We start from the raw sequence: 209,623 nt of genomic DNA, 5'->3' as shown, positions 1-209,623 counted from the left end.
CAGTCAGCTATAGGTATCTCACACATGCAAAATAATAACAACAACAACAACAACAACAACAACAACAACAACAAGCCTAAATATAAGCCTATATACAGTGCTTTAAAAAAATTGTTTGGGGGTCAATTTTGGCTCAAGAAAATCACCATTTTATAGTCCAAACCGGGGGAAATAAATATAGTAAATGGACAAAAGTACAAAGATGCACAAAATGTTTAGGGGTTATGCATAGCCCTGCATCCCCCCAGGGAAAAAAAAACTGCCTCTATCTATCCATCCATCCATCTATATATATATTGCATATACTGTAAGCTCAACAATGTGGGTTTCTTTATTTTATTTTTAGACACTGCAGCTTACAGCTTGGTCCTAATCATGCTGATTCTGAAATCTAAGCTTGATATCAGAATCCAGTGGTAAACTTTGGTAATCTTTGGTAATATATCGCCCTAAGCAAGGCCAAAATTTGGCACCCTCAAATGGATCTTCTTAACTATGGATATTCTCAATTTTGCACCCCTTCAGCTTGGTGCCCTGTTTGGGGGCAGGGGGAGGTCCACACAGTACCCTATATCTGGTGCTAAAGATTTCTAAATTGTAGAGTTGGAAGGGACCACAAGTGTCATCTAGTTCACCCCCCAGTGCAGGAATCTTTCGGGCTCAAACCCGCAATCCTGAGATTGATAAGTCTCTTGCTGTATCGACTGAGCTATCCCAGGTCAGTGGATCTAAAGGCTGCAATAGGGTAATTCCCATTTTATTGGTTTGCATCTGCAGACTTAATAGTAAGAATGGTTAGTAATCCAGTGCACGCTTACTTGAAAGTAAGTCCACTTTTGTCATTCTTCATTAAATACTACATGCAACACACAGTGCTTGCCTTGTACTAAGACAAGCCAATGCCCCATTTCACTCATGTACTTCCCTGGGGGGGGGGGGTTCACAAATATTCACCCCTGAAGAGCACATAGCTGTCAACTAACAGATTTGAAAATAAGGGACCAGCAGCCAAAATAAGGGACCTGCAGCCTCACCTGTTCCAGGCACTCCAGTCTTCCTGTCCTCCTGCAGTCTGGTCAAACTCATGCTGGTAGCTTTGAGAACACTGTCCAACCAACTTTGTAAGCAGAGGTTCAACTGAATAGAATCTGAATCACATGCACCACAAGGCCTATGCAGGCTCAACTTAAGATGGCTCCCTGGCCTGGCTATGCACTGCAAAGTTTGCAGCAGCACGTGCAACAAAATGGCGTCCAGCATTCAAAAAACCCCTCAGCTTGCATTAACTAGCCACACACAAGGCATGCAAGCTCCACCCCCCAGTCGTTCTTAGATTTCTTATTGAATGAGCAACACAGCCAAGCAACACAGTTGGAGCCTCCCTCCTCCCTGGCCGGCAGGGAGGGAGGGAGAGGAGCTGCTTCCTTTGAAATTTAAGGGACATCATTTAAGGGACATCCATCAATAAGGGACAGCAGTGGGACATGGCGCTGGAATAAGGGACTGTCCCTTCAAATAAGGGACACTTGACAGCTATGAGAATATGGGTGAAGCAGCCTAGCTGGTAGCTTATAGGCAGAGCCTGGTGCCAGGAACCTTTTATTAAATCAGAATTCCAGGCCAAAAAATAATAATTGTAATCTTTTCTTGGGGGGGGATTAATTAAATAAAAAACCTAGGCTGTTGCCACAGGGGCAGGTTGATTATATTCCTGGTTTCAGCTCAAGGGGAGGTTAAAAGCACTGTGTAAAAAAACACTGTGGATCTGAAACAGCAAACTCCCAAGATACATTTAAGGTTGCCAACTTACTTGGTAGTTCTGCCGACCATCCTTTCCTCTGAACTCCGGACTAGACGCTCCAAAGTTTGCAATGGAGCTACTACAGACCAGGATATGATTTGTGTACTTTGATTTATGTACAAGCAGTTTTCACACCAAAGATCCCATTGACTTAGGGAGTTAAGCAGTCAGAACTCCAGCTCCAAATGTAGTGAGGTTCACAGCACAATTCTAACCTTGTCTGCTCAGAAGTAAGTCCTACTGTAAGTGGAGTTAGGAGGAGGTATAAAAACTGGGAAGTTATTGGGTCATAAGCAGAGATCAGACTAGCATCTTCCAACTTCCATTCCCATGGAGAAGTCAATGCCATGCATTTTTCTTTGGCAATAACTCATAGCCGAGTAAGATTGTCTTCCATGAACACCAAGCTGTTCAGCAACCGCTCTCTCAATCACCTTACCTAGGAATGGAAGATTCGAAACCGGGCGGTAATTGGATAGATCTAAGGGATCTAATGATGTTTTCTTTAAGAGCGGGCGCACCACTACCTCCTTCAGTTCCCCTGGGAATGTCCCGGTGCCAAGGGACAAATTGATGATATCCCCTAGGGGGGCCCGCACCTCGTCTTAACAGTGACTGTGGAGGTCAATTCTGGATCCACACGTCCTTCCACAGTGGGGACATAGGTTTCCGGGTGGGAGTTGATCACGGTGAGGGTTTGCCAAGCGTGCCTTCCTCTTAACACGTTTCTCCCTTTTGTCCTGAGTTCGAGTCTCTTCAAAGCCCATGGCACTTTTGGTAAAGGCTGTTCTCCAATTGGAGCGCTTGTAGGCCAGTGTTTCCCAGTTGTCGGTGTTTATACAGTGGTACCTCGCAAGACGAATGCCTCGCAAGACAAAAAACTCGCTAGACGAAAGGTTTTTCCGTTTTCGATTTGCCTCGCAAGACGAAATTTCCCTATGGGCTTGCTTCGCAAGACGAAAACGTCTCGCGGCTTTGTTTCCTTTGTCTAAAAACAAAGACATGTTTTGTTTATAAAATTAATTTATTTTCCCTTCAATTTTTGAACTGCTCTTTACAGTATGTGTGACTTTAAAGAGCAGTTAATAAACTGTTGTTGTACCAAATTTGGCTTTGTTTGGACTTTTTTTGACCATAGGAACGCATTAATTGATTTTCAATGCATTCCTATGGGATTTCGTGATTCGCAAGACGAAAAATTCGTTAGACGACAAAACTTGCGGAACGAATTAATTTCATCTTGCGGGGCACCACTGTACTACATTTTTTTAGATTTGCCTTGAGAGAGCCTTTAAACCTCTTTTGTCGACCACAGGCATTACGCTTTCCATTTTTAGGTTTGGAATAGAGTAGTTGCTTTGGAAGACGATGATCAGGCATCCACACAACAACATGAGCAGTCCAACGAAGTTGATGTTGAAGAATGGTGATCTTTGCATCTTCCAGTACACTGGCATTAGTTCGCCTGTCTTCCCAAGTGATGTGTAAAAAATTTGACAGGCTCACATGATGGCCTCCTTTCCAAACAGCTTCAACACAATTTCCATGATTCTTCAGGGTTTTGTTCCTGTTTGCCACCAGCGTTTATTTGTTTGTTAAGCACTTATATCCTGCCTTAAATATGGCCCTCACAAGATGGCTTGGTCCTTCGCTCTGGCTCCACCCAATTCAAAACTGCATACCAAAAAGCTTTAAAGAAAACTGAACCAAGTCAAGAGCCTCCACAATATTAAATACAAATAAAATCTTCAGCATATTTTACAGGAACAATAACCATTTTGCCACAGTGATCTCTCAGGCGCCGTGAAAAACAACAACATGGCGTCTGAAAATCAACAAAGTCTGTGGGAAATTAGTGGCCGCTTTTGTTATGCCATAAGCTTTCGTAGGCCGGAGCTTCCTTCATATGTAGATATTATTTTGTTGAGTTTTAAATAATAAGACTTTACAAATAAATAAGCAACAGGAAACAATTGTTTTTGTTGTTTGTGTTATTCTTTTTAGTCTAACTGGAGACATGTGTCATCTTGAGATTGTTTTGAACCTAAGCTCTTGCGCTCCTGAGCTTAAAGACTTTGCAATCTGTAATTGAATAGGCAGGAAGTTGAGTCAACTATATATCCACCTGGTTTGATTCTTCACTTACGGCCTGTGGAAACATACGCCTTTTTAAAAATAAACACACATAGCCTTTAAACTGTCACAGGTGCTTCATTTTCCCCCCTCACAGCATCGGCTACCAGGGTTCCAAGTCCATTTATTCCCTCGTGTAGAGAATGCCTGGTAACTGTTTGTGCATGCAATGTACATTTGGAGATCTTAAAGTTAAAAGCAAATTTCAAAGATGGGACACCGCAGGAAATACAACCATAGCCACTGGCCTGCATCCACCTTTCCCCAGGTTTGGCCCAGCCTCATTTCTGGCCTGCAATCAGGAAACAGGAAAGTCCTTGGGTCAAACGAACAATATCACGAATAAAAATAATAAAAATGTAGGTTCTAACCAACTTACACGTTTAAGCTGCAATCTCACACTTTATCTGGGAGCAAACAAAACTGAACTCAATATAACTTAGCTTTTCAGTAGATAACACATGGGATTGCTTTGTTAATATTCAAAGCTAGGGTTGCCATATTTCAAAAAGGAAAAACCAGGACACCCCAAAAGTTGTTGAGCTTTCTTTAGGAGGCCCCCAAAATTGTTGAGCTGCTTTTTCTTTTATTTTTTACAAAAACTCCAAAAATAAACAAAAACCCAAACAACAATTTTTCTATTGACTTGTCTAAGAACCAGGACAAAGTGCCACCTTTCAGACGTCACTTCCGCCTTTGGAATCCCGGTAATGTCCGGGAAAATCTGGACATATGGCAGTTTTATTCAAAGCAGTATCTCAAGTTTCCTTCTGGAGATTCTACCTCTATTGCCTATTCCACACCTGTGGAATACTTTCCTTTTTCAACTAGCCTTTTAAGTGGAGACTTTTATTCCTGTCTGTATCTGTATTGGATTTTGCTTGTTTTATCGATGAAATTGTATTAATTATTTTTATTGTTCTGATTTTGGTATTGTTAACTACTTCAAAACGTTTACACAGACATAATTCATAAAATGAAATTACTGTATTTTTTTCTGTGTGTACGACTATATTTCCCCCCAGATTTTTTAAGTTTAAAATTGGGGGTCATCTTGTACACAGAATGTTTAAAATATTTATTTCTTAATTTTTGGCTAAAAAATAGGAGTCGTCTTATACATGGGGGCGTCTTATACACAGAAAAATATGGTAATTGATTTTGGAAAATCAGGAAGCGTCAGCTTGGATGTCCAGCGCAAGACAATTTTCCATACAGAATGATTCCTAATGTGAAGCATTTGACATCAGGGTGAAGAAAGGCGAGGGCATTTTTATGTCCACCAGCAACATCAGGAAAGGTGAACAGTTGGATTCAATGTCTTAGGACCAGAAGTGGGGAGGGCAGAATGAGCTGATAGTGGGGCAGGAGAGCTGAAAAGAATGCCAATATATTTCACATCAGGCAACCAATGAGCCCCTTTGGTTTCAGATTCTACATGAGTAGATGGGTCTAAAAAGCTCCGGACACAAATTTTCAGGGCCCTCTAGAGGCTATGGTGGCTCACTTATCAGAAGTAATGTCTTTAGTATTAACTCTGAAAGCATATACTCAATTCCAGCCAATCTCTCTCTCTCTCTCTCTCTCTCTCTCTCTCTCTCTCTCTCTCTCTCTCTCTCTCTCTCTCTCTGTGTGTGTGTGTGTGTGTGTGTAAGAGAGAATATGCAAAAATCTGTGGATTTTTTGTAGATCAGCACAGGGTTTAATAATACCAACAACAAAATACTAATTCTATGCTGCCCTGAAATGCAGAGTTTGGGATAACAAGGAGTGGTGGAGGTTTTTTTGTGTGAGTTCCATTCAGCCCTGGTGCTCAAAACAAATTTCTGAGCTCTCATAATTTTTTTGCATTCTAGGTACGTATCTTTTTGTACATGCCTCCATTTGGTGGATCTCAGGGTTCAATTAAAAAAGTAGCGCTGTGGGTTAAACCATAGAGCCTAGAACTTGCCGATCAGAAGGTGGGCGGTTCGAATCCCCTGTGACGGGGTGAGCTCCCGTTGCTTGGTCCCTGCTCCTGCCAACCTAGCAGTTCGAAAGCATGTCAAAGTGCAAGTAGATCAAAAGGTACTGCTCCGGCGGGAAGGTAAACGGCGTTTCCGTGCGCTTCTCTGGTTCGCCAGAAGCGGCTTAGTCATGCTGGTCACATGACCCGGAAGCTGTACACCAGCTCCCTCGGCCAATAAAGCGAGATGAGCGCCGCAACCCCAGAGTCGGCCACGACTGGACCTAATAGTCAGGGGTCCTTTAGCTTTAGGTACGTATCTTTTTCTACGTGCCTCCATTTGGCGGATCTCAGGGATCAATTAAAAAACCCAAAAGTCGCTTCTACAAACCTGAAGTTTGCTCATTCCGTAAGTTAGATGACATTCAACGGACACTCTTTTAAGTGGCTGGGGAAAATTTAACTGAGACAAAACTCCTGCACAGATCTTCAGACCACTCTGTTGAATAAGAATTCAAGCCCTGCGACCTCCGGTGATGAATTTCCCAATTACACCATGTGGAATATTCTACTTAATTTAGATAATCCCACACAGTGTCTTCATCTCCCTGCTGGTCGCCCATTATCTGTTAATTTCTAAAACGAACTGCTGTTAGGGGGGGAAATATAATACTATCACTACACATGTTAAAAAGTTAAAGGAGAGCAATACACTCCCCACCCCCCACATCCCACGCAGCATTTTAGCTAAAGAAGGGAATAAGTAACATGAGGCACAAAAAGAGTTTGATCCAGAACTAGGAATGTAAATGTTTTACAGATGCCTAATAAGGATGTTTCAAAGAAAGGCAATCGAAGTGCTTTCTTTCAGAGCGATTGTATCCCAGAGAGCAATACAGGAAGATATGTATTATTCCCGATACCTTAGTCTTTCTTTGCCCACAAAGTTAATATTTAGTTTAAAATATAAAAAGCAAGAGGTAAGAAATAGTAGGCCAAGACCAGGGTTCAGTATTAAAATTTCCTGGTTCCAGCATTTATTGCTATTATTAGGTTCATTACCTGCCTTTCTCCACAAGGTCCTAGGCTGTGGTCGTAATTTAAAATACAGTAAAGCCATTAAGAAAGAAAGAAATTACAATCACAACTACTGTGGGTCCTAAAAATATGCTCTCTTGCACTAAAGATGTTACAGGGCAGTGCAAAGACTGAAGAGAGATGTGGATGCCTGCACTGTAAAAACCTTGGACAAAGAGAAAAATATATTGCCTGAGTTAAAATAATGGAATTTCAGTTAAAACAAGGGTGCCTTCCTTCACTTCACTGGCGCTGTGTTCCCCATTTCACCTCCTTTCTTTCTTATCTGCTTAGCTCTGGTCCAGCATTATCTTTATCAAGCATGAGCTTGCGGATGGTGAATCACTCTTTAAATGCAGTTATATGATGGCCAATGGAAAGCAGTGCAATTGTAGTTCACTGCCAGTGAAGGATGGAGGCAGAATCTGCAAAACTCACCAGATTTGATCCAGGCAGACCATTGCCTGCATCAAATCCTGAGTTCTTAAGAATCCGCAGCCCTGAAGATGCTTTTATACGGTGTCTGAGGGTTGCAGAACTGCCTCCCTGATAAGTTTTTAAGGTTTCTTTTTTGCTTTTTACAATACAGTCGTACCTTGGATCCCAAACGCCTTGGTACTCAGACATTTTGGCTCCTTAACGTCGCAAACCCAGAAGTGATTGTTCCGGTTTGCGAACGTTCTTTGGAACCCGAACGCCCGATAGGGCTTCTGCGGCTTCCGATTGGCTGCAGGAAGCCGCGCTTTCGTTTCCAAACGTTTTGGAAGTCGAACCGAGTTCCGGAACGGACTCCATTCGACTTCCAAGGTACGACTGAACTCCAAAACAGCTCATCCAGCTACCCACAGCCTCGAGTGGCTAGCACACAGGGCTTCTTGCTTCTGCCCTTTGAATAAAGCAGAGCAAGTGGCCCTCTCAATCACTGAATGGTGCACAAAAAACATGGCTGCCCTATGTAAAAACTCAAGCCACCACCTCTTACATTTGAATTAGATTCAGAAAATGCAAAAGCCAACCTAATTATAAGTGAAAAGACAATGATGTAATGCTCTATTAATACTTCAAATTCCAAAAAGGGGGATGAGTGTTTTGGTGGCAGCAGTTAGGTGAATCAGCTGTGCTAAATAAAAGCTGGTCCTCCACATTTTAAGGAGAGGTAAAGGGACCCCTGACCGTTACGTCCAGTCGTGGCCGACTCTGGGGTTGCGGCGCTCATTTCGCTTTACTGACCGAGGGTGCTGGCGTACAGCTTCTGGGTCAAGTGGCCAACATGACTAAGCCGCTTCTGGCGAACCAGAGCAGCGCACGGAAACACAGTTTACCTTCCCGCCGGAGTGGTACCTATTTATCTACTTGCACTTTGACGTGCTTTCAAACTGCTAGGTTGGCAGGAGCAGGGACCAAGCAACGGGAGCTCACCCAGTCACGGGGATTCATACCACCAACCTTCTGATCGGCAAGCCCTAGGCTCTGTGGTTTAGACCACAGCACCACCCACGTCCCTATTAAGGAGAGGTAGCTCTCTGCAACCCCTATCATGATGTTATGCATATTCATTCAAATTCCAGGGTGCCAGATCATCCCCAAAATTCATAGATTTAGTGTTATAATTAATCAAAGCTTGATTAATCTGTGCCAATCACTAAAACCCCTGGATTTATTTATGCCTACAACCCAGGCCAACTTGGCATAGCTGCTAAAATGGACCATTAAGCAGGGGACAAAGGCTGATGATGAACCATCAAAAGGTGAGATGGCCAGACAAGGTCACATGGGCTCTTCCTCCAGCTGTGCATGTTAGCGGGCAGGGAAAAGTTTTAGGTTTCAGCTTGAACATAGGCTGAAGGAAATCTGTGCAAGGTTTGAAAAGCAGGGGAGAAGGGAGGCCTACAGAGCTTCCGGTGGGCTGGCTGGAACAAAGAGACAGGCAACAAGACTAGTTCCTGCTGCTCCTAAGACAGGAGCCAAGAATAATATTGAGATGTGAATGCTGGAAATCCCTCCACTGTCGACTCAGGTTGTATTTATATATGTAAATAAACCATAGTTCAAAAATACAAGTCTCTGCTGTGCCCAAAGCAAACACAAACTCTGGGAAAGCGCCAAGACCCCTGGAATCTCACTTTTCACAGCTATGGCACACTGAGTTGATATTTTAACAGAGATAACCACCATGACACCAAGATCTCTTTCAGGGTTATTCACTGCCTGGATCCATAGAATCATAGAATCATAGAGTTGGAAGAGACCACAAGGGCCATCGAGTCCAACCCCCTGCCAAGCAGGAAACACCATCAGAGCACTCCTGACATTGGTTGTCAAGCCTCTACTTAAAGACCTCCAAAGTAGGAGACTCCACCACACGCCTTGGCAGCAAATTCCACTGTCAAACAGCTCTTACTGTCAGGAAGTTCTTCCTAATGTTTAGGTGGAATCTTCTTTCTTGTAGTTTGGATCCATTGCTCCGTGTCCGCTTCTCTGGAGCAGCAGAAAACAACCTTTCTCCCTCCTCTATGTGACATCCTTTTACATATTTGAACATGGCTATCATATCACCCCTTAACCTTCTCTTCTCCAGGCTAAACATGCCCAGCTCCCTTAGCCGTTCCTCATAAGGCATCGTTTCCAGGCCTTTGATCATTTTGGTTGCCCTCCTCTGGACACGTTCCAGTTTGTCAGTGTCCTTCTTGAACTGTGGTGCCCAGAACTGAACACAGTACTCCAGGTGAGGTCTGACCAGAGCAGAATACAGTGGCACTATTACTTCCCTTGATCTAGATGCTATACTCCTATTGATGCAGCCCAGAATCGCATTGGCTTTTTTAGCTGCTGCGTCACACTGTTGGCTCATGTCAAGTTTGTGGTCAACCAAGACTACTAGATCCTTTTCACATGTACTGCTCTCAAGCCAGGTGTCCCCCATCTTGTATTTGTGCCTCTCATTTTTTTTGCCCAAGTGCAATACTTTACATTTCTCCCTGTTAAAGTTCATCATGTTTGTTTTTGCCCAGTTCTCTAATCTGTCAAGGTCGTTTTGAAGTGTGATCCTGTCCTCTGGGGTGTTAGCCACCCCTCCCAGTTTGGTGTCATCTGCAAATTTGATCAGGATGCCCTTGAGTCCATCATCCAAGTCGTTGATAAAGATGTTGAATAAGACCGGGCCCAGGATGAAGAGGAACCATTGATGAGCACCCTTTGGGTTCGGTCAGTCAGCCAGTTACAAATCCACTGAGTGGTAGCATAGTCAAGACCGCATTTTACCAGCTTCTTTACAAGAATATCATGGGGCACCTTGTCAAATGCCTTGCTGAAATCAAGGTAGGCTACATCCACTGCGTTCCCTTCATCTACCAGGCTTGTAATTCTGTCAAAAAACGAGATCAGGTTAGTCTGACATGACTTATTTTTCAGAAATCCATGCTGACTATTGGTGATAGCAATTCCTTTCTAGGTGCTCACAGACTGTTTGCTTAATGATCTGCTCCAGAATCTTCCCTGGTATTGATGTCAGACTGACTGGGCGGTAATTATTTGGGTCCTCTCTTTTCCCCTTTTTGAAAATAGGGACAACATTTGCCCTCCTCCAGTCTGCCGGGACTTCGCCTGTTCTCCAGGAATTCTCAAAGATGACTGCCAGTGGTTCTGAGATAAGATCCAGGATGCTGTGAACAAGTGTCTACTTGAACAATGCGGCTTCTGCTGCTTCTCCTCTCCTGAGGGTCGAAGGACCGTCTGAAGCAGATTTTGACAGCATAGAAGGGAAGGGAGGGAGAAGAGAAACTAAACGTCCCTTTTTGCAAGCGGCCACACCCACATTGGATATCACCTCTATGCATTGAATCATGCCAGTGTAGACTAAAGGATAATTTGTTTTTATGCTTACAAATTGAAGTCACTATTCACCTGGAACACATTTTCTACACTTCTCTTTTGCTGGATCTACATGCTGTATCAAAAACAAAGGGCCTGTTCTTTCATAGTGTATTTCATACACATCTTTGCTGTTTACTAGAAATCTTGCGAGCAGATGAAAACTATAAATAATCTAACTATAAATTTGCAGAACCCTACCTTGGCAAAAACTAGTACAGCGGTGTCTTGGTTCTCGAACGGCTTGGCTCCCGATCGCCGCTAACCTGGAAATATCTGTTCCGGTTTGCGAACGTTTTTCGGAAGCTGAACATCCGACGCGGCTTCTACTTGAGTGCAGGAAGCTCCTGCAGCCAATCAGAAGTTCGAGAACCAAGGTACCACTGTAATAATTTATTCTTTGCCTCGGCAGACTACTGGCCTTTTCTCTATATCAGAGTTTTCCATGTAAGGATCAAGAGCCATCAACCAGTTTTCCCAGGCTTAGTAAAAATAACCCTCTTTTGTATTCCTAGAACATCTCACCTCAGTTTCACGGAAAACAACAGAGCAGCACAATACAAGAATAAAAAGTTGCTGAGAATAAGGAATTTGGCAAGGGATTTGGAAAAAAGAATTGAGTGAAGGAAGCCAGAAACTCACTACCGCTCAGCAAGTACAAAATCTGTAGATTTTATCGGCCACACAGCAAGCACAGGATGAAGACGCCACAATCAAAATGTGAACATTTCTCTTATTTATTCAAAAGCTAGGGTATGACAAAGAGGGTTAAAATGCAGTATGCCACCTTTTTACATAAACTGCTTGACGATCTATCAGAGACTTGTTAAAGTGTCTCCCTTTTGAAAAATGCTCACACACACACACATAACCATTAATATTTTATACACAAATGTTTATTTCTCAAATAAACAGCCCCTTTAAACACAAGGAATGGAATCTAAATCCTCATCAAGATGAATCCAAAATGAAATCTTTCCAGTACTTTGTAAATCACTGCTCTTGGTCACTACTGGCTTTAACATCAAAATCAACAAGGACATGTTATGTAAAAATCATGCTACTGGATTTCTAAAGCTCTGCGCCTCTGATCCGCTCTAAGGTGATCTGCGGTGTCTTAAAAATTGTACATCACCAGATCTGAACCAAGTGTGGAATAGCTGTGCACTAAACACAAAAAAAGAATGAGAAATAAAATTACAAGACATAATCGAGTTCATAACGAATGTAGGTGTTCTTTTCATCATTGTAGATTCTTGGGTAATGTGCTATTAAAGCATCCTGTGAACCAATGTAGATGGAATTGTAGATCTTCCAGTACACGTCTCTGACTTTTCTGGCAGGGTGAAACAAACCCTAAGAAAATAAAAGTAGGGGAATTAAATCACATTTCCAAGGGTTTTCCCCCCTAATTTGTTTAAAAGAAATGACAGTTTTATCCATAGGGAGCCACAATCCTAGGCATTGCAATGGGTGTTCACAACTAAACATATACAAAATGGGGATACCACTCCCCTCTTCTAACCCTCCCTTCACCCCAAGAAACTTGCAAGCTGCTGAAGCTCAACGTTTTAAAAAACATCTTGTGTAGGGGAACACAGAGGACGGGAGTGGCGAAAGTCACACTGCAGATGATAAAACCTCTCATATCCACCCAGAGGGTTCCCCCATCACAACCACTGTCTTCTTTAGCTCAGTTACAGCACAAACCAAATGTTATACTGATTTGTGACTATTTTCAGCTAATGATTTATCAAGGCTTCCTAAATACAATGCTTCAAGGCAAGTCATCAGGAACGAGCTATGCCCTAAAATAAAAAGGTGTCTTATAATTAAAAAAAAAAAAACCCAGCAGTCATTCTACCACTACAATTGTATTTCAATAGTTCTTAATATGTCAAAGAACTCCCGCCTTCCTTAACCGTTTTATGGTTGTGCAATATTTAACCAATGTTTTTCCTTGCCTGATCTATTCAGACGAGCTTATGGTGTTTGTTCATAGAAGTCACCCTGAGAATGCTGACAAAAAATGCGATATGGAATTTATTCCAAAGTCTGCTCACAAACCAAACATTTTTACTTAAGGAAATTTACCTGTAAACAGTACTGTAACATTCGGCAAGGTCCAATAGCAACCCTCAGTCCTTCCAGCGCTCCCATAACTGCTTGGATGACATGGGGCGATGTCTCAAACACATTGGGCCACACGTAATTCAGTAAGTGATTCAAAGAGTCTTCGCAGCCAAAGCCGTATACTCCAAGTGACATATGTTGTACTACAGCACTAGCGGTTTGTCTGTGAACAAGGTCCCTGAAAAGGAAATTGCATAGACGTGTTTAGGTTTGGTTTTTGCCAGGCTGACAGAATGTATGTTACAACATATATGTTGCAAGTTAACCTATTTTGGTGACATTTAGCTTCTTAAAACCACTGTCCATCCTCTTTTCTCCCTGCTGCGCTCATCAATAGATTCAACTCAGTATGTCTGGGTGAGAGCCACAATCATTTTAGATGCTTATACGCTGCTTCTCCATTTCAGCAACTCAGAATATTAATAAAAACCAACCACGTTAAAAGCAGTAAAATTCACACAATGGCGTAGAGAAAAAGCACAAAGAAATAAGCAGGCAGCTGTAATAATCGGGAAACAATATAATAAAAAATGATTAAGGGAACAATTAAACGGCAGAGGCCACTTAACCATGTGAAGCCTTGGAGAATAACCTGGCACCCAAATGATAATGCTGGTACCTCACAGATTTCCTCAGACACCACCAGCTTAATCTCTCAACTCTGAGAAGGGCCTCTGAAGATGATTTTAAAGATCTAGCAAGTTCATGTGGGAGTTGGTAGGCCTTCAAACATTCTAGCCCCAAGCCACTTAAGAGTTTCATACATTAACACTAACATTTCAAATTGTACCCAGAAACAGACTGGTATCCAGTGTTGATCTTGCTAAAAAACAATTGGTAACAGGCTAGCAGTTGGAACAGTTCCCAGAGTCCAGGAGGGGATAAATTCAGAGTGGCTTAACTACCGCCTCCCTGGGCAGATGTTAATCAACCAAAAAGAGTAGAAAAGTGGAAAGCTATGCTACACCAAGCGCCAACTTTTCCATGCAAAGCTATGTAAATGAAGTTCAGCCAAGCAATGTGGCAATTGTTTAAGCTTGCTTTATGTATACTGAAGAGAAAGAGGCAGGGATTCTAAACATCCATCCCTCCAGGGAAGGGGAAGGCACTTGGGATCCAGGAAAATCAGTCCCACTCCTTCTTCCCAGAACTGGTGGCTCACACAGGCTGTTTATCATGTATTCTGGTCAATTTTGCTTTTACAAATATTTCCAGTGTTTGCTTATTACATGCCTAGAAAGCAAGTCAAGTCTTGTGTCTGTCCCCCCATTTAATATTCTCCAGAAGAAGTGCATCAAATGAAAGATGAAGACAGTAGTAGCACAGTTTAAGCCTGAGGAGAGGAGTTTACTTGCCTGTCCATTAAAGCATCTTCAAGCAAGGGGGTTACAGCATAAATGTAGTCCTTTCCCATTTCTCCAATATACTCAAAGAGGAAGGAAAGTGATTTTAATACACCATTCTGGACATTCAGTTCTGGAACTCTGTATTCATTCATGAGCGCAGGAAGCACTGTGAAAGGGGAGCAGGTTTCAGCTACGATAGCTATTGCTACTGTTGTACACACTCTGTTTTGTCTTTCTTGGACTTTCAAATTATTTAGCAGCGTCGCCAGCACATCGTGTGGTCTGGAAGAAGAACAAAGCAATAAAAAATGTTAAAATAAAGGAACCATGGCACCCACAGACTACGTCCCTTGGGGTAAGGCCCGTCATACTTGCTCCTTGTAATATGTAATGCACACAGATTAATATTATCAATTAAAAAGGTATAAATGCAGCATCAAATTTTTGATGGGATTTACATTTTGTGGGTTTGTAATTGGTTCACTAAGTTATACCCATTGTTTCTCCAGTTTTTTCATTCAGATGAATAGCTCAAAAGGATCCAACTCCCCCTTTCTTTGCAGTTGTGTTAACTTTTCATTCTCCAAACCCCTGACACACATGATCGACATCGAGAAGTACTGAAATCAATAGACTTAATTACTTAAGTCCATTAATGTCAATGGGCCCAGTCGGAGTAGGTTAAAATCACCCTGTATGTTGGAAAATGGGACGTTAACACTACTTCAAAGAGAGGGAGAAGTACTGTATTTTCCCGTGTATAAGACGTGTATTTTTCTGAACACAAAATTAAGAAATCAGGTCAGAGCCTGAACCCGGGCCAGAACCACCCACACCCGAATACCTGTGCATTCACCATTCATCTATAAGACGATTTCCCAATTTTAGACTAATTTCTTTTAGCAAAAAACCCTGTCTTGTCCACAGAAAAAATACGGTAGATTGTGTTGAGCTGTGTGTTTATACAGTAAGGGACATGCTTACCCAATAGCCTTTGCAATATAACCAAATGTGTTCACAGTTGCTCTTCGGATGGCTTTCTTGTGAGCTTTTAGCAACTCCAGCAGTTCAAAGCAGATTCTCATCCACTCTCTTGCAGAAACATATTCTGCCCCCCTGGATAAAAGAGAGAGGAAAGTTATTTTTTAATGAAGAAAAGGAAGTGGAAACATTTTACGCAAACACCTAGATCCGCAAGATGTAGTTGCACTATTTATTTTGGATGGAACATTACAGCAAATGTTGAGGTACTAATAAGTGCAAAAGAAATTACAGTACACACAGATATAAAAGATACTCTACACAATATAGACCTGAAGGTTAACTGTACACTTAACCACAACAGAAAATCATTTACCTGTCTGCAATACGCCCAACCAGGTCAATACAATTCTCCTGCACTTTTTCATGTCTGTTCTTCAAGATAGGTGTGAGCCTTGGCAGCAAGTCTTTAATCGGAGGGGTCATTTTGTGCATACCTGTTCAACATAGAAAAGGATACCTTGAGTCTCAATTTCCGTCCTTCCAAATTAAAAACTCACTTTGTTATGATAATGATGATGATGATGATGATGATAATAATAATAATAATAATAATAATAATAATAATAATAATAATAATAATAATAATAATAATAATAATAATAATATATTATTTATACCCCACCCATCTGGCTGAGTTTCCCCAGCCACTCTGGGCGGCTCCCAATCAAGTATTAAAATCAATACAGAATTAAATGTTAAAAACTTCCCTGAACAGGGCTGCCTTCAGATGTCTTTTAAAGAGAAGATAGCTGCTTATTTGCTTCACATCTGAAGGGAGGGTGTTCCACAGGGTGTTGTTTTTGTTATAAAAACTACACTTACCTATGACGTTCACAATAGCTTTAAGTGCTCCGAGAATGCTGCCCAACACTTCAGGATATTCTTCACCCAGGTACTCATATAATACCACACCCAAGTGTCCCATCAATTTTTCCTATGAACAAAAAAGAAGAAGCAACAACAGCTTGTAATTGAACGTCTCTAGACACGAAAGCAATGTTTAAGGAAAGCGATAAGGAAAAGTATCTACCTCCTGACAAGTCTTCATGACAACTGCAGTACGGGATATCAGGTCAGCAGCTTGCTGCCTTACTTTGGCTGACTTGTTGTTCAAACGCCACAAAACCGTACCGCAGATCTGGGGCAAGTACGGTTTAACTCGCTTGCCGAGAGCATTGACCACTGTTCCAAATCCGTTCAACATCACGGAGTCCTGTTTACAAGGAAGTTATAAAGCAGAATGTCTTAATATTGTTTTGTCAACAACATTGGAGGTTATTTGACTTTCCTAGCTTCGCGGTCTTGTTCTGATAGGCTAGGTTTTGACCTCATGTACATTTCTCATAGGGACGCGGGTGGCGCTGTGGGCTAAACCACAGAGCCTAGGACTTGCCGATCAGAAGGCCGGTGGTTCGAATCCCTGCGACGGGGTGAGCTCCCATTGCTTGGTCCCTGCTCCTGCCAACCTAGCAGTTTGAAAGCACATCAAAGTGCAAGTAGATAAATAGGTACCGCTCCAGTGGGAAGGTAAACGGCGTTTCCATGCACTGCTCTGGTTCGCCAGAAGCGGCTTAGTCATGACCCGGAAGCTGCACGCCGGCTCCCTCGGCCAGTAAAGCGAGATGAGCGCCGCAACCCCAGAGTCGGTCACGACTGGACCTAATGGTCAGGGGTTCCTTTACCTTTACTTTTCTCATGACTTTGACAGACAAGCACAATTTCAGGTATTAACCCTGAACTCTAGCATCATCACATCAGCAGAATGGTAAAAGCTGATTTGAGCCCTAAAATGGAAACAAACAATTCACCCTTGACAGCTGCTTAGTAGGGACGTATACTGAAGTGGGTTTAACTGACACAAGCATCGCAAGTACCTCAACTCATTCAAAATCAAAGACAGGAAGGACCTTGTGGCTGCAGCCTGAGGACTTTCTCTCTCCGTCCAGATGACTGTTGCCAGTCATTTGTTGGGCTGGGAATAAAATAGTGTGTGGGCTCAGTCAGATATCTCCTATGGCCCCCTAACAACTAAAGGGATAGCAACTTTTATTACCCCCCGAGTCCCAAATGACCTGTGGGAATGTTTGTGCAGATGGGCTGTTTTTGAGCATGGACTATGTTACTGCTAAATTTTTAATTCTGAAGTCTAGATTTTCCCTTTCCGACACAAATATTAGAAACAGTAATTATGAATAGAAATTATGAGTGTTTCCATATACCTCTGTGGTCTGTTCTTGGAAGGCATACAGGATACCATCAATAAGCTGTTCTTCCAGCTTGTGGTCAATATCAGCTGCTCCCAGATTCCCCATGATTTTCTCAATCGTCTCCATAACCATCTTCCTGTACTGCTCAGCTTCATCTTTCAGATCATCCACAATCCTGGAAATAATTTCCGCTGCTCCAACTTTGTTTGCAAGCTCCACAGTTGTGTCAACCAACTGAAACAGACAATTTTTATTTTATTTTTTGAATAAGCAAGTTCCATACCACCCACCCCTATTCTGTTCCCCCAAAAAGAAATAGAAGCAAAACTATGTTTTAGGGATAAAAAAAACAAAGAGTTTGGATGAGCGCTAAAATTAGGTTTTGGGAGGTTGCTAGTATGCAGGAAATACAGAAACTTCAGGGTTGCTATTAGTTTAGGCCCTATAGATCTGCAAGCAATGGAAAGTTTATTTACTCATAATTCTGCATGGGTAACTTACAACCCACTACTATGCATATTTACCTGGAAGTAATTGTTATGTTCAAAAAGGCTTACTCTTAAGACATATGCATAGAACTGCAGTCCTAAAATTCTATTATTGGTGGCATCACTACTATAGTATATGTGAGTAGCTGAAACACAGCATATCTGAGCTGAATATTCTCACTGAGTAAGAACTGCCAAACTTTATGCAACTTGAAGTTTGTATTAAAACTAGCAGTAGTGTAAACATGGTTCTTTTATTGTTTTAACCACACTCTCCATCGTTTAGAGACTAAGGTGTGAAGTGGTACACAAATGGCTGAAATGAATAATAAGGCTTCCAGTAATCCACCCAGAATTAGCATTTATGGTTTCTTCTGAAACTGCTTTATAACTACCCATGATGGTACAAATATTGCTTGTTTCCAACACACTTCCAAATCTGTTCAAAGCCTTCTCTAACTAAGAAGCCAAAAGTACCTGTCTGTAATTCCTTCTGTCCAATGCCATTCTGTGCTGCCAAAAGTGCTTGAAAAATGGGGGCAGAATCTCTGTCTTAATGTAGTTTGCTTCAACACCATCTGTTCCACAGCACTGCTTTACTACCTGGAAGGAGAGGAAATAGCCAGCATGAATACCCTATTTCTTCTTGAGAAAAAGTTAGGATAAAAGTTTCATTATACCCAATTTCAAATAGACAAAATGAAAAGCAGTGTGTTAAAAAACTGTCTTATAAGGCAACTAATTAAAAAATGCATTCAACAGCATGACCCAGGAAGCTCCTGATTCAAAGCACAGCTCAAGCACAAACTCATTGGGCTGATCTTAAGCAAGCTCCCATTTCTCTTGATCTCAGTATTCTTTTCTGCACTATGGTGAGACTATTACCTTTCAGGATCCATGTCTATCTCATATTCATTCTCTCTCTCTCTCTCATACACACACACACATATATATGGGGTGTAATTAATATATATAGTATAACAATATTATATAAAATATTACACTTGTTTTTATTAACAAGTTAAAATTGACAGTTACCAATACATCTCTCCCAGCACACGGAAGTGTAACTTTCTTCGTGATTTGCATACTGTCAGGGGTTTAGGTGCAGAGGCACGGGCAAGGGAGGAAACAGAGAGCGAAGGGGAGGAGACAGAGGAAAGGATGAGTGATGACGACGACCCGAGATCTCCCAGTCTTTCCAGTGAATCAGAGGATTCACAGAAAGGAGCACCAGTGGCCAGGGCAAGGGGGGAATCTAGAGAGGCACCCCAGGAAGATAGAGCCAGAGGAGACTCAGGGGGGAGCAGCTGGAAATCGGGACCAGCGTCACCGCCAGGAAGCAGGGAAGAGGAAAGGAGCCAGGGGGGAAGCGCTGGCAGCTCACCACAGGAGGGAGGGCAGGAGTCAGGAGTGGCCACACCTCCATCGGGGAGCGAAGAAACGGTTAAGAGGAAAGTGGAAGGTTGGGCGCGCGCGCCAAGTTCAAATGCAGAGGAAGGCGGCGCAGTGAGCAGCCCCGAAAGGGAACCAGGTCCTAAAGCCCGGCGCAAGGAGGCAGAAGGGTCCGGGTCAGCGTCAGAAGAATCCCGGAAGGAAGAAGCCCCGGGGGGTAGAGGGACCCAGAGGAGGACAGTCAGGAGGAAAAGGTGGAGCAAGGCTAGGATATTAAGTTGGTGCGCACGGGGCGGAGACTCAGACGGAGCCTCGCCGATCTAGCTAGTAGACGTAGAGTTGCAGACAGCAGCGTGAGAATGGAAACTGTAATTCAATAAAGACTTTTACTTAATGACCGCTGGCTAGCGTGATCCTCTGTGAGCTAGGATCTTGAAGCAGCTCTGACAGTAGGCTCCGTCTCAACATTGTGGGCATCTGCAGCCTCGAGGAGGGGAGAGAAACAGGCGCCCACTAGCGAGCTCACGAACGGCAGGAGACATGACGGCTGAGCAGCAGATAGAGGACCTCAGAAAAGCAGTGGCACAACTGAACGCCGAGGTTCTCGCATCCAGGAAGAGAGAGGACGAGGCAGCTGCCGCCTGCAGGGATCTCCAGGTCAGGTTAGACGTACTGGCAAAGCAAACACCCCGGCAGGAGGGAATTGGGTTGGCGAGACGGACAGGCGGACTGCTCTCTCACTTCGATGGGAACCTGCAACAGTATCCCAACTTTAGAGCCGACGTACTGTGCGCACTGCAACTGTTGCATAAAGACTTTAGAGATGAACAGGAGAGAGTGGGGTTCATCATGTCCCATCTGCATGGGGAGGCGAAAGCATGGTTGCGCAATTTATGGAGAGATAACGATCCGGCGCTCCAGAATGCGGATGCCTTTATTAAAGCGATGGATGGGTGTTTCTTATCAAGTATTGACATTGATCTTGCACGGAAGGAGGTGCATGGGCTGAGACAAGGGAGGGCCAGCGTCAGACAGTATCATGCCCGCTTTTTCGCCTTGGTCAGCGCCCTGGAATGGGACAGAGATTCGGCTCCTGTAAGAGACCTCTTTTGGGAGGGACTGCACAACTCGATTAAAGATGAGATAGCGAGGGGGGAGAGACCCCGGACCACCCAGGAGGTCGTTCAGAGGGCACTGGCTGTGGGGGTGAGGCTGGAAGGACGTCCGTGGAGCAAGGACGAAGGACGTGGAGGGCGCGAACCAGCCGGGGGCCCCTCCTTCTTTCCCAGAGAAGCAGCACGGGCGCAATCCACGCCTCCGCCAGGAGGAGGAGCCGAACCTATGGAGGTTGGAGGTGCAAGGGCTCAGTCAGCAACCAGAGCCCTAGCACCGGCAGCAGTGAAGGCGAAGCCTCCTAGAGGGACCAGGAAGTGTTACGTCTGTGAGCAGCCAGGGCATATGGCGAAAGAGTGTCCCCAGAGGCCCCACAAGCTTACTGCAGCCTCAGCAATGGTGACTGCAGCAACGCAGCAGGGAGGACCACAGCAGGGAAACGACGATGTCTGGCTGGAGGAAGAGGCACTGGGGCCCAGCCAGACGTGTTAGTGACGCAGTCCCCAGAGATTTTACAGCCAGTGAACCCCCTCCCGCCCAAACCAGTAGTGAGGCTCACAGCATCTCTCCAGCTGCCCAATGGAATCACCATGGACGTGCCAATCACCATCGACTCCGGCAGCAACGCGGACTTTATAGGGCAGGAATTTGTCGACAGGCACGCTGTGCAGTTGCTGCCGGCCACACTGCCCCTGCAGGTTGTCACTGTGGATGGCAGGGAGCTGCTAGGGGGGCAAGTGGTGAAGCAGACGCCACCAATGGTGATGCGACTTGGAAATCACAGGGAAGTCATCAGCTTCAACGTCACTCAACTGTCTGACACGCCCATTGTATTGGGCATGAGTTGGCTGGACAAGCACAGCCCAACGATGGCTTGGTTCCAGAGGCAGCTGGTCTTCGGCTCTTCCTTTTGTGCTGAACACTGCATCGTACCCAGGCAGGAAGGAGAGGAAGAGGAGTCACAGCTGCTGCTAGGCACGCTGCAAGCGATTCCCCACAAGTACGCAGAATTTCTGGAAGTTTTCTGCGAGAAGGAGGCGGACAGGCTACCCCCTCACAGACCATATGACTGCAAAATTGACCTGCTGCCGGGGGCGGCGCTGCCTAAAGGGAAGCTGTATTCCATGTCTGAGGACGAACTGCAGGAACTCAAAGACTTCATCGATCATAATTTGGAGCGCGGTTTCATCCGAGAGTCTAAGGCAGCGGGGGGCAGTCCTGTATTCTTTGTTAAGAAGCGAGACACACCCCAAAAAAGACTCGTAGTGGATTACAGGATTTTGAACAGTGTGACCAAGCCGTCGGACTTCCCCATGCCCCGCATCGACGACCTCCTGGCGAAGGTACGGAAGGGAAAGGTGTTCACCAAGTTGGACCTGCGGGGGGCGTACAACCTCATTCGCATGCGGGAGGGTGATGAGTGGAAGACAGCCATGTTCACGCCACTGGGTACCTACGAATACAGAGTTATGCCTTTTGGACTGCAAAATGGCGCTCACGTTTTTCAAGCATTTATGCATCACGTGTTGGCGGGACTTCTCTACAAGACGTGCGTCTGTTTCTTGGATGACATCCTGATCTTTTCGGAGTCGCAACAAGAACATGACAAGCACGTCACGGAAGTGCTGGGCAGGCTAAAGCAACACAGGCTCTACGCCAAGCTGGAGAAGTGCCAATTTGACGTGCCGGAGGTGGATTTTCTGGGCTACAAGCTGTCTGACAAGGGGCTCGCCATGGACAGCGCCAAGGTTCGAGCAGTGTTGGATTGGAAGAGCCCACGCAACCGGAAGGAGGTCCAACGGTTTGTCGGCTTTGCGAACTTCTATCGCAAGTTTATCAAGGGCTTCGCGATGCAGACGGCGGCCATCACTGACACCCTTAGCTCCAAGAAGAAGAAGTTCATCTGGACAGAGCAGGCGGAGCAGTCCTTTCAGGCCCTCAAGCGTCTCTTCGCGTCGGAAGAGCAGCTGCTTCATGTCAACCCCAGCATGCCGATGAGGGTGGAGACAGACGCTTCGGACAGAGCAGTGGGGGCGGTCCTGCTGCAGAAGGACCAGCAGGGCGTGTGGCGGCCGGGAGCGTTTTACTCCAGGAAGCTCAGCAAGTCCGAGCAGAACTACACCATATGGGACAGGGAGTTGCTGGCCATTCATGCAGCGTTCAAGGCGTGGAGGCACTTTCTGATCGGCGCCAAGCACACGGTGCAGGTTTGCACGGACCACAAGAATCTGGAACACTGGCGCACGGCACAGTTCCTGAACCAGAGGCAGATACGTTGGGCTGAGTTCTTTGCGGATTTCGACTTCCGAATAGAGTATGTCCCGGGGGACACCAACATCATGGCAGACGCTCTCTCCCGCAAGCCACAGTATCTGGAGGACGCAACACCAGCGGCCGCCATGCACATCTTTGCACCGACAGTGTGGGCGTGCGCCGCGGCGACCGTGGACCTAGAGGCGGTGCGGCGAGCGTTGCAGGGGGACTCCTTCGCACAAACGAAGATGGCAGAGGTGCGAGGGGGCAAGGCAGCGGCCGACGGTTTCCAGCTACGAGATGGATTGCTCATCCGTAAAGGGGCCATCTACGTGCCGGGTGACGAACTTCGAGCCAAGGTGCTTCAGCAGCTGCACGACGCACCCACGGCCGGGCACTTTGGCAAGGAGAAGACGGTGGAATTAGTAGCCAGGGATTTCTGGTGGCCTGGAATGAGAGGGGAGGTCGCAGACTACGTGGCGAGGTGTGACACTTGCCAGAGGGCAAAGACGGTGCACAAACCGCCGGCTGGACTGTTGGAGCCGCTGCAAACTCCGGTCGAACCTTGGGAAAAGGTGGCTCTGGACTTTGTCACGGATCTGCCCAGCTCAAGGGGCAAGACGGCAGTGTTGGTGGTGGTGGACCTGTTCTCCAAGATGGCGCATTTCATTCCGTGTGCTAAGGTGGCCACGGCAGAGCAAACCGCCAAACTGTTCATAGACCACGTGTTCAAGGTTCACGGTCTGCCACGGTCTATTCTGTCCGACCGCGGGCGGCAGTTCATCTCGAACTTCTGGCAGAAGCTGATGGGCTTCCTAAACGTCAAGATCAATCTGGCGTCGGCGAGACACCCGCAGACCAACGGGCAAGCGGAGCGAGCCAATGCCATCATGCAGCAGTACCTGAGATGTTATGCGAACCAACAGCCTGCGACGTGGGTGGATTACCTGCCGCTTGCAGAGTTTGCCTACAACAACACGAAGCACGTATCCACGGGCGTCACGCCGTTCTTCGCCAACAACGGGCGGCACCCTAGAACCTTCCCGGGACTGGAATGCAGGGGAGAAGGGGAGCCGCAGTCAGCAGATGCGTTCGCGTCGGAGCTGCAGGAAGTCCACGATCAGCTGCGGCGCCACCTGGAGCTGGCTAAACACGCATACAAGGTACAAGCGGACAAACACAGAAGGGTTGGCGAAGAGCTCCACGTGGGAGACTGGGTCTGGTTAGCAGCCCACGCAGTGCCGGCCAGGTCGTTGGCCAAGAAGAAACTAGGGCATAAACAACTGGGGCCCTACCAAGTCGAAGAGCAGGTCAACCCGGTGGCTTTCAGGCTGGCGCTTCCGGAGGGTTCCAGAATGCATCCGGTGTTCCACAGATCGGTGCTCACTCCCTACAAGGCACCGCACAGGTTCCAGGAACCCGGAACGGCGCCGAGTCCGCTCAGAGAAGGAACGGGGCACGCGGGAGTGGCACAGGAGGAGCGCATCAACGAAGTCGCGGAGATTTTGGACTCCAGATGGGGGGAAGAGGGAGTAGAATACTTTCTCGCCAGGGAGGGCACCCCGGCCAGTGCGAACAGCTGGGTGCCGGGCTACGCTTTAGACGAACCTCTGCTCAAAGACGAGTTTCATGCCCTCTTCCCACATAGACCTATGCCAGCGGACTTTTTCGACGACTGGCTTTTCACGCCCACGCTTTCGGACAGCACGTTCAGGGGGTTCGACTCGGACGAGGAACCGACACGAGACGTCCGTTCCCCGGAGGGGTCACCCTCGGGATCTGTCTCAGAACCCTCGTATTGGTGGGACGATAGGCCGGAGGAGCAGTTCCGCAGGAAGTGGCTGGACTGTTCCGGCCGAGCAACGCCGCCTGGAGGAAGTGCGGGAGAGACGGACATGGACATTTTCGGGGACGACCCTGGTTTCGAGCACGGCGGCACAGAGATGGAAGAGGAGGTGACTGTCGTCAACGAGAGCAGGGAGGAAGACCCGGAAGAGTTCCGATGGAGGCCTGCCACGGGAAGCGACCGATATCCGACGTTCGTCCCTTTGCAACAGCAGCCCCCAGCTCCAGCACCGGAAGGAGGGGAGGGGGGACTGGGGGGCTTCGAGGGGGGGATGGATGTCAGGGGTTTAGGTGCAGAGGCACGGGCAAGGGAGGAAACAGAGAGCGAAGGGGAGGAGACAGAGGAAAGGATGAGTGATGACGACGACCCGAGATCTCCCAGTCTTTCCAGTGAATCAGAGGATTCACAGAAAGGAGCACCAGTGGCCAGGGCAAGGGGGGAATCTAGAGAGGCACCCCAGGAAGATAGAGCCAGAGGAGACTCAGGGGGGAGCAGCTGGAAATCGGGACCAGCGTCACCGCCAGGAAGCAGGGAAGAGGAAAGGAGCCAGGGGGGAAGCGCTGGCAGCTCACCACAGGAGGGAGGGCAGGAGTCAGGAGTGGCCACACCTCCATCGGGGAGCGAAGAAACGGTTAAGAGGAAAGTGGAAGGTTGGGCGCGCGCGCCAAGTTCAAATGCAGAGGAAGGCGGCGCAGTGAGCAGCCCCGAAAGGGAACCAGGTCCTAAAGCCCGGCGCAAGGAGGCAGAAGGGTCCGGGTCAGCGTCAGAAGAATCCCGGAAGGAAGAAGCCCCGGGGGGTAGAGGGACCCAGAGGAGGACAGTCAGGAGGAAAAGGTGGAGCAAGGCTAGGATATTAAGTTGGTGCGCACGGGGCGGAGACTCAGACGGAGCCTCGCCGATCTAGCTAGTAGACGTAGAGTTGCAGACAGCAGCGTGAGAATGGAAACTGTAATTCAATAAAGACTTTTACTTAATGACCGCTGGCTAGCGTGATCCTCTGTGAGCTAGGATCTTGAAGCAGCTCTGACACATACATCCAACTCTTTAAAGCCTCAAATAACAATCAGGAGATATTACATTTGCATACCTTCAGCACAATCTTTTTCATTTCTTCATCAGGAGACTGGAACTCTCTGATAAGGATCAACATTACTTCCCTGGTATAGTAATTGGCGTATTCTGCATCCATAAGTGGAATAAGGTACCCGATAGCTTTCAAGAAGGCAGCCAGACCCTGATGGTACATAATTTTAGAAACATGATTAAAAATCAATGTCCAGGCATGTTCTCTTAAAAATGAGCTGACTGAGGCAACTCAGGCTTACCTTTCCTCTGTGCTGGCGTATACCCTTCCACAGGGGCTTTAAAACAGAGTCAAATGACTCTATACCATAGGGAGTTGCTGCCTCGGCTAAAGCAGCAATAGCCAAAGCACTGATGGTACGTACTTTCTGCTGCTCATCCACCAAGCCTGAAAAACAAAACACATTGCTCGTTTCATCTTGCAGAGACACAACTGAAGTGACGTCAACAGATATCAGGGCACAACAAACACATTTCAGGTGATACCCAGTTGTGGCAGTCAGCTTGCACCACAGGAGGCATTCTGTAAACAGGAGTCCCTTCTTAGTACAACACAAGTGCTGCACACAATCTTGTGCTTGGGAGAGAGACTGTGTACCCTCTGGCACAACTGCAACTCATTGACAGTTTAGCTTTGTGTGCTACCACCTGTGCAACAATGGCAACTCTCAAACCTTTTCGTGCAGACATTAAATTGGATCCCACTCTAGGCTTACCAAAACCCGCACAATTCATGTTAAAATATTTTTGGAGCTATGAAGCAATGTCTTGAGAGACCTCAACAAATCAGGGAGAATATCCCAAGTCATCCCAATCCTATCGCCTAATCCAGTGGTGGTAAGCCTTTTGGCCAAGGGTGTCACAAATCTACACCTCACTCTGAAGTGTATGACTACAGTACTTGACAGGTCTTAGTATAGCTTTGTCTCTGGTCTAAAGAAGTCTTAACTTGAAGAGTAGCACAACACCAAGAGGCAAACAGGACTGCAAACCTAACTTCAGCATAGCCTCCAATCCTAGTCTCCTATACTGCAGGCTCGTCTACCCATAACTTAACTATCTATCTATCTATCTATCTATCTATCTATCTATCTATCTGTATAGCGTTAAAAGGGTCAAGACTGATATAAACTCTCAGTTAATATCTTTTTTAAAAAAAGAAAGTTGTAAAATTGATGTTATCTCCACCACCAAGTACACACTACATTGGTATGCCAGCTGCTAAAAAGGTAAAGGGATCCCTGACCATTAGGTTCAGTCGTGACAGACTCTGGGGTTGTGGCGCTCATCTCACTTTATTGGCCGAGGGAGCCGGCGTGCAGCTTCCAGGTCATGTGACCAGCATGACTAAGCCACTTCTGGAGAACCAGAGCAGTGCACGGAAATGCCGTTTACCTTCCCGCTGGTAGGCGGTACCTATTTATCTACTTGCACTTTGACGTGCTTTCGAACTGTTAGGTTGGCAGGAGCAGGGACCAAGCAACGGGAGCTCACCCCATCGCGGGGATTCGAACTGCCAACCTTCTGATCAGCAAGTCCTAGGCTCTGTGGTTTAACCCACAGCGCCACCCGCGTCCCTCCTATGCCAGCTGCTAGTCATTTGCAATACTGCGATAACCAGAATGCACACTTTGCTGATGGAGCTAAAGGTAAGATGCATTTTATGAACAGTCCAAATTTTCCTCTCTGCATTTTGCTTTTATACACCCAGCAGACTTTACTGCAAAGAGAAAATCAAAGGTGCTCTGATACAACACTGATTTGTTATATGACCCATTAACAGCATTCAGCTAAAACGCACTCCCCTGCTTTAGGACTTGAACGCTATGCAATTTTACATCTACTTACCATGCTCAATAATTTCAACCAAACTTCTGAGATGAGGTAAAATGGCACAGCCCATAAGAATAGCAATTTGCTGCACAATCTTGATACCAGTGTGCCTAGCTTGCCAGGACTTCTTGCTTTTACACACGGCTTTTAAAAAAGGCAACAGAGATGGAATGCCCAAAGCAGAGGCGACCACAGCAAAGGCTCGAGCCGTTGTGTTACGAACATATTCATCCATGTTATCGATATCAGGTCGCATAGTGGAAATCATTGTTGCCAGTCCGGCAGCCTGAAAAGACAAAATAAGAAAACAGGCTGCTATTGCTGACTTGCACAAAGCATTTCTACAATCTAAATTCATGATCGAGTAAGCCTGTGCTCGTTTTTCAAAGCCATAAAGCAACAGTATCTTGCCTTGTCACAATATGCAGTCAGATTGGTTGATATGCTTATTATGTTATCCCAGGTCAAGTTTTCAATCTCTGCTAGTATTAGCATAATAAAAAGAAAGAATTTATGGTGTGTTTACCTTAGCCAAGTTGGAAATAATTTCTCTGCCTTCTACCCTGGCATAGTAGTCTTCATCAATCAGCAACGGTTCAATGACCACAAGAATCTGAAAAGGGTTAAATGAAAGTTAAAACACTTAGGTCTTATGCAAATACAGCTTTAAAACTGTGTTAACTTCAGTAGTAGCTAAACTCAAGAATGAGCTTCATAGAAGTTGAAGGTTTCATGCTTTCCAATTCCAAAGAAGCCCTCATTTGCATTCATTTAATCCAAATTGCAATTCTCTGTTATCCTTCTACTTTGGTACCTGGCACTAATAATTTAATGCTAACAAGGACCGTTCCTACATCCAAAAATAATATTATAGCTGTGGCAGCTAGGACTTAAAGACCTAAGTTAATAATTTGGAATTCAAAATTTAAACGCAGCTAAGTGAAGGGCACCAACAGTGTTTTAACAACACTGCTTTTTTCTATATTTAATTGTGGAAATAATATATTTATAGCTATGAGCCTACAACACAATAGGGAGTGCAATCATCTGTCATTCTGAATATATACATCACAGGCTTACAGTGGTACCTCGCAAGACGAATGCCTCGGAAGACGAAAGAGTTTTCTGTTTTTTGAGTCGTTCCGCAAGACGAATTTCCCTATGGGCTTGCTTCGCAAGACGAAACGTCTTGCGAGTTTGTTTCCTTTTTCTTAAAGCCGCTAAGCCGCTAATAGCCGCTAATAGCCGTGCTTCGCAAGACGAAAAAACCGCAAGACAAAGAGACTCGGGGAACGGATTAATTTCATCTTGCGAGGCACCACTGTACATTAAAATTATGTCATTCAGAATGAAAGTACTAAATTCCAGTGAGACAAACCTTGTGGACATATGGTCGGACCAGGTCATCTAATTTGTACAAGATTCTGTCAATAACTTTGACAAGCAAATGGCGTTCTTGGTCTTCAAGAGTTGGTGACATCAGCAAGGGTAAAATCTGATTGAACAGCGGGCCTGCCCCAAATTCACGAGCTTTATCAGTAATCTGTCGCAAAGCAGCCTATGGAAGAGGGGAAATGTAGCATAACATTAGATACAGCCTGCTCTATTCATTTTAAAGCCCAGCAAGTCAAAAAATTAAAATAAAGAGGTATGTTTCTATGGTATTTAATGCTCCTTGTTTTTAGACATCTTTCGAAGATTCATTTTACTGACAGGGCTTTTCTGTAGAATTGGAAGGGTCCTCTACTCCAAGCCCCTGAATTACAGGAATCTCAACAAGATCATAAACTTAAATGACTGGCAAGCTGCATGTGAGATTTCTGACTTTAATCTTTGTTTTTATTTTTGCTGTACACCACTTAGAGGTTTTGTACATGACTCAGCTGTATAAGTATTTTTCTAAATCAACATAGCCACACTCTTCTAAGCAGTCTTCGAAATATTTTAGTAATAATAATAATAATAAAATTATTTATATCCCGCCCTCCCCAGCCGAAGCCGGGCTCAGGGCGGCTAACAACAATCAAATAATCAAACAGTCAAATAGTCACACAATCTAAAAATATTTCATCTTAAAAATTAGTTAAAATCAAATTGATGGCAACCAATTAAGCAAAATTCTGTGCAGGTTGCCAAAGGAGGGAGTCAGGCTGCGCCCTGACCAAAGGCCTGGCGGAACAACTGGGTCTTGGAACCAAAAATGCTGTCCAGCTCCGTCAAGAAATTATAAAGTGAGCCTATATAACATAATAATAATAAATTCAGTCATAAAGCACAGGGCAAACACAAGACAAAGTGAGCATAAACAGTGGATGTAAGAGGGGCAGCGATCTAACTTACCTTCCTCATGGGAGGGGTGCCATTCTTAATTTTCAAAAGCAATTTCATTATTTTTCTTTCTTTCTGTTCCTCTGGACTGAGTGTTGATTCGTCAACATCAACCTACGGTTAATTACAAGTACGCTGGTTAATACACATTTAATGCCAACCTCCATACAGTGTAAGAAAACAACACAGACAAGCCAAAATCTCACCAGTAGTTTATCGAAATACTGTATGTCATCTGGTTTTAGGAAAGGAAGATTTCCTGAAGGCTGGTCATTGACACTTTTCATGGTCCTGTCTTCAGTTTGCATGTGGAATCCAGTCATGCCGCCCAGAGGTGTTGGCGTCGCTGTAAGTTTACGAGCTGGAGTACGGATAGGGACATAACCCGCTGGAGGAGGGAGAACCTAAAATGAAAAAAATTAAGTGTTCAAACCAATCATCGGAGAGATTAAAATTGTGGTTTTTCCCAAAAAATTTATTGACTTTCCAAAATTTTAAACAAACAAACAAAAATCATAACTGAACTTGATCCAATCTTAGTAACATTGTTAAGTGACTTCCTCAAATCACCCTAGCTGAATTTCAGTGTATATCATTGTAACAGTTTACCAAAACCAAGTTTTATCATAACTTAATCACTTAACATCTTTCTTTCTTTTCATTTTAACTTTAAGCATATTATTCTCTAACATCACATATTTAAACCCTAAGCCTATCTGATATTTGCAAGTTTTTCCAATTAAGTTATCTTAAAGTATTTAAGTAAATAGTCTTTAAATTTCATCCATTCTTCCTGGTACTCCTCCTCCTCCTGGTCGCGGACGCTTCCAGTCAGGTCGGCTGGCTCCGATTAAAATTGTTAAACACAAACAGCTATGCGCCAGCTGGCAACCATACTGCCCCCAACTGGCTCAGAAGTGGCAATTTACAGGCTGCTGCTCACCTGAGCAGCGCCACTTCTCAAGAGTCTGCTCAGGAAACAACTCTGTCCAGTCTGTTGGATCTCAGCCAGTTGGCATCATCTTTCCCAGCTTCTTGGAGGAGGCCCAGAAGAAGCCTGTGCGTCAGTGTAGAGGCCTCCTTAATGTCACTGGGAAAATGAGGTGCTGCGAGCCACCTCTAAAATCTTGCCCAACTCTCACGTACCGAATTTAGCGTGCTCATCTTCCAATTTGGTCTCTACTTAAGCTGCTCTGGAGGGGATGACACTGGAGACCCTGCGCAGCTTTGCCAAGGAGAATTCATCACCTCAGACTGAGAGCACTGACCATGGCTAGTGTGAACTAAAGATGAAGAGTTTGGATTTGATATCCCACTTTATCACTACCCTAAGGAGTCTCAAAGCGGCTAACAATCTCCTTTCCCTTCCTCCCCCACAACAAACACTCTGTGAGGTGAGTGGGGCTGAGAGACTTCAGAGAAGTGTGACCGGCCCAAGGTCACCCAGCAGCTGCATGTGGAGGAGCGGAGACGCGAACCCGGTTCACCAGATTACGAGTCCACCGCTCTTAACCACTACACCACACTGGCTCTCACCACTACTGGCACTACACCACTACTCTACACCACTACTGGCAAGGTCTACCGTTGACCCAGACTGGCACAGCTGAAAGGAGAAGTAGGACATTCTCCCCCACCCTCCAATCCCCATGGTTTGATTTTCAAAAGGTCAGGACGTACTGCATTCTTCCAGAAGAATGAGCTTTGGACAAAGCAAGAATACGCAAGCTTTACCTTTCTGCCCCGGTCCTATCCAACACCTGCATGTGGAGGAGCGGGGAATCAAACCCAGTTCACCAGATTATGAGTCCACCGCTTTAACCACTACACCACACTGGATCTCCAAAAAGAGAGAGTGTGAGAGAGCAAGTAATTCTAAGCACAAGGGCTTTTTAGACTGCTTCTCCCTTAAGAGCACCTCGCTCTCCAATGCAAACTGCTTTTGAAACTGAGCCCAGCTATACAAAGAAGGCTCCTCTGGGTTAGGCCCAATAGACTCACAGAACCATATAGAGATGGAAGGGACCTTGAGGACCATCTAGTCCAATCCCCTGCAATGCAGAAATATGCAGTTGTCCCATATGGGAATCAAACCTGCAACCCTGGCATTATCAACACCATGCTCTAACCCACTGAGCTATCCAGGTTCCCATGGTTAAGTTTAGGAAACGGCTGGATTCCATCCAGTCTTTTGAGACCATTCATGGTAGATTTTTTAAAAGCAAAATAACAAAGGGATCGCTCAAAGTGCAGGCACAAAAACTATTAGGTTACTACGAACGGAGAAGATACATCAGTCAGGTCCTGATTCACAACATGCAGGCAATATTCAAAACATAGGTCCGTTCCTGAACAAGGCACGTTAAAGTTAAGGAAAACATTATCTAAATTCATGCTAATCCTGCAAGTGATGGCTTGGGTCCATCTGCTTACCCTGTATCCCTCAGGAAACATGGCATCCAGTTCTTCATCAGAAAGGGGCCTATTTCTCTCATCTATTTCTCTTTCCCAACGCCAAGCTTGGAGCTGTTCAGGAGTCATGCTCATGATGTGACCTATGTTGAAATCAACAGATTATGTTGTTAACTCCGTCAAATGATCTCCCTGTTCAAATGTACGGCGCAACAAGCAAAGGCATATATACATCATTATTGCACACGGCCAAATTTCAAGCTCGAATTATTTAAGCAGACAAGCATTGCACGCAGAGGGACAAGCAGAGTAAGCTTGAAAACCGCTTTTTTATTTCATCAGGTCGTTGCTGAGTTCCAGCATGTTTTACGCTTGGTCTGTTAAAAAAATAATTCAAGCATACCTGGTGTGGGGGTCGCCATGTTCATAGCTGGTGTACCAATTGGTGTTTTGCCGGGTGTCAACACAGGGGTGCTCCCCCCCATCTGGCTTGCAGGCGTTTCATCCCAACGTGATTTTCGTTTGCTTGCCCCAGGGGTTGGGGTTTCGCCAATGGAATCGCCACCTCGATCAGTACGAGGTGTTTCAGCCCAACCACTCCCATGTCCAGGAGTATCTGTAAAACAAAACCCACTTGCTTCAAACTGATTCCAGTGGACAGAGACAGATGATCTATTCTGAAAGTGAAAACTTGCTGCAGGTTTCAAGAACCTTTTCAAAACTCGCACTTCCCCAAGATGTTCAAACGCAATCATGAAGAATGTTACTCGCAAATAAGTAAAGCTGTATTAGTTATACACAGGGGTTCCACCTGCTAAAATGGAAGATTAATTTTGTCCCTTTTGGTCAGAAGACACACGCATCAATAATAATAATAATAATAATTTATTATTTATACCCCGCCCATCTGGCTGAGTTTCCCCAGCCACTCTGGGCGGCTCCCAATCAAGTGTTAAAAACAGTAAAGCGTTACATATTAAAAACTTCCCTGAAGATGTCTTAAGATGTCTTCTGAATGTCAGGTAGTTGTTTATCTCGAACAGAAAATTGACATTCTTCTTAGTATTAATAGTAACAAAGGAGATTGCTACCCGTGAAAAACATCCAGAACTCTCTCGACTGCATAGAACTTCTTGAGGTTCTTTGGATTTGGCCTTAGGGTTTCATGTACATTGACAAGCGAATAACAGATCAGGATGGTAAAAATACCTCTTTCTGTTTTGGGAGTCTCATCCCATCGATTTTTCCGTGCGCTGGAAGTTGCACCTCCATGGCCTGGCGTTGCATGCCCAGGAGTATCCCCACGCCCAGGTGTTGCAGCTCCTGCTGGTGTATGGCTAGGAGTTGGATCCCATATTTTAGATCCAGGTGTTGCTCCAGGTGTCTCACTACCCTTTGCACGGCCAGGTGTTTCATCCCATCGCAAAGACGGAGTATGTCCAGGGGTCTGAATAAAACAAAAAAAACGGGTGTTATATTGCACTACTTGGAAAAGTACTTAAGATTGCAAAATACTTGGGAATTCACATCAACTATCAGGGTGCAGATCACTGGTTGTCTTTTTTTAACCCAGCAGGTATTTTCATTCACCTTTGTGGCTTTTATATATTCCACACTAGAGAATTACGTTGATTGAGAGGTCCTAAGGCAACCTGGTGCCCTCTATATATTTTGAACTACAAATCCCACCAATCTCAGCCAATTGGACAGCTGAAAGGCACCAGGCTGGGGAACACTGCTATATGTGCAGGGCATTTTAGGCATATGCCTGGTTTGTATGAAAGGGGAGGCAAAGTGCTGGGGACTCTACCCTCTCCATGGAAATCTGTGAAATGGGTGAGCATACCATGCTATCGATACTACCTAACTGTTCTCTGTACTGTAAGCCATGGCAGTGGCCCTTGAATTCACAAAGTAAGAAAAAAGGATAGCTCTACATACAGCAAAGGCTCGTGAAACCCCAGAACTCAATGACTTGAGACAAGCAGCCACTATCATCACACCCTTACCTCGGCTTGATCCCAGTTAGATAATTTCTTCGGTGTGGTACCAGGAGTCTGGTCAGCAGTCTGATCCCAACGCCGTTTGCGTTTTGATGGTGGCTGGGACGCAGCACCATTGACGACTTTAAGTTCGCCGGCCTTAGCCTTTTCTGCTAGTTGCTGCCTAATTTCCCTCTGTTAAAAGATAAAACAAATAAATGACTTATTCCTCCAGTACTGTCAGTTTAAAATAAATTCCACACTCCTGTGCTAGTGGAGCCTTTTCAAATCTTTTGATCTACACTTTTATTTGCATTTTTGTAAACGTGTAAGCTATCCAGTTGGCTATCCCCTAATTGCAATCTTTTTTTCTTTCTTTTTTGCTGCTTTAACTTAATTCTGCAGATAAGCACCTGCCAATTATTAATGTCAAATAATTTAGCCAAAAATATCAACAGGCTACACTGAACAGGACGTACTCAAAATATTCCTGATCCTCCAAACCATGGCATGGGCTCCCTCGCTTAGATTCCCTAACTTATATATTCCTGCTTAGTGCAAGCAATCCTTTGCCATTACGTCTGAACTGACAATAAATTGGTTTCTTCCTGCTCAACTGGATCTAAGTGTGGGATAGGAGGAAGGAATCCTTGACACTAAAGCTCCATACAATGGCTCGGAAGCCTGGATTTTTATTTGTGAACAGATTCAATGTTTCGGCCAAAAGAAAGAGACAATTAAATGTTTTCTTCCTAAAAACATGTGCAAATTCACCATGATAACATTTGTTTTGCTGAATCCACAATACTCAATTCACTGAATTTGCACATATTGTCCACCAAGAACGTCACATGCAGTTGCACTAGGCTCAGAGTTGAGGAACTCCTGGTCATCTTCTGGGTGCCTTCGATGTCTGCTGCCTCCGTATGTGAACTTACTGGCAACAGCACTATGATCCACAGTGGGCAGTTGTGAGCCACCCATCATTTAATTTCCTCACAATGCTTTAACATGGTGTTGCTCCAAAACATATAGGAAAATTTAAAATTGTTTGTGCAATTGGACAAACAGGTCAATGGAGGATGGACGGGGAGGAGAGCCAATTCATGAGAGATCTGAGTATCGATGGGCTCTCAAAAGCTGCCTGATCATCAGCCTAGACTGCAACCAATTAAAATTTAAAGTGGAACTTTAACCCACCTCTTCTTTTGTCAAATGTTGTTCACGCATAACATCCATATATGTTCTCGCATTCATTTTAGGGTCAGGTGTCTTCCCTCCTGCAGAAGAGAACAGCAACAGGACAGAAGTATAATAAGTACAGGAGATTAGGAAAAGTTGGCTTTTAAAACTGCCCTACTCTAATATTATGTTATGCCAAAATGAATTAATTTTACTGTTTTGACTGAATTGGTTTTTTTAAAAAAAGATTACATGTATCTTACGTTTATTCACTTTGCTGATCAATTTAACCTGTTTGAACACAAACATAACTACAACAGTTTAAAACAAATATTTTTTTAAAGGAGATAAGAATGATAAAATGACAGCACAGTTAAAAGAGTCTTCAGAAGTGATGGGTTCCTGGGTTGCTAATCCGGAATACGTACACTTTCGTGCCTTTGTCTCCATCAGCAGTTCTGACTTCAAGCAGCAGAATAGAAGCCTAGAAAATTATCTCTTTACCATTAGTAACACTTTGGAAAGATATTTATAATCAACACATTACCTTGTTCAAGCTGATAAAGCCTATGTTATCTGACTACTAACTATTGTAAACCTAGATAATAACTCAAAATTGTTTTTTATCATACAGACCAGCGTATATGCTTCGATGAATCTGGACAACCATTCCCAGATTCTCATTTTGTGGTGACATGTTAAAGGGCTTCATTTAAAGAGAACACATTTTCTCCCCCCACTGCTTCTGAAGGCACAATTATTACATTGTGAGCTGATTCCAATAAACTATATTCACTATAAGGATACTCACAGGCAAATGATTGTTTTTCCCACATCATAAGATATACCAATCTATATCTTAAATTTTATTCTAACTTTTAAATATTTTACAGAAGCCCAACTATATAGTAACAAACTTAGCAAGGATGCACTGCTCTTAATGTGCAGATTGGCTATACATGTAGTATAGCATTAATATTTAGGACAAAATAAAATTCTTAATACATTTTCTATGCTGAAGATCATTGCCCAATTGGCAGTGTCATTCTGACACTAGCTTTGATAAGGACTTTCCTTTGGGATACTTTTTCACCATTATCTACACAGGATGTGTTGAACTGCACCCTTAAGAATGCAGACAGGACTGGCATATAGCAGTACTGCTGTAGGAAAGAAATTAAGGACAGTTAGTATGGGCCTGTGAATTCTGACAACACATGTTTATATCAATGACAGTTAAGCAAGTAAAATCCATATCCCTATCAATTCATGCAGGCTGAAATGCTAATTTACAAAAACCTGCAACCAACTATAGTTTTAACCAACAGGTGCCCTCAGGTTACCTGTCAAGCTGACTCACCTGAGGAAAATTTCCATCAGGCCCACTACTGCCCCTTGCACTGACCTACAGTCTAAAATCATCAGAACAGACTTGAACTATTAAAAAGTACCAAAGCCTCTCAATGTTACTTTTGCTTCATGTAGCTAATCTTCCTACTGAGAATGAACTGCCATGTTTGCTTAGCATTTTAAAAGCAGCAATTCTCTTGTGTTCTAATTTTGGACTGAACCCTTCCAGAAAGCTGGAAGGTTCTTGAGCACTAAATATACAAGTTGCTCAAAGTATAGTATACATAACCCAAAGCAAAAAAGAAAAAAGAGAAACCTTTAACCCTTTGTGTTTCTATGGCAATGGCTCATTATTTTCTTGTCCTTCTACCTGGAAAGAAAATTTGTATTATAAAAGATGAACAAAATGGCAAACTACGATTTCAACCAACTCTTAAAACTACATAAACTAAAAATTCCTGAATTTATAAGCATGCCAACAGAAATCAAAGGGCTAAAGACAATTTTAAGGGAACAAAACTCGTAAGAGCCAGTGAAAAAGAGAAAATAAATTACCATCTGCAAAAGGATCAAGACGCTCAGGGGAAATAATCATCATCCGCCTGCGGTTTTTGTATTCATCTTCCCGATCAGCAATCTTTTGTGGGCGATGCTCAGCAAACGGATCATACTAAGAACCAGAAACACAAAATACGGGATTTCTTTTGTGAGCCAGCAATGTAAAAAGATAAGGAAATTTCCCCAAGGTTTTCTATTTCCTCTTAAAGGAAACACTACTTCAGCTGAATGAAAATTGTGTTCCCAATTCACTACAGTTCGTAGCTGATTATATTCCATATTCCACTTACAAATTAATTTAGCTTTTATTTTAAAAACAATTAATCATTATTCCCTATAAAACACTTCCAAAGCAAGTATTTTTCTTCACTGCCAACAGTAAACTTCACAGCTGGTGTCTTTTGCCAAATCACTCTTATGTTTGGTGCAGAAGGTGGAGCTGGGGCAGAATGCTGCAGCAAAGTTAAGCTGAGCACCTGGACAAGCACATATTAAACCTGCTCAGTGGGAACTACACTAGCTGCCAAACAGCTCCCAAGTCATGTTCAAGGTCTTGTTGTTATATATAAAGTCCTGAACAAGAAAGGACCAGGCTACCTGCCTCCCCCTGTACAAACCTCTACGGTGACATAGATCATCCAGGCAAATTAATAATAAATAATAATAATAATAATAATAATAATAATTTACTCGGTTTCCCCAGCCACTTGGCAGCTTCCAACAAGAGATAAAAAATACATTAAAACATCAGTCATTAAAAACTTCCCCAAACAGGGCTGCCTTCAGATGTGTTCTAAATGTTAGATAGTTGTTTATTTCCTTGACATCTGATGGGAGGGCATTCCACAGGGCAGGCACCACTGCTGAGAAGGCCCTCTGCCTGGTTCCCTGTAACTTTGCTTCTCGCAGTGAGGGAGCCGCCAGAAGGCCCTCAGCACTGGACCGCAGTGTCCAGGCAGAACGATGGGGGTGGCAAAATATACTATAATGTAACATTGGACAATGACCAGAAATTGAGCATTTTCTGCCACTCCAACTGTATTACAGAACACTCTTCCCCCTGCCATACACGAAGCAATAACCATGAATTGCTTCCCTGGACCCGTAAGATTAGACCCTTTTAAATTTCAATCCCCATGTTCCTATTTTATTTTTATATCAATGTTTTATTGGTTTTAGGCTGTACTTTTAATCATATTGGGTTTTTAAAAAATATTCTACACCACATAGTTTAATACTATTAAGTGGCTTCTAAATGAAGTCCGGTTAAACAATACAATTAAAATTTAAAAACAATAAGTGGCACATAACGAAATGTAATCATTGCACACAATTGCATGGAGGTTTCAGCCGCTTACAGAATAAATTACTAATTCACATGCAGTGTGTACGTTCGTGTGCACGGCCACAGGTAAAATCTCTCACACCTCTCACTGAGTATTTTGTCCCCATTATTCCTCCCAGAAATGGGAACAAGAAGCTTCTACTTCTTTATTGTATTATATACTGAAAGGTTCACCTGTTCGGTTGACTGTGGTATGTCATTAAGGAGTGCCACTGGTGCATGGTATCCAGGTTTCTTCTGGCCAAGCAAGCTTGTAGAAGAGTAGTCGTCATCATCCTATACAAACAGGAACATTTAAGATTTAATTAATTGTTCGTTTCTGTATTTAAATTATGGTTTTCGGGATGGAAGGCTTTTTTGCAAACTTTAAATGGGAGCTGTAACCGGAAATGTAAAACTTGCACACCTTTTCATTTAAGAACAATTTCAACAATATGACAGACTTTGTTTTGACAGTAAAATATTGGTGTACTTACGTCTTCTAGCTCAGTTGCTGCAATTGAAGTTACATATCCAGCGAATCTGCTATCACTCCCGCCATAGATCTCTTGGTCATAATATCCTGTAGAATCAAGGCCCACTCCCTGAGCTTCATCAAGGGCAGCTTTTTTGCCTTGGATTTCTCGAATCTGTGCTTCAATGTCTATAACAAAGGTACATTCAAATGCTTTAATATATATATATACACACACATACACACAAATTGATTCACAAAGGCATGACCAAAGGTATTACTGGAAGCATTTCATCAACTTCTCCAAGGCATAACCAAAGAGCAATCTAGCAACTGTTCTGCAGGGCTGAAAACATACAGCATATGTAGGAAACTACTGTATTAAGTCAGGGATGGAAGAGGAAACCTTTCTGGGACTGCAAGCAGGTGGTGGGTGGACCAATGAACATAACCTAGTGATGGCCAAACTTGGCCCTCCCGCTGTTTTTGGACTACAACTCCCATCATCCTTAGCTAACAGGACCAGTGGTCAGGGATGATGGGAATTGTACAGTGGTGCCCCGCAAGACGAATGCCTCGCAAGACGGAAAACCCGCTAGACGAAAGGGTTTTCCGTTTTTGAGCTGCTTCGCAAAATGAATTTCCCTATGGGCTTGCTTCGCAAGACGAAAACGTCTTGCAAGTGTTCCGATTTTTTTCCGCTCCCCCCTTTTTCTAAGCCGCTAAGCTGCTAATAGCCTTTTAGCCGCTAAGCCACTAAGCCTTTAATAGCCGCTAATAGGGTTGCTTCGCAAGACCAAAAAACCGCTAGACGAAGAGACTCGGGGAACGGATTATTTTCGTCTTGTGAGGCACCACTGTAGTCCCAAAACAGGGGGAGGGCCAAGTTTGGCCATCACTGATGTAACCTATGCTTTTGTACGGTGAGACATTCCAGTCACATACATCAAAGGTTTTGAGATACACACACACCCCACAAATTCTCCATTCAGACAATCAAGATGCACGGTCATAGTTCAAGGGTGCAATCCAGCACAGCAAAAGGACTTGAAGAGCGCACAGAGAAGGGGTGTGGTCAGGAGAGTGAGCATATTCCTAGGAAGCAGTGTGGCTTATGTAAAGACGAAGGGCCTGACAGAGAATGAAATAACTTTCTGTTAGGAAAGTTGTAGTCGTATTGATGAGGAAGATGGATAACCTCCAAGGTCCCTTCCAACTCCAAGTTTCTATTATTAACTATTATTATCACTGTTCATAAAATATTGCCTCACTTGCAGGATTTGTTGGATCTGCCTACTGTAAAGCCATACTATGGCAACTCTCCTGTAGGCCTTCTAAATACTGTATACCCAGATAATAAAACATGCACTAAAATGGTCATGTTTGCATGTCACTCTAATATAACTTAACAGGAATTAGCCGTAGTGAGTCTTCTGTGCTTCCTTTCTGATCCTCCTCTACGGCTAGGAGTTGGGAGTTCTGAAAGTTTTGCTTCCACTTCTGGCTATTATTCTTTTTAGGTTTTTTATCCCCTCATTTCCTCCCAAAGGAGTCCAAGGCAGCAAATACATTAAAAACCCTAAAAACTAACAAAATACAGTGGTGCCTCGCAAGACGAAATTAATCCGTTCCGCGAGTCTCTTCGTCTTGCGGTTTTGTCTTGCGAAGCACGGCTATTAGCGGCTTAGCGGCTATTAACGGCTTAGCGGCTTTAAGAAAAAGGAAACAAACTCGCAAGACGTTTCGTCTTGCGAAGCAAGCTCATAGGGAAATTCGTCTTGCGGAACGACTCAAAAAACGGAAAACTCTTTCGTCTTGCGCGTTTTTCGTCTTGCGAGGCATTCGTCTTGCGAGGTACCACTGTAAGCTTATATCTAATAACTGCAAAGTTACAGGAAACATATCTTTCAAGATCCTTTACCCCCACGTGCCTGGGTGAATACATTCTTGCCTAGAGATGTAAAATTTCCAGAAAGCTATGAAAAATAAAAATGCTCCCCTTTTGTGGGGGTGTTAAATTTTAGTTGAAAATGAGATGTATACAATAGTTAAGTTTCTTATCCATGCTACATTTACTATATTACTAACAAAAACTGTACTGTTGGTTTTATTAAAGTATAGATACATTAACATACAGTACACCACAACTTGCTACAGCCAAAACTGCGAAATCAAAGATGCAGCACTTAACCCCAATTGCATGTATATGTCCGATTTTGTCTTATTATCAGCAAAAAGTTGCACAAACCACCAGGTATGGCACAATTAGTACAAGTACAAATAGTCTGCCTGCCCAGATTATTTCCCCATTCAAAAGATATTACATACAGAATGACTTGCAGTAAGAGGTTTAAGCAGGAGAGGAACTAATTCTTGTTAAACTATATTAATTAATTTTACTACATGCTGCTCTAGAGCTGCATCCAGCAAGCCATACCATTAGAACAAAGTATTCCACCTGTGCAAAAGGACTTCATCTCTCTCCCCTCTCCCTGCATGCTCTCCAAATCTGTTCCGATGTATTGGTGGAGCTGAGAATAGATTTGGAGGTGCACAGGAGAGACAAGAGAGAGCGGTCCTGCAGAAAAGCCCTTTTGTTAAAGGGGGTACTTCATTTGACTCAGCCCCCTACTTATGAGTTCAAGTTATCTAGCCTTTTCCAGACCTGCACTTTTATTTTTTTTAATTTAACAATAGGATTGTCTAACTCTGAATCGTGACTATGACATAATGGAACTGGGCATACCCCAACTATTAAGAACACTCTGCCTCCAACAGAACCATCTAAAATCCATTCAGTAGTAAAACTGAGGTGCCCACATTTAATCTCATCCAATTTCAATAATAAAGATCACTATGTATTATTGTGATTAGGCTTACTGCACCATAAATTAATTATATATTCTTATACTTTACAAGCTTATAATTTACAATTTCACATTGAAGTTATGTTAAGAAGCCTTGCAGTAACACATGTTGCAGCAAGATCACGAGTATATATGATGGGGAAACCATGAAAGAGAAGACCGTTCCTAATACTGCAATCCAAAGCACACTTACCTAGAATAATGGTTTAGACAATGTCAATTTGACCTTTTTGAGTAAATGTGTTTGAGATTAAATGCTAATCTACAGTAGTCACATCTTTGCAAAGAAAGCATCTATATATTAAACGCCAGTACTGAACCACAGAAGGAAACTTGCTTTAGTTATAAGAAAGGAGACATGGTTAACCATTTTATAGTTACTTCATTTGTGGGAAGCAGTGGAGAATTTCCTCTGCAACAGGGTTCTATCCACATCAACATGGGAATGTTCTTTGCCAGCTGCATAAAGTATATTACTAATTACTCAGTTACAACAGCATCATTCCTGGTATAGGGAAAAAAGACATTCCCACATTAAACTCGTTCAGTGTCCTTGGCTGGAAAGCTAATCCCTTCATAACATTTTAAAGTAAGAAATTCATCCCTTTTGCCTTACAAAAACACAGCTGTTCAACCAGGTAGGAACTTCTAGGCAGACAACTGCTATGGTATCAAGCTTAAAGTGAAACACAAGAGCCCTTGGTGGGATCACCGTTACCTCCCAAGGGCAAAGCCAGATTTCTCCAAACACACCAATGCGCTTAGGAAATTGCACACGCCACTAAAAACCACACACAGCTCTTGCCACAAAGCTTGCAGAAAAGCCGCTTAAGACTATGAACACCGCCCTACCTTCTAACTTGACCTCCTTTCTCACTTCTGCATCTCCTAGCAGCTTTCCTAAGTATGTTTCATGGCATTGCCCACTATAAAAAACCCTCAAAGTTAAGCAACAAGCCTCCCTCCCCAAGAACCATATGTGCAACACTTTCCGCAAACTGAGTCAAAAGCTGAGAGCATGTAAACAAGCTTTCTTGCACTAGCCAAAGGCCATGGGCGAAAACCATACAAACACCGTTGAAGAAACAAATATCTATAAATCTGTTTATAAAAACAGAACCTCTGCCTGAACCAGTGTTAGAAACTGAGATATGAAAGCTAAATGGCACCTTAAACCTGGATTATGGGCACAGCAACAGAATATCTAGGCTTTTTTATAACAAGAATACAAAGCTGAACATGAACGAACTGCAGCTAAACTATGATGTCCGTTTTTCACATCGTTTAGTCCAGGGGTCAGCAACCTTTTTCAGCCATGGGCCTGTCCACGTCCCTCAGACCATGTGGGTGGCCGGACTATATTGGGGGGTGAATTCCTACACCCCACAAATAACCCAGAGATGCATTTTAAATAAAAGGACACATCCTACTCATGTAAGAACACGCCGATTCCCGGACCCTCGCGGGCCGGACTGAGATAATTGGGCCGCATCCGGCCCCCGGGCCTTAGGTTGCCTACCCCTGGTCTAATCCTTCCCTTGCCCACCCCCCATAATATAATTAAGAGGGTCTCTTCTCCAGTCTTCAGAGAGTAGCCAGAGGCACAAAAAGGTCCCCCTTTCCTTCCACTCTGCAGTTTCAATCTGAGGCGCAGTACTGCGCCCAGAGCTCAGAAACTGAAACCCCGTCGCAAAACGCGCCTAGAACAAGTGGAGCTCTGAACACGGACTCAAAACCACCAAAATCATAAAGTGAAGTGAAATAGAGGAAATCGTGGCCCTCTGCAGGCCTCTTGCGAGTATTATTACATGCGAGGGGCCCATTTCCTTTTCGCGCTTGCCCTCCGTGGCGAGTATTACGAAACGCGGTGTTGAGCGCACGGTTTTGTAATGTAAAACTAATAAAAATGGTGTTCATTTCGTGATTTATTTATTTTTTAGGGGGGGGAGGTGGGTGTAGCGCCTCACGCTGGTTTCTGGTCCCGAGCATTTCTCTCTCACAAACACACCAACACACATCTTCGGCTGGGCTTCATGTGGGTCTCCTGAGCTGAGGCCTGGAGGCCTCAGGAAAGGCGGGAGGCAGAGGCCAGAGCGGGAAGGAGGAAGGAAGAGACCGCGCGAGCGACGCCATTACGCGCAGGCCTAGCCCCGGCCGAGGCGCGCGAACCGTTGGGCCGCCCGAAGAAGGCCCTCCGGCTCCCCCGAAGCGCGTGAGGCGGGGGGGGGAGCGGAAGAGGGTTTCAGGCCCGGAGTCGAGCCGGAGAAGAAGGCCCGGCCCAACCCTCCCCGTCCCTTACCTTCGTGAGTCTTGGCGATCTTCGCCATTTTGTGTGGAGCTCGGGACAAACACAGCGAGCGAGATGGAAGGGGCCCGCCGAACTCCGCCCACTCGTCGACGTCGACTTCCGCTATCTGGGACCGACAGGCCGGAGGGCGTGGGGAGGGAGGAAGGCGCGAGAGTCTTGCGCAACCGCCGGAGCAGCGCGGCTGAGGCGAGCGGGTGGGGCGCGGGGTATAAACTGGCCGAGAAAACCATAGAGACGAGAACGAGAAGGCTGGGGAAGGGTCTCGGGCCTTGCTTCCGCCCAAGCGGCCCTCGAGTTTCGGTCTAGAGACGCGCGGGGTTTCTTGTGTACTGGAAAAGGCGCAGCTTCCGTTGTACTCTCAGACACCCTGCTTGTGTTTAACATGTTTTATTAAGTTTCCACAAATTTTACATAGCATTCCAATACATAATAAAACTTTTGCTTGTTTCGTATCCCGTTCTTGTTGTTATTTTTAAATTCCATCTCATTGCTCCACCTTATCCTTCATGCTTTCATATGGTAACCATAATACAAATAGCCTCTATTTCTGTTGCTCATAAGCTCGAAGTTCTGCTCGCGAATTAATCATATTACAATATTTCTTTTTTTTTTTTCAAGTGCGAAAAGGGCTTCTAACCATTAAGCAGTTATCATCAGGTTACCTTATTTTAGCAGGTTTTAAACAGTAATTTTGCTGGCTCCTTCCCCTTGCTTGTCTATTCTTTGGTGGGAACTTCCTTCAACTTTTTCCATTTCTGCTCATAGAGAATCTCAGCTGAGCAGCGCTTGTGTTTAATACGGTTGCTCTCCTGTCTTGTTTTCAGTATGACTGAATAGCTCATTTTGGGGGGCAAGGTGCTTTTAAATACTGAATTCAAAACTGCTGTAACCTGCTCTGCCCTAAGAGCTGTAAGTAAAGGGCACTAAATATATAAAATAAAATTTGCATACCGCCATTCATCTGAACTTTATTATTATATAATAATAAGTAATAATATCAGAACCTTAAACATGGGCAGTTAGAGAAGGACCGTAAGTTCACTTGAAACATCTGTCTATGTTGCTTTTCTACTCCATGCAGCAAGGGTCTCTTCTACTCCAGCACATCCCTGTCTGGAGCGGGAGTGCACAAGGAGAAGGGTATGACAGAGGACGAGATGGTTGGATAATGTTCTCGAAGCTACCAGCATGAGTTTGACCAAACTGCGGGAGGCAGTGGAAGACAGGAATGCCTGGCATGCTCTGGTCCATGGGGTCACAAAGAGTCGGACATGACTAAACAACAACAAAGTTCCTTTGCCCTACTCAGCCTGCAACCAAGCCTAAGCATGTGTAACTGAAACAACCACATATTGCTTCCCTGTTTATCTGTGCTTCCATTTCCTCCCCTTTGTTGTTTCCCATTCTTAGACTGTAAGGTCCTCAGGGCAGGCACTTGTCCCCTTGAACTTTGTAAAGCACCAGACAAACTGATGATTATACAGAGTCTGTGATTTTATAGAAAAAAATAGGTGCTTCAGATTTGTCATAAATCTGTATACATCAGCGCTTGCACACATCCGGAATATGCTGTAAAGGTACAAGGTTGTTGTGATCCTTGCTCCATACCTGCAATATGAGGATAACAACAATCTGAACTACAACCCTTCCATAAAGTGGGCAAAACTCCAATTTTGGGGGAAACAGTAGTTGACACAGGAAACATTTGGAAGGCAATAAAAAAAAAGTTAAGACCCAGTTGTGGCTCGGCCAGGCTACTGCTGCGCTGGGCTTTAAGGGCCGGCCCTCTTGTGCTGGCGCGGACACCATGAATTGGGCTGTGCCTTCTTTGCCCACCGATAAGTCTCGGTTTATCTGCATATATCCTGCCTATGTAAATAACAAGAAGACAATACCAAAAGGAATACCGCTTGAGAAAGCAGTTGAAAATCCAACATCTACAGAAATTCAAGATGTATGTGCAGCAGTTGGACTTAATGTGCTTTTGGAGGAAAACAAAATGAATCTCAGGGAGTGGAACCCTCATGCACAGTAAAGAGGAAAAGTGCTCATTCAGCTGAAGACAGAAGATGGTAAACCATGTCAACCTCGGTTTCCAACACGTAAGGCAGTGATGCTATATGCAGCAGAAACAATTCCTAAGCTAAAAAACGAGAACACAGAAAATGGGAAGCAGTGACCAAAGCCTACAGCAAGGAGAGGGAAGTAAAGAAAGGTAAAGGAAAGAAGAATAAATGAATGTGGCTGGTATATGTGTAATGTAATAAAAGTTGGAGAAAAAACTGCATTTCTTGGTGCAGAAAGTATTGATCTGATGTGTAGAGATCTTTCCTATTCTACTTAATTCAAGAGGGTTCTGGAAGCTTGTCTGCGTGAAAGAAACAAGCAGAAGGTTCATGATGTTTGGGTTATTCCTTCAGAGAAGCTGAGTACAGTTGGCTTAAACTGGTTCTCTTATCTCTTCTGCCAAGGTCATGCTGACTCTAGAAATAGGCCGGAAGGAGCCTGGGTTTCACTCTTTTCTATCTCTCTTTCCTTCTGGTGTGGTGTTATGTATATAGTGTTAAGGTTTAGTCTTGTTATAAGTTACTGTAAGTTTAAATTAAGTCTGCAGCAAATGGACTTCTTATGGACAGTGCCAATCCTGAATGCATTGGATTTGTGACCATTATGTGCATTTGCCTTCAGTAGCAGTAAAGCTCTGCTGAATGAAATATAATTGCCTCTGGTCTATTTTTTGGGAATCCTGCAACGTGTTTAAGTTTTACTCTGCTAACTATACATTGGAATCTACTCTGGATCAATATTGAGTAGAATTTCAATGACATGGAGGTCTTCAGGTTCCACTCCTCTTGCACAAAATAATTCTAATTATCCTCTTTAGCATTAACCAGCAAGATTAATTGATGAATGTACCGTAATGGGGCTGCCGCTACCAGAGTAGCATGCTTCTCATAGGAAGAATTGCATAGGAAGAGGAAGGCCAATATCCACAGTACCACAGGTGAGGGAAGGAAAAGTGTGAGGTCCTGATTTATACACTGGAATCTGCTCTGGATCAATACTGAGTGGAATTCCATGACAGGTTATGGCCCAGAATGTTTTCTTTGCTGCTACCATTGCAGAATGACAGGTGAAGATGACAGACTATGTGGGATTAGCCAAATTGACAGGAAGGATCCAGGACCAGTATACAGTGGTACCTTGGGTTAAGTACTTAATTCGTTCCTGAGGTCTGTTCTTAACCTGAAACTGTTCTTAACCTGATGCACCACTTTAGCTAATGGGGCCTCCCGCTGCCGCCACGGCACGATTTCTGTTCTCATCCTGAAGCAAAGTTCTTAACCTGAGGTACTATTTCTGGGTTAGCAGAGTCTGTAACCTGAAACGTATGTAGCCTGAGGTACCACTGTATATTTTGATGGATGGATGTTGTTGAAAAAAGATTATGTAAAGAAAACAATAAAAATTTATATGCAAAAGAAGAAGAATGTTTTCTTTGCTGTGCTGATGGGTTCCTGAGGCTGAGCAGAGTGCTGAGGAGGTCCGGCTGCGCAGTGCCAGAGTGTCTGCTGTGCAATGCAGGAATATGCAGCTGTTCCCAACGGGGATCAAACCAGCAACCTTGGTGTTGCCATCGCCCTGCTCTAACCAGCTTGTTTCTTCTTCCCTGCACCCACCCACATGGACTTTGTTGTTTGTTGTTGTTTAGTCGTGTCTGACTCTTCATCACTCCATGGACCAGAGCACGCCAGGCACTCCTGTCTTCCACTGCCTCCCGCAGTTTAGTCAAACTCTTGCTGGTAGCTTTGAGAACACTGTCCAACCATCTCGTCCTCTGCCATCCCCTTCTCCTTGTGCCCTCCATCTTCCCAACATCAGGGTCTTTTCCAGGGAGTCTTCTCTTCTCACGAGGTGGCCAAAGTATTGGAGCCTCAGCTTCAGGATCTGTCCTTCCAGTGAGCACTCAGGGCTGATTTCCTTCAGAATGGATAGGTTTGATCTCCTTGCAGTCCATGGGACTCTCAAGAGTCTCCTCCAGCACCATAATTCAAAAGCATCAATTCTTCTGCGATCAGCCTTCTTTATGGTCCAGCTCTCACTTCCAAACATCACTACTGGGAAAACCATAGCTTTAACTATATGGACCTTTGTTGGCAAGGTGATGTCTCTGCTTTTAAGATGCTGTCTAGGCTTGTCATTGCTTTTCTCCCAAGAAGCAGGCGTCTTTTAATTTCGTGGCTGCTGTCACCATCTGCAGTGATCATGGAGCCCAAGAAAGTAAAATCTCTCACTGCCTCCATTTCTTCCCCTTCTATTTGCCAGGAGGTGATGCGCCCAGTGGACTACAGCAGGTCAGTCTCCACCGGATTCACAGCTACAGCCGCGAGGAGAAACCTACCAGTCGCTTCCACAACTGCCTGCCATGCGCTCTCCAAAAAGCGCGCATGGCGGCATGGCGCTTCCCGTTGCGCCTCCCTCTCCTTTGCGCGCAGCAGTAGCTGCAAATCGATTGGCGGAGGGATGAGCGTGGGCTGGGCTAGGCGGGAGAGCGGCTCCATTGGCTGGGCCTTAGCCAAAGCGGGATTGTTGCTAGCAGAGGAAATGGACGGGTGGAGGCAGAAAGCTGCTGTCTCCGGGATGGAGAGGGTTCCTCTCCACGCTACTCGAGGCTAAGCGCCTGTGCTTGCAACCGACTGGGAAGGAATCGCATTGCAAAAGGGCTTCTGATCTCTCCTGCCGGATTAAGATGTAAGGGAGTCTGGGGGTCCTAAAAGTGGGGAGCGTAGAGGCTCCGTGGGTAGGGGTGGGGGACAGAGAACGAAAGGGGCTTTGCAGAAACACCAACCGATTCCGAGGATTTGGCACGGGTTGCAAACGGGCAGCTGCAGAATGGGTTCGTAATGTTTGCATGCATGCGCGTAACCTGGTATAGAGTCCTGATAACTTTTGCCTCGTGGCATCAACATCCCCTGAGTGTGGAAAGGTGACTGTCGCCTAGGTGCTTACAAAGAGATGTGTTTGGATCCCCAATTTGTAAGATCACTTGGTTTCTGTGCTTGCCTTCCTTCGTGGCCAGGACGGATATCAAGCGCGCTGGTAGAGTGGGGTGATTTCTAGATATATATTTTTATATATCAAGGCTTTGGAGAGAAAAAGGAACCATTCTCTCTCTCCCCGTCCGGATTGTTTCCATAGTGCCATGAAAAGGTATCCAAGGGAGAAATTCACTTGATCAGGGAAATGCCAGGTGCTTATTGGTTGTTGTTGTTTTTTTTAAAAAAAAACTATAAGAGGAGCAATACTAGAAAAGACTGCCTCTAAGCCACTACTACAAACCTGGCCAGAGCTCGAGTTCTTCAGGTAAAAGTAATTGTCACTGAACACAGCAGTCAACCTCTTTTTCTTTTTTTTGTAACAGCAACGCTTCAGGGGATCCTGAGGTTTGGAAAAGTTTTTTTTTAGCTAATTAAAAGCAAAAAAAATGTCATTAAAGTCTACATGGTTTGTAGACTGGCAGCCATAAAAGAAAAAACAGTCTGGTGCAGGTCAGGAGGAGTGGAACCGCTGGCAGGGAGGGAATCATTGCTTGAAATTTTCCTACCTCTGGTAGGGAGGTTCCACTGCAACATTTTGTTGCAGGTCCCATTTAATCATATTTGTACTTATTTATGTATCTTGTGAAGCACCACCACGAATGCACATTGGGAGTGAGGCTCTAGATCAGGTATCCCCAAACTTGTCCCCCCCAGCTGTTTTGGGACTACAACTCCCATCATCCCTAGCTAACAGGACCAGTGGTCAGGGCTGATGGGAATTGTAGTCCCAAAACAGCTGGAGGGCTGAGTTTGGGGATGCCTGCTCTAGATTCTTCTTTCTGTTTGTGCAGTGGCTCTATGATATAACATCTAGCTTAGATGCAGAGGGTCTCTGGTTCAATCTCTGGCTTACAGGAGCCAAACACCTAGGGGCTGAGGTCTCTTCACCCCCCATAAAATAATTGAGGGGGCCAGGCCCCCCAAGCTGATAAGCATTGCCATTCAAATGGGGGGTGCCGTGTCGTGATCAGTTATGTGGGATGGGGCTTACCTGCCCCCCTTCCCCAATATTTTATTCAAGTTGGCACCCCTTATATGGAGGAATAAGACCAATGATTTGACGAAGGCCATTTCGTGGTCCATGGCTAAGTGGGATTTGAATGCTCTTCAGGTCTCGCCCAGCTGCCTGCTGCTAGAACAAAGTTTGATCAGCTCATTTGCAGCAACACATTGTTTCCTTCCTATGTTTAATCGATGGTGATTAGCTTTCACGAACTTTGCAGTTGAGATACTACATGGATAAATATTGTTACAGATTTGTGGGGGGGGAGAGGAAGACCCCCCTAAACCCAATAAATTAATGAATGTCAGGATCTAGTTAATATCTGGAGGTTATTGAAGGGAAGAATTCAGACCAGTGGGAGAATACAGGCTAAACTTCCTTTCCAAGCCAGGGCCTCACCTGGGATAGAGGCACATGGCCAAAGGTGTTGACGGCCCATCTAAGAGGAATCTTGGGCCTGAGCAGACAGAGGTTGCCAAGGTGATGGGGTGGTGAGAGAGGTGACAGGAAAAGTGTTTTTAGCAAGGTGTGCTGGGAAGGAGAAGTGGGGGAGACTGAGCTCCATCTTGGGCAGGCTGGCTGAAGGCTGGCTGGGAATCCAGTGCTGCACTGCTGTGGGCAACAAGTCCTGCTGGAGATTACCGTACTGTAAGATCTAGACTCCCTCCATCCAAATTCAGGTGTAAATATGTGCCTAAATCATATTTCTTAAAGCTACAACTGTCTCCACCTCATCTTCAATTCTCCAACTGAGCACAGACCCTGGGTGAGCGCCTGGAATACCCCTGGGATCTTGGTACCACTTGGCAGAGAGTGGGGATGGCACATAATAATAATAATAATAATAATAATAATAATAATAATAATAATAATTTATTTATTTATACCTCCACCCATCTGGCTGGGTTTCCCCAGCCACTCTGGGCAGCTTCCAACAAAACACTAAAATACAATAACCTATTAAACATTAAAAGCTTCCCTAAATAGGGCTGCCTTCAGATGTATTCTAAAAGTTTGACAGTTATTTTTCTCTTTGACATCTGGGGGGGGGGCGTTCCACAGGGTGGGTGCCACTACCGAGAAGGCCCTCTGCTTGGTTCCCTGTAACTTTGGCTTCTTGCAGCGAGGGAACCGCCAGAAGGCCCTCAGCGCTGGACCTCAGTGTCCGGGTAGAACGATGGAGGTGGAGACGCTCCTTCAGAAATCAGAACTTGGCAGTCATTACTTGACTGCTTTAGGAGAACAAATCTACCGCCTTTGTTAGTGGGAATGTTATAGCATAAGCCAATCTTTACTGTGTGGTGTGTTTTTTTCACAAGGGCAATTTTTTAAAAATAAACTTGCTTTAAAACTTCATTTAAAAAAATGTTTTCTGGTTTGTTTTCAGAGAGAAAACAGTGCTTTGTTTTCAAAGAGTGCTGGTGTGCACATTACCGTGATGGCTCGCAAGCAGATTGGAAAGTGGGAAAAGTACGGTAAAAGGTATTGCAGAGACTGGGAAAGAGAAGCTGGATTAAAAGACTGGGTTCGGAGGGTACCAGGAGATGAGTCAAAAGCAGCATGCAGATACTGCATGTGTGAAATCAGAGCTCACCACAGCGATCTTGTGTCGCACAGTAAAACTAAGAAGCATAAGAAACACGTTGCGTTGTTCTCACAGCATTCAATGCATGTGGATAAACACTCCTCTGAGTTTGAAAAGCGTCATTCATTGCAACTTGAAAAAGAAATGTCATTTGGAGCCAAACCAGACACATTTGATGAATTCAAGCATCTGGAAATGAATGATTCCATAAATGTGTGTGCTCTGAAATTAGCCACACACATAGCTTGCCATATGAGCATTTTTACTGTTGATCACCTGGGATGTATTATTGGTGGAATGGCTGAGAAAGACATAAGCCTTCATAGGACAAAGTGCTCTACAATTATAAGAGATATCATAGGTCCTACAGTCCACAAAGAGCTGCTTCGGGATATCGGCAACGGACACTACTCCTTGATCATTGACGAAAGTTCTGACGCATCTTCGCAGAAGCAACTTTGCTTGATGGTGCGATACTTCAGCAACAAGCTGAAATGCATTGTATCTTCCTTTGTAGGGTTAATTACTTTCAATGACACTGATCTAATCACAGAGGCTCTCTTATCATTCCTAAACGAAAATAAGCTCAACATAAAGAAGTGTGTTGGAATCGGTGCCGATGGGCTCAGTGCAAGTATATGTGGTCATAAAAATTCGCTGCTCAAAAAGTTTTGTGAACTCAATCCTTGCGGTGTTTTTATTAAGTGCACATGCCACTCCATTTATCTGTGCTTATCGAGAGCGATCGATGTGCTTCCCCCGAACCTAGAATATATGGTTGCGCAGACCTACTTGTGGTTTTCTCAAAACACGTTTCACCAGAAACGGTACGCTGAACTGTACGCTGCAATCAACGTTGGAGAGGTTGCCCTGAAGGTGCTGCAAGTTGCCGACACGCGATGGCTGTCTATTAGCCCTTGCATTAATAGAATACTTAGCCTGTATGATACTCTGAAGTTGCATTTTCAGTCTGTAAAAGACACTGAAAAGGACTACAGTGCTGAGCTGCTCTATCAAATGTACTCTGAGCCTCTTAACAGACTTTACCTGGTTTTTCTGCAGCCTCTTGTCCAGGAAGCAAACAGGCTCAGTAAGTTATTTCTTTTGGAAACTGCTAATCCAGTTAAACTGATTACTGAGTTAGTGATGTTCTACAAGACTCTGTTACAGAGAGTCGTGAAGCCTTCTGCCTTTCCAACATGGTCATCCATAATGAACTATGACATTAGAAGCAAGCAAAACTACCTGGCCCTCTCCGAAGTTAATCTTGGGCAAGTGTTCCTCTCGGAATTATCAGAAGCCAAAATCTCTTGCCAAATTAGAGGTGCCATTCAAACAACGTGTCGGGATTGTGTTTTTGAGCTTGCAAACCAAATAAAGCTTCGCCTGCCCCCAAATGTGGATCATCTTGAATCGCTCACCGCTCTAAACCCTTCAGTTGTTCTGAGTCCCCTAAGACCTTCATTTTCAGCTTTGTCGTTTTTGTCATTATACAGAGGGGATCGCTTGCAATTGGAGCAACAGTGGAGGAATCTGGATACAGTTTCTTGGACAAACACAGAAGATAGCCAGATAGAACAATTCTGGGTAGAGGTTGTAAAACATACAGATGAGGTGGGAGATAAAGATTTTGTCGAGCTAGGGTTATTTGCCCTTGCACTTCTCACCCTGCCCTTCAGCAGTGCAGCCGTGGAGTGTACAGTTTCACAAATGAATCTGATAAAGCACAAGCTGAAGAACAGGCCGCAGGACAGCCTGCTAGAAAATATTCTAAGGATCAGAGCTTACATGCACAGAAATAAGATTTGCTGCAACCAGTTTCAGCCATCCAAAGAGATGGTATCTTTGTTCAGTAGCGAATTTTATGCTGTTGCTAATAGCAAGGATGCTATAGAAGGCTACGATGATATTTTTTGAAGAAGAAAAAGCCAAGATTTTTAAAATTGCATTCTTAGAAGAGCATTGAGTGACTATTTGCCTTTCTGACATTCTCTTACTAGTGAATTCACTGTTTTTAGTGTCATTTCCACTGGTTTTTAAATTCTGTGTTTTATCTGAAACATGCTGCCTTTTACTGCAGAAGTAAGATACTATTGATTAAATATGTAGTTTTGAATATGCCTTGTATTTTGCTTCTGCTGCAGGCTTTCAGGTGCTCGCAGCTAGTGTGACTGCGAGAGATCTCAAGTTCTTAAAATCTGTTATTTCATGTTACTCTATTCTGTCATTTAAAAATGGTTCTGCATTCTTAAAAATAGCTTAAAATCAGACTATACTACCTGGCGACAATATTTTTTGTGCAGTCTTGCATGTAAAAATGCTGAAGCAGGGACTGGAATTTATAGAGCTGCTGAGATTCATGTAGAAGGCTTGAGTCAGCTCAGTGAAATCTACTCTTCCTTTCCCTTTAATCAGCTGACTGTCACACTATATCACATACACCTCTTTTGAAACACCTTCCAGTTTCAAAAGCAGTTTGGTTTTGTTGGGTGTCTGAGAACACAGAACTAGGTTTACATTTCTTTACATCCTAGCCAACATGTTTGCATCATCTACTGTTGAGAACTAAAATAGGAAAACCAATTAACTGATGAGAAACAAACCCTGAAATTAGTATATTAAACTTAGTTTGCTTAAGTTTGATTAATTTACTCCTCTGAAGTCAGTAGGATATTTTAATAAAAATATTGATAAGTGACTCCAAAGTTGTATCTAGCAAGGATTTAATAGTAGCTCAGTGTGAGTTTAGTAGAGTTTTAAATTTGCTTTCGGAATAATACTGTTCTTTCAGAATACAGTAACCTACAGTAAATATTAGGAATGAGCAGGATTGGAAGCGGGCATCAACTTCAGTTTAGTGCAAACATCAAATCTTCAGGTGTCTATTTCTAGACAACAGTATCTTCTGGTAACACACAAATTAAAACCCATACCGAAATGAGCTGGCTATTGCATGAATATTTGACAAATGGCAGGAACTGAGCAGTGAATGCATACATGATTAGAGGGCTAGAGAAGAAAATGGAGTCAACTTGTAGCTTGACTGTTTTAAAAATACGTAAACATACTGATTACAAGCTTCTTATGTTGAACATAATTGTTAGACTGCTAGCTTTAAATGCAAACTAAAGCTTACTTACCGAGACCTAAGTTTTCTGGAGAGCTTTTGAATGAACTTTTCTAAAATCTGGATATAAATAGCAAAACAAAATGTATCTGTATGACAAGATAAATTATTAGGTTTAGAATTCAAATTTGCAAGAGGCTTTTGAAAAAGATATATAGCTTTTGGTTATATTTGCATTATTATTAGCATGTATTTCATTCTTTGGGAGTGTGGTGTATTAAGACAGACGATAACAGATATAAACCTCCTTTGCTGACATTTAAAAAAAAATTCCTCATGAAAACTGCAGCTCTACTTTACACTAAAAGGATAATGATTAATACATAGAGTGGGAAAAGACATCTGTGTCCATTAACATTACAGTTTTAGGAACTGACATTTTTAATTGACTCATCTAAGAATATATATATATATAGCAATATACAGTTGTGAAAGCAGTCTAAAAATAAAAAGCGACGTTCAATGCTTTTAAAATTCAGAGCAGGCCCATTTAAATCAATAAGACTTTATTTCAGTAGGTACATTATGGGTATGAGTTAGTTGACTTACCACCCAAAAGGATCTTCACTGTATTCTAGATATTTGAACAAATGTTTGTTGTTTATATAAATAATTATTTTTATAATAAACGTTTACATTGTTTTGAATGTAGTCTCTTCAGATGTTTGCCAGGGAAGGGGGGACAGCTAAATAAACTAATTCCAGAAATTTGCAGAATTTGGTTCTAATGCCTGTTAATGATAATATATTCCCCAAGGGGGGGGGGAATCATACAGGACTGCATCCCACACTTTCATAAGTGCTCCAGCTTGTGAAATAAGAATCTAATTAATGCAGTGCCTAAATTAGCCACTCTCATTTCTAAACATAGAACAGATATCTGGAAGATTAGCCTCTGCCTGGCGGAAACTTTTTGAAACGGATGTTGCAGAACTCTTCCTTTAAAAATGGTAAATGCTCTTTCCTTTGCTTAGGGTGGGAGATTTGCCAGTCCTGAATTACCTGAAGGTCATCTGGAATCAGGATTTCTCCTTGAAACGTAGAAACAGCAGGCTGAAGTTTTCACCATAATGGCTTAATTCTGCCTAAGGCTATTGACACAGACTTTTAAGTTGGCTTACACCCATCTCAGTGAGTTTCATTATTACAGTGTGCTGTTAATTATTCTATTAGTTCTATAGTATAGCCCCATCCTGATTTTGTTTCCCTTCAGTAAAGTATGTTGAGGCAAGAAATGTGACTGAATCAGACTTTGCTTGGGGGATGAAGAGTGTGATCTTATAGCAGATACCGTATTTTTTGCACCATAACACTCACTTTTTTCCTCCGGCAATTCATTTAGAATCCTCTGCGCATGAAACAGGCAGGGTTGAGTAATTATTCCTACTGCCTTTGATATAATAGGTCTTTTTCACAATAATATTTATTAATTTTCAATAGACATAACAAATAAGAGAATATGCAACAACACAACAACAACACAATAAAGAAGTGAAAAAGAAGAAAAAAGAACAACAAACTTAACATACCTAAAGAGAGAAAAAAGAAACTCAATTAATGAATTAAAATCCATTTTCATAAACATTTTAGTTGACTTCCTCTAATCTCCTCCATCTAAATTTCCTCTTAATTTGAATGTAGCAGTTTCCAACATCATTATTTCATAAAACAATATTACAGTCATATTCCAATTTCTTTACCTTTCTTATTGTACATTTATTTATTTATACATTTAAGTCCAGAAAGAAGAGGACTACCAAGAAGATTGGAAGAAATTTAAAGACTATTTGAATAAATATTCTAATATTAAAGATATGTAACCACTTGAAAGAACCAATCAGGCCTAGGACTAAATTAGACTTAAATGATATAATAGGTCTTGTTACAAGACTTTTAAGGTCTTATATATATAATAGATGTTCACAAATGTACCAAGCAAACACATGCAAATATGTAAACCACATGTCTGAAACCCACAGAAAAGTCCCGAAACCATTTTCTCTCTCCCCAGAAGAACCTCAAATATTTCTCTGCAAGGTCAAAGGAAATGGGAAATCTCCCCATTGTCTCTTTCACAAATCCTGTCTTAAGGGCACATTTAAGATATGAATAGGGCGAGCTTGTGACCTGGACTCAGGAACTGAGTATTTACCATTACAAAGGAATCTCCAGACTGCCAAAATAATGTAATCAGTTATCATTCTCAGGTAACCTGACAGACAGGTTTTCTGCTGTAGACCGCCTCTTCTGTGATGTAGGTATGATGTATCTGGGGGGTGGTCTTGAGTTACAGGGTGGGCAATTTCAAAGTCTATATAAGGGCTTGCACACCTTTGTCCTGGGTCCTCTCTTGCGTGTGGGGGGAGCACTCTGTTTTAATAAAGAACAGCTTTAATAAAGATCAGGCTTATAGCCACTTTGCTTTTGTATATCCTGGTCTGGTCTCTGTTCATTTCTTGACCGGTTTGAGCCTTAAAAGGTACGCTCTCTCCGAAGGTCCAGTCTTCCTTAAGAAGCTGAACCCCTTGAAAGGACCCCATTTTTTATTCTTATTTCACTAACATATTGTTAAGTAAGACCTTGCTTCTTTTGTGAGCCTGGGCTTTTAAGTTACCAGTTTTAGAGAAAGATAGGAGTTAAGAGGAAATTGTAAGTGTAAGAAGCTGTTTCTTCTATTCCCCATTCTTGCACTGCCATTCTTCTTGTCTTGTGCAGAACATTTGATAAGCCCACAACGTATGTGCATTTAGCTTCTGCACACGGAGCTTTACGTGCTTGGCAAACTTTTGAAAAAATAAATAAGGGGGCAGAAAAGGAACAGGCATGGGGGGGGGAGACTTTGAACCATATATGTGCTTTTGGCTTTAGATGTGATCCCTAGAACATAACTTTCACTTACCGTACATTGCGGGTTTACTGTATGTGCAAATCACCCAGCGATCTTCAGATGAAGGGCAGTACAGTGTACAAATAATTTTATTTATTTGTTTGTTTTTGCATTTTCCACATTTTCAGTAGGAGCAGCTTTACTTACTGACAGTTGTAGTTGTAGGCCAGCCAGCCACCGTGGCGCAGGATCAGAACTCGGGTCCCTGGGCTCTGCAAGCAGAGGGCATCTGGGGATGGGGGATGGTGCTGGGCAGGGGTCAGGAGCCATTTCCCTGGGCAGGAGGGATGCAGCTGTTTGGGTCCCCTGGCTGTGATGGAACTGGGAGGGGACACACATGACTGGGGGTTGGACTAGATGACCCTCAGGGTCCCTTCCACCTCTTTGGATTCTGTGATTCCACGAAACGGCTTGCTTTACTCCTCTGAAAAGGCAAAATGTGGCTGCCCCTGGCAAACACATGCAAGGAACCACACAGGTAGGAACCAAGGCCTGGGTTCAACACACACATACCCCACCCAGGCAAATGTCTAGTCCAGGCATCCCCAAACTCGGCCCTCCAGATGTTTCGGGACTACAGTTCCCATTATCCCTGACCACTGGTCCTGTTAGCTAGGGATGATGGGAGTTGTAGTCCCAAAACATCTGGAGGGCTGAGTTTGGGGGTGCCTGGTCTAGTCCATACCCTCCCAGCTTTTCTCTCTGATGTAAATAGAGATGTCCTGTTCCATTATAACATACACGAAAACATAATAAAACATTTAAACATTTTTTTTAAAAAAGTTTCCCTATACAGTGGTACCTCAGGTTACAGACGCTTCAGGTTACAGACTCCGCTAACCCAGAAATAGTACCTTGGGTTAAGAACTTTGCTTCAGGATGAGAACAGAAATGTGGCGGCAGTGGGAGGCCCCATTACCTTAAGTGGTGCTTCAGGTTAAGAACAGTTTCAGGTTAAGAACGGACCTCCAGAACGAATTAAGTTCTTAACCCCAGGTACCACTTCTAAAGGCTGTATAGTGACTTATCTCCTTGGCTGGGGCAGGGGATCGCATAACTCCATACACTCCAACATTTCTCTGATCAAAATAGGGACGTCCTAAGGAAAAAGCGGAACAAATTAGAAACCGGGGCTGCTTCTGTAATTCCAGGACTGTCTCTGGAAAATAGGGACACTCGGAAGTTGGGAGGGTTTACTAGTTTTATTGATTGGGGGCCAAGAGATGCCATGAGCAGCGCCTGAATCTGAAACAACTTCAGATGGTTGTGTGTTGGGAAAGCTGAGAGCAAGGACAAGCCATACAACTTGAATATGAACTTTTGTCTGTTTATTTAAGGGAGGGGGGAGATCGATAATATCTCCATTTCACGTTTGTTTGTTTGTGTGTGTGTGTCTCTTATGTGTACATGTATATTTTATCTCTCCACGCCTGTAAACATACAGGGGGCCGTTAAATATACCGTATATAATATATATTTTATAACATATATATCTATGCGTGCGTGTGTGTGTTATTATATTTTATATAATATATAAGAAAGAGAGAGAACATTTTTGGCAGAGGGAGGGAAAACAGCTCCGACGTCTTCCCACACCCAACTATGACTGGCGGCTTCGCGCGGCGCCGCGGAGTAACAGAGCGAAGTGACAGGCACCCCCGCCAACCAATCGCCTGCTAATTTTAACTTTCCACGGGCTTAAAAGGCCCTTATGTAACCCAAGCGCCCGCCCGGCTGCAAAGGCCTTGTGACCGCGCGCGGCCCCGCGAGCCTGTCGACGGCCTTGCGCGAGCTCGGCAAATCACGTGCCTTTGGGGAGGCGGGGGTGGGAGGAAGAGGGTGGGCGGGGTGAGGCGTCCGCGAAGGAGAAGGGGCGCGTCAAGAGAGGGGGGAGGGCAGCGCGTGGCGAGCGCTCCGCTGACTGGCTGAGAGCTGGGGGCCGCTCGGGGCCGATTGGGCCGGCCTAGGAGAGGGGCGGGGCAAGAGGCGGGGCCCAGGAGTTGACAAGCCGCCGGGAGGGCGGGTGTCTCCGGAGTGGAGGAAGGGTTGGGATGGGGGCCGTGAGGGAGACCTAAACGGCGGCGGCGGCGGAGGGTCGACTATGGCGCGGAGCGGCCGGGCCGTTGGGAAGGCGCTCGCCGCGCGGCTGGCCTTGACTCCGCGGAGAGCCGCTCTCAGGTATGAAAGGCGGGGTCGTGAGAAGCTCCGCCCACCGCTCTCTGAGGTGGGGGGAGAAATAGTTCCCTCAGACCCAGAAAAGGCCGGCTGTGGGGAGGCGAGGGGTGCGGGGAGCTTCTCCCTTCGCAGCCCGGCCTCTCCGGGGAGCTTTTTCAGACAGGCGAGGGAGGTCACCTCACCCCACCCCCGGCTCTGAGGGTGGCTCCCTGCCCTTGTTAGGCTTGCTCTGGTTTCCCCTTTCTCCGCCTCTTCTTCCCTCAGCGTGACAGGCAGAAGTTCAACAGGTGGCGTTCGCGCTTGCTTTCACGCTCTGTGCTGTGGGGAGGAGTGGAAAGGGGCCAAGGCTTGGGTACCTGGAGAATTGGGTTCGTCCCGTCCCCCCCCCTCCTCCTGTTTGTTGTTGTTTAGTCGTTTAGTCGTGTCCGACTCTTCGTGACGCCATGGACCAGAGCACGCCAGGCACTCCTGTCTTCCACTGCCTCCCGCAGTTTGGTCAAACTCATGCTGGTAGCTTTGAGAACACTATCCAACCATCTCGTCCTCTGTCGTCCCCTTCTCCTTGTGCCCTCCATCTTTCCCAACATCAGGGTCTTTTCCAGGGAGTCTTCTCTTCTCATGAGGTGGCCAAAGTATTGGAGCCTCAGCTTCAGGATCTGTCCTTCCAGTGAGCACTCAGGGCTGATTTCCTTAAGAATGGATAGGTTTGATTTTCTTGCAGTCCATGGGACTCTCAAGAGTCTCCTCCAGCACCATAATTCAAAAGCATCCATTCTTCGGCGATCAGCCTTCTTTATGGTCCAGCTCTCACTTCCATACATCACTACTGGGAAAACCATAGCTTTAACTATACGGACCTTTGTTGGCAAGGTGATGTCTCTGCTTTTTAAGATGCTGTCTAACTTGGTCCTCTGCCATGGAAGACAAAGCACAGGACAAAGCTGGTCGCAACAAAACAAAATGAAACAAAAAGCCCAGAGTAGCAAGATGAGTTGTAGGAAGTCACCTTTAATTTGCTCTACGAAATGAAGGGAGCAAAGTGGAAATATTTCGCTTAAAAGAGCCCCACACCTGTTAAACATCTATATATTATATGGCATTAAATGTGCATTGTTGTTGTAACTACTCATATTAAGGGGTGGGGGGATGTAATAGTGAAATACTTTCACTATGAGACTCTCCTGTCTACCCGCCTGGAGTTCATTAACATTAGGAGACAATTCTCGGAAACGCTTTGCCTGTTACGCTCGTCTGGAGTGTTTCTGTGGCATTCTTGTTTGCAAAACGCTGCTGACTGCAAGAAAAGGATATGTTGTCCTATGGCTTTTATTTACAGTGCAGTCCTATGGAAGTAAGTCCCATTGAGCTTGAGAAGATTTACTCCAGGGCAAGCAAATACAGGATTGCAGCCTCCCATCATTAATGTTTTTCTTCGACTTCCCCATTAGTATCCAAAGCCGCTAACAAAAAACATTGTTGTGTAAAGAAACAATACAATGCATGCACTGTAAACTGAGCCTTTTGCCTTTCAGAGGTGAAAGGATAGTCTTTTCCTTCAAAGACCCTTTGCTCTTTGGTACCTGTTGTCTGAGCTTGGATCATCAGAGATTGTTCATCGTCTTAGCACATTTCTACTCACTTTCGCCTGCCTTTATTCCTTTCCAACTCCCAGACTCCACTAAGAACCTAATGCCTTTGCACTGCTATGAGCTGCCATGTGCTGCATGATTGTACAGCCCTTGGCCCTTTCCACCCTTTGGATGTTCCAAATCCCTGGGTTTTTTGGCAAAGGTAAAAGGTAACTACTGATAGCAGAGCCCCTGCCCCTGTTTCCACGCCCCACATACAGAATATTCAACTTGGAAAATAGATTCTTGATGTCTTTATAATAGAACCAGTGATATGGGTTGGTTTTTTGGTTGTTGTTTTGAGAATTGTATTCTGCAAATTAGACTAACTTTTCCTATGAAAATGTTCTGATGCAAAGCACCCTATGCAAAACAAAATAAAAAATTTCCTTCCAGCAGCACCTTAGAGACCAACTAAGTTTGTTATTGGTATGAGCTTTCTTGTGCATGCACACTTCTTCAGATACCACACAAAAGCTCATACCGATAACAAACTTAGTTGGTCTCTAAGGTGCTACTGGAAGGAACATTTTTATTTTGTTTTGACTACAGCAGACCAACACGGCTACCTACCTGTAACACCCTATGCAAATTAGGGTAAAGTTGCATTGAATTATATGCATCAGAAAATTTTCTGATGCCCTTGAGTGATCTAATTTAGCATGTTTGTTGTACTTAGTAAAGAAAGTTAAAAACCCTGCAGCTACTAAAATTGCCTAATAATTACTTGTAACTAGCATCCATTTATTGTTGCTAACAAAATGATGAAATATTCCCCCCCCCGCTAGAAAATTACCCACCCTGCATCACTAGCCAGAACCCACCCCCCAATTAATCACCCTGTCAATTAATATCTGTCAAATAATTGTTGTATCTTCTAACTTGGTGTTGTTCAACCTTGGGGTTCCCAGGTGTTGTTGGACTACAACTCCCAGCATTCCTGATTGGGCATGTTGAGATTTGGAGTCTAGTAACATTTGGTTGATACTGACAATCTCTCTAACCGCAAGGTTTTTATTCTATGGTTTGCTGATTAAATGGAAAATACTTTGAAAGAATGTGCCTGTTGCTGCAGTAAACACAGGGGCGAAACTAAACGTTATTTCACCTGGGTTAAAGACCCAGTTTGGCACCCCCCCACACGTGCATTTGTGTACACACACAGGTTGGGAATCCTCTGGAGGCTTCACCCAGGGCAAAACCCTCTGCTATCCCCCCTGTAGTTATGACATTGCTTAACATACATATTTAAGAAGTTAAAATTAGTTGCCCTTCAAAAAATGTTATATAACTACAACAGTCTGTATCATGGTGCTTTCTAAATTGATTTCTTTTGAGATATTAAAGCCTTTGCATTTGAACTTTAGTCTTCACTTTGTCTTGAATAGCTGGTTTATGAAAACCTAGCGTCACCACATCAGTGTTGCCCACAAAAAGTATTCCTTTGAAATTGGTACAACAGTACGCTAGCTATTGTCTCTAAGGTTCCCCTGCAGTGCCTGTCTCCCATTTCTATTCATTTTGGAGCATGCAATACTTGTCTTTGTTCAGAGACCCAAGGCAGAAGAAGAATAAACAGCACTTTTAAACATTGATAATTTTAGTTCTGTGATTCATAGATTACCTTTTTGATCAAGGAGATCAGCTGGGAAAGGTCAAATTCATTTCTAACTTCTCATCCTTGTGCCTGTTCAATTCTAATGTTGTAATTCTAATCTAGTTTTATAGCTGAAGCTATACATTTGAGGTTTTGATGAGGACATACAGTACCGTGAAAAGCTTCACAGCTTTCCCTTGATACATAGAGGATTCCCAGCCACTAAGCTAAATTACCGCCCCCCAAACATACACACTTTGACATCTCAACTCATAACTTTACATATGTGAACATTGATCCTCTAATGAAGGATGGTATAGAAATTTAATAAATAATAAAATAGTAGGATTGAGGGACCTCTGGTCTGCAGACCAAGCTTTGTCTGTTAGGGGTCCCAGTTTGACCCATAAGGCTGTTTCCCTCCAACCACATCCACTTACCCCACACCTGACATCATAAGTGACATAATGTAAAACCTCTGAGAGCTCAAAGTGATCTCTCAGTCTCTTTATTTGCAGTTCCTTGCTCTAAGCGGGGAAAGCTGTTTCCATTGAAACCAGTGCTGAAGCCTAATGTTCTGATTAATTTTGCATCCAGTGTTGTTTCCCAAAGAATATTGTTAGCAGTTAAGTGAAATATCAAAGATCTGGGCAGAGTTTGCTAGATCAAAATGAAAAAGAAAAATCCTGCACACAGTAAAGCTTCAGTGTTTAGTTTGCAAGTTAAAATAATTGGTCCTGCTAAAGGAAGTGGTTATTTTGCCATCAAGCTAAGTAGAAGATGTCTTAATTGAAATCCCAACATAAAAAGAGTTATTAGCGCATGCTTGAGTGCATATATTAAAATATCTGCACTAATGTTTTTGTTCTGGACACAACACTGAGGGATTTTGAGATCAGAAAAAGGCGTCCTACTTTTCCTGATTTTCTCAGAAGCTTGTGCATATGACTTTAAGTTAAAACAAATTTATGATACAGCAGTTATCAGCTATGATAGCTAACACGAACCACTGTGTTTAGAGAGGGAATATGAATTCTGGATACTGAAGGACCACTATACAAAATGGTCATCACTACTGTATCTTGCTTCTGGACTTCCAGAGAGTATATGGCAATACTAAATAATGTAAGAAAATTATGCAAGAAAATTATTTAAGTGACTGCCTTTCAGGGTCTTTCACATATATTGCCAGCACTATTACTTTGGGGGTAAGAATTTAGATGTCGGGGGGGGGGGCTTCATTTATGGAGAAATGTTGATAGTTCAAGCAGTGTTGACATTAGTGTGGAATTGCTTTTGCCACCAGGGTTAAGTTTTGAAAATCTAGATGCTTTCATTCAAAGCCAGCAACATTTGTACCAGTGCAGATCTGTGGCATGTGGGACCCTCAGGGGTAGGGAGAAATTTCCCCTGACCATTACCAGCAAGTTTGTCACAGAAGATGTTAGAAGACTCCTATGCAAGATTGCTCTTCTTGGTGTGCTAAGAGGGGTGAGAAAACGTTTTGGTACAGAGGAGCATGTGATTACTACTTTTAGCTTGAACAATCCCTGCCTGTGCAAGAACAAGAATTACTGTTTTCAAGGATGTGTGGTTCAAGCTCATTTTACTGTTTTTATAGCAGAAAGGGACAAAGTATTAGAGATGCTATAGGGCAGTTCAAACAGATGAGCATAGTGTAACGTGGCCTCAGACTGACTTGGAGCCAAGTCTGATGGGGTAGATGGCCTTTGTATTGTACTGTTGCCAGGTTCTTTCTCATGACTGAGATATATTTAGGTTGTCCTAAAAAGTTAGCCTAATCCTGAACAGCTTGCAAGCTATGATTGTCCTTGTGTTACATTTTGATTTAATGAGCGAGATCCAACTGCGACGTCCTGCTTGTGCAACAGCCTTCGACTTGCCAAATGGGACTTGCCCTTCCTCTTCTCCCCATAAGCCTTCAGCTTCCCAATCAGCTCCAGAAATTCTGGAGAACCCTCTGGAGCAGATTGGAGGGCTTCAGGGAAAGGAGATGGGGCAGCCCTCTAGCTTGATGCTGGATCTTGCACATTATTATTTAGATAAATGATAAATTACTTTGTTAAGCATGGGCTAATTCTAATAAAAAATTTAAATCATTGCAGGCATTTGACTTCTTGGGAAATTTTGTTGAGCAAGGCCCCTCTGTTTCAAGTACCTGGAACGCACTGTGTTTTTTCAAGAAGAACTTTCTTCAACATTACTTCACCATTAGGGAACAAAAGGAAAGAATATTCAGAAAGAAGAATTATAGGGTTTGTATACAAATAAATAGAATTACAATTGTATATGAATGCATGGTGTTGATTTGCATGACCAAATCTTGATCAATATCTTGACTTCTATTGGTTTTGCCCAAGATGTGTTTACTTAAAATTGATTCAAGTCTTATTTATTTGTGAATTACTTCATTCTCAGTCTTTGAAGAATTTACGTTTCATAGCTAGTCAAATTATGAGGCAAACATGAGACTCCCATCTCCCTCTTTGCTGCATAATTTTTTTATATGGGGATGTGGCAATTGCAAGGCACAACTAGCAAGCAGACTATATTATCCCTTCACTGAGATCATGTTGTTGTCTAATTTAGAAGCATATATATTGTACAGTGCAGTTTAGAAAGAACACGGTGTGCTTAAATTAGGTGCACCGTATAGTGTCATATTGTCACACCAGTACACATGTGAACGTTTTTTTTACTAATTTGGAAGGCAAGGGTATTTAACAAATTGGATGAAGCTATTATGTTTTGCGCCCGTGCTGGGCTTTTTCTGGCTCATCATCTCCTTGTATCCATGGAAACCTGCTCTTCAGAATGGGGGTTTTTGGGAACAGCACAGAATACAGGTTTGGAAGGCTGCAGAGAGAAAAGATAATTGTCCAACTTGAAGTTGTTTTCTCTGTGTGCAAAGTATCCTTTGGATCCAAACCACAGAAAGGCTCTTTGCCTAAAGTTATAAAAACTGTTACACTGTTTAGAAACAGTTAAGCAGTCCTCATGTTTACAGTGAAAGGATTCCCATACATAAGTAGGTTACTGTAGTTAAGTTGCTGAAGCGTGTATTTCTGTGTTAATAATTTGCAGAGCTGTACTGGCAATATTAATTTTGGTAGAAATTGCTATGCTGTTACAATGTGGCTTGAAGTGTAAAAATAAATCCCTTGAGTCAAATAACACCATAGAGTGAAGGAGACTCTTATGGACATTTACATGGAAGTAATTAAGCTTCACTGAATACAGTGGCACTTCTTCTGAGTACATTCATAGGATTGTGCTGTAAAACAGGTTTGAGCCTGATTTAACTGCTATTGAAATGAATGGAAAAGTGAAAACACTTAACACCTAACACTGAAAACACCTAACACTGTGGTCCACTGTATGCTCAGAAATTTCTCAAAGTAGGGTAGGGAAAGCCTTAGCATTTTGCCTTTATCATAAAGAAAACTCGAGTAGTTTGTTTGTTTTTTTAAGTGTGTATACCAAAACTATAGGGACGCGGGTGGCGCTGTGGGTTAAACCACAGAGCCTAGGGCTTGCCGATCAGAAGGTCTGTGGTTCAAATCCCCGCGACAGGGTGAGCTCCCGTTGCTCGGTCCCTGCTCCTGCCAACCTAGCAGTTCGAAAGCACATCAAAGTGCCAGTAGATAAATAGGTACCGCTCTGGTGGGAAGGTAAACGGCGTTTCCGTGCGCTGCTCTGGTTCGCCAGAAGTGGCTTAGTCATGCTGGCCACATGACCCAGAAGCTGTACGCCGGCTCCCTTGGCCAATAAAGCGAGATGAGCGCCGCAACCCCAGAGTCGGTCACGACTGGGCTTAATGGTCAGGGGTCCCTTTACCTTTACCTTTACCAAAGCTATATATATATATAAATGTTAAAAGGCTACAGGAGCTAGTGGGACCCCAAAGAAAAATAGTACCTGCCCTTCCTACAAGGTGCTCAGGTTAGCACACATATTTCTTCATCCTCCATTCATTTTTATCTTCCCAGCTGCCCTGTGAGGTAGGCTCGTGTGTGTGTGTAAGAGATACATTTTATGACTGAAGAGCTCAAGCATAGGAAAGCACAGAAATGATGCGTGACTTAGTCATTTGAATACTGCTTGTAATACTAAGTTCCACTTTTCTTCTTGTCAGGTATTCTATGCAAGAAATGTATGATGTGGTAGCAGTTGTAAGTGAATACAAGAACTTTGTGCCGTGGTGCAAAAAGTCAGATGTGTTATCCAAGCGCTCAGGATATTGCAAGGCACACTTAGAAGTTGGATTTCCTCCTGTGATGGAGAAATACACTTCAGTTTGTACGCTCGTGAGACCTCATTTGGTTAAGGTAAGGTAATGATTTTTTTAAAGCATCTTGTATTGTATAATTGCTTGCAGCTTTTCTGCCATTCTATTATATGTAGACAGATGTGCTTGTTCAATACAGAATTCACATACTCCAGAAATTGCTACCTCCCCATCCAGTTTTTGTTTTAAGTTATGAGTTCCCTATACAGAACAGAAGTGCAATAAACATTGCACTTATTTTGCATTAATGCATTATTTTGTTTTTATATCTGCTGAAAAGAAACCTGAAGCTAATACGCTGAACGTACATTGCCAGTTTTCTCTGGTATAAGACATACTTGTAGAGATTCTTCAAAAACTTGCAGCAGCTCCCTTCAGTTTCATTGGGTTGGATCCTATTTGTCTTTTCTGTGAACAGCACTTGAATCCAACAGAGGCTCCTTTTCCTTGCTTATTTTTCAGCACGGATGGCATTGTTAAGAACTTTTTAAGTGGAGATGCTAGAGTTTGAATCTGGGACCCCCACTGATCCATGGTCTCTACCCATACCTTTGGGACTTTAACTTTCCCCTCCTGCTTCTCCGGGCTTAAAAAGGAAGCACTCTTTCTAACATTGTGAAATAACAAATGAGAAATTATGGATTTTATTATGGTCTTGTAGTTCCAGTTTATGTGGAAGCCGAAAGAAGTTGAACATCTAGGTCTGAGGGTTTTGAATCCAATACAAAAGTGTTAAAAGTGTTATAATGCCTTTTTCCTAGGCATTATGCACAGATGGAAAACTATTTAATCATCTGGAAACAGTGTGGCGCTTCAGTCCAGGAATCCCTGGCTATCCAAGAACGTGTACCTTGGATTTTTCAGTAAGTATGAGAATAAGCCTTCCAAGCTCTTCAGACTACCAAAATATACCTTTAAAGCCATAATAAGCTGTGCTTGCATGTCACACTAAACTATAGTTTAAGGCAGGGGCAGCCAGCATGATGCACAGTAGATGTTGTTGGACTACAGCTCCCATTAATCCAGCCACCCTCGCTGATGGTGAGGGATGAAGGAGTTGTAGTCAGACAACAGCTGCTGGGCACCATGTTGACTACCCCTGGTTTAGTAAGGTGTGAAAGAGCGGGAATGAGCTGCAGTGAACCTCAGATTTGTGCACTTCCTTCCTCTCCCTGCAGGGTTGCGAGGGGTTTGGAACCTTTTCCTTAACCGCCATTTGTTATGTCACCCAAATCAACAAACTCTGGTTAACACTAAAAAAATTCCTTCCTGTAGCACCTTAAAGACCAACTAAGTTAGTTCTTGGTATAAGCTTTCGTGTGCATGCACACTTCTTCAGATACACATGCACACGAAAGCTTATACCAAGAACTAACTTAGTTGGTCTTTAAGGTGCTACAGGAAGGAATTTTTTTATTTTGACTATGGCAGACCAACATGGCTACCCATCTGTATCTGGTTAACACTGACTGTGATTTGACATTAGCTTGTTCAGAACTACCGTATTTTTCGCCCCATAAGACGCACTTTTTCCCCTCCAAAAATGAAGGGGAAATGTGCCTGCGTCTTATGGGGCGAATGCAGGCTTTCGCTGAAGCCTGGAGAGCGAGGGGGGTCGGTGCGCACCGACCCCTCTCGCTCTCCAGGCTTCAGGAAGCTCTGCGCAACCCTCGGGAGACCGGCTCCGAGGGTTGCGCAGAGCTGCCTGCAGTCCCGGGATCAGCGCAGCTCTGCGCGGCCACCGGGAGCCGGGGGAGAAGCTCCGCCCCGCTCCCGGTGGCCGTGCAGAGCTGCCTGCAGTCCTGGGACCAGCGCAGCTCTGCGCGGCCACCGGGAGCCGGGGGCGAAGCTCCGCCCCGCTCCCGGTGGCTGCGCAGAGCTGCCTGCGGTCCTGGGACCAGCGCAGCTCTGCGCTGCCATCCGGAGCGGGGCGCTAAGCTCCGCCCCGCTCCCGGTGGCCGTGCAGAGCTGCCTGCAGTCCTGGGACCAGCGTAGCTCTGCCCGGCCACTGGGAGCCGGGGGCGAAGCTCTGCCCCGCTCCCGGTGGCCGCGCAGAGCTGACTGCGGTCCTGGGACCAGCGCAGCTCTGCGCAGCCATCCGGAGCGGGGTGCTAAGGATGCTCCGAAGCCTGGCGGCGGGAGGAGGTCTTTCCGCCCCACCGCCAGCCTTTGGAAGGCTGCTCCGAAGGCTGGCGGTGGGGCGGAAAGACCTCCTCCCGCCGCCTGCCTTCGGAAGCCTGCTCCAAAGCCTGGCGGTGGGGCGGAAAGACCTCCTCCCGCCGCCAGCCTTCGGAAGGATGCTCCGAAGCCTGGCGGCGGGAGGAGGGCTCTCTGCCCCACCGCCAGCCTTTGGAAGGCTGCTCCGAAGGCTGGCGGCAGGAGGAGGTCTTTCCGCCCCATCGCCAGCCTTCAGAAGGCTGTCCTGAAGACTTGCGGTGGGAGGAGGGTTTTCCTTCCCACCGCCAACATTCAGAATGCTGTTCTGAATGTTGGCGGTGGGGAGGAAAAACCCTCCTCCCACCGCAAGCCCCGGGAACAGAGGAGAAGCGCTGCGCCCCTTCCCCTCTGTTCCCGTACCTGTCCTGAAGGCTTGCGGTGGGGAGAAAAGCCCTTCTCCGCACCGCCAGCCTGGCAAGCGGTTTCCATAGGAACGCATTAATTGATTTTCAATGCATTCCTATGGGAAACCGTGCTTCGCAAGACGAAAAACCCGCAAGAAGAAAAACCTTGCGGAACGAATTAACTTCGTCTTGCGAGGCACCACTGTATAGTTAGATGACGTGATAAGCCAGGAGTATTGCTAGGTAGTTAAAAAGACTGGGGCCCAAGCCCATGACACAAATTTGCTTGATGATTTGCATGATAATTTCTGTGTAAAGAAACAAATTTAGATGGCATACATTAGTACAGCTAGGTGATTTTTGTTAACCCTGTTTAAGTAAATAGAATACTCTGAACATGTGCAGCTTTACATTTTAAACTCACTTAAATCACAGCACCATCTTGATTACTCAGGAATACACATTTTGTTTGGGAAACATATAATACAGTGGTACCTTGGTTCTCAAACTTAATATGTTCTGGAAGTCCGTTCCAAAACCAAAGCATTCCAAAACCTAGGCGTGCTTTCCCATAGAAAGTACTTCCGGGTTTTCAGCATTTGAGTACTAAGGTGTTTGAGAACCAAGGTACCACTGTATATTTTTTTAAAGAAAAGTAGCAATATGTACATGCCTAGTCAGCTGTCTCCCGACGATAGAGTGCTTTAAAAAATAAGAGAGGATGATGCAGTGACCACTGTCACGGGGCATGAATGCCAATACCCCCATTTTCTGCTGTTCTATGGGTGTTCATTTTGGAGAGGCTGGACCTCTAAGTGCAGCTCTCGTTGTACCACTTCTGTTCCTGTGTGCTGCAGCATATCCCCAGTTGCCCTGTAAGCCAAAAATATTTTTCTATAAAGTTGGGATGGGGAAGCGATTTGAGGCCTAGTACAAAAGACGCAGGTGGCGCTGTGGGTTAAACCACAAAGCCTAGGGCTTGCCAATCAGAAGGTTGGCGGTTCGAATCCCCGCAACGGGGTGAGCTCCCATTGCTCGGTCCCTGCTCCTGCCAACCTAGCAGTTCTAAAGCATGTCAAAGTGCAAGTAGATAAATAGGTACCACTCCGGCGGGAAGGTAAACGGTGTTTCCGTGTGCTGCTCTGGTTCGCCAGAAGTGCCTTAGTCATGCTGGCCACGTGACCCGGAAGCTGTACACCAGCTCCCTTGGCCAATAAAGTGAGATGAGTGCCACAACCTCATAGTTGTCCACGACTGGACCTAATGGTCAGGGGTCCCTTTACCTTTTTACAAAAGACCTGGGGTTCTGGCTTTCAAGGTCACCCCTTATTAATAACACTTGTGTGCCACAATGTGTTTAATCAAAAGGAGAAGTGAAAGCTTCCAAACTCCATGGGAGGAGGGGAGCACAAGCCTGATACTTGTAAACTGTAGTTTAGTACAATGTGCAAATGCCGTCAGTGTGTTGCTCCTAACTGTGTTTATTTTAATTAAAGAAACCAAAAACGACCTGAATTCTAAACATGCCTTTTAAACGTGTATATACAAACATAAATTATTACAAACTTTAAAGTTTTCTTTCTGCTAGGGGTGGCATGTGAAATATCTTCACTTCAAATGTGTTTATCTACATATTATGAAAGAATGCTGATTTCTAAATAGCTTTGAATACACTTGGGGTACTGGAAAACTCTTAATCGTGCTTTCCTTCACTAAGCAATTCAACACCATTGTTTGTGTTGTTTCAAGCTTATCATTCAAACTTAGTTTGTTTTTCAATTATTATTATTTTTCAGAAGAAAGATGGATTCTCATTTGTTACTACTGATTTGTAGTTTCAACATAGGGCAGGATCCAAAGTGCCATTTCGGGCACACCAAAGAGCTTGCAGATTTTTCCTCTTTCAACAGCAGATCTTACACGCCTCCTTCCACTATGTTTCCGAAAGTCCCCTTAGTTTCCAAATGGTATGTCATGTAGTAAGAGGAAGAGGGCTGACTGCTGTAAGCCCCTTGGACTTGTAGAACCAACCCTGCCCATATATTGTTCATTCTGAGGAAAAGAGCAAGAAAGCATGTGTCAGATAGCAGTGACAAAAGTTAGTGCCAAGAACCTACTCCTATGGTTCATGGTTGTAGAGTTTTCTTATGGTTCGGAGGGAGCCTTGGGGCTCTCACAGAGGGTGGGATCCAGTATCACACCAGAGGGCATGATGGGATTGCCCTCCCTCCCTCCTGCAGTCCCACCCCACCTCAATTTTCTCCCAAAGATCCCTCCAACCTTCAGGAGCAGATTTGGGGTGGCGTAGGTGCAGGGGGCTTCAGAGGGGGAGAATGAACCGATTTCCACTTGCACAAAAACAATGAACAATCAATCGTTTTATTTGTGTGTACGCTCCCTTTCAGAAATTAAAACCATGCTCAAGGTGGCTTGCAACATATAAAAAATTGCATGATTACAAACATAACAAAAGGAGTCATAAACAATAAATAAAAAATCAAGAAGTACACAACCAAATTGAACCATTTCCTCATAAATCATAAGATGTAAAATATACAAAAAATACAAAAAAAGCAATAAGAGCAACAAACCACACCCTAAATAAATTTCCTAAACAATACCCCAGCCTAGGGGCCAGCAAACTTTTTCAGCAAGGGGCCGGTCCACTGTCCCTCAGACCTTGTGGGGGGGCCGGATTATATTTTGAAAAAAATATATGAACGAATTGCTATGCCCCACAAATAACCCAGAGATGCATTTTAAATAAAAGCACACATTCTACTCATGTAAAAATACGCTGATTCCCGGACTGTCTGTGGGCTGGATTTAGAAGGCGATTGGGCCAGATCCGGCCCCCGGGCCTTAGTTTGCCTACCAATGCCCCAGCCCAAGAGTCTGTTTAGCAGTCTCAGCTCTTTTAGGTGGAGTCAGTCAGGGCTCACCGTCCCAGATCATGTGGAAAAAAGCCTGCAAGGCAGGGAACAGGTCTTCTAGGACTTGTGGCCAAGAGAGTACAAAGGTTGGCTGTCACTCGGTGAAATGACAGGCTTTTCCTCATATCCTGATGTTGCTGCCTTGAATGTTGTTGTTATTACCCCACCCATCTGGCTGGGTTGCAATGAAATTGTCCAGACTGGTCACACCGGTGCCTAACCTAGTAGGACTATTGTAAATTTTTATATCACAGGCCTCATAATAAATAAACCTAAGTAGTATATTTTTCATGGATTTCTTCCTGGAGTCTATAAACTTATTAATAAACCAGTGCACTTTTAAATGAATGGTATAGTCTGTCCAAAACTTCTGCTAACACCTGCCATTAACTCCCTAGCTTCCTTTTTTTGTTCCTCTTTTTAAAAAGGAGCACAGCTTGCATGATGAGATCATTTTTGTAACTTGAAAATTTGTTTAATTTCCTTTTAGCTACATTGGTTTAAGAATTGCCATGCAAGTTCAAACTAGTGAAAACCAAACTGTTGCAAACAGTTCGTTTATCCAGGGGCTGTTTTTGAGTTCTTCCACATTTTCAATCTAATCATCTAGTGCAACTCCCTGGAACGCAGGAATCCAATGTGAGGCTGGAATCCACAACCCTGAGATTAAGAGTCTTGTTATCCTTTCACTTTGGGTATTCTTTTTGTCAAAGTTTAAGAAGAATTAATGTGCGTTGCTATGCACGCTCAGTCACACTTTCTTTCCAATTCTGGTGCTTCTGAAAGTCTGTTAACTGCTGTTTGCAACATTTAAAACAACAGCAACAGCCTTATTTTTACAAACCATCTTCAAACCTTGCCAGGAAAGGAAGTGAAGCATGTGGCTATTCTATAGCACTTCCCGATGCTTCATACTTTATGCAAATTAGTTGAACCTTCTTAATAAACTGGGTGGACTCTGTATTTTTTGTTGTGCTCAGTTAGCACTTGCACAAACTGCTCTTGGCTCAGACAAATTTAGGATGAAATTGAATGTTACATTGGCAACCCCATCTTTCCTTCTTGTCTGCCTGTAACACTAATGCGAAGATTGAGAGTGGTTGCAGCTGCAAATAGGTGATCAGAAGCAGGGTCCTCAATTCTAATCCTGCCCTGCTGATAGTCCCCCCCCCCCAAAAGTGTTTGTTCCAGCTGGGCTCTGCAACTAAGAAAAACTGCTGGGGAGAATCAGCACGTGAAGGGTTTTTTAAAACTCTTATCAGTGCCCCTCACCCGCTCCACCCAGTTATCTCAGCACACAAACTTGTGCTTGCTGTGATAATTCTAGTTCTGCCTTCATATATGTACATGATTGCATAGAATTGCAGATTTGGCTGCAGACCTTTTGAGTGGTTCTACCAGAATAAATCCCAAGCAGTTTTTTAGACATTGCAACCATAGTCTGGTACGAAGAGGGAAATGTCCAATGCTAAGGGATTTCTAGCCGAAAGCTTTCAAATTAACTGCCCCCCCCCCCTTTTTGGGATTCCACTTTTTAAACATTTTATTTGCTATAGTTTAGGATTATGCCCGATTACAGCAACTAAACCTCTTGAAAGCTTACTAATTAATGTTTCATTGTTTTCAATTTGATTTTGTAATGACTGACTGACTGAAGTGAGGCTGTAGATAACAGCAGACTCTGTTGAAGACAGATAGGACTGTATCTGCATGGGAATGGGATCAATCCTGCCCATTCCACCTAATTGCTCACATGGTGGATATCCTTTTGGAATTGGCCTCCTTAGAGATCTGATCTTCATTGTCATTAATTATAAATAGTAATGATCTAATGGATCTGGCCAAACCCATGGGGCTATGTAGAACCCAATTTCACGATCCCTTTTCCAACCTGTTAAATCTGCACCGGTTTGAGGTGCATACCATGTACTCAGAGCAGCTTATAAACAGAGATGCTTATAAACAGCTTGGTTTTATTTATTAACCCACACAGATTAAAACCAAGAGGAAAAGATATAATTCAAAGCATCCCACCCACTTCTAAAAGGCCAGATATCTAAAGGCCAAAGGCCCGATTACAGTGGAACATTTTGCCTGGTGCCTAAAGACCCCCTGGACCTCTCACTTCTTTAAGAGTCATGTCCTTAATAGGCATACATTCTCAGTAACTTCCTTAATGTGTAGTTTTTGGTTGCAACCACGTGTTGTAACATGACAGTGGCAGTAGTGGAATTGCTTTTGTTTCATTTATTGTGAAAGTGACCGGTTTAATTCCTGTATCAGCAGAAAGGTGGTGCGCATCAGTTTTGTTTTCTTGTCAGATCTTAAAATTTCAGCCTATATAAATTCTTTTATTGGTGAAATTCAGCTGTAAGTGGTGACGCTTATGCAAGTAAAACACCATCCTCAAAAAGGTATTAGGAGACCTGAGGGTAACTCAGAAGACTGCCCAACTACAGAAACAGATAGGTAGCCGTGTTGGTCTGCCATAGTCAAAATAAAAAAATTCCTTCCTGTAGCACCTTAAAGACCAACTAAGTTAGTTCTTGGTATAAGCTTTCGTGTGCATGCACACTTCTTCAGATACACTGAAACAGAAGTTGCCAGATCCTTCTATATAGTGAGAAGCTATATAAATGAAACAGAAGTTGCCAGATCCTTCTATCCTCCCCACCTTCTCACTATATAGAAGGATCTGGCAACTTCTGTTTCAGTGTATCTGAAGAAGTGTGCATGCACACGAAAGCTCATACCAAGAACTAACTTAGTTGGTCTTTAAGGTGCTATAGGAAGGAATTTTTTTATTTCAACTACAGAAAATCAAACAAAAAGAGAAACGTACTCTACACTAAAATGTTTTGTGTTTACATTGGTATGTGGCTGTTGGCACCTAAATTCAGTTTGCACTGAAAAGGTTATGCATAAAGATAAGTGGAAGGCAAAATGCAAAGAGCTGCAGCTAAAACCTTTTCTGTACTAGGGGGTTTCATTAGCTGCAAGTTGAGGGAGGCTATCATGAGAAGATGCAGCCAAGAGGAAAACAGCCAGAGGAACTTACTATGGTTCCATAATTGCCTTGAATATATCCACAAAGTTCTTTGGTCCTTTGCTTAAATGGATGCAGAAAAGAATGGGCCTAGCCATATTTTTGTGAGTGACTGACACAACCTACCTTTGTTTTAACAGATTTCTTTTGAGTTTCGTTCCCTTCTACATTCTCAGCTTGCCACACTGTTCTTCGATGAAGTCGTTAAGCAGATGGTTGCAGCATTTGAAAGAAGAGCATCCAAGTTGTACGGTCCAGAAACAATCATACCTCGAGAGCTAATGCTTCACGAAGTGCATCACACATAAAAGGGGGGAAGTAGTGTTAAACTACTTGGACATCGTGTTTTTACATGAAGTGTTCTTCCATGTGGGCTTCTAGTTACATGGGAATTTGAAAATTATGTATAATACTACTGTACAACACAGGCCTGTAAGATGCAGATGTATATAATATAAAGCTTCAATCAAGTGCAATTATAAGGTGCTGATAAAGAGTGGCAGCTATAAACTACACCAAAATTGCCTTCTTCCTCTTGCCAGTTTTTATGAAACTCAGCACTGTCTACTGCCTAATGTTTTGCAGTGTTTCTAATATTTACTATTGGAATCAAGTTTTAAGTTATTAGTCTTTCAAATGCATATTTAAGTTATTTTTGCTATTCAGGAAAAGCTTTAAATTAGCACATATAATTCTGAGAACAAATTTCTCAGTATGTGTAACTATACTTAGTAGGGAATGTTTAGTGTGTAAGTGGAATGAATATATAAAGGGCTCTTTTAATCAAGAAACATGTATGACATTGCAAAGTGCTTTCACAAGATTCTAGCAGGTAAATCTGTAAGGAGTCATGAATTCAAACTTTAAAGTGACTTGAGTTTCACAGATCTGTTTGTATATTACAGCACAACTTTGCTAGGATAAAAACATACTATTCCCTTTGTCTAAACTAAAGCAAGTTTTTGGGCAATCATCTCTACAGCTAGCACTGAATTTTGCCATTTTCCAAAGTTGTATAATTGGCTGTGCAGCTAAATGTATCCTTTTCAACAGATTCCTAAAATGGCTTCAAGATTGCTACCTTTAACTAGGAAGAGTCTTTATAAAGTTTAGGCATCACAATCAAGAGAAGCTGTGGCATTTTATCCTGAGTGATGCTAAATACACTGGGTTGCACAATTTTAAAGTAATAAAGCAAAGTCTGTAGCTGCCTAAACTTTAATAGCTCTTAATCTTGAGCAAGAACAAGAAGTACAACCTTGGGCCCTCCAAATTTGAGCAAAACCAGCAAAAATTAATACAGCTGATGGCAAAGGAACTATTTAGGCTAACCTTTCTCCCATTCCTAGAAAAAAAAAGGTTTAAGAATGATTGGAATCTGGCTCTGTACTCCCAAGAAATGTTTTCAGGCTCACATACCCGATACAAAACAGGATTGAGTTGTGAATAAGTGAATACATTTCATACTTTTTTGAGCAATCTTTTATTACATAAAGTTGTCACATAATTGTATATTTGTCTACTTTGTACACAATTTTTATTCAGTCTTGCACACAATGGCTTCTGCATGTCCTAGTGATAGCAAGCACCAATAAAAGTCTGATTTTAACAGAACTGCAAGTGCTTGAACTGTTTAGAGCTCAGCGTTAGTACACGGATCTTCCACCCAGTATCAGGAATGTACAAATGTCTTTATTCAAAGTACAAAATAAATTATCTGTAGGCATGGACAATGACTGTAAACGATTATGCATGTCTAAACTGAAACCCAGTAACTATTGTTACAGTGATTCTTCAAACACCGGCCCTTCCGCAGTCACTATCCATCCTGTTTCGCCCTGACCTGAAGTTTTACTTCAAACTGTCAAGTCACTCACTGTAGTTCCATGATGGGACATCCCTGCAGCTGAGCATTAGAACATGCCACCACCTCCCATGCCAGCCCCCATGCCTCCCATGGCAGCTTCCTTCTCCTCTTTAGGAATTTCAGTTACTACGGCTTCAGCTGTAGACAGAAGGGAAGCAACACCTGCTGCATCCATCAAGGCTGTCCTTACAACCTAAAAAAAGAAGTTTAAGATATATTTCAGTGAGACACTTGTACAGCTCGTTATCTATTGTGTTGAGATGACAGGCCCAGTGGGAAATAAGAGAACTTACCTTCGTTGGATCAATGATGCCTTTCTCTACCATGTTTACGAACTCGCCAAGCATGGCATCGTAGCCAACATCGGCTGCGCTTTGCATGATTTTCTCAACTATCAGCGATCCTTCAACACCCGCATTCTTGGCAATAGTCATTGCTGGAATTTTCAGTGTTCTCTTGATAATTTCAATACCTTAAAGGAAAAGGTAAATGATGTTAGCAGAAACTAGTCTCAGCAACATAATGGGTACGTTTGAAATCCCATTACCAGCAAGGGAGCCAACAAAGATTATAACAACCCTCTCTATCCTGCACATAGGCTTACCAGAAGACTGCAAGAACAAGCAGACCTTTTGTCCCTTTCAAAAATCTTAACACCTCCTACATCAGGGTTGGGGAAACCTTTGGCCTGCACAACGTTTTGGACATATGCCAGTGATGGACAGAGTAGTAAATAAAATTGTGGTCTAATGGTAGGACAGTTTCAACACACCCACCCACCCCATTTTCTATCCAGGCAGGCAAGAAGAATCCTTATAACTGAAATATTCAGCCCCTGAACCTGAGGTTCCCAGTCCCTGCTCTAAGGGATGATGACCTTGAGGGCATCCAGATATAGGGGCTCCCAACACCCACCAACATAGCTGTCAGAGCTGCTTCCAGATCCTAGCTCACAGAGGATCACGCTAGCCAGCGTTCACTTTATAAAAGTCTTTATTGAGTTACAGTTTCCATTCTCAAGCTGCCGCGTGCAGCTCTACGTCTTATGGGTTAGACCGGCGAAGCTCCGTCTGAGTCTCCGCCCCCTGTACACCAGCTTAATACCCTAGCCTTACTCCACCTTTTCCGCCTGACCGTTCTTCTCTGGGTCCCTCTGCCCCCCGCGGTCTCTTCCTTCCTGGACTCTTCTGACGCGGACCCCCCGGACCCTTCTGTCTCCTTGCGTCGGGCTTTAGGACCTGGCTCCCTTTCCGGGCTGCTTACTGCGCCACCTTCCTGTGCATTTGAACTTGGCGCGCGCGCCCAACCTTCCACTTTCCGCTTAACCGTTTCTTCGCTCCCCGATGGAGGTGTGGCCACTCCTGACTCATGCCCTCCCCCCTGCTGCGAGCTGCCAGAGCTCGATACCTGGCGCCCTTCCTCTCCACTGCGCTCTGTTGGTGACGCTGGCCCCGATTTCCAACTGCTGCCCTCTGAGCCCCCTCTGGACCCTTCTTCCTGGGGTGTCCCCCTAGGCTCCCCCCTTGCTCTGGCCACTGGCGCTCCTTTCTGTGAATCTTCTGATTCACTGGAAAGACTCGGAGATCTCGGGTCGTCGTCATCACTCATCTTTTCTTCGGCCTCCTCCCCCTCGCTCTGTTTCCTCCCTTGCCCTCGCCTCTGCTCCTGAACCCCTGACAATAGCCAATAGGAGCAATTCAAAGACAGGTTAACCAAAGGAGTTTCCTGCCCACTCAACTGTTTGCACCCCCCAAGAAAGGCTGATAAATGCTCCAAGGAACCAAGATTTCGATGCAAGTGTCTACTGAGGGAGGGAGAAGGTGCTGGGAAACCTCAAGTTAGCTTATATCAGGATCCAAGCCCTTAACTGTTACTTTAAAGCATGTGTAGTGCACCTACCAATTTTCTGATCTTCATTGGCTGGAGTCAAGGTATCTAGTGCCGGAATGCACCGAAGCAGCGCACAGCCGCCTCCTAGAACGATGCCTTCCTCTACGGCAGCACGAGTGGCATTGAGGGCATCCGTGACCCTGTCCTTCTTCTCATTCACCTCAACGTCACTCGTTCCTCCAATCTAAGAAAAGAAATCTTATTTTAAGGCTGCTGTTCTGAGCTCTAATCTGAAAGTTATTTCATAAAGCTCTATAGCATGGGAAGGTGGATGACGTATGGCCTTCCCTAGGGAATGCTGGGCTACAAAACTCTCATTCTGGCCAGACTAGCTGGGGCTGACGCGAGTCAGACTCCACCATCATCTGGCTTCCTATTCTCACTTTATAGCCTAGAGAGCGCTAGTTGTACCTGCAGGGGAAAAGGCTACAGTGGTGCCTCGCAAGACGAAATTAATTCGTTCCGCAAGTTTTGCCGTCTAGCGAATTTTTCGTCTTGCGAAGCACGGTTTAAACGGTTTAACAAAGTCGCAAGACGTTTTCGTCTTGCGAAGCAAGCCCATAGGGAAATTCGTCTTGCGAGGTACCACTGTATTGTTGTGCAGTGATACCTTGCTTGTTGAACACCCTGGAATTCGGACGTTTTGGCTCCCAAATGCCGCAAACCCAGAAGTGATTGTTCCGGTTTGCAAACGTTCTTTTGGAACCCGAAAGTCCAACAGGCCTTCCATGGCTTCTGATTGGCTGCAGGAGCTTCCTGCAGCCAATCAGAGGCTGCGTTTTGGTTTTGGAAGTCGAACAGACTTCCAGAACTGATTCAGTTTGACTTCCAAGGTAGTTTATAATAGTAAAATAATTTTATGCAATAAGCAACAAATAATAGTAGTAGTAAATAAATAAATAAAAATAAAATAGTAATACGCAGATTCACCTTTAGTACAGCTACTCCGTCAGAAAGTTTGGCCAGGCGTTCATTGAGTTTCTCCTTTTCGTATTCACTTGTTGTAACCTCCAGTTGTTCAACTATTTCCTGAATGCGCTTTTCAATTTGTACTTTGTCACCTTTCCCTTTAAGTAGCAAACAGTCATCTTTCGTCACAATGACTTCTCCAACTTTACCAAAGTCATGAGGTTGAATGTCTTCTACATTTATGGTTAAGCCTTCTTCCCCAAACACCTGGAATAGATTAATATTAAATATTTTAAAAAGTCCACAGCTTTTTTCAAATTACTGATTAGCTGGTTTCATTCAGACAGCTTCATTGGGAATGCAATCCTAAACACACTCACTAGAGAAAGCCCCACTAAATTCAGTGAATGGGCTTATTAACACTCTTTTAATTCTTCACCTAGATTTTCTGTACTTGTAATTGCAAAGTGACCAACAGGAAGTAACAGCTTCCTGGACATTTGCAAAAATTGGTTGATTTATTTTATTTACTTCTATAGTGATACCCCACCTTTCCTTCAAGGACCTCAACATTGCATACAAAGCTCTTGCTCTCAGCCTCTTATCCCCACAAGCACCTTGAGGTAGGTTAGACTGAGAGATAGCAAGTGGTTCAAAGTCACCCAGCAAGTTCCATGCCTTTGGACTTCAACCACTACAATTTTGGGTTCAACCACTACATTTTTTCCCACCAGTTACGTTCACATTCTGAATTGGTTTCTTAATGCGCAGAGCTTACACTGGCAATGTTATCTATTTTCTAAGCAAATCTTTTGTGACTGGAAAGCAGGGCACTGAACAACCAATGATGTATGCAACGGTAAACAGGGCACCTGCATAGCAGCATGGCTTAGGCCTGGCTCAACTGATCAGCGTGTGGTGCTTTCTTTAAACAGGCACACATCTGTAGCTCAGTTGTAGAGCACATGCTTTGTATGCAAAAGGTGCCAGGTTCAACTCTTGACATCTTTAGGCAAAAATGGGAAAGATTCCTGCCTGAACCCCAGGAAAACATCTGCCAATCATCTGTTGATGGTTGGTTGGGGTTCTTAAGAATAGGAAGACTACTGGGTTAGGTGGCCAATGGCCTGTCTTTGTATAAATCTCCCATGTTCCTATGGCAATCTGGATTAACATCCAACGTCTTTTGTTAGAAAAGTACATATAATCAGTGATGGCTCTGCAAGAAATTGGTAAATGAGTACCCCGTGCTAATTATTTAGTGTTAGTACTTAAGATACACATGAAAATTTACTTACAGCACCGCCGGTAGCAACTGCCATATCTTTAAGCTGATTTTTTCTATTGTCACCAAAACCGGGTGCTTTCACGGCAACAACCTGTAGGCCAACCTTCAGTCTGAAAAAAGTCAGCACTCAAGAGTTATTAGTTGTTCACGTCTTTATTCCGAAATGGTACAACTGTGTTCTGGTAAAATAAGGCTCTCTATAGTTGACAACACTGAAAATTCAACCGTAAATCAATGAAAGTGATCTACTATTCATTGTTTGTTTATTTGTCAGGATTTAAATTTGTTTTCATATTAAAGACTAAAGACTACCGATGACCATCTTCTCCCCCCCACCCGCGCCCCCACAGTTTAAGCCCATTAGATCTGCAATGATAAATATTCTTTTATGGAAGTCCTACTTCAATCATTAAGGCTTATTTCCCTTATGATCTGGCCATAAAGTGTACAATTTCTTGGACCAGACAATACCTGGAAAAAGAAAATGTTTTATCTAACTATAGCGAAGATTTTTGCCCTTCCCTGCAACAGTTACCCCTTTCTGCAGCAAGATTACTAAGAAAGATCAAATGGATTAAACTCAAAAGCATTAAAATTAAAGATAGATACTTGTTCCACGCCTACCTGTTTAATACAAGGGTACTGAGGGCCTCTCCATCAACATCTTCAGCAATAATAACTAAAGGCTTGCGGTGATTATTGGCAATTTCAAGAGCTGGTACTATGGACTGAACACTAGAAATCTTCTTTTCACTGATTAACACGTAAGCATCTTGGAATTCACATTTCTGTCCTACAGATGAAAGCAACGTTGTTGAAATAAATTACAAAGTACTCTCTCAAGAGACAGTGACTATGAACATTCCTCAGTTTCTAATCCTATCATAGCCATTATGCAGCCACCTTCTCTGAAACGCTTCAAAAAATATGCCCAATTACAGAAGACTTTCAATGATCTCTAACATACAACTTTTCTTTGAACTTGGTGCTGTTAAAATGCTACCCAAGGACATGCAAAAACAGGGCCATTAATTCTTGCAAAATTGAATTTTAAGATTAAGATAGTATACTCTGGTGTAATGCTACAGAGTTTGTTTACCTAAAACCAGTAACATACAGTATTTCAGTTTAATTAAGGGATGGGCAGAAGGTAGATCAGGATCTACTGGTAGATCTCTCGGTGATCTGCAGATGATCAAAGACTTCTGGCTTCCAAATTTTTAACAATGATGTAACGATCAAAACAAAACAAGCTTTTTCAACTTCCTTCTAAATTAGGCTGCTTGAAATGAAGGAAGCTTGGGAGAAATATAATTTGTTACTTGTGGGAAAGATTAAAGCTGGATTCCATTTTTAACGTATTTTAGTAGCAACCTTTTTTTTTTTTTGCCTGTACCCAAATTTGCCTCCTCACTTACAAGTATGCAAATAAAATGCAAGTATGAGAGGTCCAGCACCTGTAATTTGTGAGGCAGCTTCATCAGCAACAGCATGCAAAAGGGCAAACGTGTTACATACCTAGAGTATTCCATTAAGAACCGTAAGAGGTTCATAAAGGTTTGGATCGTGAGATTAAGTTCCTGACAAGTGACATGGAGAGCTCTCACCTTTCCCTGCATGTTTATCCGTATGTACAAACCACATCACATGCCAGAAAAGGTGGCACCACTTGTGCCACAGATCTAATTCTGTAAATTAGGGAGTGGGTTCTAGTATTTGCAGACGCCTCTATTTTGAGGCAAAAAGGAACACATTACTAAGATTTTTTTTTAAACTGCGTTTAGTCTATTCCAACAGAATCAAGCTGTTAAGGCAAACGAGCAGCGGGAGTCTTGTGTTCTAGCTTACCTTTGGCTGTATTAATGAAGTAGGGAGATATGTAGCCTCTATCAAACTTCATGCCTTCAATAATTTCTAATTCATCATTCAAAGTTTTTCCGTCCTGTTTTTTTTATAAAAAAAGGTAATGAAAATTAGCTACACCCTGTGCGCACAACCCATCTCAGAACAAGCTGCTTCATTTTCTGTTTTAGATCTTTGGCTCCCCCATAATAGTGCACTTTTTCTACAATGATGAGGTCTTTTCCTCCACAACGAGCTAGTATCCTATTTTGGCATACAATAAGTAGACCTTACTAGAGTTACCCTTACCTTAACTGTGATAACACCTTTTCGTCCAACTTTTTTCATAGCATCAGAGATTATGTTGCCAATTTCCTTGTCGCCATTTGCAGATATTGTAGCAACCTGTCCAAAAAAAGAGAGAGAGAGGTCTGCGTGAACTAGCTACAAATAGTACATTTTTTTTTAAAAAAAGGCTGGGGTATTGATAGCATAGTCACAGAGGCATTACAAAGCAAATTTAAGGAATAGTGCCCAAAACATTTTCTCACAGATACAATATTTTTGAATGGAGTGAAATATTACATTTAGCAAGCCCTCTTAAACGGTGCACCCACACAATATACAAGTAGCAGGGAGAAGGAAGATGTTTGTTTTACGAAAGAGATAGCATTTACCTGAGCAATTTCTTCTGGAGTTGTGACTGGTTTGGACAACTTCTTCAATTCCTCAATTACAGCATCTACAGCGAGCATCACCCCTGAGGGAACACGGTACAGCTATGCAATTAAACAATCTACATAGTCAACAGCAAACAAAACTTAACCATCGTGCTATGCTCCAAGAGCAACAAAAAGGCTATAAATGATCATACAATGCATTATCCCTGACTGCTGGGATGCAGTTATCCCATTAAACACCAGGAAGAGATAGGGTCCACACATGTCACAGAGCTGCCTCTTCCCCGCATCATGAATTTCTCCCCAAAAAAGCATTCACTAGGAGGGGTTCTTCACCTAGGAAAACACAGTGCATTGTGCCATTGGTTACCTCCACCTCCAGCATCAAGGGCTTTTCACCAGCTAGGGAAACGCCAATCTGATGCCATGGAGGTTCACTCGAATCTGTCTCTGCCTTAAAAAGGCAAGAGCAGGAGGCAGAACCAAAAATGCAACTTCCACAGTGCCAGGCAACAAAAGGCAGAGATAGGAGGTAAGATGAAGATGCAATTTGCTTATTAAGACTGCCTATCTGTGGGCATGCGCTACTCATTTTGGGCAGTAACTGTCCCTCCTACCCTGCCATGCAGTCAGACCTTCAGGGTCTTAATCCTCAACACACTTGTTTCATGCTTTTAAGAAGACCACAAAAGCATTTTATGTGCCTCTTTTATAAAAGACCGATAAAGGCCCAGGTACCATTACACTCGGTAAACAACACGTAACGTAAGTGGTCACCAGAAACAATATACAAAAATTCACTGACCAATGTGCTTTAACAGGAATCACAATATATTGTTAGTATTTTCATTCTCACATTGCTGTTTGATCTCATGATCCACATTCCATAGTAACAGGAGTGTGGGAACAGAACTCAAGACACTGTAATTCCGTTCTATGTGCTTTTGTACTTTCTCTCTTTGTTCTCTGCTTCCAGACAGAGGAGACGTGTGTGAAGCTGCTGCTCACACTCAGCCATGTTTGTTTTGATCTGCTGCAAATAAAGAAGCTTTTGCAATGCCAAATACCTACAGACTCCCTTCTTGCTGATACTCTGCTAACGCTAATAGCATGCCCACAGCTCCACTGGATGTGGGTCGCTGGACACCTGCGTAAGAGGAAGGGATGTACGCATATCTATGACCAGAAAATTAGACACCCCACTTCCCATTTTCTTTTCACAAAAGTAGCACATTGTCATGTTTCTGCAACATTGGTACATATAGTGGTACCTCAGGTTACATACGCTTCAAGTTACAGACTCTGCTAACCCAGAAATAGTGCTTCAGGTTAAGAACTTTGCTTCAGGATGAGAACAGAAATTGTGCTCCGGCAGCAGGGGGCCCCATTAACTAAATTGGTGCTTCAGGTTAAGAACAGTTTCAGGTTAAGTACAGACCTCCCGAATGAATTACTGTACTTTTTGCTCTTTAAGACTCACTTTTTCCCTCCTAAAAAGTAAGGGGAAATGTGTGTGCGTCTTATGGAGCGAATGCAGGCTGCGCAGCTATCCCAGAAGCCAGAACAGCAAGAGGAATTCCTGCTTTCACTGCGCAGCCATCCCTCTTGCTGTTCTGGCTTCTGAGATTCAGATTTTTTTTCTTCTTGTTTTCCTCCTCCAATAACTAGGTGCGTCTTGTGGTCTGGTGCGTCTTATAGAGCGAAAAATACGGTAAGTACTTAACCCGAGGTACCACTGTAATTTGAAAACAAATTCCAAAATAAAAAAGGAAGATAACAAGAAGAATTGGCATGTGTGAGCCAACATTATCCACATCATTACCTCTCCTGATCTCCACTGGATTTGCTCCTTTGCTGATCATTTCAAACCCCTCCCTGGCAATCGAACGTGCCAGTACCGTTGCGGTCGTAGTACCGTCTCCCGCCTCTTCATTGGTATTGTTGGCAACATCCTGAACTAACTTGGCTCCAATGTTTTTGTACTTGTCCTTCAAGTCAATTGACTTGGCTACTGTCACGCCATCTTTCGTCACCTTAGGGCTTCCCCAGCTCTGTTCAATAATTACTGTTCTCCCCTGTAAAAACATGACACACACACATGCACAATGAAACACTGGATTACTAGGGTAATTTCTTCCTGAGGCTGGAAGCCGCAACGCTTTCCAGGAAGGCAGATATGCACTCTCCCTAATACAATGTACGTGTATACATTGCCTCCAACAATGTCTCGCATTGATTTTCAACAGTGCAACAGACTCCCTTGAAAGATGGTGGACTCTCCTTCCTTGGAGATTTTTAAGCGGAGGTTGGATGGCCATCTGTCATGGATGCTTCAGCCAAGATTTCTGCATAGCAGGGGTTGGGCTAGAGGACCCTCTGAACTCTACAATGTCATGATTATAGAAGAGCCTGCTGTATCAGGTCAATGGCCCATCTAGCCAAGCGTCCTGTTCCCCCAGTGGCCAACCAGCTGCCTGTGGAAGGCCCATAAGCATCTGAGCACTAAGAGTACTCCCCCTTCCTGTTGTTTGCGGCAACTGGTATTTGGAAGAATTATGACCTCCAGCTGTGGTGGTAGCAAAGCAGAACCACTGGGGGTAGCAGCCATTAATAGCCTTCTTCCCCCATGAATTTGTCCACCCCTCTTTCAAAGCCATCTGAATTGGTGGTCATCACTGCCTCCTGCAGCAGCAAGTTCCACTAGTTTAACTGCGTTGTGTGGCTTGCAGTGTTGATGCATAATCTGGCTTTGGCTAACATTTATGCTTTCCCCCCCAGATGATCCCTTAGTAAGCAGAGAGCTATGTCAAGATGCTTGATATACACATGGAACCAATGTTTACAGCTCTGAACTTCAGGTTTTACATACTTACATGCAAAAATATTTTTAGCAGGCATTCAACTAATGTTGAATGAAGTATTTACACTTGCACAATGGAACTTCCTCCCCCGCACCAAAAAAAATCTGTTTTAGGGGCTCCCTCTACCTTTTAGAACAGATATGGGGATAGCTAGTGCTCATGCAAGTGGGACGGACATTCTGCTACATAAACACAATTTTTTGCTCTACCAGGACCCTTGTAAAACTTCACTGTATGATATTTATTTATGGGACACCTGTCAAGCTACTAATCATTCTGAGTGCTCACGGGTTGCAGAACACTGAGCGTAGACATAGCTTGTTCCTCTCTGCCACCTATTGACACAACCGCAGCACATCAGCCACGGCTGCAACGCCTGTAGGGGCATATTATATAGCAATATATAATATTTATTTATCCGTACACATGGTGCATTTGGAACAACCCATGAATGTTGGAGGGGAGCAGCAGCAATATCTTATGTAAGGAAGTGTGGGTACAGATAATGTGAATGTAAAGGAATAGTTCCATTTAAACTGCTGGTATAGAGAACACAAAATGTAAACTAGTTGTTCGTTACCGTGTGGCTTTTATACCTAAACTCTGTTGTTCTTGTACCTTATTTTAACTTTTTCTAAGAATTTGTCTGCAAATCACCTTGTCATATTTACCAGATTAGTAAAAATGACCAGCTCTGGGGACATCAGAGGAACTGCATAAAATGGAGGTCCACCAATTCCAATTAGCCTTGGTAACCAGCCAAACTTTCTGCCCACTGCTGGCAATGCCACTCTCTGAGGAAGAAGGTCTTGCTTGACTAAGATGTTGTATGGCACAGCTGGGCTGTGGGAAACTTTCTAACTTTGCACTGAGCCAGAAAGCTCACCAAAGAAATATCACCAGTTTTTTCCTGAGCCTCTCTGTTCAGTGTGAGGGCAAGGATAGCGACTGTCCAGAGTTTCCTGCTTGGCAGGGGGTTGGACTCGATGGCCCTTGTGGTCTCTTCCAACTCTATGATTCTATGAGTACTGCTGGGACTTTTGCTCACTTGAAGCACATTTTACCAGTGATAAGCACATTTATGTACTGCTATAAGTGGACAATGGTGTGACTACAAAGGAGCAGAGGGATGTGTTACACAGGTGTAGGAAACTAAAGCAGGGAGCAGGAGAGGCAGGAAGAGCATGTGACTGAAGAGCAGTGAGTGTTTGCAATGAAGACGGACAGAGCTTTGGGACTGTTAATGGTTAACTGAGATACTTTACGTATTACTAAAGATTCATGTCTGTAGCATATTGCAAGGTTCCATCTAGAACACTTAGCCAGACTCCTTGCTGCTGCTTCCCCTGGCTGGCCTTAGAAGCCCAAAAGAAATTCAGATGAAGGCCACCTTGTGCACACACCTCTTGCAGCCCCTTGTCCACCCTGAAGGTCTAGTCACCATTAAGGCAAAAAGGAGATCAAGTGAGTGATGCATTCTGCCTCTCTCAAACTAGCTATATATGCAGCTGCCATGTAGACTTGAAACCTTTGAGGATTTTAGCTCAAAGGAATAACAAAGTGAGAGAATGCATGAAAGAACATGTCCCAACTATCTCATTCATCTACTTGCCAGGCAACAAATTCTAATTCGTGTCAAGTATGTATGCCAGTGGCAATGTATTTACAGGAATGCTCTAGCAAACTATTTTAAAGAGGACCCAAAGGACAAGGTCCAGTCAAAGTGAAGCACTTTTAAGCCCCAATGATTCCACTGGAAGGTTATTTAAGCGCATGCTCACCTCTCTCACTGAAAAACCAGTCAGACCCCAAAGCTGTTAATTTTGACTGGATCGTACCCCAAGCATGTAGGATATATTTTGGACTATGCTCATCCCTTCAGCACAAGCTTCCGCATAACAGCAAGTAAAGCCATTTCAGTACCTTTGGTCCCAAGGTGACGGCCACAGCATCAGCGAGAAGGTCAACGCCCTGCAGCATAAGAGCTCTAGCATCTGCTCCAAATTTAACTTCTTTTGCATAGGATCTCGTAAGGTGCGGGGCCAGTGCTCTGGACACCGGCCTTATCTGACGCAGCACTGTTGGTAAACGGAGCATTTCTGCAAACGAATGAAATTTTAAAAGAAATCAGTGGCAACACAACCACTGCTTTACCTGGCACGTGCTAGAGAGCGTTCCATGCCTGTAGCCATGAGCTCAGTCGCGACCATTGCTTGAAGGTACACAAAGTGGCTGAAGTCGTCTGAATGCAAGCACGGCCTTTTGAAAAATGGCAACTGAATTACAGGGCCATGCATGACCAGCAACAGCCATAAGACCCAATGGATCATCTAGTCCAGGAATAGGCAAACTAGGCCCTCCAGATGCTCTAGGACTACAATTCCCATCACCCCTGACCACTGGTCCTGTTAGCTAGGGATGATGGGGGTTGTAGTCCCCAAACATCTGGAGGGCCAAGTTTGCCTATGCCTGACCTGGTCCAACCCCCTGCAATGTACCCATACGGGTTGCTCAATTGAAGGTCCCTCAGGTGGCACAATGACTGTTAACCAGAAGGTGTCAAGCCCACCTAGGGACAGCTGTGGGCAGGATTCCTGCTTGCAGGGGGTTGGACTAGATGACCCTCGGGGTTCCTCCCAACTCTAAAGTTCTATTATTTTATGTGCTAACACCGATTAACCCTGTACGCTAGCATAGGACACTTAAGGCCCTCTAGATATTGCTGGACTACTGCTCCTTAACGACTGCCCAGTTGATGAAGTTGATGAATGTTAGGAGCGTAACAGCAGGAGGGAACCACGTTTCACAACCCTGGCATACATATTTATCCTGAGGGAGAAAGTATTATATAATTTCAGCACTGATTTCATTTCAACAGAGTGCATGTGCGTTTTAGCACATATACACATGATCAGAACTACTGAGCAAACACTTGTTTAATGGGGCATATCTAGATAGCTCAGTTGGTTATGAAAATGCCAAGCTTGCAGGTCTGATACCCTTACAGGGAACTGCATATCCTTGCTTTTTTCAGGGCATTAGTCTCGATGACCCACAGGGACCCTTCCAACTCTAGGGTCCTACAAATCGGAAGGGGTATCCTATTGATTCCAATTAGTTACCTTGATGTTAAGTTCCAATCCAAAGGAGCCGAGGGAACTACAATACTGAACTAACCAAATACCAGGAATAATGGAGATAGAGAAACTGCTCAGGTCATCAAGGAAAAGCCAATTAAAGAAAACGGGGAGGTCGGGTGGGAGAGAGGAAAGAGGCCTCAGGAGGAGAAAACAGGGAAGAAGAAAGTTCAATGAACAAGCCCAGCGTACCCTTTGCCCCCCACACGTGCTCCTTCCTACCATCAGGTCGACACACAAGGTCATGCGGACCCACGCCTCCCCCTGCCGCCAGGAGGGCAGCGCTGCAATGAAAGGGGAAGGCTGACTTTGGCCCACCTTCCCCCCCCCCCAGGGCGGAGGTGGGGGTGGGAAAGAGAAGGGAGCAGCCCCACCTTTAACGTGGAGGAAAAAAACGCGACAAGGTCTCCTTCAGCAGCAGCTTCACCAGGGAAGTCGCAGAGGGGCGCCAGAGCACGTGCACCAGTCCCAAGCAGCCCCCACCCGCCTCCCTACGCAAAAAAGGGCCTTGAAGGGTTGTGATTTTTTTTTGGGGGGGGGGTAGGTTCAGCCTAAGCGGAAACCGTCAAAGCGGGGATCGGACCTCGGCATGGAAGACTCGCAGGTCCCGCCCCTCCATCTCCCAACACACGTGTGACCGCATTCACACGACAGGGGAGCGGCGAGAATAAAGTCGCTCGGCCTGAAGGAGAGGTCTGGCGTAGCTGCTGCAAAGGCCGCTTCTTCCCCCTGATAAATGGGCTCTCTCTCCCGCTACCCCCGCCACGTCTCTATAAAAATCAAGGACTGAGACACGCGTCCCCCCCAATAAGGAGTTCCCTGATCCCATCTACCCTTTCCCCTATGGGGACTAAACCACCTTGTGCGGCGGGGAGGGGGGTGGTCAGGAGACCATGCGGGGATGAAAAAACCGTTTTCAGGCACAGGACCCTCCCCGCTCCCATTGGTCAATCTCTTCCTTTCCTCTCTCCTTCGCCCCCCCCCCCCCCGCCGCTTACTCTTTGGCGGCGGCTCTGCGCTGGAAGCGGTTGCAGTACGAACGGCAGCGGGCTCGACTCGGACCGCACGCGCACAGCCTGGGAAGCAGCGCGGCTCTCTCGCGACTCTCCTCCGCCGCCCCGCCCCTTCCTCCTCCCCTCTCCAGAGCCCACGTGAGAGCTTGGCGCGGAAGGGAACCCGGGAACCAGCCTGGCGGCATAACCCTCGCGCCCCGCCCCATCCTCGCCTCGGCAGCAGGAGACGTCAGGGGTGGGTTGAGTGGGCGGGGCTCTCTCCCCGGAGCGCCTGCGCTATGCGCTTGGACGGGTTTCAAAACGTAAAAGGCACCGCGGGCGTTTATGCCTTGCGCAGGTTCCCGGGCCCCGCGGTTCCAGAATTTTCTGGAATGCCCATGCTCGCGAAAGGTCGCGCGGGGCGTTGCGTCACCTCCGCTCCCCTTCGCCCTCGCTCAAGATGGCGGGAGTGTCGCCTCACGCCCACAAACCCGAACACCTTATCTGGGTTTGTTTTTTTTTAAAATAAATCTGGCTCGCGGCAAGTAATGAGAAAGCGCGAACCGAAAAAGTTTTAAAGTCTATCCCAACTATTCTCCCCCGCCCCCACTACGCCTCAGCTAACCGCCACAGGAAGTAGTTTCCCCGCCATTTCCGGGGCAAGGTCTGCGCACGCGCGGGCCGTGACCCTTTCCGCGCGTGCTAGCTCTGTGGGTCGGTCAGGGGTGCAAGGAGTCCTCGCAGCGGGAGCAGGAGCCCTTGTAAAGCGCGCGTCATGGTAAGCTGCTCGCGCTTTCCTCTCGAGAAGTATTTGCAAAGGGTTGGGAAGAATAATCCGTATTTCCTTCTTTCTCCCTCTCATTAATGCAACTCTTGAGTCTCTGTCTCCACCCATTCACGATGAAAGGTGTTCTCCTGTAAAATAGGCAGAAGGGGACCCCCCAGTGGGGTTCAGTTCCCTGGCGGCCCCGGTGCAAAAGTGCAGAGCCCGGGGCCGGGGAGAGTGGACGCCTTCCTAGAATGGTAGAGGCGGAAGGTTTCCCCAGGGTCATCTAGCCCCACCCCACCCCCAATACAGGAGCCTCCACGTGATGCACGTATGAATGGACTGCGTGCAGCTCGCCTTCACAAGGCGTGATGGCGGGAGGTGGACGAGGCAAATTCCTGGAAGAGTTAGTTCCATAGCGTTAGATGTTAGTGCAGAGGGGTAGCTCAGTTCGTAGAGCGTGAGACTCTGAATCTCAGGGTCATGGGTTCAAACCACACTTTGGGCAAAAGATTCTCCATTGCCGGGGGTGAGACTAGATAACCCTCGTGGTCCCTTCCAACCCTTGGTAAAGTACACACGTGCAGCATGGAAGTACAGGGATTCAAGCCTTTTGGGAAGTCATGCTGCCCATCGTACTTTTCCAAGTCCTGAAGGGGTGTGAGGTGGTGAGGAGGAAATCTTTTGCACATGCCTCCTTGACCCTGTCTTCCCCAGTACAGTGGTACCTCTGGTTACGTACTTAATTCGTTCCGGAGGTCCGTTCTTAACCTGAAACTGTTCTTAACCTGAAGCACCACTTTAGGTAATGGGGCCTCCTGCTGCTGCCGCGCCGCCGAAGCACGATTTCTGTTCTCATCCTGAATCAAAGTTGTTAATCTGAGATAATATTTCTGGGTTAGCGGAGTCTGTAACCTGAAGGGTATGTAACCCGAGGTATCACTGTATATGAAGGAGTGGTTACTTACCAGTCAATCAAATTGACAACACCATGTGCTCTTTATTCTTCCTTATTATCTTATCCTTTTATCTTCTGAATCTCTTGACAGTGAGTGACAGGAACGTCCTCTGCTTTGCAACAAGTTGTATCTATTGTGTGGTGAAGTGTGCAAATTGCAAAGTCAGGGGTTTTTTTGCTGTATCAATCGTTGACTGTTCCTGAGAGTGGATAGTTGTTGGTTCAGTAGTGCTGCAAAAGGAAAGGAATTATTGGGCAAGCGACAAAATAATGGGAGATGAGATGAATCCTTTTTGGGTCAAATTAGTTGATTTAAGGTAAATCCCTACAGCACAATCCTAACCATACCTACTCAGAAGTAAGTCCTATGGGACTTGCTCCTCTGTAGCAGTCTCCTTGCTCATAATAGTGTAGGAGCATGCAGGGATTGTTATTGCCAAAAGTGGGGTATGTGATGGACTAATCTAAAGCAATTTGGTACCAGTTGAAAGAGTTGGTGCTGACAATATGCTCTTACTAAGATGTAAACCAAAGTTTGTTTAGAGTCCAAGTATTTTTGCACAATGTACTGTAAATTCCTAACCCTTGAGAACTTCCTAGCAAAAGCTTTACTGACTTGTATCCAAATAGGTGGCTGACACTCTTTTTTATTTTTACTTATTAATATTTGTTGCTGAATACTCTTGGTAGGGACATACTTGTTAAATCTCTTAATAAACTGTAACTCTTAGCTTGTTCGAGAAGACTTTCAAATTTCCTTCTGCAGTAGCGACCTCTAGTGTCCAAAGAGTACAGATAACCCAGGCCTTCTCCTGGTTTCTAGCTGTTTCTGTAAGTGTCCATGCTGGATATCTTTGGAAACCACGAGAAGGCCGGGAAAGTGAGCCAGCGTCATGTGATCTGGCTAGCTTCATTTTAGCACTCTCTGGTTTTCTATTATCTCCTACATAGTTGCTCTTTAACCCATACATAGTTGCCTGCTTAAAAATGTGGATTTGTTTTGCATCTAGTCTTGCAAAAAGCTTCCTTTTAAATATGAAATTGAATACTGTATGTTGCTTTTTACAGAAAGTAGTAGAAGTACACCCTTTACTATTTTAATGCTTCCAGATCAAAACATTCTTGGATAAAATGTTTTGGTTAATGGGTAATATCTAAAATTGCATGGGAATATTTCCCTTCCTTTTCCTCCATGCCCTCCAAGTTTGCCCCAGGGTCCTCAAGTCAGAACAGAATTGGGGTTATGAGGGAACAGGAGGAAGGGGTATTCAGTTGTGCAAGCGAACTTCCAGTGCACTAGTGGGTGGGCACAAGTAGATGGCCTCCCAAAAAACTGTTAATAATGTCCAAAGTTCAACATGCTTTACACTGTGGAATATTAATTTACATTTCTTGCTGTTAAACATTTTCTTGTGGTGCTATCATTTAACTTGAACTTAAGGTTCCTATTGATGAGCCTTGCATACCTTTCTGTGATATAATTTGGTTGTCCTAATAAAGCTAGTACACTAAATTTAATGTTGGTAGATTTTCCGTGGTATCTGTAAGTTTCCAAATCACCAAAGCTTGGAAGTTGTCCCAAAGCCATTACTACATGTATGCCTATTCTTCCAATTTGAAACACATAAGCAGTATAACTCTCTACCTTTCATTTCTATTTTCCAGTCACATCCTTGTGCAAAATTTATTTATTCCAATGTAGTTAATACTGTTTTAAATAAGATCACCTAGGTATATTTAAATAAGGTTGGTATTTTTTTTTATAGGGAAGATGGCTTTTTCAGATAGCTTTTTCTGCGAATTCTTCCTTTGAGCAAGATCTGTGGAGTGAGTCTCATTTCTTAACAGCATGTGATGCCAATAATTTTGGTGTTGGTTCACATTCATGATGTCCTTTATTTGTAGAAAGGAGTCACTGAGTAATTAGGAAGCATGTATCTTAAGATCATGTGTAAAAAAAACCTACAGAAAGTATTTAACTTTTTCTTGAAGTTGCTTTACCTAAAATGTACTGACATGTGTAACACTTCATTGGCCATAATGGCGATTGTATATATGTAACTATGTTTTTTCCAGATTTTTCCTTATTTCCCCATCATTCCTTTAATGTGGTGCAAAAGTGGTAGAATCACATGTTTGCTGCTTCAGATGACAATGTGCTTGTGGCTGAGAGACTCAGGTTTGCTTATGGTACATTATGACTTGTGATTTGTTTTAACAGGCAGGACAGGCATTTAAAAAATTTCTTCCCCTCTTTGACCGTGTATTGGTGGAAAGGTGTGCAGCTGAGACAGTAACTAAAGGAGGCATTATGATTCCAGAAAAATCACAAGGAAAAGTGTTGCAAGCCACTGTTGTGGCAGTTGGAACAGGCTCTAAAAGCAAGGTAAGCAGACCTTTCCTATCAAAGCTTTTTATAGCTTTTCAGATAAGAAACATGAGATTTCTTAGTGCTCCAGGCAAAATCACCTCTCCACTCTACCTCAAGCATCATGAGCAGTGTGGTACAGTGGCAACAGCTTTCTAATTAACATTTCAAGGTGTGATTATCTGATTGCTGCTCTCCTAGGCTTTTCTCCCCCAGCTGTTTTTCTGCCTTTCCTCACTTGCACATCAGCATCATCATACACCTCTTTCCTCAACCACCACTATGATCCTTTCCCCCAAGCTCTTCCACTATTTGAGAAAGAATTGGAATGGGCAGTGGCCATTTACTCTCTGGCATGTCTTCATAGCACAGAGCTAATGGTAACTGAACTCCTTGCTTTTCTTAGTGATAAGGCCTGTAATGCTGTAACTCAATGCAAACTTATCCGTAAGTCCCATTAAATGTAGCACAACATTGTATCCAAGCAAACTTTCATAGGATGTGGATGTAAGATTGGAAGAAAGAAAGAATTGGTTTTTTTGTGCATGTAACAGATGTATGTTATGGAGCAGACTTCCCCATCCTAGTGCCCTCCAGTTGTTGCTAAGCTGCATCTCCCATCATCCCAGCACTTGACCGTGGCTGGCTGGTGCTGATAGGAGTTGGAGAACAAAACATCAGGTTGGAGGCCACTGTGGAGGTTGTGTTGAGCGCTTTATCTTCCAGCCACTCTTCGTGTCTTTTCTGGTTTGGGGAGGGGGCAAAGGGCACTCATCTAAATGCATTTTACTTGCCTCCTCCTGTTGGGTAAGTGGCTCATAAACGGTCTCTGTGGTGTTTATTTACTTACTATGTACTTCACAACTGGACACCTCTTTCCTTTCCTCTCTGCGTGTACCCTCAAAATCTGTACCAGGTGTGTGTATCCTGGAGCAGTTTTTGAGGGCGTGTAGTTACATTGTGCATGCAGAAGCATGCCAAGCTAGTGGAACAGTACAGTGGTGCCTCGCAAGACGAAAAGAATCCGTTCTGTGATTCTCTTCGTCTAGCGGTTTTTTTGTCTTGCGAAGCAAGCCCATTGACGGATTAGCGCTATTAGCGGCTTTTAGCAGCTTATCGGATCAGCTGATAAGTGGCTTAGTGGCTTAGAAAAGGGGGGGGGGAGGAAAAAACCCCGCAGGAACTCGCAAGACATTTTTGTCTTGCGAAGCAAGCCCATAGGAGATTTGTTTTGCGAAGCACCTCCAAAACGGAAAACTCTTTCGTCTAGTGAGTTTTCCGTCTTGCGAGGCATTCGTCTTGCGGGGCACCACTGTAGTGTTGATGCAGCCCTGTATTTATATTTTGCCTTTGTGTCGAAAGCCTGGGAAGATGCCCTGTGGGTAGGTGGTCCCAGTAACCTGTTCTGGATGGGGTTGCGGTACGTAGCTTGTGGGTACTCCTGGATACATCTTTGTCATTGGAGACTCACGTGACCTCTGTGACTTGCGAGTGCCTTTTACCAGCTTTGCTTAGTTTGCCAGCTACGGCCATATCCAGATCGGAATCACTTGACCACCATGCACTAGTAGCCCTGAGATTGGATGACAGCAGTGTGCTTGGTATGAGGCTGCCCTTGGGCCTGGTGCAGAAGCTCCAACTGATGCAATATTGCAGCTGCATTTCCACTACAGAAAACATTTTAAGAGCATAGTAACATACATTGTCAGCACCTATTCTTTGTCCCCTTTAGGAGGGAGACACTCGTCCAGTTAGTGTAAAAGTTGGGGAGAAGGTTCTGCTACCGGAGTATGGTGGAACAAAAGTTGTACTGGATGACAAGGTTAGTATGTGAATTAAATTTCTATACTGCATATTATACTCTGTATGCCACTTTTATACTTGCTTAAACTCTTATTTTATAAACAAAGGCAAAAGCAGTGCTTCTCTTAATTTTATGGAAGATCACATACATTTCGTTAGAATCTTCATGCCCTTTCCCAAGAAACCTCAGTGGTCTGCTCACCTAATTCTCGTATACCTAATAGTTTCCATATGCTATGTTCCGAGGTATATGCACACTGCCTCAGTCTCTGCCTACCTTCTATAAACATTTCATTGCTTTCCTTCATCTCCATCCAGAAGTAATGCATCTGGAATAGCCACTGTCCTCTTTCTGCAACCCCATTCCTTTGTTGTGGGAGGTGGAGAAGAGATTTTACTGCTTTTAGGCCTGTTACCAAGAAGTAATGAAACACATTTGTGACTTACCTCCTTGGGGAGAAACCTGAGTATTCGACAGGCAAGACTCGCCCCTTGTAGCCACTGCAGTAATTTCCTTGTGGTTTAACTTGCCTGTATTGGAATAGAAGTTTGCTAAGTGTGTGACCTGCATTTCAAAAATAACAACCATTGCACAAATTCTAGCATTTGTATGTACTATTTTAGGGCCAAACCATCTGTGGAAATAAGTTTGCAAACCATGTAAAGTGGGGGGAAGTTAAAAGTTTATGTATATGTATGTAAACCTTAGGTGAGATTTAAAATCTCAAGAGTACATGGGTCTTTTATAGAAGAATTCCAGCTGAATCTCTTAATTTTCTTTTGAACCCCTGTAAACTATTCCAGACAATTCATCTGAAGTCTGTCTTGGGGGAATTTTCAGAGCAATAGCAATGATGAAGTAGAAGAACTGTCCTTGGGTTAATATTTGTATAGCACTGATCCAAGGACATGTCATAAATCTCTGTGTTGGAAGAGCTTTAGTGTTTCAGCTTTTGAACTACTTAATTGTTTATCTTCAACATGAACAAATTTGTTTTCTTTATTTGCAGGACTATTTCATATTTAGAGATGGTGATATTCTTGGAAAATACGTGGACTGAACAGTTCATCTTGCTGCGTTATCATTAAGTTTTCATTCCACAAAAAGTGCTCAAATGGTTCTGTTCCATCATGTAAATAATTTCTTTATTTTCTAATAAATGCAAATTCTCCCAAATTACCAAGTATCATTGTAACTTCAAAATAAAACAATGTGTATAGCCAAAATACATTTCTTACTATCTTATTCTGTGTGTTCTGTTGTTTTTTTAAAAAAATATATACTTAGAGCAGCTTGCCGGCTAATTAAGTAGCCAAAGCATTTCAGGATGAAACAGTGATGGCTTGTGATATATTTTTTTTAAGCTATAGACTAGGAGCCAAAGAACCATGAAACCAGTTTGGGGTTTAGTTTCCTGCCTCCCCCCCAAAATCCCTCCTGTGCTGCATCACAGCCTTCTTTACATCATGCCATTGCGACGTGGAATCCTAAAGAGCTTTTTGGACCAATTTCTCCATCTTTAGAAAAACAAAAACAAAGCATCAGAATGCTTGGAGAGTTCACAAGTTGAGTATAATTATCCCTTTAAAAAGTCAATGAATAAAATAATTTCTTCCAACCTGGAAAACATCACATTTCTCACTAGGAGCTACTGGTGCACAAACTCAAAATGGCCATGCTATTGCGCTGTCACGGAAGGGTTACCAGCATTTGAGGGAAATAAAATGTGCGATTCTTTAAAATTAGGGATGTAAAACAGTTTCCAGAAAAGCTACTGTGTTCTGTTCAAAATGCTGCATGCCAGCAAATCGAAAAAGGGGAAGCATATCCAGTATTGAGAAAACCAAAATAGCTTTGTCAGGCAAATATAAAATGATGACACCTACTGGTCGGCTCCAGACATCATTGGAGGATGCCGATTATCTGGATCTATTCTACTTTGGTGTCGAGCTCCAGTTTGGAACTGAAACAGCCTTGTTTAGTGTAGAGGGGAGTGCAACTTTGTTGATTCTCTTGGATTTCTCGGTGGCTTTTGATACTGTAGACACAGTATCTTATTGAAATAACTTTGTGAGTTGAGAGTGGAGGGCACTGTGTTGTTCCTAATTGCAGGGCTGGTCTCAGAGGTCAGCATAGGGAGGTTTCCGTTCAGCCCCATGAAAACTAATCCATGCGGTCTCACGGGGTTCTGTTCTGTCCCCTGTTCTCTCTATATGAAACTGCTGTATGAGGTCATCAGAAAATTTGAAGTTTGGATGCCACCAATATGTGGAAGTGGGGTGTTTCCTAGGTCTGGGAATCTGGGGGCCACCTGTTTTTTGGGGGGTTGCACATACCCTGAAGGAACAGTTACATTATCTAGGACTGTTCCTCGATACCACATAGTCACTGGAGCCAGGGGTCTTTGGTAATATGGAGCGCCTATGCCCAGGTTTCGCTGCTGCTAGCCATTCCTGGACAGGGATAGCTTGGCCACAGGGATTCATGCTCTGATGACCTCCCATTTTGATTGATGTAATGATTTCTCTCAAAATGTTTAAAGGAATGAAAAGAAGTGGGAAATACTTTTGCCCTAAAAACAAAATGGAGGAAGGCATGCAGAGATAATATGAGGCACATCAAGACCCAGACCTGCAAATCACAATAACAAGAGGCTTGAAAACGAAATGCAAAAGTTTGACACTGAAATAATGCTCTTGATGAATGAGAAACCTGATTTAGAATACAGTGGTACCTCGGGTTAAGTACTTAATTTGTTCTGGAGGTCCGTTCTTAACCTGAAACTGTTCTTAACCTGAAGCACCACTTTAGCTAATGGGGCCTCCCGCTGCTGCACAATTTCTGTTCTCATCCTGAAGCAAAGTTCTTAACCCAAGGTATTGGGTTAGTGGAGTCTGTAACCTGAAGCGTATGTAACCTGAAGCGTCTGTAACCCGAGGTACCACTGTATACTTGCTTGACTAGAGAACAGATGGAGAGAGCAATCCAAATGATGGAAATCCAACATGTGAATTCTGCCCCGGTTAAAGCAACAGCATTCAAACCCTAATTGGCAGCTGAGAGAAGTTGAGCTCAGTGGAGGCCACAAATACACCCAGAACCTCTACCACCTACCCCACGGTAGACCCCTTCCCAATTTCCATAAAGGAAGGAAAAAAGGGGGAAGGAAATTTTGGGAATCTTTCCTTCTGTGTACTTAAGTTAACAGTATCTAAGCCACTATGTTTAGGATTCAACTGCCAAGAAATAAAGAGCCTCTCCCTTGTAAATTATGGGGGGACATGATGCACAAGCTATGCAGAATGTTATGTGCCAACAGCTGAGAATGTTATATCATCCACTGCAAGGCTATATCACAGAGAACAAGGCCAGTACTGTTTATTTGAAACTGGCTTATGGTTTAGTGGTTGACAGGTCAGCTTCAGGAAGGGCATTGCTGCAAACCATGATTCTCTTTAATTATGGATCACAACCAAAATATATTTTACACCTCCCCTTAAGAGCAGGGATAGTCAATATTTAAAGGAATTTATGAGGTGCATGTGGAGAGGGAGAGAAAAAAAGTTCCAACGCCATAAACAAATCCAAAGCATGGGCCCAGGATTCAATAAACTATTTTAAAGTATTGCCAAAGGGCTTGGGTTTTGCCTTTAACAGCACATATTGACACCGTTACTAATTTTGAAAAGTTTCCTCCTCATCAAATAGATTTGCCATGTGGCATGGGTGAGGGGATTCTCTTCAAGAAATGCTATCTGAACCCCACCCTCCAAGTGTGCAGAACTTTATGGGTGGGTGTTTGCTTTAATTCTAGAATGGTATGAATGAGGGCACTCCTTAAACTCCCGTGGCTCTGAATATCGTAGAATTTGAAGTGCTGTCTACTGAAATGAATGCAAATAAGTTGCAAATAAAAAAGACCTGCACCACAGATCTCCCAGTGTCACCAGATAACACAGCTGGATAAGAATGAAACGGTAGACTTAATTAGACTGAGAGGTCAGAAAGGTGCACCCACTTCCCCCTGCTTCTACCCAAACTTCCTTAGAAAGACGTGGACCACTGCCAGAAATTCAGGTTCTCATTGAAAGGAAATAATGACAAGTGCCTTGCTCCCTCTAGCTTTCTGTCAAGTAAATGTTTTACCCAAATTCCAGTTTGTTGTAAAGCAGACAAAAGTATGTTTGTACATAGTCACCTTATTTCCCCATACATAATTCTCTCTTTTTAGCCACACTGTACTGTAGGTGGTCTTCCGGATTGGCACTCCTACACGAAAATACTAGGGTATTCTTTTAAACCATTTTGGATCCTATTAATATGCCAATGAGACCTAACACCTGTCCTCTTTATTAAATTAGTGTACTGTATATAAGTAGCTGACTTGCAACTGATCTAGCCAGAAACTGAAGTGACACTGGAAACACCTGTTTTTTGGTGCCAAGTCACAATGAAAGTTTTGTTCCCATAGTTTATGTTGCTTCTACAAGTGTAAATGTAATAAGCAAAACAAGAAATTGATAAACCCGGTGTTGTACTGTTCTATTACACACCTTGTCCCATTGGCTAGTCTGCCTGGCACATATGGTTATTGTTATTCAGGTTAGTTTACCCCTCCCCCCAATTTTTAGGTGGAAATTTATTTATGGGGAGGGGGGGTTGGTAGCTATTTTTATTAAAGAACAAAGTGAGTTCATGCGGTTGCACTGCTTCAGTGACAGGAGTGCAAATAATTGTCAATTTCTGCAACACTTAAAATAAAACGCTCGATATAAGCCAAACCCTCTTCCATTCTAGAGTGAAAATGTGATCTTGATTAAACCAAAAGCCAGGCTCCCCCCTTATTTTTGTTATGGAATAGATCCACCAGAGCAACAAGTCAAATTTTAAATTTTAAACCCCAAACTTTCTTTGAATGTTACTTTACCTTTTATAGAAAGGTTTGATGCCAACCGATGAAAGCTAGGCTCCCTGATCTGCCACTAAGGTTAGGAGCTGTGGCCAGTTTTCTGTCCGTGGCGAAGATCTTCTCAAGGGCAATTAATTCTACTTGCTTTGCTAAACCCGCTCTGAAAAGCAAGCAAATATGAAAGGCCTTGGTGAGCAATATTTTTTGAGAGGGAAAAGGCTGGGGTTTGGCCCTGGTGAATGATGGGAAGCTGTAGACATGTTTGGCATAGGCACTAAGGGTGTAGCAATGGTATATTTTCATAGACCAAAGTTATAAGATTTTGAGTTCACCCGTGCTTCTTCTAAAATGGAAAGGCTCCATTCAGAGGTTAAAAGGAAACCCAGTTCTGAACTCTTATGACTCTTATTGTTAAGTTGTGGGCGAACATATCAGACGACACAGTGATTCTTCCAAAGCAGCTCTTTATTTGTAAGCTGGAACAGAACTGAACTGAGGCGCTCAGTCAGCCTGCTTATATAGAGCTCCACTAGAATGCAACAGTAACCATTTTCTGTAACTAGCCAATCACTGAACGTCACTTTCGATCCTTCATTTGCTTACAAACTATCCAATCACTGAACGTCACTTTCGATCCTTCATTTGCATAACTATGTACAGTATCCCCCTGCTGGCCCAGGGTGAGAACTTCAGTACATAACACTTATGTTACAATGGACAGGCTAAGAAATGTGCTGGATTGACCACAAATAAAAGTGGATGCAATATTTCTGTTTACTGCTTCCTAGTTTCCCCCTTCAGATCAGCATTGTTCTCCTGAAGGCACATTCAAAAGCCCCTGAGGCAGTCTGGCCTTCTCCAGGCTGCTTAGCGGTTATGGTGGAGTAGGACCTGGGAGACTAGGGTTGAAATCCCAACTCAGCCATGAAGCTTGTTCACCAGGTGACCTTGGGGCAGCCACTGCCTCTCCACCTAACCTACCTCACAGGGTTGTTGTGAGGAGAGAATGGGGAGCCCTATGCACACTACCTCGAGCTCCTTGGAGGAAAAGTTGGTTATGTTGTACAGTGGTACCTCAGGTTAAATACGCTTTAGGTTACATACACTTCAGGTTACAGACTCCGCTAACCCAGAAATAATACCTCGGGTTAATAACTTTGCTTCAGGATGAGAACAGAAATCGTGCTCCGGCGGTGCGGCAGCAGCAGGAGGCCCCATTAACTAAAGTGGTGCTTCAGGCTAAGCACAGTTTCAGGTTAAGAACGGACCTCCAGAACGAATTAAGTACTTAACCCAAGGTACCATTGTAAATGGAATAATAATAATGTGCTATGTTTTAGAGAAGTGTCTGCGAGGTGACATGTTCTGGCCACTGCCTTGCCCTGTTGTCAAAAGTTAGCAAGGGCAGGTAGCATGGCCGCAAGCGATGAGAAACACCTCCGCCTTTCGCTCCTCATTTTTGTCCAAAAACCTATTTGCACCAGTTGAACCAAAGGAGGGTCTCCACCACCACCGTTCAGCCTGGACACTGAGGTCCAGCTCCGAGGGCCTTCTGGCGGTTCCCTCCCTGCGAGAAGTGAGGTTGCAGGGAACCAGGTAGAGGGCCTTCTCGGTAGTGGCACCCGCCCTGTGGAACGCCCTCCCTTCAGATGTGAAGGAAATAAACAGCTATCTTCTCTTTAAAAGACATGTGAAGGCAGCCCTGTACAGGGGAATTTTTAGTGTTTGGTGTTTTATCACATCATTATTATTACTCTGTTGGGAACCGCCCAGAGTGGCTGGGGAAACCCAGCCAAATGTGCTTGGTATAAATAATAAATTATTATTATTATACGGTATTTCAACTCCCACCGGCTAAGGGTGTTTTTTATTTCCCCTCCTCCTGTTCCTGTGAACATCTAAGAAAGCTTCTCTGACACACCCATTATTATTTTTTTAAAAAGAGCACGTCCTTTGTTTTTGTCCAGGCCTCTTTCTTGTGCAGGGCAATTATTATTATTATTATGCTTTCTTCCCACACAGTTTTGCCTATATATGAGGCGCCCTATCTATCTATAATAAAAATAAAATTTTATTTATATCCCGCCCTCCCCAGCCGAAGCCAGGCGGCTAACAACAATAAAATAAAACAACATTCTAAAATCATTTCATTATAAAATCAGTTCAAATCAGATTAATGGCAACCATTGTATTTAGATTTATACACCGCCTTTCCCTCGCACGCCCTCAGGGCGGCTCACTACCTCTCCTCAGCCCCCTTTCCCGCCCTTTCCTTCCCGCCCTCCGCATACTCGCTCCTCCCCCTTTCCCCTCGCCGTTCTATTGCAATTCGGGGCGCGCGTGCGCTGTTCTGCCCTCTCCTCCTCCCTCCCCCGCCCCTGTGAGACTTCTGCTCTTCGGCGCTCGCGCCTGCCTCCCGCCCCCGCCGACCTGACGTAGGCCGATCACGTGCTTCTCCTACCCGTTCCCGCCGGGCTTTCGGCTCCCCCTCCCCGCGGAGGAAGCTCGCTCGTCTCGCGTTGTCCTGTCCGTCGTCTCGCGCCTCTCCCGCCTCCCTCCTCCTCCTCCCCCCGCCCTCCCCGCTTGGTTAGTTGCTGCTGCTGCTGTGCCACCGCCGCATCCGGGTCCTGGCGCCGCTCGCTGTCACTATGGTCATGGCGGAGGGGACGGCTGTGCTGAGGAGGAACAGGCCGGGCACCAAGGCCCAGGTAAGCCCGGCGCCCGCTCGATGGGTCCTTGGCTCTGGGTGGGAAGCGGGGTGCCGGAGGAGGGGGCCCCGGTGGCGCGGCAGGGGGGTGACGGGGGCCGAGAAGCCGGCGGCGGCCGAGGCCTACTCTCCGCCTCGCTCCGTTCCCCGGGGAGGTGCAATGAGGCGCCGCCGCCGCGAAGGGGAAAGTTAACGCGAGGGTAGGATGTTCCCCTCAAAATGGCAGGCCGCGCTATTAGTTTGGGTGTTGGGGGAGGGTCGGGGGTTCAGGCAGGGTCCTGATCCGGCGTTGACCAAAAAGTGGTGGGCGGTTCTTCCCCTCCCCCCCACCCCCGTGTACTTCGCGAACGTCTGAACGCCCCGCTGCGGCCTTGCGTGTCCTGCGGCTGGAGCAGGGATTTCTGGAAAGGGAGGAGAATAAGAGGGAGTTGCGGGGAAGGGACGTGGGTTGTGGGGTGTTTTTTTTTTTTCCAAAGCAGCTGCTTCGGAAATAAAGAGAATTTAGGGACGTGACGTTGGTTAGGAAAGGAAGGTTTAAGGTAAAGGGAAAAGAAACGGCGTGTAACCTGTGCAGGGAGGAAAGAGGAAAAAGAGGGTGTTTGGGGGAGAAGAATATAGGGGCGCAGGGAAGAGTTTGACGGAGTTGGTTGTCCCACAGAGAGAGAGTCCATGGGGTGGGGTCTTGGGAAGGTGACTTCAGGTGCTGGGTGAAGATGGGGAAAATTGCGTGTAAAGGGGGCAGTGACTTCATAAATGCAGCTGGGAGGAGTTGGAGGGTGGTGGTTGGAGTAGAAGCGGTCTAGCCTGTATTTTTCAGGGCTGGTGCCTGTGAGGTTGCTCATGTACTTGCTGTATTATTTTTTTTAAAAAATGCATATTTGGCAGAGATTCGTGTTGACATTATTCTTGCCTGCTGTAATTAAGACCCAGGTTACACCTATCTGTGTTTAACCTTTCAAAGCAGTTGGCGTTACTGTATTGAGAAATGCGAATCTTTTCTGTCTCTTACTCTCCCTTTTCTCTGTATTGTTTTAACTGCTGTCTTGAGTATTTGTGTTCCAGCCATTTCCTCTCAAAACTGGATGCAACTTGTACTGATATGTTTTGTCTTATTTATTTTCCCCCACTTGCCATCCTTTTATACTAGCAATTCATGTAGTGTATACATATAAATTTAGTCCATCTTGGCAAGTTAAAAAGTATAGGTAGTATTACCCTTTTTTTCATAGGCTGAACTGCTGATAAATAAAACAAGCACAGCAATTTGCATGGCCAAACTTGGCCCTCCAGATGTTTTGGGACTACAGTTCCCATCACCCCGACCACTGTTCCTGCTAGCTCGGGGTGATGGGAGTTGTCCCATAACATCTGGAGGGCCAAGTTTGGCCATGCCTGCAAGTTTTGACTATTCAAGTCAAATTCTCGGCTATAAATTATATGTATTTGTTGTATCGTTGGGACTCTTGTATATAGCAAAGTGCCTTATTTTGACTGAAGGAAATAACCTGGAGGCAAGTAAGTTCATTTTATAATTTAATTTAAAGAAAACATTTGTGAAGTTATCCTAGGATAATACCAGAGGAATGCACCAACTGAAAAGGGTGTGTGTGCATGAAATGCCCAGTAATAAGTGGGTTCTATTGCAAACTAACTAGATAGGTACATTCATCTTGAAGGATTGCATATCATATGCAGCATTGAGATGCTGGTGTCATACAAATGGCTGGATACTAAATTAGATATGACTCCTGTTGTTATTTTCAAGTTATTCCCCTTACTACTAAAATTATGTAGCCAGGCCTTTTTAAAATACAGTAAAGGTAAAGGTACCCCTGCCCATACGGGCCAGTCATGTCCGACTCTAGGGTTGTGCGCCCATCTCACTTAAGAGGCCGGGGGCCACCGCTGTCCGGAGACACTTCTGGGTCACGTGGCCAGCCTGACGAAGCTGCTCTGGCGAGCCGGCACCAGCGCAGCACACGGAAACGCCGTTTACCTTCCCGCTATAAAGCGGTACCTATTTATCTACTTGCACTTTAGGGGTGCTTTCGAACTGCTAGGTGGGCAGGAGCTGGGACCGAAAGACGGGAGCTCACCCCGCCGCGGGGATTCGAACCTCCGACCATGCGATCAGCAAGCCCTAGGCGCTGAGGTTTTACCCACAGCGCCACCCGCGGCCCAAAAATAAAGTCTTATGACGCGTTTTTATAGTGCCTTCTGGTAAAGCATTAAGGCTTGAATAAAGTAGCAGGAAAACTGTGACATACGGGACATTTTTCGTCCACCATCTGATTGTAACTTCCTTTATGAATAGTGAAAAAATTATGATGTGACTAGTTAGTCATTTTCATGTATGTTCTTATCTATTTCATTACTCTTTTTCAGTAACATGGTGTTTTTTCCAGTTGAAAAGATTCATGAGTCATCCTCTTGAGAAAGCTGTGGGAGACATACCTTAAATGTCTCCTGTAAAAGGGGTGTGGGCTGATAACTGTCGGTGTATTATGTAAAGGCAGATAGATGGATAGATAGATTTAGAAAAGATTGCAAACTTTTTTGAGTTTCTCCTGGCACATCTTAAAATTCAGTGCATCCGTTTAGAGCAAACAAGGACAGACTATAGCATTGTAAAGAACTGGAATTATTACCATTATAGTTATTCAACCTGTTTCATTAAAAGTACTTATAGTCAAAATGCCCATCACAGAAAACTAGTTTACCATTGACTACTGGGATATTGGAAACTCTGTATTGCAGCCCTGAACATTTTTTGGCATGGAGTTAAGTTCTATTGAAATAAATAGCACTATATCCAAAACCAAAGAATTTAGGATTGCAGTCTAATAGCCCGGCCCTATACATGTACACTGCCAGGTAAGTTTCACTGGTTTGTGTGACTTCTGTATAAGTGTGCAAAGTTGCAGCTGACATTTTGTAGTCACTGAGGACAATTAGGTAATAGGTGAACATGTCTCAGCAGAATACCTACAATATTCCCCCCCCCCCGCCCCTTGCAATCTGTAGTGAAATATTTAGAATGCTGCAGTTGGCCTCACTACTTGCTTTGCTGGTCGATAAGTATATCAGATGGGATACAGAGACTGCTACATCATTGCAGTGTCATGGCTTGTGATATTGCACTGATGTCATTACCTGACCCTGCTGTAAGTGTAGGTTGCATATTGCTGCCTTGGCAGTAGCTACTTTTACTAGATCAGTGTTTCCCAACCACTGTTCCGCGGCACACTAGTGTGCCGCGAGATGTTGCCTGGAGGGAGGCGGGTGAGTCGGGCGGCGAGAGGTGGGGCGGCGGCGGCGAGGAGAGGCCGCCCAGCGCGGGGCTCTCGCCGTCTGCCTGCCTGGCTGCCTGCGAGCTCGGCGGGCAGCGCCTCCGTCTGCAGCGCCCACCTCGCGGCTCTCATTCCCTGCCCCTGCCAAAGCTCACCCAGCCAAGCCGCGGTCTCCTTCCTGCCTCGCTTTGCTGCCTCCTCCCCCCCACCCCCAAAGCTTGGAGGTTCCCCGGCAAGGGGGAGGGAAAAAAATTGAAACTTACACTTTTGTGCGTCCCTCCCGGCGTGACGCTGCGCGCTGACGTCACGGGGCTGTAATGGTGGTGTGCCTCGAGATTTTTTTCATCAAACAAGTGTGCCTTTGCCCAAAAAAGGTTGGGAAACACTGTACTAGATCACCACATTCAGCTAGTTGCATTAACTCAGAATTGGACAATAGAGATGGTGAAATTAGGGATATCCTGAAGGACTTTACAGTCTTGTTGGAACAGCTGAGCATTCCTAATAATAGAATGGAATTGCACTTGGACGTTTGTGTGCAACTGCGCAGTATAAACCTATGTCTGTTCTGTTTTGATGTACAGTGGTGCCTCGCAAGACGAAATTAATTCGTTCCGCAAGTTTTTTCTTCTTGCGAGTTTTTCGTCTTGCGAAGCACGGTTTCCCATAGGAATGCATTGAAAATCAATCAATGCGTTCCTATGGAAACCGCCTTCAGACCAGGTCCGGGGACAGTCTGTCCCCCGACCTCTTCTGAAGGCTGGGGGGGGGGGACACAAGGGCTTTTCTTCCCACCGCCAGCCTTCAGAAGGCTGTTCTGAAGGCCGGCGGTGGGCGAAAGTCTTTGCTCCCGACCGGCAGTATTTTAAAAGAGGTCCCTGGAGATTTCCCTATGGGCTTTCTTCTTGCGAAGCAAGCCCATAGGGAAATTCGTCTTGCGGAACGACTCAAAAACGGAAAACTCTTTCGTCTTGCGAGTTTTTCGTTTTGCGAGGCGTTCGTCTTGCGGGGCACCACTGTATAGCATTCTAAGTGCTCTTGCAGTAATGAATATCTTTTGGACTGGAATCTTTCTGTTTTTCTTCAGTTTGCTTTAAGTCTTTTTTCCCCTTACTATCTTAGGATTTTTATAATTGGCCTGATGAATCTTTTGAAGAAATGGACAGCACATTGGCAGTTCAGCAGGTAAGATCATATTTAATTTCATTGTGTCCACCTCTCCTCTCCCCATTTCATCTATTTCTGCTTCTTGCTGTTTGTTAATTGCCTAGAATATATATCAGTGCATTTCTATAGTTACAAAGACAATTTTACTTGTCGTATGTAAAGAGCAGCTGTGATTGTTTGTGATAGGTTAGCCTTCAGCACACCAGGAAGACAGTGGTGTTCCATGCATGCTGTTACTTAGCTTTCTTGCAATTATAGTTGGGTTTGTTCGATCCTCAAATGCCTTCACAGTAATAGCCTTTGGACCACTGAGCCCATGTTCCTTCTAATACAGGGGTCAGCAAGCTTTTTCAGCCGTGGGCTGGTCTACTGTCCCTCAGACCATGTGGTGGGCCGGACTATATTTTGAAAAAAAATAATGAACGTATTCCTGTGCCCCACAAATAACCCAGAGATGCATTTTAAATAAAAGGACGCATTCTACTCATGTAAAAACACACTGGTTCCCGGACCATCCGAAGGCCGGATTGAGAAGGCGATTGGGCCGCATCCGGCCCCCGGGCCTTAGGTTCCTACCCCGTTCTAATATGTCAGTATTACATATTGTGCTTCCAGTAACAGTCGCTCTTCCATTTTGGAACACTGGAGGCCCAACATTAGAACGGGGTGCAGATTAGAGCAGATGTTGAGGGTGTGCAGGGAAAGGATAAGGGAAGATCTGTTGTGCTATCAGAAGTCTGCTGTGCAACAGCACTGGATCCAGCTCTAACAATGTGTGTTGAGAAATTTCTACAACAAAATTTACCACAGTCTTGAACACACTTGAGTTTATGTCTGACATTATTATTAACATCAGTGAAATGTATCTTATTTAAATATTTCTTTCCTCTAGTATATCCAGCAAAACATAAGGGCGGATTGTTCAAACATTGACAAAATTCTTGAACCTCCAGAAGGACAGGATGAAGGTGTTTGGAAGTATGAACACTTAAGGTATGATCTGTGCTGTAAAAAATAAATAAATTGTTTGAGCTTAACTGAAACGGGTCTCTGAAAAAAAGGCCTTGGGGCCTTCATCCTTGAATGAGTGCCTGCTTGGTATTGTCCAAGTCATTGTCCGTATCCTAAGAAGAAATATATTTTACGGTTAAACAAATTTGTTTCTGTCACTACCAAAGCCATTTTGATTAAATTCAAATTTCTCATGATATACTCAAGTTTACAGACCGGGGTGGGGGGCGGACTTCAGGCCAAGGGTCAAATGCAGCCATCCTGGATTCTTTAGCCAGCCAGTTTTTGTGTGATTCCCACCCACCCCACGACCACACTTTAATTCCAGAAATAACAAATTGCGGTTTCAGGATTCTGAACCTACTGTTCTCCAGATATTTGGTTGGCCCCAGCCAGAATAGCCAATGGTCAGGGATGATGGGAGTTGTAGTCCAAAACATGTGAAGGACACCAAGTTAGAGAATGCTAAATGACAGCATTTATAATGCTAGATATAATCCAAAATATTGTAGTTCATAATCATTGGACTGTGGTGTTTTAATGGGGGAGGGAAGTGATTATCTAACCCAGGCATGTCCAAAGTCCATTTCGGGGGGCCTAATCCGGCCTGCTGGTCAGTTTAATCCAGCCCCTGTGGCAGTTTATTTCCTGGGATAAAATCTTTTTAAAAAGGTTAACAACTTTGGTCGGCCCTTACGGCGCTTCACTTCATCAAATCTGGCCCTCTTTGAAAAAAGTTTGGACACCACTGAATTCTAACTTTCTGTGTTCTAAAATTTTAGGCAGTTCTGTCTTGAGCTTAATGGCCTTGCGGTTAAACTTCAGGTAATTTATTATTTTATCTTCCTTTTGACAATTAAGAATAACTTTTTTATGTATTTGCATCTTAATGCTTCATATTGTTCTTCAGTGCTCTGTTTCTTATTAGTCATGGTGGTAGGAATAGAGAGAGAGAAATTTGAATGTGAGGTCCTATGCCTGGCGTAATCTTTATTGTACAAATGTTTCAACAGACTGAATGCCATCCGGATACATGCACGCAGATGACAGCAACTGAGCAGTGGATATTTCTTTGTGCAGCCCATAAAACTCCCAAAGAGGTAAGAAAGGAATATAAAAAGCAGCTGCCAAGACTCTTCCCTGCATATCAACTTCACACAACTGGACCTCCAGCCCTTATCCTGCTACCATTTTCCATTCACTATTTGTCTGTAAGATGGTTCGGTTGTTCAGCATGAAGTGGTAAGCACACGTGCAAGTTGGAGATCAGCTATAATTTTCATCTGAGGAGTATACTTGCCTGCCACCATAAGTTACTGTGTACTTGAAATTCGGTAGTGGTAGTAGTAGATACAAGTATCATTCCTTCAAACCACGTCACCATAGCAGTCATGGTTCAATTTAATTTGCTCCTGGCCCACAGCTGTTGAATCTTGACATCATTTTATGACAAACTTAGTTTTCTAGCCATGACTGCACATTTTACTGGATTTTAAAAAAGGTTTCATTAATCTTTTCCAAGCCAAGTACTAATTTGTTTTTCTGCATAAGAACTTGGGTAGTTTTGCTTTTTTTAAAAGAGTAATAAAAGCAAGCAGGCTTCCCCTTTACCTGTAGCATGTTGTTCAGAGCCTTCACACTGGAATAGTAATAGTTCGTGAAAAGACAAATATGTTCAGACACTTCCATGGATAAGCACTTACTGAGCATTTACACAATAATATATACAGAAATAGCTGAGGATTTGGTCCAGAGATGGATCGTGAAATACTTTTGGATTTAGTACTTTTGGATTTAGGAAGAAGGATCACTATAAAGAGCATTAGGTAGGAAACGGGTCTTGATTTTTCTATCCCAGGAGAAAAATGGAATGAGATCTGGTGGGGTCTTTTTTTAAGTCTCATTAAGTCTGTCAGTATGAGAAGTGGCGGAATTGTCAGATGGCATCTGATTTTGGGATGTGTAAATAATACATAGCATGAATTAGATTGAGGAGGATATTGCACGGGGAGTGACATTTAAAGATAAATTTGGCAGCTAAAATCTTGTGTCCGTATTTTGGCTATATGGAAATGGCTAGTGAAGTGTCTAGAGCTCGAAGAGATGGGCAAAGTAACTGACTTGATTCACAGGAGTAATTGTAGTTCCCAGAATATTATGTTTGTTTGATAAATGGGACCTTTTAAAAATAATTAGAACAGAATATCAAGGGAAGTGCAAGGTTTGACAGGAGTTTATTTTTTGGAAATGAGTTTTGTAATTGTTACATGGATGAATAAATAAGAGTATGCTAGTGTGACTCTGTGTGTGTCACTCTCATGCCAGTTCTTAAGAGGAATTACACGCAGCGTGACAATCTGCCACTGTTTTTAGATATCTGAGTCAGTAGGTATGATCTTTTGTGTTCTTACTTCAGTAATAGTGTCTACTTTGCCAATTGTTTTGACTGTTTCTTTTTTCCGACTTTGAACCATTATCTGAACAGTTTTCATAGAATCCTAGAATTGTATTGTTTCTTAATTGGAGTATACATAATATTCTGAGTATTTTCAGACAAAAGCTCATTCCCCTAAAGCAAGACAACCTTTCCCCTTTAGTATGCCATCTTACTTTATGGGTGTAGCATCAGAGCTAGTAATAACTTCAGATGACATTCAGTTATGCCCACCCGCTTGTATAATGGGAATCTGATTGTGCAAAAGGATTTCCAGTTTCTCTTCTCTCTTTCTTGGGTCCTTTCTAGTGTCCTGCCATTGACTACACCAGACACACATTGGATGGAGCTGCATGTCTTCTGAATAGCAATAAATATTTTCCCAGCAGGTAAAGCTCTGTGTGAATCTGCTTGCTTTTTAAAATATTCTTGATTGATTCTGAAGGCAATAATAATAATAATAATAATAATAATAATAATAATAATAATAATAATAATTTATTATATATACCCCACCCATCTGGCTGGGTTTCCCCAGCCACTCTGGGCGGCTCCCAACAGAATATTATTATTATTATTATTAATAATAATGTGACAAAACTTCAAACATTTAAAAACTGCCTTCAGATGTCTTCTAAAAGTCAGATCACTGTTTATTTCATTGACATCTGATGGGAAGGCATTCCTCAGGGCGGGCGCCACTACTGCGAAGGTCCTGTAGCTTCACTTCTTGCAGTGAGGGAACCGCTAGAAGGTCCTCGGAACTGGACCTCAATGTCAGGGCTGAATGAATCTATAGATAGATTTGGTGAACAAATTTTTGCCAGAAATAATTTTTACATGGATAATATATGAAAGTAATACTGTCAACCATCATTAAACATTTAGTGCAACAATAGCAGAAGTAAGGTCCATGTATAATTTTTTTTTTAATTGCTTACAGGGTTAGTATAAAGGAATCCTCCGTAGCCAAACTAGGATCGGTCTGCCGTAGGATTTACAGAATATTTTCACATGCATATTTTCATCATCGCCAAATATTTGATGAATACGAAGTAAGTACTCTGATACTACAGCTGCAATTCTATACCCACCTGCCTGGGAGTAGATAGAGGATTGTACTATACATACCTTAATACGGTATTGAACTAGAGGTCATGTTGCAATTGGTCAGAGAGTTCTGCTCTTTTTGACACTTTGTTTTAGTATCAGCATTTATTTCTGAACTCGACTGAAACTGAGTTGTTCTTAGAGACCACTGCTGAGTCTCATTTTTTGCTTCCAAAACGTGGTATGTGTAGAAAATCTGTTTAGCTTGTGGAAAGTGGGTGGCACTGTAGTCTAAACCACTGAGCTTCTTGGGCTTGCCAATCGGAGGGTCGGCGGTTCGAATCCCCGTGACAGAGTGAGCTCCTGTTGCTCTGTCTCAGCTCCTGCCAACCTAGCAGTTCGAAAGCACACCAGTGCAAGTAGATAAATAGGTACCGATGTGGAGGGAAGGTAAAAGGCGTTTCCGTGCGCTCTGGCAGTCGTCACAGTGTCCCCTTGCGCCAGAAGCGGTTTAGTCATGGTGGCCACATGATCCAGAAAGCTTTCTGTGGACAAACGCCATCTCCCTTGGCCTGAAAGCAAGATGAGCGCCGTAACCCCATAGTCGCCTTTGACTGGACTTAACCATCCAGGGGTCCTTTACCTTTTACCTTTTACTCCAAAATATCCAAAACTCCAGACATTCCAGTGAGAGTAGGTGAATATTGGCTCTTCTTCACATACTTAGTGTGCAGTGTTTTGTCTGAGATAGGCAGTGGGACTTAAAGTTCCACGTGCCTCAGATCTGAAAGCAAATTATGTTGCTTTCTTCCTAGTATATTTAAGTGTGCATTACCTTATTGCATAAACCCTGTCCTTTAGATTCAGCAGAAATTACAAAATGTTTCCATGTACTAAGCAAGATTTCAGATGATTTGACAATAGTGCAACAATCCTTATTTGTCACAACTGCCCACCTAACTAGGATTCTGCGTATGAAACTGTGCAGTAGCATCCCAGACTTATTTCTGTCTGCCTGATTGACCCCCTGCTTTGTGAGCGGGAAGAGTCTCAAGAGCAGAGTGTTGATCAAGCATCCTGATGGGCCTTTTCTCCTACACGGAAGGCTCCGTATAGGAAATTATAACATGGTCATGATTCATTTTGAATAACTTCTTTCCCAAGTCTGTATTTCACGCTGTGTGTGTATGTGTGTATATTAATGCATTTTATTATTTTTCTGTCTTAAGAATGAAACCTTCTTGTGTCACCGGTTTACCAAATTTGTGATGAAATACAACCTGATGTCCAAGGATAACCTGATCGTACCAATTTTAGAAGAAGAGGTGCAGAATTCAGTTTCTGGCGAAAGTGAGGCATGATGAGTGTCGTGGACTGAATGATTCCATAATTAACATTGTGTACTGTATATATCATTTAGAAACGTCAATCATGTATCCTTAGAGCTTTGTTTAGTATACTTTTTGTATGCTGTGTGCGTTGCCTCTTAATATGGAATATGGTTTAAGTTATTCATGAGCTGTATATTCTTCAGTGTGGCACTCATGGTTTTTAAATAAAATTAGAATTATCTGTTTATACTGCCTGTTAATAAAAGAATTTACAGTTCTGTAAAATTGCTGCTAAACAATCATTGGATCACAATCTTCAGACCTTGTCCAGTTTAAACCTGAAGCTTACTATATACTGATGAAGTTGGAATTTTAGCCTTAGTTTGACTAACACCAGAAGCTTGCAAGTCCATTTAACTCTTTACGTTTTGTATTTTATAGAAACTACCTTTGTTTTAGTGCCCAACGTTTGCTTTTTTTGGGTGTGCGCATATATAGTGTCTAAACTCTTGTAGTATGTGTGTATCCAAATATTCATTATTACAGTATTAATACCAAAAGGATAACACTTATTATACTGCCAAAAGTGTATTCTAGATTTTTTCTTTATGGACTTGCCTTTCTGTATCAGTGGAGACTTGTGTATCGCAAAAGGCCGTATGTTCACTTCAGTCACCTTAAGGCAAAGATTCCCCTCCGTGTTTTCCTTCCTGCACCTCTTGCCAGTGGGTAAAAGCAATTTGTGTTCCTTTCTGCCTACAGTAAAGTGCTCTGTGGCTTATACCTGTGCATATTTATAGTAATTGCTTACAGGTGATACCTTGCATTAAAAGTTCATTTTACACTACCACAGAGTGTGCCAAAATAGCCTTGCTCATTTGTAACAAAAGGGTTCCGTGGAATTTTGAACCCTACTCATCACAGTACATGCAGCTGGAGATTCTGTCTTACCTTTCATCCATGCAAATACCACCTGCGTTATGTTCCAGTAATTGAATTCCACCCCCCACCCCAAAATCTTAAGTGTATGTTTCTTAAATAGCATTTGCAGGTTTGCGTTAGTGTATATGAATGCAGAAATCTAAAAGCACTAGCAGTGATCAAATGGACTTGGAGAGATTTTTTATTTTTATTTTTTTTGAAGTGGGTGTATTCTCCATTCACATGAAAACATTAACCAGTGCCCCTTGATCTGTTGAAATGGGCAAGTTTCGGCTTTTATGTTGCCAAGCTGACTTCTCTCTCTCTCTCTCTCTCTCTCTCTCTCTCTCTCTCTCTCTCTCACACACACACACACACACTCACTTCATTTTGAAGGGTGCTCATTAACACAGAATGAAAGGTGCAAATTTATTTCCTAATATTCATAATTTGTGTTTCAGATTAGCATTGTGTACATGCCTTAACTGCAAAAAATATATTTCAAATTGGGTCTATCTAACAGCAAGAATGCAACCTTACATCCCTTTACAGGAGAAGGGATACTTAGCTCTTCATGGGCACAAGCCCCACTTGCTTTTAACAGGGCTATGTTGGTGGCAACTTTGTTGAGAGGTTCTGCCCCTCTGTGCTGTTCTTACTTTTCGATTTAAAATATGGTTTTAATGGATAACAGGGTCATCACATCAGATGTGTTCTTAGCAACAGCTAGTTATGTCAGTTCACCCAATGTAAGGCCTACCTTGAGTAATGTAGATGCGATGGATACCTCAAAGCAAGTGGCTAAAGAATTTCCCTTTCAGAGGTAGCAGGATACATATGGTTATTGTCAGAAATGGCTGATTCAAGGCAGCCTCCCCCAGCGGGAAAGTGAAATAGCACCATTAAGCATTTCTGTGAAAGTCCGTGGGGCTTGAGGCAACAAAATCTCAACACATCTCCATATTATTCTGGTGTATGCCTCTGAAATGGCTCATCTTGTTTTTAGCAAATAAATCCAATTCTGCACTGTAAACTTGACTTCATATAATCAAGTTAAGTAACTGGGGCACTGCTTGTAACCTTTAATGCTGTTGACTCGAGTACCTCTGATAATGTGTGCACACGTGTGCCTGGCTGATACTGTAGAACTTCAGTAAGCATAAGTGAACTATTGACTTTGTATGGTAAATATATATTGAGGGTTTAACTTACATTCTGCATTATAGGGAAACTGAGATGTGTCTGTCTTTTGAATTACATTGTAAAAAAAAAAATAGAGGTTGCAATTAAATCTTTTTCTTTTTCCATACCAGTCTATTTTGCTAAATTGTTTTGAAATTATTTTAATCAAGAGATTTTCTGAAGTTTCATACATAGAATTCCTTGGTGCAGCCAAAGAGTCTATATTAATTGAGTTCACTGGATATGACTTGAATGTGTCGTGTCTTACTTGCAGAGGATTTATTAGAAATAAAGCTATCTGGAGATTTTCCCCATAAAGGAAATAATCAGCTTCAGAAGAGCAATGCTCGTCAGAACCGCTGCAGGGGTGGAAAGGGTCGAATTCCCACCCCTTGACTGCTCTGATCCAGTTAATGATCACTCCTGCTGATGCAATTTGTGTTTTTAAAAGCCTGCACAGGGACTTTTAATCTCACATGTATTTTAAACCTTTGTACAATGCAGCATCATATATTCGTAAGGCCTCTACAACGAAAAGTAAATCAAGGCACTGGGTTTAAACCCGTTTATCTCTCTTCTGTCGGACATGATTTCCAGTCATTCACAAATAGCCACCTAATAACACTTATGACTGCACACTATTAGTGATTTGTTTTTAGTACCAATTTTTTATTATAGCGTTTGAGTTTGCACTCTTAACACGAGGAGAGTTTAAACCTGAAACCTAAAAATGGCACACGGTTCTCTATGTACAGTTTTAATTTGGTGTTAAACCTTATGATATTTAAAACAGTATATTAAGAGAAATGCTGCTGTATTACATTTCAAGCACTTTGCAAAAAGTCTTATGTTTTGCAGAAGAGCAGAAGGCAACACGCTATCTGCAGTTGTTTCCAATTGACAGAAAGATTGCTGAGACGTCATATAGTGCTGTTCTAGAAATTCAAAATCCCAGTAAAACAGACCTCACTCAAAAGTTAGCACTTCCGCCAACACTAAACAAATAAGAGTTGTGCTATTTACCTTTACCTTTTTTATCAGCATATTTACAGAGTTGTGGGGAAGTATAATGTGCACATGTTTGTATAAGACAAAGGGAGAAAATTATACCGACACATATAAAAAGCAAATTCTATTTTTACATTAAAAAAAATATGTACAGGTCCATCTAATCCATTTTCTGGTCACATGCAAGTAACCTGAGTGACTCCATCTTCTTGGTCAAACTGCCCATCATCTAGTTCCCTTAGTATGCCATCACTGCTGCTGAATCCGGCGAAGCTTTCAAAGTGAACTGCTCTGTCCTTGGGCCAACACTCTGCAGAAGGCGATAGATGAAACTCATCCGTAGCTTGTGTATTTTGTGCAGGCTGGGAAGTAGCTGTGTCTAATCCAACACTTCTGCTGGGAACCTTTCCCTTTTCTTCTCTAAGTTGCTTGGTGGATTTCTTCTGAAATGGAAAAAAAGAAGAATATTTGAATTAAGAGTTCACAGAGGAAGGGAACTGAAAGAATGTGCACTTGGATCTGGGAACAAAAGAATCGAGAATGAAATGGCTGAATATTTGCAGAATTTACAGTCTGGTCCCACGCACTGGTTTCCTGTGCAGTGATAGAAACTTTGACATCTATTGTCTGAAGCGAAAGTTAGCTCCAGTTCTGGCATGGAGCTCCCCATCCCTGTCTTCATAATTATGTGTGGCCAATGCTGAGTAAAGCCAAGTTCCCAGGAGTTTGAAAAGGCTTTAGATGCTGTGCAAGTGAGCTACGGGGGGACCCTGCCAAGTAATAACTTTGCGCCATACTCTTACATTGTAACAGGGACCAAAAATTAATGCAACAGGCAAAGAATCTCACACTCCCAACACCCATTGAAGCTTTCGGATAAGGAATCCTTAATTTGGTCCTGTCTGCATAACGGGCTGGGGCTCAAAAGCATATTTTTGTGATGCTGGAGATGCCGCGATTTTGACCTAGAGGGTTACTTAGAATAATTCTCCAAAGGCATTCTTAACCAAGCAGAACATAAAAGTAAGCTCTCAGAGATACGACTTGGGTCTGCATTAGGAATCTAAATCAATACTTCATAGTCAATACTTGAACTGGTATCGGAGCCTCAGGAGCATGGCGTGTGTGATTAGAGCATTGCTCTTCCCACTGGAACATTGGTTTCCTGTAGCCTCTGTTTAGGGACACGGGTGGCGTTGTGGGTTAAACCACAAAGCCTAGGACTTGCCGACCAGAAGGTCAGTGGTTCGAATCCCCGTGACGGGGTGAGCTCCCGTTGCTCGGTCCCTGCTCCTGCCAACCTAGCAGTTCGAAAGCACGTCAAAGTGCAAGTAGATAAATAGGTACCTCTCCGGCGGGAAGGTAAATGGTGTTTCCGTGCGCTGCTCTGGTTCGCCAGAAGTGGCTTAGTCATGCTGGCCACATGACCTGGAAGGTGTATGCTGGCTCCCTCAGCCAGTAAAGCAAGATGAGCGCCGCAACCCCAGAGTCGGTCGCGACTGGACCTAATGGTCAGGGGTACCTTTACCTTTACCTAGCCTCTGTTTAGTACTGAGTGGGCAATTCTAGGAATAAGATTTGTCCTCTTCCCCTTTCCCCCTGAACTCCATGTCATCTACAAAGTCTCGAGAAGACCCATTGAAACCGACGAGTCCCATTGATTTCAATGGGCCTATTCACAAAGGCTGCAATCCTCAACCCTATTTACTTGGGAATAAGTTTCCTTGGATTCAGTGGGACTTACTTCTGAGGAGACATGGTCAGGGTGGCCCTGTAAGCTTGGAGCCACCCCTTTGTCTCATCAAAGTGACTATAATGGATTAAACAGCATCATTTACAAGGCGCCACAACACGGGCAACTTTAGCAAGGTAATGGCAGCTGCTAGCTATAGGGGACTGCGATTTGAAAAATGCTTCTAAAGGATCTGAATCAAAAGGGACGGGTGAATCTTTGAAGCACAGAAGAGGAGGGACGTCTGTCTCTGCTCTTCGGTTTAAATATTCTCTGTCAAATAGCCCTGGGGGTGGGGATCAGCAGTTGTTTGACCTTTGCAGCCTTTGAGGTACTGAGGCATAAGGTTGCCATTCTGTACCCTCTCTTTGATTTCGTTGTAACTGAAAACCTCAGCGACTCCTGGACTAGTATGTGGGAGGTATTTGCCAGAATGGGGCAGCCCGCTGATACCCTTCCTATGCAAAACAGGGCACATTAAAGTACGTAAAAGTTATGGGAGTTCTTAAATGCTTCCTGTGCTGCTTGGCTTATTACATCTCTGGAAGGAAATCTCCCAGAACTTAATATTACTTCGGCATGTAATGCAGTAGCGGTTCAGCCAGAGCAAAGGTTTTTAAACAGAGCTGCTCCCCCGATCACATTTCTTTCCTTCTTCTGTTTTCCTCATTATAAAAAAGCAGCGAAGGAAGGAAACAGGGAGAGAGAGGGCTGCCAATTCACTGAAGATAATTTTAAATAAATGTTACATTACTGTAATCTAGTTATTTTGTTTTAGGTTTTTTTAAAAAAATAAAAGTAGGAATAATAAATTTCTTGGGGGCAGTTTGTGCTTGATGCCTCACATTTTAATCTTAAATCTCTGAGGATGTTATGCACAGAAAGTTGTTAAGGCAATTGTATTAGCACACTGACCTGGGAGCAAACCCCACTGGGACTTAACTGCTGAGTAGACTTGCATTGCACTCTAGGTTTAATAGCTTAGAAGATAACGGAACGAATGTGCCTTTCTGGAGCTCCTTAAAAGGACAGTTTTTCCTGAATGTCAATTTAATAATTTTTTAAAAGTTGGCACTTAATGTTAAAAGAAAAGTTTATGCTAACTTAGATCCAACGCAACTTGGTCGCCTGTAGTTATCATTGAAAGGAATTCAAAAAGTCATGATGACTTAAATCCCACTGATTTCAATAGGACCTAAGGCTGCAGTCCTATATACTGGGAGTAAGCCCCACTGAATTAATTAGTACTTGTGAGTAGATATGTGCAGGATTGCAGTGTAAGTGTTCCTAACTTTTTCTGGGCCCATCCAGAATTTGCCTTGAAAAAACTGAGGAATAGGAGATGTTTTCTATTGTGCATGCCATTCATCCTGAATCAGTGAGAGCAACGCATGTGCCCATGGAAACAGGCTTTTGTGCATGCATGGACTGAGAACTGGATGCACTAGACAGTTGCTGATGCCAGAACAGGAATAATGTGCAGCCATCTCTGAATGCTTTGATCAGAGACGGTGTGCAGCAGTTGCGGCAAAAGGTACATTTCATGCTGGGGATCGTTAGGAAAGGAATCAAAAACTGCTGATATCATAACGCTGTTATACAAAGCTATGGTGTGACTCTGCACGGTTCTGGTTCCCTCTCTTTAAAAAAGATATCGAAAAATTGGGGAAGGTTTAGAAAAGGGCAACACAAAAGACTGAAGGGATGGGGAAACTCCCCTACGAGGAAAGGTCACCATGTTTGGGACTTTTTAGTTTAGAGCAGGGTTTCCTAAACTTGGGTCACCAGCTGATTATATATTTTTATTAAATTTTCTGTTTTACAATTTGGAATATTTGTTTAAACAACCTTAAAATATCAATGACTTCCCTTCTTCACTTTCCATGGTTCATTTTGCATATCATAAATCCCTGCATATTTTACATAAACAAAACAATTCAGTTTCCCATGATGGATGTATCAAAACTTGTATACACGGTTGAATTTATATTAACGCTGCCAATGTTTTCAAGTGTGCACAATTCCCCCCAAATATTCAATAAACATTTTCCAATCTTCTTTAAACCTATGTCCTCTTATTCTGTGTTAGGTCCGCAAGCTGCGCATATCCCACCAATTTAAGTTGCCATTCTTCTTTAGTTGGGACCTCGCTCATTTTCCATTTTTGGGCTAACAAAACACGGGTCGAAGTAGTCACCAGCTGTTTTTGGACTACAAGTCCTAGCTCTGCGACCAGGAGTGACGGACGGATAAGTAAATCTTCTGATGAATTACCACAAGGAGACTGTATGTTTGGAACGAAGGGGGGGGGTGTGTGGAGGAAAAAACTCATTTTTTCTTTGCACGATGTGATATTAATAACCCTTCACCCCAGATAGAAACAAGATCGTCACGTTTTTATTAAGCATAAGCAGGATTTTAAGAACTGTGTGGGATGGATTATAAAAGGAGAGAAGACTGGTGAACGGTGAGAAGAGGAAAATTTCTATGACGCAGTTAAAAAATGGCTTCTCGCCAAGACAGGCTTGCCGGAGAAAGAAGGACAGGGAGAGGAGAATCAGGATCGCTAGAATGAGAAGGAATGTTGGAATGCAAGTTTGACCTGGCAGAGCCCCCTGATTCATTTGATTTATTTGGTAAGGCTGAGAAAAATAAAGGACAGACCGGAGATTAGTTTTGTTTATGGAAGCGTTGAACAGAGTCCGTCCCTGACCGATATGATTTTTGGAAGAGTACAAAACCCACACAGATATATCAGTTTATGACCTGCTTGTGAAAATCATCAGAGATCGCAAAGAAAGGAATATAAGATAACAACAAGAAGAGAAAGGAAGTAATAAAGGACTATCCGGATCAAACTGGATAGAACTGACTAATTAAAGCAGGAAGATAAGTGATGCCTGTTTTGGACTTGTGCAAAGCTTGATGAATGGGTACCCTCAACAAAATTTAAAATCTGGCTGTATAATTTGGAATTAATGTGATATGGATAATGTGATGTGATTGGCCTGTTAATAAAAATTATTATTTTTTTTTAAAAAGAAGGAAGCTCCCTCGGCCAATAAAGCAAGATGAGCGCTGCAACCCCAGAGTCGGCCACGACTGGACCTAATGGTCAGGGGTCCCTTTACCTTTACCTAATGGTAGCTTGTAGGGATGCCCCGTAAAGGAAAATGTTAATAATAACCCAGTGATCAGGCCACGGTGACTATGGAGAGAGGGCAACTGCTGGCTGTGGGGCCTCTGCTACCACACCCTGCTCAGGCAGCAGCAAAATAGCCAGTGTGGTTTTTGCACAGATACTCCTCGCAGGGAAATTGCCCAGCTGGACGACGGATCATCTGAGGTCAGCAACTGCACAAACTATTCTGAGCCCTTTTAACGTCTTTTTTTTTCAACCCGTGAGGAAACGGATAATAGTCTGTCGCACAGCTCATCCTAGTCATTGCGTAACCCCACACAATGTGCTCCTTATTGTGGAGTGGGGGGGGGGAAGGAAACCTCTGTCGCTGCTGCTGGGGTTATAATGAAGTTCTTTCTTTCCCAGACACAGCCCCAGGCATAATTTGTATGCTTGCCCTGAATTGCAGAGGAATGCCAAATGGTTTTGCAGAAAATTCAACAAAGAATCTAAGGGTGGGGGAAAGCTAGTGGTTGTTGTTGTATTATTATTATTTTCTAAGTCTACACAGTGTTATCTTAGCCTATTTGTGAAGAAGCAAGTTTAAAGAAGAGAACAGGAGAAAAGTTGGGCAAAATCCCATGAGCCAAGAACTCTGGCTGAGGCTTTAAACGCCTCTTGCTCGGTCATGAAGCACAGCAGACGCATGCAAACAACACAGGCTAATTTTAACAGCCGTTGCACCACACCCACACCTGCAATCTTTCTGTTCGCTCATACCTACTCAGATCATCGTTCTTACCTCAGGCGTCTGAGCAGCTGGGCTCCACATAACAGGCCTCTGGAGGAAAACAACTTGCTTTGTGGCCAAATTTCCCTCGCTGAAAAACGAAAGAAGCTGCTTTTAGAACGTTTGCTTATTAGTTAATTAATTGCACGTGCCAAACCGTGAGGCAGACGTCCCTACGAAGCAAAGAATAAAACGGTCTCTGAAGTACAGTGGTACCTCTGGTTAAGTACTTAATTTTTTCTGGAGGACTGTTCTTAACCTGAAGCACCACTTTAGCTAATGGGGCTTCCTGCTGCCATCGTGCTGCCGGAGCACGATTTCTGTTCTCATCCTGAAGCAAAGTTCTTAACCCGAGGTACTATTTCCGGGTTAGTGGAGTCTGTAACCTGAAGCGTCTGTAACCTGAAATGTATGTAACCTGAGGTACCACTGTAGTCTACTGCAGTTAACACCAGACTCAATTCGGAACCAGCAATTCATTTAAGATCAAAAATTATAAATGGTCAATCTGTAGAAGCTTCTATTGAGGCACATGATAATCTTACTGAACTCCTAAAGGATGTGGTCTCAACTAAGGTAAATTCAGGTGACAAAACCATTAATTCCACAGGGCGTGACTGGTTCGACCATGATTGTCATGGAAAGAAAAAAGATCTTAGGGACTCTTGAAAAGAGTATAGGAAAGTAGGTCTTAAGTCACTTACCTCCAGCCTATCTTGAATTTAAAAGAGAATATAAAGCACTGTCAGCAACAAAGAAATGGCCATTTGAATATATTTCCTGGTCCTTACTATTAAACACTTCCTTAAAGAACGATGCTAAATTGTTCTGGCAACTGGTTTCCCCACCTTTCCACCAGGTGAAGGACCAGGTGCGCAGACTGGGAGTCATTTTGGACTCACAGCTGTCCATGGAGGCACAGGTCAAATCTGTGTCCAGGGCAGCTGTTTACCAGCTCCATCTGGTACGTAGGCTGAGACCCTATTTGCCTGCGGACTGCCTCGCCAGAGTGGTGCATGCTCTGGTTATCTCCTGCTTGGACTACTGCAATGTGCTCTATGTGGGGCTACCTTTGAAGGTGACCCCAAAACTACAACTAATCCAGAACGCCGCAGCTAGACTGGTGACTGGGAGCGGTCGCCGAGACCATATAACACCGGTCTTAAAAGACCTACATTGGCTCCCGGTACATTTCCGAGCACAATTCAACGTGTTGGTGCTGACCTTTAAAGCCCTAAATGGCCTCGGTCCAGTATATCTGAAGGAGCGTCTCCACCCCCATCATTCTACCCAGACACTGAGGTCCAGCACTGAGGGCCTTCTGGTGGTTCCCTCACTGCGAGAAGCCAAGTTGCAGGGAACCAGGCAGAGGGCCTTCTCTGTGGAATGCCCTCCCACCAGATGTCAAAGAGAACAACAACTACCAGACTTTTAGAAGACATCTGAAGGCAACCCTCTTTAGGGAAGTTTTTAATGCTTGATGTATTAAAGTATTTTAATATTTTTTTGGAAGCCGCCCAGAGTGGCTGGGGAAGCCCAGCCAGATGGGTGGGGTATAAATAATAAATTATTATCATTATTATTATTATTATTATTATTATTATTATTATTCACTGAAATGTGAGAGACTAACTTAGGATCAGTTTGTGGCACATCTCACGCCCACCCACATTATTGATCTATTCCAGCTGCGGGGAACTTCTGGTCCTCCAGATGTTGCTGAACCATAGCTCCCATCACCCCTGGCTCTTGGCCATGCTTGCTGGTGCTGATGGGAGTTGCATTTTAGCAACATCTGGAGACTGCAAAGTTCCCAACCCCTGGCCTCCACAGTCCACACACAAGAACACAGCCCATCTCATTTTAGTCACATTGGACAGTGCTATCATTACCAATTTTGACATGCAAGGTTATGTTGTTGTTTTAAAGCTGCTTTTAATCTCCCCTTTGTTCCAAACCAGCTGTCTCCTTCACGCCTTAGTTTTCTCCAGGGTTAAGATATTTTTCCTGCCAGATGTCAAGTAAGGAGATGAGGTTCCCTGACCGGCCTTGCCCACTGCTGAAACTCTTCTTCTTCTTACTAATCTAAGCAGAAACTTACTGACGCAAAGGCTACGGTTAGCCAGTTTTTTGTTTTTTTTAAAGAGGAAACTTACTCCTTAACTTAAAAAAAAAAGAGATTATTGTGGACTTTAGGAAATGTAAATTGAATATTTAGCCACTTATTATTGAGGGGTAGTGCGTGGAACAGGTCTCGGTGTTTCGATTACTGGGAATGGAGTTGAGATGACCTAACCTGGGGAGAAAACAGCAAAGACCTGATGAAGAGAGCACAGCAGAGGTTATATTTTCTGAGAATCCTCCAGAAAAACAATCTCTCAAAGGATCTGTTGATGGCATTTTACCATTGTACTGTGGAGAGTGTATCAACTTATGGTCTGTGTGTGTGGTTTGGGAGCTGCACGGCCAGGGGAAAAATAATGCTGTCTAGGGTTGTAAAGACTGCAGAGAGAATAATTGGGTGCACTCTTCCCACCTTAGATCAAATCTATGCTGCCAGGTGCCATAAGAAAGCGGCAGAGATAGCACAGGATAGTACGCACCCCGGAAATGATCTCTTTCAGCTTCTGCCTTCTGGAAGAAGGTATAGGGTTATAAAGACCAGGACTAGCCACCTGAGAAACAGTTTCTATCCAAATGCAATTCTGGTTTTAAGCACAGCATAAGGAGTCTCTATAGTATATTGTATTTTAAAATGGGGTTTCAGAGTTTTTAGGGGTTTTTGAATGTCTTATGTAGATTTTTCAATTTCATTGTTCTGTATGGGACAATGACAATAAAGATATACCGTACTGAGAAGTGGCCGCATTCCCCAGTGGTATATCCACCGACCACCTAGATACAAGCTGAATTTTGTCTCAAAGGGCTGCACATAAGGAGGGTGGGGATTTCAACAGCTTTTTAAACTTTGGCAGACAGCATGTTCATGCCCTGAAAATATATTGCCGGTGGGAAAAGATCACATGAAATTTCCAGACCGTAAGGGGAACTCGATGCCACATTCTTCTGATGGCTCCATCAGTGCAAGCATTTAGCGTATTTTCCGCTCTATAAGACGCACCAGACCATAAGACGCACCTAGTTTTTGGAGGAGGAAAACAAGAAAAGAAATATTCTGAATCCCAGAAGCCAGAACAGCAAGAGGGATCGCTGCGCAGTGAAAGCAGCAATCCCTCTTGCTGTTCTGGCTTCTGTGATAGCTGCGCAGCCTGCATTCGCTCCATAAGACGCACATACATTTCCCCTTGCTTTTTAGGAGGGGAAAAGTGAGTCTTATAGAGCAAAAAATATGGTATTTACTTGCCAGATGGAACAACCCCACTCCTTTGCCCTCTGCACTGCCCCGGGGTCTCTCCTGACCCTCCAGAGTAAGTTTGGGGCAGGCATGGGGGGGGGTAGGGCTGGGCAATAACTGTTTACCAACGTCGTAATATACCACCAACTAAACACCGTGATGTGGCGGCACAGTCATACCTCGAGTTCAATGTGCTTCAGGTTCAGTGCTTTCGGGTTGCGCTCAGCGGCAACCGGGAAGTAACCCGGAAGTTTCGCCGCTCGTGCATGCGCAGATGCTCAAAATGACATCGTGCGCATGCGCGGAAGCAGCAAAACGCAGCCCGCGCACACACGCGACGTGCCTTCCCGTCTTACGTTCCATTCAGGACGCGAACGGGGCTCCGGAATGGATCCCGTTCGCATCCCGAGGTACCACTGTATCTCACAATGTCAGAAAAGAGCCCATGTCCAAGCAGCGGTGGATGAGGCAGCGGTGCCAACCCTCTGTTTGTAGGCCTGCCACATCCGCAGCCTTGGCACGGGCAGGGAGGGGAGCAAACCTCTCCCTCCCTGGATGAAGAAGCAGCCCGTTGGCACCTCCCCTCACCCATCCCAGGGTGGCGGAAGGCAAGGGAGACTGGCAAGGCTCAGCTGGGGGCCAGGAGAGCTTCTTTGAGCCTTCTTGCCCCCCAGGTGAGGAAGCCCCATGTCCCTTCAGTGTGCTGCAGCCAGAGGGAATATGAGGCTTGTTGAAGCAAAGGGAGGAACAAGCTGGCGGTTTCACTCAGGGATATATCGCTGGTGAAACCGCCACCACTCCTGAGTCCCTCCACCTCCAGTGCCTGGCTGCAGTTTGTTTTTCCTTCAGCGTGCTGGGCGCTGGTAGCAGAAGGACTCGGGAGCCGTCATGGGGGTCTGCCCCTAATACCGGTCCTGGGCGATATATGGATGCAGTAGTACCTCGGGTTAAGAACTTAATTCATTCTGGAGGTCTGTTCTTAGCCTGAAAATGTTCTTAACCTGAGGTACCACTTTAGCTAATGGGGCCTCCCGCCACCACGTGATTTCTGTTCTCATCCTGAAGCAAAGTTCTTAACCCGAGGTACTATTTCTGGGTTAGCAGAGTCTGTGACCTGAAGCGTCTGTAACCCGAGGTACCACTGTATATTATTGCCCAAGCCTAAGGGGGGGGGGGACCCAGTTGTGCTAGCAGGAGTCCTTGAGCTGCCTTCTGCTGGCGTTCTGGGCTAGATGAATTCAGCACTCTGTCTTGAACTCAGGGTCCAGGAAACAGCAATTTGGGAATTCTGTGGAGAGCAGCTTCTGAGAAAGGGACATTCTCAAAATTGCCTGGGTGTGTGCTCAGCTTAGCCATGTGCTATCCCCTGAGTCACAGCTGCTATTATTTTTATTATTATTTTTCATCTTCAACTTTAGTTGGATGTCATCCAGTTCATAAGTTTGGAATTTGCTAAGGAAGCCAATGTTACATGTCATTCCATCAAGCATCTGGAGTTGAGGACTCTTAAGTCATTTAGCCTGCCCACAGAATTATCACAAAGCCTGTAGAATTAACTAGAACACCACAGTACACAGAATACAATGTGCTTTAATGCACTTAATTCTATCCTGGATTGTAATGATCTTTACTTAAAGGTAAAGGTAAAGGGACCCCTGACCATCAGGTCCAGTCGTGGCCGACTCTGGGGTTGCGGCGCTCATCTCGCTTTACTGGCCGAGGGAGCCGGCGTACAGCTTCCGGGTCACGTGGCCAGCATGACTAAGCCGCTTCTTGCAAACCAGAGCAGCCCATGGAAACGCCGTTTACCTTCCCGCCAGAGTGGTACCTATTTATCTTTGACGTGCTTTTGAACTGCTAGGTTGGCAGGAGCAGGGACCAAGCAACGGGAGCTCACCCCATCGCAGGGATTCGAACCGCCGACCTTCTAATTGGCAAGCCCTAGGCTCTGTGGTTTAACCCACAGCGGCACCCACTTCCCTTTACTTTATCTTTACTTATATTGTGGTAAATGGCTACAACTCTCATCATCCCTGATCACTGTCTACTTTGGCTACGGCTGCTGTGAACCGTAGTTCAATAATGTTTGGAGGACCATATTTGGCTTTGGTATTTGATGTATCGATAGATCTTAAACTAAGACTTCTACAACAGAAAATACAATTTAGAATCTATTGGACTCCCTTACATTTGTATAAAAAAAAACTACCTAATGTAGCTCTTTGTTGGAGATGTAATATGGATAATGCTTCTTTGAAACATATGCTTTTACTGTGTCCCACACTTACTAAGTTTTAGGAGAAAGTGCTGGTCTCTATAAGCAAGACACTTGGGGAAATTTTTAAGATTTTCAGAGGTGAATGTGCTCTTGAACTGTATACCCATTGTATGGAAATTGACACTAGGACAGCAAAAATGGATTCTACGTGCACTAATGGTGACCAAGAGACCGATACTGATGAATGGGAAAAATAGAGATACGATTCCTCTTTAACAATGGCTTGACAACACTGGGAACATATGAATGGACAGTTTATAGACGCAGTCTTTCTTTGGATTAATACAATGGTATTTGGAATGAGTTTACACAGAATGGGTTAGGTTACTGACAATTATATGTGTATTAGGATAAAAAGTATACATAGATCTGTATAATAATGCACGGAAATGTAACAGCATTTTTTCTTTCTTTTTTCATTCTCTCTCATTCTTTTCCTTCTTTCTCCCCCCCCCTTTTATCTTTTTACAAATGAAATTCTCTTAATGAAATATTAATAAAAATAGTACCAAAAAAAGCAATTGGAGGACCACATGTTCACCACCTCTAAGTCAGACGCTTTTCACAAAAGCAGTTTCAGCACTTCTATTTGAACACAGAAATGGGCTTAAGACAAACAGCAGCACACTTTGTGAATTGCTGTGACCAAGATCGTGTTGCTTCTGTTCTCCATCAATATATGCAAAGCAATGTTTTTCTCAGCAAGGGCATTATGCATTTAATTAAGACAGTCCAGTCCACCATATTTAAAGATTCTAGCTCCAAGCACCCTTTCCAGGCCTGGCTTGAGTGAAGCTGAGTTGACCCCCAAAAGACGAGAAACACAGGAAGGTCTTCGTGGAAATTTGCAGACTGCACAATTCAGCTTACCCTTTGGTGGTTCACTCTCTAGCAGCATGTCAAAGAGAGAGGAGAGGCAGGGTTAGTAAAGTGTTAATGGAAATACCTAAACGCTGATGTGCATTTTGCATGGGGTTCCTACATATAATAAAAATAATATATTACTTATACCCCGCCCATCTGGCTGGGTTTCCCCAGCCACTCTGGGCGGCTCCCAACAGAATATTAAAAACATGATAAAACATCAGACATTAAAAACTCCCCTAAACAGGGCTCCCTTCAAATGTCTTCTAAAAGTCAGATAGTTCTTTATTTCCTTGACATCTGATGGGAGGGCGTTCCACAGGGAGGGCGCCACCACCGAGAAGGCCCTCTGCCCGGTTCCCTGTAACCTTGCTTCTTGCAGTGAGGGAACTGCCAGAAGGCCCTTGGAGCCGGACCTCAGTGTACGGGCTGAACGATGGGGGTGGAGACGCTCCTTCAGGGGAAGGGCCACAGCTCAGGGGCAGAGCAGGTGTTTTGGAGGCAGACGGTCTCAGGTTCGATGCCTGGCAACTCCAGGCAATGTCCCCTACCTGAAACCCTGGAAAGTTGCTGCTGCCAGTCTGTGTAGACAATACTGGAGTAGATGGACAAATAGTCTGACTGAGTATAAAGCAGCTTCCTCTATTTCTACATAGCCTGGATTACTGATTATAGTTTTGTAATCATTAATTGTAGTTGCTGAGTGAACTTCTGTTTAATTATTGTTTGCTGATACTTAATTTCATTGCGCACTAACGGATTATTGAATATTACTTTATTTGATGTAAGTTGATTATTTTTAACTTATGTTTTGCATTGGATAATAATAATAATAATAATAATAATAATAATAATAATAATAATAATAATAATAATAAATTTAAATAATAATCTTGTTATTTATACCCTGCCCATCTGGCTCGGTTTTCCCCAGACACTCCAGGTGACTTCCAGCAGAATATAAAAACTCAATAAATGGATCAGATTGTTATAAGGTGTGTGATATTTGTTGTTTCTTCAGCTTGTAAACCGCCTTGCGTAGAGTAATATAGAAAGGCGGTTATGCAAACTAAAAGTGGAATGAAACGAAACCGCCAGCTGCTGTGAACCCTATTACCTTTCCCACTTAGGGACTGGAAAGGAGGGAAACAATTTGGCCCACCCCATTCCTGCAGGAGAGCCAGTGTGGTGTAGTGGTTAAGAGTGGTAGACTCGTAATCTGGTGAACCAGGTTCGCTTCCCCGCTCCTCCACATGCAGCTGCTGGGTGACCTTGGGCCAGTCACACTTCTCTGAAGTCTCTCAGCCCCACTCACCTCTCAGAGTGTTTGTTGTGGGGGAGGAAGGGAAAGGAGAATGTTAGCCGCTTTGAGACTCCTTCGGGTAGTGATAAAGCGGGATATCAAATGTAAACTCTTCTTCTTCTTCTGCAACTCATATAAATGCATAACAGAGGCATAGATGGGGGGGCGGGGTGGGCGGCACTGGGGCAGCCCTTACCGTGGGGCCTGCAGTGTGCCCGAGCCATGCGTCTCTCCTGGGAGCGACGCGGTGGCTCAGGGGCCAGCAAGCTCCACACTGCCCAGGCGCCCAAGCAGCTAGCTACGCCGCTGATGCATAATGTGCCATTATGATACTAAACTCAGTCCTTGCAAAGATAGCGCACGACCCAGGCTGTGTACAAATTTGCGGCTTAAAACGCAGCAAGGCCATTATCCCCTGTTGTATTTCAAGTCACATTTTTATGTTTTTGTAGAGCAGGGGCGGCAATGCCTTCACTTTATGCCCATTACCTGATTTGTTTTCCTGCACCCAACTCCCAATTCACGGAAGCGGTCATCTGAGCATGTGCGACAACTGCCTGCAATGTACACACCTCAGCTCAACCATGGCTTCCGTTTTCTAATCAGATGGAAGTTGGTTTGAAGGGAAGCACATCAAACAGGAGTATTTTTTCGAGAAGCTGCAGGATACCTAGGGACAGTGTCTAATGTCATGCATAGGTAAAGGTAAAGGGACCCCTGACCATTGTCCAGTCGCAGACGACTCTGGGGCTGCGGCACTCATCTCGCTTTACAGGCCGAGGGAGCTGGCATTTGCCCAGACAGTTTTTCCGGGTCATGTGGCCAGCATGACTAAGCCGCTTCTGGCGAACCAGAACAGCGCACGGAAACACCGTTTACCTTCCCGCTGGAGCAGTACCTATTTATCTACTTGCACTTTGACGTGCTTTTGAACTGTTAGGTTGGCAGGAGCAGGGACTGAGCAACCGGAGCTCACCCCGTCGCGGGCATTTGAACCGCCGACCTTCTGATCGGCAAGCCCAAACTCAGTGGTTTAGACCACAGCGCCACCCGTGTTACTTGGCTTCAAATGCCAGCGGTGGGAGTGCGCTTGAGCTGGAGTAAACATTAATGTATACACAGCCAGGTCAAGTCAATCACTTCAAAGTTCAATTCATTTCAATTGTTAAGCTTTGGCTGGATTAAGTCAGACAATCTTCAAATGTTTATATCCTCTGCAGGTATAATTTTAGCATCTTTGATGATACAGAACAACATTTTTATTGGATTCGTACAGGAAAACTAGCTTTTGTATTAGTGATTAAGGAAGCTGTGGCCTTGCCTACAGACCAGCAGTCAAGGAAATGCAAAGGAAAGAGGAAGGGTGGCAATTGAAGAGGAAGTGAGAAAGGGCTGGTTGGGATTGGAGGGGGGAGAGATCAAAGGGGCACAATACTCAGGATGGAAGGCGTGAGCATAATAAAAATAGCAGCAAGAGAATGCAGATAAAAATGGGGGTTGAGTCTCTAAAAGTGGGCGACGGAAATTGAACTTCTTATGGAAAGGAATGGGGGGTGGGAAGCAGTCAAAGAAAAAGGATGGCAAGTTGAAGAATCAGACTAACAATGCAATCTTAAACATTTATACTCAGAAGCAGACAGATAGGCAGTGTTTCGCAGTGGTTAGAGTATGACTAAGATCTGGGAGGGACGCGGGTGGCGCTGTGGGTTAAACCACAGAGCCTAGGACTTGCCGATCAGAAGGTCGGCGGTTCGAATCCCCGTGACGGGGTGAGCTCCCGTTGCTCGGTCCTGCTCCTGCCAACCTAGCAGTTCGAAAGCATGTCAAAGTGCAAGTAGATAAATAGGTACCACTCTGGCAGGAAGGTAAACGGCATTTCTGTGCGCTGCTCTGGTTCGCCAAAAGCGGCTTTGTCATGCTGGCTACATGACCCGGAAGCTGTACGCCAGCTCCCTCGGCCAGTAAAGCGAGATGAGCGCCGTAATCCCAGAGTTGGCCACGACTGGAACGAATGGTCAGGGGTCCCTTTAACTTTAAGATCCGGGAGACCAGAATGTCTTTTAGTGACCTTGGGCCAGTCATTGCCTCTCAGCCTAATAAACTACCTCACAGGGTTCATTCATGTGGGAATTAAATGAAAAAAGGCAGAACTATGTATGTCACACCTTGAGCTTTTTGGAGGAAAATGGTGGCATACAAATAGAAGAAATGCACTAATAAATACCACTGAATTCAATAGTGCTTATTCCCTCACCTCTTGAGAGCAAGCCCTACTGATTGATTGATTGATTGGTTGATTGATGATTGATTGATTGATTTAGTTAGTTAGTTAGTATACAGCCCTATACCCATAGATATTGGGACAGTTTGCAACATAAAACTACAATATAATAGGACTTCTCAGTAGACCATGTTGAGATTATGCTGTTAGATTATTTGAGGCTTAAATAAGAAAGGGGTGTCAGGATGTTAGAAGAAGCAAAGGATTGCAGAAAGAAGAAAGACGAAAGCAGAAGTAGAACGTAAGAAGAACAGGTCACAAAATCATTCCTGTGATTTCACAATCCCATCAGCAGTATTAACAAACTTGATAGCAATGACCGTAGACAACGGCCATGAATCTCACTGAAACCAACAGGGCTTCATAAACATATCAACTTTTGTTCTGGCTTGTGGCCAGTCATTTATAGGCTTTCCCCTTGGTGCGAAAGCATCTCTTACGACATTGCAGCCTCCATTTGCTTGCAAATGTAGATTTCAAATGTATTGTCTGTGCATTTTCCTTCTTGGTTTTAATGAGACAGTTGCATTTACAGACAAAAGCAAAAAGGCTAGTAAATAAAGAATCGCCTTATCTCAATATTTGGTTAATTAACTGATTTCTACCCTGCCCTTTCATCCAAAAGGATCCACATGTAAAATGTGCTCCTGTTCAGGGCTCTAGACAGCTATTCTCTCCAAGCTGGGCATCCCATGCTCTTTCCATTTCTCTTTTCCAGTTGACAGTCTACATTCCATCGTTCCTCATTGCGCAGACACCAGTCCGATCTTCTTTGTGTGTGTGAAGATATTTTTGTACTTCTGCAAATCTTGGGATTCCCCCAACCATACTGATACTTCTGTTATTTCACAATGGCCCCATTTTTATTACAATCTTCGCAACACTACTAGTTTGGAACACAGCTAGGTTATTCTTTTTCTCAATTCGGATTGAAGCTGGTTTTTGGGGGGGGGGGCGGAAATGCATGAAGATACAGTATTTCATCCCCTTTATGCATCACTGCCTTGCTGTGGCGAAGAGGCTTGAATAACTCAGAGAAGCCGAGTATGGAAGTGAGAGCTGGACCACAAAGAAGGCTGATCGCCGAAGAATTGATGCTTTTGAATTATGGTGCTGGAGGAGACTCTTGAGAGTCCCATGGACTGCAAGAAGATCAAACCTATCCACTCTTAAGGAAATCAGCCCTGAGTGCTCACTAGAAGGACAGATCGTGAAGCTGAGGCTCCAATACTTTGGCCACCTCATGAGAAGAGAAGACTCCCTGGAAAAGACCCTGATGTTGGGAAAGATGGAGGGCCCAAGGAGAAGGGGACAACAGAGGACAAGATGGTTGGATGGTGTTCTCGAAGCTACCAGCATGCGTGTGACCAAACTGCGGGAGGCAGTGGAAGACAGGAGTGCCTGGGGTGCTCTGGTCCATGGGGCCACGAAGAATCGGACACGACTAAATGACTAAACAACAACAACAACAACAACAGTATTTCATGGAACCCTAGAGTTGGAATTGACCCCAGGGGTCATCTAGTCCAAACCCTGCAATGAAATAATTTCACCTAAGGCATCCATGACAAATCAAAGTCTAAATGCTTTAGACTTGTTAGGCCTTGATGCAACTAAAGTTAGCTAAAACTGAAAGAGAAATCTTGTTTTCAGTGAACTATCTAGAAGTATTGAAAACAATTTTCTATTTCCTGAATCTGGCAAGGGGCAAAATCTATTGCTTTAAAATGTTTCATATTAGATCAAATGCTGGATCGCCATCTTTTTATGTTTGTTGGACAGGGACACATTGCACCTTGAAGGAACAATCCAGACAAGGCTCTGATCCGTTATGTCGGAGTCGCCACCTTTTTTTCCCTTGACAAATGTTCTGTCCCTTTAACAGCTGCTTGATAAAATCCAACAGGTGCAAATCTTCCTGACATGGCGACAGAACTGCTGAATTTCCTCACGCAAATCACAGCTGTCCAAGGCACAGAGCCTTGTCACAAAAAGATGACTGGCTATGGTTGGACGGTTTGTGCTGACTTTCCCTGCATTAAGAAAATTAAGATACTCTGTACAATCTTCCTGTATTATTTTTATCCTCGTCATTTTTATCACCACTCAGTCCACTGCCCAGGCAAGACATTGGTCTAGCACAGGGGTGGCCAACTCTCAAGAGACTGTGATCTACTTTCAGAATTAAAAACTGGCAGTGATCTACTGGGGGATTCAGCTCATAGTTGCTGATTTTTTTTAGGGAGGAGAAAAGCCCCGTTTTTTAGGGGTTTTAAAAAAGCTTTTTTTGGGGGGGGTTAAAGGCAAGGGACAAAGGGGTAAACTCACTCACAAAAAGATTGCTATGGATGAAAACAGCAGCGCAGAGAAAGCTCCATCTTCCCTTCCAGAGATCAAACAACAACGGAGGGCGGGGTGAGGGGGCAGGGAAGGAGTAAATTTTAGCGACGCTAAGGAAAGGGATACAGAGATCCAGCGCGATGTACCAAAACGTCATGTGGATCTACCAGCAGATTGCGATCGACCTGTTGGACATCCCTGGTCTAGCACATCCACTTCCATATGTTGAATCCTGACAAGACAGAAGTATCGTTTTGGGGGGACAGGAGGCTGGCGGGTGTGGAGGACTCCCTGGTCCTGAATGGGGTAACTGTGCCCCTGAAGGACCAGGTGCGCAGCCTGGGAGTTATTCTGGACTCACAGCTGTCCATGGAGGCGCAGGTCAATTCTGTGTCCAGAGCAGCTGTTTATCAGCTCCACCTGGTACGCAGGCTGAGACCCTATCTGCCCACAGACTGTCTCACCAGAGTGGTGTGTGCTCTAGTTATCTCTCGCTTGAATGCGGCAGCTAGACTGGTGACTGGGAGCAGCCGCCGGACCATATAACGCCAGTCTTGAAAGACCTGCACTGGCTCCCAGTACGTTTCCGAGCACAATTCAAAGTGTTGGTGCGGACCTTTAAAGCCCTAAATGGCCTTGGTCCAGTATACCCGAAGGAGCGTCTCCACCTCCATCGTTCTGCCCGGACACTGAGGGCCTTCTGGCGGTTCACTCGCTGCGAGAAGCCAAGTTACAGGGAATTAGGCCTCCCACCAGATGTCAAAGAGAAAAATAACTACCAAACTTTTAGAAGATATCTGAAGGCAGCCCTGTTTAGGGAAGTTTTTAATGTTTAATAGGTTATTGTATTTTAGTGTTTTGTTGGAAGCCGCCCAGAGTGGCTGGGGAAACCCAGTCAGATGGGCGAGGTATAAAAAATACATTATTGTTGTTGTTGTTGTTGTTGTTGTTGTTGTTGTTGTTGTTAAGACATAACCACCAGCAACTGTGCACCCAGCCGCGGCAAAACCCGAACCCTTCTTTGAAATCTTTGGGGGGGCCTCAGCCCCCCCACCCGATGGCACCCCTGACCATTAGGTAAATCAGAATGAATCCTCTGTAAACAGGCTGTCTGGAAGGGCTCCAAATATAAGCAGTTTATTTTATTAAGATAGTTTCACGCAGCACAGTTATTGGGCCTCCTAACCCACTGAACAATCTGAACCTGTCTCTTCCCCCTCATTTCCACTCCCTTTAACTCATTTCCATTTCCCTTTGCTATTGCTGGTTGTTACTTTTGAGCTTCCTACATATTCTTACACTGCCCTGCTGAGTTAACGGGTGGTGCCTCTGGTCCTGCAAGGGGAGTAATTAAAAAGCTGTTTGGGAGCTTTTTTGAGGGGCAGACAGGGACCAACTCTTCCCATCAAATTTGCAGCCCTGCTACTTTTAATTAAAAACAATGTACCGGTATACACAGACATGTACATATACTGGAAGGCTGATACATGCATCTTCTGTGAAACATGTCGCTTGGCATTAAGTACCACCACATACTAGTATGTGCCTAAGGAACCAGTATTCAGGCTATTGAAATAACTCCAAAGATTCCACTGCGAAAGACTAGGGAGGTGAGAGGGGGAGAAGGAAGAAACATCGTATTACATGCAAACCTTCCTGCTAGGTAAAAAAATGTGCAGGATTCTGATCCCAGGAATTTGTCTGGCAACAAGGCATTTCCTTTGCTGTGTACCCTCCTGAACAAAAGCACGGAATAATTAAAATAGTTTGACGACGGCAAAACTTTGATTTTAACAAGGAAGCAGGCGAGTGCTACTTAGACTGGAAGCAAATTTAACATGTGTGATGTCTGGGCTTATTAAAATGCTGAACACGACAATGTCCAGGGGCTTACTTTAATTCACAACTGAGTTGAGTGATGGTGGAATTTCTACTGAATTTCAATGAGGGAGGGAAAGTGCATTAAAAAGGAGTTTCTTTTATAAGTTAAATCTCACACCCCGCTTTCTCTTTTACGCCTTTGCCAAAGAATGCATAACTTAAGCTGACAAGGAGATAGCACGCCACTGCAATTAGTTTACCTTTCTAACACTGTTTTTTGCCTTCCTAACAGTTGTGGTTTTTTTCTTTAATTTGGCTGCTTTGAAGAGTATATTTAGTTCATTTGTCGAAGCTGATAGCTGTTACAAGTTTGTTGAGGGCAGAAAGGCTTCTCTTGCAGTATCCTGGGAAAGGAAATAAAGTTGACTGAAAACCAGGCTTAGGGAGCCGCAGTCATGGCCAGAGGGATGTGCTTCCTATTTCATGACATTTTATACAGAAAGAATTAGAAACAAATTAATTGCCGGAGCTATGTTGGTTTTTGTATATATGGGATTAGACGTTTAATTATTTTTAAAGAGGGCATATTGCACACTTCTTAGGGCTGAATTTGCTAGTGCTCTTCTTTTCATGGGAAGACTTTTGAACCAGGATGACTCTGCAAGAGGAGGTAAAAGGTAAAGGTAAAGGGAGCCCTGACCATTAGGTCCAGTCCATTAGGGCCGACTTTGGGGTTGCGGCGCTCATCTCGCTTTATTAGCCGAGGGAGCCGGAGTACAGCTTCCGGGTCATGTGGCCAGCATGACTAAGCCACTTCTGGCAAACCAGAGCAGTGCACGGAAACGCTGTTTACCTTCCCGCCGGAACGGTACCTATTTATCTACTTGCACTTTGATGTGCTTTCGAACTGCCAGGTTGGCAGGAGCAGGGACCGAGCAACGGGAGCTCACCCCGTCGCGGGGATTCGAACCGCCGACCTTCTGATCAGCAAGTCCTAGGCTCTGTGGTTTAACCCACAGTGCCACCTGCATCCCCTGCAAGAGGAGGAGAGAGGCTTTTTGCCAATTTCCCTCCCCTGTACAGTTCCCTGAAAATCTGCTTCCGATTTTCTGGGACTGGGTAGCTCAGTGGATTAGAATGTGGTGCTCATAACACTAAGGTTGCAGGGGGTTGGACTAGATGATTCTCAGGGTCTCTTCCAAATCTACAATTTGACGATTCTGGGATGGAAGATGGTGGTTGTGGGCTGCAGCAGGAGGAAGGAAGGAATGGCAATAATCATTGCTCTTCCTGTCCTGTTAGCAAAACTGTGAACGGAAGAACTTGGTTGTGGAAGGGCACCAATGGATACAACCCTTAATAAAAACAAGTTAAAAATAACAGCAGCAGATAGTCTATATGTCTATCTAGCCAGCAACGAGAAAAATGAAATGCCTACGTTAGCTCCCAGTACGTTTCTGAGCACAATTCAAAGTGTTGGTGTTGACCTTTAAAGCCCTAAATGGCCTCAATGCAGTATACCTGAAGGAGCGTCTCCACCCCCATTGTTCTGCCCGGACGCTGAGGTCCAGCTCTGAGGGCCTTCTGGCGGTTCCCTCACTGCGAGAAGCAAAGCTACAGGGAACCAAGGCAGAGGGCCTTCTTGGTAGTGGCGCCCGCCCTGTGGAACGCCATCCTTTCAGATGTCAAAGACATAAACAACTACCTGACATTTAGAAGACATCTGAAGGCAGCCCTGTTCGGGGAAGTTTTTAATGTGTGACATTTTAATGTATTTTTAATCTTTGTTGGAAGCTGCGCAGAGTGGCTGGGGAGACCCAACCAGATGGGCAGGGTACAAATAAATTATTATTATTATTATTATTATTATTATTATTATTATTATTATTATTGAAACAGCTCAGCCAGACCCAAAAGTCTTCAAGTCAGGGGAGCTCCTTCTGCTCTCATTTGCTTCACCCCAAAAAAGGAAGAAGATATATGTGGACTGTAGTCCGTGAACATAAGGTGCCTTTAAGGTGCCACGAGACTCTTTTGTTGTTCTGACTGCTAAGTTGCTGGAGATTCACACCTTTTCAAAGCAGTGCAATTGCATCATCACTTGGTGGGATGGCTTGGCGGTCTGCAAAAACTGTTAATTGGTAGACTATGAGTGTGAAAACAAAAACTTCAGAGGGAAGCTAATGAATGCTTCTTTCACTGTTTTATTTATTCTCAAGTGTGTGACTGCTTTTGCTCTAGTAGTTGCACGAGAAGTTTATGCATATGGCTGGATCCAAAGGTTACCGTGAGTAAGGCACCTGTTCAAAAAAGGTACAGTCCCCCTGGTTCCATCTCTGATACCCCAAACCTCACGAGTTGATTTTCAGAGTGCCCAGAGAGATCCAAGGACTTAGCAGGAAAGGCCTGTTATGTGAGTAGAACTCTGCTCTTGTGTCTTAGGAACCAACCCATAATTTCCCATTTTTATTTATTGTTTTTCTTCTGATTTAATTCTCTGCACAGAGCACTGCGCCAGCTGATTTGGGGAAAACAACAGCTCTGTCCTTACATTTAGCACTGAAAGGTACAAGACATTGGGATACTAAAAGTTATTAAGATTCAACAGGAGTTCTGATGTTAAGAGTTCAAAGTCAGTGGCGGGGGGTGCGGGGAGGGAAAGAGAACCGTAGACTGCAGAATATGCTGTTCTGTATTCAGACATGTGATTTGCATTCTTAAGGAAATCCGCCATGTGAAAGACAGCATAAAACCCATCAGACAAATACTAATTAATGTGGCATTTCCTCTGTCTGCCTATTTTTAATTGTTGCTACGTTTACTTTGCAGAATAGATGCCAGCGGAAATGATTTATCAGTTGAAGGACATAACACTGAAATTTTAAATCTAAATCATGTAATGGTTTTGCCAGACATTACACCAGCACTCCAACTCACATATGTGTGCGCCAGAAGCGGGCTTTTGGATGAAGAACCCTAGCAAGATGAGGAATTCATGTGCAGGGTATGTGATTCGCCAACCTGATCTAACACCCTGGGCTATGCAAACAGCAATTGGAATTGCTAGTCAGTAAAGGAGGAGGCCCCCATTTAGTCTTTACTGTTAAACAGTGTATTACTACAGGTTTTGCCTTAAAAAATGGAAAAAGTCTATATGCACACTTTGTTGGAGTGGAGCCCTTCTATTTAAAAGTAGCTGTTATTGTTCCTATTACAGTGGTGCCCCGCAAAACGAATGCCTCGCAAGACGGAAAACTCGCTAGACAAAAGAGTTTTCCGTTTTGGAGGTGCTTCACAAAACAAATCTCCTATGGGCTTGCTTCACAAGACGACAATGTCTTGCGAGTTCCTGCTGGTTTTTTCCCCCTCCCCCCCCTTTCTAAGCCGCTAAGCCGCTTATCAGCTGATCCGATCAGCAGATAAGCCGCTAAAATCCGCTGATAGCGCTGATAGCGCTAAGCCGCTTACCAGCTGATCCGATCAGCAGATAAGCCGCTAAAAGCCTCTAAAAGCCGCTAATAGCGCTAATCCGCTAATCCTTCAATGGGCTTGCTTCGCAAGACGAAAAAAACCGCTAGACGAAGAGAATCACAGAACGGATTCTTTTCGTCTTGCGAGGCACCACTGTACTGTTGTTTATTATTGAGATTTCTTGCCTGCCTTTCACTATGAAGTCCCAGGATGGGTTACAACAGTTTGAAAGCAATTAAAACAGCTCACATGAATACTGTCTCTCCAGAGTGGTGCACGCTCTGGTTATCTCCAGCGTGGACTACTGCAATGCACTCTACGTGGGGCTACCTTTGAAGGTGACTCAGAAACTACAGCTAATCCACAATGCGGCAGCTAGACCAGCAACTGGGAGCGGCCGCCTGGACCATATAACACCAGTCCTGAAAGATCTCCATTGGCCCAATTATTATTATTATTATTATTATTATTATTATTATATAATATTATTGGCCCAAAAATGGAAACAGGAACAACTGCCGACGCTCGAAGAATGGAGAATGAAACTGATGGAGTATGCTGAACTAGACAAACTAACAGGAAAGATCAGATATATACGAGATCAAAAGTGCATTGAAGACTGGGGAAAATTTTCAGACTATCTGAAATTTGTATGTGATGAGCAAATAATGCTAGTGGGATTTCATGAAGTTCTGTGAATGATAGAGGACTATTGTATTGATGAAAACTAAGTGTGTGAAGGTTTATAAAATGCAATATAAAATTAGGAAATGCGTACTTAAAAATTTGAATAATGGATGATTGTCAGAGAGGTTGAAGGAAGTCTAAAAGAGAAAATATGTGATAAATTTAGATTGGATATTATAAATGTATGTTGGAAAATTTAATTTAAAATTTAATTAAAAGAAAGAAAGATCTCCATTGGCTCCTGGTACATTTCTGAGCACAATTCCAAGTGTTGGTGCTGCCCTTTAAAGCCCTGAACGGTTCCATCCATCCTCAGAGAGAGTCTCCACCCCCATCATTGGCTGCATGTGCTGTTGTTAATGCACGTCTGCATCCCACCATGTGGTGGAGATTCCTTAGTCTACCGATGTCTGGAATATTCCCTTAATTTTCTACCTTTATTTCCACAACCATACCCATCATGGCTCAGAAACAGTGCTCATTCAGTATTAGCACATGATAAATCATACCACTCAATAACTCAAATATTATTGTCTGCAAGAGTTGGCTAGTTATGTAATATTTCCGACTTCCTCTACCTCCCCTTTTCTGCTTATGATGCCCCGGTTCCCTTCTACAGGCAATCAAGCCAAGAGCCACTTCCTGTTTGCCCTTAAACGCTTGTTGTGGTTAAAATCTGCAAGGATGTTGATGGAAAGCAATTTGGGACAATTTCCCTTCTGCTGGTTTTTCCTACTTGATCATTTCAGATCCTGAAAAATAGCAAATGCTATGCTGCTCTAAAGGTTTCAGTTGATCAGAAAAAAATGAGCATATTCAGACAACAGCGATACCATGTTCATGCTAAAATGAATGTCTTTTGACAGATGTCTCACTAGTGCATAACAGTTTTTGTGATTCAGTTTTATGACTAGCAACCCAGCCTGATGGGTTATAAATAAATAAATAAATAAATCCCCCAATTTATTTTCCACAACAAAAGTGCAGAAAATATTCAGAATGAAACTATGGGACAAAAAACAAAAACAAAACCGTGATTCTTCTCTTCAAAAAAACCCCCACCAAATATTTCAGGACAGATTTTTAATCAGAGCTCAAGTCTTGATGGAGATTTTCAGGCTACAATTTTTTAAAAACAAAACAGGGAACTCCCAAATCTCAGTTGCTTCTGTTTTTCTTTTCTGTGATAACAATGTACTCTTCTCCCTTAGAAAAAAAACACCCTGCAGTCAAGTATTTTATCAACACTATCTGGAACACTAGCGCTGCTTTTCCACTTAAAAAGAAGAATTGATTCAGAAACTAGGTCAACTCCCTTGGAAAAAAATACGTATTTGCTTGGATCGGTTCCTGAGCTACTCCACCCACCACCAAAATTTTCCTTTCCAAGCAACAAACTTTGTAATTACAGTGAAACGGTCGCTCCTGTTTGAATCTATCACAGACGAGGGGTACCATAATTGTTCTAATTCAGGGATTCCCAAACTCGGGTCTCCAGCTGTTTTTGGACTACAGTTCCCATCACCCCTGACCACTAGTCCTGCTAAGCTAGGGTTGATGGGAGTTGCAGTCCAAAAACAGCTGGAGACCCTCACAATGAGGTAAGAAACCCAACAGCTGCTGCTTACAAACAGAAATGAGAAACGTCCCTCCTCAGGCTGACTTGGTTAACTGTGTGAGTGTCTGGAGGCGGTTAGAGGATGGATGGCAGCTAACAGATTGAGGTTGAATCCTGACAAGAAGTACTGTTTTGGGGGGACAGGGGGTGGGCAGGTCTGGGGGATTCCCTGGTCCTGAATGGGGTAACTGTGCCCCTGAAGGACCAGGTGCGCAGCCTGGGAGTCATTTTGGACTCACAGCTGTCCATGGAGGCACAGGTCAAATCTGTATCCAGGGCAGCTGTTTACCAGCTCCATCTGGTACGTAGGCTGAGACCCTATCTGCCCGCAGACTGTCTCGCCAGAGTGGTGCATGCTCTGGTTATCTCTCGCTTGGGCTACTGCAATGCGCTCTATGTGGGGCTACCTTTGTTTTGTTTTAATAAATTTTTTATTGGGTTTTCACAATTTATATAAACACACAATACACAACACAGACAGACAAACACAAAGACAAACATACATAATTTCAAATCTTAATTTCTTAACCACTTTCCCTGACTTCCCCACACCTCCCCTTCTTGCATCCTAATTCCAATAGTTAACTCAGCAAGTTCTTATCTCCCACTTTTGCCTTATTAATATTTTACTTAATTCTTCTTAATTAACCAAATTTAACTTATAAGCCTCAATTAAACCACAATACTCATCATTTACGTCCTTTTCTAAGGTCGACCCAAGTTCCCTTCCACAGATTTCCCAATTTTTATATTAATTACAAAACATACTAACAAAAAACAACATAAAATTATACACCCTTTGGATTCCAAAACTCTCCCCCCCCCCTTTCCCGGTGGGGCTACCTTTGAAGGTGACCTGGAAACTGCAATTAATCCAGAATGTGGCAGCTAGACTGGTGACTAGGACTGGCCGCCGGGACCACATAACACCGGTCCTGAGAGATCTGCATTGGCTCCCAGTACATTTCCGAGCACAATTCAAAGTGTTGGTGCTGGCCTTGAAAGCCCTAAACGGCCTCAGTCCTGTAGACCTGAAGGAGCGTCTCCACCCCCATCATTCAGCCCAGACACTGAGGTCCAGTGCAGAGGGCCTTCTGGCGGTTCCCTCACTGCGAGAAGTGAGGCTACAGGGAACCAGACAGAGGGCCTTCTTGGTAGTGGCGCCCACCCTGTGGAACACCCTCACTTCAGATGTGAGGGAAATAAGTAGCTATCCTATCTTTAAAAGACATCTGAAGGCAGCCCTGTTTAGGGAAGTTTTTAATATTTAATGCTGTACAGTTTTTAACATTTGATTGGGAGCCACCCAGAGGGGCTGGGGAAACTCAGCCAGATGGGCGGGGTATAAATAATAATAATAATAATAATAATAATAATAATAATAATAATAACAACAACTATTATTATTATTATTATTATTATTATTATTATTATTATTATTATTATTATTATTAATATAGTCAGGAGGGACGGAGACCCTGCTCAGCATTTAAATTTTTGATGTGCATGTGACTCATTTGAAAGCCCTTGATTGGCGCTCCTGGAGAACCGTGCCTCTGAGACAGAGCTGTTCGGTTGAAAGCAGAAGCCCTGCCTACCAGGTGGCGTCACCTCAGACCCCGTGTGCTGTCAGGAGCAGGTATGTCCCCGCAAGCCGGGCTGCCATGCACTAGGGAGAGAAAGGCACCGTTTTCATCTACCTGTCCAGTCGGATGATTGGAGTAGGCAGCACACACGTCAAAAGCCAACCGAACTCAGCCAAGGTGTGTAGCAAAGGACCATAATCCGTTTTGATTTCACTGCCCTATATAAAAAAAACACACAGAGGCATTAGTATATTTGGGGAGAGCAGCAAGCATTTCCACAAGCCAAATACAGTACCTCGGGTTACATACGCTTCTGGTTAGATACGCTTCAGGTTACAGACTCCGCTAACCCAGAAATAGTACCTCGGGTTAAGAACTTTGCTTCAGGATGAGAACAGAAATCGTGGTCCGGCGGCACGGCAGCAGCGGGAGGCCCCATTAGCTAAAGTGGTGCTTCAGGTTAAGAACAGTTTCAGGTTAAGAACGGACCTCCGGAACGAATTAAGTACAAGATTTCTGTTCTCATCCTGAAGCAAAGTTCTTAACCCGAGGTACTATTTCTGGGTTAGCGGAGTCTGTAACCTGAAGCGTCTGTAACCTGAAACATATGTAACCCGAGGTACCACTGTATTATTATTATTGACTATCAGCTAAAAACTGAGGGCGGGTGGGTCGGGAAAAGCGGCGAGGGAACGAACAGGTAGAGCCCCAGGTACGGGCTGGTTAAATGGGCAGATCTGAGGGAACCCTACCCGCTCTGTTGGCTCCGCCCCCTGGCACAGCCCAAGTCCCAGCCGGCATCCCCATTTGCCAAAGCAGGGTGCAGGCTAGGATCCAGTTCCTGATAGGCGGCGGGGGCATCTGCCCCCCCCCCATCAGGAAGGGCACGGCAGTTCTAATGCCTGATTAATCCCATGACTGAAAAAGAATGTGTGTGGCAGGCAGATGAACTCTGGAAAATGGCATTATTGGCCCAACACAATTAACTCTGCTAAACCTGAGAAGTTAGATAGCTCAGACAATTACTGGCAAAGTCTGTTTATGTTATTTGGCTATTCTTGGTTATTTAGCTATTCAAACTTGGTAAAATTGCATTGGATCTGATTTGCATGTTATACTCACATACAAATTTCATCTCCCCTCTTTTCCCCATCCCCAGTTGTTATTTGTTATTATAATTACTTTACTATGTTATTACTATAACTTTAATGCATGCCCTGCCCTTCCTCTCATGACAGAAGCAAAAAGAAAAGGAAAAAGGATGTTATGGGCCTGATTGACCTTTAACTCTGTCGCTGAACTGAGAGCAAACAAGGAAATTATGAGGAGTCTGTGATTCTGCTTTCTTCATTAATGCTGCCTCTGATCAAACATAGCAATTGTTTGTGGGAGAAATCTGGATATTCTGCCAAAGCCACTTTTGCTGATGAGGAAACAAGCCATGTTTAAAATGAAAAGGTAAGTTTGCTACTTCTTCCTTCTGTTTGAATGCATGGTCATCAGAATTGAGCCATTGGGTGGTATAATACAACAAAGTAGTTCTGAAGTAGTTCTGTGAGTACTAGGATTTCCTTTTACACAATGGAACTTCCTCTCCCTGCATGTCCCCATACTTCAAATTTACTCAGGAGGGAGAACAGATTTATGGGGTGTGCAGGAGGCACACGGGGAGAGGAAGCTCAGTTGCCCAGCCAAATGCTCCTGTGCTAACAGAACTACTTTACTAGATACTGTATTTTTTGCTCTATAAGACTCACTTTTTCCCTCCTAAAAAGTAAGGGGAAATGTCTGTGCGTCTTATGGAACGAATGCAGGCTGCGCAGCTATCCCAGAAGCCAGAACAGCAAGAGGGATTGCTGCTTTCACTGCGCACCGATCCCTCTTGCTGTTCTGGCTTCTGGGATTCAGAATATTTTTTTTCTTGTTTTCCTCCTCCAAAAACTAGGTGCGTCTTGTGGTCTGGTGCGTCTTATAGAGCGAAAAATACGGTGCTTATTTTATGCACTACTTCCCCTTACTTTTTTTTAAAAAAAGTCTTACCCTTCCAAAGTTAAGGATTTTTGAAACGCAATATAATTTAAAAGTAGAATGCCTAGTGGTTAGAAAAGCTGCTCTCACCCCCAAAGCAGGGTGGGGGAAAAAATATTCCGAAGGCAAACACATTTTTGAGAGGCCACCTTGATTGGTGAACTTAACAAGTCAGCTAATTGTGCTTCTTCATTTCCTAGAAACCAGTTCCATCATTTAAGCAAGAATCATAGAATCATAGAGTTGGAAGAGACCACAAGGGCCATCGAGTCCAACCCCCTGCCAAGCATTGCAACAAGAGGTTCAGTTTTTCCAGCAGAAGCTGCCACCACATATATACTGTCAGCAGTACAGTGGCTAATTTCTTTGGCCCAAACCAAACATCAACCCGAACCCATGTGTGGTTTTTCAGGTTTGTCTGCCAGGCGTATTTTGCACGAAATGTTCAAATAAGAATGTGTGACGCAGAAATCGCAATATACGACTGTGGCCAGCTCCTGATATTTATTCAGAGGCTTCTTGCTGAATGAAATAATCTGCTATGATGTATTTTAAGTAGCAGATACAGTGGTACCCCGCAAGACGAATGCCTCGCAAGACGGAAAACCCGCAAGACGAAAGGGTTTTCTGTTTTGGAGGCGCTTCGCAAGACGAATTTCCCTATGGGCTTGCATCGCAAGACGAAAGCCCATAGGGAAATGCTGGCGGTCAGGAGCAAAGACTTTCGCCCACAGCCGGCCTTCAGAAGAGGACCTCTTCTGAAGGCCGGCGGGGGGCAAAAGTCTTTGCTCCCCCCCCGCCTGCCTCCCCCCCGCCTGCCCCGGGCGATCTTAAAATGCTGGCGGGCGGGAGCGAAGCGTTCGCTGCCGACCCCCAGCATTTTAAAATCTCCCCGTGTCCTGGGAAGATTTTAAAATGCTGGGGGTCGGGAGCGAAGCGCTGCAGACCCCCAGCATTTTAAAATCTCCCCGTGTCCTGGGAAGATTTTAAAATGCTGGGGGTCGGGAGCGAAGCGCTGCAGACCCCCAGCATTTTAAAATCTCCCCGTGTCCTGGGAAGATTTTAAAATGCTGGGGGTCGGGAGCGAAGCCGGACCTGGTCTGAAGTCGGTTTCCCTAGGAACGCATTAATTGATTTTCAATGCATTCCTATGGGAAACCGTGCATCGCAAGACGAAAAAACCGCAAGACGAAGAGAATTGCGGAACGAATTAATTTCGTCTTGCGAGGCACCACTGTACTACGATCTGCTAGTGTGTGCCTCAAAAGTTTGAATCGGTATGTAACCTTAAAGGCCTGACCAACATCTACACTATCAATATTTCCTTAGTAACATTTATGTATTAGTTAAGAGCGTTTACAAGAAAATATAGTAATTGGGTTTTCCAACTCAGTTGCACCCATTTTACAGACTGGCTTATACTGATTTACTAATTTGAACTAAATTTGTAATCAGTATCATTCTGAATCTGGAGACAAACAAACCTATGAGACTAACTTGCATACATAAAAACAAAAACAAGGCATTTACCTCAATTACAGTCCATTGTTCTACAACAATGGCATCATTTCCTTTCCTGTTTGAACCGGGCACTCCTGTGCCTTCTTCTTCATATATAAATAAGCCTTCTAATGATTTGGGCAAGTAGTCAGCTAGGGAAACAAGAAAAGAAGGAAGTAAGTGATAGAAACCTTGAATTGTTAAGAAATATATCATTAATGTAGCTGCTTTTTATTACATTCAAATTAGGGTGTTTTTCTTCCTATTCTGTCTTAGCACGTCAGCACTCTTCTGTGTTTGGAGTCTACAGGGGAAAATAATGTCACCTTTACTAACTAAACTGATCGTGGAATCAAGGGTGGATTGCACCAGCTTCTAGTGCTATTCTCCATGAGAGATTACACACACACACACACACACACACACACACACACACGTGCACGCACACACGCACACACACACACACACCCCTCTGGTATGGAATTACTGTGTAGAAGAAATATGTCATTTCCCTCTCCTAAAGAGCCTGTAAAAAGGAGGTACCCGATTCCTGGCACATTGCATGTGCTAGATATGTGTGTGTGTGTGTGTGTGTGTGTGTGTGAGAGAGAGAGAGAGAGAGAGAGAGAGAAACAGTGCCTGAACTGTTGTCCTCTGATCTGTTGTAGTTGTATAATGTTCAGATGACCTCTGTCTGCATGCCTCTCTCACACACACTTCTTAGGATATTAAGGACCACTGGATGGTTGAGTACTGTCCAGGCGACTATGAGGTTGCGGCGCTCATCTCGCTTTCAGGCCAAGGGAGCCAGCGTTTGTCCACAGACAGCTTTCCGGGTCAAGTGGCCAGCATGACTAAACCACTTCTGGCGCAACAGAACACCGTGACGGAAACCAGAGCGCACGGAAACACAGTTTACCTTCCCGCCACAGTGATACCTATTTATCTACTTGCACTGGTGTGCTTTTGAACTGCTAGGTTGGCAGGAGCTGGGACAGAGCAATGGGAGCTCATCCCGTCGCGGGGATTCAAACCGCTGACCTTCCGACTGGCAAGCCCAAGAGGCTCAGTGGTTTAGACCACAGCGCCACCAGCATATACCAGGATGTCGCACCCTCACACATTATCATCGCTGTGAAGAATGCTGCAGAATGAAGTGAGCCCAGAAGTGACATCATCAGTGTGAGACATTGGGAGCACACTCTTCCTTCTGTCTCTTAACACATGACCATTTTAGAGGTCCTTTTGAGAACAGATCCTTTTCCTACAGATCGACCCAGGGCATCATTTTCTACTTCCAAGTAACGGCGCTAGCAACTTGTGGAGTCCCCACACTTAATTCCACAATCTGTTACGTTACTATACTGTATGTACTTTTCTCTGTAAATGCCAAACACAGTTAATCACCCATGACATACTAAAACAAAATCTAGAAAGGTTTAGTTTCCAAAGATAAAGGAATAAAAACATTTTAATAAATATATCTAATTGCCATATTAAAATTGTTTATGTTCAACTATTTTCCACACAGGGAAAATCAGTTATGGAAAGCATTAAAATGAACATTAATAGCCAAATGATAACATTAAGAAGACCTCTTAAATGAACCACGTTATTGTTTGTTTAAATTTACTTTATGTTAATGTGTAAAGTATAAAGCACTAAGCAGGCATAAAATTACTCACTTAAGAGGTTTTCTTAATGTTATCATTTAGCTATTAATGCTTCTCACTTGAATATCTTCCATACAAGGACTGTGTGAAATCTTTGTCAGAAGCAGCTCTTCAGAGAAGAGACCTCACACAAAGAAACTGTTCTTGATGCCCTTTGTTCCATTCATACCCAACTATCACAAACAGTGATAATAACAGTAAAGAAATGAATATTGGGTGAAAAATTAGCATGCTACTTTAAAGAACTTGAAGCTTTTCAGTTACCAAACAATCACTGAAGCCCAAACTTCCAATCACATAAGTAACCAATTATGTGCTATTCTCTTGCTTCAGAAACATCCATATCAAATAGGGTATCCTAAAAGACACTTTTTATATGCATTTTGATGCATTACTAGAGCTATGAATGGTATCACAAAATTCAGAAAAACAAAAGACAACTGTGTTCCTATCCGTGTATTAATTTAGGAGTTGTGAATCAGGTCGGTTCACTCACAAACACCCCTAATTTTTTGCCATCTAATTCTCTAAGAAAAATTAATGTTGTTAGAAAAATATTACTTGTTGAAAAAATAGAATATTTCTCTACTATTTGTGTCTTCCCTCACAATAATCATTTCTTTCTTCCTACACTTATTGTACAACATTGATTAATGTAGTAGATAGGTAGCCGTGTTGGTCTGCCATAGTCAAAATAAAAAAATTCCTTCCAGTAGCACCTTAAAGACCAACTAAGTGAGTTCTTGGTATGAGCTTTCGTGTGCATGCACACTTCTTCAGATACACTGAAACAGAAGTTGCCAGATCCTTCTATATAGTGAGAAGGTGGGGAGGGGTGTTACTCAGAAGGGTGGTGGGAATGGGAGATAGGCAGATAGCTGAGAGAGCCTCTTGACAACTCTTAACGACTGTAATAGGTCTTACAGGAAAAGGCAAGGGGTGGGAAGGTGAGAAATGGTTTAGTTATGTATAGTGAGATAAGAATCCAATGTCTTTGTTCAGTCCAGGTCTTTTGAACTAAGTTAGTTCTTGGTATGAGCTTTCGTGTGCATGCACACTTCTTCAGATACACTGAAACAGAAGTTGCCAGACCAAACTTAAAACCATGAAAAGACCTGGACTGAAGAAGTGTGCATGCACACGAAAGCTCATACCAAGAACTAACTTAGTTGGTCTTTAAGGTGCTACTGGAAGGAATTTTTTTTATTTTAACATTGATTAAGTAAGAGAAGCCACTACATTATCTAGGTCCTTTACTGTTCTGAAATAAATAATACTATTATCGCCCTTTTTCAGGTGCAAAGAGACTAATGGTATGATTCCAGTTACCTTTAGAAGCCTCCCAGTGTACGAATGAATCAATTAAGGACAACCCTTGTTTGTAATAAAAGGTGGTTAACTCTAGCCAGTCGGCATCCAAAGTACTAATCACTGGTCCTTTCCTTGACACTTTTAGAGACAAGACACCGTCGTGATATGTCCAAGAGGTGGAATCATCCTCGAAGACGTTGAAGACTGTATACAATCTGTTATCTGATAAGATATTAGAAAAAAAAGAAGTCAGGGATAATGAGGGCAAACCATATGCGTCACGCGTTTGCCCATGTGGCTCATCGGAAGTGGAAACAAGTCTGCATGTATTGCTGCATTGTAGTTACTACGAGGATCTACGCCAGACCTTTATTGCCCCAGTTCTACAAAAGCGTAAAAATGAACCAGAACTCCAACGTCTGAGAGCCTTGATAGAAGATAAGGTTCCTGAAATTACGACCAATGCGGCCAAATTTTGTGTAGCCGCTATTAGGCGCAGGAAACAAGAGCTTTCCAATGTCAATATGCAGGCGAAGGCAAATACTTAATTTTATGTATGTTGTCTAATTTTAAATTGCTGTTATGGCCTAATTTGTATTGAAATTGTCCTTTGTTTTTTCTGGTGTTATGCTTCGCTGACTAGCTGTACGAGTTAATCTGGTCTGTGACCGTTTAATAAAATTTGATTTGAATGAGGGCTTGGAGGAATGGAGTAACTAAGATTACCCTTTTAAAAATGGAACACTTATCAAGAGCAGTTATCAGTATTTCAAGTGGAGAGAACAAACTTGTCCATAGATCATGACATAAAGCCTCAACATGGCGAATGAAAACCGTTTAAACTCAAGTGGGGTGTTGAAAGTCAATATGCTGGAAGCTTCTGAGCCAACAGACAACTTAATAGAGGTGCTTAACATTTGAAATCCTCCTTCTCCTTAGACAGAACAAGGTTGTCTCATCTTTGAGTTCTTTTCCTAACTCTCAAAATGCTCATTCTCTGTCTCTTTTTGAGTTGGACAGCTCTGCTTTTGAATCTTCCCTGCCCAGTCCTAGGCACTTTGCCCGTCTTGTTTTACATCCCCTTTCTCAGTGCTCTAATTTTCTCATCTATCCAATCTATTTTTACACTGCTGGCATCTCACGGCATAATCTGGTCTCTGCAATTATGCTGCCGACATCCCTTCACAGAGTTCTGATTCCCTCCCCCCCCAAACTGAACTTCAGACAACGGCAACTTCCTTTTCAACATTTCCAAGATTCACCTTTCCCACTCTGCGCATACTTGCCTAAGTTGCTATAACTTTCTTCTTGATTACCTATCTTCGTGCCGTTCTTCGGTTAATACAGAATGCCTACACTGCCTCTGTCTGGAAAATGCAAAGACCTTAGGAGCTTTATTTGTTTGTAAGACCTTCATAGAACAGTTTCCTTAAGCCACAAATGGTTTATACTGCTCCCCTCCTCCAGTAGTTAAAACCACATTGTGTTAAATAGAAAATGGGGAAGAAGATGGAGAAGAGCATGATTTGATCCAGTGTGGGCACAGCCACATGGGACTGTATGTCAACAAAGTTGACAAAGTTCTGTTTCACCATCACCACGTCACCTGCTGGCATGCCTACTGATGGTGTAACTGGTGATTAGGAGAAATGGGAGGTTAATGCATATTTGCTTGAGCTGAATGTGCAATCCAAGTAACTTGTAGGAAAGTCAGGGAGCTAAATGGGGATGCTCACAGACCAGGGATGCACAAATCTGTTAATTCTTGTTTCTTTCAGTTTCTCAAGCTTGAGTTCAGTACTCCACAATACCATATCAGTTTACTTAAAACAAAAAACAACCCAACTCCTTTTGAAAATTCACCATTATTTCCAAAAATTCCTCATCATACTCATTTCGCAAGATATTTTTGTCAAATGTATTTTTTTCCCCAAAACCATTTCCCCTAATGTAATTCATTGTTTTGTATGTTGTTTTCACTTACACGTGCATTTTATGCACACTTGAGCCCAGTATATGCACACACAGCTCCTGGGGGGAAAATTGCACTGGAAAATTTGGAGAAGTGCTGTTCTCATAGGCTAGTCGTGTTTCAGTCTGTGCATCGTTTCAGTAACTGCAAATTAAGTAGGTTGGCCTTTAAATGCAAATTCAATTGAAATTCTGCCCCATTCATAGCACAGACCCCCTGTTCCTACTGAAGGCCATCCTGTTGCTGTGTGTAGCACACCCACATGCCTGCTTCCATCCACATTTGTAGCTGGGGTTGGGGAGGTGGCAAAACAGGTCCATCAGGTTTATGGGGACCTTCTGGATAAGGGCACTGTGCCTGCATGTAATAAAGGTAAAGGGACCCCTGACCATTAGGTCCAGTCATGGATGACTCTGGGGTTGCGGCGCTCATCTTGCTTTACTGGCCGAGGGAGCCAGCGTACAGCTTCCGGGTCATGTGGCCAGCATGACTAAGCCACTTCTGGCGAACCAGAGCAGCGCACAGAAACACTGTTTACCTTCCCGCCAGAGCAGTACCTATTTATCTACTTGCACTTTGACGTGCTTTCGAACTACTAGGTTGGCAGGAGCAGGGACCGAGCAACAGGAGCTCACCCCGTCACGAAGATTTGAACCACCGACCTTCTGATCGGCAAGCCCTAGGCTCTGTGGTTTAGACCACAGCGCCACCTGCGTCCCCGCCTACACGTAATAATGACCAGTAATTAAATTTCAAGATCACAAAACCACATACTAGCAATTGAGACTACACCCAATGACCATCATATTCCTTGAAGCAATGCCACGCAAAATAGATGGATTTTGCAACCTTTCTGTAATGCTATCAGGGACACGCTATTTCTGACCTCATTCAGGAGGACATTCCAAAACCTCAGGGTGACCGCAGCAAAGGCCCTGTGACCAGCTGCTGATGGCTGCCTCATGTGAAAATATGGAGCAACCCTTTCTCTGAGGACTGCAGCTGGCAAAGGGACTCACACAGAGAGAGGCAGTTCCCTGAATTAGGTTTGTTTCAGGCTGTGAAGTCAGCACCAACATGTTGAGCTGGGCCCAAAGTTACACTGGAGTTACATTGGAACGGGTTACCTATGTTCTTGCCACAACCATCAGCAGATGGGCTGAAGCATTTTGTAAATATTTATTTTATTTAAAAATAAACAATCAGATATCAGGGCGGTATGCAGCATAAAAGCACACCACACCCCATCAAAAACAAGAAATCAGCAAAAAAAATTCAAACAGACTAAAACTTGTTCAGTTAAATTAATATAATCTATTAAAATGCATGGGCAAATAAAAATGCTGTTGACTGCTATCAAACGACAGCAGTGTTGGCCCCAGGCGAACCTCTTTGGAGAGGACCTTACAATAACGAGAATGTCATTGTCAAGAAAGCCCTCGCCTCTTCTGGATTCTCTTATACCACAGGGGTGGCAAACTTGCGCCTCTCCAGATTGTGGGGACCCATCCCTGTTGTGGAAGTTCATCTTCAAGAGCAGCCTCACTTAAGAGTGAAGATAAAGGACGCCTGGACGGTTAAGTCCAGTCAAAGGCAACTATGGGGTTGTGGCGTTCATCTCACTCCAGGCCGAGGGAGCCGGTATTTGTCCACAGACAGCTTTCCGGGTCATGTGGCCAGCATGACTAAAGTGCTTCTGGAGCAATGGGACACCGTGACGGAAGCTAAAATGCATGGAAATGCCGTTTACCTTTCCACCACAGTGGTACCTATTTATCTACTTGCATTGGTGTGCTTTCGAACTGCTAGGTTGGCAGGAGCTGGGACAGAGCAACGGGAACTCACTCAGTCACAGGGATTCGAACCACCAACCTTCTGCTCGGCAAGCCGAAGAGGCTTGGTGGTTTAGACCACAGCACCACCCGCACATAAGGAGTACCTTGCAGTAACAAAGCTCACAAAACCATGGATCAGCATGGTAAGATTTCCTTGCTCTAAAAAGGGGCACAGCCTGTACAGCAAGAGGAACTCATCAAAGTTGAAGCTGGCCATTGTGGCTGCTGGAGTTTACCTGGCTTCCCATCACGGAGGTTGTTGCCAGTAACTTATAGGGAGAAGCGCAAGGAGGTGGGGAGGTTGGAGCAGTGCAGGTGCACCACTGCCACCAACCGGACACTCTTGACACTGTGCCTTCGCCATGCTGATTGCCCTGCCCTTCTCCTCTCAGTTACCCACAGCGACCTTTGTGTTTGGGAAGCCATATTGGGTGATATCTGGTTTTCAACATCGTGAAACAGCACCAGCTAAACATCACGATATATCAATATATCACAATATCTGAAATAAGGATGGAACTATGTAGAGGTGAAGGACACGAGTGGCGCTGTAGGTTAAACCACAGAGCCTAGGACTTGCTGATCAGAAGGTCAGCGGTTCGAATCCCAGTGACGGGGTGAGCTCCCATTGCTCAGTCCCTGCTCCTGCCAACCTAGCAGTTCGAAAGCACGTCAAAGTGCAAGTAGATAAATAGGTACCGCTCTGGCGGGAAGGTAAATGGCATTTCCATGCGCTGCTCTGGTTCGCCAGAAGTGGCTTAGTCATGCTGGCCACATGACCCGGAAGCTGTACACTGGCTCCCTCAGCCAATAAAGCGAGATGAGCGCCGCAACCCCAGAGTCGTCTGCAACTGGACTTAACGGTCAGGGGTCCCTTTACCTTTATGTAGAGGCGAACAGTAGGACTGGGGAATATCTGGTTTTCAACATCATGATATATCAGCTGCTAAACATTGTGATATGCTGATACATTATGATGTCTGAAATAAGGATGGAGCTAAGTGTGGTTGGCGTCACGGTTTTCCCCACATTGTGATTTTTGCATAGCGTGCGCACACACACACACACACACCATGATTTGCGATATATCGCCAGGACAAAAAGTATGAAACCAGTATCACGATATGGATTTCAAAATGGTTTTGGACAGTATATCAAAATATCACCTCCTGCCATCACTGTTTGCTAATGTTGGGGGGTGGTGGGTTTGGCTAGGTCCAAAAGCTCCTTCAGATCTTGAACCAGTCCGGATGGTAATCGTGTCCAAAAATGGATACTTACATTCCTTGGAAATACTTAAGACTATATATGTAGCAATTTTCAGTACCTTCTTTCCTCAGTTTAGTTGGGCTAGGACTGCCTTCTCTTCCATCATGGAAATCTGTCTCCCGCAACTGCCCAATGTCTGGCTGGATTTCTTCTTCTATGCCACTCTCAGAGGACTGTCCACTCAGAGTCCCTTCATTCCAGGGCTTATCACTGTCATCTGTGTTGTGCCTTCTCTGTTCCCTACTCCTTCTGCCTAGGGTTGAATCGGACTCTGCATTCCCATCTGTGCTTGTGCCATTGCAGATTTTCGATTTTGGACACGGTTGTGTTATAAATCCGACAAACTTCATTCCTCTCTTTGCGGCATCGTTGATCTATATATTTCCCCCCCAACACACAAATACAGTTATAATTAAGCTGTGCGCATTTAGCAATCATTTCTAAATTATTATTCAGAAATTAGAAACACTGTGAGGGGTCATTTGCATGTGATGCTTTCGTTATACAGGAGTATGGGTGCGGGAAGAAAGGAGTGCGCACTGGTGTGTGAAAATAGCAAAGGTCTGTTCAGATACCTGGGCAGAAGCTGGGGCTAACGGAGAGCAAGGGAAGTGGGTTTGAGAGCAATCTCCACAACTGCTGCTTCTATATTGCTTTACCACACCCAGTTGGTCCCTTACCTTTCCCACCCCGACCGGCCACAGTGATCCATGCGACGGTCACCTCTAGGCTTGACTACTGTAATTCGCTCTATGCGGGGCTGCCCTTGAAGCTGTCCCAGAAGCTCCAGCGGGTGCAGAATGCTGCAGCGAGGCACCTCACAGGGTCTCTGCCATGGGAGCATATTCACCCAGTGCTTTTCCAGCTGCACTGGCTCCCGGTGGAGTACAGGGTCAGATTTAAGGTGCTGGTTTTGACCTTTAAAGCTCTTCACGGCCTAGGACCCTCGTACCTACGGGACCGCCTCTCCTGGTATGTCCCGCGGAGGACCTTAAGGTCCATAAATAGCAACACTCTAGAGGTTCCAGGCCCTAAGGAAGTTAGATTAGCCTCAACCAGAGCCAGGGCTTTCTCAACACTGGCTCTGGCCCGGTGGAATGCTCTGCCTCATGAGACCAGGGCCCTGTGGGATCTGATCTCTTTTCGCAGGGCCTGTAAGACAGAGTTGTTCCACCTGGCCTTTGGCTTGGAATCAGTTTGATTCCCTCCCCCTCTTTCTTTTTCCTTTCTCCTCCTATGAAGAGATTGCACCCGAATGTTTTAATGTTGTATCTTAATCTTTTAAATTGTATTTTAATCAACTTGTTTTTATTATTGGTTGTTAGCCGCCCTGAGCCCGGTCTTGGCTGGGGAGGGCGGGGTATAAATACAAATTTTATTATTATTATTATTATTATTATTATTATTATTATTATCCTGCCCCTCTACCACATTGGCTTTAACAAAGCCAATATGGGGCAGCTCTGCAAGAACCATAAACATGCAGTCTGAAATGGGGCGCTGGGTCAGAGCTCAGTAACCTGGTCTTCTAGGGGCTACGTAGTCTTCACATACATTCTGGTATCTGGCTCAAGTGGGGAGTCTCCGTTGAATCTTAGTTTCTTTCACAAATGGAACCAACCTCTTCTGTTTGTGGAGGGAGCCAGCCTGGACCTAGTCTTATATAAGTTTCCCCTGCAGCGGTGGGCCAGCTGTCCCCAACTTGGTATCTCCCAGATGCTTTTGACAACAGCTTCCATCAGCACGGCCAATGGTCAGGGATGATGGGAGTTCGTATTCTGCATGATAGCATAATGAGCACACAAATTCTTCACATACAGTCGTACCTTGGATCCCGAACGCCATGTGAGTCGAACGTTTTGGCTCCCAAACGCCGCAAACCCAGAAGTGAGTGTTTTGGCTTGCAAACGTTCTTTGGAACCCGAACGTTTGACGCTTCCGATTAAGTGCAGGAAGCTCCTGCAGCCGATCGGAAGCTGTGCCTTGGTTTTTGAACGTTTTTGGAAGTTGAATGGACTTCTGGAACGGATTCTGTTCGAGAACCAAGGTACGGCTGTATTTAAAATGCAGAAAGTGCAGGTAGCTTGTATGTTACAGGTGCCTGATAACTGCACCAACCTGCTGTAAATCCCAGAGTATACAAAATCTGCTTGTCTCATCAGCCTGAAACCCATAGCATTAAAAATAGTGCAATATGCATTTAGATGTAGTATTACAGTTGTTATTATAAATAACTTGTTTCCTGCTTTCAATACAGTTTCAGGCAAGAAGTGAGACACAATGAAGTATGGTCCAGTTGCTTATTTTATAGATTATGCAACATAAATACAGGTGGCAACTATTTTAGGCCCGTCCAATTGATGTGTGATCACCAACATGCAGGTTCTTTTGGACCCAGAAGAAGGCAGGATGGGGGCAGAATGGGGCGGGGCATAATGGGGGCCTGGTGCACTTAAACGTGCCCCGCTGAAGTACACAGGGGCCACAAACAGAACGCCTGCGCGAAATGGTTGTGGCCTGTAGCAGTGCCATACTACAAAGTTCATATCACAGTAAAATATAGAGTACAACATTTTGGAAGCTATTCAACTATGTTTTACTCAGCATAAACCCAGCATGAAATTAATGAACGTGGCTAAGTTAGGTCTGTTAATTTCAATGGGTCTACTCTGATCAAAACTTAGCTGAATACCACCCAATGATTTTTGACAATTTTGAGGTGTTTATAAACAGTTTACTGCAGCAGAATAGTATTCTATAAATTAGGCTCATCTACCTATACAGTGGTACCTCTGGTTAAGTATTTAATTCATTCCGGAGGTCCGTTCTTAACCTGAAACTGTTCTTAACCTGAAGCACCACTTTAGCTAATGGGGCCTCCTGTTGCTGCTGCGGCGCCGGAGCACGACTTCTGTTCTCATCCTGAAGCAAAGTTCTTAACCCGAAGTACTATTTCTGGGTTAGCGGAGTCTGTAACCTGAAGCATATGTAACCCGAGGTACTACTGTATATAGTTAAAGATATTACAATTCATAGTTTTCTGGACTGCTGACTGATTCCACCTGTTAATGTGACTATGGGTTGGCTTACATGTAACACCAAACTGTGGCTATGGTATGTGCTCTCCTAACTCCCCTTGTGCGTTCCATTTCATCAGTTACATTGTGGATTGTAGCAAGCCATAGTTCATTACGTCTGAACTAGCAAACTATGGATTGTGCTCGCCCTATGAAGCAGGATTAAATCCTGGTGTATAACCCAGGCTTGCGAGACAAGAGCAAACCATCATTTGCAGGTTCATATTTAAAATGGTCTGCAAATCAAGAGGTGACTAGTTGAGAAGCACATATGAGGGGAGGGGGCTCCGTCACATGTGGAAAAAATTAAGCTACATGACATGTTGAAAATGGTACAAGCAAAATATTTCAAGGAGGAATTGTTAAGACCTTCCTACCTTTTCCAACAGTCCTTTTACCACCTCATTTGTTAGTGTTTCATATGTTGCAGAACACTCCTCAATCACGAGTCTGGGTTGTCTCTGTCCTCTAGATGCTTGATGCTTTTGGCTGGAGACAGAAAGAAAGCAGCCTTTGTTACAGTCTGATGTATCTTGTACAAAATGCCAGCACGCACAACTCCCTTCGTTCCAAAATATTATGAATTCAGTCTTGGCAACTCTTTTGTTTGGCTAATGCTCCATGGAGGCCTGATTACAAAGTCGCCCAAATGTGTTACTTGGAACGCAAATGAATTACCTTTTGAGACCAAGTATTTATGGCCTGGCTCTACGTTTCTCTTATCTATTTGGGAGAAAGGCAGGATATAAATACATTCAACAATAATAGAAACACTTATTTACCATGGTACATACCTCAGTTTGAGACGCAGTAGTACGACTCGATAAATGTGACTTGCGGGGAAATGTCTTCTTCGTCCAATTGACAGTAAAACAGGGTGAATAGCTCCTACCACATATCCTTTCGTATAATATTCCTCCACCTTTTTTGCAATTTCCAGCACAGAGCTGATCTTGATTGCCTCTGGATTTGAGGAAGCTAAAGGGATTTCAATTACACAAACATTTCAGTGACTTCCAACAGCACTGGACAGAAACAGTAGCTTATATATATATTCTGTATATAAAATTTAAGCTGCAATGTGGGGTTTTGCTGTAGGTATCTGCTAATAGGAAAAAATTGAAACAACTTGGCTGTTCTGCACATGGCTTTATATCACACCACTGACTCAGAGAAGCTGGAAGGATTAGTGGTTACAACAACAGGTGCAGGGAGAAAGCTATAAAAATTAAAATAGTAGCTATTATGGCTACAGTATTGTCGAACCTATTTTTGCATCAGTGGGAGCTAGGAACTTGTATCTATTAAAAGTAAATAAGAAAGAAAAAGCTGAGATTTTCAGCAGGCGGAATTCCTGCTCAATATTAGATTCTGCACCATAGAGTTGTCGGTTGCTCTGAACCATAATTTCAGTCAATGGAAATCACAAAATTAGACGAGCTCAGATGCCAGCATTTTTTCATCGGTTTGCTCACATTCGTTTTGGGGTCTGAACTGATTCTGTATTCTAAGCTTCCTATCAGGACAGAGACCTTTCAAGCTGGCTCACAGAATGTACAAAACAAAATAATGTTGAATCCCAATAACACAGATATAAAACAACAGATTACAGACATCAACATTTTAGGCCACTGTTAGGCTAACTCTGTTATACTAGAAGTAACTTTCACCCCCGGGATGGACAGAAGGCAAACAAAAATAAAATAAAAAATGAAATGAAAACTTTGCACTTAAATGACATGCAGAGTCTATAAATTAATTTTCAGTCAGCTTGATGACAGTATTTCGGCAGGAACCAGACCTAAACAAATATGTGTATGCTAGATGTATCAATCAATGTTCAACTATTCCCGAAAGGGTAATCTATAATACATTTTTAAATACGTAAATAAAATTCCAGTTTATGTATTAAAATATGCAGTACAGGACAATGCAGGCCTGTACCCAACTGTAGCCATAAAATGGTACAATATAATTAGTCCCTTTAGACATTCACCAGTTAATATGTGGATGCTCTTAAATAAGATATTCACACATAAATGGTGTTATACTATAGCTGTATGTGGCTGAAGCTTGTTGGGAATGTTCATGTAAGGTAGATGAATTATTCCAAACATTAAGTGTCTGTTTTCTTGGTTTTGTACAGTTTATATGTAGGTGTCATATTTAGATGACATTGTTTGTTACACAAACACACACGTCAATCCTAGTTGCACAAGGTGACCTATAGCCAGCTCCAAAATTTTGCTAAGATAGCAAATGAAAACATACGATTAAGTGTTCTAAAGGCTGCACAAGAACGTTAGAAGCAGTAATTGTACCATGGAACAGCTGAGATGTTGCTCTTGCCTCTGAGCTGCAGACAGACACATCATTACGAACTTTTAGGATTAGGATGACATCCATAATTAGGTGATTATGGTTGCAATAATACTTGCCTGAACATGAGCCTTAAAAAGGTAAAGATAAAGGACCCCTGACAGTTAAGTCCAGTCGCGAACGACTCTGGGGTTGTGGCGCTCATCTCGCTTTACAGGCCGAGGGAGCTGACAGTTTTTCCGGGTCATGTGGCCAGCATGACTAAGCTGCTTCTAGCGAACCAGAGCAGCGCACGGAAACACCATTTACCTTCCCTCCAGAGCGGTACCTATTTATCTACTTGCACTTTGACGTGCTTTCGAACTGCTAGGTTGGCAGGAGCTGGGAACAAGCAACAGGAGCTCACCTTGTCAACAGGATTCGAACCACGACCTTCCGATCACCAAGCCCTAGGCTCAGTGGTTTAGACCACAACGCCACCCGCGTCCCTTTGAACGTGAGCCTTACATTTGAGTAAATATGCATCACTTTATCAGACTGGAAGTAAAAGGGGTCTTGTGTCTTTGCTGAAATCCTAATGAGATTACAGTGGTACCTCAGGTTAAGTACTTAATTCGTTCCGGAGGTCCGTACTTAACCTGAAACTGTTCTTAACCTGAAGCACCACTTTAGCTAATGGGGCCTCCTGCTGCTGCCGCACCGCCGGAGCACAATTTCTGTTCTCACCCTGAAGCAAAATTCTTAACCTGAAGCACTATTTCTGGGTTAGCGGAGTCTGTAACCTGAAGCGTATATAACCCGAGGTACCACTGTACAGAAAACTAGCTGAGTGCATCTAAACATTCAGATCGTGTTCATTGAAGGGTTTGCGAATTTAGCAACAGGTGAAGTATTTAAGCACAATATTGCTGACAGATTAGATTCAAAGTTGGTGCAGCGGGAACTCCGCTCACAGAGCTGCTTGTGGAAAATGGGTTTCGACAGATCTCTCATTCTCCCTGAAAATCTGCTCCAGAGGGTGGGGGGGGGGTACTCCAGAACAGCGTGGGAGGTGGTGGAGAGAGGAAGGATGAATTTGTGAAAATTGCTTCCAGGGTTGGCACCAGTTCTGGGGGGATCTGGGCATGATGCCCTCCAGGACACACACACACACACACACACACACACACACACACACACAACATCCATGATGCTGGCAAGATCCTCCGTAATAAGCTCGCCAGGTGGGGCACAGGAGCCCCAGATTTCGGTAAACAGGAAGGACTCCTGTTTGCAGAAGAGTCCGCAATTCAGCGGAGGCTCCTGTTGCAGTGGCCGGGGTAGGGCAGAGGCAATCCAGCGCAGAGGGCACAGCTGATGTGTTGGGGGAAATATTGGGCTCCAGAACAGCTACGAGGGATGACCGGTCACCAACATCTTTATTTCTTTGAAGCAGAGCGCCGCCCAAGGCTGCAGCCATCTATGCCCAGAAGCATTCTGGGAAAAAGAAAATGGTGGGTTGCCCTGGTAGTGGAAAAGTAGAAGGAAGATGCCAGCGACTGTTGTCAGTCCCAGTGGGTTCTTTGGGGCTTAACATTTGCCCCCCCCCCCAGGCCAATTGCTGACTCTGGGCCTGATTACCACCACCCCCATTCCTCCAGGAGGAGTCTCTGCTGGATTGCAACCCTTTCCACGAATAGAGTCTTTCCATTCGCAAAACGGAAATTCTGGCTCGAACCCTGATTTTTTTGGTATGTGTCATGGAACACTGCAGTGATGTAAAGATACCTCCCCTCCTCCTTGCGTTCAGTTGCTAAATCGTATGTTTTCATGAAAAATAATTGTTTTTCACAAGAAATAACCACCATCAGACTACTTTCAGGAACGTCAAAGCTATGCAACTCAAAATGCTACATACTATTGTAGCAAAACAAAAGCTGCAAACAAAATCTAGAAGGCATTAAATCAATTGCCAATTTAAATTTATAGACCGGTATATCGCTTATGTATTAGGTAATCCAGCATGAGACTCAAAACTATGTTGTCGTTGTTGCTACTGTTTCTCCACACAAAGAAGTTTCGCTTCACCCAAAGAGAAATGAATAAATTGTATACAGAATGAAAAGCCAAAAATGCAGGTAATGGACTAAAATGGGTCCTGCACAACAATCTTCATGAAGATTATACTTGTAATCTACATTAATGTATTCTGGCTACTGCAACCACAAGAACTGCTGTATAGCCCTGGAGAAGCTACACCAAAACGTTTCAGCAAAAATTATGAGTCCCTGAAGCAACTACTGTACAGCTGAATAGAACTGCCTGTTTTTAATGGGAAGCCGTCTGGGGTCGGTTGTTTATGTTTTCAACTTTCTGGGACAGGGAGTCGGTTAGAAACAAGAAAAACAAAAAAAGAGGGAAGTAGACCCACACTGTCTGCCTTTTACTGCACAACATTCAGTGTTCCTTCCATGCCTGAGCTACAAAAACAAAACAGAACACAAAACAAAGAATAGGAAGCTAAAAGGTATTTTCCACTGTAGAAGTGCTCTTAAGTAGTGTTTACTGTCAAGTTTAACAGAACTGCCGATACTGACAGAAACTGGCTTTCAGCTATGCACAGATTTGGAAAGAGACCTTTTTTCTGAACAGAGGCACCAACGCACTAATTGTTACATGCATACACATTTTTTTCTGGCATTCATACGCACAATTTAACACATTTCCAAACCATTAGCCTAATGATTAACAGTGACTGGTGTTGAAAGATTCTTGTGAATTAGTTTTCCCATATTGTAATCTAAAGAAATAAAATAAGGAAAACTTTTGCCCATTTAAGCCTTTGACACAGAGTACTGCTGAAACAAGATACCTACCTTCCAAAGTAAAATCAAGCAATATGTACTCATAAGCAGAGTCCGTCTTTGTTTCCACTTGCGGTCTCTTTAGCGTTGAAAATATTTTTCCAGGGCTACTATCGTCTGGGTCTTCTAGTTTTCTGAGTCCGCACCCCATGGTCGCAGCCGGCAGGGAGCAGGAAGGTGCAGAGGGTGGAGGTAGAAATGGAGAATGCCACAAAATCTGTTTCCCTCTGATTGGAGAAAAAAAAAGAAGAGGAAGGAATCTCAAAGTTTTAGATGCTGTTTACTGCTAGCCACAACACCAAAGAAAAAAGAATATTCAAGTCCCAAATTAGAAACAGGAGGAATTTTCCAGCCATAGTTACATCCAGGCGTATAACCCTTTATGCTTTCAGGCGACGAAGTCCTCCTGGGCAAGAGTGTTACTGCTCTTGCAGGAACATACAAAGTGTTGCAAACTTAGCAGAGATTTTCCATGCCACGTCAATTTACAGCCAACCCCTGCTAGCAGTGTTCTGTTGCAGAGGGCACCAATGAGTGCTTTGTCTGTCCCTCTTGGCTGGCTGATAATGATGTGAGAAAACAACCGAAATAAAAAGTTGCTGCAAAACTTCAGCGTGATCCCTTGCAGCCAGAAGGTCTGTTTTGCTGCAGTAGCAAAGAAAAGGGAACAAAAAAGAGCAAGTTTTTCAGATAATGGGACTCGAGAGCCTCAACATGGTTTGAGACAAAATCGTTTCCAGAAAGGAAGTCAACTTCAAGAGGAAATTGCTTCTGGCATCTCAAAGGGGAGCAAAGTAAATGAAAAGTAGTTCAGAACTCTTGTTTTAAATGTGAGTTTGGATCTGACTTCCTTCGCACAGGACAGCTGGGGGGGAAATGCACACAATAGCAAAAGATTCTCTTGGCTAGAGAGCAGTACAAATTGTATTTGGAGTAATTGACTTAGTAAGTTAAAAAATACAAAAAAGCACATTCTCTGCTTTTGATAGGTCCTATTTAGAAACAGTATGAAATGTACATCATAGCAAACCCGAGGACATTATACAAGAAAGAGCTCTATGGCAATCTTTCTGTTAAGCTAACAGTTAATTCTTAAAACTTCTGTTTTAGGGGCTTTTTGCAAACAAAGAGCAAAGGAGTGGATTTTCAACTAGTCGCTTATACAGTGGTACCTCAGGTTACATACACTTCAGGTTACAGACTCAGCTAACCCAGAAATAATACCTCGGGTTAAGAACTTTGCTTCAGGATGAGAACAGAAATCACGCGGTGGCAGTGGGAGGCCCCATTAGCCTAAAGTGGTGCTTCAGGTTAAGAACAGTTTCAGGTTAAGAACGGACTTCCGGAACAAATTAAGTACGTAACCAGAGGTACCACTGTATTTGTTTTCATTTCTTCAGGGCATGCAGCCTAGCTAAGCCACAATCTTATCAACTGCATTGTTCAAAGGCGTCTTAAGCCCCCTGGAAGTTGGCAGCTAGCATTAGAGATTTCGGCATTGCAGGGGGTTGGACTAGATGACCCTTCAAGGTCCCTTCCAACTCTACAATTCTGATTATATGCTCCCAGCGCTTACAAGTAAATGTGCTGCTTCAACTTTGATCCGTCTATGAATGATTTCTTTATACAGCTTATTTAAGTTTCCTTGAGAGTAAGACAACACATTTATAGTTATAGGTATAAATAATAAAATTATTATTAAATTATTAATATTAGTTAACACTGTTTGGAATTTTTTATCTCTCTCTTTGGACTTGCAGAGATAGAGAAAGGCACCGGGGGCAGCTGTATAAGACAAAACAGCCCAAATTTCCCACAGAAGCTCAACATCAAAAAAACAAAGATCATGGCCCCTGGTCCCATGACAAACCTAGACAGCATCTTAAAAAGCAGAGACATCACCTTGCCAACAAAGGTCCGTGTAGTTAAAACTATGGTTTTCCCAGTAGTGATGTGTGGAAGTGAGAGCTGTACCCTAAAGAAGGCTGATCGCCGAAGAATTGATGCTTTTGAATTATGGTGCTGGAGGAGACTCTTGTGAGTCCCATGGACTGCAAGAAGATCAAACCTCTCCATTCTCAAGGAAATCAGCCCTGAGTGCTCACTGGAAGGACAGATCCTGAAGCTGAGGCTCCAATACTTTGGTCACCTCATGAGAAGACTCCCTGGAAAAGACCCTGATGTTGGGAAAGACTGAGGGCACAAGGAGAAGGGGACGACAGAGGACGAGATGGTTGGACAGTGTTCTCGAAGCTACCAGCATGAGTTTGACCAAACTCTGGGAGGCAGTGGAAGACAGGAGTGCCTGGCGTGCTCTGGTCCATGGGGTCACGAAGAGTCGGACATGACTAAACAACAACAAAAATGCTTAACTAGTCATGCAGGGGTTATTTTTAGTTCCTGGTCTTCATGTCAAATTGATATTTTAAAAATCTCATGTTGCGCCACAGTTTATCATTCTGTACCAGGCTTGTTGGAGCAGTGGAAATAAGCACAATGAATAGGCATTTGTGGACTGAAACAGGCCACTTAATTTTTGGCTTTACAGCAGATAAGCAGGGTTGGCACGGCAGTAGGGCAAAGATCTGGTCTGCATTCCATCAGCCCTTGCTGCTGGCCTGTTTCTTGCTGCCAGTTGGCTGGAAAGCACCCATGGGAGATGTACAGTATTCAACGCCACCATGGCAAACAGGAGTGGAAGGGATCGAGGAAGCTACCAGAGTCTACCCAGAGGCCCAAATAAATGAACTTACCCGAAGGCCCTTAAGCTTTTTTGTGGGCAGCAAGGACCTACCTCTTAAGTCGTCATATAGCCACTGGAAGGCTACTAGCAGGTCCTGGATTCACCAGCTCCCGCAAACAAAAAAACCTGTCCAGGCAGTGGGTGACCTCTTGGGTGTCCCACTGCCCTCTCAAGGAACGTGCTGAAGGTTTCAAAGGCTGCACATACAACAGATGGGTGGGTTACAGCATTAAAAACCACAATTCAAAGTGTTGATGCTGACCTTTAAAGCCCTAAACGGCCTTGGTCCAGTATATCTGAAGGAGCGTCTCCACCCCCATCATTCTACCCGGACACTGAGGTCCAGCACCGAGGGCCTTCTGGCGGTTCCCTCACTGCGAGAAGCCAAGTTACAGGGAACCAGGCAGAGGGCCTTCTCGGTATTGGCGCCTTCCCTGTGGAACACCCTCCCACCAGATGTCAAAGAGAACAACAACTACCAGGCTTTTAGAAGACATCTGAAGGCAGCCCTGTTTCGGGAAGCTTTTAATGTTTGATATATTATAGTATTTTAATATTCTTTTGGAAGCCGCCCATAGTGGCCGGGGAAGCCCAGCCAGATGGGCGGGGTATAAATAATAAATTATTATTATTATTATTCAAAATGTCCCATATGTTGTTGATGAACCAACTGCCCTCAAATATAGTAAAGGTAAAGGGACCCCTGACCATTAGGTCCAGTCGTGACCGACTCTGGGGTTGCAGCGCTCATCTCGCTTTATTGGCCGAGGGAGCCGGCGTACAGCTTCCGGGTCATGTGGCCAGCAGAGCAGTGCACGGAAACGCTGTTTACCTTCCTGACGCAGCGGTCCCTATTTATCTACTTGCACTTTGACGTGCTTTCGAACTGCTAGGTTGGCAGGAGCAGGGACCGAGCAACAGGAGCTCACCCTGTCGCAGGGATTCGAACCACCGACCTTCTGATCGGCAAGTCCTAGGCTCTGTGGTTTAACCCACAGTGCCACCCACGTCCCTGCCCTCAAATATATAGCCACGCAAATTTAAGTTCTTCCGTTGTACCTGAGGAGCTAAAATGCTGTCTAGAAATTGTGTTTTGCCATTATTGCACCTTGCCAACAACACCTCACTTGCTAGTGGAAGGCTCCTTGGAGTCAGGATAACTACTAGAGTCACTGGGTACACTGGATGAGGATTCTTATAGGCTGAGCACCTTTCCTACCTCGCTGGGGACCAAGGACTCCTGTGCACAGCTGCCTCAAATTCTCACGTAGATGGGTCAGAAACAAATTAAAGGCATGCATTCAATAGCACAACTGGAGCTGGTGAGGGACACCTGATCTTATATTGCATTCCATTAATTTTGTCCATAGAATACAAGCGGAGCTGAGAGCCATTTCTCGTTTCAGGAAAGGGACAAAATTATTTGAGGAGTTTCTCAGCTAGGTTTAAAGGCTTACTCTTGGAAATTCTGTTCAAGATTAAACGGGGGGGGGGGAGAGGATATTTTAAGGATCTATGTTTTGTAGTTAATTTCGTTTTACATCCTATTACTACAGCAGCAGCAACTAAGATCAAACAGCAACACATTGCCCAGTTTATTGTTTATAACAATAGCTGCTCAATACACAGGTAGAGTTAATGACTCCTCCTTGTCCTCCCTCTACGATACCCCTGAATTGGAATAATTAAGATCTAAACTATTCCATGACCCGACACCTTCAAAATAGTTCTATCCAGGATTCTGATTCTTGATGATAAGGTGTTATATGAAACCCCCCTAACCTGCTTTTATTTTGCTGTCACTATTGTTTTCTAAAAAATGAATCTGCATTACCAATAGTAGATAAAGAATACTTTATTTAGATGAAACTTTTGTTACAAAGCCATTGGCTTTTTAAAAATGGTACAAGCTACAGGAACCAATATTGTTACTGTATATCATACATTCATGGCAGAATCCAGTCCAGTGTGGGCCTAGCACCCCTGCACAAATAGTTCATAGAGACATGCTTTCTCCATTGTGTGTGTAGAGGCTGTGCAAAAGGCATTAGGTTGAATGGAAAGTCCATACATATGCCTAAAACGCCGCTTCCTTGCCTCATGCTTGTTTGGGATTTGTGTAAATCAAGGCTCTACTGAGCCTAACAGAATCCTGCAGTGTGACTGGATTATACCCATAGTTTAAACAAAAAATGAGTAGAGAACAAGTTTGTAAAACTTTGAAGTACTATAAAATTATTGACAAAACATCTTTCTGTACATTTATCTTAACTTACTTAAGGTTGCAGGAACTATAGTAAATGCATAAGGAGCCATGTTGGTACCCTGTTAATTTAGCTAGAATTGTATGACAATGCAAAAACATTCTACTTATGATCAGCATTTTTATAAACTACTCCTTATTACCATGGCAAAAGTAAACTCTTATATTCCTTTGAAAATATGTTAAAGAATACCCCACGATACATCCTGCTTTCAAGTGCCATTTTACAGCCATGTTTTGTTATCACACCAAAAGCTCTGATCGACACTGTCCAATAATGAAGCCCAAAACAAAATAATACTCTTCTGCTATACCTTGTAGCATTGTTCAAAATCAGAGCTCCACAGTAATATGGAATTACCATGTATTAAAAAAATCTAGTGTCTTAGTATATTTGTATATGTATCTCTTCAAATGTCTTGCTTGTGACATTGACATTTCTTAAAAAGCTGGTGCAGTATGAGCATCCCAAAACTACCATTTTACCCTAAGATTTACACTAACACATATTACAATAAACTTACATTGTAAAACTATACTAAAATACACGTAGAAAGTCTGTATGCAAAGCCATGTGTTCTGTTACTTTTGTCTATCTTATTAGTAGAATGCAGTTTGTTGAGTAGTTTATTTTGTTACACGGATCATAGAGTATGTTAAAAAGCTTAAAGAAATAGTAAAGTGATATGTCAAATGACAATGTGATGATTGAAGTGAATTTTCCCCAGTTCACTAGCACAAATAACAATTTGGTGTTCACATTTTTCGAACATTTCAAAACAGTCATAGGAAAAGTCCTGTTTTAATTAACATTATGGTAGTTCTTCACCTATTTCTTAAAATACGTTTGGAGTTATGATCGTAAACATTACTTAAATAATTCATTCAATCTCTAAATCTATGGCAAATATGATTCTCTCATGTATCCCAAATAAAAGTTTTAAAATCAGGATTGTAACACAGAGCGGTGTTGTTAATGTTTGTTTGCTAACCCTCAATATATAAATGAGGTGAATTAATAAGTACACTAGACTCAGGAGCTATTTTTTTCTATGGAGAAACATAATAAGGGGGAAGGAATATATTACATTCAACTAGCCTTCAAGATAATATGGTTGACCAGGTATTAGCCCAAATTATATAATGTAATGTTGCATTAAAAAAAATCCACGCATTTCAAAAGGATTGATAACAGACCACGGATACAAAGGGTAGAAGACAGCTTTCTTACTTCTGTTATAACCCCTTAGAATTAGGTATGAGGGAGGGACCTGTTTGTGCATAAGACATTTCTTTCTATTACTATATTTGTGTGTATTAAGTTACTCTTGGCCAAACAGGGATTAAAAAAAAATCTAATCCTGATGTTTATATTGCTCTCTTAAATGAATTAACTAAAATGGAAAGTCTTGGGTATTATTTAACCTGATATAAATATCAATAACTCCGTAACGCAAGCAGTAAGAACAAAGGATTTCAAGTATGAATGACATTGTTTTCTAAATTGCAGTTCTAAATGCCAGACATTCTTTGGACATCTCAATTTTGAAATATTTTCAGAAAACTATGCTTTTTTTAGTCTAATACACGAAGTAAAATGGGAACCCAAGCAAAAGATTCAAAACTGATCCTGATTGCTTGGATGAAATAAGCTATATACAATGGTTTCATGATATACTTAGAAATAATGCCATAGTAACAGAACACATGGCCTTTTCTTGGCTACTTTTATATTGTTTACAAGGATATATACAACTGAGCAAATCCTTTCACAGTTATAAAGCAGTTTCAATAGATGTGAACACATTTATACAGATATATTTTAAAACCTCTGCAAATATAAAAACAGTAACATTAAACAGATAACCCCCAACCATTCAAGTTCTTTATACTTGACATAAAAACTACTTAAATCTGATAGTTGCTGGGTTATCGCAAACATTTTTACAAAACGTATAAATTATTTTTGCATATGATCTTTTTACGTTCTATAAAGGAGCAAACCTATTTAAAGACTCAAGAGTGAACATGTTACTAGAAAAATAAATAATTTTTTAGTAAAAGTCTGAATTTATCCTAACTCCAGCCACGTGTAATGGTAGGTACACTGTGGGCAAAGCAGGTAATAAGGTTGTATTTCAATGTTTATTTCCAGTTTGCTGTTCAGTAGTTCTTAAAAGATTTATTTAAATGCTACCTTGCTGACGTTGTATTACTGACTCTATGAAATCCTTACCTGACTTTTTTTAAAAAATAAAACAATTGGACTTCACCTTTGATAAAAAGGCTTCAATTCTAATTGAATACAGCAGGCATATTTATTATGCCAGAATAAGTATAAATTGAAAGACTACAGCAAAAAGCTTGTAAAACAAAAGCAGGGAATAAACCATTCTAATCCTTGTAGTGAAGAGGATAATTGTATTCCTCCTCAGGACATGATACAGGCAGTGATTCATTTTGATCCTGCACAGGGAGAAGACAAAGGCTTAATGAAAGTTTTCAAATACTGTAATAGATTATGTTATTAATGCAAAGCTTGTATTTTTGCACATCCAAAATAGTATCAAAAATGTGTGTAGTACTTTATATCCTTCAGAACAGTATCAGTCACAAAAATCAGAAAAAAATATGTGGACATAAGCAGATGGAACTACTTTTAATTTTTATAAACTAAAAAAAAGATTGATTTTATTTCAGTTGCAATATGTAAAACAGTATTTGCACCAAATTATTAAAAAAAACCCAAAATATGCTAAATGTTAAATAAAATATTCGGATTTCAACATAGCATGCGTTTTCCATCAAGCGAAAATGCTTTTTAATATTGTAGTCATTCTTGTAACCTATCAGATGAAAATGAATTTTAAGTTTGGTTTGCAAAACAAATACGCTAGTTTTAAATGGCATAATAAACAGCACATGTATAGCCTGCATATTTCTCAATTACAAGTCTGTCACCATATAAGAATACCAATTGATAAAGGTAACCATGATTTTATCCTGCAATTTATGTTTACTAAGAGTAAACGATTTATGTTTACAAGTGCAAGGTCTTTAAACACCTTACAAAAAGCAAGGACATTTTGACTTAGCAGTATTCAGTATACATTAGGAGCTACAAAATTACACACCTTCATATTAGCTATTAAGTATAACTATGGTGCTATTTAACAGTGTCTGCAGAGGAAGGAGTTGTGAGCACTGTGTCATCTGATCTGTAATCTTTTCTAGGATGAAAGTGAGGACTTCGTGCGTAACGAGGCTTTAAACTCATAGAAGAAGGATGAGAAAAATTTCTTCTTACAGAATGTATCCTGGCTTCCTATAAAGAGGAAAAAACTACATTTCAAAATAGCAGTTTATTACAAGACATTTTAAGCAGGTATATGGCAATTCTGCTAAATATATAAACAAAGTCTGCAAAGGAAGGAATTAATTTACAACACAAAATGACCACATGTGAACTAAACTGGGATCTTCGGATAAAGAGTGGTACACAAATCTATTTAATTAAAATAGTAACAGCACCAACAAGACTATATAAAACTATTTCCCACCTGACTTAAAAAAGCACTATAAAAGAAACTCTGGCACGTTAGTTTTCCCGTGGAATTGTTGAAGATTATGGAGTTATACCATAATAAAGCAAATTTGCTCTTGATTGTTTTCAATTTCCTGAGGGAAAATAATTTCAAAGAATTTTCTGATTGATCAGCAAACCCATCAGTCCTAGGTGATCACTCTGGTTAGATGTGAATTACCAAGTGTCAATTATGCAAAATTTTCTATTTATCCACAAATAATTAGTACATGTATGCAAATCCCTACACTTGATTTTCAGCATGTTACGTACTACATCGTTCTTCTCGATTAGTCTTGTGCCAAGAACAGTCTCCTACAAATCAGATTCATGAACAGCAGCTTTTGAAAGAGGTTGAAATCACCTCTTTCTCTCTTTTTTACAACCATGAAATTCCTAGGCTCTCAGGTAGCTTCAGTAATGACGTACTTGAGTGACGCCAGCTCTCTATTCAGTCAAGTTAGTCCCAGTACTATCTAGGTTAATTCATGTATTCCAGAGGAAACTAGTCCTATTTTAGCCACACTGAAACTAATGAGACTTAAGGTAGTAACGTCTAACTTAATTCCCACTGTTTTTAATGGCATTAAAGCATGACTAATTTCTGATTTCCTGTTCTTTGGGCAGCCAGACTCAGCCATGGTCACTCATATTCATTGCTCCTAGAAAGGATTATTGCAATGTGTGTGCATTGTGCAGAAAGACAATGCTTCTAAAATCCCAACCATTGCTAAATCTTATGAGACACTTTATTAAATCAGTTGCATTGTCTGCCCCTTATTTTTGTATTTGTTGTTAGCCACTTTGGACGACTCTTCTTGGGGGGGAATTGGGTTACAATTTTTATTAGAAAATATCTCTCTCTCCTCTGTCCCCAGTACTTATCTGGAAGTAATCACAAAGGTCACAAGGAAGATTCATCAGCCTGGAACTATCTGAACAAGGCTGAGGTTTCAAAGGAATGTGTCTTGTTCTAATCTAAGGGAAAGAGATTACCCAAGTCTTTTAGAATTGCCCATAACTGGGTGGGAAAAAATACAGGTTGATGAACAATACCCAGGTTGATGAACTGGTATTGAAAATTCTGTAGCATACCTATCACTCCTAGAAGTACTGCATCAGCATCTCCAAACCCTGAGAATAAATTAACTCCACCTTGTTAGTTATTAAACAGAAACAGTATGATCAATTGCTATCTGAATATTCGTTAGTGTTTACTTTGTTCACTTTACATTCCTAAGTGAGCATGTGAAGCTTATCCTGTTTATTTCAAGGTTTCTCCATTTGTTTTAGACCTAGAGGCCCAACTAGGAGGCTGGAGACTCCTCACCCCAATTGAGCTATATATACTGTGATTCGTGTTGAAAACTGGGGAGGGGTGGATTTTCTAAATCCATCTTGTAATCTACTCCAAGGTAAGTAACAGAAAACTGTTGTTTGAGCAAATAACTGCAGATAAAACAAGAGACAGAAGCCAGCATGTCTGAGCCAATAGCATCTTGAAGGCCAAAGGTTCCCTGGTTTAGATTAAGGCCTAAACTCCAGTCTGTCTCTCTTACATTATGCTGCTGCCCATTTCCAGTTCCAGGTGTCTCTGTGAACATGAATTATGGAAGGCAAGGAAGCACTTGTGACATACTAGGGCTAGCAGTGGGATGTCAAGATTCAGGGACATGGTATCCAGCTCCATGAAAAGAGCCCACTGGACCCCCCATTCCTACTGAAATGCCCAGATGTAGCAACTACATTCTATAATATTGGAGATTATTCATTGGAGAAGTTTGCTTTTGGTAGCCATCTCTTTGGTGGGTGTCCAAACACAATGCTGAATTTATTTGAAGCCAAATAATTATAACCTGTCAGGATACAACCAGGGATGGATGGATTTCTGGCGAATTTGGGTGGCAATGGTATGTGAGCTGTAGGACATTTAGAAGATATTGGTAGGCATGTTCATTAGCTTTATAACACATTTAAGTTGAAATAATAGGTCCTGGTTAGTTGCATATTTGTTGTTTAAAAATGCACATTCCTAGATAACAAATGTTAGGCTTAATCTTATTTAAAAGAAATTACTGGCTTGTGATGTTATGCATTCAGGAATCAAGGCACTCCGTTCTCTAAAAGGGCTGAAAACACATGAACATGCAGCCCAGATTGGATACCATATACCTGAGTTCCCCAGGTGGGCATAAAAAGGAAGGTGCTAAAGCTCTCAACATATTGAATACTGGATATCAGATAGTAGGGTTCTAGCTTAGTCATCTTTCAGACATGCAGTTTTCATGGTGTAGAGAATTTCTGTCCTCTCAGTTCCTTGACAGATTGTCACTTGAGCTGCTTCCACACTTTGCATTTACTGTGGAACTGCCACATTTTCTCCACTCACTTTTCCAGGGAATATGCACAATGTTAAAACTAAAACACCTGCCTCTCATTCAGAGCTCAGAAAATCTGACTTTGAAAACTCAATGGGTGTGCCATTTTCTCAGGTGTGGATGGCCTATTGCACAGCTAGTCTAGCAAGTTGCGGCCTATGTAGGCTACTTTCTAGCCATTTCCTTCTCTATGTTTTTTCCTCATCTCTAGAAATCAGCTCATTAATTTTAAGCCTTCCCTTTCTAAATAGAACTGCATTTATATCAGGTTTCCCTCTCCTCTCCAAGAATTGTGGCATGGGGGGAAATCACAAGGAGCTCAGTTAGAGACAAGAGAGTATTTCCAATGAGCTGTTTCCCCCCACCTCTGACATTTGGGACTTGATGACGTGCAAAGCTCAGCAGTCACAGTACCAAGGGCTGATGCCCGATGCTGCTCTGAGTATGTCTCTTCAGCTGTGATTAATACTGAGTTGGGCACATCATGCCTACCCAATTTTCAGAGGTCTACAGGATTCCCAAATGAATATATATGAGGGAACACAACTACCCAATAGCTTGCTTTATTAATGAATTCTAACTAGTGAAAAGGAAAAAGAATCTGCTTAGCAGCCACAGAACAAAATTTCCTGTTGCCTCTGCAGCAGCAGCAGCAGCGGCGGCGGCAGCAAAACCCAAGAATCTAAGCAGGTAGATATATTTCTGCATTGCAGGGGGTTGGACTAGATGACCCTCAGGGTCCCTTCCAAGTCTATGATTCTATGCACACCCTGTAAACCATCTGCTACAGCACTGGTCAGCCAAGCTTCAGAACTTTTCCATACTCAGAGCTGTACATGTAGACAGCTATATTAACAAAAACATGCAAGTTTCTCAAATATGGTAGATGCATGATTCTGCACTGGAAGACATACTCCACAGAAGGAGGAAAGCAGAAACATAATTACAGATCCAATTGCATGTCTGGCTAGGGTTCTTACTCCTTGTTCTAGTCTCAGAAGGCTATGTAGCCCGTTAAGGTCAAAGGAGAGATAAGAACCCAAGCTCTAAATGCAGCTAACTACAGCTAGTATTCTTTAAGCCTGAAATAAAGGAAAAAAGAACTACAGTACAATGGTGTCTTGCATGATTTCAACCTTATGTGGTTGAAAGCTGGCTGGCTGAAATACCGCAAATTAACTGCACGCAAAATGGAGAGCTTAAAACCTTGTTCTGCCCTGGTTTTTCCTGGCATGGAAAGAGCTTTTAAGCTCTCGGGCTTGCTAACAGGGCTTTGGGAGGCTCTTGTGAGAACTTGGACAGCCCTGTAAATTGCTTAAAGGTAAAGCTGGTCATGTGGGGGGGGGTTGGGGTTTAAGTGCCATCCCCAGAACATAACCTCTGTGCATGATGCAATTGTACTGTACAGTACAATAGCGTAAGTAAGCAGAGCAGTGTGTAGCATTATTTCAGGAAGTTAAAAAAAAAACCTGCATTGAATTTGTTAGCTCTATTTCTGCCTATAATGAGTCTAGCCCAAAGCAAGTATGCGTACAGCTAATTAGCTTAATTTGGACTGATTTTGAAGGACAAATTCCTTTACACTTTGCTAAGAGTATATACTGCAACATAAATAGGGAAGTGAAAAAAATAAGACATCGTGATACAACTTTTACAAAATGATTTTACAAATCTAACTAAAACAACTAAGGAAGAGCAACTCTTTCTTCTGCAGTAGACTAATGTCTTTTAATAGTTTCTGCCAGGCTTAACTACACACCAAATATTCACCCAAAGCAATAGCAGGCAGTGGAGAGTACAGGCACCCCCTGCCCTTATTGTCAAGACACCACAAAGTTACAGCAGAGGCAGCTGCTGATGGCACAAGGACACTCGCCTCCACTCCCAGCTGAGGACTGCTTTCATCCCACCTCACCGGCTGCTACTGCTAATGTCACCATTCACACAATTAGCAACAATGTCAGATAATTAATTTTTTGAAAAATAAAATATAGAAAAGTATTTGTAATACACTGAAACATTTCTATGATTATTGTTTTTCATAGCTTGTTACTGATTAGCTCCTACTGAATTTTGTTGGTGATGTCATTTAGTACTGCAGCACCCTCTACTGGAAAATTTTTGTGACTATGCCATATACGAAGTATCTACTCAAACATCTAATGTTTCAAAGAATTTCAAGAGTAAAGTCAAAAAAAGAACAACATAAAGTGGCAAAGGATTTTCATTTTTTGTTAATTATTTAATCTATTTTACCTCACCTTTCCAAAAGCTCAATGTGATTTACAACAAAAAAATTAAAACTAAGTATGCCTATACTTTTGCAAGGGAAAGGGTATTTTATGCCTTTCTCACACTATCACCTCCCAATCCAACTTGAATTGTGTCCCCATCAGCTAAAACACGCCCCCAAAGAAAAAGAAGGTTATAGACCTTACTTTAACAGACTCAGGCTGCATCACAGGAGCTGACATGGCTATGGCACTTTGAGCATAAACTTGGTGATATGCTTGAACTCCATGATCAGAATATGGCTGGTAAACAAATGAATATTGAAAAACATATTTACAAACAAATATATTTACAAAACAAGTATATATTAAAAATAGCATAAACAGGAAAAATGTGCATAGAAAGCAATTTTCATTCCATCATTTCAGAACTGCTTTTTAATGTTATGTTAGTTATCCAAGAACCCAACTGACCTTGGGCTAATTGTTTACCTGCAAATTTCCAGGTTTTTGGGGTTTTTTTTGTCAGAATAGATATAAAGGTGCAGACCTGATTCTGACTGCTGCTTGTTGTAGGTTAGATGTTAGGGCTATTACAGATACCTTTTTACCTGATTTGGGGCCAGGAAGGTTCAAAATGACTGGAAGAGATCCACAGCATATTTAAATAATTAGTGGAAGAATGTAATAATGCAGAACTGGCAGTGCTAAATGTATATAATGTATGATGAAAGGGGGAAATCTTATTCTTTGGTTTGCAAGTTATAAAGTTGTCAATATATCTATAGAATTTTGGCCCATCTACTGCACAACAGGCTGGGAAGAAATTTGATTGCTTTTGCATTAAAAACGAATCAATCCAATTTGCACTTTCCGAAACAATGTAAGAACCAAAACCCAGCCACCCTAAGAAAGTCACACCTATCCACATTTTGCGATGCAGTTCTCTCAACGTTTATAAAAAATGGATATATTAGGAAAAAGTGTGCATAAAATTATAGATTAGTGAAAACAACAGATTATAATGCATTATAGTAGAAAAATTGCTTGCAAAATGTGTATATTAGTCAAACATGTATGCAAAATATGTTTATTAGGAGAAATTAAATGCTGAAGAATTTTCATGAGGGTTTTCTCAAATTGCTGCAGAAACGTGGAGAACTGAAATGAAGATTAGAAAAATGAGAAAATGAGAACTGAAATTGACAGATCCTTCCATCCCTACTGTACAGTGTCCCCTGCCCCCAATTTAGCTTGCTCTCTGGTACTTATTGAGCTAACATATCTTGACTAAAGATTGCCTATGCCCCTTCTATGCCTACTGGCACTCAAGGTTCTTTGCAGATTATGTGTCTCCCATTTTAACTCTACAGAAAGTAGATGAGAAATGAATGATTAAGTTATTTATTTTTAACCCTCCGGAGTCAGCAGGGTTACTGTGGAGTCCAGCAGCTGTTTGAAATATTTGTTAAACTTAGCAAACCCGAAGCACTTCATACTCCGTGTACGCCTTAACAATTATGGGGTCAGCTATATTTATACTCTCTTTTCTATTTTAAAAAATTTGTTTAACTTGCTAAGATATCAGGGTTCCTATTTATCTCTATTCATACTGTTGAGAGTTTAGGGGAAGGAGTTAGGCTGTATGCCTGAGTCCCTTCTAATTCCTGGCTCCAAAAAGGGTTGGAATCTAATGGAATATCCCATTGTTGAGTTAGCTAGCCAAGGGCCATAATGGCCCTAGTATGGGTTGTTAATATAAGAAAGGAAGTTGCTTTGTGTCAGAGGGTAAATGGGTAGATCCCCCTTCACCTGGCTGGGTGCCCCCCCAACCTGGCTAGCAATTAGAAGGACAAAAACCAGAGTTAGGGGGGTGAGCTGGGAGCCAGAAGCGAACAGAAGCCTGAGTGAGAGCCATGACTGATTTCTGCTTGAATCCAAGGCTGTGGCTATTGGGGGAATACTACGTTCTGCAGTGTTGATGCTGTAAGCCCCTCTATTGTAGCTCAGGCTGTATATATGTGTAAATAAACCATATATCATAAAGACACCACAGTTTCCACTGTCCCTCATTCCGAGGAAACCAAACCCCAAGTAAGCACCTGGAACTCTAGAATCCCACACCGTTTGGAGACTGGAGTGGCATGCAACAATTTGAATGGGGCAAGGAAACTACCAAGCACCTAAGTTAACTGGGATCTTCTCGACTTCTCAAATCATGGTCAGGAAAACCTTCCACTTGATTCTACATGAAGGTCTTCCACTGATGGAAGCCTCCATGCCTGTCTGAATGCCACTATTGTGCATGCATGCATGCATACACTTATATAAATTTAGCTATACTAGTATGTGTGGGTTTGACCATTCTGTGCTGGTTTGCTGTTCAGTATGAGGTAAATTTTATGTCCTGCTAGATGTCAAATTGCAGTCAAGACATCCCGATTACTTTAAAAATTTGAAAGTGGTACATTTCTCTCTATGTGACATTTTTAAAACCAAGTTTCAAGACTAAGGGCTTCACCTCATGAATGAGACCATCATAATAGAGTACACATAATGGCACGTGAAATGTAAAGCTGGGTTGTGAAAGTAATAATTAATTAATTAATAATAGTACATTTTACTGTTGTTATTATTATTATTTTGATCCTTCAAATGCTTCATTGAGCACTGGTGGTGAATGGGATTTCTAATGTCAGCCAGGAATATACTGCCTATGTTTGCAGAACCCAAACTGAATTTAATAGCATATACTGTAATAAAAAAGCTAGTTTACTGGGTTCTGTCAAACAGTAGCAAAACTAAGATTGCTTCCAGACGGATCGTGGATGACATATTTTTTACAGCATCCACATGATGTCATTGCCATCAAAATGCCAACACATACTTTTTACATCTATACTAGATTTCAAAACAAAAACCCAGAAGTAAAAATAACCCATTATCCATCCATGGTTACTGCTCATCTGGATTTTTAGGGTGGGTAGTTTGTCATGTGTGTGATGATGTTTCAGTAGGTGGCTCTATCAGTGCACCCCTATTTCTACTGGCTCCTCACATGAGCGTAAGTTAGCTATTTTGTTTCTAGCAGCCAAAACAATGGACTCAGCTAGAAAAAGCGTTTTATATGCATTATAACACTGTGATACCGGATGGTGCTGTGGAGTTCCGTTTTTGCCAACGCCATTTCTCACAGTTGTACCTTGGAAGTCAAACACCTCACTCCCAAACGCCACAAACCCGGAAGTGAGTGTTCCAGTTTGCGAACGCTCTTTGGAACCCGAACGTCCCATGCAGGCTCCGCAGCTTCCGATTGGCTGCAGGAGCTTCCTGTAGCCAACTGGAAGCCACACCTTGGTTTCTGAATGTTTTGGAAGTCGAACTTCCGGAATGGATTACATTTGACTTCTGATGTACAACTGTACGAAGTTTGCAATGCATTTAATTGAAGCGCTTCTTGGATGTGTCTAGATCCAACCAATGTAAATGTGTCTACTTCCACTAACCCACTTCAGAGGAACTCTTCTTTCAAGATTTCCACATAGTACATGTGAAGGATTATGCTGGAGTACATTGCAATACATGCACCAGACTTTTTTTTTAAAGATTAATACAGCAATTTAATGTAGACCTTGTGAGACTGTTGCTTTTGTACATAATATTGTAAGCACGTGTATGTATAGAGTACCCAAGGTGAATGTTAAGTACGGTAAATTAGAGGAATTAAATGTTATCAAAAGTGGGAGAGAATGAGTGGTGACTGGGTGGGAGTTCTGAAAGGGAGTTTCAGGGTTGCTGGAGAGACAGTCTGCTGTTGAGAGTGGTGTTAGGAGTGCCTGGTAGATGGTGTGTGAGTTGGTGATGAATGTGTAGCAGGGTTAGCTGATTAGTAAAGAACCAGTATTATAGTAGCCATTGATGTACATATAATAAAGTAACAAATAAGATAAAGAAAGATAAATTAATTAATTGTATTACACCACATGCCTATTATTTGGTTACACTAGGGATGTGTTCAGATAAACATTATCTGATGTTGGCAGCAGGAATAAAGGGGGATTATTGAAATACCTATCAAAAACTCAACTCATAGCTGCACAACATTTGCTCTTGCACCACTTCTCAGATAATATTTTTTAAGGTGAATGCACACAGATTAAGATGTATCTGCTCACATGCCCAGAATGGGAAAAGGTAGTGGAGAACAAGAGGAATGGCTGAGGGGAGAGATAGAAAAAACCCAACCCAGATACAATCTGACAAGCTCCACCCACTGGCATGGAGGACAAGCAGGAGTGCCTTTATAACCTTTTTGTGATATAAGGCCCCTGCCTGGAAGCACCCTACAAAATTGATATGAGATCAGGACTATGCAATACTGATAAACGACCAAAGCTATACTGATAGAAGTGGGCTTTATTTCCAAACCGTTCCCTCAAAATTCTGTAAGATAAAATAAAGGGACTACTACATTCAGTGAGACTACTGAAGGGGTAAGTGTCACTGCAGTATACTCAATTAATTAGTACTGCTACTTACTTTCTCTTATATGTGAATAAAGAATACTCAGTCTATGAGTACTAGCACACAGTCCTCACTGAAAGGTACCCCACAGATTTCTAAAATGTTTGATTATAGCAAATTCTTTCTTCATACATTCTCTATGCAATCTTACCAAATTATCTACAAATAATTAAATAGGTAGAGCAGATGCAGCCTACAAATACTTTTTCTGAGTATAAGTACCTCTGGAACTGCAGCTTCCATTAGGGAAAGAGGAGGAGCGACACATCCACCATCCTGGGCAATCTCCAGGGGCTGGTAAGTAATTTCAGAAGGATGTAGATAAAAGAATGAGGTGGGAGAGGCAGGAGACTAAAAAGAGAAAACATTGTTTTGCATATGACAAACTCAATTCTTAGAAGAATTCAAGCTAAAGAAGAAGAAAAATTGTAATATATGATTTCAATGCAAATATGATAACTATTATTTAAGTGGAATGCTCTTCCCCTGGACGTACACTTAGCAGTGACACTTACAAACCCATGTGTTCTAAAAAGTGTGCATGCATTTGAATGATAACTTGTTTCCAGTTTGAATTGAATTACTCAAAGAGTTTGTCTCTTCCTTCTCCATCACATTCCCTCCTCCCAAAGTTCTACAAGCAAGTACCGTATTTTTCGCACCATAGGACGCAGTTTTTCCATCTTAAAAACTAAGGGGAAAAGTCTGTGCGTCCTATGGAACGAATGCAGGGAGGGGAGGCAAGCAGCAAGAGCCACACACAAGCTTCGCGCGGCTCTTGCAGGCTTTTCCCCAGGAGGGAGAAGGGACTGACGCGGCCAGTCAGTCCCTTCTCCCTCCTCTAGAAAAGCCTTGCACAATCTCTCCAGTCGTGGGAGGCTGCGCAAGGCTAAAGAGGAAGCGCAGGCAGCGAGCGCGATCCATCCCGCTTGCTGCCCGGGCTTCCTCTTTAGCCGTGCGTGCCTCTCCAGCCGCAGGAGGCTGCACAAGGCTAAAGAAGCCAACTTTTTAAACATCTCTCTATCTCTACCTCTTTTTCTTTTTTCGTCCTTTCTCCACCCCCTTATTTTCCTCTGGATCAGTGTTTTTATCTAGATTAACGTTTTAGTTTGGAGGGGGGAATATTATAAAAAAGGTAACTTTGCAGCTTTTATTTTAGTATACAATAAAAACAGATTAAACAAAACACAAGAGAAGGAACTAGCATAGAAGAAGAAGAGAAAAGGGAAAGAGGGAGGATACAAAGCCATTTACCAGAGGTAGATCTTAACCCTTGCCTCACCTGGGAGCTTCTCTGGGCAGGAATTCCCTCGGCTTAGGTGGGGTGAGGGAAGAGTGGCAAGTAGGGGGGTACCTACCTAGACAGTGAAGCCACATGTCTCTCCAATGAAAATTGGGAGTGGGCATTGTGTGAAGTGGCTGTGGATCTCCTGCCGCAGAAGTGTAGGACTGTATAGAGTTGGGAGGGCCACCCGAGGGTCATCTAGCCCAGCCCCCTCACAATGTAGGAATCACAGCTAAAGAACGCCAGGCAGATGGTCCCCCAACCGCTGCTTAAAAGCTTCCAGTGGTGGAGACCCCCAACAACTTCCGAGGTCACAGAATTGCAGGGTTGGAAGGGAACCCCAGGAGTCATCTAGTCCAGCCCCGGTGGACAGCGGGCACGATCCATCCCGTTGTGCAAGGCTAAAGATGCTGCTCAAGGCTAAAGAGGAAGCGCGCAGCCTGTCCGTTGCTCTTTGGGGCTGGGGGGGGAGGAATAATATTTTCCCCTTGATTTCCCCCTCTAAAAACTAGGTGCGTCCTGTGGTCTGGTGCGTCCAATAGAGCGAAAAATATGGTAATTAGGACTATGCGCCAAAAACAGTCCCAGCTAATACCTGAGGTAATGTAATGAATCTACTGAAGGCCGTATTTTGAAACTGCATAATTTTGAAATTTCTAGGATGTGAATTTACTGGCTTGTACCCACACTTCACTTCTGCCAACAGGAATATTCCCTGAGCAGCATTCCACTCAGGGGATGCTCCTATAGGCAGAGGGGGGGGGAATGACTTTTGCCTCTTCACTTTCACTCTCTGAATAACTGCTCCCAGAGGGCTGAGGGAGCCCCACTGTCAGGCATGTTAGGGAGCTGTAACCCCACGAAAACAGCAAAAAATGACTCCACCCCCTCCCATCCACCAGCAGTACCCCCCTGCTGAATTAAAAGTCCATTTCATTCCATTAAGTCTGGACCTGCATGCCCGCCAGGAGCAATCAGTATATCACATGGCATCATGAAGTGTATACCTGAAACCAACAGAGAGTAGTATGGTATACTAGGTTTAAATCCACATCACAAATCCCAGCTACAAAGGCTACTCACCTCTGGCCAGTTACAATCTGACAGCCCTAATCTAATCTTACATAATTGTTCTAAGGATAGTAGTGGAGGAAAGGGGACTATTTATACTGCCTTAAACTACTTAGAGGAAGGGTGCAATATAATTGTTATAAATAAACAAACAGATTATGGAGACTGAATATGATTTACCTGTGGAATACTCCACTGCCATTGTCCTGGAAGGCACTGTGCAGGAGCCTGTGGTAATTGAAAACAACAGTATGCTAAAAAATTACACCCCAAATTCCTCATTTACACTGTTTGTAAAATAAAATATATGCTGAAGACATTAACTGCAATAAAGCAGAGTTAAATACAATAAACGCTAAGGTGGACATATTGTCAATCTTTCTTCCTTTAATAACATATAATAGTTGAATCATGTTTGGTTCCCATGTTCAGGACATGGGCACGTTACCTGCTCTGGCTGAGCTTGTACTCTGAAGGAGCAAGTGCCTAGCTTGTGGGTACTTCTGGATGCATTTATGTCATCAGCTAGGACTGCTCCTGGACAGGGATAATCTAACCACAGTAGTTCTTGAGTTGGTACTGCAATGTGCCTGGTTCAGAAGCTCCAGCTGGTGCAGAATGGGGTGGGGGGCCCAGGAGCAGACTGCTGATGGGGGCACATGGCCCAGAACATGTCCCTTCCAATTCAACATTCAAAGATTCCACTTGACACCATTGTTAAAATATATACACTGGCTGTCCATCTACAGTGGTACCTCTGTTTACGAACTGCACCCGTTCCGGAAGTCCGTTCTTAAACCGAAACTGTTCTTAAACCAAGGCGCGCTTTCCCTAATGAGGCCTCCCGCCGCCGGTGCCCTTCCACTGTTTGGCTTCCATTCTTAGACTGAAGTAAAGTTCGCAAACTGGGACACTGCTTCCGGTTTTGTGGAGTTCGTAAACCAAATAGTTCGCAAACAGGGCTGTTCTTAAACTGAGGTACCACTGTACTACTGAGCCTGCTTCAATTAAGAATACATCTTCCCATAATGGTTTATGAAAATATTTTTTTGTTAAATATAAATATTACTGCACACCACTTAGATTTTTTTTTTTTAGGATACAGTGGTAAAACAAACAACTATGAAGTCAATTAAACTATGAAGCACAATTTCCTCTCCTATGCTGCCATAAAGTTGCCAAAAGCATCATTTATTTTTTTACCTGATAATGATATGTAGGTTGTTGATAAACAGGCTGAGCTACCATCACAGGAGAACTAGAAATAGAACGTGACTTTAAAAAAGAGAACAGCAATTAGAATCTTACTGAGTTGTCCAAAGAATTATTAATATGTTACTAAGAAATACATTTTAAGCAATACACTAAAACACTAAATTATAAACAAACAAACAAATCATTTACATTAAGTCACAGATCAGAAGTGCCATTCGGGCTTTTGCTATCTATCCTCCTTTATCCTCCAAAACAAATTCCCCTTCAATACACTTTTCATAGTTAACCACAGTACAGTGGTACCTTGGTACTGGAACGGCTTGGCTCCCGAACAAATTGGCTCCTGAACGCCACAAACCCACCACAAAGTGAATTTGGAGTGGGATACTGCACACACAAAACTGCCAGTAATCTCAGGGTCGTACGTTCAAGCTCTACATTGGGCAAAGGATTCCTGCATTGCAGAGGGTCGACTAGATGACCCTTGTGTTCCCTTCCAACTCTACAATTCTCTGATTCTTTGAAATCCTATGGATAATAAGGCTAGGATCATTCCTATGATGATTATTTTTTAATCAGAGTTACAAGGGCCCATAGAATGGCTACAATTCTGTGTTGCATGCATTTGCCATTTGCTTGCCCATCCAAATTCTTTTTCATAGTTATTCCTGCTGACTCCCTCAATTGCTTTTTTATATTCAGGGGAATATACTGCACCCTTTGAATAAATATACTTTTTAGTTGTTACTGGACAGTAGAGTTGCACTTTTCACAAAAGCTGCTTACAACAGAGGTATGAAACAAGGTCGCACAGTTAGAAAGGCAACAATGTATACTATATAAATTTGTGCTGATAGCTATTCAGAGAAGACGATTAGCTTTAATTTCCAAAATTTAACAATAACAAACCCAAACAGCTACTGGCACATCAGCACTGTCTCAGAACAAAAGAAATTACGTACAGGCCATGGCTGTGGAACAGAAGCAACTTCGGGAGTATGAAAATAAGCTACACCATTATGATATGTGTATGGATATCCAGTTGAAGTAGTCAAGTACATTGTTCCAGCCGCTGGCATTATACTGGATCCTAAAATAAGCAGTAACAAAATTGAAAACTCACAGGTACTTTGCATTCTATCCTTAAAAAAAATTCTAATACATATGGGCTTGGATCCAACAGACCACTTGAACCCAAGAGAGCAGAAAGCACTTCTACTTGCACACCGAGAGCTCTTAAACCTCTGCAAATTTCTTAGGCTGCACTTACAGCTCTCCATAGCACACAAACGCAATGAAGGGTGGGGGGCTGACTCTCAACAAGTGGCTTTTTGAAGGATGCAGAGAACTGCAATGGGAAGAGAGGCAGAAAAACCCTATTCTGTGAGCAGAACACAGGACACACACTTTTAGGATCCAAGCTATGATGCTTGTAAATATACTTTATCAATTAAGAGTAGAGCAATTTTAACTAGGATGTGGGTAGGAGGGAGCGAAGCAGAAGTTTCCACCATTTTCAAGGCCCTGCTGGCTTGTGCTGGCCAAGGTAGGAAACGTGTGCATGCTTGGGTCTTCTTTTTATTTTGGCAGTTCTTTTAATTTCTCACTCATTAGTTTTTGGGGTAAGAAACCGATTCACTTAACTATAATTGGTTGGAGGGATTAACTGTGCCAGCTCCAGGCTGGTGTAGATGATTCAATCCTAGGGCCTCTCAGAGGAATTAATGGTGTTGGATCAAGCAAACCAAAGGGCATCTCCAATATGTCCCATTTCTGATCCTGTAGCTCTGTGCTTACAGAACTTTCCACAAACGTGACTGTGGGCTCTGGGTCAGACATGTCCCCCATCAATACAGAGCAGAGGAGCATTTCCACCCCATCCTAATCCCCTCAAATTACAACATCAGAATTTCCCTCTAAATTGCAAAATGTGTTAACAGAAAATTTCAGCTCACTGCAATTTAATATTAAGAATCATTCTATGAAACTGACTAATGCAGGCATAGGCAAACTCCGGCCCTCCAAATGTTTGGGACTACAATTCCCATCATCCCTGACCACTGGTCCTGTTAGCTAAGGATCATGGGAGTTGTAGTCCCAAACATCTGGAGGGCCAGAGTTTGCCTATGCCTGGACTAATGTGATGAAAAGAAGCAACTCTGTATCACCATCAGAAGGCATGTGCCTCAGCTGGGCCAGAAGCCTTGCACTATCATGAGCCTGAGTTGGCCTATAGATAAACTTGGTAAGAGAATATTAACACTCACTAGTAGGCAAATAGAACAGTAACAGTACAATCCTATGCATGTCTACTCAAAAGTACCGTATTTTTCGCCCTATAGGACGCACCGGCCCATAGGACGCACCTATTTTTTGAGGGGGGAAATCAAAGGAAAAAATTTGATTTCCCCCCAGGTTTGTGCAGCCATCCCCAAGCTAGAAGAGGGAGACGGAGCACTTCGTCTCCCTCTTCTGCCTTCAGGGACAGCCTCCCAAGCCTCTGTGGGGCAGCGCACTGCGCTGCCCTGCAGAGGCTTTGCGCAACCATCCCAAGCTAGAAGAGGGAGATGGAGTGCTCCGTCTCCCTCTTCTGCCTTCAGGGACAGCTTGGCCCGCTATCCCCCGAGCTTGTGGGGCTGGCGGGGGGAGAAGCAGGCTTGCTTCTCCCCCCGCCAGCCTCCAGATCAGGTCAGGGAATAGCGGGATGGCGGAGCGCTGCCATCCCGCTATTCCCCGACCTGATCTGGAGGTTGTGGGGCTGGTGGGGGGGAGAAGCAGGCTTGCTTCTCCCACCCCCAGCCTCCAGATCAGGTCGGGGAATAGCGGGATGGCGGAGCGCTGCCATCCCGCTATTCCCCGACCTGATCTGGAGGTTGTGGGGCTGGTGGGGGGGAGAAGCAGGCTTGCTTCTCCCCCCGCCAGCCTCCAGATCAGGTCGGGGAATAGCGGGGTGGCGGCTCTGCGCCTCCCTGCTGTCCCCAGCTTTTGGGTGCAGGCTGCTGCCCGCAAGCCTTGCGAGCCCGCGGGACATCCCGCCGGGCTTGCAAGACTTGGGATAGTTTCCTGAAGCCTGGAGAGCAAGAGGGGTCGGTACGCACGGACCCCTCTCGCTCTCCAGGCTTCAGCGAAAGCCTGCATTCGCCCCATAGGACGCACCCAGATTTCCGCTTCATTTTTGGAGGGGAAAAAGTGCGTCTTATAGGGCGAAAAATACGGTAAATACCACTGAGTTCAAAGAAATTTACTCCCAAGTGTGTATGTATAGGATTGTAGCCTAAATAATTCTTCACAGCACTGGCATAGCCCAAGATTTTTCCAAAACACCCGTAAAAGATGGGGGTAGGGGGTAGGAAGCAAGCAAGCAAGCAAATACATACGAGGAATCCCTACTTGTTGTTTTCTTATTGCTGGACCAATATTCAGTTTTTTATCCTTATAATTTAGTTTTTCAGCCTAAGCCAAAGCAAAGAAAATACATACAATTATTTACCTTAATAGTTTATTTTTCAAATATATTCAAATAACGAATGTCTCAAAAATTTCAATAACATCTCAACAACACGTTTTACAGATACCTTCAGTTCACCTCAAATCTTAATGGAAATATCTTGTGAACTCAGTCCTTTGTTTTGTGCCAAATGGTGAGTAAGGCACTTTTGAACTGGACAAGTATTTGTTTAAATAATGTATTCGACTGCACTTTATAACTAACTACAGTGATCATAAGGATTGAATCAAACAGAGTAGATTAAACAATAAATAAAACCATCTCAAGTGGATATAAATGCATAATATTTTGATCCATAAAACTTATCAAAGTTTTATGTTATCAATTATAAATTTTATAACTTTTATAACTATAACTAACCATAGCCACAAACAAAAAACAATACCTCCCATGCATTGCTAAATTAGTCACAGGCCTGGGAGAAGAAGAATGTTTTTGCCTAGCACCTAAAGATATGTAATGAAGGCAGCCAGGCAAGCCTCCCTGAGGTACCACAAAATGGGACCTTTTCTGTAGCAGGACCTTATCTTTGGAATCACTTCCTTTCTGAAATAAATCTGGCATTGAAACCGTTTACCTTTCCACAGCAGCTGAAGACGTACCTCCTTGCCCAAGCCTTCAGATAATGGTTGAGTTAATATGCCAGTAATTTTGACAGTTGCTGTTTATATATACTTTGGTAATGTTTATCTGCTTTATATTTTGTATTCAATGCTTTTCTCTTGTGTTACAAATATTGGGTGAAGAGTGAAATTATAAACTAAACAAATGAACCAATAAATAATAGAGTACACACTGTTTTTGCAGGTCCCCATGTCTAATGTACCACATTATTTTGCAAGGTAGTTCATTTTTTTGTGCATCTGTTTGTGCTCTATGTTTGGACACCTCTCAAAATATTGTTCCCAAACTTGGCATGAAACTTTTTGAGGTGGGGGGTGGAAGAGATTGTTGTCGTTGGAATGCCAGGCACCATTTGGAATCAAGGCAGTGGACCAAAAGAATACTTTGGATTAACTTCACTTGATTTTTGGTGTGGCAGGTCCAAACTCACAAACCACATTATCCATTTAAAAATCACAATATTTTTTGGTTTGTGGGCAGCACCAGGCACTCCCCACTACCATAAACAAATGTTACTTGGTATTACCAGTTCCTATCTGTGCACAAATATATAATTTTTAATGAAATCATGTTTACCTCTTGTAGTATTTTCTGAGCGTCTTCCTGAGTTTCAAATGTGATGAAACCATACCTAAGTAAAACAGCACACGTTTTTCTTAGCATATACTATATTTGCAACCTTCCCAAACAAGAGCTGCTGCTTGACATGCATAAAATGAATGCCTATCACATAAAATGAGGAAGAACCAATGACTGACTTTAGCATTATGGATCAGTATATGTACCATATCAAACAAAGCCAGATTTAAAAATCCATTAAACATAATATTTTGGCTGTCTTCCCCAAAACAAATTAGAGTTCTCATGGCCTTTACCAGGATGGTGGCTTTTTACCACGGTTTAAACTTAGTTTAAACTATTCTACTTAAAACTAGTCATTAAAGTTTCCTATTTTAATCTGTTCTATCAATGCGCAACACCTTATTATGGGTTAATTTCAGCATTTGTTACATATTCAGGTTTGTGAATGAATGGATTAAACCAAGATGACACACATAAAAAGATAACTGACAGAAATGTTTATATGTATAGTTAACATAATGAACCAGAAGTCTGTCTACACGCTTGCCTGCATGTATACTTTATTTCCACTAGATTGTTGTCACATTCATTGTGAACTGGGAAGACTTGACTGACAGCAGTAGCAGCATATCCCATGGCAGGTCGGGCTGAATGGAAGTGGAGGGAGGAGCAGCTTTCCTTCAGCACTCTGTGTGAGATGGAAATGCAGTGCATGTGGTATTCTGGTCTGTCAGATATCAGCTCAGAGCAATGAGGAGGACCAGGACTTCAGGACAGTAGCAAGAGCTGAAGGGGAACGTGGATGTGGTGTGGTGAAAATAAGAAGTCCTGCACCAACCTGTTGGATTTTCCACCCTGGGAGGTGGGGCCTGCTGGCCCATATTTGGCTAGCTCACCTTTAGGGTGGGGAAGCAAACTCCCACCCACCTTCAGTTACCTGCAAGCCTCAATTGGTGCCACTCCCAACCAAGATCTGACGGCAGAAATACCGTACTTTAGAATGCCTGAGGCCTTTTACCCATCACCATACCTGTGCAGTCCAATTGGGGGTGGGGAGTGTGGGCTTTTGAAAAAGAGGGAGGCTAGAGCAGAGAATTCAAGCAGAGCATGCAGGGCAGTGGGAAGAGTCTCCCTTAGAACTTCCACAAGGGGGGAAAGCCTGTGGTTGTGAGATAGTCAACCTAAAGTACCCTAGTCTGTGAAAACATGAAATGCCACCTTGCCTTTTGTTCCTATGGTTTGGAAAATCATAGTGAAAACTGATATATACTAATTACCTCTAAATAGGAAACTTTTTGTAACTCTTTGTAAACTTTTAACTTTTTGTAAAAGAGCTGGTACTTTCCTTCCAGGACCTGAATGTACCATGAATGACTATGACTGCATAGTTCTGCCTTCTGGAGTGAACAGGAGGAGCAACTCAGACGAGGATATCCTCCTCCACTGTAGAGAAAAAATGTTGATTTTTAACTATGAGTACAATCCTATACAAGTCATCTACCCAAAAGCAAGCCCTACTAAGTTTAATGAGACTTAATTGAAGTTAATTGTGTATGGGGTTGTAGTTTTAAGGTGCTCATGTCTTGTTAATTATGTAATAAGGATTTTTTTCCCTGCATGTATTGCATGAACTAGTATTATTTCTACTTGATGAACAAATGCTTTATTGTACTAACCCCTTTGATACTCCAGCTCTGTCATTTACTATTTTTACTTCTTTGACGCAGCCATACTGGGAAAAAAACTTCCTTAGGTCATTCTCATTAGTCTAGTAAAAGAAAAAGAAAATGATTACATCATCAAATCATTACTATAAATGTACTTAAAATCATCATTTAACTTTGATTTACTTTATGGGACATTTTATTTTTTAAATCACATTAATATTGATCACACCATTCTGTATCAACAATTCCACTAACTGAATCGTATCTGTTGTCTTTTTAAATTCAATTTTCAAAAATCATAATTTGAATGCTATTTTTTAGTCTATTGGCCTTAAAGGCAACCTTTCAAGTAGAGGTTAAGTAGAAGTTCCTGCCCCCTTAGAACCAATGTTGGAAGAGGATTTGGGCTAGATACTTTCTAGGCTCTACCAGGTCCAAAATTACAACTCTTTCTCCTTTTCTTCTCTATTAAGTAACAGTTTACTAGAGATGAGAAGGACAAGCAAAGGGAACAAATCCAGTATTTTCTCATTGGTTGGTGTTTGTATCTTGAAATTCGTGTGCGGTAGCACTATATCTGTCCAATAAATACATAAAATTAGAGCCTAATTTCTACATTTATACACTTAAAACTATACAACCAATGATATAAGCAACCTATTAAGACAGAAGCGGGGGGAAAAAAAGATTGTATTGCTAAGGAACCAAGATCAGGAAAAAGAAATACCTTAAAATCGATTCCTCCAACAAAGATGCGATTAGGAATGACTGTTCCAAATCTTGGGGCACTTGTGGGGTTATTTAAAGGCACTGGCGACACAGTGTTAGGAGACGGAGACAGAGAATCAGTTTGCATCTGATTTGTAGTTTGCTGTTTAAGAGAATATAGTCTTGTTAAGATATATTTTCAACACAAAAAAATTGAAATGCTAAAAAGACAAATCACAGCTATTATTTAATTTTTGACGTACTAAGCTACCTTCGGTAGTATCTTCATTCAGGATGCCACATATACTAAATCTAAGATTACCAGCTGAATTCTACATACATATAGCTAGTTAGTTCACTGAATATTTGCTTCAAAGTATATTCCATTGATTTTAATAGAATTTGCTTTCATATAAATGGTTTCAACCTGGTACACACTACCTTTTCTTCACCTGTTGCACCTAGTTATGTTTAGAAATCATAATTCATTCTGAAAGCAATAAGAGAATGGTAGATAATATTTAATGTTCTTATGATTTTTAATTATATGTTTTCTTATTTTTAATTATCAAGAAATAAGAACAAGCTGAAACCTTTCCACACACACCCAATTCACTTGTAGACTGGAATGTTTAAGTATTTTACTAATGTGTTGATATCCCACCCTATATGCACATGCAAAGTAATACGGTTTATTAAAAAATTCAAAAGGTTCATACAATCAAATCAAATAAAAAATGAAAAGGACCAAGTTTTTGCTTATCATAATCATGCTATATCCAATAGCAAACTTGGTCTCAGGCCTCTCACTGGAATAGTGAAACCAGGGTACTCACAGCTTATGTGAGGAACAGAACAATTTGTTTGTAAATTAAAAGGGTGAGGAGAAGAGGGAAAAAACCCTTAAATGACCCAACAAGGACCATGCTCACTGACCTCCATGAGATAGACTATTTAGGGTGTCAGTTGAAGAAAAACTAAGGGGGAGGAAAACAAGATGGGAAAATTGAGATATACATACTCCTTAACTGTTTATGGTATGGGGGGCGGGTCGTGTCACATGATGCATGCCAACTCTACAAATTTTTAAAGGTTCTAACCCCTTTGAAGCTAAGAGCCATGGAGAATTATGAACCAAGAGAAAGCACTTCCTGCATCCCTAATTACTCTCTCCTTGCCCCAAGGACCCTTGACTCCCAACAGCTTAAGGTGGAGAACTGAACTTAGTACTGTATCAGAAAAATAAGAAACGGAGATGAATTTCAGCTTGGCAGATTGATCCTTTCATAGTTATGAAAAGGAAACAACTTACCTCTTTCTCTATGCCATTTACAGTGCAGTCCTGTGCATATTTATTTGGGAAAACCCACTGTTACTCTCAAAGATTTACTCCCAGATAAGTGTGACTACAGGACTACAGTCTTACAACTTGCATGATGAGATGGGACATGTATGAAAGAGGCTGGGAATATACATGTGTGCAAAAGAGACATCACACCTGATTAACAGTGCAATCCTGTATATGTCAACTCAGTCCGGGACTTAGAGCTAAACGTGTGGGACTTACGAGCTAAACGTGTGTAGGTTTGCAAACTATGCAATCTTTTAAAAGAGCTTCTTCTAAAATTTAAATTAGCAGAACAAGCAAGTAGACATTCCCATTCTTTATGTGTGGCTTGCTGAACAATTTAAAATTGGCAACTTGGAGCAGCAGAATCCCATTTTTCTACCCTCTGAAAACTTTTTGATGGGAGAAGTTTCTTCTTCAAAGGAAGATAATTTTTGGTTACAGATCCATGACCCAGTTCAAATGAAATGCTGCTGACTGCAAAATCATGGTGATTGAAATTTACTTTCTGAGAATTTGGACACTAGAAGGTAATAACTGAAGCACTATATTGGACTTCAGGAGTGAAAAAATGTGAATTCAAGGTGCCTGGGAGGGTGAGAAATACCATCTAGCAGAATGAGAAAAAGCTAGTTATTAATACAGCTAGAATTTGCTCTGAAGTGCATACTTTAAATAATTGTCATATACATAATTGGTAGACAGAGAATTGGAAGACTCTCTTTTTTATTTTTTCTTCATATCTTGCTTTTCTATGACTTTTCGGGACGTGGGTGGCGCTGTGGGTTAAATCACAGAGCCTAGGACTTGCCGATCAGAAGGTCAGCGGTTCGAATCCCTGCGACGGGGTGAGCTCCTGTTGCTTGGTCCCTGCTCCTGCCAACAACTAGCAGTTGGAAAGCACGTCAAAGTGCAAGTAGAAAAACAGGTACCGCTTCGGCGGGAAGGTAAACGGCGTTTCCGTGTGCTGCTCTGGTTCGCCAGAAGCGGCTTAGTCATGCTGGCCACATGACTCGGAAGCTGTACGCCGGCTCCCTCGGCCAATAAAGCGAGATGAGCGCCGCAACCCCAGAGTCTGTCACGACTGGACCTAATGGTCAGGGGTCCCTTTACCTTTACTTTATGGCTTTTAACTCTAGCTCTCTGTTAACCCTATTTACATGTATGTTTGGTTCTTTGAATATTTATATTTGAGATAAATGAAGATACACGTAGGAAGGTGATGGACAGAAGATGAAGGGACCTGGATGTGAGGTAAGCCAGAGAGGCTCTCTCAGGGTTTGAGGCTGAGGGAACAGGGAAAAGCTTTCTCTTTCTCTCTTTTTCTTGGTTTGTTACTTCTTTCTTTAGACTGATTCAGTTTTTACTGTATCCTATGTTGAAAAATATCAAAAATTAACTAAAAAAACCACACCTTCTTCCCTAGTAACATTATTTCTGTACTAGCTGAACCATAAGGAAAAGGTACACCATTATTAGTTTATAAGCTAGAAACTAAAACCAGTAGTAACTATGGTTATGCCGGGCTAGACCATATGGAACTACTGCTAACACTAACGAGGAAAAGACAGAAATTTGCATAGGAAAAAACCCACAATTATATTGTACAAAACATTATCTAGTTCATTTTTTAAAAATTAGTCTTCACAGCAGAAATTATATTCTTCAAAATATTTCTGCAAAATATTCCCACAACATGAAATTATCAGAGAATGGGAATGGTGTATAAAATCCAAACAAAATTCTGTTGTAAAAATCATGGCCGTAAAGCTTTGTAAGAACTGTTTTCGAATAGAGTGTAGCTTGCAAGAAAATGTTGTAAAATTCAGTGCTCCTGTTCAGGATTTCAAACACCCTGCCATACCCTCCTATAGGGGACTCATTCCGCCCTTCCCAACAGCCAGTCAGCATTACATTACCACTGAGCATGCTCAGTTCTCATTGGCAATTCTGGGTGATTCCCAACCAGGGGGGCACTGGTGTTCCAGAAAGATTTTCTAAATGGTGCCATTTCAACTTCATAAATATATATTCCTGCAGTATATACTGTTTGTGCATTTGCATACATATATACAACCCGTGCCGTCAACAAGGATCATGATAACGGATACCCATCAAAAATAAATGAAGAGCTGGAAGAAAAAATTCACTATTCCTATTTTAACCATTTCTAAACCCAAACCTCTGCTTAATAATTTAAAAACATCATTGTTTAAAATAATAATAATTTTCTCTCCTTTTGCTCCACATTGAAGGCACAGAATGACAATGAACAACATGAGATAAAGTTCTACTGCTGTTACCCATCAAACAATAATAAAAAATACATTATCACAGTGTCCCTAATATTCAGCCAATAAATTCCAAACTTCAGCTTCTTTTCCAGAAAAAAATTGTCATAATTGTTCATAGTGTAGTATCTAGGAATGCACAGGAAGCGTTAGCATAGCACAGTCTGCTATGAGCAACAGAACCACGACAAGGTCCTTCCTGAGTCTGTTGAAAAAAACAAACCAATTTGGAAAAGAAAAATACACTGATATGTCAATTGAGGGGTTAAAAGTTATTAAAAGGAAATAGTTAATAGATATTAATAAATTATAATTGAAGAACACAACTCTTTAGCCTATATTTCCTCACCATGATTTATAAACAATTTTTCATAAAGAAGCATTTAAAAATCTAAAGGTAAAAGGTAAAGGACCCCTGGACGATTAAGTCCAGTTGAATTCGATTATGGGGTGGGGCGCTCCTCTCCACTTTCAGGCCAAGGAAGCCAGTGTTTGTCTACAGACAGGGTCATGTGGCACACATGACTAAACAGCTTCTGGCACACGGAACACTGTGATGAGTGCCAGAGCACACGGAAAAGCTGTTTATCTTCCCGCCAAAGCACTACCTATTTATCTACTCATGCTGGTATGCTTTTGAACCGCTAGATTGGCAGGAGCTGGGACAAAGCAACTGGAGCTAACCCCATCACAGGGATTTGAACTGCTGACCTTACAAATGGCAAGCTCAAGAGGCTCAGTGGTTTAGACCACAGCGCCACCTGCGACCCTCTTAAAACCTACTGCAGCTTGTGAAAAACCGAGACTCTTTTTTGAGATATTGGCTGGGAACTTTTCCATGGAACAATTCTGACATTTTTAAAGTGTATTTTCTGGTTTAAAAATGGAGTTTTAAATAGCTAATCAGTTAAGCACACAGACCATATCAAACTAATCAGAACCAAAAGAACCTCAGAGTAGCTTTCATCTATTTTATCCAGTAAAATTATAAAGTTAGTGCTCTTTTCCCCACAATAACTTAAGAGCACAAAGCAAGGTTATGTAAAAGGAAGTACAGTGGACCATCGGGTTATGTTACTTTCAGGTAACATAACTTTCGGGTGGCGAATGCGGCAAACCCAGAAGTGTATACTTCTGGGTTTCGCCACACGCGGATGCGCAGAAGTGCCCTATCGCGCCGTGCACGTATGCAAAAGCAGCGCCTCTAGATGCAGACTTTGGGGGGTATGTACGGACCCCAGGAACCAATTAAGTTCGTATCTGGAGGGTCCACTGTACAGGCGGAGACCATTTCGCTTGGGGGTTCCATTCCCACTCCCCATACCCTTCATAAGCATGCCCAGCCCCAATTCGGCCCTCTCCCAAGGCAAAAAGGACCCGCATGTCAGCGCCTAAAATAGTTGCTGCCTACACAACCAGAGATCTCATAATAGACAAAATCATGTCCTTTTTTTTCTAATGTTATTAACAATGAAATCTTTTACTACGTATGTTACGTGCATATAGGCCATTAAGAGAAAAACATTAATACTGTATTTTCAGTTTCAGCACTGAAGCTCTGCCCACAGCATAATTTCTTACTGCAACACAAAACATTACTGCACTCCCATTATGGTAATTCAAGACTGCAATGTGCTCCTGCATATTACTTATCTGTATTTTGGCTGTGATGATAAACACTTAAAAATGCAATGGGAATACACAAATTCATAGCACATCTTTACTGTCTGCATAACAGCAATCATTAGATGACAGGGTGAGAGGAAGAAGCCTAAGGCAATGAGCATTTAATTCAGAACACAAGAATGAAGTGCTATTATGAAGTACTAATTTAATTCAAAAATACAAAATAATACAAGGTAATGTAGATAAGGCAGAATTTCAAGTAAGGCAATGCAGCGCATTATTTTAAGCCAGTAATTTCTTGAAGATTTAAGTAAGAAAAATATAATACAATAAAATCGACTGTCCTTTCTATCAGGCTGGGGTTTCTGTTTACCTACCTAGTACTACAATCCTAAACTTATGTCCTAGTGAGAAAACTCCACAGTGGGACCTACTGCTGAATAAATGGATTTAATGAATATGTGGATTTCAAAGGTTCTAAAACCTTCTTCCTTTCTTCTAGCCATAACACTGAACATACATATTGAGGCCTCAACTGCAACTGCTTGAACCCTGGTGACTTCTCAAAACATGCATGGGAAACCCTTCTGAAGGTGATGCTACAGGAGGCAATTTGGAGAAGTGAAACAGAGGTTAGGAAGGAAGAGGTTAAGTTCCACTCCAAAACAGCTTCTCCTTTTCTAAAGGTGTTTGTGAGTAGCATATTGTTTGGGCCTGAATCTGTTCCTGGCATTACATTTACAGTGGATCCTCGGGTCGCGAACATGATACATGCGGGAGGCACGTTCGCAACCCACAGTGCCGTGTCTGTGCACATGCGGGTTGCAATTTGGCGCTTCTGCGCATGTGCAAAGCATGATTTAGCGCTTTTGTGCATGCGCCGAAACCCGGAAGTAACCCGTTCCGGTACTTCCAGGTTCGGCACGGTGCACAACCCGAAATCGCGTAACCTGAAGCGTCTGTAACCTGAGGTACCGCTGTACAGTACTTACAAATTTAGTTTTAGCAATAGCAAGTTTTACCCATGAGAAAACCCATGATGGATTTCCACATCTGTTGAACATACTGAACTCTACCTCTCTTTTAAATCAGAACCAGTGAAGGTCCTGTGTAAGTGTCTGGAAGCGGTTGGAGGATGGATGGCGGCTAACAGATTGAGGTTGAATCCTTACAAGACAGAAGTACTGTTTTTGGGGGACAGGAGGCGAGCAGGTGTGGAGGATTCCCTGGTCCTGAATGGGGTAACTGTGCCCCTGAAGGACCAGGTGCGCAGCCTGGGAGTCATTTTGGACTCACAGCTGTCCATGGAGGCACAGGTCAAATCTGTATACAGGGCAGCTGTTTACCAGCTCCATCTGGTACGTAGGCTGAGACCCTATCTGCCTGCAGACTGTCTCGCCAGAGTGGTACATGCTCTGGTTATCTCCCGCTTGGACTACTGCAATGCGCTCTACGTGGGGCTACCTTTGAAGGTGACCCGGAAACAACAACTAATCCAGAATGCGGCAGCTAGACTGGTGACTGGGAGCGGCCGCCGAGACCATATAACACCGGTCTTGAAAGACCTACATTGGCTCCCAGTACGTTTCCGAGCACAATTCAAAGTGTTGGTGCTGACCTTTAAAACCCTAAACGGCCTCGGTCCTGTATATCTGAAGGAGCGTCTCCTCCCCCATCGTTCTGCCCGGACACTGAGGTCCAGCTCCGAGGGCCTTCTGGTGGTTCCCTCACTGCGAGAGGCCAAGTTACAGGGAACCAGGCAGAGGGTCTTCTCGGTAGTGGCGCCCGCCCTGTGGAACGCCCTCCCATCAGATGTCAAAGCGATAAACATCTACCTGACATTCAGAAGACATCTGAAGGCAGCCCTGTTCAGGGAAGTTTTTAATATGTGACATTTTAGTGTATCTTTCATCTTTGTTGGAAGCCGCCCAGAGTGGCTGGGGAAACCCAGCCAGATGGGCGGGGTACAAATAATAAATTATTATTATTATTACTTTGCATGTTTTTGTACATATGCTAAGTCTCCACACATATAAAGAAAAAGGGATGCACAATTTTGCTTGACATATTGCATGTGACAAGCCCTTGCCTATTCCCAAGCCTCAAATTGAAGAAAAGGGTGGCAGATTGTCCCATCAGATATGAAATACCTATGAGGCATTCCAAGCATTCTCAAAGAGCAATGCAGCAAGTTGCTGTCCTCTACTTGCGATTGGAGCAGAGTGGTAGTGGCGAAGGAACTGTCCTGATATTTCATTCAATCCTGCAAATAACAGAGACAACACCCCTCACCCTTCAATCTAACCAAAATATCAAGTTCTTAGAAATGGAGACATTCTTCATAAAACAAATAATGATTTTGAGGCATTTTCTTCATGGCATGTGTTACCAAAAATGATTCTTTTGGATATGTAGAGGTACCAAGAAAACAAGGGTTTTCAGTATGTTCAATATACATGGAACTCCATCCTTGCTGGGTTAAGTACTGCATTTTTCCATCTGAACCTGCCAAGCTATTAGGATCCTCATCAGAAACCTTTCTGTGTATATGGGATTGACCCAGGATAGTACCTTTTCTACTGTAGCACCCCACCTCATGTACTGTCTCCCCAGGGAAGATTACTGGTGCCGTTTCGGTTATATTTGCAGCTCCAGATGAAGCCATTCTTAAAAAATCACCCAGGATGTTTTGTTTACTACTTTTGTATTTTGTCATATTGTATACTTGTTAAAATCTGTGTTTGTATTCCCCACTCCAACACTTTGGGGGGGTGTTATTGGGTTATTGTTTTTATTTTGTTTTATATATTGTGATCTTTTCTGTGAACCGCCCTGAGACTTCCGGGTATAGGGCGGTATATAAATTCAATCAATCAATTTGTAAAAAGGACTGGGAGATTCCATGTACATAACTGATTGAAAACTAACTAACAAACCAAACGTAGGCCAAAAGATGTCACGAGTTGGAAGTACCGAGAGGAACTCCACCTTTTCATCCAGCATTAGCAAATAAATCTGCAATCAGACTTCTCATTTTTATATTCAAATTGCCAAATGCAGATCCGAAACTCTACACCACGTGTGAAACACACCCACCAAATAAAAAAGAGGCATCTCTAATAAACTCCCTAGTGCCGCAGTTAAGTTACCAACTTGACACTGCCAAGTTCATCGCGGGACTATTTACTAGAAAGCGGATGCTCTCCCTTAATTTAATAATTATCTCTCTTTCTCTCTCTTGTTCTAGATTCCGTAGTATTTCCCAAACTTGGGTCTCCAGCTGCTTTTAAACTACAAAATTCACATTATCCCTGACCATGGGTGGAGCCAATGGGGGGGGGCAGCTGCTCCCCAAATCAAGTAAATCAATAACAAATACTTAACTGAGGTTCTGCCCCCCCTTGCGCCTGACCACTGGTATTGCTAGCTAGGGATGATGGGAGTTGTAGTCCAAAGGGACCCCTGACCATTAAGTCCAGTTGTGACCGACTCTGGGGTTGCGGTGCTCATCTCGCTTTACTGACCGAGGTAGCCGGCGTACAGCTTCCGGGTCATGCGGTCAGCATGACGAAGACGAACCCGCTTCTGAGCGAACCAGAGCAGCGCACCGAAACACCGTTTACCTTCCCGCTGGAGCAGTGCCTATTTATCTACTTGCACTTTGATGTGCTTTCAAACTGCTAGGTTGGCAGGAGCAGGGACCGAGCAACGGGAGCTCACCCCGTCACGGGGATTCGAACCGCCGACCTTCTGATCAGCAAGCCCTAGGGCTCTGTGGTTTAACCCACAGTGCCACCCGCATCTAGCTAGCAAGACCGGGCCTGACCACTGGTCTTGCTAGCTAAGGATGATGGGAGTTGTAGTCCAAAAACAGCGGTTTGGAAACACTGTTTTAGAAGCTAAAAAGGGGGCGGGGGGCGGAGAGAGGGGGGGCAAAGCGGGAAAGGTCGACACAACAACAAATGAGTGCCAGAAGGGCGTCGGAAAGTGGCGGGCGGAGAGAAGGAAGCACTTACAGAAGGAATGAGGGGGAATTAGGAGCGCCTCGCGCTGACTTTTCCTCGGCATCTATCTATTGGCGGGACAGAACCTCGCTCCCCCCCCCCCAGCTCCAACCGCCCTTCTCCCGCCGTTAGGGCGCACGCGCAAGAGGAGCGCTCGCTCTGGGGCAGAAAAGGATAAAAGCGGGAAGGGGCTCGTGCTGACGGAGGGAGGGCGTGGCCAACGCCTGTGTCGTGACCAAAAGCGAGACGGGGAGGGAGCGGGAGCGTTATGGGCCTCGCTCGCCGGTTTTGGCGGGAAATCGCCGTCGAGGCTTCTGAGGAGATTTCGCGCCCTCTTACCCGCCTCACGCTCACCCACCCACACAAAATAACGCCACCGCCTAATAAAACGCCCTTTTTTGCAGCCCGGCCGCAACCGCCGGCCTCTCCGTGTTTAGATAACCTGCCCCAACGGTTTCCTCAGGAAACCAACGGTTTCCTCCCCATAGGCGGCCTGCCCCCCCTCATAATACTAACCGAGGGGTCGGGCTCCATCTCTTTCCCTCGCGCGCGCCTATACACGGCGGTCTCCCGGCGGGCACGTTCCGCGCACGCAGCTCTTCTCCCTCAACGCAGCCCCAGGGCGAAGCGGGAGTTGGTGCAAAACGGGGGACGGGCGGGCGCGGCAAACTCGCGCTCCCCACACGTGGTGGGAGCCTCGGCTGGGCGGAGAGGTGGGGTAAAAGCGGGAGGGAAAGGGTTTGAGGTTGTGTTTAGGGGACTCGGCGGAGCCTGAAAGTTAGGCGGGCGGTAGATTTAGTTGGCCTCCTGGCCCCCCAAATTACACCTAAGTCCTACTTTCTGGAAGCCCAGAAACTCGGCTTTCATCCATGGCCAGTTGTGAGCCGTGTAATCTCTAGGCAGGAAGAGAGGAACGACTTTGAAGATTAGCATTTTGTCCTATTTAGCATTTCATCTCCAACCTCTCTCTCTCTCACACACACACTTATTTCCATTCAGGTTTCTGAGCAGACCTCGGAGGCAAATACAATCCAAATATGAAAGCACAAGTCTTGTTAGTTTCAGGTTATTCACAAGCACATCCACATGCCTGTATCAGAAGTGCTATCACTATTATCCTGGCTGGCTTCGGCCTAACGCACACAGCGGCATCAAGCATTTCCGTCAAGTATATGCGCATTGGAACAGCATTTTTAATGCTAATAATAATAATTGTGCCCCACCCATCTGACAGGATTGCCCCAGCCACTCTGGGCGGCTTCCAACATATATAAAAACATAACGTAAAACTTTACACGTTACAAAGCTTCCCTAAACTTGCTGCCATATTGTAACAACAACAACAACAACAACAACAACATATTTATACCCCGCCCATCTGGCTGAGTTTTTCCAGCCACTCTGGGTGGCTCCCAATCGAATATTAAAAACAATACAGCATTAAACATTAAAAGCCTCCCTAAATAGGACTGCCTTCAGATGTCTTCTAAAAGTAAGATAGTTTCTTTGACATCTGGTGGGAGGGCGTTCCACAGGGCGGGTGCCACTACCAAGAAGGCCCTCTGCCTGGTTCCCTGTAACCTCACTTCTCGCAATGAGGGAACTGCTAGAAGGCCCTTGGAGCTGAACCTCAGTGTCCAGGCTGAACGATGGGGGTGGAGACGCTCCTTCAGGTATACTGGGCCGAGGCCCTTTAGGGCTTTAAAGGTCAGCACCAACACTTTGAATTGTGCTCGGAAACGTACTGGGAGCCAATGCAGATCTCTCAGGACTGGTGTTATAAGGTCCCAGCAGCCACTCCCAGTCACCAGTCTAGCTGCCGCATTCTGGATTAATATCGTATACATCTCTACATATCTCTCCCGTAAGACTATTTTGTGTTAGTTGCCACTCGGCAGCCAATATTTTCTCCCAAAAATGGCCTCCACACAAATGCTACGATAATTTATATACAGGATTTTCAGCTCCTGACTTCAGATATCCTGGCACCTTAAGGACAAGTGTCTCTAAGCATGTCCAGTATGCTCTCACCCTTAATGCTTTCAGCCATAAATTAATCTGAGTAAAAAATTTAGGGTTATAGCTATGCGAGTTGGTAGTGGCAAAAAGGTCAAGGAAGGAAGTCTGGCTTTTTTTTTTAATAGCATGAGCTTTAGGTACTTCAAAACATTCTGAGGCAAGCCAGCCTTTACTCCTGGAAATACATGTGAGCACTAACAATGAAAACATAGACACAAATGGGTTTTTTCTAATTTTATATTCTTCCCTTCTATCAAATGGCTTGAAGAACAAATTATATACGGACTAGTAAAAGGCTGGCCTGTTGATAAACTGACATCTGTGGGTATTTTGTAGCTGAACCTATTTCCCACATTCTTTCGGCCTTGTATTGCTAGACAGCAATTATGTATGTTAATCGTTACACACCAGCATTATTTAATCGTTGGTCCAACTAACGCATCCTAACAAATCAGCTTACATGCAGTCACAAAGCTCTGACATTGGTCCTCCTCACCCATTACAGAATTCATTTGAATGTGTTCGCCCATTATGGACTAGCCTATAGGGAGAGATCTTAAGGTCTCAAGCATTTTTCAGTCTTTCAGGAGAATATTGAGGAAGAAGATAGCTCAACATCTCGGCTGCCAAAAGAGTATACAATTCCATATTTTCATATTGCATCGTGCAGTTTAAACAGTTCACATTAATTATTCCCCTTCATTTGTTGCCTGTCGGTCCTTCCTTTTGCCACTTTCTGTAACATCTCAGCCTGCACCCCAGGATTACATAAACTCTGTCCCCTCCTTGAAAGCCTACCCTGCCCCTTCAGTCCATTGCACCTCCTAGTCTCCCTCCTACCTCTGCCCCAAAAATCATCACCACCGGTTCCCTCATGCCCATACCGTTCCGTATTATTCTTGCATTGCTTATCTGTAGTTTTAGCCTCAGCCCCTAGTGCTGCTTAGAAGAGACCAGCGTTTATTTGCCATGCTTGGGAAAGAAGACTCTCTGCTCACCTCTGCCACCTCCCCTTGTCCTGTTGCTGCTGTCACTCACTCCGAGAAACTTGCTGTCCTGAAATACGCACGCTCAGCTCTCAAGAGTTACATAGATCCTCCTGCACACACAAACCACAAAGCGTGTGGAGTCAGGGGGTTACTCACCTCTGCGCAGTGAGAATTATTACACCTTGGCCTGACCAAGAGCAGTAGCAGGGGTAGTATCTTATTTCTAAGCCCGGAGCAGCAGGAGGTGGCAGCATCTAGCCGCTGGCTGCAGATCCCTTCCTGCGTGCTGTTTGCTTTCTGACACTTGCATTCCTCCCCCCCCCCTTTCGGGGTATCATTTTGCCAACAATCACACACACGCACACCTGATTCCAGGCTGGTTGACAGCCAGGCTTCAACAGGAATGGTAGTAGAGAGGAGTGATGCAAGAGTTTTCATGATAAACTGGATCATGAACATGTAACACAATATGTAAAATGCCACTGTGTTGTTGTGGCTGACATTTCTCTCACTGTGCCTTATAAAAAAAAAGGTAAAGGACCCCTGGGCGGTTAAGTCCAGTCAAAGGTGACTATGGGGTTGCTGCGCTCATCTCGCTTTCAGGCCGAGGGAGCTGGCATTTGTCCACAGACAGCTTTCCGGGTCATGTGGCCAGCATGACTAAACCACTTCTGGCGCAACGGAACACCGTGACGGAAATCAGAGTGCACAGAAACGCCATTTACCTTCCCGCTGCAGCGGTACCTATTTATCTACTTGCACTGGTGTGCTTTCTAACTGCTAGGTTGGCAGGAGCTGGGACAGAGCAACCAGAGCTCACTCCGTTGCTGGGATTCGAACCACCAACCTTCTGATCAGCAAGCCCAAAAGGCTCAGTGGTTTAGACCACAGTGCCACCCGCATCCCCAAAATTTGCCTTCTAGGAAAAACGAAGTCACAAACCGATGCACAAGTCCTAGTACCAGTTGTTAAATGTAATTGAAATAAACAGCTAAGGTTTCCATAAAAGTGAGAAAATGAAACCAGAAGGATAATTAAAAACTGGGCAGGAAGGACTGGGAGTGAAAGAAATGTCACTAAAGTCAGAAGACTTCAAAAGATAAAAGATGGAAGAGTGATGCATCATTCTTACACAAAAGGAGTGCAGAAAATGAGAACAAATGCATTAGAAGTAAGAAGCGAAGAAGGTAAAGTTGGCTGCCAAACATGTATCTTCTGGCAGCACCATGAACAGCAATATGCAGCCCAAGTTTATACGTGTAAACTCCACCTACTCTCAGGTAAGTGTGTAGAAGACTGAAGTATTAGTTAGGTGGAAGAATCTTAACAGTTTTCTGCTTGCTCCAAACTGGATTGATTATACAAGCACAGCAATAGGAACCAAGTTATTGCCAGAGGGCTTGAGTCGTAGTTCAGTGAAGCAAACACTGAGATGCACAGGTAAGTATGCATAGGACTGCAGTCTGAGATTCCACCATACTAGTAGAATAGCAGAATAGAGTAGCATAAGGGGTTAAGAAAAGTGGACTGCATTCAAGCAAGGTGGCAAAAGCAGACAAGTGGATTAAAAAAGAAACCAATTTTCTGTTGTATCTTTATCTCAGGGGTAGATAATGTTCCCTCCAGATTTTGTGGAGTACAATCATTTGGTCCAGTGGCCAGGGATGCTGGGAGTTGCAGTCTAAAACATCTGAGGCCACCACACTGACCACCTCTGCATTGTCATATGTACATTCAGAAAATGTGTGACGGTACAACATCACATTTTTGGATGGACACAGTGTTAAGTTGTGGGTGAACATATCAGACGACACAGCGATTCTTCAAACAGCTCTTGTTTATTCACAGGTCAGAACTGAACTGAACTGAAGGGTTCAGCCAGCCTGCTTATATAGAGCTCCACTACAACGCAACTATAACACTTTCTGTAACTATCCAATCACTGAATGTCATTTTCAATGCCTTATTTGCACATGCGGACCTGAGTGAAAACTACCATATCTACAGTATCCCCCTGCTGGCCCAGGGCGAGAACTTCAGTACATAACACACAGGTTCTCAGTCTTGCTACATGCAGGGCCTACTTAAGACAGCCAAAAACGACCGAGATCCACAAATAAAAAAACGATGGTCCCAGGCCAGCGCGTGTTAACAAAATGGTGGCAAACAGAGGCAGAGACTAGCATAATCATATGAAAAATACTGACATTATTCTATCATTTTGTTTTGCATTCTCATTTCGGACATAATTTACCACTCTATTTCATCCTTCCTCTCCTCCTTTTACTGGTAGTTATTGCCCAGAGCTTTAGATGGAATGTTAGTCAAAACTGCTTCCCCCCCCCCCCATGTTTTAGTTTTATGGTTTTGGACTACTTTTGGTTTTGTTGTTTGTCATTAACATATTTATATGCTGTGCAAATTGTTTCTGTATTTTTGTACACTTCTCTGATGAAGGGCACCTAAAAAGCATTTTACGTTTATTTGTTTACTTACTTACATATTTATAGAATGCACTGTACAAGAAATAAATAAATTATCAAGGCAGAACGTATTAGAACACAGCATCGCAATAAGATCAATGAAAGCACGATCAATAAATAAAATACTGGTTGGTAAAATAAATTCTCATCTTAAAGGCCTGTCTAAATAAAACATGGTGGAATTCAATGTAGAGCTTTGATGAATGTTGCTAGATTTCAGTTTGCTAGATGGAACAATCCCCAGTCTCCACCCTTCATGTGCTGTTCTGGGGCTTCTCCTGACTCCTCCAAGCCAATTTCAGCGACTTGGGGGGAAGAAGTGGGAAAGCCCTTTGTGCAAGTGGAAGTCATTGCACAGGGCTGCCACAGATGGGGCATGTTAGGTGAATCCCACCCTCAGTTTTCAGGAGACACCCAAAAGAAAATAGTGTTGTGGTCCAACCGAAGCTCTCTTGGATAAAACTGACTTTCTAGATCAATTTAAAGCAAAGTTCAGGCATGGAAACTGTCTTTGTCACCCTACACCTTTATCAGGAGAGAGAAAGGGAAAATGTGTCCCTGTTAATCCACCTTGATCCTTCAGCACTTTTTCATACCATGAACCATGGTATTCTTCTGGAGCAGCTGTCTCAATTGGTGTGGGTAGCACTGTTTTGCAGCTGTTCCGGTCCTATTTGAATAACCATCTTCAGAGGGTGATTAAATACGGATTATACAGATTAATGGAATACA

General features: G+C 43.3%; 7 protein-coding genes and 5 long non-coding RNA genes across 32 annotated transcripts; 5 read left to right on the top strand and 7 right to left on the bottom strand.

Annotated features, from left to right (window-relative positions):
- Positions 1-11,539: 11,539 nt before the first annotated feature.
- On the bottom strand, positions 11,540-44,497 carry SF3B1 (splicing factor 3b subunit 1). Of its 11 annotated transcripts, none has more exons than XM_081197061.1 (25): positions 44,345-44,496; positions 39,201-39,367; positions 38,899-39,000; positions 37,377-37,491; positions 35,490-35,569; positions 34,317-34,484; positions 33,517-33,754; positions 32,711-32,923; positions 32,329-32,450; positions 30,102-30,299; positions 29,908-30,009; positions 28,946-29,125; positions 28,094-28,180; positions 27,583-27,853; positions 25,977-26,122; positions 25,739-25,885; positions 18,522-18,647; positions 17,569-17,790; positions 16,380-16,562; positions 16,172-16,283; positions 15,663-15,783; positions 15,290-15,421; positions 14,315-14,587; positions 12,921-13,137; positions 11,540-12,182 (listed from the first exon to the last, which is right to left on the bottom strand). In XM_081197061.1, the coding sequence occupies exons 1-25, from the start codon at positions 44,370-44,372 to the stop codon at positions 12,024-12,026; spliced, it is 3,909 nt and encodes a 1,302-aa protein (XP_081053187.1). In that variant the 5' UTR covers positions 44,373-44,496; the 3' UTR covers positions 11,540-12,023. The 11 variants fall into 11 exon arrangements, 8 of the variants coding, with proteins under 8 accessions (XP_081053187.1, XP_081053190.1, XP_081053189.1 ...); XR_014008823.1 differs by having other exon boundaries at positions 12,123-12,795; positions 12,851-13,137; XM_081197064.1 differs by lacking the exons at positions 37,377-37,491; positions 38,899-39,000; positions 39,201-39,367; positions 44,345-44,496 and adding an exon at positions 35,896-37,322 and having other exon boundaries at positions 35,490-35,566.
- Positions 44,498-49,217: 4,720 nt separating this feature from the next.
- LOC308584648 (uncharacterized protein) lies at positions 49,218-55,818 on the top strand. The gene is made up of 2 exons (XM_081189516.1): positions 49,218-49,250; positions 51,843-55,818. The coding sequence occupies exon 2, from the start codon at positions 51,894-51,896 to the stop codon at positions 53,955-53,957; it is 2,064 nt and encodes a 687-aa protein (XP_081045642.1). The 5' UTR covers positions 49,218-49,250; positions 51,843-51,893; the 3' UTR covers positions 53,958-55,818.
- A 4,253-nt stretch (positions 55,819-60,071) lies between these two features.
- COQ10B (coenzyme Q10B) lies at positions 60,072-77,917 on the top strand. The gene is made up of 5 exons (XM_081183620.1): positions 60,072-60,232; positions 65,581-65,730; positions 67,611-67,803; positions 68,525-68,626; positions 76,444-77,917. Exons 1-5 carry the CDS (start codon positions 60,156-60,158, stop codon positions 76,609-76,611), a joined length of 690 nt encoding a protein of 229 aa, XP_081039746.1. The 5' UTR covers positions 60,072-60,155; the 3' UTR covers positions 76,612-77,917.
- Positions 72,674-75,718, bottom strand: LOC308582249. Its single transcript, XR_014005570.1, has 2 exons — positions 75,640-75,718; positions 72,674-75,531 (listed from the first exon to the last, which is right to left on the bottom strand). It is a non-coding gene; the product is annotated as an uncharacterized lncRNA (long non-coding RNA).
- LOC308582010 lies at positions 75,528-76,411 on the top strand. Its single transcript, XR_014005446.1, has 2 exons — positions 75,528-75,732; positions 76,090-76,411. It is a non-coding gene; the product is annotated as an uncharacterized lncRNA (long non-coding RNA).
- Positions 77,763-91,929, bottom strand: HSPD1 (heat shock protein family D (Hsp60) member 1). Its single transcript, XM_081173961.1, has 12 exons — positions 91,776-91,929; positions 89,564-89,739; positions 86,602-86,854; positions 84,777-84,859; positions 84,409-84,504; positions 84,106-84,199; positions 82,882-83,050; positions 82,268-82,367; positions 80,991-81,236; positions 80,070-80,244; positions 78,464-78,642; positions 77,763-78,363 (listed from the first exon to the last, which is right to left on the bottom strand). Exons 2-12 carry the CDS (start codon positions 89,735-89,737, stop codon positions 78,217-78,219), a joined length of 1,716 nt encoding a protein of 571 aa, XP_081030087.1. The 5' UTR covers positions 89,738-89,739; positions 91,776-91,929; the 3' UTR covers positions 77,763-78,216.
- LOC308582167 lies at positions 86,844-88,325 on the top strand. Its single transcript, XR_014005528.1, has 2 exons — positions 86,844-86,980; positions 87,034-88,325. It is a non-coding gene; the product is annotated as an uncharacterized lncRNA (long non-coding RNA).
- Positions 91,930-92,391: 462 nt separating the features above from the next.
- On the top strand, positions 92,392-116,411 carry LOC308581151 (MOB-like protein phocein). Of its 2 annotated transcripts, XM_081183654.1 has the most exons (8): positions 105,122-105,282; positions 109,694-109,756; positions 110,631-110,731; positions 111,532-111,574; positions 111,763-111,849; positions 113,493-113,572; positions 114,127-114,238; positions 115,463-116,411. In XM_081183654.1, the coding sequence occupies exons 1-8, from the start codon at positions 105,223-105,225 to the stop codon at positions 115,592-115,594; spliced, it is 678 nt and encodes a 225-aa protein (XP_081039780.1). In that variant the 5' UTR covers positions 105,122-105,222; the 3' UTR covers positions 115,595-116,411. The 2 variants fall into 2 exon arrangements, with proteins under 2 accessions (XP_081039781.1, XP_081039780.1); XM_081183655.1 differs by lacking the exons at positions 105,122-105,282; positions 109,694-109,756; positions 110,631-110,731; ... (3 more) ...; positions 114,127-114,238; positions 115,463-116,411 and adding exons at positions 92,392-92,547; positions 95,715-95,879; positions 97,594-97,683; positions 98,675-98,910.
- Positions 92,460-105,019, bottom strand: LOC308581846. Of its 3 annotated transcripts, XR_014005323.1 has the most exons (4): positions 103,466-103,895; positions 102,593-103,422; positions 98,112-98,195; positions 92,460-93,724 (listed from the first exon to the last, which is right to left on the bottom strand). It is a non-coding gene; the product is annotated as an uncharacterized lncRNA (long non-coding RNA). The 3 variants fall into 3 exon arrangements; XR_014005322.1 differs by lacking the exons at positions 92,460-93,724; positions 103,466-103,895 and adding an exon at positions 104,759-104,839 and having other exon boundaries at positions 97,690-98,195; positions 102,593-102,734; XR_014005321.1 differs by lacking the exons at positions 92,460-93,724; positions 103,466-103,895 and adding an exon at positions 105,005-105,019 and having other exon boundaries at positions 97,697-98,195; positions 102,593-102,734.
- LOC308581951 lies at positions 106,151-109,370 on the bottom strand. The gene is made up of 2 exons (XR_014005394.1): positions 108,956-109,370; positions 106,151-108,484 (listed from the first exon to the last, which is right to left on the bottom strand). It is a non-coding gene; the product is annotated as an uncharacterized lncRNA (long non-coding RNA).
- A 1,904-nt stretch (positions 116,412-118,315) lies between the features above and the next one.
- RFTN2 (raftlin family member 2) lies at positions 118,316-166,467 on the bottom strand. Of its 2 annotated transcripts, none has more exons than XM_081180700.1 (9): positions 165,762-166,467; positions 161,382-161,565; positions 160,965-161,076; positions 157,569-157,884; positions 152,453-152,656; positions 149,481-149,602; positions 146,037-146,140; positions 124,331-124,409; positions 118,316-119,115 (listed from the first exon to the last, which is right to left on the bottom strand). In XM_081180700.1, exons 1-9 carry the CDS (start codon positions 165,898-165,900, stop codon positions 118,852-118,854), a joined length of 1,524 nt encoding a protein of 507 aa, XP_081036826.1. In that variant the 5' UTR covers positions 165,901-166,467; the 3' UTR covers positions 118,316-118,851. The 2 variants fall into 2 exon arrangements, with proteins under 2 accessions (XP_081036826.1, XP_081036825.1); XM_081180699.1 differs by having other exon boundaries at positions 118,316-119,118; positions 165,762-166,460.
- Positions 166,468-170,332: 3,865 nt separating this feature from the next.
- BOLL (boule homolog, RNA binding protein) lies at positions 170,333-206,774 on the bottom strand. Of its 7 annotated transcripts, none has more exons than XM_081181389.1 (12): positions 206,565-206,718; positions 194,151-194,294; positions 193,433-193,524; positions 191,751-191,805; positions 190,420-190,495; positions 188,005-188,132; positions 187,031-187,102; positions 186,008-186,055; positions 183,694-183,822; positions 179,155-179,250; positions 173,890-174,080; positions 170,333-173,221 (listed from the first exon to the last, which is right to left on the bottom strand). In XM_081181389.1, exons 2-11 carry the CDS (start codon positions 194,277-194,279, stop codon positions 173,922-173,924), a joined length of 984 nt encoding a protein of 327 aa, XP_081037515.1. In that variant the 5' UTR covers positions 194,280-194,294; positions 206,565-206,718; the 3' UTR covers positions 170,333-173,221; positions 173,890-173,921. The 7 variants fall into 7 exon arrangements, with proteins under 7 accessions (XP_081037515.1, XP_081037521.1, XP_081037519.1 ...); XM_081181392.1 differs by lacking the exon at positions 170,333-173,221 and adding an exon at positions 175,434-175,472 and having other exon boundaries at positions 173,943-174,080; positions 206,565-206,720; XM_081181395.1 differs by lacking the exon at positions 206,565-206,718 and adding an exon at positions 206,304-206,462 and having other exon boundaries at positions 170,333-174,080.
- Between the last annotated feature and the right edge of the window lie 2,849 nt (positions 206,775-209,623).

This window comes from Podarcis bocagei (assembly GCF_964188305.1).
Source record: "Podarcis bocagei genome assembly, chromosome: 1".
Taxonomy (NCBI): domain Eukaryota; kingdom Metazoa; phylum Chordata; class Lepidosauria; order Squamata; family Lacertidae; genus Podarcis; species Podarcis bocagei.
The sequence above is the reverse complement of the archived record's forward strand: the minus strand, read 5'-3'. Positions and strand labels throughout refer to the sequence as shown.

Coding starts and splice junctions, on each gene's coding strand:
- SF3B1 (XM_081197061.1), bottom strand. CDS start 44,372: ATGGCGAAGATCGCCAAGACTCACGAAG. Junction 34,485..35,489: donor AACATTTGACAAAAGAAGAG/GTGGGTTAAAGT, acceptor ATCTTTTAACAG/AGGGAAATTAGGCAGCAACT. Junction 27,854..28,093: donor TTATTTCCAACTTGGCTAAG/GTAAACACACCA, acceptor TTGTCTTTTCAG/GCTGCCGGACTGGCAACAAT.
- LOC308584648 (XM_081189516.1), top strand. CDS start 51,894: ATGGCTCGCAAGCAGATTGGAAAGTGGGAAAAGTACGGTAAAAGGTAT.
- COQ10B (XM_081183620.1), top strand. CDS start 60,156: ATGGCGCGGAGCGGCCGGGCCGTTGGGAAGGCGCTCGCCGCGCGGCTG. Junction 65,731..67,610: donor TCAGAAAGAAGAATTATAGG/GTTTGTATACAA, acceptor TCTTCTTGTCAG/GTATTCTATGCAAGAAATGT. Junction 67,804..68,524: donor TGAGACCTCATTTGGTTAAG/GTAAGGTAATGA, acceptor CCTTTTTCCTAG/GCATTATGCACAGATGGAAA.
- HSPD1 (XM_081173961.1), bottom strand. CDS start 89,737: ATGCTCCGTTTACCAACAGTGCTGCGTCAGATAAGGCCGGTGTCCAGA. Junction 84,860..86,601: donor TCCAGTGGAGATCAGGAGAG/GTAATGATGTGG, acceptor GTGTTCCCTCAG/GGGTGATGCTCGCTGTAGAT. Junction 84,505..84,776: donor CTCCAGAAGAAATTGCTCAG/GTAAATGCTATC, acceptor TTTTTTGGACAG/GTTGCTACAATATCTGCAAA.
- LOC308581151 (XM_081183654.1), top strand. CDS start 105,223: ATGGTCATGGCGGAGGGGACGGCTGTGCTGAGGAGGAACAGGCCGGGC. Junction 111,850..113,492: donor CCCATAAAACTCCCAAAGAG/GTAAGAAAGGAA, acceptor GGTCCTTTCTAG/TGTCCTGCCATTGACTACAC. Junction 114,239..115,462: donor AAATATTTGATGAATACGAA/GTAAGTACTCTG, acceptor TTCTGTCTTAAG/AATGAAACCTTCTTGTGTCA.
- RFTN2 (XM_081180699.1), bottom strand. CDS start 165,900: ATGGGGTGCGGACTCAGAAAACTAGAAGACCCAGACGATAGTAGCCCT. Junction 161,566..165,761: donor GCTTGATTTTACTTTGGAAG/GTAGGTATCTTG, acceptor AAATCCCTTTAG/CTTCCTCAAATCCAGAGGCA. Junction 124,410..146,036: donor CCAATCATCCGACTGGACAG/GTAGATGAAAAC, acceptor TTCGTTTTTCAG/CGAGGGAAATTTGGCCACAA.
- BOLL (XM_081181393.1), bottom strand. Junction 193,525..194,150: donor TTGGAGGAATCGATTTTAAG/GTATTTCTTTTT, acceptor TTCTTTTACTAG/ACTAATGAGAATGACCTAAG. Junction 186,056..187,030: donor AACCTACATATCATTATCAG/GTAAAAAAATAA, acceptor CAATTACCACAG/GCTCCTGCACAGTGCCTTCC.